Here is a 252,787-nt window from a genome sequence, read left to right as displayed (position 1 = left end):
TTGGATCTTTTCAGTATGTTTTAGAACAAGCGTTGAGTTCAAGAGGAGCTTGAGAATCACTACCATGTACGAAACTTTTTTTTGTGTGATTCAAAACTTTTTTTTGTGTGATAGTGATTGTATTAGTTAAAGTTATCATGGTTTTGATTTTGTACATAGGATTGAGTCATCATGAAGAATTGCTCACTAGACTCTGACGATGTCTGCATATGTGCCATAATGAATTTATGTAGCACCATCTTTTTTCCCATCAGGGTAGGGGTAGTTCTCATAGTCCTTGTCAATTCCCTCTGGTAGCTCAGCTCTTTTGTTCATGTCTTAATATCCTCTCTCTCTCTCTCTCTCTCTCTTTCTCTCTCTCTCTCTCTCTCTCTCTCGTCATATTGGATCTAATTCATTGTTTGGTATGCTAAGTTTTGAGCACAATTAATTCATTTAAATACAGTTAACTTCGTGAAGATCATACTTCACTTATAATGAATACATAAAGTATCATCGTGCACATTTCTATGTACGACTCAAGAGTTCATGAACGATACCTTCACTAGCCCTTGATGATGTCTGCATATTTTTGTTGTAATGAATGAATATAGCAACATCCTTTTGGATGAGTCCCTATCCATGTAAGACCTCTCGCAAAGCATAGCATCCAACTAGAGAGGACACGTCCTTAGATAATAGATGATAGATTGTAGCCAAACGTTTGGTTAACCTCGTAGTCGTAGACAATGTCACCATAAAAAGTGTTTTGCATAGGTAAAATGCTTCAAAGCATTTGTAAACTTTTTGCTAAAATCGCGAAATGACGCCCCGGTCGAAACGTCTAGGTTACAAAAATTGCAGCGCCCATTTTTTCCTCAATCTTGCCAGTCTGTTTGCCGCCACTCTTCCCTTGCTCCACCTTCTAGCTAGCAGCTCCCTTGTGCATTTGGCATCTCCCTTTCTGTCCTAAGTCCCCACCAACATTGCAATAGCTTGCTAATGTTCACATTGGGGATTTTGGAAGTTGGGGCTGGTGGTTCTACAGTCAGCTACTTCTCAGTTGTAGTGTCTCCATTTGGGCCTATCCCTCTGTTGCTTCCTCCTCCTTGCATCAGGCTGAAAGTGGCAGCTCTCCTTGCTTCTATGTTGATCCCATATCTTGATTTTCGAGTTCTCAACCTTTGCTTGCTCAAGGTGGGATGTATGGCAAGGTACCTCTTCATAAAGAAATATGGCACATTTGGCATGAAAAAGATGTTATGCAAGTATCGCGCAGAAACATTAATTGGATCAGCTCTTGGAGTTTGAGCACTTTTTGTATGGGAGGGAGGCCACGTATAAAGAGTTGCCATGCCATTCCGGATGGGATCTTCTTGGCACATGTAAGTACCTTGGCAATGTATGCTGAGATTCGATCTCTCCATCCCACAGTAATGGATTAGATTCTTTAGGCTAGGATGTTGTAGTAGGAGGAGGGCATAGCAACAACCATCACATCATCCCATTCAGATATCGGGGAGGTGGAGGGTTTGGGTGTGACACATTCTTAGCAGAAGAGGCATGGTGATACTACATCCGCATCGACATCACAATTACATGAGGGTACCTAGACTAACCCTCTATATGCATCCACTCCATTGGCATCCATATCTCTTTAGTTCCTGCACACGGCCTCCTGCCAAGAGGCCACATGGGCCAACCATTGTGACTTGGAGAGAAGTGACTTCTACCCATTGCTCAAGCACCATCTTAAAGCAAGAGGTTGAAATTCGAAGAGGAGTATTTCTATTCTTGCAATATTCCCTTTAATGTTGCAAGGACTCTGGCCTACAAGAAAGTTTACCATGCATTTGTTGTTGCTTCTAAAGCAGGAGTATCATATGTGGCACCTGCTAGTTCTGAGACTCTGCACCGCACATCAAAAGAAGTAGGTGGTATTGATTAAGAAAGACATTGAAAGACTCATGGAGACTTGCGATTGATATGGATGCACCATGGTCTGTGGTGGATGGATTAACATTGACACTTGTGTGGGAAGCATCTTCTCGCGGCTGATCGATGCTTCACATTTCAGCCTTCAAATCATAGAAGAGTGGATATGGGGTCATATTGAGGCGGCCATTAAGGAGGTTGGTGAAGATTGTGGTGCAAGTTGTCACCGACAACGGCAAGAGAATGGACAGTCTCCTTGAGAAGAAGTATCCCAAGATTGTGTGGAGCCCTTGTGCTTCACACTCTCTTGATTTGATGATGGAGGATATAAGAAAGCTGGTGTGGGTGTCTATTCACCCATGCGATATTTTTGTATGGAAGTCATTCCCCTTCTCAGTTCTAACAGCCGCATATGACAAATAGACGGGTTTTTCATACTAACGGATATCCTGTATTCGGGGGAAGTGACTAATATATCTGCTACTAAGATTAAGGAATGGATGTATGTCTCTGAGAGACACAGGAAAACCAAAATGCTCCACCTGAGTCGAATGTTCATGTTTGATTAGAAGGAATAGAGTCTCAACGTTCTGAATGGTAGTAATATATGATGACGAAGCAAAGATGTGAATGCACTTGCACTATCGGATTAATACAGTATCAGATAGAACACGCTTGCATGAGCATATGCCTTCCTACGTGAATGTAGTAGCAAATATAGTTAATGTATACACTGGTAGCTTCTAAACGAACCGATTATGTGACCAGAATAGATTGGACGCCAAGCATATATGCTGCTGGTCTCTACAGTGAGCCTAGTGAAACATGAGCATGAATACTTGCTTTGGCTAACCAGGAAGGAGCAATGAAGGGCCTAGGAGCTAGCGAGCTCACCTCCTTATGAGCAGTTTGTACCATAGATCGCGATATATTTATTGTTCATGCAGAAATAAGCCAACCCATGGCATCTCTTCTCTATCGACCGTACATATAGGGCGTTCGCTTGAGCATGATACTATGTATAAATGATCGTGACGATGGCTCACGAAGGGCATAGCTCTAGCAAGTTTTTTTGTGTGACTAGAAAGCTCGGATCTGACAATAAAATAGTTACTGTGCTTTCCTCTATTAGTTGTTAACACAGTCTCCATGGAAGATTAGGAATTGATTGTCACTTTGTATTTCATTTTAGACACACCTTACAATATTTCTCTATATAGTAATGAAGTCGTAGATTTCTAATGTCGTAGCATATAGTGTGCTACACTAGCTCACAGTTTGGAAGAAACGGAATGATTATGTGAACGGTTTAAGAGAAGGCCCCCGGTTGGGAGAAGGACCAGTTCAACATATAGTATATTGTAATCAGAAACTAATATACGATGAATTTGACTGGTTTTAATCAGTTCTTTAGAACAAGTTCATTGATACCAATAGTATGCATATGTGGGAGAATGTATTGTGATATTCATGCCCATATACTTGGTATATGTTGTATTACTGGATACTTTGGTATTTCTTTAGATACCACAAGTTAAAACAAAAATTTGTCATATTAAGGAACATTCCCTAAAAATCAGGTTTGATTGGCCCAGAAGGGTTTGTATATACAGTAGATTTAAACTGAAATTAGAAGCATTCATAATAAAATTTCTGAAGTTATAACTAAATACATTTATCCCCCTTGAGTTTTTGAAGTACTCAATATATGTATTTTGGAAAACCCCAAAGAAAGAGGTATTGTTAACATGCTAATAATTTTCATGATGAGCGGTTCCACCAAATATCTTTATTACCATTTTGTGAATACTTTTTGTACCATTTACTGAATATTTTTGGAGGTTTAAGTGCCAGATAGGTGAATGGTAGCAAATAAAGTTAAGGGACATGGATAACAATTGTGTGCCGGCATGGAGGCTTGCAGTCCCACAGTTAAAGGTCCTCGTTCTAACTTGTCCTTTATGTGGATGGATGTAGGTGAGTTGGCACACTTCTCAACCAGATTTGCTGATGAAGGTTTTTGAAGATTACACTGGCACACTATACATTACATGCGGAATGGATAGATGCATATAATCATCCTATAGTATTAGCTGCTTTTTTGCTTACAACTTTTGGCTAATACTAAGAATTTTTGGAGTAGATTTTCCTTTGTATGGGTATACCATAAACATGGAATTTTGAGACAACTCTAGTGATCTCTAGTTACTACTGTTATTATGCAAGTTTTTGGCAGAACAATAATTTATGCCACCTTCTGTTAGAATTGGTAGTATGGGAATTTTGGAAAAAAAGGAGGAATGCTAATGACTGATATGGGACACCTTGTATTCACTTTCCAACTTATATTCAGTTGATTGTATCACGGAAACCTTATTTTCTGCAATGCCAATATAATTACCTATAGTATTTTCTGATCCATTTATGTGGGAAACAGTAAGACTTAGAAGTTAAGGGACTTTGGAAAATTTCATGGGAGATGCATGTGATTTTTGCAATTACAAACAATAGATTTGAGATTGTTTAATGAACTTAAGGAATGAATGAATGAAAGGCATTGGATTGAGATATGAGAAAGAAAGTAGAAGAAATGTAGGTTGAAATACACACTAGCTTAACCATTGTGAGGTAAGAAAAATCTCATGACTAATGGTTGGACTTGGCTTTGATTAACAGGCCTCTTTGTGGCACAAGGATTTGATGGCTCTCGGGTATGTGGATCCGCTGCTTGCCCCATCACTTGGATGCCAAGCCATTATGACTATGCTAAATAAAAGAGTCCATGACAGAATCGTTGCCATAGATATGCAGGAAATCAAAGAACACTGTGAGTCAAATAAACTGCTAGTTATGCAATTGTCCATCAATGATTGGTGCAGAATTTTAGTAATTGGTAAGGGCAATACATAAAAAATTTTGGAGGTTATCAATCAGTTATCTCTATCTTTGGACCAATTAATGGAGGAGGATAATGTTGCTTTGGTACAATTTGCAGAGAAGTCTCCTGATACAATGAGGAACCTCTTCATGTATTCTAATCTCCCTCCCCCAGCGGGGCCTTTGTCCCCTGAAAGTTTGGGTCTGAAATGCTTTTCTTTACTAGAAGGGTCCTCTTCCAGCACAACACAGCATAGTTTTTATGATCTTGAGGGTTTATCAGAAGATGTACAAGAGAAAATATTCTTAGATCAACTTATGTCTACTGCAATCACTACAAAAAAGAGCTCTACATACATATACTAATCCTTATTTCCCTCCACGGGTGTTGGAAGCTGAATTGTTGGCATATGATAACAAAGTTTGGGAATTGCATGATATGAATTTATTAGCACCGTTTGCACCAGATATGTGGGTTTTTCTAGTCGATCTTGTTGAATCATCTAAAACAACAAAAAGGCAAGCACAGAGCTTCAATTTTAGCATCACACATAACCACCCTCTTTCCAACTTCTGCCCAATGTCAGCATTTGCTACAGGCAGGTGCCCTTCCCCCGTGGGTGTTTTTGGGAGGCGTAAGAGCCAGATATCAAAAACAGAAAGGAGGATCGTAAGTACCTAAATGATATCTTCAATGTTGGAAGACCTTATATTAAGCACAGATGTTTAGAGGAAAAGATGGATTGTAGAGCACAACCATTATTATATGACCATGAGATTTGGTATATGCTGCACAATTTACCGGCATTCTTTCCAAACAAAGTGTTCGGCCTTGGCTGTGCGGCGATTTCCTCCAGCTTTCTTGCGGGATCTTTTGCTGTTTTTCAACTTTGGAGGTTCAACTGTGGGAAGCTCGACTGCCATTAGGGCATGCAGAATGGCTAAGTCATTGTCAAAGACTTGATCTTCAAATTGAGCATTCTCAGCATCAGTTTCAAGGTCCCAAGGAAAATATGAGTCATTATTGGTATGGGTACCTTCTTCAGGCTCATTATTCCACTCGAGGTCAACCATAAAGAATGGCACCTCTAGATCGATTGGTTCTTCATGTGTGAGTGGCAGATCTACCTGTATGACCTTAACATCTATCTACGAGAAGATGGGGTCTAATGAATGGTAGTTGTCAATGGTTGCCAATGTTTGTATCCAATATTGACATTGCTTTGTGTATCGCCCGCTATGGCATGCTGTTGCAGGAGAGCTGATTTGCTTGAGATCGTTGGAACAATTGGTTTTAGTGCACTGTCCCCACATTCACCCTGACTACGGTGTCGTGATTTTGGATTGTCAGTCGATCAGTTCCCCAATCATGGAGGACTGATGCTTCACGTAACCAAGGACGTCCCAGCAAGAGATAGGATTTCTTGGGGAGATCCAAGGTTGTGAATTGAAGGGAAAAGCGCACTCCTGTGACTTTTGTTGACACTCCATTCGCTATTCCCAAGGGTTTTACCCATGAATCATCGGCAAGGCATATGTTTAAATTAGCCATTTTCATTTACACTTGCTCCACTATCCACTATGGCTTGGATTTCATCATATGCCTTATGGATCAAATGCAGTGATGTTGGTATGTCATCTCTCTCACCCATCTGCACAAGGATATCTTCTATGTCTTCATTAGGTGGAGGGGGATTTGCGAGTTCAATCCAGGCTTTGAAACTCTCCCAAAGATTGGGATAATTCCATAATAGGATTCCAATGGGAATTAACATAGGGCAACTTAGAATGCTAGAGAATGCAGCTCCTTCAAGTTGGCGTAGTGGTACATTATGTTGCAGATTTTATTGTTGGAATAGAGGCTTAAGTAAAAGCTGCCTTCAACTCTTTTCTTTTATTCATGAAGGCATGTATGATATATTGCCATTCATTGATTGATTTTAGCACAATTGATATAGGGAAATGAAAATACTAATTTTTTTGGTTTTTTGATTTATGAAGGCTAGTGATATGGTTATGTTCTGCAAGGCTTCTCTCATATTCCATTACATGAGGGAACTGGTTTTATTAGCTGTGAAGAATTTGGAGAAGAACCCCCTTGCTCATTATTACCCCAACCATTGCCAAGAGTGATGTCATATGGGGAACTCATGCTACGGTCCCCGGAGACGCTACCCTCTAAAGCATACGGATCTCGAGCAAGAGGGAGATCAGTAGGACACATCGGATATACGAGGGGACAGGGATGCGAATCATATTACTCACCTAGGGACCACTATTTTAGTAAGATGATTGAATGGCAACCCCTTGGGAGAGTTCGGTACATTTGGATAGCTAGGAATCCTAGATACGGCCATCAAAGATTTTGAGAGGGGGTAAGACCATGTCATACATTGATACAAAGAACAAGAATCTTCAAGTACGACATCTGCTTTCTGATGACAAGGACTGATTGATGGTAGGTATGTGATGTTCGCTTGAGAAGTATTGTGCTGTTGCCACATAACAGGAAAATTCTGATGTGAGTAAAGAGAAGAAATCTAACATCTTCATACATGCATTATTTGATAACCCTCTAGTTGAAATTTTTTCAATTAAAAAACTATTTATAGACTTTCTCTACCACCACAAGATGGATAACGTGACAGAGATGGGTCGGAGATTATGTGTCAGTGTGAAACTAATACTTTTAGAAAATTCATTAAAAGGGAATGGGGACATGTGTGTACCATTGAAAATGAAATTGTGATTGAGAACACATTAAAAGAATATTTGAGGAACGAATTGGGACATATCCCTAGTAAACAGTTGAGTATTGATGGGACACTAAATGCATTATATATGATCTGGAACCAAGTAATCACACTAAATCCTGGGTTGTTGGAAATATTGAACTCAATGGAGAGGGAATTTGGATTGTTTTGCAATAACTATTTGAGGAGACCAGCTGAGAAGAAGAAACTAAACATTGTGGGAAGTGGGGATCCCTTGAAGACACCATCTATAATGAAGGAAGTTAGGAGACTAACAAGATCCCACCTTATTACTTCTACAGATAAGTCAACTTCGCCTCTAGTGTATATTTGTAAAAAGTTCATTTACAAACAAGCAGTACTAAGGGTATCCAGCAGGGACTTTGCGAGAGTGGATAACCCAGACATCTTAGACTAACTGATCAAAGATATTCAAACCTTTAACTTAAATATTACTCTGGAATCTCGTACTTTGCCATATCTAATGGCTACCTTCAAAGCTCACAAGAACACTTTCAGATGGATTAGTAATGCACACCTTTGTATATTCTCAGAATTGGCATCATTAATCACTTTTGCATTGCAAGCATGCTTGGATCCCATCATAAAATCATCTAGGCATCTCCAAGAGCAAATAAAATTGGAGGCCAACGTTACTGTGAGTGCATTTTGGATAGTCAATTCCATATACGAGGTGAAATTAAATTTACCACAAAGTATCCACTCGGTCTTCACTGTAGATATAGGTAAATGTTATGAGAATATCCCTTTAGACGGGAAACATGGGTTGAAGAAAGTTGTTTCAGAAATCATTAGCATGGCTTATGGAGGTAAGAGAAAGGGATCTCTGAACCTAAACTGGAATAGGAAAAAAGCTTCATAAAGTGATAGACGAAGCAAAACTATGATATCTTGGTCAGAACAAGAGTGTATTATGATCAATATGTGGCTCTTGGAAAACATGCACTTGAGATTAGCAGAACAAGTATATAAACAAATCTCAGGCATACCCATGGGATTTTCTTGCTCACCCCTATGGTGTAATTTGTATTTACATTGGTTTGAGCTTAACTTCATTAAAAAATTGCAAAAGAAAAAGGAATGGGGGAGATTATCCAAATTCAAACACCCATTTAGATATATGGATGATATATTGTTAATTAATGTGGGTTCCCCGAGAGAGTTTTTCAAAGTACAAGAGAATGATGAGATCGACCCACTACGGATTTACCTCCTCTAATTCCTGGAAATAAAAGACACTATAGTGGATGTACAACTTGGAGAGGATGGTATTACTAGAGGAGTAAGAGCCAATTTTTTGAGCATCTCTATTATTGTTGCCAACAAAAGCAATAGAGTAGCACTGATGAACAAATATGATAAAAATGAGTCCTTGAACTACCCAGTATGTAAGTTCATCTGGGCTGATAGTAACCGACCAGATCATTCTCCAAGAAAGTAATACTTTCCCAAGTAATCCCCATACTATATACTAAGAAAGAGGATTTCAATGCCTTTGGGCAAATTAAGAAATTGTTCGGGAGCTTTGAAAAGAATGGGTTCAAGAGGGATAAAAGTAGACAGCTAAAAAGAAGATTCATACAGCAAGAGTTCTCGAGATGCGACTTGGACCTTCGAAAAGTGAGGAAGTGGTTAGGTAAGTACACCTCCACAACCCACGATTCATAGGAACCTGTATATTATACATTTCTTGGGCAGTAGTCCCCGACCCAATCCATAGTGATGGGTGGTCTACTGCCCTCACTTGGATTGTGTGTCGGACATGTGGGATTGTAGTAGGTGGGTCACACACACACACACACACACACACACACACATCCTCCCATTATAGGATGTGTCAAGAAAGACCTCAATCTCATTGGGGCTCTTCTCGAGGTAATACATTAATATATGATATTGTTGAAATGAAGAGTTAACATGTTTACTGGATTATGGAAATGTGAATGATTTGACACATAATTAGGGAAATTAATCATGGTCAGACCATGGGATCCAGATTATGATATGATGTGGGATACAAAATTATATTGCAGAGGTACTATTGCAAATAGATAGAAGTACTAAGGAGGAGAAAATTGGGAACACACTAGCTTGATACTTCTAGTCATTTTATTAATTAAAAGCTCTCAATACTACAAATTGGACCACCATGGGTAAGGGATTTACCGTGAATACACAGCAGTAATACATCCATGAGGAGATGAATATGTAATTAAATGAAAACCCAGACAGTATACCATCGATTATTTAGTGGACTATACCTTGGAGTCATCCGACGACATCAATTATACTAGGGGTAATTAGAAGGGACCTATAAGGACCCATAGATATCAATGTTATACAAGGGATTATGAAAGGAATGGAAGGGATATGATAGGATTTAAATTTTAATGTAAAGTATTATATCAAAGGAAGTCCTTATCTCGATCGACCGTTATGTACATGAGGATATTGAAGAGACTCCGACGTGTACTGCACTATGACCACGCAGAAGATCACCGCCATACAAAACTCCCACCTACTTAGGTGGATTTTAAAATAGGACTGATAGATCCCTTTACGGTCATTTTGACTTAGATTTTGATATATATGTTATTCTCAAGAAAACTACTTGGGTGGATTTTAAAACAGGACTGATAGATCCCTTTATGGTCTTAGATTTTGATATATATGTTATTCTCAAGAAAGCTACTCTTCCTTTTGATATTATAGCAGAATATGGATGGATCTACTGAACACAAAATTTTTGGCAAGGAAGTGTATCCTTTTAGATCAATCCTTTCTCTCTTATGTTAGTAGAGAAAGTTTGACTTAAACAAACTTGGAAAAAGTCTTAGAGACCATGTAATTTTAATTCTCAAAAATCTAGTCTTATTTTGTTCTATGATGGGGACGTTGATGACACCAATGGCAATAGAATGTTTTATGAAAAGGGTGTGATGATATGACTTATCCCAACAAAATTTTGGAAACATATGGATATAAAGGCTCCTTTGATTCATGTTGATGTAATGGACTAATAATGATGTTATGTTTGAATTTGACAAGAAGGGAATGAAAAGAAGGGTAGATATGTAGGATGAACACACACACACAAACACACACACACACACACACACACACAGACACACACACACACACACACACACACACACACACACACACACACACACACACACACACACACACACACACACACACACACATTTCTCCTACTTACATACACTCATGATGTGTTCACACAGTTCCTCACCTATACTTAACAAAAACCCCCCCACCCCCCCACTTCCTCTTCCTTATCCTCAATTATTTTCTAGTTCAAATTTTTTTCACAATTCTTGCTATTTCTGTCCCATATACTTATACTTCTCTTTAAATAATTGTTTTGGTATCAAATAAATTTATGGCACTTACTAAATTCTTTCTAATTAATATTCTTGCCTTCCTCCTCTTGTTAGTCCCCCCCCCCCTCTTTTTTTTCCCTCACTTTCTAATAACTCAAGCATCGGCTTTGTTTGTGATTTTCGAACTAATTTTCTAGTGAGTTACCCCCCCCCTCCCTCCCCCCCCCTCACATTCTAATAACTCATGCATTAGCTTTTTTGAGATTTTCACACTTATTCTCTCTCTCTCTCTCTCTCTCTCTCTCTCTCTCTCTCTCTCTCGCTTTTTACCCCCTCTATTTATTATCCTTGACTCATTTTTGTAATCGTAGTTACTACTCTCACGTAAACTATCCCTCGCCAAAAACCCAACCTATTCCCCTCAACATAGTCAAACCCCAGTAACCCCCACTCCCTAAAGTAATCTTGTCCTTATTCTTGCCCTAAACCACAGATGTTTGCTGCCCCATTTTCTTGTTTTTTATTGCATAGGAGCCCTAGATTGTTTACAAGTCCTTGTTTTGCTCTTCATTTGGTTTTAATTCTTTCATTATGATTCAACCCCTTTTTTCCTTCATAAAATCTGCAATCCTTTGACTGCCCTAGATATGGGACAACCTAATGATATTTTTTATACATCTACCCCTGTACTTTTGTAACCTCCTTATAAAAGAAATTACCTTGCGCCCTTACCTCCTACCTAACCTCCCACTCAATTCTCCCTTAAAAAAGCTATCAAAGTTCTAAACTAAACCCAACCTCCCTTTCTAACTTAACCCTTGCCCCCAAAAAAACTGCCAACCCTTACGTGCTAGTCTTTTAGTCATAATAGCCACCGCCTTGCATGTTACGATGGCCCTCCTCTCTTAGCGTATCATAGTCTTGCTTGTTGGTGATGGATAGCTTGTGCTCTTAAATACTCCATCGAACACACTGTTTGTTGCTCAACCTCTATGGCCATTCCTCGACGCTTGCCTTTTATACTCTACGAGCCTAAGGCCTCCTCTCTTGCTAAAAGGTACTCTATTATCCTTTCACAAGCACTATTTGCTTTGCCTTCTTACAAGCTTGTTTCATCATAGGCACTTGCAAGCCTACGTCCACTTCTTTTTCCACAAAACTCTTTCCACCTTGGCGTCTCTTCATTGCAGCTTTTTATTGAAAACTTAGAACTGTACTTTGCAATGCTCTTCCTCTCCTTCATTCATCTGCTTGATGGATCCCTTGGTGGCATCATAATAAGCTACACACACACACGCGCGCGCGCACACACTTTTTTTTTTTTTGTGGGAAGAAATCTTTTATTGATGTAGAAAAATTACATTCATACTTACTTCAAAAAAACGAAGTAACTACTACTCAACTGAAGATCTCAGTATAAGCTGTCTATACATCCTGATCAATCAAACAAGTCTGAAGACAATCATAAAAAGATTGTTGCAGAGATCGTTTGAAAAAAAGAAAAGATGAAAAAAGTGGATCACCAAAGACTCTATGATTTCTGTCCATCCATAAAGTCCATAGTGTCCAATAGCGCACCCATACAAAAAATAAATCAAAACCTTGTCTCTCTGGATGAAAGCCAAACAACCAGAAAAATCTGCCAAAAGTAACAGTAGGAAATCGCTGTCGAAGCCTCTGTCTGATGAGAGCAATGAGATCAGAAGTGTTTGGACAGGACCAAAAGATATGAAACACTGATTCAGTAGAGTGCCGACATCGGTGACAAACAGTTGAAGCTATATGTCTGTGTGCGAGTAACTGTCCGGATGGAAAAATGCCAAGAAGAACTTGCCATAGGAAAAGCTGTTTTCGTAGAGGGACTTTGTAATGCCAAAGGAGACGCAGCCTTTTTCTCCACCACTTCATTGGGCGATCTATATGCCAAACAGTATTTGCTTTGTGGGAAATCCAAGGTGGAGGTAATAACACTTTATACAGTGATGACACTGTGATATGTGAGAGCTTCAGAGGACGGGCATATAAGGAAGGAGAGCGTAAGATCCAATCCTCAAGCCGATTCTGAAGTTCCAAATGGGGTACCGGCAAGTACGGTTGGAGCATTGCTGATATTCGATGCCATAAAGGGCGATAATGAGCTCCCAAGCCATATTTGCGAGCAGCCATAGAAAAAGATAAGATTGTGCCATCATCCCGAAGTACATCCGCCACAGATGAAATGCCTTTGAAGGAGAGAAAATAAGAACGTCGGGGTTCTTGTATGGCCGAAGGGGGGTGGAAAACTTTAGACCAAAAAATATTCTCTACCCTCAAAGAGTTGCCCGAGAGAGTTTGCCCGAGAGAGAGTCCCTGCCATGCCATTCCAAATGGGATAGAATATGTTTCCAATCAAGAAGCAGACGAGAGACAAAAGGGCATCCTCTGATCTTGCCTTGGATAGAGCCAAATAAAAAATCCGACTGAGTAAGCTACCAATGCCCAAAGGCAGGTGTATGAAGATGTAATAAGAGAGAGCGAATCATGTAAGCCCAAGGCTGATCTCCTTGCATAAACTGTATCATCATTTTCCCTCTGTGAGCAAGTAAATGCATTTGAATATCAAGAATGTTCAAACCTCCGTGCATCTTGGGAGAACAGAGACGATGCATAGAGAGTAATCTGAGACTTTTCTTGCCATGTTTTGAACGCCAGAAAATTTCCATGATAGCTGACATAAATGAAACCAGATCTGCCTTAATGAACATGGTGAGAGGCAGATAAAATTGTATGTATGCTATCAAAATGGATTGCGTGATTCGCAAGCGAACATGTAATGGCCAAGTTGCAAGCTTCCAATATTCAAGTTTTGCCCTTAACTTTGCTAGCACCCAATCAGTTTGTTGTGAGCGGGTGAGTCCCCAGCCTAGAGGATAACCAAGATGTCGAATAAAATGAGAAGTGGGGACAATTTCTCCAGGCCACAGAAGGTTGTGCCATTCCTGTGCATGTAATGGCAGCAATTTTGATTTCTGAAAATTGACCCGAAGGCCAGCAGCCAAACCATATGTAGTAAGAGCATGCATAATCATGGACAAATCAGCCCGAGTATTTTTTGGAGTAAAGAATGAATCATTAGCATATGCCTGAGCAATCATGCTGCGACTACCAAGAATCTCCAAACCGTGTAACTGATCAGTGTCCAAAAGGTGATCCAAATATTGAAGCAGTGGATGGGTGGCTATAGCAAAAAGTAAAGCACTCAGGGGACATCCTTGCCTGACAGAGCAAGCAAGAGTCCAGGATGGGGAAACATCTCCTGAGAGTATACAGGCAGTTTCACTATCTTGATATAGCCAAGTGATGAGCTGCTGCATTTTTGTGCCAAAACCCAATGCTTGCATAGTCGATGAAATAAAATCCCATTGAATAGTATCAAATGCTTTGGCAATATCAATTTGCAGTAACAAAACATCCTGCTGTGTATATTTAGCATATTCAATTCCAATGTAGGCATTAGCAATGTTATCGGTGATGTGCCTGCGCGGGACAAAGCCATATTGAGCAGGATGCAACCCATCATGTAAAATCCCCTTTAGCCGATCGACAACCATTTTGGTGGTGACTTTGTAAATTACAGGCATAAGAGTGATAGGTCTCCAATCTGCCAAAGACTCACAAATTTGTTTTTTGGGAAGGAGCTTAACAAGACCTCTCTTCCATGTGTCTGGCACACACACACACACACACACACACACACACACACACACACACACACACACACACACACACACACACACACACACACACACACACACACATAGATAGCCACACACACTCCCAGACTCTGGCTTATCTTCACAGCGCATTATCTTCACGATTCACTTTCGGATCTGCTCTTTACATATCGTAGTGCTTAGTTTCTTCTTTCCCCTTACTCCAAAGTTCACCGTATAGCTTGCTTGGCATAGTGGTCTTACGTGCTTAGTGCTTAGTATCTCCTCTCCCCTTATAGGTCGCTACTTGTTTTATGCCAAGCTCTCATGACTCTGAGCCCTTGCCTTCCTTCTCACGTATGAACTTCTCCTACGTCTTGGGTGCCTCCTCTTCGTAAGCAACTTATTTTCTCATCGTCGTACAAACTACCTTCACTTGCATATAGCTTAAGACTAGGCAAGCGTCACTGTTTTTTCGTTAAAGTGACTATGTGGCTTTTTCTGTAGACTATAGTTTAACGTTTCGATTCATTGTCTCAGCTACCATTGGCTTTTCACCTCTGTCGCACAGTGTTTATACACACTTTCATTACCCACAAAGCACCGTAGCCCTTGCTTGATGCTGTATTCGGTCATCTTATAAAGAAAACTACTCTTTGTTTACACACTGACTGTGTCTTTCGAGACCTTGCACACCCTTGCTGCAACTATCTATGAGACTCCACTCTCTCTCTCTCTCTCTCTCTCTCTCTCTCTACACACACACACACACACACTTACATTTTCACTTACTCACACATTTTCTACACATACATTAATTTTGCTTAAGAATTTCTCACTTTCACACACACACACACACACACACACACACACACACACACACACACACACTTTCTAATATGCAATAATTTATTCCCCCCCCCCTCCCTTATGCACTGCCTAATAATTTAGTTTACCCCCCTCCCTTATGCACTACCTAACAATTTATTAAGTATTTTTTCTTTGCCCCCCTCTTTTAATTTTTACACTTATGCTCTTTTCTTTTGCCCATGCTTTATATTAAAATTTGTCTTTTAATTGGTTAAATTCTTTTAATGGTTTTTACACACACACTCACACATCCCCCCCTTTTTTCTCATGCAATACTTTCCCCCACACTGGTATGCCCCATATAATCACTCACATACATTTTCACTTACTCACACACCTAACCTCCCCTTTCCCTACATTAAAGTTTTCTCTCACTTCCTCTTATAATTTAAGCTGAACTTAGGCATTTTTTACATTTTATGCTTAACTTAGGCATTATTTTAACATACTTACACATATATGCATGCACACAACTCCTCCTAAATCCCCCTTCTATTTTTTTCGTGTGTCATGGGCTTTATTAGCATTCAACTGATCCATTGATGGGAATTTATCCCTTTGGTGGTTCATTGCTGATAATAAAAATTTACCCTTCTATTGTGCATTTAATTTCCCCCCCCAATTTTTTCTGCCATTACAATAAAATTAATTTCATTCCTTCACCTACTTTTTTTCTATTTAAACCCCATATATTTTATTATATTCTTGTATATTTTCCCTCTTATTTTGATGACCCCCATTTAATGCAAATTAACTCTTTTTATGTATGTATAAGATATGGAGAACCAAAATGTGTGTAGTAATTCTCCCTGACCTCAGAACCTACAAATTTAACCATTTAACCCCCTCTATTTATTATCCTTGACTTATTCAATAATAAATTTATTTGAATTGTAATGGTAATTACTATTCTCGCGTAAACTATCCCTTGCCAAAAACCGAACCTATTCCCCTCAACCTAGTCTTTCTTACTTGGAATTATCGGCCCCCCTTTATATATATATATATATATATATATATATATTTATATTTATATACAAGTAATTATTTAACCCTCCTTCTTAATTAACCCCATTAAAATTTTACCAAGAACTTACATAGCACCCTACCACCACCCCACGTTCTCAAGTGCATGGCACCACCATTTCCCACCTAGCTACCAACTCACTTTCCCCCACGTTCTCAAGTGCATGGCACCGCCATTTTTCATGGAACGCATGCACACACACTTACTATCCCTTTCCCACTTTACATCCAATTTACTTTTTATCCCTTCCCCCCTACTTATTTCCATCTTTAATTCCTGCCCCCCCCCCCCCTCGCCTTCCTTTTCCCTTCCCTCCCCCCACCCCCTCTTTAATTTTTTCCTAGTTTTGTCCTTCCCCCCCCCAAATTTTGCTTAAATTTCCCTTTTTTTTCTATTTTTTCCTAACCCCTGTTCCCCCCTTTTCTCCCTTAATTTTTCACCTAGTTCTTCTCCCATTTCCCCCTATTTTTAACCCCCTAAATTCTCCTTAAATTTTTCCCAATTTCTTCCTTTTTTTCTCTCTCTAACCTTTTTTATCTCTCTTGACCACCCCCCTTCTCTCTCTCTCTCTCTCTTTCCCCCTTTTTTCCCTAACTACACTCACTAACTAACCTGATCCCCTTAACTACCCCATAACCTCCTTAACAACCTCGCCCTACCCTGGCCCCCGCCCCTCCCCTTTTTTTATTATGTTGCCTTTCTACACACTTGTTGAATTCCCAACTGACCCTCACTAAACCTAACTTCTCAAAGTCCCAACTGACCCACACTTTCTAGATACACTAACCCTAACTGTGCTAACTCCTTTCCCTACTAACTACATTCTACTCCCTAGGCTAACCCCCCTGCTAACTACCTTTCCTCTCAAAACCCTCTTCTCTAAACTACACTAACTACCCGCATAACGATGCTCCCACCTCTCGAAAAAACACCTGTGTCCCTACTCTCCCGACTACCCCTTATCTTCCTTAAATACCCCCTCTGCTTCACTGTTTATGCCTACATTGTGTCCTACGGATTCTCGCTCATGCTTAATTGCTCCTAAAGCTATACACCTACTGCTAATGATTAGGAGTAGAGAAGCGGTGGCGTACGGTGGCCTTTCTACTCTCCACTCAGTCTCTCAGCAGCTATTTGCTTATGTTGCTACTTGTAATCCTTGCTGAGGCATTCGCCTATGCCCTACGACCTTATACTGTCCATCTCTCCTCGATTGTTGTGCTACTGGTCTCACTGCCATGCTCTAGCTGCCTTTCACTCCACCGCATGATCGTAAGCAACTGCGTCCTTCATGATGTCCTTTCCATTGCTTTTTGGATAGAGGTAAATGCCCGTGCCCGACAACCATCTCATAGAATTGGATTTATTGGTCCTATTTGAAGCTTCCCCCCCCCCCCTCTCCTTTATCTTTTAGTTTTCTCAAATCGTCATTTACCCCACCCCCTCCTCTTAAGTTCTCTCATTCCCCCCCCCCGCCCCCCTTTTTTAATTGTTTTTAACCCTCCTCTCCCTTCCAATTTTTTAATTTTCCCTGCCATTGACTCTCAGGTCCCTTCTTTATTTTTTTACTTTTTCATTTACGCCCCCCCCCCCTCCTCTCTCCCTCTTATCTCTCTCCCCTCTTTCTTTCTCCTCTCTTCTATTAGTCAATTTTTTTAGTCTTTAGTTCTTTTTATATTAGTCACTCTCCTCTCTTAATATTAGTCCTTCTTCTTAAATTCCAATTCTAACGCTTCCCTTTTAATTCCCGCTACAATTTGTTACACAAAAAATCTTTCTTTAAATTTGCAAAGTTTACTTCTAAACCTTATCACGGGTTTTTTTCTCCCTTCCCTTTCCTTTGCTCAATAGTGAAAAACTTTTTCTTTTTTAGCCTAATCTCTTCTAAACGGTCTCTCCAAAAACTTCTTTTCTCTCCCTTTTTCTTATATATTCATAACTGTCAATTTGTCCATTTAACTTAATTTCTCTCACTTTGCTTACACCTATTTTTTTATTGTACCCCCACTTTATCACCCCCTTAACATAATTCTTCACACCCCTAGTGATCACACCATTACTCCATACAAAAATGCATTTATAAAAATTTTCAACTAGCTTTGTAAGGCGATGGTTAAGTGTTTATTTTTATTGTGACTCCGATAACAAAGGAGGGGTGGTTATGACACCTGTCTTCCCAACTAAGGTTTAATAACTGGTTCTCACCATGTTTTTCTTGTTGGATGGTGGCAGGTATGCAGATTCCCCTCTTCAATAAAAGTGATGCTTGCCACAACTTATCAAAGCGCAACCTTTTGAACAATTGTGCATTCTACAATTTTTTGATCTTTTGACAAAACATTAGCGTTTAATATTTTTCATTAATGACAATTGCTCTCTTTTTTGAGCTACATTGTTTTCATTTCACTATGGAAAGGGGTTCTGTCAAGTCTAAAACACACACACACACACACACACACACACACACACACACACACACACACACACACACACACGCACGTACGCACGCACGCACGCACGCACGCACGCACGCACGCACGCACGCACGCACGCACGCACGCACGCACGCACGCACGCATGCACGCACGCACGTACCCCCTTGGGGATTCTTGTATACAATAGGTTTGTCAACATATTAATGGCCCATATGCTGGCATCCATCTATGACACTAGAGACTATGGAGAGGATATTGATATTTTTGGATGGACCATCCTAACTAAAATTTACCAAGTCCTAAATGGGATCCAATAATGGTGATATTAAACACTGAGCATATAGAGTGTTGTGAGAAGGAGAGGAATGAGCCTTAACTATGGAAAGTATTTCATCACTTTATGTCTACTATAGTATTGCTCTTTTGCGGATGATGGATATCATTGGAAGTTTATTGAACCCACTTGAAAGAAGTTTGGAATTTCAAATGTAGAATATAAAAGTATAAATCTTTCTCATATTCATGATAATTGGACTAGAGCACATAGGACTACCTTCGGTGGCCTCCCCACTAAGGGCACATAGGGCTTACCTTCGATGGCCTTTCCACTATGGAAGTATGAGCTTACCCCTAAGGGCCTCCTCATCCACTTCTTACAATTTTAAATGATTAGTAATGGAAGGCATACCTTGAGGATCACGCCTTCACCTCTTCCATGACTATATACATTTATCATGGTTTGGTAGTGGCTTAACAAAGGTGGGAAGTGGATTGTATTAAATGGCAAGTACAAAGATCTGTGCAAAGAGATCTCATGGGCGTACTTTGGTACTCTTATGTACATTGCTATGGCATTGGGTATACCACTAATGATTGGCCTAAGGATGAAATATATGATTTATTTGGTTTTGAATTATTAATGACATGATTATATTTACATCATACATGACTACATGGACTGAGGACTTCTTTGGGGGTTCAGGTCATTCAACATATTGATGGCCCCTGGAAACATGTCATCATATTGATGTCCTAAATCTCATGATCATCTTATTTGGCATGTATTTAATTTGACACCCTTTTATACATCCCCTCAGGCATAAGAGGGAAGGTGCATTATGTGAATTAGGTACTGATGATATATACATATATGATCATTCAAAGCATACATTACTTCGATAATTGGTAACTTGTGGGCCCTACCTAGGGCAGAGAGTTGTAATTGCAGTTTATTCTACCATAGGTTAGGTAATTTATATGGATTAAAACTTTGAATGTTCCCAAGGTATCCCTTGGACCGTCTCTTCCATAATAAATGAGATGGACGACCTTATCTATAATGCCTTGTACTTCATTAAGCTGACATGATGATGTTCTTGGATAGTGAAGGGAGTAATGGAAGGTCCAAGATAGCCAAGTAAGGCTTAGTGCACACGAGTGCGACACTAGTGGATTTTGGAGGTGTACATAGAAAACGTGAAGCGCCTCGGCTTCATTTTTGGCACCTCAATTTTCAAGTATGCGATTTTGCGCACCAATGCTGTGTTTGAGCTCCACCCAATGAAATGCAAGCATCTGGCACCGAGGGTAGTGGGAGTGTCTTCAATGCTCCCATAGATGTACAGAGATTGATGTTTGAGCCAATCAAAGATGGCCAGCTCTCAGACGCAAAGGTCTCTGCAAGAGAGCAGAGCTACAGAGCTCTCTGCAAGGTTTACGGACTTCCATTAAATGCATCAAGCTATTTGAGCTATTCTAGCGTCGGAACAAAATGTAGATAGAGCACCAATTGCGCTTTTTTGGCTCTAAGAGCGCGCCATTCTACCACCCCTCCCTGGATGCAATTCCAATAGCACTTGGGATACTAGGCGAAACAGAGGACTTGGATGCGGGTCTCCTTTACAGCCTTCTTCCCCGTTCCTCTACTGTCAGTTGCATGGCGAGGCCTACTTCTCTCTCACTAGCAGCACGTTTTGAGGTTTATACACATTGCTGCTGTGCTCTGATCTATCACTCACACAAGCGAAAGCTACGCTAATTAAGAGGAGTTGGGATGGAGCTTATTGCAGAAGCCAGAAGCCGGATAGCGTGATCCCTTCGTATATTTTTATTGTGATTGTCCAATTGGGTCTTACTAGGCTTTGCGAGATTGATTGCTTGGATTTCTAGAGTCGGTCATTGCCTCAAGTGTCCAACTACATGACCATAGGAGCCGAGAAACTGTCGGTGGCTTTATCCTCTTCTCAGGATAGCTTCTCGGGCTAACTTCTCAGGCCAACTACATGACCATAAGAGCCTAGCTAAGGATCACCGTGCGACTAATCCAACATCTGGCTTATCTTCTAACGTTATGAGTTGCTGTGATCTGCAGCATAATAACACAGAGTGCTTACCCCCTCCACTCAAGCCTAATGAACCTTGTCCCAAACATCACGTAGTCAGGACTTCGTTGTTAGGCACCACGAGCTTGGGAAGAACATCTGGCACCTAAGGAATCACGAATGTGCTCAAAAGTCCTGATATGCGACGTGACACTAGTTCGAGACATAAGGATCTGTATATTTTTGCCAAAAAGCATTGGATCTGTTATTTGTTACTGCTGAAGTATGACTATGGTTGTGCTGAAGTATCCTTTGCTGCCTCCATACTAAACTACGGTTCTCTGTTCGTCAGAGATTAGGAGCTACGTTGGCACCTTGGCGACAGAGATTATCTCATATATGAGCGAGACAGCTGCAAACCATGCAGCAAAAGCCTCTAGCTTGTTCCCCTATATCCCGATTTCATCCCTGGTCGACACATGTAGTTCATTCACGAGCCAATGATCATTGGCGTCAATCTCTATAGTAACTAGCTCATGTTAACGATGTATAGAACGTTAGTGGCTTTGAAAGACACTCGCCTGGTCATCAAATACAAGATTTTATCCACCAAAGCAAGGCCAGTGGAATTCAAGGAGCTGAGAGCCCCATAGTTCAGTTTCAATGACTTAGTGATCAAACTTCGTATCCGAAGTCTTGGCAAATTAGTCACAGCAGCATAATTTGTCAAGCTTGGTGATTTTCCACATGTCGAGTTTTAAGGTTTATTTCTTTAAATTTTAGCATAGAGTCACACTCTACCTATTCTCAGACACTCTATGCAATGTCTAAGAGTGACACTCATTGGTTCTGCTATGCATATCATTTTGGAAGCTTGAAACCACTATATTTCAAGATGGTTGTCTGACCTCCCTTACTTTCATTCAAGATTTTTCCTTTGACTTGGTTGGAGCACCCTTGATAATTTAGACCCCTATAAATTAGGACTCTTTTGTGGCATCTAGGGGCATTTAATTTCTATGGATGTCTAATGGTGCAAATAATTGTACTTTTCTAGGATATAAAGAAAAGAAAAGAAGGCCAATGGAATAAGATTCTCTGTTCCTAAACTGATAAGTATATGCAAGTGGGGCAAGTTTACTATGTTAAGAGGAAAATTTATCTCTTAAAAGCCCTCTTACTACAATTTGTTACTTGGGAATCATACACTTGCACAAAACCCTGCTTCTATTTGGGATTCCTATACTTTAGACTACCATGGGCTTGTTATAGTTAGGAAAATTGGAATTGGACCATGGGATTTTCCCTTGATTTGGATTTTGTGTAATTCTATTGGAATTTTTTACCTTATCAGATTTCCATTGGGATTTTATCAAGAGATGTCAAGTATATAGCATGATTTTAAGTGTAGAATGATCTTGCCCTATGTTCTAGATTATTCAAGTGAAAAATGGAATCATCTTGGATATATGCTGAGTCAAGACATATTTTACCCTTTGATCTATATGCAGGTTTCTATCCATCACTTTTTTTGGGATTCTTGTGTGCAGGCCTAACATGATGCAACATCATGATTGGTTGAGAATTGATAAAAGGACAACAGGGCCTTTGATTAGTCCATATAATCCTTTGGGAATTACTTTAAGATTTTATAAGTATTTCATTAACTGTCTACATGCCAACCTCTAATTATTTTCGAATAGAATGCCATGATTTGATTATGCTAGTCTGGATAGAGTAACATGGATAATAACTTTGTGCTGGCATTGAAGCCTGGCTACCATAGATTGAATGAATTGTTCTAACTGATGGTGCCAGGTGAGTCGGCATACCTCTCCACCAGGTTTGCATTGAAAAATCTAAGGCATGAAGATATGTTGTTGGCAACTTCGAGGCGTACTCTACAGTGGATTATCTCCAAGTATTGATTAATAAGATTGGACATTCTATTGGAGACTAGTTGAATCGGTATTGTTGTACTTTTTGCAATATACTGACATGAATGTGAGTATGTAAATTGACTCCCACTTTGACACTTTGCCAGAAGGAGCGGTATGATATGGATTATTCTCACTTATGTGGTATTGAGAGATTGTTTATTAATGGACTACTCTCACTAGGTGTTTGAAAAGGGCAATAGTGGATGTTTGCAATTGGTCACACTTTGACATTGGAAACTGGTCCAATAGTATGGTAGAATAGATTGTTTGACAGGACGAACACACACACACACACACACACATTCTTACTTCTCAACCATGATTTTACACATGATCAAGTATAGATGTAAGTACTATTAGCCGGAAAAGAAATCAGGATAAGTGGCTAGATACTAAGCATGGTGATGCTCAAGGGCCATAAACGTTATCATGGGGGGGGAAAAGGGATTAGAAGGGGAGGGAATGAAGACGAAGACTATGGCACAAGGGGAAAGGGAGAGGGGGAAGAGAAGCATATACATGATGGGAGGAAGAATGTAAAGATGAAGACATCAAGGGAAGAGTGCCATGCTTTAGTTGAAAGGAAGGGAAGGGGGAAATCAAAGTACTAGCTAGGTGGCTTTACAAGAATGAGCGTGTCACATCAAAGAATAGCCCCCTCCTTTTATAGCCAAGAGAGGGGGTCTCTCCCAATAAATGGATCCTCCCACATGTATGGTGTGTGTGAAAAAGTCTCCCATGTGGCTAGGTGGTTACGCACTCTCAATTATGTGCGACAACCCTTTGCCTCATTTTTCCACATAAATCAAGCCCCATATCTTAAGTCTATGATACTCCCTTGGTCTCTTTCCAATTTTATAATATGTTCAAACCTCTAGGAGGACAAGTGGAGGGTTGGCACAAGGAATCTTACCACCTCATCCTACTTTCACCATTATTTAACTTGCTCTCTTGGACCTTCTATACCTCCCCCACATGGGCCTATCCCATATGGAGGGAATAACCCAATATAATATTTATCTCCACCTATTTTATATTACTTCTCCCATGGACTTTGAGCCATATCTCACTAAATGCAGCCTAGGTGGAGGGGTGGCACATGGAGGAGCCATGCCACCTTACATTTTATAATATTACTACCATGGATTATGTACATCACACCTTATGGGTCCTCTTACGTGGAAGGGTGGCACATGGTCATGCCCTGCCACCTCAACCCTAGGTCCTATGCACACCATATTTTATTATACTATTGCCACACATACAAACACACACCCATATTTATGCCTTTTTCCTTAGACAAATTTATCCATAACAGTTCCCCCCCCCCAGACAGGGAATGCATAGCATTTCCATGCCTGGGTCCATCACACACAAAGAAGGGCTTGAGGTAACGCTTGTTGATCACCTTCTTGCCATATGGCACATGCAGCTCTTGAACTTGTTATGGGGGTTAAAGGTCACTGTGCCTTTACCCCGGTTATGTACAATACTCAAACACATATATAAATAAATGAAAAAGAAGATTAGGGTGGTTCTACACCCACCAAAACTTGTGTGGCTCTTTGTCTCTCTCTCTCCTTCTTCTGTTCTTGCTTCCGTTGAGAGCACTCTCAACTGGTATCAGAGCCCGGGTGATCTAGCTGAGCGTGCGTGAATGCTTGAAGCTCAGCAGCTATGTGGAAGGAAGGAGAAGCTCTGTGGGAAGCTTTGTGGGTGACTTTACTTGCATCCGAGTATGTAGAGACCTTGGAGGAACCTTTGGAAAAGTCATTTTGGTTTTGCAAAGTGGTTTTGAGAGTCTGTTAAGAGTTTTCAAAGAAAAAGTCGTTTTTTGAGCTTTTCCCTGTTCCGTTCGATGACAGAGACTCCGTATTGACTTGTAGAGGCAACTATTACTTGCTTTTGGTGTCCACTTCACTTCAGGAGCTTGGAAACACCTTCATTCTTGAATCTGGGATCATTTCATGGATTTCTGACTCACTGTCTCAGTTTCTGCGTTTTTTGTCCGGGTGTTGGAACTTAAGTTTGGAGCAACCATTTGCACATCTGTCAGTTCCGGTGGACTCAGGAGGTCCTGAAACTTCTATGTTACTCATCATTCGCACTCCGGTGGAGTTTACAAACAGCTCTGTTTCCAAAAACGTTTTTTAGTCCGTGTGTTGGACCCAGTGATTGAGACCACGGTTTCCAAAACCGTCTGTCCCATTGCGTTCTGGATGCCCAAAAACCCCTACCTGTCAGTTCTTGCGTGATTCGGTGGAGGATTTTCAGAGTTATAGATCTCTGTGTATTCGATTTCGTCTCTCTGTTATGCATTTTTCATTCTAAGGTTTTAAAACCTTAGATTTATGCCACATGGCAGTGGATAAGTGTTGACTCCCATTTCTCACTCATCGGTTGGGATTTTGGAGTTCTGGCAGAAGAGAGATATTTGCAGATTCTCTTTCTGAGTCCGATTATGCAATGGCGCTCATGTTTTGAGGCATCTCAGGTTCTATTTTCAGTAGCAGTCATTACCGTGGGACTATGATTTCTTGAGCATACCTTATGCAGATCACTCTGGTTGCAGTTTGAGCAGTGTGCGCTCATTCGTGGTATGCATTGGGTTGTAGTGGATGATTTATAGGCCATTTGGATGCATTGCGGTCCTTATTGGATGCGCTGATAGGCCCAAATTGCCTTGTGGGATGCTATTTTTTATGGACGCTTTGCACATGGATGCTATTTTATGCTGAGGGACAGCTTTGACACATTGCACGTGATGCACTGATAGTGCTATGCTCTCTTGGATGAGATATTATTGATGCATATGCCAGTGGACGGTGTTTATGCTTGAGTCATTTGGCACTTATTGGCATTTTGGATTGCCATTGCAGTTGGCATTTTCTTTTGGGCCAGATTTGCTCATATGGATGCATAGTATATGCACATGAGTCAGATGCATCTTTTGATGCTTTGAGCTTTGAGTTTTGGTGATATTTCACTCTATTGTGGCATACACATTTGGGTGCACCTGGTATTTGGTATGATTCTCTCTTGCAGGCACTAGCATTTGGGATTTTGTTTCATTTGCATCATGGCATCCTCTTCCATGTCTGAAAAGGAGTTTTTCAGCATTAAAAAGTTTAATGGGACAAACTTTTCTTTGTGGAAAGAACAAATAAGGGATGTGCTTATTCAAAAGAAGCAGATTAAACCCTTGGCAGGGATTGAAGCTAAGCCTGCAAATATGTCTGAGGATGATTGGAATGAGTCGGATGCATTAGCAAAGTCTACTATTAGACTTCATCTTGTAGAGTCAGTTTATTTCATAGTAGTAAATGAGCAGACTACGGAAGATTTGTGGAAGAAACTGTGTGCCACTTATGAGAAGGAAACTGCCTCTAATAAAGTTTACCTCATGAAGAGGTTATTTGAGCTGCAGATGAAGGAAGGGGTCTCCATTGCTTCTCACTTGAATGAATTCAATATTATTTTCAGCCAGCTTCAGGCTCAGAAGATGAATTTTGATATGGAGACTAAGGCAATATTTCTCTTATGTTCATTGCCATCCTCATGGGATACCTTCCGTACAGCTGTCAGTAACTCTGCACCTGGTGGAGTTTGATGATGTTGTGGGTAGCTTGTTGGCCGAGGAGATTAGACGGAAGTCTATGGATGGCAACAAGCATGATGCAGCCTTAAATGTGCAAAGGGGCAGATCACAGTTCAGGGGGAAGTCCCAAGAAAGAGGGAAGTCACATAGCAAATCCAGGGCATGGAACATTGAGTGTTACCATTGTGGCAAGAAGGGCCATATGGAAAAGGATTGCTACAAGCTGAAAAGAGAGCAAAAGGATAAAAAAAAGAATGCAAATTGGGGTGCAAATCAAAAGGAAGAGAGTCCAAGGGAGGACAAAGGAAAAGTGAAGATCGAGGAGATCAATGCAGTCACACATGATAGTGACAATGACATTCTCTTCATGTCTAGTTTATCTGCAGAGTTGCTTACCACTTCAGTTGATGCATAGTCCCAGGATTGGATTTTGGATTCTGGTGCTTCATTCCATGTTACTTCCCATAGGGAATGGTTCTCCACTTATGACAGTGGAAAGACAGGTTGTGTGCACCTTGGAAATGACTTTGCATGTGACATAGTGGGAGTAGGTGACATAAAGTTTTCTTTTGCAAATGGGTCTGCATTTGTTTTGAAACATGTGAGACATGTGCCTAAGCTGACCAAGAGTCTTATTTCAGTGGGTCAACTAGATGATGCTGGTTTTCACACCACTTTTGGCTTTCAGAGTTGGAAAATTCAGAAGGGCTCTATGCTTTTAGCCAGGGGTGCCAAGTGTGGGACTTTGTATCCCTTACATGTATCAAGGGTATTTGATCATGTTGCTGCAATAACCGAGCAGCCAAGTACTTCTTTATGGCATTGCAGGTTGGGGCACATGAGCCAGAATGGAATGAAACTCTTATGCCATTTGGGTTATGTACCGCATTTGAGTTTCTATGATTTTGAATTTTGTGAGCACTGTCTCTATGGGAAGCAGACTAAATCAGTCCATAAAAGAAGGGGAAAGAAAGAGTTTAAAAAGCTTGATTTGGTGCATTCAGACGTATGTGGTCCCATGCCTACACGGTCATTAGGCGGGGCTGAATACTATGTGATATTCATTGATGATGCAACTAGGAAAGTGTGGGCTTATGCTATAATTCGGAAGAGTGATGTGTTCCAGGTATTTCAGAAATGGCTGGCCTTGGTTGAGAATCAGTCAGGTAGAATGATTAAATGCCTACGGCCTGACAATGGTGGAAAGTATCTCTCTCATGACTTTCAGCATTTCTGTGATACACGTGGGATTAAGAGGGAGCTCACATCCCCTTGTACTCCAAAGCAAAATTCAGTTGCAGAAAAGATGAACCGTACCATTCAAGAAAGGTTGCAATGCATGCTTTCTAATGCAAGTCTTTCTGGTGGTTTTTGGGCTGAGGCAATGAAGACTGCAGTGCATGTGATCAATAGATCACCTAGTAAGAGTTTGGATGGTGGTATTCCTGAAGAGGGATGGAGTGGCAAGAAGCCCTCTTACTCTCATTTGCATATATTTGCGTGTGAGGCATATGCACATGTGCCAAAAGAGCTTCGAAAGAAGCTAGATCCTAAGTCTAGGAAATGCATCTTTCTGGGTTATGGTGAAAGTGGAGAGATGGGCTATCGTCTCTGGGATCTAGAAGCAAAGAAGGTCATACGCAGCCATGATGTAGTCTTCAATGAGAAGAAGATGCATAAGGCGCCCATGAGGGATATGGAAATGAAGAAATTCACTTTCCAGGATGTGAATCCACCTGCATATGTTGATAGACAGCAAGCTGTCCATGCACCAAATGTGCAAGAAATGGTACCACCAAGTACTCCCACAAGTATACAATTAAGGGTAGATGATGGATCATCTATTGGTGGAAATGATGAGCCATGGATCATCTATTGGTGGAAATGATGAGCCAAATGTGGCTGATATGCAAATGGGATAGCAAGCTGAAATGCCCTTGAGAAGATCATCTAGAGTGTCTAGACCACCTGATAGGTTTGTTTTAGGGGTAGACTATGTGATGCTTACTGATTGCAAGGAGCCTTCTTACTACAGAGAGGCTATGATGCGTGAGGATCAATGCAAGTGGGAGTATGCTATGCAATCAGAGATGAGTTCACTTATGAAGAATAAGACTTGGGACTTGGTTTCTTTACCACATGGAAAGAAAGCATTGCCATGTAAATGGGTCTTCAAAATGAAGGTCACAGGTGATAATGTGCCTAGGTACAAGGCCCGTTTGGTTGCTAAAGGGTTCAAGCAAGAGAAGGTGTGGACTTTGATGAGATATTCTCTGTGGTTGTGAAGATGACCACACTTAGATGCATGCTTGGACTAGTGGCAGCAGAGGATATGGAGCTTATGCAGATGGATGTCAAGACAGCTTTCTTGCATGGGGATTTGCACGAGGAAATTTACATGGTGCAGCCGGAAGGCTTTGAAGAAAAGGGCAAAGAGCATTTAGTTTGCAAGCTGAAGAAGAGTCTCTATGGTCTTAAGCAAGCACCTAGAGAATGGTATCAGAAGTTTGATGCTTTCATTCGGTCCCAGGGTTTTAGAAGGAGTGAAATTGATCACTGCCTCTACACTAAAAGGGCTAAGGATAATAGCCTGATAATCTTGGCACTATATGTGGATGATATGCTATTGGCTAGCAAGAATACTTATGAGCTAGATGCATTAAAGGCCAAGTTGCATGAGGCCTTTGATATGACGGATTTGGGATTTGCAGGTCATATTCTTGGTATGCGCATCACGCGTGATCGGAGTAGGAAACTCCTTTGGCTTTCACAAAAAGAGTATGTTACAAAAGTATTGCAGCGTTTCATTATGGAGGGGGGGAAGGCAGTGAGTACTCCATTGCCTCCATATGTGAAACTGAGTCATACAGATAGTCCCAAATCAGATGAGGAGAGGGCCATGATGGCCAAGGTTCCTTATGCATCAGCAGTTGGGAGTCTTATGTATGCTATGATAGCTACTAGACCAGACATTGCATTTGCAGTGGGAGTTGTTAGCCGGTATATGGCTAATCCAGGATAGAGGCATTGGGAGGTAGTTAAGTGCATCATGAGGTACATGAAGGGTACCAAGGAGATGTGCATCTGCTTCGGTAAAGGAGACATGCGTGTCCTTGGGTACATAGATTCAGACTATGCAGGGCATGTGGATAGTAGGAGATCCACTTCTGGTTATGTGTTCACCTTTGCAGGTGGTGTAGTGTCATGGATGTCTCGCGCACAAAAGTGCGTTGCTTTGTCTACCACAGAGGCTGAGTATGTTGCAGCCACAGAGGGTTGCAAGGAGGCTATATGGCTTGATCGGCTAGTGGGAGATTTGGGGATTCATACAGGTGTACCGACATTGCATAGTGATTCCATGAGTGCTATTCAGCTAGCACGGAATCCGGTCTTTCATGCAAAGACCAAACACATTGAGGTCAGGTACCATTTCATCAGGGAGGTACTTGAGGACAAGCGCATAGAGCTTGTCAAGGTTCATACAGATGATAACCCTACAGATATGCTGACGAAGAGTCTACCTAGTCAGCAGTTTGAGTATTGTCGTGTATTGATGGGCATTGGATAGTATGCTCACTGGTTGTTCTCCCTTAAAAGGCACATTGTCCTTTAAGTGGGAGGTTGTGGGGGTTAAAGGTCACTGTGCCTTTACCCCGGTTATGTACAATGCTCAAACGCATATATAAATGAATGAAAAAGAAGATTAGGGTGGTTCTACACCCACCAAAACTTGTGTGGCTCTTTGTCTCTCTCTCTCCTTCTTTCGTTCTTGCTTCCGTTGAGAGCACTCTCACTTGTACAGACCCATTGCTACGTTCATTAATGACTTTGTATGGACCAGTCCACAGTGGCAGAAACTTCTTATCCATTTGGTGGTCTAATCTGTTATCAAAGCATAGCACAACATCCCCCTCAGCAAAGCATCTTTCCCATCCCTTGCAAATCTTAGCATCCAAGCGGGCCTTTTGTCGATTCTTTTGGATCTCTGTTTGATGTAGTGCAAGGCATCGAGTTTCATCTAACTTCTCAAGTTGTACCAATCTGGCCTCTACATGTTCATCTTCTGTCATCCTCTGTTCTTGTGCCAAATCTCAAGGCCAGAATCTCTATCTCTATTGGTAAAACTGCCTCTGTACCATACACCAACTCAAAAAGAGTGTGACCTGTAGACGTTTTATGAGTGATGTTGTAAGCCCACATGGCTTCAGTGACCTTCTGATCCCACTGGCTCCTATTTCGTGCGGCCATTTTTCCCATGGTTTTACAAAGGAGGCCATTGGTCTGCTTCTTTTGACCCATGGATTCTGGATAGTAGATGCTAGAAGTGCGATGATCAATACCCATGCGATCCATGAGTAACTCCACTGCTTCATTTAAGAATGGACTCCCATGGTCAGAGACTATTTCCATGGGTGTCCCAACCCTTGTGCAGATACGTTCAAATATGAAATTTGAAACTGCCTTACCATTTGCAACGGGGAGGGCCATAGCTTCAGCCCACTTAGTGACATACTGAGTGGCTACCAAAAGATACTTCTTTTTGCGGGCAATCATGGGGAAGGGCCCGACAAAATCTATTCCCCACTTCTGAAACGGATGGATGGACATCACTGGGTGATGTTGCCCAGGATGCAAATCCTTCCTACCAAAGAAATGGCATGGTTCACAGGTTTTGCAATACAAAGTGACATCCTTGAACAAGGTTGGCCAATAGTATCCAGCATGTAAAATCTTCTTAGCTGTATAGTCACTAGCATAGTGGCCTCTACAAAATCCATCATGATAATGTTTCAATACCTTAGGTACATCTGCATCAATGGCCCGTCTTAGTACCCCATCCATGCCTTGATGGTACAACACCCCATCAAAGAGGGTGTAGCGCCTACTATCTCTGCAGATCTTCTTTCTCTCATAGCTGGTACTTTCTGGAGGAAAGGAGAAAGCAGTCAGAAACCTGTAGATACCACCATACCATGGATCCCCAACTTCTATGGCTGTTACAAGGGTTACATCAAGGCACTCCTCTAAATCAATCAAAGCATTCTTCAAGTTGGAACAACCCCCTTTTACAATTTTGAAAGAAGAATCATATTCTTGTAAAACTGCCAACCATTTGGCCAACCGGCCCATGGGATTTGGTGATTGAAGAACCTGCTTTGCAAGACCAATGCTAGTGAGTATAATGAAGCACTTTCCAGCCACATAATGCTTAAATTTCTCAATGCAAAATAGCAAAGACAAGGCATGCTTGTCAGCCTTTGAATAGCATCACTCAGGGTTGAGCAATTGTCGAGAAGCAAATCGAACGGGATACATGAACTGATCCTCCCCTTACTGGAGAAGAATACCTGCCAGAGTGTGCTCACCAAACCCAGGATTCATATAAAAAGTCTTTGACCAATCTGGATTGCATAGAATGGGTTCTGAAGCTAGAGCATTCTTGATTTATGCAAACCCATGATCACAATCCTCATCCCAAGAGAAATCAATCCCATCTTTTAATAGCATAGTCATGGGTCGTGTCAAAGTAGCATATTGATCAATGAAGCGGCGATAGTATCCTGCTAGATTGACAAATGAGCGTACCTGACGTTTGGTTGTTGGTGGGGAGAGCTTGAGCATGGCTTCTACCTTCTCGGGGTCAGGCTTGACACCCTCAGATGAGACAATATGTCCCAGTAACCTCCCTTGAGTGGCTCCAATGGTGCATTTCTCAGGGTTGAGACTACCATTCGCATCATTGACCCTTTGGAAGGCCAACCTAACCTTCATGACGTGCTCATTTTGTGATGAGAATATACAGAAATCATCTAAAAACACCTCCAAGAAATCCCCCAAATAAGGAGCAAACACCATCTGCATAAATCTTTGAAAGGTACCAGGAGCATTGGTGAGGCCAAATGGCATTACTTTGAATGCAAATGTCCCCTAGGGTGTGGCAAATGTGGTTTTGAGCACATCTTCTTCGGCAATTCTGATTTGATAAAACCCGGAGTAACCATCACAGAAAGTATACATCTCATGACCACTTACCTTCTCAAGAATGAGGTCTTGAAAGGGAAGAGGATGATGGTCCCTCTTGGTGGCTGCATTGAGTTTCTTATAGTCGATGCAAACCCACCACTTGTTGTTTTTCTTTGGGGTGACTACCACTGGTGAAACCCATTCAGTATTGTGAACTGGAACAATAAACCCAGCTTCTACAAGTTTCTACAACTCTGAGCACAAAGCATCGGTCTGTAGGGGCCCTAATCTCCGATACTTTTGAGCCACAGGCTTTGCATCAAGCTTCAGCTCCATCTTGTGTTCTATGGCAGTCACATGGTGAAGGTGGCGGTAGCTAGTTGCAAAAAGGTTAGGGAAATCTTTGAACATTTTTAAGAATTCATCTTTCTCACTTGGAGTGAGGTTTGGGAAAAGCATAGATTCAAGCTGTTGAGGACTAGCTATTACCTTTTCTGCAGGTGGCGGGGTTGGAGACCCCCCCATCATGTAAACTTCCTCATCTAAGAACTCCCCCCGTCTGATCCTTCCATTGATTCAGACACCGAGGATGAGAGAGTATCACTGTCTTGCTCCTCTTCTTCTTCTGGTTCTGTGGCACCTAGTTGCACCGAGATCTTCTCCTTAGAAGCACCAAAAGACATGTGTCCTGTCTTCCAATAGCTAACTGCATCACTCTTTCTCAACCATGGTCTCCCGAGTATGGCTGGGTAACTCCTGCCTATATCTTCGATGTCCACTACATAGAAATTGATGGTGGTCAACCCATTGACAGTGATGGGCAAATCCTCAATGACTCCCAGGGTGGCGAGTCGTCGACCATCTGCTACCTTGATTCGAGTGGAGGAATGCCTTGTGCATTTCAAATTCAATTTCTTCATGATTCAGGGAACCATGATATTACATGCAGCTCCCCCATCAACACACACATTTTTGACATGGCAATTATCTATGATGACATCTACTGTATGTGGGTGCCGATCAATTTCTTTAGAGATAGAAGATACCTCTCGTACCTTTCCCTTTTTCTTGCTCCTCCTTGTTGAGAGCCCTTGCTACAACTCACATCTCACCTTAGGGCTTAATGCTATTAGTTGAGGGAGCGTGATGCTCAAAGACCGATGGGCAAGGTCCTGAACGACTGAATAGTCTTCTTGCCCCGAGTTGATGGGAAAATCCTAGGGCGACCACTTACTCCTGTGAGATCTTTTAGTCTTCTCTGTTGGTGGGTCTGCCATCTCAGCATCTGAGGGCTCTGAGAAGGACACCTTCTTCCTGGGGCAGCCTGGTTTGGAGAGGGGTCCGAGGTGGTACGACTTCTTTTCCCGCGGTCAAGGATCTCTACGTCAGAATCCTCAATGCCTGATTCACTTAGAAGATTCACCCTTGGAATATTGGGACATTCTGTGCGATAATGAGCCTTCTATGGCACTCGTAGCATACAACATTAGCACGGTCTCTTGGAGGGCGGTTGGCTTGATTTCTGATGCCCACCATCTCAAGCCGAAGATCATTCAGGGCCTTGGCTAGGTCATTGACTCTAGGTTCTATTGTAGGGGGGGCCTCTTTAGCTGGAGGGGCCGAGGGAGTAGAAAGGAGGGGGGCTCGTGGGCGAGGTTGAGGAAATCTTCGAGGTGGAGGGTGAGAATATACAGCTTGTTGAGGGTAAGCATCTAAGGGAGGATCATATATTTGAGGTGGAGGCAGTGGATACATCTCTGATGAGGGGTCGGGGTATGCCTCTGAGTTAGACCCCCCAGGTTATTGTTGCAAGAATTGAGGGGGTTGCGGAGGGACAATCATCTTCTTTGAAGTGGGGTTAGACTGAACTTTGTCAAACTTTTGAGCAATCTCATGTGCTAGCACCATAGTTTCTGGATTCTCCCATTTAAGCTTGAGGTAGAATTTGTCACTTGCTCTTGCTACAAGGTAGCCCAACACATGCTGAGCCATTCTAGCTCGAAATCCAGCATTGTCCTCCTGCGTGGCAATTAAATGGTAGTCCAAGAGCACGGCCGCTCGATCCACATATCGACGCACTGTCTCACCTTCTGACTGCTTCAAGTTTGCCACCTACAAGTACACATTCTTCGGCTCCTCTTCTTTGCCGAAATACTCAATCATCGCTCCTGTCAACCTTGGCCAGCTTTGGCGAATGTCTTCGGCCTGCTTAACTAAGTATGACAAAGTGCTCACATTTCCTAGCATTTTGTGGCAACCTGCTTGCATAATCTATGTATTTATCTAGACATTGTAATATGTGAAATAGATGATTGATAAATCTTATTTCAATAATTTCAAGGCCGTTGATCATTAATGTAATGATCCAAAAGATGGTCCATGGGGCTAGAGCATGTATTTTGTTCAGTCTTTGATAATTCATATCGTTTCCTCTAGGAGTTTCTCTTGGAACACCCTTTGGTGAACAATCATGTTTATTATTGCAATCCTTGTTACAGGCAGTTCTTAAAAGCAAAAATGTAACCACTTCGTAGTTTGTAATATCTTTTAAGCTTGCCATCTCTACCTAGACTATAAAATTCACTTAAAACATAAAAGGTTAATGCAAAGGAAATTACACAATAGAAAGTATCATTTGTATAGCAAAGATTCTAGTACAAACTTATTAGTTCTAAGCTAGTCTACAAGTTTTGATTTGATAATTATACAAACCTCATGTTTGCAGGCCTTGGTTTTCTTTTATAAGTTGAAGGTCTTATTCATACTCTATTTTATGCTGCCCTATAATATGATATCTTAAGTGAGGTGATGCAAAAGTATAACCCTAAATGATTCAATACTCTATCCAAGGGTCCCACCATCCTACTTCAAAATTTCTATTCATGAGTTTCTATTCTTATCTCTAGAATTCTTAAGTCTCTTGGTCGATTGGGGGTGTGTATTCCTGACTACAATGATAAGCAATTGAGGATTATGACGCGTGCAATCGTAAGGTGAAGTTATGTGTTTTACTAACATCTCCGCATGGTCATGCCTTCAACTCCCCACCTTGAACGTGATGCAAAAGTACAATTCAATAGATACTTTGTCATATTGCATATCTAGGAGTTTGTATTGTATTCCCCAATCAAGCACATTGCTCTCATGGGGTAATTAGTTTGCTATTGTAGATATTTACTTTGATTTTTACCACTTTTGATTGCACAAATCATGCTTCACAAAGCATGTGCATATATGGAGAGTAAGTCCATGACAAAATTTTGAGATGTACTACTCCCTACTATGTACATCATTCATGCCGTCATATATGTGAGCAATTTCAATTGCATGTTTTGCTTCCTTTGTGCTTGTATGCAAACTTATAGTATACTAATTTCATTTGTAAAAGACTTAAAATGGAATAGCGATGAGAAAAGCAATTATAGTGGACTTATTGGTTGGATTTGGTGGTCATTGCATCTATAATGGAATGCCATACTATGATCTTTGAGAGCGAAAAAGGCATTTACGATGGCTTATTATTGGCCTCTCCTCTAGAATCAAGTAGTAATGAAGTGAAGCTCGTATAAACATGTTAAATACTTTATAGTTTTCATATGTGGAATTCACAAGCAAAACTATATTGTTCATTAATATGTACTCTCTCTCTCTCTCTCTCTCCCTCTCTCTCCCTCTATCTATCTATCTACATCAGACATACATGCATACATACATACATACATACATACATATGTATGTATGTATGTATGTATGTATGCATGTATGTATGTATGTATATATATATATATATATATAGATATTCATAGATATAGATATAGATATGTATACACACACACATGTATATAGAAAAATTTAGCTTCTTAACGAAACTAACTTTAAAAAATCATCCATGGTTCCTTGATACTTCTCTTTTCCTACCTAGTTATTTTCATGAGCTTTGTGTGAGGTGGTGTTGCTTCATGTCTCATTACAATGAGGTGTGCAATGCTTGAAGTGACCCATGCATTTCTTGAGTAACTTCAGACTCCCCTTCAAACTTAGCATCTTGGAAATGATGATGTTAAGTGTCAATGTGCCTCTTCAAGGCCTTATATGCCCAAATGGTAGGAATTAACAATGAGATAAGAAGGAACACGATTGGCTATCATACTTCATAATGCATGGTTGGGATGAAACTGTGTCTACTCATAATTGTAGGCTTTTGAGAAGAGATCACTATGGAGCATATTGTCTATTGTTCATGGAAGGGTAGCCATTGTGGACTTTATGGACTAAGGTGGTGTTGCAAACCAATCATGTAGGTATACTCCTAGACCATGTTGGTCCCCATAGAATGAGCCTATAAAATGATGCTTCTTCTCCTAAACTCGATGGGAGACTTTTTCTTTAAGAAAGATTTGGAGCTCATAGATAGAGCCACTTTAGTTCTCTATGAGTTAGGCATAAAGAAACTTTTCATAAAAAAGATAATGCTTTAAGATGGATGGAGTTTGGATGAGACAACTTATTATGTGCTTAAGGAAGCAAAGTCTATGATCATTACACTTGATCTAGTTTAATGTAGTCTCACCGATGCCCTTAGATGAAAATTTTTTTTGAAGAGTTTTGAAGGCTATCTACCCCTTGCAGAGTATTTAAAATTCTAACTTTGGCCATGTTGAAATGGTGATAGGTGAGTCCGTCTACCTATAACACCTCAAAGCTATTTTTTTATAGATTTAGTGGTGAAAATTTGGGAGACTTGGAGATGCCCAAGATGCCTTGCACTCAGAGATCACTTTTTTGGAGCCTTAACTTAGCAACAAAAAATGTTGATTCTAACTAAATCTGGTGAAATTGAGTTCATCAAATGACTATCTGCACATAATCTGAGTACACAAGAACTAAGGGTATCTTGTATCAACTATGATGACAAGGATGTATTGGTGTATATACATATTTGTTGCGAAAGATTAAAAGTATGGAGTTAGATTTTTATGACTCATGGCAAGAACTTAGAAAGCATACTAGCCTTGGTATTTTGTTTTGAATTGGTGTAGTAAAGGCATGGATATGTTTAGATAGTTATGAAATTTTTGGTTGATGTGTGTAAGGTACAAGGTATTGTAATGGACTACCTTACTCACTCATTTATAGAATTGCCTTGCCTTGGAAGGAGATGAGTTAGTGTTGAGTACCAAGTAGTAGATCAATTTTATGGTCAGCACCTCGACTAGGGGTATAGGACAATTCCCCCCCCACACCCTTCCCTTGCCATGGCCCACTTAGCCCTCTCTTTCTCTTACCTTGTGCCTTTTTGAATGATATGACAAGAGGCAACAATATCTTATCCCTTACCATACCTTGTCTTGTCTTTATTCAATAATAATATGGTATATTAGATACCTTGTCACATCAATTGAGGATTTCAATTCATTGTGCATGTGAATGAATATTTGATACGAAATCATTCTTACAGATATTTTTTAACTTGTTGAATGTCATTGTTTGAGATCATTCTTGGATGTATGCATGCAAGTGAATTTGACATTCTTTCACTTCGCTATGTGAATGTATGGATGGTTAAAAAAAGGCATCCTTAGATTGGTACTTTTGAATGAATTTGGCATTCGTTCACTTGTGCATGTGAATGGATGAATCTTAAATCCTCTCATGTGTGCATGTGAATGTATTAAAATAAATTCATTGTTGTTATCCTTGTCCATGGTTGAGGGATTCAATAATCTTGCATTAACAATTGAAGTTACATGCGCACGCGCGCATGCACGCGTGCAAACACACACACACACACACATGCTCCTCTACTTTTTTGGGGGGGTCTACTTGTTAGATGATTTAAAGTATTGATAATGCTAATTTAATGTACAAGGCACTTGTATATCATATAATGATTTTTGGTTGAACACATGGCATTTTATATATTGTAACCACTAGAATACTCTAGAAGAGTATTTGAAACTTTAGCACAAAAAAACATGGCACCCTCACTGACCTTTCCCCCGCTTTTATTTATCTCCTTTCACTTCGAGCTCCAAGTTTAATGAGCTAATACTACTTCAAAGGCTCCCCCTATTTATCTCCTTTGGTTCATGGAGTTTTCATCTCTATAAAAGTCACCTTTACATGTAGATGAAAAAAAATCTTGCACAAAATTCAAAAGGCTTTGCTAACAACTCTATGGAAAGTTGGCAGGTAGCATGAGCTATTGGCTATATGGTTGGGTGGTAAGTTCTAGACCGAAGCACTCACTTGTTTGTTTCCTAGTTTGTGGTTTAGTAAATATGATCTTGGTAGCAAATTCAAGGAAGGAGTCATCTTCGAGGTATTAAACTAGATCTTCATTGAGAGAATCAAGGTAGAAGGAAGACGCCTTTGATATGTGAGTGGTTGCATTTTCCTCATCGAAGATGATTTCTTTGAAAGATTCCTTTTATTGATGGAGCTTCCTCTTTCTAGTTCTTAAAATAGTATAAGGGATCTCGAGTGTGAGGTTGAGAAAACCTTATAAAAGGAAGAAGAAAAGATAACAAGGCAGATTAAAGAATATTTAAGGATGGGTCATAAATTGTTAGCTAATCAAAAACTAATGGGATATGGGATGCACCAATATTGTTAGTTGATCAGAAACTAATGGGATATGGGATGCGCTAATATTGTTAGCTGATCAGAAGGATGGTGGGATATGTACGTGTGTTAATTATAAGAAACTAAATAAGTCTACAATAAAAAATACATATCATATTCCTAAAATGTACAACCAGATCGACATGTGGGTACTAAGTATCATATTCCTAAAATGCATATCATCTTCTTAAAATGTATAACTAGATCGACACGCAGGTGCTGAGTATTTTTAAAATAGAACTGATCCACGTACAGGGCATCATCAGATATAAAGGGGATGTTTTTAAAACTAGAATTCAAACAAGGTATGGGCACTATGAATTTCTAGTTTTATCTTTGGTCTAACAAATGCTCCTCCCACCTTTCAATAAATGATGATTCATAGATGAAGGACTTATCTGGCAAATTTATAGGGGTGTTCTTGGCTGATATCCTACTTATAGTAAAACTTTGACTAAGGATACCCATGCTAAAATTCTTCTAACGTGAGAGAAGTTATGCTAAAGAATCTAAATGTGACTTCTTGAAGTGTGAGATCTTGTATTTTAATCAAAGAATCTTTGCTGATGAGATCCATATAGGTGTGCCAGAGTTAAGAATTTTTTCAAAACTATATCCAAGATTATGATCAGATAGCCCTCCCATTGACAAAACTTCTTAAGGGGGTGACAAAGAAGAGCAACAAGCCTACAATTTAGAATAAATAGTTGGATGATAGCTTCAAGATTTGATACATTAGGTATCCTGTCACCTATGCTAGCCGTAGTATCTTTGTGATTGAAATAGACGTTAGTGAGAAAAATGTCATATCCTGCAAAGTGTCAAAGCCTCACTCAAATCAGCCATGAAAGACAGCTTACTCCTCATGAGATAGATATTCTTTCATCTGCCCAAAATATCTTGACTCAAAATGATCAAAGAAAGCTTCGATGGCAAGTCAGAGCCAGGGTTAAGCCCTTATTGGACAAAGGCTATTCTTAAAAATAACTTTTTAAGAGTTTTCATGCAGGAAGACAAAGACAATCAATTCAAAGGATTAAAAAACAGGATGGTTGTTGTGCACAATCTCGATCCTAGCTGGAGGTTGAATGTGTATAGCATTTTAAGCAGTATGATGCTCATTGAAGTATTACACAAAGGAGAAAGAACTATATGCAATACTACATGCCTTGAAGGTATGGAGGAATTATCTATATGGCTCGAATTTTGAGGCTATACTAATCATCAAAATCTTAAGTATTTTAATTACATGTCGCAAAGGTGGTCAGATTAGAATCAAATATTGTATGCTTTAAGAAAGACTAGAGAAGTAAACGTGCCAAGCTTTATTGAGATCTATCCTTATCTAAGAGGCAATGTAGGACCGATAAGTATTTCAATTAGATTTGGTAGGAAGTCTAGGATGGTAGCTTTAGAGTGGATAAGGATCCTCAAGATAGGAGACAATTACCTTTAAGGATGAAGTTAGATATCAACATTCAATTTGTAATGTATTGTTATTCCTCAAGGAAAAGGTATGTGAACATAATGGATGTCATAAAGAAAAAGATTTTATATCAATGTCATGACAACTCTACTACAAGTCATCTTGGTATACAAAGGACCTATGATTTGGATAAACAAAACTTTTTTTGGATGAAAATGAAAGTGTTTGTCAAGGACTGTGCTTACAAGGAAATAATGCCAATTTACTAACCGACATGTTGCATCCCCTGTAGATTTCCAATGCTAACTAGCAAAGTATATCTATCGGTTTTATCATAGGAGTACCTTGACAAATAGAGGACATGATACAATTTGAGTTACCAAGCTTGTGTGACTTATATTAAGACAAATGTGAAGAGACAAGAATCAACATAACAATTTTGGGGACAACCCTTTAGCTTTATGATTGGCCTAGTGATGTAGTCAGTGAACTAAGACTAGAATTTTATTGGACAGTTTTGGCAAGCAATTTTAAGAAATTGAAAACTACTTAAAACCTAATCTCATTTGACCATCCTCAGTTTGATGAGTAGACAGAGAGGGTGATAATGAAGGATATGCTTAGAGTACATGTCTCCAAGAAACAATCAGATTGGGAGAGGTACGTTTCTATGATGGAATTTGCCTCCTATAATAGTACCAAGCATTTTGCTATAGGATTTAGTCGTTTTTATGCTAATGTATGGATCATCGATTGCCTTAGGCCTTAAGAACATGAAGGTACATATAGCTCAAGATCTTGATAGATATGCAACCGATGTTGACACCAGCTAAAGATTCCATAAAAAGTGCTAAGATAAAGCACACTCTATGCGAATAAGAAACACACCTGTAGGATCTTAACATAGGCATATGGGTGTAGCTTAGAATTCTAAAGATTTTGAGTACTCGGAATTAAGTGTGCAAAGATTTCCCACAAGTATCGTGGTTCAATGATGCATGTTATAAGTTAAAAGTCCCTTCCAACATCATGTTTCATCCAATTTTCCATGTGTAAGGTAAAACTAGGAGATCTAGAAAATCAAGTATCTCCTAAAGACTGGTAGAATTAGAGGAATTGATCTATGTTACAACCTGACTCAAAGAAAAGCCAAAATAAGTACTATTCTTAGTTAACCCTAGTTGGATAGTGGCTCACCTATGCATCAGACCAGACCCTAATGGGTGGAGTCAGTAGATTAGGATGACTAATCCTAACTAGTGTTATATTTGGATGGAGGTCTAAAAGTTAATGGAACCTATATGCCACCTATAGTTCTAAATTGGCTATATATACACAGAGGGCTTAATGTGGAGGACATTGATTAATACATGGATCGTAATTCTTACTAGAGACTTGACAAGCTAGGTCGATGCATCTCTCATGGATGGGGCTTTCATGGTATGGGATATGGAGGTCTATTGATCTGGTTTGTGCGTCTTTGCTATGACCTCCAATGCTGGAGGGTCAGCTAATGGCTATGGTTGAGTGGTGAGTTCCGAATGAAGCACTCAAAATTTTGGTTTCTAGTCTATGGTTTTGGGAAGATGATTTTGGTAGCAGATTCAAGAAAGGAAACATGCCAAACTCACATAGCAAATCACTAGGGAAAAGCATAAATGATGGAGTGGAAAGGGGTGGCTAAAAAGGCACATCAAATCCGAAGGAGGAGTTTATATCAAATGCCATGGGGGAGAACAAGAGATGGGATAACAAGTCCTTAAATGTATTGGTCAGAGGCCAAGCAGTAGGCGATAAGCCAATGGTAGACGAGGAATCCATATTCACCAAGATGCGTGTCAACCTTACTTGCGAGGCAGCTTGGAGGGTGGGCAAGGCCGATGCACCAACAAGGTCGCTAGTAGTGATATTCCAGACTATAACGGACAAGTCCACCCTCATGAGCATGAAGGCAACATTGAAGGAAATTAGGACTTTCTTAGATCTCGCACTCCTACAACAACAAGAAGATCGGAGAGAAGGGATGGTACGTGTGACGGTACAGTGAGGCAAGAAGGGAAATGGGCTACTTATAGAGATGGCAAAGTGGTTATCCGAGAGATAATTAAAAGGGTAGAAAGGGAAGAGGGGGAAGTGGATAGTGCATGACGGTGTCAAACCCAAGAGATGAGAGCACAAAACACATTTGAGTATGGCAGTGTGGAGCTGTAATAGTACCTACGGTCTTACCCAAGGGTTTCTCAAAGAACTACGACAAAGACGTGAATATCTACACTAAGACACATAAGAATCTGGAGAGGGGACTACTACAGTGACAAGATACACCTGGAAGTCAGCTCATAGGAGGGAGATAAGGAGAGAGAGTGGCATACGAGGCTCTACAAGAGTGGTAGCTCTCTTTTAATCACATCTAAGACTGCTTATATCTGTGATGTGAAAGGACGAGCATGCAGACCACATGTGGGTACAAGTTCAGTCGCTTTAAACATGACCTATTTTCATTGCAGTATGCTACTTGCCTCACGGGAGGACACACAATCATACGCACATGAGCTACCATAGAGGGTCATGGCCCATACAAGTTGATATATGGTGCTATCATGGAGTTCTCTAGGCAAGGAGAGATCCTCCTCCTAGGTGACTTCAATGTGTCCATGGGGAGAAGACAGGCGGATTTGCTTGACTTCAAATCTGACCCCTAAGAGTACCAGAGATAGATATAGCAAAGCTTGGGATTTGAGGCATTTAGAGGTCATAGGATATGACCAACACTTATTGGAGATGGGAGTTGTGCATGACTTGATCATATATATAATGGTCTTCATAGATGGCAGTTATTCAGAGGGCTCACTTGTTACCCACATATAGGGGGAACGAGTACAGTGGCATACCTAATGGGCTCCTTAGCCTTTATGTCGCATGTACATGACCTTATTGTCCCCCCCCCCCCCCCCCCCCCCACTTGGCACTGACCACTCTAGTTTGGCATTCAACATCTTGACTGATAGGCTAGCCACAAGACGGAACCCTCCGACGCCCACCTGTATTTAGATACATGTTGACCATGCCCTTGATGTGGTTTATATGAGCCACTTGTCTTAGGAGCTACCAACCTCCCTTAGAGATGATGTAGACCTCGCTCATTCCTTAGACACTCTAGCACCAGTGGTTCAAGATGCCACAACCAGATCCTTTCCCATGACCCGATTTGTAGCGGCACATCCCCTAGCTGGGAAGATGCCTTGGGATCCATGATTTGATGATGAGGGTTGAGAGATGAGATCTCTCATATGTAAGCGACCTCTTGGACACCTTGCGATGCTTGAGGCGCAATGGCTATCACGTCGCTTGACACGTAAGAGACGGGCTATCCTCTCACATAGGATGGATGAGGTGATTAGATCTTTTTGAGGATGGGATCCTACTATTGTGGGTAAGTAACCCATTCCCATTACAAATCTAAATGTGTGTTGGCACACATATGGGACCTCGCTCTATGATGTCCCTATCCAGGTACCACCTAATATGTCTTGTTTGCCCATCCCACCGCATCCATCTTGTTAACTGCACAGAATGTGTGAGTTACATTGCGTCAACTTCATAACCAAAAAACCTAGGATCATGAGGGATCGAGGATCGAGTCTTTTGCACATGCGCAGGAGGTCTTCGCTGCAATCTTAGCCCATATGTTTAATCATGCTGTATGCCACAGTTTCCCACCTGCTTAAAGTACCATCACCATTGTGCCGATATACAAAGTGGGTGGATCCCAAGAACTATTGCACCCTCATGATTAGCAACAAACTGGCCAAGATCTCTAGATCGGTACTAGAGAGAGAGAAACTCCTATATAGAGGCACAAGGGCACAAGGGCAACATTCCACTCTTGATCAAATCTTCACCTTAATAGGCCGTCATCAAGGGGGTGAGATTGAGATCCCAAAAAGCCTACGCTTGCTTTGTACACTTTCAACGATAGCCTTTGACATAGTCCCATGAGCCCGCATGATTAGGAGACTCCAAGGGATGCAGATCCCAAGAGACATGATCTACGGGTGGAGTTAGTCAGAGGGAGAGTACGTGCCACTAATCTTTAACTCCTCACAAGCAGTACTTCAACGGCACACTTTCACATACCGAGAAAAACTAGTGCAGATGTTACAACTATATACCTATCTTGGGGCAATTTATGCAGGGCGTGTCTTCACAATGACACGCACAACTTAGACATGACTCACATGGGGGTAGGGAGCTCTAGCTTGGCTAGAGAGACTGTGCTTCCAGGCACAATTCCAAGAACCCCCGACGAAGGGATGGCTTTTTGATACACTAGTGAGACTGACAGCCATGCATGCAACACCCTTCTAGGGATGTGATCTACCAACAATCAAGTGGCAGAGATTCGAGAGGTTACAGGTGATTATGGGGTCTAAGATGATCAGCAGTTGTCAATAAGTCATTGGCTCCTCACCAAATCATACAAGCTGACTTCACTAGGACACCACTAAAAATTGATGCCATCTTCCATACACGGTATGGGCCTTACCTAGCTAGAGACTACCGAGATCAGCACTAGAGTTATTCATACGATTAACAGAGAGTAAAGTCAACACAGCCTGGTATGCAAACATCTCCAAATGGTTTGGTACGTAGGACATTCATATGGATCACCTCCTCCCCTTTCTCTGTAGTTTGAACGCCCCATCCCTCCAAATCCCATGAGATGAGATCAACTGTATCATACGGTTGTACCTACTCTAGTTATATACATCACGAACTGGTAGGGGGGGGGGCGACCAAGAGCCAAGATCCAGTTCGCGTGACAACTTCCCGAGAGTATCAAAGGAGGGATTGATCACTAGGCCCTAGTGTCTAGACGACAGACAAGTTTACCCATGTCTTGAGGATCGCCATAGGATAGATGTGGGTCTGGTCTCACCAACAAAGGATTGAGGTAGGGAGAGCTTCAGGAACACCTAGAGAGCAACGCGTTTGCACGCTATGCACACTAGCAACAATGCAGGCAGAGGAGCACTTCCTATGCATTTGCCCGCTTACTATGAGATATGAGGATGATACCATTGCTTCTTTCAGGAGGGACATGGGTTTGGACCACTCTCCTATTTGATCCATTTCCATGACCAGGTGTGTTGGCCTCTTTCTGATGGAGACGCGGTGACACATAGAGACGCTGCTACAACAGATTAGACAGCGGGAGGTGATAGTACCACAAGACACAGATCGAGCACAAAGGCACATCATCGACTTATGCCTTTGAATCAACCTCGAGACACCGTGGTAGAGGAGGAGATAGCCGACATGAGGGCAGCATGGATCAGTGGGAACAGATGACGCATAGAAGTGGAGCGTGCTCCACAGAGGATGACCAACACACACGATAGAGGTCTTGCCCATCGCTGCTCTACTCAGAGGAGACCAGTGATCACCCTTGATATGGCTCATTGTATACAGAGATCCAGAAGACCACATCCCTCGCCATAACGAGAGAGAACTACAAAGCTACAGATAAGTGACATCTTTGTGTCTCATTGGAGCGCTACCACGACTTCTAGATGTCCTTCGAGCTTTCGCACTACCTACTAGAGTCTCTTGAGAGTTTCTGACTTTCTAAGAGTGTTTTTGAGATTCTGAGATTATTAGCTTAGCTTAGCTTAGCACTCAACAAGGGCCTTAGCCCTTTGCTTACAACCCATAGCAACTTGTTCGAGCTATTTTGCTGATTGTACTTTGTCTTGTACACCTGCGAGGCCTCTTGAAGATGTTCTCGAAGATCGAGGGGAAGGAGCTTGAGGAGACGAGAGCACTATGGATTAGCAGTGAGACTAGTCACCACCACGATGTGGCTAGATGAGAGACGTGGAGACCACACACTGACACGTGGGGCGACCAAAGCACGCACGATTGACGTCCCGCCTATCTCAGCCCTCCTCAAAGGGGACCGCAAGAGACGAGGTATTACTCTCGATGTAGCCCATCGGATATAGAGATCCAGGAGAGTGCAACCCCTGCCATCGCAAGAGAGCGCTCGACAGACACAGATACATGAGCTCTTTGCATCACATCAGAGGGCCATCAAGGAGCCGGGTTATATAGAGCCTACACATGTACTTGGAGCAGTACTTGATTGCTCTTTTTTCCTACTATATTTTGTACTAGCTGTTTGCATTTTTAGCACTTAGCACTCGGCAAGGGCCTTAGTGAGCCCTTTGCATTAGCCCACAGTGGCTTGTACAAGTTACATATATTTTGTATCTTGTCTCATAGACCCGTGAGGTATCCTGAAGACATTAATACACCTCTCTCTCTCTCTCTCTCTCTCCCCCTCCCCTCCCCCCTCCCAACACACAGACACACACTTCCCCCCCTTTTGGGGGCATTGTGTGCCACCGGGTCTATTGGTTGGTTCCCTCATTTTGATGTATTATGTTGTTGGCTGGTTATGAGAAGGAAACAGACATAACTATAGGACAATCATGGTGAGTACCCTAATGGCCTAGTTTCAAAGGAAGAGAAGATGCAAAGAACATAATGTAAAATATTGGTGAGCACCTAATGACCAAAATTGGTAAATGGGTGTAGGGAAATGAAACCCGTTTGTCATCAAAGGCAAGTGTGAAATTCAAAGAGTGTCTAGAAGAGCTGTAGGAGAGTCGAGCAGAAAATCAATCAGTGTATCTTGGATGAATTAGATAGGCAACGAGGAAAAACTGGGGGAAATAATACTAATTGAACTAGCAAGACACTTAGTGATGTAAATAAAAATTCTGGCATTGGAGTTTTTCTAGCCTTTTACAAGGCATGTAAGAGGATTTTACCAAAGTAGAGATTATGACCACTGTGATCTGAAAAATTAGGTCCATTGCACACTGAAGGGAGAGGAGCAAGAAGTAGGCTTGTCATCCAAATACCTAAGTTTGAAGTTTTTAAGAAAACTATAAATGGAGCAAGGAAATTACTCCACATGATGCTACTCAGAGGTTGTTCATAAACATCTACCATGCCGAGCCTTCAGAATAAGTTTCTTCGATTAAGAAGTACAAATTTGTGTGTGAGACAACCTATACTCTCGTGGGATATGAACTGAGGAATTTATTACAGCTGTGGCATGGTGCAGAACAGAAACAACAGGCAACCTGCATTTAACACACAAACATTACACCTAAAAAAAATTTACATATAAAACTCTATAACAGATTCAACCAGCTCTATTGAATACAGGTGACCTTACCATACGTAAGTTCACCCTTTCAAATGACCCTTTATCAAGGTGTAATATGGTATACTCTTGCCCTTTCTACTAAAAGCATGTCTTACGTATCAGTTTCATGCATTAACTAGCAGAATCTCTGACCCCAGCCCAATATGTCCTGGAAACAGTGGAAATCTACCCACCAGCTTGTTATTTCTGGTAAGAGCACAGAGTATTGGTTCATTGCCACAGTAATGATAAACTAGCTAGGGTAGAAATGAAAGGCTTCCATATGACTGAACACAGCTAGCATCTTTTTTATGACCTCTTAATGACATTCCTGGTGGCAAGGGAAATAGCACTTCAAAATGCTGGGAAAAAGCATGCCGATTAGACATTCCATTAGGCACTAACGCATGATTCCCAAGAGCCAAAAGTTGAGCTGAAGCAACCCCCTCCTTGAAGTACTGCAATATCAGCCATCACATTACGGGCACTCTCATCCCAAGCTCTGACCATAGCTTCGAGTGACACTGGTTGGGATAAACATCGAGCTGCCCTGGCAAACTTATCCCTTGCTAGACGAGATACTGGATTACTGAAAAAGTCCAAATTCAAACAGAGATAAAATTAGCAATAGGAAGAAACATTAGGCTTTGAGCAGCTACTGCTATTTGAAAGGAAAAGCCATGCTTTCCAAACCCATGTCTTTCAGGAATTGTGCACAATTGAAAAATGCAACTTACTTGAAGTCTGGATCATCTGTGACCACGATGGGGGAACAGTCGGGATAATATGACGGTATAAACAAACGCAATGGTGAAAGAGACACCTGGAAGCCCACAAATCATTTTTTATATGCACTCAATATCATGTGAATGAGAGAAATAGAAGACCCCACCCCACCCCCAAAAAAAAAAAAAAAACATCAAATCTTTTTTTTGGGGTTTTTTTTTTTTGGGGGGGGGGGGGGTGGTAAGAAGCAGTATTCATTTAGAAAAAATATACATTCATAGCTGTTCCAGAATGAGACAGCTACTACTCAAAACTAACAACAATAGTAAACACACTTTTTTTTTTTTGGTGAGAAAATATTTTATTGCTGTAAAATAATTACATTCATAGTTACTTCAAAGTGGAGTAACTACTACTCAACTGAAAATCTCAGTATAAGCTGTATATACATCCTGATCAATCAAATGAGTCTGGCAGCAATCATAGAATGATTGCTGCAGAGATCATTTGAAAAAACAAAAGATGAAAAAAGAGGATCACCAAAGACTCTATGATTTCTGTCCATCGATAGAGTCCACAGTGCCCAATAGCGCACCCAAAAATAAAATAAAATCAAAACCATGTCTAGCTGGATGAACTCCAAACAACCAGAAGAACCTGCCAAAAGTAACAGTAGGAAACCTCGCTTCAAGCCTCTGTCGGATGACAGCGAGGAAATCACAAGTGTGTGGATAGTGCCAGAAGATGTGAAGCACATATACATCTATGGCAAACAGCCGGAGCAATATGTTTATGCACGAGTAACTGCCCAGATGGAAAAATGCCAAGTATGACTCGCCAAAGGAAAAGCTGTTGCCTAAGAGGGACTTTATAATGTCAAAGGAGACGCAGCCGCTTTCTCCACCACTGTAGGGGCGATCCATATGCCAAACAGAATTTGCTCTGTCAGAAATCCAAGGCGGAAATTATAACACTTTATATAGAGAGGGCACCGTGATATGTGAAAGCTTCAAAGGCCGGGCTGAAGAGGAAGAAGAATGTAGAGTCCAATCCTCAAGCCTATTCTGAAGTTCCAAACGAGGTACCGGCAAGAACGGTTGGAGCATTTATGAAATTTGATGCCGGAAAGGATGATAATGAGCTCCCAAACCATATTTGCTAGTAGCCATAGAAAAAGATAAAAGAGTGCCATCATCCTGAAGTACATCTGCCACAGAAGAGATGCCTTTGAAAGAGAGAAAATAAGAACGCCTGGGTTCTTGTATGGCCAAAGGACGGTGGAATACTTTGGACCAATAAAGATTCTCAACCCTCAAAGAATTTCTCGACAAAGAATCCCTGCCATGTCATTCCAAGTGAGATAAAATATGCTTCCAATCAAGAAGCAAATGAGAGACAAAAAGACACCCTCTGATCTTGCCTTGAATAGAGCCAAATAGGAAATCCCACTGTGTAGGCTGCCAATGCCCAAAGCAGAAGTATCAATATGCAATAAAAGAGAGCGGATCATGGAAGTTCAAGGCTGATCCCCTTGCATAAACTGCAACATCATTTTCCCCCTGTGAGCAAGTATATGCATTTGAATATTGAGTATGTTCAGTCCCCCATGCATCTTTGGAGAGCAGAGACGATGCATAGAGAGTAATCTGAGACTTTTCTTGCCATTTTTTAAACACCAGAAAATTTCCATAATAGCAGACATAAAGGAAACCAGATCTGCCTTAGTGAACATGATGAGAGGCAGATAGAACATGTAATGGCCAAGTTGCAAGCTTCCAATATTCAAGTTTTGCCCTCAACTTTGTGAGCACTCAATCAGTTTGTTGAGAACGAGTGAGCCCCCAACCTATAGGATAGCCAAGATGTCGAATCAATTGAGAAGTTGGAACAATTTCCCCAGGCCACAAAAGACTATGCCAGTCTTTAGCATGCAACGGTAATAATTTTGATTTCTGAAAATTGACACAAAGACCAACAGCCAAACCATATGTAGAAAGAGTCTGCATAATCATGGAGAGATCGCTCTGAGTATTTTTAGGAGTAAAGAAAGAATCATCAGCATATGCTTGAGCGATCATGCTACAGCTGCCAGGATTTTCCAATCCATGCAACATGCCAGTGTCCAAAAGGTGGTCCATATATTGCAGCATTGGATGAGTGGCTATGGCAAAAAGTAAAGTCCAAAAGGTGGTCCATATATTGCAGCATTGGATGAGTGGCTATGGCAAAAAGTAAAGCACTGAGGGGACATCCTTGCCGAACAGAACAACCAAGAGTACAGGTTGTAGAAATATCCCCTGAAAGAATGCAGGTAGCTTTACTATCTACCAAAGATTCACAAATTTGCTTTTTTGGAAGGAGTTTAACAAGACCTCTCTTCCATGTGTTTGGCATTTTCTAATTGTGCCAAGCAGAGTTCACCATATGCAGCAATGTATGCTTCAAAAGAGGCCAATATTCTAAAAAAAACTAAACTGTAAGACCATCCCATCTTGGAGATTTTCATCTACCACAGGATTTGATTGCATCTGATAATTCCCTCTTAGTAAAAGGTTCCTCCAATTCCAAAGCTTGAGTAGTGGAAATAATAGGAGAAACATGTTGTAAAAGTGAATTTCTTGCAGATAAAACCTGTTGCGAGGGAGAAACTGTAGAACCAAACTGCTGAGAGAAATGATGGACACAAACAGAAGCAAGCTGTGACCGTGATGTAGTCCATGAACCATCAGGCAGAAGCACCCCGCAAATGTTTGATTTTAATCTCTTTTGATGCAAGCTTTTAAAAAATTGTTTGGAAGAGCAGCCTTTATCTGTAAAAGCTCTTTGTCTTGCTCTAGTCTCCCATTTAGCAAGTTTCCTGTTATCAGTGTGTCTGGCTTGGCATAGTGTTGTTTGCTCATGCAAAGACAATGGACGAAGATGGCTAAGTTCAGTGAGGTCTTGACAAGTCAATTTGGCCTGAGCAACAGTTTCTCTCAGAGTCTTCATGTAAGACTTGCCATAATCTCTAATTACAACTTGCATTTTGGAAACAAAAGAATCCCATGCATTATCAATATTAAAATGGCTTTGAGAAGACAGAGAGTGAGATGCTTCAGTAACCATGGCCTTGAAAACAACATGCTGCAAATAGCTATTGTTCACAATCAGATGTCGCCTTTGAGGCAATCCATCATCTGGCATATCATAATAAGATAACCTCAACCATAAAGGTGCATGATCTGAATGCACAAAGGCATAATCAATCCACATTTTGCATGTAAAATCATCATTTTGTGGTGGAGCTACACTATACCAGCGATCTAGATGTGCCTGATAAGAAGAAAGGACATTATGTTGGAAGGTGTAGCCTGGTGACAAAGGCTGCAATTCCTTCCAAAGATCAACCAAATCAAGATGCATCAGTAATTGAGACCATGCATGCCTTTCAGGAGTTAACATATGAGTATGTCCTGATGTATTGTCACCCTTTTGCGGAGCATTGTTGAAATCCCCACATATGAAGGCATGATATCTCCATGGATATTGGTGCATGGCATCCCAAAATTGCACTTCTATCCCAAGAAGATTGAGGTGCATAGACAGAGGCAAATTCAAACACCTCGCCTTGAATGATGCATTGAAGAATAATCCATTTGCCTTGGTTGTCATTTAAGGCAAGAACTGGCTGAAGTTCATGCTTGATCAGAAAGACTATACCTGAGAAAGAATGCTCCCCCACATAGAAGATATCATAGCCACAATAATGACCTGTCTTTCCTACATAGACATGTTGATTGTGTTCTTGTAATGCCACTATATCAGGCTGAAATCTATTGATATACAGCCACACTGATTTCCATTTCCTACTGTCACACATCCCCTGAACATTAAGAGTAAAGCATTTGATATGAGCAGTCATATTTACAGATATTTATAGGAGAATAACAGCTATGTACAGCAGCAACCTTTATGATGTCAACCCTGCATTTCTACCTCAGGGTCAGGGCCTCTTCCCTCAGAAGAAATATCCGCTTGAGGAGTGGACAGCAAAGCATCAACCTCTTCTTCAGGGAAGAGGGTTCTGCTAGCTGTCACTGCAGCCCATGTGATCCCAATTCCTGAATTGACCTCTGAGGAGTTTCCACTAGAAGATGCACCATTCCAAGTGCGAGGGGGTGGAGGTTGTCGAACAGAAATAACTTTTCCACGACTTTGCCATCCATCAGTTGGAGGTTTCAGTCCTTTTGCTGAGGATTGAATAGCAGGAGGTGAAAGGGAAGAAACATTCCCATTTGAAACCACTGGAGCTTTGCCTTTATCCCGATTCACAAAAAACTGTCTATTACATTTATTTTTATTCCCAATAGAGGCAGGAGCATCCTTAGTGGACATTTGAACAGGCAAAGTGGCAGGAGGCATTTTATGCTGACTCATTGGACACTGCAAAGCCATGTGCCCAAATTTTGTACAATCAAAGCAAGCCCCTGCAAATAATCCCCATTTCAATTTATAAAAAGCACTTCCCATGTCAACATTGTTCACCGTGACTCAATAAGACTCTGGTGTGGGATTATCAGTATCCCAGAGAATGCAAAATCGATTTGAGTTGCCATTGGGCCTTGGTGGGCAAACCACTTTGCCTAAAGTCGCTGTAATTTTAGGCAATAGTGAAGCCATGCATTGCGGGAAGTCTACAACTTCAACCCAGACCGGACATCGGTGTCGGATCAAAGCCTTGAAAATCCCTTGTGGGTGACCATGGCAAAGCATGCACCATTTGCTGCCCAAAAAAGAGGGGTCCATAATGACCTCAAAAAAACCTCTCGCTGCATAGTGTACCTTCCGAACAAACGACCCAGCCAGTGTGCGAATCAACCAGTTGCCTACCTCTGCAGCAGGTGGCATCCGACCTGGGAAAAATAAAATAACTGTATTTTTGGCATATTCTCTAACTAGATCCACAATTTCATCCACTTCAACCATGAGACCAACCGATGGAACAGAGTCTTTCCACTCTTTCCTTGTGTTTGCAAATCCTTCATGCATGACATCGTAAACCAATTGTGCCTCAACAGAATCATGCACTAGGTCATGCTGACCCTCAGCCTGCTTTTGTTTTTTGCATTGACCTGATCGGTCCTTTTGAAAAGTTTTTTTATAGGAATATTCAGCCATGTCTTTGGAAGAAGATGGAACCCAAAAAAGGAGGTACCTGAGAAATGATAGTAGAGAAAAAAAATTTGCAAAAAAAAGCCCACAGAGAAGAGGAAAATAGTATATTTGTAAGGAGAAGAAGGAGAAAGAGAGATGTAGGGATCGAAGGAAAAGAAAAGACAAGATCTGTAGAAGAAAAAGAGAAAAAAACCAATAAAAATTCCCAAATGAACTAAATTTCAGAAAAAGAGTGAAGATTTTGGCGATGGAAAGAGTACACAAGACCCAGAAACCCAAGAGGAGAGAAAGGGGAGCAGAGAGCCTTCAAACCAGAGTAGAGAGCAGTCTGTGAGCCAAACCCTACATAAAATTGACCCAAGGGTAGGGAGTCAACTGAAAACAGCAACCTGAAGAAGGCGAGACAGGCCGTACAGGCCGTACACCTGTACGGAAACCGTACGGAACTGTGGCGGGCTGTACAGCAGGTCTTTAAAGCTCCGAATCGCCTTTTTTTAAAGCTCTGAAATAGCGCAACAGGTAGCTGAAGCAAACAGGCTGGTTAGGGGAGGCTCTGGAGCTGATGGGAAGGCTAGAGCAAGGGCTTCTCACTCTCTCTCTCTCTCACACACCCCAACTACACACACACACACACGCACGCAATCTCTTCGATTGCCCACACACATAACACACTTTTTTTTTGTGAAACCAGTAACTATATTAATAACATGAAATCAATGTACATGACGTTAGACTCCAAAAGAGAGCCTAATGGAAGAACTAAAAAACAGTCAGAAAACACTTCAAGGCTAGTAGCATCCAAGTCCCTTGCAACATAGCTATCATATAAAGATTGCTTGAGGGACATTCTGAAGAAAACATATGCTTGAGGAAACTGTTGACCCATCCTAGAATGCAATCTCTGTGTCCAAATGGTCCATAGTACCCAAAAACGAGTCCAGTGAAAGAAGAGGAGGAATGGAGACATCTGAGATGAGAAGCATCCAAACATCCAGAAGAGTTTCCTGAGTCTGATAGAGGGAAACCGAAGCCGCAGCAAATGAGAGACATGAGTGATCAATATCCGAGAGTGCGAGCAAGACCATAATAGATGAGGAACTATCTCACGGTGATGAGAGCAACGGGGGCAGGAAGGAGAAGCAATGCGACGTGCTGCCAATTTCACCCCAATGGAAAAAGCTCCCACTATACATCTCCAAAAGAAAAGCCTCTGTTTCAATGGCAATTTGGCTTTCCAAATTTTCATAAGTCGTGATTGCCACCAAGATAAAGACCTATCCAAATTCCAAAGAGTGTCGGCATGCTTATCAATCCATGGCGGTTGAAGAAGAAATCTGTAGACCATCGAGGAGGCCAGATTATGCATTGAAAGCGAATAGGTAGCAGGAGGTAAGGAAGTCAAATTCCAGTCCAGTAATCTGTCATGTACAAACAGTGGAAGAACAGGAACAAATGGCTGCAACATAGTTGAAAGTATTCTCCAAATGGACCTATGATGCAGACCCAAGGAGAATGTCCTGCAAGCTTGTGGAAATGAAAGCATATAACCTTGTTGATCCACAACATCTCCAACAAATCTTATGCCCAATTTCATAAGATTATATGCTTTAATAGGTGCCTGTAAAGCGAGAGGCGATTCAAACACCTTGCTCCAATGGATGCTTTCCAAGCGAAAAGAATTACCATGATGAGAAGAAGCACCTGTCCATTTAGCATAAGAGAGAATTCTCTTCCAATCATGAATAAGAGCAGTAGAAACAGGACAACCAGGAATTTTCCCCTGAAATGTGGTCATGACTGCTTCCCAGTGATCTGTAATCCAATGCCCATATGCATGGGACGTCATGTTTCCACACATAGCTGCTAACATAACAGCCCATGGCTGTTTTTGCTGAAAAAAATCAGCAATCATAGTGCTCTTTCTTGCCAACATATGAACTTGAAGATTGAGAATATTCAGCCCCCCATGCATCTTAGGCGAACAAATAGACTGCATGGGTAGTAGTCGCAAAGCCTTTTTATGAGATTTGCTTTTCCAAAATATCTCCATAGCCTCGGACATATAGGAAGCCAAATGCTTAAAAGACCAGGGAAGAAGAGGCAAATAAAATTGCACATGTGCCATAATGATGGACTGTACTATCCGAAGTCGAACATGTAGAGGCCAAGTGGACAAATGCTAGTATTCCAGCTTCTTGTTGATCTTTTGAAGCGCCCATTTGAGATGTTGCAGGGTAATATTCCAGCCAATGGGATACCCTAGATGCCTCACAATAGTATGGGAAGGGATAATGTGGCCTGGCAAGAGAAGTGCATGCCAATCAGCTTCTTTCAATGCTAGAAGATTTGATTTCTGAAAGTTGATATGCAGTCCAGCAGCTATGCCAAAATCATTCAGAGTATGCATCAAATGAGAGAGGTCACTTTGAGAATTCCTGGGCATAAAGTATGAATCATCAGCATATGCCTGTGCAAGGAATGACTGTGCCCCTGGAATTTGCAAGCCATGAAGCTGCCCTGTATCTGCAAGATGGTCCATATGCAACAGTAACGGATGGGTAGCAATGGCATACAGTAAGGAACTAAGAGGGCAACCCTGTCTCACTGAGCGGGTCATGGTTCAGGTTCTTGACAACCCACCACCAAGCAAACACTGCGCAGTGGCATGAGAATAGAGCCAGTAAATAATATGGACCAGCCGAGGGCCAAATCCCAATTTATGCATAGTCTGAGAGATAAAATCCCAATGGACAGTATCAAATGCTTTCGCAATGTCCACTTGCAGAATGAGAACATCTTGTTTGGAATATTTGGCATACTCAATTGCAAGCAAAGCATTGGAGATATTGTCAGTAATCTGCCTTCTGGGAACAAACCCATACTGCCTGGGATGAAGTCCTGCTTGCAAGATGAAGCGAACCCTGAGGACAATCATTTTGGCAATGAGTTTGTAAATAACTGGCATAAGAGATATCGGCCGCCAATCAGCCATCGTCTCACACAACCTCTTTTTGGGGATCAATTTGACAAGGCTATGTTTCCAAGAAGGAGGAAGAGATTGTTCTGCCCAAGCATGATTGATCATTAGAAGAAGAGTGTTCTTGAGATCACCCCAAAATGCACGGAAAAATTCAACAGTCAATCCATCCCAACCAGGAGAGCTGCCTTTACGTAGATGACTCAAAGCATCATCCAGTTCATTAAGCATAAAGGGCTGCTCCAATGCATGAGCCTGTTCTCGAGACAATATAGGCTGAACATGCGTAAGAAATTGAGACCTGGCTGCATTCACTTGCATCAAATGATCAGGCTGAGGAGAAAAGAGATGCTAGAAATGACTAGAACATTGCGATTCCAATTCTGATTTGGAGGTGGTCCAGGTGCCATCATCTTTCATGATTCTGCAAATATCCTCCTTTCGCCTATCCGCATGGAGGCTCTTAAAAAAGGCTTTGGAGGAGCAGCCCTTATCCAAAAGGGGTTTCATGCGAGCTGAGATTTGCCACTTTTTTAATTTGCGAAGATCATTTTGATGGATGATATGAACCGCATAAGCACAAGAATCCTGTTCAGAAGAGGTAAGCTGCCTATGAGAACTGATTACATCCATTTGTTGCTTGTGAGATTGAGCCCATTTCAGCTTAAGCCTGAGGTTTCCCATGTAACTCCGTCCATAATCTTGAATAACAGCTTGCAAGCGATGAGCAAGACTGATCCAAGCAAAATCCATGTTCTCTTGAGCATGTAAGAGGAGGGGGCGGACAGCCGCTCTCACCATGTTCTGAAATTGTTGATGAAGCAGATAAGCACTATTAACATGGAGTAGGCGACGACCAAAAAAAGGCATATCATCTGTCAAACGTGCTATAGATAATGTCAAGCATACTGGAAGGTGATCAGATAGCAAGAGGGAATGATCAACCCATAGTGCACATGTAAAACTAGCATACTGCTGAGCATGCAGCAAATACCATCTGTCAAGTCGAGCCCAGTAATGAGTAAAGGCATTGTGATGATATGTATAACCCATATCTCTATCCCTTGTTGAGAGCCATAAATCTTCTGCATGCAAGAATGAAAGCATATCTTCCCAATGTCGAAGCTCAGTGGGGATCATATGAGAACGATGAGTGGTATTGTCTTGAATGGCAGGCGAGTTATTAAAGTCTCCACACAAAAAGGCATTGGACAGCCATGGATATTGTTTGAGGGAGGCCCACATTCGAGCTCTAGTCGCAGAAGTTTGAGAGGCATAAACACATGCTATTTCATAGAGATCAGCATGATAGATGCATTTGATCACCATCCATCGACCCTGGGGGTCATTGTAAGCAACCGTGGACTGCATATTATGTTTTACCAGCATGCAGACCCCCGAAAAGTGCATTGTACCAGCATAAAAGATATCATAACCAGCATAGTGGCCTTGCTGGCCAGCCAAGAAGTGTTGGTTGTGTTCCTGTAAAGAGATTACATCGGGGTGCATTCTATGTACATAGTGCCAGAAAAGTCTCCACTTATTGACATTGCAAAGACCCTGAACATTGTATGTAATGCAAGTGATTGAAGTAGACATAGAAGATATGTACAGTCAAACCAAAAAGCATAGTAAAGGTATAAGCTGTCAGGCCTCAGCCATGATATCAACATCCACCTGGCCTCCTGGATCATTAGCTCTATGATCCTCATCATTGTCACATACAGGGATGCCCCTCTTTAACACATCAACCCACAGTTGAGAAGTGAGGCTATCTGCAGGGGTAGAGGTCTGACCAGGGGTGGAAGTTGAAGCATCCCAATGGCGAGATTGTAACGGTCGTGGTTTGAGTGCGAATACCTTTTTGGGTTGTTGCCAGGCACCCTGGGGAGAGGCATGAGATTCTGAAATTTTGCCCTTTCCCTTATCCTTTTGCTTGGCTGAAACCTGAACCACATTTTCTTTGGGAGGGACAGATTTAGATGCCACATCACCCAGCTTGGTAGGCATAGCCTTAGGCCCCGGGCCATAAGTTGGGGGGGAAGTATTTTCTAGAGCAATAGCTGTAGGTGGGAGCTGATGCAGGATTGCAGGACACTGTGAGGCTAAGTGGCCAAACTTATGACATGTGAAACAAGCACCTGCAAATACTCCCCATTTCAAGTCAAAATATTTTTCACCGAGGGGAACATCCTCCACTTCTACCGCAATGGAAGGAGGGGTTAAGTGATCTGTATCCCAAAGAACACAAAACCGATTGCGATTACCCGAAGGACGGGGTGGGCATACAACTTGCCCCAAAGTGGCTGCCAAACTTGGTAACTCAGCCCTCATATAATCTGGAAAATCCACTACCTCAACCCATACAGGGCAGTGATGTCACATGAGACCGCGATAATCCTTATTTGGCGACCATGGCATGACATGCACCATTTGTCTGCCATAGAATAGAGGTGACATCTCCAATATCTGCTGACGATATGAGGCATCCAAAAAGTGCACTTCATAAAAACCTCGAGAGGCAAAGTATACTCCTTCAACAAAGCAACCTCCCAACAAAGCCTGAACCCACTGAGCCACATCATTTGCTGAAGGTAACTCCCCTGGGAAGAAAATGATAACTGCTTGCTGAGAGAACTTTCGAAGAGGAGTGACCAATGAGGGCAGCTTCAACTTATATTTGAGGGCCGGGGGAGGTTTGGCCCACTCCTTCCGGCTGTGATGAAATTCATCTTTGAGCATGTCAAAAACATAGTGAGCATCTACGGAATCTGCAGTTGAGAAATCAACTTGCTGTCTTTTGGAGTCCCGGGTCGATTCCTTGCGGGAGTAACTTTTAAACTGGTCCTCCATTGAGGTAAGCAGGGCAGGATTGATGAAATTGCAGAAAAGAAACAAAACTGTACGGCAACATCAAAAGGTCTCATTATAGGACAAAAAAGCAGGATAATCTAGATCCCGTGCATGTAGGCACTCAAAGGATGATTGCCGTAGAGAAGCACGAAAGACATGATACTTAGACAGGGCAGGGTCACGAAAGACTTTATGATTATGGTCCTTCCATAGAGTCCATAGTGCCCAAAAACGGACCCAATGAAAGAAGAGATCAAATCCCTACCTCAGAGGATGAACAGATTAGCTTGCCAGAATTAGCTGAAGGAAAACAAGCTGTAAGTCGTCGTTGAAGCATGAACAGGAAATCACGAGAATCTGGGCAATGCCAAAATAAATGAGGCATAGATTCCTGCAAGGATAGACATCGGTAACAAACAGCAGGAGCAATGTGATGACGGGCCAATATCTGGCCAAACAGAAGAACCCCATGGAGAACTCTCCAAAAGAAAACCTGTTGAAGAAACAGAAGTTTGCAATCCCAAAGTTGCCTCAACCATTTCCTCCACCATCGAGGACAACGTGTCATAGACCAAACACGATTTGCATGAGCTGACACCCATGAAGGAGGCTGCAAAACCTTATAAATAGAGGCAACTGTAACATCTGCTAAAGACAATGATTGACAAGTAGGATCATCTGAGAGTTTGAGACGATCTGTAGTCTCAAGACAAGGTAAAGGCCAGAAATCATAGAGTGTTTAGTGTAATAAATGCCAGAGTGGCCTGTCCCAAACCAACTTTCTGGGCTAGGACAAAACCATGCCTGCATCATCAAGCACATCATTCAAAAAAGAAATGCCTCTAGACCAAAGAAAACATGATTTGCAAGGTTCTTGCAATGCCAAAGGCTGTGTAAACACCTTAGACCAATGAAGGTATTCAGACCGCAAGGAGTAGCCAGCAAGAATATCCCTGCCATTCCATTTAAGATGAGATAGTATATGTTTCTAGTCCGAAAATAGGCCAGAGACAAAGGGACAACTCTTACCTTTTCCAGTAATATGCCCTAAGAGAAAGTCCCAATGAGTAAGTTGCCAATGACCAAAAACTGGAGAAGACAAATGGCACATCATAAAAACCCAAGGCTGGTCACCATGCATGAACTGAACATCATCTCCCCCTTGAGAGCTAACAAATGCAAATGAATATGCAGAATATTCAATCCCCCATGCATCTTTGGAGTGCAAAGGTGATCCACAGAAAGGAGCCAGAGGGCTTTACATCGATGATGGGATTGCCAAAAAAGTTCTATGATAGAAGACATGAGGTCTTGCTATGAAAACATCATCAAGATCGACTATACTATGCACAAGAAAACATGCAAGGGCCATGTAGCGAGCTTCCAATATTCCAAAATTTTCTTGAACTTTTCAAGTACCCAATCCATATGTTGGTGCCTAAAACTGTCCATCCCAAAGGATAACCTAGATGACATATCAACTCTGTGGGCAAAACAATTTCCCCAGGCCATGAAAGACGATGCCAATACTTCAAATGTAGTGGAAGAAGCTTAGATTTTTGAAAATTGACTTGTAAACCAGCAGCCAACCCATACAAGGAAAGTGCACTCATAAGACAAGAAAGATCCCCCTATGTATTTCGGGGAGTGAAGGAATCATTAGCATATGCCTGCACAATGAGCGGTTTTCCTCCATGGATCTCCAGTCCATGCAATGCACCTGAATCAACTAAATGATCCATATATACAAGCATACAGTGAGTAGAGAGGGGGATTCCCTTCTTTCGTTTCACGGTTGGTAATGCCAGGAGATTTCAGTTGAGCAGTAGAGGTTGGATTCCCTCCAGAGCCCCCCATTGGGATAGCTTCTTCATCACCGCAGATTTGCGTAGGAATTTCTGGAGGAGGCTCTGGAAATTCCTCAAAAATAGAAAGATCACTCTTTTCTTTTGGCTTTCTATTCATTGAGGGATTGCAGTGAAGCTATAGAGATCACGATTTGGGGTTGATCCCACTTGCCCTCGTTGTCATTCTGCAGAGGAGTCAGTGCGACATTGCCTTTGGGACTACAATCAAGCGAGAATTGTTTGGAAAGGAGTTGCTCGGATACTCAGCATTTTTCATACTTCCCCTTTCTTCATGACTTGGGGATCCGTTGCATGGTTATCCCTTACTGGGCCCCAGGTGTTTTATGAAGGTGAGCCTTCTTCTTGGGCACTCTCGATCCGCCGCCAGGAGATAGAGCCCTGCTCTCTTCAGGATGTACCACATACTCCTTTCAGAGCTTCACATGTTTCAGTGGACACCTCTTGGGAGATTTTGGCTAGCATTTCCTCTTAGCACATTTGGAGAGCCAAATGCACAGAGGCCTTGGATGACACCCAGATACACCCATCACAGGTGTTCACTGGTATTTGGAGTGACACGGTTCACACTTTGATAGCCATATGGGCTAGCATGCAGGGCCCTTCACGTGCAGCCTCTTCTAGGAGGACTGTATTTCTTCGAGTTTGGAGGGGTTCTCCCTTTTTCTCGGAGGTTGCTACCTGATTGAGATGGCACTATCAGCCCCAATCCTTTCTTTTTGGCTCTTGAGCTTTTCATGCATTGCATGGTGTATCCCATATTCCCGTATGGAGCTTGCTCTAACAGTTTTCTTTAATACTTAATACAAGTCTTTTTTTTGCAAAGAAGAAAGAAATCGCATAGAACAAGGCACTGAGTGGACAACCTTGCCAAACCAAAGTTGAAAGAGTCCACTCATCAATTATATCCCCTGCTAGAATGGCTGCAACCTTACTATTTTGATAAAGCTAGTAAACAAGGTTTTGCATTTTCTCCCCAAATCCTAGAGACTACATGGTTTGCGAAATGAAGTCCCATTGTACTGTATCAAATGCCTTAGCAATATCCACTTGCATTAAAAGGACATCTTGCTCCGTATATTTAGCATATTCAATCCCCACTAGCAATATTATCTGTAATATGTCTGCAGGGAATGAATCCATATTAAGCAAGATGTAGCCCCTCATGCAAAAAACCCTTAATACGATTTACTATCATCTTAGTAACCAGCTTATAGATGACAGCCATGAGTGTGATGGTCCTCCAATCAGCAAAAGTCTCACATAATTGTTTTTAGGGAATAATTTGATTAAACCCTTCTTCCAACTGGCTAGCATATGCTGTGTTTCCCACGCATGATTAACCATATAGTGCAGGTGAAATAATTGCAGAAAGATTTCCACCACAAGATCATCCCAACCCAGAGCTTTCCATCTACCACATAATTTGATGGCATTCTTCAACTCTCTTTCCGTGAAAGAAGATTCAATCTGAATGGTGTGTTGAGAAGATATAATTGGACCGACATGTTGAGTTGTTCCTGCCGTGCAGCCCTCGCAGCATGTGAAGAGGAAACAACCTGCCCAAACTGATGAGAAAATTGAGTAAGAAATGCCCGAGCAAGTTGTGCTCGCCAATGAGTCCGGTTACCATCCGCATTGTTTACCCTGCAGATATGGTCACATTGCCTCTTATAATGCAAAGCTTTTAAAAAATTCCTTAGAAGAGCAACCTTTGTCAAAGAAGGACCTTTGCCTGGCCCTAGTTTCCTACTTCTGGAGTTTCCTTTGATCATTGCATTGCAGGAAATGCCTAGACCGACATAGAGAAGTAGCCTCAACAAAAGATAAATCCTTGAGCTGACTGAGTTCTGTCAAGGCTTGACATGTATTTTTAGCATCAACCACATCCTCCCTGAAGGAATGCATATAACAGTTGCCATAGACACATGTTGCATGTGGGTGACAAGAGCAATCCATGCAAAATCAACATCTATCTGACAATGTGTCCATAATGGATTAAAAGCAGCATGCACCATATCTTGGAAAGCCTCATGCTATAGATAACTATTATTTATATGAATAAGCCTTTTATCAGGCAATCTATCATTTTTCATGTCACAAAAGGACAATTGTAACCACGGAGGAGCATGATTTGAATGTGGAACACATATGGCAAGTAAAAGCATCATACTCATGAGCATGAAACATATACCGATGATCCATTGGGGGACAATAAGTGGACTGTGCATTATGCTGAAATGTAAAGCCGGGATACAATGCTTGTGTCTCTTTCCATGGATCAGCAAGATCAAGACAAGAAAGTAGTTGCATCCACTTCTCTCTCTCCAAAGCAGGCATATGCATATGACCAAAGGCACTGTCTCCTGGCTGAGGTGTGTTCTTAAAGTCCCGCTGAGAAAGCATTCTGCCTCCAATAATAATGTAGCATAGCCTGCCAAATCAATGCCCTGTGATGTATGATTGCGGGGCATACACACACACACGTGTATGCCCTCCAAGCTCTCCCCACTCTTGGAGCAAAACAACTCTTTCTCTTATATATTTACCTTTCTTTAGACATGACTGCCACCCCCCCAAACTCCACCCATAAAATTGAGAAAAATGCATCGAGAGGTCTCTGATAAAACCTAGCAGTAAAGTGATGCTTATATGGGGCCTGGGCGTGTAATAGGGCCGTTAGCTTTCAGCACCTGATACAATTTTGCTATTTTGCTCAGTAGTTTAGCACTTTAGCTTTCAGCAAGGACCTCAGTGAGCCCTTTGCTTCAGCCCATAGCGGCTTGTATGAGTTACTTTTAAGTTTGTACTTTTGTCTCGTAGGCCCACGAGGTCTCCTGCAAACATTAATACATCTTTCTTTCTTTTTCTTTCTTTCTTCACTCACGTTCATTTCTGCTGCACATCTCACATCATCATCATCCTCTCTCTCTCTCTCTCTCTCTCACTCACTCACATGACCCCCCCCCCAAACTCCACCCATAAAATTGAGAAAAATGCATTGAGAGGTCTATCTGCTGATAAAATCTAGCAGTAAAGTGATGCTTATATGGAGCCTGGGTGTGAACTAGGGGCATTTTGTTCACTAGTTTAGCACTTTAGCGTTCAGCAAGGGCCTTAGTGAGCCCTTTGCTTCAGCCCATAGCGGCTTGTATGAGTTACTTTTGGGTTTGTACTTTTGTCTCATAGGCCCACGAGGCCTCTTGCAAACGTTAATACATCTTTCTTTCTTTCTTCACTCACGTTCATTTCTGCTGCACATCTCACATCATCATCGTCCTCTCTCTCTCTCTCTCTCTCTCACTCACATGAAACCCCCCCCCCAAACTCCACCCATAAAATTGAGAAAATGCATTGAGAGGTCTATCTGCTGATAAAACCTAGCAGTAAAGTGATGCTTATATGGAGCCTGGGTGTGAACTAGGGGCGTTAGCTCTGAGCACCTGATACTATTTTGCTCACTAGTTTAGCACTTTAGCGTTCAGCAAGGGCCTTAGTGAGCCCTTTGCTTCAGCCCATAGCGGCTTGTATGAGTTACTTTTGGGTTTGTACTTTTGTCTCATAGGTCCGCGAGGCCTCCTGCAGACGTTAATACATCTTTCTTTATTTTTCTTTCTTTCTTCACTCATGTTCATTTCTTTTGCACGTCTCACATCATCATTGTCCTCTCTCTCTCTCTCTCTCTCTCTCTCATACTTGGCCTTCCACATCGCCACCACCACGAGGGCGCAGGACCACAAGGGCCTCCGGACTGAGCACTTTGCACATGGACAGGACGATCCTAGCACAGATGTTCAATCGGGCTGTTTGTCATGGATTTCCACCTTCTTGGAGTACCACCACTATTTTACCGATACACAAAGCCGGGGACCCTATGGAGACGGGGAACTATTGGACCCTTATGATTGACCACACTCTGGCCAAGATTTATGGATCAGTTCTAGAAAGGAAACTCAGCAGTCATACAGAGGCTCGGGGGTAGCGGGCACTAGGACAAGGAGGATTCCGGAGACAACACTCAACTATAGATCACATCTTCACTCTAAGGGCTATCATTGAGTAGGCGAGGTCTAGACACCATAAAGTCTACACATGCTTTGTAGACTTTCAGAAGGCTTTTGACATTGTCCCACCATCCCGCATGATCAAGAGGTTAGAGGGGCTGCAGATTCTAGAGACACTGATATGGGGAGTGATGAGCCTATATGAGTTAGTCAGAGGCCGAGTTCGTACCAGGGCACGCACAATGGAGGTTCAGCCCATCACAACTATATTTCGAGGGGCTTCCCGACTAGAGACATCACTCTCAACATGCCCCACCGGATAAAGAGATCACGGAGACCACGACCCCGCCACAAAGAGAGACGGGCCAGTAGACACAGATACGAGACATTTTTGCAGCTCACGGGAGAGCCACCATGGCAACTGGTTATGTATTTGACTCTAAGATTAGATACTAGTTTTGTTTCTTGAGTTTTGAGTTTTGTTTAGCAAAGTCCTCTGCAAAGGGACTTTAGCGAGCCCTCTACTTCAGCCCACAACCGCTTGTATGAGTTTTTCTATGGTCGTACTTTGTCTCATAGGCCCACAAGGCCTCCCGAAGACAGTAATACATCTCTCTCTCTCTCTCTCTCTCTCTCTCTCTCTCTCTCTCTCTCTCTCTCTCTCTCATCGCCTATTGGAGCTTCTCTCATCGCATGGCATGGTCATTTATAATGGACTTCGACAGTGGCCGCATTCATCCACAGCCACATGTTCTCCCTTTGCGGGTGGTGGTACGAGCGTCATTGATTACGTCTTGGGTCCCCCGACTTTAATCCCTTTTGTACATAACCTCACAGTCGACCCTCTTATGCCTTCAGCCGATCATGCACGTCTGCACTTTATTCTTACCCAGATTCCTCATGCCCCCCCTTCTAGACATCATGAGCGTCAGCCATACTATGAGGTTCATTTTGACCACCAGTTCAATGATATTTATAGCCAGCACCTGAGTAGTCTTCTCCGTCCGCACCTTCTCGATGCCCTACCCTCCACATAGGATCGGTGGGACCTTGTACATACCTCCATCATCTCGGCAGCCCACAAGTCCTTCCCCGTCACTTGCCACACATCCGGTCCTCCACCAGTCGGTCTTGTGCCTTGTAATGGATGGTATGATGAGGAGTGTAAAGAACTCCGCAAGAAGCTTCGCCTTGAGACACACGAGAAGTCTCCCCTCCTGATTGACTTTTTAACGAGTCCATTTGTACAAGTCTTCCACCTAGTTGGCTAGAAAATACTATAGTACCCATACACAAGTCGGGGGATCCTTTGGAGGCGTCGAACTACAGGACCATTATGATTGGCCATGTCATGGCCAAGATTTATGCGACCATTCTAGAAGGACATATAAATGACCATGCCGAGGCGACAGGTATGAGAACTAGAGGGCAGGCAGGATTTCGTGCAGAGCACTCGACTCTAGATCATATCTTCACACTCAGGGCTTTGATTGAGGAGGCGAAGTCACGTAAGCAACGGCTCTATTGTTGCTTCGTGGACTTCAGAAAGGCATTTGACACTGTGCCACGTTTCAAACTCTTCCAGCGACTTCGTGACTTGGGATTCAGTGGGGAGATTCAATGGGCGATCATGGCCTTGTATGAGAGAGTCACAGGTAGAGTCAGGACACGGGCGGGGCTGTCGGGGGAAGTACGCAGTACGATAGGGGTGAAGCAGGGGTGTCCTTTGTCTCTGACACTCTTTGGTCTCTATATCGATGAGTTAGAGATGTACATACAGACGATGGGTGTTACAGGTTCTTTACTGGCAGGATCCACGATACCGATTCTCCTCTATGCAGATGACGTGGTTCTTATTTCTTCCTCCCAGCAGGGTTTACAGGCACATCTCCATGCACTCCACAGCTTTTGTCAGGACAGAGGGTTGTCTGTAAACCTTGGGAAGACCAAAGTCATGGTCTTCAACACGTCATACCAGGTTTATAGGAGAGGCGAGTTCTCTTTCACATTTGATGGGCAAGAGGTGGAGCTAGTCAGGGAGTATACATATTTGGGTGCCACATTTAGAGGTCCAGTCTTCTCCATGACGCATGCAGCACGAGATAGGATCAATAGAGGGTATGCCGCCTTGGCTCTTCTCGAGAGGCAGTGTGCACAGTCACATTTTCAGCATCCCGACACGAAGTCCTTACTTTTCGATACGCTGGTGAGACCTGCAGCCATGTATGCTAGCCCCTTTTGGGCAGGAGATCTCAGTGTTGCAGATTGGAGACGAGTAGAGAGGTTACAGATCATCATGTTCTCCAGATTGATCAGAGCGAAGCCCATGGTACCGCATCAGATTATGCTCGCCAGAGTTCGGAGCTACACCCCTAGCGCTAGATGCAGCATTTCAATCAGTTACATACTTGCATAAGATCAGGGCGCTCGGAGACTCAGCAGCAGGCAGAGCACGATTACCGTGGCTAGCACTGACATCCTCACAGATGTTAGCGGAGAGAGGTCATACTTTTTGTTGGTACCACACACTCTCCACATGGCTCACCTCGTTGGGCTTGGATATGGATAGGCTGCCACCATTTCGATACAGCATAGATGCCCCTCGCCTCCCTCTCACTCGACATGAGCTCAGTCAGGTTATCAGGGCAGATTTGTTGCAGCTACACACGTTTCGCACTTGGGTTCATCCCACGGAGCTTCCTACGAAGATGGCCACATATCGTGACCATTTTCTCAGGATTTCAGAGGATGGCTTCATCATATCCCCAGGATATATCGGCGTTCATATGTCGCACTCACTCAGGATTGCCTTGGGCCAGCTCAGGGTATCTTCCCACAGATTAGACGTTGAGGCCGGCAGGATGCATCGTACAGCTACCGGACATAGACCCAGGCGAGAGACTAGGATATGCCCTTGTTGCACTATGGGGGAGGTGGAGACTGAGGAGCACTTTGTTTGCAGATGCCCTTTATATTATGAGATCCGTGGCAGATTTCACTGTTTATTTGGGCACGGATTTGGACCTCTCTCTCGGATTATGGAGTATGAGGATCAGTATTGCTTAGCATTGTTCATCAGGGAGATCACCAGATACAGAGAGAGATTCCTCAGAGAGCACCGTCGCATCCCTGCCAGAGACTTGGTTATTCATGAGCAGGACGAGGCGCAGGACCATGAGCACAGAGATAGCCCAGCTTGCCAGAGAGCACCGATGGTTCCACCCCGAGGATGTACATATGACATGATCCGGCAACACCGCAGGATGATCTTACACAGAGGCCGTACCCGTCGCTTTATTTCTAGACGACGGAGGATGATGGCAGATTTTCGGAGGAGATTGCTCCATGGAGACTTGGCACCGCCAGCAGCCCACTTGACACTTGCCCAGATCTTCACACTCATGGCAGGAGGCATGGTCGATGGCCATGACTTCCATCATTTCTTTGGATCACAGACCCCTTAGGGAAGACGATGTTCCTCATATTTCATATTTTACATTTTGTATCTAGGCATTTTTGGTACTCTATTTCATTTCATTTTGTATCTAGGATTTTTGTAGCCATTTTTGGCATCTTAGTTGTATTACGATGAGGCCACTTAGTTGGCGCATCATTGATGATGTATTTTCCTTTCGGATGATTTTGTGTCCCATAGGCCATGTATGGCCTTCCGTGGACCTTTAATAAAATTTCTTTCTTTCTTTCTCTCTCTCTCTCTCTCTCTCTCTCTCTCTCTCTTACTTAAATTAGTACTCAGAAAGGGCCCTAGCGTGCCCTTTGCTTCAGCCCACTGAGGCTTGTATGAGTTCGCTTTTTTGTGTACTTTGTCCCATAGGTCCACGAGGCCTTCTGTGGACGTTAATACATCTTTCTTTCTTTCTTTCTCAAACAGATGAGGAAACAGCCACACTCAAGGCAGGGATGGACTAGACATGGATGCACGTCACATACTTCTATGATTTCGAATCATAGCCAAACCACAGGGAGGGGGAGGAGAAGGTGGATGAGATGAGGGCAAGGTGGATCAGTTGTATGATGGAGGTCCAATCTATCCCGGATTTACTTGGAGTGTCTGCCAGGCACAAGGAGTCACCATTGGCATCCCCAACACATTCGTAGGACACGGAGACTGCCCCCCACCATGTCAAGAGACGACTGGACAATGACATATCCGTGATATCCTCACATCATATTGGAGGACCTCACCACCATAATAATTACGATGATGTCTAATGATGGATAAATTGTGTACTTTTACACCTCCTAAAAATCACACAAGAGTGTGAAAACACAGAAACTAGCTACTAGCCAAAGTCAAAGAGCTGCCGAATTAGGGATGCGATTGCCTTTCACAAGCACAAATCATAGACACCAATATGAGCATGAATTTACAAAAGGTTATGCAGCTAACAAGGTATCGCACCAATTTAATGGGGCAACCAAAACAACATCAAAGGTCATAGGACCCTAGAGCACATGGAAGATAAAGTTGTAAGACACTAAACACCCAAAAAAAGTCCTCCCAGATCCCAAATTGCCTGCTGGTTTCTTACCATGGTAAGCTTCGTGAGGAGTCACATCTAAAACTCCCTTTTAGCTTTACTCATGGTAAGCCACTAGTGGTATGATTGTAGCTTCAGGACCTGGATAGACCATGCCATGAAAGAGTGTTAATGTGAATTCATCTCTCCTCTCTCTAATTGGCAGGCGGTCTTGTGAGAGACAATAGCTTTAGTGCTAGGTTCTAGAAGATCTCATTCCCAAAATTTGGACTTTACTTTGGACCATCGCCAACTCAAAAGATTTATTATCTAAACTGGCTATTAGCACATGAAGGACTCCCAATTGGCTAATGGCTTGGACCAATCACCAACTCTGGCTATACGTGGAGGACTCTCCATTGGTTCATAGCTAGAGCTGATGGGAAGAGACATCACATGCCATTGCTGCACTGGATCTCTCTAGGAGTCTAGCTCACACTACCTCACTGAACTCAGCATATCAGAAGGGATATGCTCAAGATTTTGCTTGCTTTTCACATGCACCTTGTGGGGCATCATTGCTTGGTTCATGGGGGTCAACCAAGCTTTTCAACTTGAGAGGCTCCTCTGCATAGTCCCCCATTGCATCCTAGTGATGGGTAGCCAATAGACCTAGCCTGCAACCATCCTAGTGAATGTTGGTTTACATGCCATTCACATGGTAGCAAGGCCACAATCCCTGCACCTGCCTGAAAATGTTGCCACTTGTGATGATTAGAGTGTCCCTCAAAACTGCAAGTAGAGAGCCTAGAATGAGAGTCTTGTCTTCCAAAAAATAATTTACTGCATCTATTTAGAGTCATCTGGTCTCTAAAATCTTTGAACTTCTCATCTCTTTTAGGGACTACGATCCTCAATAGTTCAACAAAATGATGCTTGCAAACTGTCAGTTGCAACCATAACTCAAGTGTCTTCCTAGTAAATTGTAGGTCAATAAATTCATATGTATGCAAGTGAAACATAGAAATATTCTAACAAACTGTGCCTAGAACGAGAGTAGAAAATGAATTTCCACATAACCGCATACCATATGAAAAAAGCTGCTCCGAAAACTAACATTTGGATTCATCGCAACAGCATTATAAGAACAAGTCACCAAGACTCCCTCCTTGACATCTCCAACAGCCTCCTCCATTCCAATGTCACTTATGTCCACCTTTGTATCTATGAGTGATTCATTGATTCGGGTTATCTCGTCTTCCAAAAATTGACTTACCTGCATTAACAATGACAAAAATTCAGCTCAGCACGTGTATAAATATTGATGTCGATACACTGCAACATTTATTGAGTAGTGTGTAAACTATAAAGTCTGCACTAACAACAATCACGTAGACATTTGCACACAAAAAAAGGATGACCTATAACAAGCTATAAGAACCTTCAACTCTAAAAGATTCTGCAAAACCCTCATAGCAATTAAAACATTCAATTGATAAATTAATCTATATCATTGAATACACTTTTCTAACCGATTATGCAGCAATCAGCATGCTATTGAAATGCTTTTCCGCAAATCACTTCACAAAATAAGCAGTACACAAAAACGGCATATTCAAATATCCCAAAAATAGAACGCAAAATTGGCCACATCTCCCATTGGGCCACATTGGCCACATCTCCCATTTCCATTCTACTATGACAATGTTAGCTTATGTCTAATCAAGGCTACACCACCTATTTCCAATGTAGTTTTTGTCAATTGGAAAACTTTCAAAGCAATTACCTGAATCCCATGAAGTTTTCACTTCCTTAGACTGCACATTAGAGTGGCATAAATACAAATAAAGACAAACGAAGAAAAGGATCCTAGGATGAATTATGAAAAATAAGGAGATCTACAAGATACCAACCTGTTGAGACAATCAACAATAAAGGATAAGCTCTATTTCCCCTATTGAATCCAATGCAATCACTAGAATACCATGCCCCTTAGATTGCACATTAGAAAGGAGAAAGTACATTGAAGAAGAAAAATTAAAGATAAGCATTATAGCACAACTAAAATAAACAATATAATCTGCAAGATGCTAGCCAAAAAAAAGTAAATAACAACAGGCCATTCACTCTCTCAAATGAATTAATGAGTTGACCATAAGAAGAACAGATTTCAGCATGCAGAAAAATTTCAAACAGTTTGCTTTCCAAGCAATTGTCAGATTTCCGTACAGCTTCCGTACAGCTGTAGGCCTGTACGGACAATATCGTCTGCTGCAGTTTGCTGCTCCCACATCCTCAACGGTTCCTGGATCGTTTTTCACGCAGGGTTCTGCCTCCGGACTACCTCTACGCACTGATCTTGAAGGCCTTCGCTCCCGTTTCTCCCCTCTTAAGTCTTTGGGTCTGCTGCACCTTTCCCATCGCCAAAATCTTCTCTTTTCCTCTGAAATATAGTTCATCTGGGGTTTTTTACTGGTTTTCTCTCTTTTTCCTCTACAAAACTGTTTTTTATCTTCTCTCGGCCTATACATCCCTCTTTCCTTTCTCTATCCTTACAAATATACTCTTTTTCTCTTCTCTGTGGGCTTCCTGTGGGCCTTTTTTTGGGACTGGTTTTTTTCCCCCACTACTACTTTACAGGTACCTCACTCTTTACAAAGCTATGGCTGAATATTCCTATGAAAAAACTTTTCAAAAGGAATGTTTGGTTCACTGCAAGAGGCAAAAGCAGGCTGAGGGTCAGCATGACCCGGTACATGATACTCTTGAGGCTCAACTGGTCTATGATGTCATGCATGAAGGATTTGCAGACACAAGGAAAGAGTGGAAAGACTCGGTTCCATCAGTTGGCCTCATGGTGGAAGTAGATGAAATTGTGGATCCAGTCAGAGAATATGCTAAAAATGCGGTCATTTTATTTTTTCCAGGCCGGATGCCACCTGCTGCAGAGATAGGCAACTAGTTGACTCGCACACTGGCTGGCTCGTTTGTTCGCAAAGTGCACTATGCAGCCAGGGGTTTTTTTGAGGTTATTATGGTGGATGAGATACACAGACAAATGCTTTTGGAACATTGACCCCTCTTTTTTGGGCAGCAAATGGTGCATGTCTTACCATGGTCTCCCACAAGGGATTATCATGCTTTAATCCGATACAGATGCCCGCTCTGGGTTGAAGTTGTAGACTTCCCACAATGCATGGTCTCACTCTTCAGCATCTTTGGGCAAAGTGGTCTGCCCACCACGGCCTAATGGCAACTCGAATCGTTTTTGCATTCTCTGGGATACTGATAATCCCACACCAGACTCTTATTCAGTCACGGTGAATAATGTGGACATGGGAAGTGCTTTTTACAAACTGAAATGGGGACTATTTGCAGGGGCTTGTTTTGACTGCAAAAAATTTGGACACATGGCTTCACAGTGTCCAATGAATCAGTATAAAATACCTCTTGCTGCTTTGCCAGTTCAAATGCCTACTAAAGATGCTCCTACCTCTACTGCAAATAAAAACAAAGGTAGTAGACAGTTTTCTGGAATTCAGGACAAAGGCAAAGCCCCAGTGGTTTCAAATGGGAATGTTTCTTCATATTCACCTCCTGCTATTCAACCCTCGACAAAAGGACAGAAACCTTCAACTGATGGATGGCAAAGTCCAAGAAAAGTTATTTCTACTCGAAGACTTCCACCCCCTCGCACTTGGAATGGTGCGTCTTCTAGTGGAAACACCCCAGAGGTCAACACAGGAATTGGGATCACATGGGCTGTAGTGACAGCTAGCCGAACACTCTTCCCTGAAGAAGAGGTTGCTGCTTTGCTGTCTACTCCTCAGGTGGATATTTCTTCTCAGGGGAGAGGCATTGACCCTGAGATAGAAATGCAGGGCTGATATTATGAAATTTGCTGCTGTACATAGTTGTTATATTGCTATACATATCTGTAAATATGACTGCTCATATCAAATTTTTTACACTCAATGTCCAGGGGATGTGTGACAGTAGGAAATGGAAAACAATGTGGCTGTACATCAATAGATTTCAGCCTGACATAGTGGCATTACAAGAACACAACCAACATGTCTATGCACGAAAGACAGGACACTACTGTGGCTATGATATTTTCTATGCTAGGGAGCACTCTTTCTCAGGGGTGGTCCTTCTGATCAAACATGAGCTTCAACCACTTATTGCTTTAAATGACAACAAAGGCAGATGGCTTGTTCTTCAATGCATTATTCGAGGAGAGGTGTTTGAATTTGCTTCTATTTATGCACCCCAATCCTCTAGAGAAAGAATTGCAATTTGGGATGCCATGCAACAATATCCATGGAGATATCATGCCTTTATATGTGGGGATTTCAATAATGCTCCTCAACAGGGTGACAATACCTCCAGACATACTCATATGTTAACCCCAGAACGGCATGCATGGTCTCAATTACTGATGCATCTGGATTTAGTTGACCTTTGGAAGGAATTGCAGCCTTTGACACTTGGATACACTTTCCAACATAATGCTCTTTCTTCTTATCAGGCACGTCTGGATCGATGGTATAGTGTAGCTCCGCAACAAAATGGGGATTTTACATGTAAAATGTGGATTAACTATGCCTTTGTGCATTCAGATCATGCACCTCTATGATTGCGGTTATCCTTTCATGATATGCCAGATGATAGATTGCCACAAATGCGTCATCTGATTGTGAACAATAGCTACTTGCAACATGCTGCTTTCAAGGCCATGGTTACTGAAGCATCTCTTTCTCTATCTTCTCGCAGCCATATTCATATTGATGATGCCTGGGTTTCTTTTTTTTGTTTCCAAAATGCAAGTTGTAATTAGAGGTTATGGCAAGTCTTACATGAAGACTCTGAGGGAAACTATTGCTCAGGCCAAACTCACTTGTCAGGACCTCACTGAACGACAACCCACCCCACCTCTTCCACGCTCTTTACTATAGCCCACCAGAAAGAGGCCATCAAGAAGTCACAAAAAAGACAAAGCCAAGGATCATGAGCGTCTCCAAGCAGAACTCCTCACACACGGGTGGAAAGTACTTGCTTCATTTTTCATGATTCAATGAACAACAATCTTGAAGGAAACGTGGTGATATGAGAGAGAGAGAGAGAGAGAGAGAGAGAGAGAGGAAATGATACTCAAATGGAAACATCATGAAAGGCTTTTATTCATTCATCAAGTATGATGTGACAAGTGATGTACAAGCCTTTATAGACTAGGCACACACTCTAGTACCAAGTGCATATGTGATATGACACGTGGCACTCACATGAACCACTACTCGAACTCCTAGTACAACACATCACACCACTCTTTGGCTATGACTCCTCCAACACCCCCCTTCAGAGCAAAGAGTGTGAGACCCAACACGTAAGGAGTAGACCAATCCCCCCTCCCCTGCAATACTGCAAAGTGCAAGTCCAACTATCCAACACCTCCTGTGTGATAGTAGTGACTTCTCAGTCAGCTTGCGACCGGCAAGGGTAGCCCGTCACTTGTCACCTCCCCTTACTCTGAACTAGATGGTCAATACCATCATACTCTAAACTAGGTGGTCACTTGTCAGCCCTCCTTACTCTGAACTGGGTGGTCAATACCATCATACCAAATTTTTAAAAAAAACATAAGATCATTTTTGGGGGACAGCCCAGGGCAGAGTACCCTTATTGACTCCAAATACATTCATTTTACAGGGACTAGTCCAGGCTAATAACCTTTATAGACTCAACAAAAAAGGACTAGTAGCACTAAATATCATCTACCACCTCAGAGAGGGATAGATCGCCCAATATAGCAGATAAAGCTTGCTCCTCAGGTTCAGTAGATGTGGCGAAAAGATTCTGGAGCTTGTCCCATGTCGCCTTGGCTGAAATATTGAGGTCAAGATGATGAAGTAGATTGTCAACCAGCCTCAAACCAATAAGCGCCATTCTTCTCATCCCAAGCTGTGACTTGTGCTGATTGGTCTTCATCACGAGGACGAGGCTCCATGTGTGCAAGGCGGGTAGAAAACTGAGGTGACAAACTCGCAGCACCAAATGCTGGTTTAGGGATCCAAAGCGCAACAGCGGGCTCCTGTAGACGTTTACAGCAGCTGGTCGATGGGCTGAGAGGCTCCAAAATGCAAAGGCAGGTCCGAAACGTGCAAGGCGGCTCACCAAGACAGCTCTGAAATGCTGTACTTCACTTAACTTTAGCTATGATTTCTCCAACAAATCTAGAGCCTTAAGCCTTAAAACTAGTTTATATATGAGCTGTAGCTTCCTCTCCTGCACATTGAGCTTCTCCTCCCCCCCGCCTTCCTGCCTCGCTGTCCCTTCGTGCTCATGTGCCTCGCGCACCTTCATCCCACCTCTCCTTCTTCACCCGTGCCTTCTCCTTCTCCCCTCTGCACTCCTTCTCATCCCTCACCTCTTCTTCCGCCTCTTCTCCACCTCCTGTCTCAGCCCATTTTGCAGCCTCTCCCGCCCGCACGGGATTGAGAGCTTGTGATGCCCTTCCTGCCCCCCCCCTCGTGTACTGCCTTCGGCCCCCAAGGGCACTGGTTGCCGCCGCCAATCACAGGCTGGAGGCCAACATCCAGCCAGCCCTTGATGGAGGCTGAGCACATATCTCAGCTCCCCCCTTGTTCAACTGGGCCATGCTTTGAAGGTTTTTGCCAGCACCCTTCAAGGGTACGAGGGGTGCCTAGCAGGCTGGGTGCTTGTACCAGACCCTGCCCCCTTTCAGATTAAAGACTGCTAGCACAGCTTTCTTGGCCCCCATTGGTGCGAGGTGACTCGTCGGCAGTTTTTGGGATCGGCCTTCGAGGAGCCCCTTCAGTATTGGGGCTCATGGAGTGGGCTACGGGCTTTGCTTCCTTCCTCCTTCCTTTCCACTTTTCTTTCCATTCAGGCAGCAAAGACGTAAGTTTGTCTCTTCTAGGATTAGAGTCTTGGCAGTAACCCTTGGTCTGGCAAGAGGGTCTCAAATGGCAGCATCCTCGACTCCCTCAATTGTTGTTCACTTATCCCCAGGAGAAAAAGCAGTGAAATCTTTACAGGATAGAGCAATAGTGGGCAGGATAGTGGGGCTCACCCATGAGGAGGTAGGTACATGATTGGATTCATTCGAGCTTGGCACTAGAGGGTGACCACATTTAGGGGTCTTCCTCCTCTAGTTGGGCTCCCCCAACACTTCCCTGGCCCTCGTGGAGAAGAGCCCCCTCCCTCTTGACCTGCACCTGGTTTACTTCATTCCTTCGTACCACGGGTTCAGTGGTAGACTTCGAGTCAACGCACCACATGCCCCGCTTCCCAATGACGTTGTGCTTTCTAAGGCTCTTGAAGGAGTATCGGATCATTCTTCACTCCATAGGTAGGGCTTTTGTCATGGTTTTGGAGACGCCACCCCCGACGGTAGCTTCAGTGCTAGCAGACAATGGAGTCCCATAGCTTAGGTTGATATTGGCACATCCAGAGACCCTCCCAGAGGAGATCTTCCTTGAGACGGTTGATGGCGGAGAGTTCAGGTAGCGGATCGAGATCTCCAAGCTACCGGGCCAGTGTTTACGATGCAAGCAGATGGGTCATTTAGCCCGCGAGTGTTGGCAAGGTGAGACCAAGGCTCTGACTCACCTCTAGTAGGAGCAGATGGCTGCTCGCCCAGAGAGAGCTTAGCATGAGTCTGATCAACGGATGGAGTCCCAGGACTTCCTAGGTGGAACCCTTGGGAGGAGAGAGAGGGGGTGGCCTAGGCCAAGGTGAAGCATAAGAGATCCAGCAATAGGGCCAAGTAGAACCATAGGCAGTGTGCGGATGGCAAAGGATGAGACTTGTCCCACCACCGAACCCCCATCCTCCCCTCCTCCCTCCTCCCCCCTTCCCTTCCCTCCGCCCACCCCTTGCTACAGTTACCCTGAACACCCACCCTCTCTCCACCTTCCCCTTGCTACAGTTACCCCCTCTCTCCATGCCCACCCCCCGTTCTTGTTCCCCCGTCCTCTACAACAGAGCCAACCTCCTCTTCTTCCTCCCATCCCCCCCTGGACACACCCCCGACCCAAAACTCTCGAGCAAGGGTGGGGTTGAGTCTTCCACCCCCTCAATACTTGAGGCCTCCTCATTTGAGCCTCCAGCCTCTCCCGCTCTTTTGCAGGACTTAGCCTCCTCGCAGACTCCTATGTCCAGTGGCTTATTTTCCCAACCTCCAGGTCCAAAGCCCAGCCCCGAGTAACCCTTGCCTAGAGAGTTCTAGAGACTTGGACCCTCGAGAACCCCGATGAGTACCCCCTTGCGCTTGAGACGACAGTTATGATTTTGCAGCCCCGCAAAGGGGGGGCTCCATCGGCGTTGTGAGGTCTCACACTTGTGTTTTTTAGGGTTTTAACTTCGCCTCCACGGGAGAGGAGAAGTGGACCCCCACCCTCTTTGAATGTATGATGAAAGAGCAGATCTTTTGCATGATGGCGAAGTGAATGGGCCCCCTGGGGTCGGACATTTGGCTCACACACGGTGAATCAACTGTTTTTCAGCTTGGCTTCTCTCCCAAAAGGCCCAGTGTAGGCATGGGCATGGCAGTGATCATAGTGGGACCCGAGGTGCAGTTTACACAGGCCACGCATCACCAATGTGCAGCCAAGATAGGACTTGAGGTCTCGTTCATGATGCAATAAGCTTCAAAGGTGGGAGTGACCCTGGTCATGCCCCTTTTCCGGCACTTCACGGACACAAACTACTCAACCTCAAAGCCTCCTTCGAAATCGCAGAAGTCCAAGTTTGTAGCCTCCACTTTATAAGCGAGCCATGTTCACTCACGCGTCATCCCCATAAGTTGGACCGGAACGTACATTAGTCAGCCACAGTACATGATTCTTCGGCAAGAGATGCAGAGGACAGTGGTAGGACGGACAGTGGACTTTCTTCTAGTATGGGAGCGTTTGTTCTCAGCTGCATACATTAGTCGCCGCCACCATCTTCTCCTGGAGAGAGGCTGGGGGTGTGGTCCCCCTGCGGTAAGCCAAAGTTGGGGGGTCTGCATCTCGGCTTCTCAAGCAGTGGCCCTTGAGGTCTTCAACTAGGGGGAGCTTATTCCACGAAGGGCAGTTTGGTTGGGTGTGCGTGCGGGAGAGTCCAAGATCGGGATCTTGAACATGTATGCACCTGTGTGCAGGCAACACCGCCCAGTTTTTTGGAAGAGAGAGACAAATTGCCTCGCAGAGGCCGATTTAGCGCAGTCATTTTCGCGATCAATGGCAGAGATCCGTGGTGAGGAAAGACTACAAAATTTCATCGAGTCAAAGAGGAAGTTGTTGCTCCTGCTGCCTTCCTGGCTACTCCCGCTGCCCCCCCCCTCAGCCTTCTCTCCTCCTCGCAGCCCCCCCCCCCCCCCCCCGCCTCCCTCCCACCCTCTCCTCCCGCCCTCGGTAAGACAATGCCCCCTTCCGCCTCCTCATCACAGCATCCCGTCCCCTCTCTCCATTTGAGGGGGAGCCGAAGGGAAGGGGCTCGTCCTCCTAGTCAGCAGCACCCAATTTCCAGCCTCAGCGTCCCCTACCACGGGACTTCTGGGGATTGGGACCCTGGAGTTATCTAGAGATTTCGAACTCTTACCCTCTACCCCTTGAGGTAACGCTTGTGATCTTGCATCCCCAAAAAGGGGGTTGGGTTCGATCAGTGTAGTAGACTCCCAAACACACCCAGTTTGGAGATTCCAGTTCGCCTCCACAGAATTGGAGAAGTGGTCCCCATTGGTATTTGATGCTATGCTGGGAGATCGGATTTCACGCATGATGAATGAGTGGATGGGGCCACAGGGACTGGACCTTTGGCCGCCCATGGTGCTGAGGTGAACTTTCAGCTGTGCTTCACGCAAGAGAAGCCGATGTGTGGTTCGGCGGTAGGAGTTATCAGATTGCAACTTGAGTGCAGAGTTGTTCAGGGTGGAAGTCTCCTTCATGATGAAGTGGGCACAAAAGATTGGCATTGAGCCAATGTCCACCCTTAGTACACCGACGTACAGACACGGACTACTCGCCCTCCAAACCCCCGACCAAGTTACATAACTCATAGGAGAGCCTTGTTTTCTGCATCCCTGTCCTCATGAACTAGACCTTAGTGAGTTGGAATGTGCAAGGGCTCCATGACCATGCTCGTAGTCAACCGCAATACTTGATCCTTCGGCAAGAGCTGCAAAGGGGAGTGGTAGGGCGGGCAATGGACATCCTTTTGATTCAGGAGCATATGTTCTCAGCATCAGACATTAGGCGGCGACACCACCTCCTCCGAGGGAGAGGCCGTGTGGTCCCCTACAGTAGGACGCAGCGGAGGGGTCTACATCTCGGTCTCACAGACAGTGGCTCCAAGGTTTATGATCAGGGCGAGCTTATCCCAGGACGGGAGTTAGGATGGGAGAGTCCAGGATTGGGATCCTGAACGTGTATGCCCCAGCGTGCACACAACACCATCCGGCCTTTTGGAGGAGGCTGATAGAGTGTCGTCCGGATGTAGACTCCTAGATTGTTGGAGGGGACTTTAACAACCTAGAGTTTGGGGAGGACAAGCAGGGCGGTGCCTCCTTCTCTAAGCTGCCAGCAGCAGAGCGGAGCACTTGGGAGCAGTTCATCTTCATGATCAGTGGCGAGAGCCAAAGTTCAGCAAGGTACCTAGCAGCCTCCTCTTCTCTTTCGGAACAGAAGAAACATGATGGACTACTTGAGAGGCTAGACCACTTCTACGCACTACACAGAGGTGGCTCTACCGAGATTTTGGCAGGCACCACGATGTCAGACCACTCTCCAGCAGTACTCCACTTAGAGCAGCCCGCCGAGGTCTTCCCCAAAAGGGGGTCCGCATTCCAAAGGACCTCCTCCAGGACAAGGAGATTCAGCAAGTCATGGCAAAGATTTGCCAACAATCACAGACAGCACCTTGTGGGCTTCATGGGTTGCCGACGCGATCTAGAGGAGCACTGAGGAGTTGCAAGCTCATGCCCTTAGGCGAAGGAGGGCTCTTCAGGAGCGCGAGCATGCACTACAGAGAGAGGCTCAAGGAGCAGGACCCAGGATCCCAATGGCTTAGCAGCAAGTTTGAGAGCGCGCGCCTTAAGCTTCAGGACATGGACATTCAACGAGCTGAGTTCTCCTATCACTCCTCCCGAGCGCAGTGGGTATAGCAAGGGGACAGGATGACGAAGCAGTTCTTTCAGACCATTGGCCCCCGATCGGCAGGCACACTGTTGCATATCTACGGGATCTACAGGGCATCTTGCACACTGATCTGCAGAAGATTTTAGACCTAACCACAAGTTTTTACAGCCAGCTCTTTCTGATGGACAGGATGACTCCAGCTTGTCTTGTGGCCCGTGAGGTAGTTTGGGATCACATTCCGATAGTAGTCTCGTAGGATTTGTGCAGCGATAGGAGCCTTTCACGGATGAGAAGCTTTGGGAAGTCCTCAAGACTCTCCCGACCCAGAAGTGTCCTAGCAAGGATGGCTTGACTCCGGCCTTCTTCCGGAACTTCTAGGAGATCATCTCCGACTTGCCAAGAGATCTTTGAAACGGGCTCCCAGTCCTTGAGCAAGGGGTTGATTTGTTTGATCCCGAAAGAGGGAGATAGGTCGGACATCCGACAGTGGAGACCGATCACTTTGCTTGATATTGCATACAAGATCCTCACCAAGGTCTTGAGTTTGCGGTTACGGCCCCATCTTACTGACATCATCCACGACACACAGACCGGGTTCGTTCAGGAGCGCAACATCCTTAATAACATCTGGGAGGCAATGCATTGGTCCAAGGAGGAGTCACAGCTGTTGGTTGTCCTTCTCTTGGATTTTGAGAAGGCTTACGACAAGATGGAGTGGTCTTTCCTAGAGGGTACTATGCGGAGATTGGGTTTCTCAAACAGATGGATCAGAGGAGTTTCTGTGCTTATCGGTGGAGTTTCTGTGCTTTCTGCAGGGATCTCTTGTTAGATGCTTATCGGTGGACACACGAGCGAGGCCTTTCCTCTCTCTCGGTCGGTCCACAAGGGCTGCCCTCTCGCTCCCTTCCTCTTCTTGTTTGTGGCAAAGGCATTGGGCAACTACTTGAGATCACAGGTGGCGGGCCTCATAGGACTGAGGCTCCGAATCAGACAGGAGAAGCTCCTAGACTCTGAGTTTGCAGATGATACGGCCTTGTACGTAGAGGGCACCACAGTGAGTTTGGACAGAGTCAGGGCCTCACAGGGTTGAGGCTCCGAATTTGTTTTCATAGAGGGTGCATTGGGCAGCTCCAACGGTTGGTTCGGAACTTCCTTTGGGCAAGATCGGACGGCACGAGGAATACTAGAGCCAGGGTCGCTTGGCAGACGGTGATCATGCCGCAGGCATTGGGAAGCTTGGGTATGATTGATCCGGAGATGCAAAGCAAAGCCCTCTTGGGCAAGTTGGTTGTTCGCGGCCTTACCCCAGGTGCAGAGCCTTGGAAGCTCCTCTTATAGCAAGGGCTTCTCAGGAACACCCCACGCACTGGGGGGCAATGGCAGCATTCACATCGCTGGATCTTCTTAAAGGCCCCCGTTACGAGGAAGGGTTCCCCCTTGATGAGGAGCCTCCATAGGGTTTCGCAGAGATTAACAGGGGGCCTCATTCGTGCTCAGCCCAAATGCAAAGAGGAGTTCGAGCATCAACCCCTTGTTTGGCACCCAGAGATCAAAGATCAGGAGGGGTGTATGCTCAGGGAGCGGACTCACATTGCCTGGGCACAATGGGACAGTGGATGGACCGGCTCCTTTGGCAGATGGAGCAGATTACCCTTGGAGGCAGAGGCAATGCTTGGCGCCTTAGCGCATTTGAGAGGGGCAAGGCAACGGATGAGAGAGATTGACCTTAGCCATCCCTGAGTCTTGGTAGGAGGGACTTCGCGTGTGGACGGACAACAGATGGTTGGGCCAATTTTCTCGTACTCGTGTCCCCTTGAGGATGATGATGCAACCAGGTAGCACGCAGTCTGGTTTTTCCCGTGTAGGACTTGGAGGCTTACTCTAGGCACTCACTGAGAGAGACCCAAAGATGGATGGGAGTCTAGATGGGAAACATTGGCACATGATCAGAATGGAGGGATGTTTGGGGAAGGAGTGGCACATTGATTCTCCAAGTATCCTAGAGCAAGATGCCCTCAAATGGCGCCTCTGCCTTTGGGAGGGTAGGCCCTTGAGGGAGGTCCAGTGGGATCCAGGAGAGTGGTTCTGGCCCTCCAAGGGCAGCCTTGCCGAGTAGGTGGAGAAGGTGCCCTTCTTTTCCTACACCACACGGATTGGCAGGAGGCTTTAGATGGACTCTTCGATGTGGACCCCCTTGAGGGAGAGGCATTGGGTGGCCCCCAGAGAGTGCCCCAAGAGGTCCATTCCAGGTTTTGGATGCGGTTATGGTCCAGTTTGCGGCCGAGGAAGATCTACTTCTTCTGGTTAGAGAAGATGCGAGTGGAGGGACAGTGTCATTGTTGATCTGCTGGTTTTCTAGAGATGATCTCTCGCTGCCTCTGGAGCTGTCGTAGCATAGCGAGGATTTGGATGGGCAGCTCAGGATTATGACCCATATGCAGAGCCTTCAGAGGAACTACACATGGGGGATGGTGGCCTGGTTGACTGAGGGAGGACACGCGTTCTAGATTGATGAGATCTCCCTAGCTTACCGGATACAGGGTCAGAGCATTCAGAGGATAGAGCTCCATGAGGCGGTCCCTCCTGGAGGTAGTAGCCAGTATTACTGCGTGGAACATTTGGGTTGCTCACTGCAATTTGGTGATCGGCGAGCATCCGGTTCCACCCTTGGCTACCTTGGTCGCCATCTTGGTAGGATATCATTTACACCCTCCACTCCACCTGGGAGCATGGGACCCTAGGCTCTAGGGCGACTATCGCGAGGCGCGCTCGATTCTGCAAGGCTTGGCCTATAGGAGTTTTTTACACATTTACTCCGCGAGGGATTCCTTGGTTGTATAGTCCCCCCACCTGGCTGCTAGCCCCAGTACCAAAGATCCCCTAGGTATAGTGAGTTGGGTTTCTCTAGAACAAAGGCCGGTTTCTTCTTTCAACCTTTTTTGGTTTTTTTCATTCTCAACACCTGTTGCGGTTTTGTATGAAGTCTTTCAAGCATTAATAGAAAATTCTTTTCTTTGCCCCCCCCCCTTTAAAAAAAAAAAGATTCGTGGTGAGAGGTAGAGTTCACCAGGCCCTTTGGCAGCTTTCCCTTTTCCTTTGGACAAAGGAGACATGAGGGCTTGTTAGAGCGCATTGACAGATTCTATGCTGGGGGTCGGGCTATGCTTAGGGGGTCGGGCTATGCTTAGGGGGGGCTCCATAGGCATCCTTGCAAGCACGATGATGTCCGATCACTCCTTGATAGTGCTCCACTTAGAGCAACCCTACCCGGGTCTACCCTAGAAAGGGGTTCGCATTCCATATGCGCTATTGTAGGAGGAGGAGGTTCAGCAGGCAATAGCTTTGATATAGATCACGTTAATAGTCCAATGGAGTCCATGTAGGCGGTTAGAGGTTCCCTTCACGGATGAGGAGCTCTGGGAAGCCCTCCACGCCCTCCCTTCCCAAAAGTGCCTTGGAAAAGAGGGTATGGTGACTCCGGCCTTCTTTCGATGTTTCTAGGAGCACATCCTCACCCCCTTTCGGTTGGCTTGCCAGGAGATCTTTTGATTTAGGTTCACTCCCTCAATCCCTAAGCCGAGCTTGGATTTGCTTGATCCTAAAGGGGGAGGAAAGGTCAAACATTCACTTGTGGAGACCGGTCACTTATTGGACACTGCATACAAGATCTTAGCCAAGATCTTCAGCTTGAGGTTGTGGCCCCACCTTCCAAATACTATTCATAACACTCAGACTAGTTTTGTTCAGGAGCGTAGTATCTTGGACAACATCTTCACATTCTGGGAGGCCATGGATTGAGAAAGGGATGATGCTCAACCTCTCGCTATCCCTCTCTTGGATTTCAAGAAGGCTTGCAACAAGGTGGAATGGTCCTTCCTGTAGGGCACTATGCAAAGGATGAGGCTACACGAGCAAGGCATTATGGCTTTTGCACTTAGTCCGACAAGGCTGCCCAATTGCCCCCTTCCTCTTCCTCTTCGTAGCCGAAGCAATGGGCTATTTCTTTGCTCCTAGGCCGCGGGCCTTACGAGGATGCGACTACTGCCTCGTCAGGAGAAGGAGAAGCTTCTAGACTCTAGTACGCTAATGACACGGCCTTGTATGTGGAGAGCTCAATTGCGAGCCTTGAGGCGGTTGGGGAGCCTTGTCCATTTACTGTGAAACTTTTGGGGCGAGGATCAACTAGACCAAATTGGTTGGTCTTTTCACAGGCAAGAACAAGGTTCAAGAGGCCCGAGATTGGGGAGCTTCCTTTGGCTTCCGATGGATTCCAGGAGGGCAGACAGTGAGATACCTTGGCTGCCAAGTGGGTATCAATATCTTCACAAAGCACAAAAATTGCCTCGATTCTAGAGAGCATTCTCAGCAAACTTTTGTATTCGAGCTAGAGTGTTGCTCGTCAACCAGGTCTTCCTTTCCATGGCCTGGTATATAGCTTCTTGTCGGCGCTTTCATAGGGGATGCATAGGGCAGCTTAGACACTTGGTTCATAACTTCCTTTGGACAAGCTCAGATGGCACGCGAAACACCAGAGCCAGAGGTGTTGGCAAACAGTGATCCTACCACAGTCACGAGGAGGGTTGTGCATCATTGATCCAAAGATGCAAAGCAGATCCCTTTTGGCAAGATAGCGGTGCGTGGTCTCACCCTCGGTACAGAGCCTTGGAAGCTCCTTCTCCAAAGGGGTATCCTCAAGAACACCCCCCGCACAAGTGGACCGTGGCAGTAGTCCCACACATGGATCTTCTCGAAGGCCCCTCCCATGAGGAAAGGCTCCCCCCTGATTAGAAGCCTTCATAGGATTTAGCAGAGGTTGTCTGGGGGACTTATTCGAGCCAACCCCTTGTGTAGGGAAGACTCTGAGAGGCAGCCACTCATCTGGTACCCAGAGATTAGAGATGCAGAGGGACGCATGCTTGGGCTCGCAAACGCACACACAATGGATGGGAACACTGGGATAATGGCCTGGCGAGGTCCTTGGGGGCTTGGAGGCGCTTCTGCGAGAAGCGAAGGACAGGACACATGCACTAGCTCACCTGAGAGGGACAGGCACTTAGATAGCAGAGATTGATGCAACGATCCCTAACCAATGGTGGAAGGGGTTACACAGTCCTTGGACCCCCCACTGTTGGTCCGACCAGTTCTCGTGGACACGCGTCCCCATCAGAGTTCGCTTCTTTCGAGAGTCCCTTGGGTCCTACCATCGCAGATTCTACAAAATAGGGCCATGTGGCCGCTTCTAGGCCAAGACGGATACAGAATGCAGAGATAAGAAGATCCTAGATGGTTTTGAGTGGCATCTGATCAGGGTAGTGGGCCGGGTGGACAGGGAGTGGCACATTGATCCGGTCTCAGTCTTATCAAGGCCAAAGGGACCAGTATGACGTCTTTGGCTTTAAGAGGAAAGGCCCCTCCACAATCTTCAGTGGGGTTAAGGATAGATTTTGGGGGGTTTCGTTTGGTGCTAGCGCAAGAAGCGAGCCCTAGCTTCGTCGGAGCTCTTTCTCGGCGCCAGAATGTCTATAAGCATGCTCATAGAACTGAGTTTATAATCTGTCCACTTATGTACACAAGCATGTGCATGGCTTAGTGGCAAAAGCTTACAGCCTCCACAGGAGAGGTTGTGGGTTCAATCCCCAACTTGGGGGGTTCACGCCTCAACTGTCTATAAGCTTTTGCACTTAGTGCAAACAGCTTTTCTGGCGACTGGCGGGGTGGGTCCAGGCCTATTGAAAGCTCCACATAGGACAAACTAAACACCCAAAAATTTATCCCCGACACTGGGGCCTAGGAGGCCTATGTGTGTAGGGCTCTCAGACAGGGTGGAAGAGGTACACCCTTCTCCTACATGAACCGCATTGGACGTCATATCCAGTTAGAGGCAACTGCTTGGGCACCTTTGACGGCACGACACTGGGTGGAGAAAGATGTCCCTCGGGAGGTTATTTCCCGATTTTGGCCAAGCCATGGAAGATCTCCTATTTGTTCTGGATGGTGGCCCATGGGAGCTTGCCCATTGGCCCTTAGCTGGAGTAGATGCACGTGGATGGCCGATGTCAAGTATTAAGCACATCTCATGCACGTAGACTATTTTTAAAAAAAGTATAGCACGAGGTAATAAAGTCTCCACACTCACCTTATACATAACCTCATACATGACAATCAAACATGATTTGTATAGGGCAAGAGCATCTTTGATAATATCTTCTCATTTTGGCAAGCAGTTTAATTGGCCAATGAGATCATCAATCCTTGGCTATTCTTCTGCTCGACTTTGGTAAGGCTTATGACAGAGTTTCTTAGAAGGAACTCTACAACACATGGGCTTTTCTGAGAGCAATTCTTTACTTTACCACTCAGTTATCAAATGCATCCGAATTTTCGTCAAATACAGCAAGGGGGCAAATCTGATTTCTCAGCGAAAATAACATCTCTACTAGTGAAAATAACATCTCTACTAGTGAAAACTTCTTGGTAGAAGGATTATAGAGTCTGTAACCCTTGATTTCAATGTTGTAGCCCACAAGACTTTGTCATCAAGCTTTCCTCTCAATTCTTGAGGTACATGTGCATATGCTACGCATCCAAATGTATGAGGTAGCTGACATTGGGTCTTCTTTCATACAAGCCTGATATGGTGTCATAATCTTAAGCGCTTTGGTGGGACACTATTCAAAACATGATTTGAGCACATTATTGCTTTGATCCAGAACTTGCAAAGCAATCCTCTGGCCTTAATCACGCACCTTGCCATTTTCAGTAGTGACCTGTTCTTCCACTCAGCCATAAACCTAGCATGCCACAACTCTGCATCTCGCATAGCAAGAGGTAGATGTAGAAGCTCAGTATGCACTTTGTGCTCTTTTCTCACATGCATCAACCTGGAGTAAAGTGCACATGATAACACCAATGCATAGTCATTCTACTTGTCACGAACCGTATACTTGTCATCTTAACATATGACCTTAAATCCTCTTCTAGTTAATGAAACAAACTCTTTTTTATCCATGGGACATACAACTGTAAGCAAAATCTCACCAATCCCTCTAATTGGATAAAAAGATTTGTTGGCACAAGATACCTTCTTGCCAAAAGGAGCACGTGACAGCACATCAAATAAGTCCTTCCTGGACGTGATGTGTCTGGATGCACCGCTTTCAAAATACCACATATCTACAATTTTGTTAACACTGAATGTGCAAAAATCCATAGAGGCATCATAACTGCATGTGAAGAAGGCCCAATCATGCTCTACAAAATTTATTGAGGCATCATCCTTTTCTGCATTTGTGACCAAAGAGCCTGTAACTGCCATACCAGACTGTTTCTTCTCCTCTTTTGCAATCCTCTTTTGGCACTCAGAACTGAAGTGCCCTTGGATTTTTACAGTAGCGGCATTTGCCTTTCCTCTTAGGCTTTTCAGAATCCTTTCTGTCCTTACCAACAGTTGGTCTTGCATCACGTTTGGGCTGATATTTGCTTTTCACTTATCTTTTGCAACAAAATCTTGCTTTCGACCGTGCATACTGACTGAAATGTTCTATTTAGTCTGCAAAAAGTCCCACCACTTGAGAGGGTTGGGATTCCGGCTCATGGACAAATTGAACGACGTATGAAATGAAAGATAAGACTCCAGTAGGGAGTTCAGTATATTAGAGACAAGCTGTGTATCTCGTATGACTCTATCGATGTTCAGAAGTTGCTCACACAAGTCCTCTTGGCTTGAGGATGCACCTCAGAAATTTGTCTCAAACTGTCAAAACTGCACAACAAAACTTGATTGTCCCAAACTTATCTGATGCAAAACAACAAATGCTCAGCCTGATCAAAGACAGAGATTTTCCAACCTCTATGAGGGCTGGAACAGGACCAATACTCCCCCAAAAATGATGAATTCTGCTGCAGCGAGTTGAGAAAGAGTAGAACAGCCACAAAACCAGCAGTGAGTTCTCTGCAAAGCTTCAAAACAGGTCTGAAAATGATTGTTTTAGCTCTGCACCAGCAGTAGCTGCTGAAACAGTACCAAAACAACAGCAACTGCTATTGCAGCAGCTCAAAACTGCTCCAAAGCAGGCCCTAGCAAGGTTGACCAGCAAGAAAGCACCAAAAATCAGCTCGGGAATGAGGCCAAAAGTCTCAAGCTGAATCGACCTGATCAGAAACAGCTGCTGCAGCAAAATTGTTGACAAAAAAAAGGTCGCCCAGGTCTAGAACAGCTCAAATGACCTCCAATAGGGGCAACCAGCTTGGAAAGAGTGCAGGTGGAAAAAACACCAGACCACCGACAGCAGAAATGGTTCAAATTACCAAAGAGGTCACCCAGCTTGGAGAAGTGCACATAAGGTGGTGCCCAATTCTGAAACAGTAGGAGGTGCAGCTGGTCCAAAACAGGTCAAAATCAAAAGAAACCTTTCCAAAAATTGGTAGCAGAAAACAGCAGCGGAACCTCTTCAAAAAGTGGTGAACATAGGAGGCAGCTGCCAGCAAAAACGAGCTGTTCTACAGCAGTTTTCATAACCACAAGTGGATTCTTTGCGATGAAATCAATCCACAAGGCTTGGGCAAGCACCAGAAGGTGCTGGGAAGCAGGAAGCAGCCTGCTCTGATACACAAATGGAACAAGGGTTGAGAAGAACACAAGGTGAAGCAAGCTTTGTTAAGAACTCAACAATACACAATGAATGAATACACTAGGGTAGTCATAAAGCCCCTAATCCTTATTACATGGCCACTACCTTAGAGATTGATATTCTAGAATTCAAGATTTAATATTTAAGATTGTAGAGACAATAGCCTCTAGGCAAGAGCTTGCAAGACAACTCAGAATTGAAATTCCACAATCCGAATAACAAGAGGGCTAGCCTGTCTGCAAGGCAAGTGGCTACTGCGAAATACCAAAATCTGAGAATCTATGAGAGAGAAATTGTCATAGGAATCATGATTGAAGTTTGATATCATAAAACAAATATCAAGATGATAACTAAGATGAAAGTCTCAAGCCACATATGAAGAGTGACTACGGACACAAGGAGATTAAAAAATAGGGATTTAAAAAAGCAAGCAAACACATTTAATCTTTAATATTTCTGCCAAAACTACCACAATTTCTTTAGAAGGAAAAAGAAAAAAATAGAAAAGCATCTTAAGTGCACCTTAAAGACATGTAGGTTTCTAAATCGTCTTAAGTGTCTTACGTATAAGAAACCCGCTGTTTTTTCCTCATCTTAATTTAGTGACAAAAGAATGTTGCTTATTCTCGTTTTCTTTCTTAGGAAGAACAAATGCCCCATCACCTCCTTTGTTGCATTGTCACATTGCATCCAACCGATTGCCATGACTTGTTTTGGCAATGTTGACTTGCATTCCTGAGTCTTTGCAGAATTTTTTCAATGCATCTAGATTCTAAATACGCTTGCATGTCCATTTTGTCCTTTGCAAAGAGAACCGCATCATCCGCATAGATAAGCAAGAGTAGGACATAGCCCGCAATCTGGACTTCCCCTCCACTCTAGGCTCTCATCCATTCTTCCAATTCATAGATGAATAATTCGAACAGAGTTGGTGTGAGAAAGCAGCCTTGCTTAACCCCTATGTCACCAGTTATGATTACCTTCCCCTGGTAGGGGCCACCAGCTAAGTGGTTGTGCCAACTCGGCTAGCATTGTCTCATATAGGCTAGGCGTGTCTTTTGGAACTTGCAACTTTTCCAGTCTTTCCCACAGTTTTTTGTGTGGTATTGTGTCCAATGCCTTCTTTTTCCTATGAACCTGTAATCTCTTGCTTTGGCCTCTTTCCCCTCCTTGTTTGTTGTTTTCCATGCTTTATTTGCTGTTTTGCACTCTTGGTTATACTAGTGATTGCAAGGCATGCCTAAGCTCCTCCCCTTGCCTTGTGGGCAGGCATGTGTCTACGTCCTGGCAGGTGCAAGGCATCTAGCATTGAGAGATTGCTGTCTCTAATTTCCTCGTAAACACAAGCCTCTTTATAGTCCATCTTCAGATATGGGGGGGGGGGGTGTCATGTGTTTCTGATTTTCTTCAGCAGGTCTCATCCCTTCGACCCTGAGGGAGAGGCATCGATGTTGAAGAATTTCAGTATGACGGAAAGACCCGCATAGAGTGAGTAGGTGTTTTCCCATGTGGGAGATCTCCTCTATCTTCGGATGACCCCTTCTTTCCTCACCATCTTCTTCCAATTATTCCATCCACACTAGGTCTTTGCCTTCCACTGTTATTATGCCCTGCCTTGGTCCTATTCACGCATCTTTAGAGTATGCAGCTATATCTTCTCCCACATGCGTTAAGTGGTACCTCGTGATATGCTGTTCATGTGTTTGTATATCGGAGATTGGGAAGGAGTACAATAGCATACTACCAATCGGATATTCCCCTCACTTGTTGCTATCTCCAACCACATGTATTGTTACTTTTGATGTATACATATTCATCGATCAATCTGGACAGCCTGCCTCCTGCAAAAATATGCATAAATCAAAGTCAAATTGCTTTTCCAATTTTGATGTGTTAATATTTCCCCTCCTTTTTTGCATTCCTAACCGTCTCAAGCTGGAGAGAGAAAGCAAGGGAGCTTGAAGTATATTAGGGAGTGGGGGTACAAAAAGTGAGATGATAGACTAATAAAGTCCCCTCTAGGAGCCCTTGTTAGGCCCCGAAATACGCTCTAGCGTCTTCAACACTTACTCAATAAATTAGCAAGATGTCCACCCAGCCACAACAGTCTTCCCAATGATATTTCATCTCAAAAATACAGAGGATGTCTGTTCTAGAAGGAAATTCTTGTTGTGAAAGTTGTCCATCATCTTGCTAAACCATGGGAAACTTCATGCATGATGCTCTCTAGCTGCCAAGATTTATCATGATCTAGTAGACTCTCTATATCAAGTGCTATAAGAGCCCGGTCTCTCTTTCGGGCCTCAAATCCTTTATGAGAAGCATGACTGTCTTTCAGTTCAACACTGCTAAGTTGAGTCCTGCTCTCTAGATGATGTTCCTCATTCTCCTTACAACGTGCCCCTGTGAATACTTTTTAGAGATTTTAGTGAGCATTTCAGCGTGGCATATTTGGGAGATCCAGATGCACAAAGGCTCTTGATGGCTCCCAGGTCCACCCTTCTCATGCATTAGCTAGTATTTGGACAGGCATTGTACACACTTTGATGGCCATTTGGTTGAGCATGCAGGGATCTTCCCGGGCCGCCTATGCGAGGAGAACTAAGTGGAGTGGCTCCCCTCTTTTATCAGATTCCACCAAAGGTTGAGTGACATTTTCAGCCTCAACCTTGATGAGAGGGAAGTTTGCCAAGTCAGGGTTTTTTTTCCATGCTATGCATGATGTACTTCTGCCATTTGCATTGCTCTAAAAAAAATGCTGGTGTCTGCACGCACAAAATATGGTATTTTTGTAAAATTGTGCATGAAGGGTTTGTCTTATCATGTATGTAATAAGAGAGACCCTTAGCCATCGTTGTATATTGACCACCTTTTGCAAGGTAGACTCTATGGGTCTATTGCAGAGATCTCGCTCTCTTGGAAGCACTATCATCGAACTCAAATATGCACAAGAGAAAGCAAGAATGATAAAAGCAAACAGACCACCTCAAAGGTCAAATTTACGACTAAGAATCTTACAAAAGAGGCTTAATACATAGCAGGTAAAATAACTACACAAACTTAAGGTAGGGTCATAAGAAGGTTTAAAAGAGAAGGAAAATGAGATGGCATAGGGTTTATGCTTGGTACATTGAAGGAGTGCCAATTAACAAATTCTTATGAACATGAACTTGATGAGATAAAAAATATTAAAAATTTTGACAGAAGTTTTGTTTCAAACAAGGCTACAAAAAGGGAAGAGGCTGTATAAACGTGTAAGGGATACATCATGGAGGAAATTGAACAGATGTTTAAAACCAAAAAACAAGATACAAACCTTGAAACCAGCCGAAGGGCTAGAAAAAGAGCAAAACACTAAACAAAAAGTTTTATATGTCGTTCGATTGGGCATCATTCATTATCTCGCAGGAAAGCTGGGTTGCTGCCAAGGAGACTCGAGGACAGCTCAGAATTCTCACGAGAATTCTTTGCCACCAGGAAAATCTTTCTTCTCCAAAGGTCGGAGCTGTATCTTTGTTACCTTTGCTTTGTATACTTCCCTTGGATTGTTATGGCCTATATGTAGGAAACTTACACAGCCAAGGAATGATTTACTCTCTCATCCGTACATCCGTACCACAACCTCCGTCCTTTGTCATCCGTACTACCTCCGTACCTCCCCCCGTCAACACCTCTCCATCTGTCCATACCTCCCGTCCGTACCTAGTCTAGTCCTAGTCCTCCCTAACCCCGAGTTGGGCTAAACCCCCAACCCAGCCCAAGGGTTAAGCCAGGGGGTTCATCATACAGCCAACTATGGACTGGCCTACCCTCTCCTCCAAGTCCCCCTCAACCCCCTCGACTCGTTCAACATCCATCAGGACTCGGTACTCTACAGTTGCCGCCATGACACCCTCTCCATATGCACGGAATTACCCGTCAACACCTCTCCATCTGTCCATACCTCCCGTCTGTACCTAGTCTAGTCCTAGTCCTCCCTAACCCCGAGTTGGGCTAAACCCCCAACCCAAACCGAGGGTTAGGTTAAGCCAGGGGGTTCATCATACAACCAACTATGGATTGGCCTACCCTCTCCTCCAAGTCCCCCTCAACCCCCTCAACTCCTTCAACATCCATCAGGACTCGGTACTCTACAGTTGCCGCCATGACACCCTCTCCATATGCACGGAATTACCAACAAGAAGGCTCAAAACGACCCATCTTTGGGCAACAAGATCAGATTTTTTATCTGCAGCAGGCAGTGAGAGAGCTACGATTGGAGCTGGCAGAAGTAAAGGCCCAACTTCACATCCTAGAAGGGCCTGGTAAGCAGGCAGTAATTGATGAGGCTGTAAAATCTTGTAAGGATTCCCTCCCTACCCCGCAGCTAGTCTCTACAGTCGAAGATCTTGTTCACACTGAAGTACAAACTACTAAGAAGGAAGTGATTGTGGAAGTGGACAACAAAGCAAGTAAGTCTGATATCCAAGCAGAGATTAAAGAACACTAAGCTAGATGTGATAATGCGCTGAAGATTAGAATAGGGGGCTCCCAGAAGATTGGTACAAAGAGGAGGACACATATAGTAAAATATTGACAAAGATCAAATCGAGCTTACCCAACATTGAATGGGTGAATGATGATGAGCAGGATGATGACAACTCCAGGCCAGCTTCTATTTTGCACTATAGAGGTCATGCAATCCTTACACTAAAGTCAAAAGATATGTGGATCAAGCTTCTTCGACAATCTTACAAGCTGAAGGGCACCAAAGTATGGATAGCAAAGGAGCTTACACAAACTCAACTCAAGATTAAGGCAACTGAATTAGCTAAAGTCAGGGCTGCCAGAAAGAATGGAAAATGGGCAGTTTACCGTGAAAGCGTAGCACTAATCAAAGAGTTTAAATCAAAACCAAAAGACTCTCAGTCTTAATCTGATGTATGGCTGTTTACTCTTCCAGAATATCATGTAGGTGCTCTAAATAATTGGGGTTGCTTTTTGCACTCCTTGGGAGCTGCCATGTGCCCTCCCTAAAGCAAATGTACTAGAGGGTTTCTTGCTGTCCCATAGACCTTTTGGTCTCCAGTGGACGTTAATAGACTTTCTTTCTTTCTTTCTTCTTTCTTTCTTTCTTTCATGAGGTTTCTTTGGCCCTGCAATGTTGAGAATGTGTAACCTAGGTAGATTTGCTTGTAGTATCTACTTCCGGTAGAAAAACCGCTTTTCTTAGCAAAAAAATATCTCAGATTAAATATCTGAGTTCCACATCTTAGGCTTCAAATATATTCTGCCTAGTTGTTTTGAAGGAAGGCCACACTAGATTCATGTAGTGAGATAAACATCGCAAGGTCATGTTGCACATTCTCAGTCTAGCGAATAGCTGTCCATGTATAGGAATTGTATTATGTAATCAAAGGGAAGGCACAAAAATGAGGAAGGTTTTAGAGCCAACTATACCCGAAACTACCAGGCAGACTACCTACCCCATTGCTTATTTACCCTTTCTTCCTCCTCCTTAGTTGTCTGCAGACCTTCCTCCAGCAACCTGCACAGACCTCTCTGTTTCTCTTCACAAGATCACCATCGGTTTCCGATTCTGCCCCAGCCCAGCTTCCATCTACTTTGCAGACGTGCTGTTTCAATTTACCCTTTGCTTCAACTCCTCCATTCCTGCTTTTCTTCCCTCCTTAAATGGAAATTGCACGCTTCTGTTCCCATTCTAAATACAGCCCCATGACCTGTTCTACCATATCCATCTTTGGATCTGGAATTTCCTCTCCATCCCTCTGCCCCTCCTACCCTTCGCTCTCCTTTCCTCTGTCGTTAGCCCCCCCCTTTTCTGGCTGGTGTTATCCTCCTCGTTTGTCTTCGCATTCCAGCATTCAGTCGTAAACCTCAACATTCAGGTGCCTGCCACCTGGTGAAGACAAAAGTGTGTCCAAGAAAGAAAAAAAGGAAACAAAACAAAATATATATAGACCCAGGATTCTTTTTTTAATGCATATCCTCCCCAATGCACAAACCCCAGAAAAGAAAACAAACACAAATCATTTAAAAGATCCTGTTAATAGGCTGTTCCAGATTCAGAAAGTAGCATTCAAACAGCTACATCCCATAAAATCCTCTGTTTCAAGCACCAATTACATATAAATAAGCGGCGACTTTGATGCCCTTACTTAACTGAGACACTTTGTACACAATCTACAGCTTAAAAGCTCACAGACCGTACCTCCATCCTGGTACGTTTGATACTTGAAGTTGCTGTGGACTCAATCTCTAACAAGTCTGAGCCATTCAATCTCTGCAAGCTGTTTGCTAAGCTTCCATTAGAGGAAACCACACTCAGAGCCATGGAATCAATTCGTCTTTTGATTTTCCTGCTCATAGCGCTTCCTTCTTGTGAGCTAAGGGCTCTAGCTTGTAATCTACATTTGGCCACCTGTGCTAGGTCCTCACCAACAGCAGCCCTTGAGTGAAATCCAGGTGCAGAACCTCCAAGTTTATCTGACAAGCTTATCAGTAAGTCAATGTCACCCACAGCTGATGCTAGAGCTTTTGGTGACATTGAGTTTATCTGTTCACCACACAAAAAAGAGGGAAAAAAAGCAGCAGCATGCTCAATCAATCAAATAATGTCTGACAAGAAAGGAAAAGCATAACCTTACCAACTAGCCCTAACTGAGCATTCCTTATTAAATGCAGATTTTCAAACAAAATCCCTCTCCTATCCCCCCCCCCCCTCTCTCTCTCTCTCTCTCTCAATCCCTCTCCTATCCCCCCCCCCCTCTCTCTCTCTCTCTCTCTCTCTCTCTCTCTCTCACGAACAGGCTTTATAGGAACACGACGCCTATGAGACCCACCAGAAGAAGCTGAAGATCATGTTTTGGAATTGTAGAGGCTTTCCTTGGTATAAAGGGGCTGGATTGAACGAAGTGCTACATGATGCAGACATTATTTTTCTTGCAGAGACTTGGGAAAGGGATATACGCAGGATTCCTAAAATCGATGGTTATTTGGTGCACTCCATCTGGCAAAAGCAAGTAGGTATACGAGGGCAAGGAGGGGTAGCATGCATATACAAAGACCATTTACATGACAGGATCTCCATAGTCAAAGATGACATCCACAAACGCTTCATATGGATCATGGTAAAAGCAAGCCATCTGCCATTGTATATTGCAGGATGCTACATCCCTCATAGAGAATCCCCCTTCTACCAGAGACATGAGGTTGATCCATCCCAACCATTTGGAGACCTATGCTTAGATATTGCCATGTTCAGCAAACAAGGAAATGTTATGCTTATTGGTGACTTAAATGCACGCATAGGAGACTCACAAGAATATATAAAGGACCAAGAGATAGACATTGACCCCGGTTGGTGTAGATGCTCGGAGGATAAAGTGGTGAACGCACATGGCACAGCATTGGAGCACTTGATTAATGGGATGCACATGTTGGTGGTAAATGGGACAGCCCTTTTCCCAAAATCCAATCCCCCTACTTGTTTCCCTGCCAGCGGGGGGGCTAGTGTAATTGACTATGCATTGATTCATGTGGAAGCTTGTAATCTTGTCCACAATTTCTCACTTGGCCCGAAGTCTCCTGACTCAGATCACAAACCACTCTATGTAGAGCTTAATATATTGTTGGCCACAGCAATTTTTGAGCAGCATATAGCAGCTGAGTGTGGATATAGAATAAATGAGGCGAAAAAGATGGAGTATGCTGAAAGTTTAGAGGCATGCCTGCTGGGAAAACAGAATTTTGGGTGAGCAGAACTGAAGAATGCTATTCTCACCACAGCCAAGTCAGTTTTGGGGTACAAAAAGAACAGTAAACAGCGTAAGAAAGGGCTACCCTGTAATGACTGGTTTGATGCTGAGTGCAAGGCAGCTAGGAATGCACTGAAGGGGATTCCAATGGGAGATGAGAGAAGAGCAGCTGAGAAACAGTTACATGCTCTCATACGCAAAAAGAGGCATTTGTATATTGAGAAAAAGGAATGGACAGATGCAATTGACTTTGTCAAGCAACCTAGAAGGGCATGGAGAGGAGTTAAACAAAAGCCAAATGACATCATGGGAGATTTTACAGAAAAAGAGATGTTTGAGTATGCTCAACAGCTCTACACCCATCCTAAGGCTCGGCCCATGGTGAGCATGTCTCTCTTTGGCAACACTCAAGGCTTTTTCTCATTGGAGGATGTACAAGATGCCCTGAAGAAAATGGCAAACGGGAAGGCGGCAGACACTCTACATCTCACGGCAGAATTATTAAGTGGACCAACGAGCACACGCAAAGGCACATACTAATGGCATTAAACCAAGCATTGGTATATGGCTTCCCGATAGAATGGCAAGAGAACTGGATCAAACCATTTTAGAAGGGGTGACCACGATCAATTATCAAACTATAGAACCATTATGATATGTTCCACTCTAGCCAAGCTATATAGTACAATAGTAGAGGCAAAGTTGAGTATTTGGGCAGAAAAGGAAAAGAAGAGGGCAGTGGGACAAGCGGGTTTCAGGCCCAAACACTCTACGGTGGATCACCTAGTCACCCTCCGAGTTTTGATGGAGGAAAGCCGCCTCAAGGGGAAGCCACTCTTTTGTTGTTTTATTGACTTTAAAAAGGCATTTGATACAGTGCCCAGAGATGTGCTATGGGAGAGAATGCAATGCATAGAAGTGCCCAAGGAGATAAGGTTCGCTGTCTTTAGACTTTATGAGAAAGTAAAATGCCAGTTGAAATGTAAGGATGGGATGTCACAAGAATTCTACAGTAATATGGGGGTCAAACAAGGATGCCCGCTCTCACCCACCTTGTTTGGTTTGTGCATTGATAGACTTGAGGAATTGGTGCACAAAGAAGCATGTAAAAGAGAATTGTCCAGTCTTAACCTAGCAGGTTTTGGAATTTGATTGCTTCTTTATGCAGATGATGTGGTTGTTTTCACTGATAGTGAGAGCAAGATGCAACAAATGATGGATATACTCGGCCTATTCTGTTCGGAAAGTGGGCTGGCTGTTAATGTTACCAAAACTAAACTCATGACAGTCAAAACTATACAGCCAAGCAACCCCCCCTCAATCTCATACATGGGTCAACCAGTTGATACAATGCACTCATTCAAATACCTAGGCATTGAAATTCCAGCCAATAATAAATGGAGCAGCTGTGTGCAACGGAGACTTGATGCAGGATGGGGAAAGTATTACCAATTTGAAAATGACTGCAGTAATAGCAATACAAGAAGATGGCATGTACCAAACATGATTTTTGGAGCATATGTGATACAGACAATGCTCTATGGAGTAGAGGTGTGCGGTGGGAGTATATCATCCTCGAAATGGAATGATTTGGAAAAAATGCAGAAATCTTTTATTAGGAGACACCTTGGCATCAAGGCTACTACACCCTACTCTCTGCTACTTCTAGAGACAGGATGCTTACCCATAGAGTTACATGCTTTAAAGAAGGTACTCAGATACATTACAAAGGTCAAAGGCATGGATGCTGAAAGGCTGCCAAAGAGAGAAAGTCAAAAGCCCCAAAAGACAAACAAGAGCAAGATTTTGGCATCTGGATGGGCACTAGATCTGAGAAATTGGTTCAGGAAGTGGGAGGTGGAGGAGTACTTGAACTACTCACCAGAGGAGGTAGATGAAGATGCTTTTCATTGTGACCTGCTGAATGCACTACACAGGAAATGGCAAATAGCTAAAAATAGAGATAAGTTCGAGTACTACTGCACATTTATCAACCCCCAATATTGGCCCACTTATACGGCAGAGGAGTCAGCCACGCAGAAGTACATTGAGTCAGCCACGCAGAAGTACATTTGCACACCTATGGCAATGCATAAGCGGAGGGCTTTGGCTTCACTTCGCACCCGATCACACCAGCTGCAAATTGAAATAGGAGGATGGAAAGACATGCCAAGAGAGAGCAGAATATGCCAATTATGTGACCAGGGTATGCCAGAAACTGAAGAACACATGGTAATGATATGCCCTTACTATGCACACATTAGGAAAAAGTTCAGCTCTCTTCTTGAGGGACATAACAGACTGGCTGATTTGCTACATAAGGCGTCACCCTCAGCTTTAGGAACATTTGTATCTAAGCTTTTCAAGCACAGAAACTCACCTAGACATAAAGGTAGTTTCTCTTATTACCCTCCCCTTTGAGGGAGGAGTCTTTATGTATGTAAGGTTTTGTATTGTTTCAGGTCCCATAGGCCGATTTTTGGTCTTCAGAGGACGATAATATATTCAGAGGGAGGAGCCTATTGAAGACTTGGTTCTTCAGACTGGATACATAAGATCACCACAGCTCCCATCCTCTCGATCCTTCGGTCATTTGAAGACTTTAAACTTCACTTTGAATGGGCTACCAATGGAGGTGGTTGCATCCTACACATACTTAGGGGTTGACTCAGCAGAAGATATGCCAACTGTGAAGTTCCAAGCTCTTTAAGAATGCAAATGTGTGCAATGCATGCAGAATTTGAATGCCAATTGGCCCTCCAATGGGGGAAGAGCGCCCTCGTCAGAGTACTTGTTTCTCTTTTCGACCTACATGCAAGGTGGGAGAGAGATGTCATATGAATGCAATGTGGTAGAGAGGATGCTACGAACGATCACAATGAAGGGGAGTACCCCTTCATGAATGTCCCTTGAGATCAGCTCAAGTTCCGTCTTCCCATTTAGACCTACCCTTATCCTATGACCCTTGCACCTACCATTAATGCACTCTAATGCACGATTCCCTTTCCTATTGCCCCTAGGACCTAGACATGTGTGTGCAAATCTTTATTAATAATCATTGGCCAATGATACATAGTTTCGCAGTACTATTTACACCGCTTGATCAATCATAAATACAAACATATACCGCACCATCAAATTGACTATCCATAATAATGTTCTAATGACTATCAATTAACCAAATAATCATTTCTCTTGTCATAACACTCCCTCCTGCTTGAATGAGCAGAAGTCCTCTTCTAGATTATCTCTTGCCTTTTTCTCTTGCGTGCACTTTCTCCTTTTACTTCTGCAATTGCATCTATATATCTAGATGAATCCAGGAACATGCCCAAACTCATGCTCAAAAAATACAACACATAGTGCAGTTTCAATTTCATGATAGTCACTCATAAGATTGAAAACCATAAACTCCATCACGCATAGCAAGGACTAGCTACTATGACATCCCCACTGACGTCATCAACACCCAACAGTGGGTGTAGATCGTAGTATAAGCATATGCTCTCACACATTCAAATCCACACACCCACACATACTCATTTATACAAAGGTCTTTGTCCATAGGTGAAGGGCAAGCTCAGCTGTGACAAAGGCTAGCACCAAAAGAGAAGGCTGATAAAAAATTAGTGCACATTGTCTTTATTCAAGCTACAACTGCTTGTGAGGACTATATGATTTCATTTGCATCGCCTCTTTATAATGTGCTAATATCTGGGGAAAGTTTATAAAGAACTCTTCTTCCATCCATTGTGCATCACTAGCTGGCTGGTTTTTAAACCTCTCTTCTTACCACGGGTACTCTTCCCTTGATGGTACACAATCTGTTCTGGAGTAAGAACTTCAATCCCATCTTCAAATTCAGGCTCCTCTTGATGCTGAATATCCAAAAAAGCAAAAGTATTGCCATGGTATCTCTTCATTGCCCACATGAAAGATATCCTTCATACGCCAATGGGCTGGTAATTTCAACTCATATGCTCGAGATCCTTCTTCTAGATATAAGGCTGCTGAAATATGAAATGAACCATTAAACTTTGGTGCTAACATGTTTTTTACTTCCTCTCACTGACTTGATTCTTCTTTTATCAATCTTCAGTAAAACCCAATCATCCTCCTTGTAATAAACTTAGTTTTTTTTCTTATTGGCTGCCTTGGACTGTTCAACCTAGGCCTTCTTGATTACCTGCTCAATAACATGTGACATATCCTTGGCAAACAAGTCAGCAGCAGAATTTCGCTCCCCCAAGTGTGTTATTGGAGTGGGTAAAGATTGCCCATACATTGTTTCGAATGGGGCTTTCTTGGTGAAAGCATGTATAGTGTTATTATAAGCAAACTCTAGCACGGGTAAGAATTCTAGCCACCTTCTAGGTTGGTCATAGACGTAAGCTCAAAGTAAAATAGTTATGGTTTGATTGGCATTTGCACTTTGTCCATCTCCTTTAGGATGGAAGGCTGTAGTGAACTTCAGTTTGGTTCCGATATTCTTAGTAATGAAGGAACAAATGCACACAGGAAGCAAACAGATGGAAGCTCAAGCTCAAAAAGAGTATTTGCTGTAATGAAAATGCTACACAATGAATGGAGGCTCAAGAGAGAGCCAACATAACAAAGCCCTAGGGCTAAAAACCCTAGCTGGACTAAGTGTCCTAACTGTCCTAAATGGTACATGTACTAGCTGTACCAACTGACCTAACTGTCTCTAACTAGGCCTACAAGGCAAATACCAAGGAATGAGTGGCACCTATAGGTAGCCCATCCAATGGCCAACAAACCCTCCTCCATAGTATGGGCTGAAGTATCCTGGACATGGCTCACGATACCTGAATATCTAATGTCATGGTTATGCGAATTCATCCTAAAGGGATCAAACTATGATGGTACAGCGTACAACAGATCAAGTCACAAAAGGTACTAGGTTTAAAGCTTGCCGAAAAGCTTCAAACTTAGGTCGAGGTAGAGCCTTCGTAAAAAGATCTCCCAAGTTGTCTTAAGTGGGAACATAAGACAACTGAATATCAACTGTTGATAATCTCTCTCTCACATAGTGATAGTGAACCTCAATATGCTTTGTCCAAGCATGGAAAACTGGATTCCGTGCAACAGCCAAAGCACTCTGACTATTAGTGAAGATGACGGTAGGAGCAGTTTGACATGCATAACGATCTTCCGGAGCCAAACACACTCCACTGTAGCTGTAAAAGCTGCTCTGTACTCAACTTCACAGCTAGAAGTAGCAACTATTGTCTGCTTCTAGCTTAACCAAGAGATGCATGAAGTACCAAGCATGAAACAGTTGCCACTAATGTGACACACGGATGTCCGAACAGCCACCCCAATCACTATCAGTGAATCCATGCATAACAAGTCAAGAATCAGCCTCAGAAAGAAGGCCCAAATGCTGAGTACCTTTGAGATACCTGAAGACACGCTTCACGTCTTGCCAATGGTGTGTAGAGGGACTATGCATGTATCTGCTCAACTATGAGACAGCATACTGAAGATCAGGTCTCGAAGGGCATGAATAAATTAAACAACCAACTGCCTACTGACAGAGAGTGACATCACATGCACCGCTACCATCCTCAAAAGAGAAGTGAAAACCAAGCCCTAATGGTGTGGATACTGGCTTGCAATCCTCAAACTGAAAACGCTGCAAAAGCTGTCCAATATACTTGGATTGTGACATCAAAATGCCCCCCTCACTACTAGCAAATTGAATGCCCAGATCGTAATGCAAAAGACCAAGATCAAACATAGCAAATGACGTCTGCAAGTCAAGATTAAAAGCTCCAATTTGCTCAACATGTGTCCCAATCACAAGCATGTCATCCACATAGAGCACTCAAATCAGCAAATCTGTCCCACTCTTGCGAACATAAAGGGAGCCTCAATAGGACTGTTCTGAAAGCCCAGTGTAAGCAAATGAGCATGTATCCTGGAATACCAAGCCCAGGGTGCCTGCTTCAATCCATACAGGGTTTCTTTAAGCGGCATACCTTGCTTTCAGAACCTTCAACCTCAAAGCCAGCAGGTTGGGAAACATAGACTTCTTTCTACAAATGCCCATGAAGGAAAGCTATCTAGATATCAAGCTGAAGTACCTCCCAATGAAAGTGGGCAGCTAAGGCAATAACAATGCAGATAGTAGCGATCCTGGAAGTGGGGGCAAAAGTCTCCTCAACGTCAATGCCTTGCTGTTGAGCATAGCCCTTGGCAACAAGACACGCTTTGTAATGGTCCACTGAGCCATCAACTTTCCGTTTACCAAGTATCCTGCAATAGTTGCATCTCTTCTTCTTCTTTTTATCCCTTGAAGAAGAGGCATCATGGCAGTGACCAGCATGTGAATGAGGGGATTTACCAGCTGAAACCTTACCTTTGCCTTTGTTTTTATTCCGGGAAGCAAAGGCTTGATCACTAGCCATAGAAGCATTGCGGTTTGCACGGCTTTGTTCCTCCTGAAGTAAGAGGGCAACCAGCTCGTCAAAGGAATAATGGTTGGCATTGCCACCTGCAACAACCTCAATGTAGTAGCAAAGCCCTGATAAGAGTTAGCCAACCCATCAAGGGTATTAGAAACAAGCTGACAATCAGGCACCACTCCATCAATGTTAGCCAACTGCTCTTTCAAATCCTTCACACTGGTAAGATAGGCATCCATGTTACCACCCTCTTCAAGCTTCAAGTCCTTCAACTGCTTGGGAAGATAGGCAACCCGTGCCTCATTCCGCACCTGATATAACGACGCAAGCTAACCCCACGCTTGCTTTGTTGTCTTGCAAGACTGGATATGAGGGATAATAACCCTTTCAACTGAAAGAGCAATCAAGGCATGTGCTTTGGCATCATGACCATCCCACGGAATCAGCTCTTCTGTACCCTATAGTAGAAGAGGCAGCTACTCCAAAAGTAGCATTAGACCCATCACTAGATGAGCCTGAAGGAGTACTTAAGGTACCAGAGGCAAGAGCTATAGGGCCAAAAGCTGCATTACAACCTCAGTGCCTGAAACAATGTTCCACAAATTCTTGGCAACTAATACAAGCCCCATCATGTATGCCCACATGGGGTAATTTGTGCCATCAAGCTTGTCCGATCCTTCCTTAAGAGCTCCATCACCTTAGAGTGATCCTTATGCTCTTCCTCAGTCTCGTTGAAAACTAGAATGTCATCAAAGAAGACTGATAAGTCGCAAAACCCGTCTTATCAGTGTACTAACAGTGGCTGGAGCATTAGTTAGGCCAAAAGGCATGACCAAAAACTCAAAATGTCTGGTGAGAGTGCAGAAAGCAGGCTTATGTTCATCTCCAGCTTTCATCTGAAGTCGATAACCAGATTTCAAATCCAATTTACTAAAACATTTAGCACCTTTAAGCATATCCAACAAATCATCCACTCTTGGAATCAAATACCGGTTTTTTATGTGTGTGTGTGTATGAGAGACAGAGACAGAGAAAGAAAGAAAGAAAGAAAGTGTATTATTGTCCACTAAAGGCCAAAATGGGCCCATGGGACATCAAGAACTCTGCATACAAGATAGCACAAAATCAACGTGCCACAAAGAAGAGGCATCGTCGAATATCATCTAAGTGCTACGCAATACAATGCAAGTGAAAGTACATAATGTCAAATCTGAGCCTAAATACAAAGTAAACTAGATGCAAGGAAACCGCCCCTGGGTGCAAAATGGGGGGATGAGTACAATATGCCAATGCAAAGATACAAGTCCAGGTGTCACGGAGTCTGAGAACCAAAATAATACTGGAAATCCTGTCCATCGACTCTGCCTCCTGCTAAGAAAGATAGGCTAAGGTGAGAGAAAATGACACTCAAATGAAGACATCATGAAAGGCTTTGATTCATTCATCAAGTATATATTGTGACAAGTGAAGTACAAGTCTTTTATAGACTAGGCACACTCACTCGTGTACCAAGTGCATATGGGATAACTCCCAAGGTGACACGTGGCACTCACACATGAACCACTACTAGATCTCCTAGTACAACACATCACACACACTCATCATATTTGGGAAATTTGATTCTCCCTCGGGGATGAAGATTTGAGTACCTCTTTGAAGAGATCCAAGTTCCAACCACAAAGTTCAGAGCCCTCTTAGTACCTAATCTTGTCATAATCGACTCTTCAATCATATTGCTAAGCTGAAAAATCAGCTTGTCAACGGGAGTCTCCTCTCTTCCTCTTGCACTTGGATTATAATCCATATGTACGGGATTTTGAGTTGAAGGCGTAAACTCTTCGCCTTGGTCTTGGGTGAGCTCGTTTCTTCTTTCATTACCAAAGGAGAATCCATTTCAAGAGTTCTTAAAGGAAAGACGAAGGTAATTCTATTCGTGGGTTATCACACTCAAGATGTCTGTAACTCTCACCTAATCTATCCTCTTCAAGAGGAGGTGAAGGTCCTCTTTCTCTCTCTCCTTCGAGTAATGGAGGAAAACGGACAAGTTCGTTGTTGTATCTCCCCTCCCCTTCCAATCTTTCCTTTTACTAAGAGAAGAAATGACTTGCTGTAATTCCAGAATAGGGGTTTATTTTACAGCAAGTCAGGTGTTATAGAGTTGGTGGTACTTATCCGACTCGCCGCTTGTGTCAAAAACCGCTTGAAATAAGCTCTCCTTCCTTCTCTTTTGGGCTTTCTTTCTTGTTCTTATGCTGTCAAGTGGTACACTCACTTTGGCCTGCTTGTTTCGATTGAATCGGAGCTCTACACACCATTATAGGGAGGAATTGACGGGTGGATCACCCCCTTAGAACCTCGTTCAGATCCGGCTTCCTATTCGGGAGAACTAGGGGCCACCCGAGGGGGGGGGGGTTTCACTGTTTAAGGGTTTTAAGGTCACATTCGCACAAGGGAGTCACCCCATTAGAACACCCGTTCCTTGTCCAAAGAGCAAAATTTCCAGAGAGCAGATGCAGAGCAGAGCCCTTTTAGTCAAACTTCTTGTTAGAGGTTTGACTCCAGGAGATCAGCCGTGGAAGCAGTTCCTACTACATGGGATTCACCAGTGCACCCCCAGAGCAACAGGCCGATGGGCAAGTAGAGTCAGTTGGATCTTCCTGACGGACCAGCATTCTCAACCTTCCTCACCACTTGTGAAAAGGCTTATTCAGATATGGGATCATTTTCGACAGCACCTCATCAGAGCAGTTCCCTCCTCCAGAGAGTAAATTGCCCGACAGCCACTTTACCATAACCCCCTGGTTCGGTATCAGGGATCTTCCCCTGGTACAGAACTTAGAACTCCCTTGGCCATATGGCATGCTCAGGGGGTTGTGACAGTCGGAGATTGGTTCAGGGGAGGTGTGGAGATGTTAGAGGAGGTGATCAGAGATAGACACGGGCCACTTGGACAGATTGCTGCCACCAGATTACTGATCATGAGAGCTATTTCTCAGGAGTGGAGGGATATACTTACAGATCCAGCCTATGTTCATCCCATCTCTACTTGGTCAGGTTGTTTTAGTGAGGCTGCGCTATGCATTGGAGTTCGTTTAGGACCGGCACCATTTACTTATTTTGAGACGGACTCCTCTCACAGATTGTATCCCACTCAGCCCCTGGATCGACAGGAGCTCTTTTGGCAGAGAGTCACGGTCATTGGTTGCCTGGGTAAGGAATGGGCCACAGATCCTTCCAAGTTGACCATTGCAAAGGATCCTAGATGGAGACTTTGGATTTTTCCGGGTCAACCTCTTGAGGAGCTCGACTGGGACCCAGGTGAGTGGGCGTGGCCTGCTCCGGTGGCAGGCGTTCGTCCTCTTTCCTTTTTTCAGTACTCGACGAGGGCAGGTTACAGGCTTCAGCAGAGAGACTCTCATCACCTACCATCTGCCTCACAACATTGGCACGCATAGGGACTTACTGCAGAGCTCTTGCTGAGCTACTGAACTCACCTTTGGGGCATCAGTAGAGCCAAGAAAGTCTCCTACTTTCTTTGGCTCACTATACATAGGGGTATACCTGTGGGTACTTGGCTTCAGCAGATGGGTAGACCCTCCTTGTGTATGCGTTGTCACCTTGCAAAGGAATCTAGTAAGCATTGTTTATGGAGCTGCCCCAACTCTAGAGTGGTATGGACAGGTATCTTCAGGTTGTTCTCACATGTTACATCTGAGTCCTTTCTGATGACATGGGGTGCTGCCCTTTGGGGGAGAGGATCTGGAGCCTTTGCTCTCTTTGAGTCAGAGCCAGGAGACCAGGGTTTCTTCGTGCAGCGTCGCCAGAGACGGGGTCCCACAGAGGTCAGCATCATGGAGCCGCAGGATTTACTTTTGGTACATGTACCAACTCAGGATTCCATGCCTACTTCACCTCCAGGGTCAGCCTGGGAGGTGATTTCCAGCATTACCCTATGGCAGATATGGTGTTCGCGATGTTCTTTTGTCCTTGGGGGCCATTTATGCACGGAGGCTGACACTCTCGCTTCCATTTGGGCGGAGATTATCTTCACTCTCAGGAGTCAGTGGGAGCGGTGTACAGGCACCTCTTTGGCAGCTCGTGGGAGACTTTTATCCTTCATGAGGACATGGGACTGCTCATTATTTTTTCATTTGACACCTTTTGGGATGTCGTGGCATTTTAGACCACCACCATGGCTTTTTTGCCACATTGTTGAGGCTAGGGATAGAGTACTTTCTCTCCCACCTATTGTATGATTCGTTTTGAATGGAATATATCACTTTTTCTTAAAAATTTCCAGAGAAAGCCATTATTCCAAACCCTCTGAATTCAAGCCTTGCAAAGAGAACACAGCAATCCAAAGTTGTTTTTAAGGCAGTCAAAATTTCGCTTTCTTTGTCACGAGGACGTGAAATTATGGGACTTTTGATTTGCGACTCCCGTAATTTGCGTGTGACTGCCTTGCGCGAGGGTCCGGCATTGGGGCAAGACTTGGGGAATTAAAATTCCCTAGTGGGCCCTTGGAAATTGTGAATGTGCGCCCAATTACTAGGCAATTAATTCCTAGGGCCAAAGTGTGCAACAGGGGTGCCAAAAGACTGGTGCAATTTACAATTGCTAATTTCAGCACAGAACTCCAAAAAGAGCAAAGAGCCCTGTTTTTGGAGGCAGAAGGCCAAAGTCAGTTCCAGAGGAGCCAGATCATCAGTAGGGAGCTGCCAGAGCCTGCTAGGTTCTGCCAAAGCCAAATCACCATCTGCCAAGAGCTTCCAGAGCCTACTAGGGAAAATCGCCATCATCCAAGGCCAATTCCCGTGCATCCAAGGCCTGCTAGAGGAAAATCGCATCTGATCCAGGAGCCTGTTGCAAGTTGCGATTTCAGCCACCATGGTGTCTTCTTCAGATTGCGATTTCATCTCCAAGTCTTCCGCCGAGCTGTGCCAGGTGGCTGCGACCTATTCTAGGGCTGTTCTAGGTGTTTCCAGGCTGTCCAAGCTGCTGTAGAAGATTGCAATTTGCTTTTTCAGGCTTTCCGAGCTCTGTAGGAGATTTCAACGTGATTTCTCGAGCTTTCTGGGTGTTGCTACTGATTTTGGTAACTTTTCAGGCATGGGCATTCTCTTCTAAGCTGCTTTTGGGGCTGTGCCAAGGCAAAATCAGCTTTTCTCTGCAAGATCTAGGGTTTTCCAGCCTCAATGACCTATCTTCTGTGGATAATGGGTAGAAGAAGGCTTGCTTTTTGCCTGCTTTTGCCGTTCCCTGATTGGTTGCTGGCTAGTTATTGCTTTTGGGTTTCTTTCCTCGTCGCGAAGAAAGGTTGATTTATGCTGTTGGACAGTGGCCAGAGAGGCTATAGATTGAAGCAACCTGTTTGGAAGTGTTGCGTTGATTGATTGCACTAGAGTTTGGATGTTGAGGGCTTGTCTTGCAGTTGTCAACCGTGTCTGGCTGGTTGGGCACTTGGTTGTGCAATTGCAGGTGTGGCACAGATTTTGGGGTCTCTGTTGCATGCTTTGGTTGGCTGAGGACAGAGGGTTGTCTAGTAATTGGATGCCATTTCACCGTTTGGAGTTGAGCAGGGAATTACGGGGTGGGCTGAACGGGGAGTCTACGGGCGTTGGTTTGCCTGTGGTGTAGCTTCCCAGAGACCTTTGTAATCAGCCGCTTGGCTTCAAATGAATGTTAAATAAATACCGCAAGGGGCGCCAACGTTTGGGGCCAATCGGTGTCCTTGTATCTGAGTAGGAGCGCTCTAGCTCCCTTGTGATTTAATCTGAGGTGCTTAATTATTTGTCAAATTACTGTATATGCTGTAATTAAGTGGATCCTGCCATCCTTTACGTTGTTGAGGCTGGTCTCATTCTTTGTGACGGGAGAGCTTTCCTAGTTCATTGTTCGCTGCTGTCTTTCCGTCACACGTGAGCCTCCCTCCCACGCGCTACCTACCCATGCAATTCCCTTCCGTGGACTGCATGCCCGTACAGCTATCTCTTCCATGCACTACCTGTCCATACAGCGCTCTGTCCGTACACTACCTGCATATACAGCACTCCCTCCGTGCATTGGTCTGCCTGCTTGTTCGCCTCCTTGTCTGCTTACTTCTTCACTTCCTCTTCTCGTTCCAGTCATGGATTGTCACGGCTTTGATACCATAGTTACCAAGGAACGGGAACGTTTCGGGAACATGGGGGGTCGGAATGGGAACGTATCGGGAAGAGGGGATGGGGGAACGGGAACGGGAACGCCACATCATATGACACGTCATCAAATCACATGGAAATATACCAAAATATTCAAATAAAATGGGGGCTTGCAAGGGGGCTGAGTGGGTGAGAGAAGGGGCTGAGTGGTTGGAGCAAGTAGGAGTAGCAAACTACGGCAAACTACAGCAAAAATCATGGACAAAAACAGCAATTAAGTGACTTTTACCACTCCTGTGACCTACCAGAACCGGAACGCGGTTTGGGAACGCCGGAACGCCATTTGGGAACGTTCCCATGGAGTTCCCTCATCTGGGAATGAGATCATGGACGTTCCGGGACGTTCCTGTGTAGTATGCCTTCAGGGAACGGCGTTCCCACGTTCCAGGAAGGCGGAACGGCGTTCCCTGGTAGCTATGTTTGATACCAAATGTGAAGTTCCAAGCTCTTCAAGAATACAAATGTGTGCAATGCATGCAGAATTTGAATGCCAATTGACCCTCCAATGGAGGAAGAGTGCCGTCGTCGGAGTATTTGTTTCTCTTTTCAACCTACATGCAAGCCTCAAGGTGGGAGCGAGATGGTAGATGAATGCAATGTGGTAGACAAAAAGCTACGAACGATCACAATGAAGAGGAGTACCCCTTCATGAATGTCCCTTGAGATCACTTAAGTTCCATCTTCCCATTTAGCCCTGCCCTTAGCCTATCACCCTTGCACCTACCATTCAATGCACTCTAATGCACACTTCCCTTTCCTATTGCCCCTAGGACCTAGACACGTGTGTGCCCATCTTTATTAATAATCATTGGCCAATGTTACATAGTTTCGTGGTACCATTTACATCGCTTGATCGATCATAAATACAAAGATATACTACACCATCAAATTGGCACCTAACAATAATAATGTTCTAATGACTATTAATTGACTAAATAATCATTTCTCTTGTCATGACACCTACTCGAGCAACAATGCTTTCACCCTCACTTCCAGGACCCCTAGACCAAGACTCGTTTCTTTGACTCTTTGGTTCGCCCAGCAAGTATGTACAGCAGCCCTTAGACCTATTAGAGATAGATTGGAACTGAGTTGAGAGGCTTCAAGTCCTCATGCTTTCACGGTTGATTTACAGTAAGCCTTCCCTCCCACATCAGGTAGTCTTGGGCTGAGTTCGGAGCAAGGCTACCATGGTTGGCGCTGGCATTGGCAGCCGAGGATAACCAGAGGTACAAGGACTAGAGCAAGAGACACGTCAGACTCGCCACTGAGAAGAGACACAGAACAGACTAGGAGACCTAGGAGACCACAGTAGACTACATGAGCCGATGGCCGTCAACGCTCCATCACAGATTTTATGCCACCACAACAGCCTCACGTGTTGTAGGTTTGACATATCTGCTAGCTTCCAGATGACCGCCACAGTGTCACCAGTCTCCCATCTTTGCCATGAGCTCAGTGGTCTCTCTCTATGAATCGGTATGGTTATGATTATGGATTTTGTTTGTATGATGGCCATTTAGAGGCTCCACGGCCGCCCATTATAGCAGGTTTCTTTTACCTCACCCTTTGGTCTTCCAAAGACTTAAATAATCTCTCTCTCTCTCTCTCTCTCTCTCTCTCTCCCTCCCCTCAACAAAATATGCCTCGCATTAATTGAAAGGACCGACAGTTTGGAGGCCACCAATGTGGCTCTAATGGCTGAGAAGGCTCATGTAGACAAGACACTCAATGAATTCAAGAAACAAGGAGGAAAAATACAGGAGGTATGAAGGAAAGAAAAGGCAAAGCGTGAAGAGTGGGAAAAAGAGAAACAAGGGTGGGAAACCGAGAGAACCAACCTCCAAGACAAGGTACATGCATTAGGGACTGAACTACAGCAAATGAGAGACACACGGGTGACCTCAGAAGGGGGCTACAAAGCCATGCAAGAACTTAGAGCAGAAAATGCAACCCTCAAGAGAGAGATGGCTGCCATGGCTGCCATGCAGGACGATAAATGGCAAACATGCACAAATTACACAACAGATTACTAAAGGGAAAGAGGAGATGCTTGAATAGACAGCAGTGGTTAAACAGCCCCTAAGAAAGAATTCATTTTTGAGGCTCTCGAGGAAGAGAAAAGGAGGACCAGCAAAGCTCCAAACGTGTTGGTAAGAGGCTTGTCAGTAGGAGATACTCTAATGGCAGATGCCCAAGTTTTGTTCACCAAGATGGGAATCAATCTCACATGTGAGACACCTTGGAGGGTAGGCAAGGTGGAGACACCCACCAGACCTTTAGTGCTGAAACTCCGGACTGCCATGGATAGATCTACCCTCATAAGTATGCGAGCAGCTTTAAAAGGGACAGCAGAAGTCCTATCAACTCGTGAAAAGTGAGAGGATTCGCACCCCCCCTCAACGACAAATTCAGCGAGGTATGAAAGCTGAGATAAGACTCAGGAAGAGAATTCAGAGTAGTGGTAATCATCTCTAAATCAGGAATGATCTCATCAATATTCAGCAACTGCTCTCGTAAATCCTGTAGCTTTGTGAGGTGCACTGACATGGAGTCACCATCTTCCATATGTGTATGAGACAATTCTCTTTTCAAAAAAGACACCCTGGCATCATTCCGAGCTGCATACATGCTCTCCAAAATATCCCATGCTGCCTTTGAGGTCTTACACGACCGGATATGTGGAATGATGAATCTTTTCACTGAAAGAGAAATACACGACAAAGCTAAAGCATCACGTGAATCCGATCTCTTTTGCTCTGGAGTGGTATAACTGCACCAATAACTTGTGCTGCAGCTGTACCCTGTCCACAACCTCTGCCTCCTCCTTGTTGGGGAGGGGTATTAGGTGCCACATTTGCTGGCCGGAACTCATCCCCACTTACATAGTCCCATAAATTACGAGAAATCAGAATATTGCGTACCATAAAACTCCAGAGGGAGTAGTTGGTACCATCCAGCTTATCCTCTTGTGAGAGACCACTGAAACCGAAATCATTCTGATTTTGCTGGGCCATGTCTGAGAAAGAAAATACAGCAAATGCAAATCTGAATTCCCGTGCTGGGAATGGAGTGCACAAATCCCAAAAAACACAGCCAAACACTGGCTAAAAATGCAACTCAAATCTCTGTAATGTCTCTATCAGAAATCTGCTAGAGCATCCAATCTCTCCCAAAACCTGCCAAAAGTGCTTGAAAACACTCACAGAAAGGCAGTGTGAGCTGAAACCTGTCAAATTGCTCTCCCAACACAAAAGCCCCAATTTGTGGCTTGAAATTGCAACCAGAAAGTGGTCTGAAAGCCCCAAATGTTGCACAAATTGCTCTCTGTTTGCAAAAGCCCCAAATTTCACTGCGAAATTGCAGTGTAATTGCAAAAGCCCCAAATGTTGAGGTGAAATTGAGTTGAAATTGAGGCAAATCCAAGAAAAGCCCCAAATTTTGCAAAATGCCCAATTCAAATAATATGCTCAAATCTACCCAAAAAACTGCTCTGCCAAACAATGTCTTCCTGCAAAGTGTACCTGCCAAAAAAACATCTGCAAGATTCACCTGCAAGTAAAAAAACTTGCAGAATGTACGTACACCAAATGTGTACTAAGCAGGTACGGTCGTACGGACGGCACCCTGCAAATGTACGATAAATGTACAGTGGAGTACACTATACGATCAGTGCTAACGCAAATGGCGTACGGGCAGTGGCAGTGAGCTTGTACGGACAGTCTACGTACGGACTGTCAGTGAGCTAGTACGAAATACGCCTGTAGTACTGAGCGACTTGGAACAGTATGGAACAACCTGTGACTGGACTGTACGGTCGTACAGAATCCGTATAGTCGAACGGCTTGAACAGAATAGCAACAAAAAGGTACAGGTTGTACGGTGTCTAGTGCATGAGCTGGTACGGGCGTCGCAAATACAGTACGGGCTGTACGAAATCTGGTGCAGGAGCTAGTACGAGCGTCACAGGTACAATACGGGCTGTACGGAATCTGGTGCAAGAGCTGGTACGGGCGTCGTAGGTACAGTACGGGACTGTACGGAATCAGTCCGTACGGATTGTACGGACGGTGAACTGATGGAGCAGGGAGCTTGCGAGCTGCAGCTGGAGGCGAATGTGCAGCACGAGCAAACGCAGGAAGAACCTGCTGTGATACCAAATGTGAGAAGGGGAGAGAGCAAAGTGAGAGCAAGAGCAGGAGAGTGAGAGAGCTGAAAACGTAGTTGCAATTAGATGAGTATGTGACAATTGAATGGAATGATAGGTTTTGTCTAAGTGACAAAACCTTATCCTTCACTAACCATAGTTAGTAAACTAACTGTGGTTAGGGGAAAAAACCTCTAAGTGAGGGAAAAGTGCCCCTAACCTACTTATTACATTACATTGGTCACTGCTAAATTATAGCAATAATTCTAACACCTTGCTGAAGGACGACCTTGATTCAAGGCTCTAAGGAATCGACTTCCACACCTAGAGGATTTTGCTCTTGCCAGGAGGAGGGTGTCACATGCACCCTGCACTTGGGTGCAAGGTGACACACTGGCTACATCAACAAGTGCATTATAGTTCCCAGATAGGAGATTTTGTCATATGTTGTGACCCCTTTGTGAGCCCTTGTCCAAGGATAGTCAAGCACAAGCTACGTAGGTCAGTCTCTCAGCCTTAGGTCAAGTCAGTAAGTCAGTTCTTGTTCACTAGTACCCACTGGAGAACAGTAGGTTAAGTGTTTCCATCTTATAGTTTAGGTCTTAGCCTAGGTTAGGAGTCCCTTTAGGGTCCCCAAAGGCTGGACAGGTAGGCAGGGAAGACAGCCTTTGCTGGACAGGTAGGCAGGGAAGGCAGCCTGCAAAGGCTGCCCCAAAACTCCCCTGGCAAATGAGCCAGGAAGGGGCTTTTTATAGGCTGGTTGTAGGCCAACCAGTCCGTAAAACAGACCGACTCAGTTGGCTGTTTACAGACTGGGTTGGCTCAGTCCAGCCCTATAAAAGGGCCCCTTGGCTGCCCTGTTTTCTCATTCAGTTTGCTCCTGCCTTCAGTTCTCCTACAGCTCCACTTCAGCCTCCTATGCAGCCCCTAAGATCCTCAGATCTGGCCCTGCTCTAGCCTCAGTCCCTTAGCCATCAGTTCAGCCTGATCTGAAGGTGACCACATAGCACAACAGTCAGAGGTTTGGACCAGCAAACGGAGAGAGGTTTAGACACTGTTTCCTCGGCTTTCTCAGCTCTCTTTTACAGTTTACACAGCTCACTCTCAGCTCTATATTTCAGTCATCTCTCAGTTCTCTCATAGGATCTATCACTTCTAGTTTTCACCCTCTCACTCACGCAGTAACCCTGCATTCCGGTAGACAACACAAGCCTCTTCCTTGCCTTGCAGAAGCCTCCTACATCGTCAGTGTGGACAGCATCAAGGTCTCGGTATTGGTCGGCGTTGCCTCTCAGGTCTTTGGGTCTGCTATACGTGTGCACAGTGAGCTCTTCAAAAGCGTGTTCCATGCTCTCTTGAAGAGTGTTCTTTGTATTTCTCAATTCTCCAAGTATAAAGCAAATTCTCCCTTGATTGGGGGAGGGAGCCCTTAGTGGGTACAGGGACCCAATCAGTTGTTGACTCTACTCTCTCTCTACCCTCATCACCTTTATGGTAAACAACGCTCATTCCTCGCTAAAGGTTTAAAGAAGGTCTTGCTGTGAATTACACGATCAGATAACCGTTGCGTGTTACATTGGTATCAGAGCTTCGGTCTGTATCCAGCTTGACTACCGCGACTGTACGGTTGTGTTGAGATCCGGAAGGGCACACAATCAAGCGCCATGGAAGGGTTAGGAAAAGATTTTAACCGTGAAGACTTTGAAGAGGAGAAAGACTACCAACAAGATATGCTTCCGCCAAATGCTCAAGAAGTGATGGCGAACCTTCTAAAGCAAAATCGGGTCCTGCTGCAGCAACTCGACGAACATTCATCCCAGCTAGAAGCAAGCAAAAGGCAGCTTGACCAGACAAAACAACGTCTGGAGGAAAAAGAAGCAAAAAAGCCGTTGGAAGAAAGAGGAACCACAGATTTTAAAAAACTACTCTTGTTGATCCGTGAGGAACGCAAAAATGAGGAGGCACTGCAACGCGCAGAGCTCGCCCAGGCAGAGAGGCAACAAAAGCTAGACCGAGAGGCGATGCTTCTCCAACACAAACAGATGTTAGCCGCTATGCAGGCAAGTTTGAGCGCAACAGCCGTCTCCGCCACAGCTTCGCCATTCACAAAGGTAACACCACTCACTCGGTCCACTCCAAATTTTGTTAAGTATGATGGTAAGTGTGACCATTCAGTACTTTAACAGTTTATTCATCAGTTTATAGCTCATTTTCCGTTAGCACAGATTACATGTGAGGTGGTGACTTGGTGGCAGCATTGGGCTAGTAAGCATACTGACCCAAACACGTTTAAGACGAATTTCGTTTAGGCAACATTTGTGGCCGACCTCAAAGCCCGTTTTCTCCCACCCCAATATATGCTTAACCTGGAGGATGAGTTCGCTCCTCTCTCCCAGAATGGTTTGCATGTGTTGACATACAGTAATAAGGTCATCACACTGGCGCAACAGTTGGGCGTGACGGAGAGCGCCAGATTGCTTCAATTCATTCGAGGTTTGGACACGAACATACGTTTTACCATTCGGAACTTTGACCCGCCGGATTACGAGCGGGTGCTCACTCTCGCACAGAATCAGGAGATGATGCTGAACGAGGGAAAGCCCAAGCAGGTCCAGAAAGATTCCAAAGCCCCACAACAGTCAAACAACACAACGGGTAAGGATCAGAAGAAGGACAACCAGTTCCAAAAGAAAGACGGCCAGGCTTATGGTCAAAAGAAGGAGTCCAAGCCAAAGATGACTCCGGATGAGAAGGCTAAAGCGAGTATTACGGGAGGCTATCTACAGCCCGACGAGCAGAAACCGTATCACCAAGAACATCGCTACTTTCATTGCCACCACATCGTTGGGCATGGCATGAAGCATTGTCCGAAGTGGCTTGCTGAAAAGGCTGTGAAAGCACCTACTTCATCCGTCGCTAATGTATTGGCTCTTCCAACCTCGCCTCCATCCTCAGCTACGAATGCCGTCTTCCCTGCTTTGAATGCCGTTACCACGGTGGTTTTTCAAGGTAAGAAGGAGGACGACTTCTCAAATCAAAAGAAGGCGCTCATTCGAGCGTACGGCACATCTAATGGGCATCAGTTTGTTGTCATGTTCAATATGGGGAGTTCAGAAGATGCCATCTCCCCTCAGCTTGCCAAGACAGTGGGGTGCACCTTGGTGCCTCAACGAGCTTGCAGTGGACGGGTTCACGCCCGGCTTGCGCATACATATCACGCATAAGGCCATCCAGTTCACTTTTTCAGTTCAAAAGGCCATCTTTACACGGGATTTTATATTGACTCATTTGATGGGGTGCGACATGATTCTCGGGATTCAGTGGTTCCGTGAGCATGTTCCGATGCCTGATTGGCGGCAGGACACCTTCACGATTGTGGAAGGTTTACCTGAGCCCGCCGTGATACGTAGTGATCGAAGCATACCAGGGATTCCATTAATCTCTCATATTCAAGCAAGTCGCGCTGCTCGAAGGGTGCCATGTATGCACTTGTCTATGTCCAATGCCAGATCACTGCAGTTCAATCCGCTCCTCCGATGGGGCAAGCAATGGTGGATCTACTCCAAGAGTTTAAAGACATCATGCTCCGGGACGATCTGCCACCCCAGCTACCTCCCAACCGACCGGAAGACCATCGCATCGATCTACTTTCGGACTCGACACCTCCAAGTAAGTTTCCTTATCGACTTTCAAAGTCTATGGAGGGGGAGTTAGAGCAGCAATTGTCTCAATTACTGCGTGCAAGGTTTATTAGACCTTCTTCGCCTTTTACTGCACCCATTCTATTTGTAACAAAGAAGGATAAGTGTCACGATCTGTGACGTATTCCTTTCTCTATTTCTAGACTTATGGATGGTTTGATGAATGGACACTTGTGGAAGGGTATGCCCTTTCGACAGGACACTTCCTAATGAGGCACAACCCTTCACAAGAGACATTTCTATTGTGATGTACCCTCTCATCAAGGGTCACACCCTTCACAAGGGGTACACACCTCTTCATGCACATACCCTTTGGAGTACACACCTTTTCATGTGTGACTCTTCACTCTCTATATAAGAGAGGCCCAATTGTATGGATGACACACAACATCTACCCTACAGACATTCAAGCAATACAATTATTCCTTGTTCTCTGCTATCTCAGTCTCCTTTCTGTTCCTTAGCACATTTCTAAATATAATAAATCTAGGATTTCTTACAGTGGTATCAGAGCAAAATTCGCTCCTGCCTGTAGGAAATGCCCCCCACCTTCTAGCGCCGATCTGATACATCTTTTCCGCTAGAAGGATATCCGTGCACATTGTGCATGGAAGATATGGAGAGGATGAGCGTAAAAATTTTTAGCGCCAACCCTGCCTAAAGTCATCTATGGCCTCTCCATCTCCCACACATTACGAGTTGATGTGAATGGACACGACAAAAATCGTGTCTTTTTTTCCGTACGTACGGATCTCCACGCAGGTTCGCAGCCATTTGCCTCGCCATATCGCAGCCCCCTGCGCAGTCATTTGCCTCGCCAGCACGCAGCCCCCCTGCGCAGTCATTTGCCTCGCCAGCACGCAGCCTACCTGCGCAGCCCTAGCCTCGCCAGCACGCAGCCTACCTGCGCAGCCCTAGCCTCGCCATTTCGCTCAGCGCAGCCCCTTATTCGCTGACCTGTCTGGCCTCACCATTGCACTGCCAACCCACGCAGGGTCTGCCGCCTTTAGGCCTCGCCATCTTGCTGCCAGCCCACACCACTTGCTGCAGTCTTCACGCAGAATCATGCTGCCAGCCATCTGCCTTCTACGCTGCCAGCCTTTGCCTCTGTCGCTGCCAGGTTCTGTCCCTTTACAGCCCCGCTGGTATTGCCTCGCCTGCTCCTTTCCAGCCTGCAACGGGAGCACAGCATCAGCCAGCCCTTCGGTCGAAAAACAGCCTGCAAACAGATTTTTTCGCCATGACAGCAGCAGCCTGGTGCGCCAGTCCTTATTGCGATCCAGAATCGGGTACCTGCAGCCAGTTGCGCCATTGATAGCCTGCTCTCCTTGCCAGGTGGAGTCTTTGCAGTCTGCTTTTAAGGATTCTCTTGTCATTATCAAATTACAGCAAATGAAAGAATCTCCCTTAAAGCATGGAAACCCCTGGTAATTCACCCGGCATTTCAAGGACACCTCAGGCATCATCTACCACACAATATCGTGTTCAGATTACACAACCAGCCCATTTCGGAGCTTTTGCATTTTGGGTTTTCTGTGTCACGTGCCCTCCTAGTGATTTGGACCACATCCTCTACCTTCTGCGTGAGGCACCTCAGTTACATTACTTCCTCAGCACAGTACAGGTTGTGTTCCACGAGACACGAAGATACCCAGAACCCGATATTCCTCAAGAGTTTGCTGTCCGTCTTTGGAGAGAATTTTACCCCTCACCTTCGGCGTCTCCAGGGTACTCTCCACCTCCTTCAGCTCCCAGATATCCTCCTCTACAGGTTGTACCTTCTCCAAGACGGTATTCACTCTCCGAAGGCACTCCTTCTCCTGGATATCCTCCACTTCCGACAGCAGCTCCTAATCCCTTCTCAGATCTGTGGACTCTGCAACCTACTCCTGTCCTCTCACGAGCAGTAACACCACTTTCGGCATCACCAGTGTTACCTCAGACAAGACCTCCTTTACCAGATTTCCACAGGTGGTTCCATCCTGCCTCGCCTGCCCCCTCCAACATGAGCAACCTCAGGGAGCAGCCCAAATCTTCTTCCAGGAATGGTACAAACTAGAGCGCAAGTTCGCGCTTTTCTCACAGGGATCTCCGATATGTCGCAACGCTCGCGTGAAGCCTCTCCAGAGATCAAAGACCCAAGTCCAAAAAAGACCCCTGAAGTCAACGTACAAGGCGAATCACTATTGCAACTTCAAATTTCCCAGCTTCAGGACAGCATCTCCGACTTGGTCCAGAAAGTCCAACAACTTCAAGATTCTCGCAGTACCACCCATACAGAGGATGACGTGACACAACCAGACGACTATGCGGATTCATTCCCACCAGAGGTAGAAAACACTGAACTACGTGCCCTCTACCGTTTACTTCAAGCTTCCAAAACTAAAAGACTTGACATCAAACTTCCGGAAGCCTACACTGGTCAACGCAATCGCCGAACAGTTGACCAATGGCTCGCAAAAATGCGCATGTATTTTGATACTGTTGACCTCACTGAAGGCAAAAAGATCGCCTTGGCGGCCTCCCTCCTCAAGGATACAGCTTTTCTATGGTGGCAAAGACGCTTAAAGGACGGCAAAAGTGTGCTAACATGGGAACGTTTTGAACACGTGCTCCGTAAGCAGTTCATACCTGCCAATGCGGACTTCCAAGCACGTTCAAAACTCTGACAGTTGGAGCAAACGGGCTCCATGTCTTCCTACATCTCTCAGTTCACCACATTGGTGCTGGAGATTGATGGTTTAACTGAGGATGATCGCCTTCATGCTTTCATCTCAGGCCTAAATCCCTCGTTACGCATTGATGTCCTTAAAGCAAACATCACCACCACAGATGGCGCTATTGCTTATGCAGAGCGCATTACAGATTTCCAAAATACAGGGAAGCAGAGTGCTAATCGCACACAGTACTCTCCTATGGCCAAAGGTGCTCGCCCTCAAGATAACACCAGGTTTCGAAAAAACTTCGGTAATCAAGGTCAGCGACAGTCTCAAGATCCCCAGAAGCCTCAGAAATCATATGCTGGATTCCAACAGAAGCACTCCTCCAAGGATCGTGTCTCTTCTTTTTCACAAAGTCATTACCGACATCCCCAACATAAAGGTGCGGCCACTGACAAGAAGAACAGCTCCAGCACAAAAGGACTTTGTACCATCTGTACACGGGACCATAGATGGTTCGATTGTCCCAAGCGACCAAAGCAAAATTCCAATATGGAACCTAGCACTTCCCAGAGAGAAGATGCTACCTCAGCACAAGAAAAGAAAGGCAAAGCTGTTCGATTGGCGAATACCATCCACCTGAGCCTTGCCAGCAACCCCAAACCTTCCCTGGCCACTCAAGTACTTTGTGTTCTCATCGACAGTGGCTGTTCTCATAACTTCCTAGCTAGTTCGATGGTCAACAAGCTTTGGTTGACCACCAGTCCTAGTCTCATGGACTATCAGATTGAACTCGCAAATGGAACGACTTTCTTGTGCAACACCACGATCAAAAACATGTCTTTTCGTATCCAACATTATACGGACAAGTTGAACTTCGACATCATGCCTCTTTCTCGGTACGATGTCATACTCGGACAACAGTGGCTCTACGACTATGATCCATCAATCAGTTTTCGCAGCCATACTATCCAGTTTGTCCACCAGGGAAAACTTATTGAGCTAACTGGTTCTAGGGACTCTCCTTCAACCCCAGTTGCCTCTGCCCTACAAGTAAAGAAGTGGGTTCGTAAACGCCAAGTAAAGACTTCACTTCTGTTGGTTACGGCAGTAGAGGAGACACCAACAAAGGATCCTCCTGAATACCTCAACCAACCTTTTTTCCAGCCTTACCTAGATATTTTTCCACAGGAATTGCCAAAGCAGTTACCACCTCGACGACCAGTGGATCACCCAATTGAACTTATTCCCGGCAGTAATCCACCGTCGAAACCCCCTTATCGGATTTCTTACACTCAAAATGAAGAAATCCAAAGACAGGTCACCGAACTACTCGACAAAGGTCACATTTGGCCCATTCGCAGCCCTTTCGGATCTCCTGTACTACTTGTGGAAAAAAAGAATAAGTCAATGCGCCTCTGCATCGACTACCGAGCCCTCAACAAGCTCACTATCAAAAACAAGTATCCATTGCCTCGCATTGATGACCTCTTCGATCAACTTCTATATGCAACACAATTCTCAAAGATTGATCTTCGTTCAGGTTATCATCAAATATGCATACGAGAAGGCGATGAGTACAAGACTGCTTTTCGAACAAAGTATGGACACTATGAATGTTTGGTCATGGCCTTTGGGTTAAACAATGCCCCGGCCACATTCATGACACTCGTTAACGACATCTTCAGGCCTTTCCTCGATAAGTTCGTCATCGTTTACCTCGATGACATCCTCGTTTTCAGCAAATCCCTACATGAGCACAAACAACATTTTCACCAAGTTTTTGAAGTTCTCCGTGCAAATTCTCTCTACATCAACATTGAGAAGAGTGAGTTCTTCAAAACCCAACTCGAATATTTGGGACATGTTATTTCAGCTCAAGGCATCTCTGTGGATCCCAAGAAGGTCGAGGTAATCCGAAACTGGCCTACTCCTAAGAATGTTCATGATGTCCGCTCTTTTCTCGGATTGGCAAACTTCTACCATACAAAGGTCTATCAGTTTTCCGAAATCGCAGCTCCTATGTCCGAATTATTGAAAAGCACAGCAGTTTTTCAGTGGCTTCCCGAAACAGAGTATAGTTTCCAACAACTCAAGCAAGCACTCACTACCACACCTGTTATGGCTATTGCTGACCCAAACCTTCCATTTGAGGTCATGACCGACGCTTCCGACATTGCTACAGGAGCAGTCTTGATGGAAGAAGGCAGAGTTATTGCTTTTGACAGCCATAAACATTCTGATATCCAAACCCGATACCCAGTTTATGATAAGGAGTTTCTTGCCGTTGTACATGCTAATCGCTCTTGGAAACATTATCTCATGGGAGCCGACTCTGTGGTCAAGACAGACCATCTCTCTCTAAAGTATATCTTTACTCAACCAGTCATGAACGCTCGAGATCTGGACGACTCCAACGCTACTTGGCAATCTGATGAAGACTTACAGCAGTACCCTGACATTTTACAGCCGTATTTTCAAAATTTACAGTGATATTTTCTACATCAGTTCATTATCTCCACCAGGGTCTTATTTTGAGTGGGAGGGGATGTCACGATCTGTGACGTATTCCTTTCTCTATTTCTAGACTTATGGATGGTTTGATGAATGGACACTTGTGGAAGGGTATGCCCTTTCGACGAGACACTTGCCCTTTCGACGGGACACTTCCTAATGAGGCACAACCCTTCACAAGAGACATTCTATGAAGAGACATTTCTATTGTAATGTACCCTCTCATCAAGGGTCACACCCTTCACAAGGGGTACACACCTCTTCATGCACATACCCTTTGGAGTACACACCTTTTCATGTGTGACTCTTCACTCTCTATATAAGAGAGGCCCAATCGTATGGATGACACACAACATCTACCCTACAGACATTCAAGCAATACAATAATTCCTTGTTCTCTGCTATCTCAGTCTCCTTTCTGTTCCTTAGCACATTTCTAAATATAATAAATCTAGGATTTCTTATAATAAGTCCGCACGACTATGTGTCGACTACAGAGCACTCAACAAGCTTACGGTAAGCAATAAGTTTCCTATGCCCCGCATCGAGTACATCTCTAAAAGACTCGATGGTGCAAGATTTTTTTCAAAGATTGACCTCAAGAGTGGCTACCATCAAGTCCGGATTTTTGAAGCTGACATCCCAAAGACAGCTTTCTGAACTAAGCGAGCTCATTACGAGTTCGTCGTCATGCCCTTTGGTCTGACAAATGCACCACCAACATTCAACAAGATGATGTCCCGCGTAGTCGCAGAGTATGTTGGGAAGTGCCTGTTCCTCTTTCTCGATGATATCCTTATCTTTTCCGCGACAGCCAAGCAGCATATTAAGGATGTGCAATGTGCCCTACAGTTATTACGTGATAACCAGCTATATCTCAACGCAAAGAAAAGTGAATTCGGATTGCTGGAAATTCAGTATTTGGGCTACATCATTAGTGCTCAAGGGATTCGATTGGACCCTGAGAAGATCCAAGCTATCACAAGTTGGGCTGTCCCCACCACGGCCTAGGAGATCCGATCCTTTGTGGGTTTGTATCAAGCATATAGCTCGCACATGAAGGGTTTCTCAACATATGCAGTCCCTCTTACAAATTTACTCAAAGGGGTAAAGACACGCAAAAAAAAAGTTCAAGTCACAGGCAAAGCTTTGCAGGCCTTCCACGACTTGCAACGGTTGGCCACGACAGCACCAGTTATGAAGATCGCCTCTTGGGATGATCCATTTCTGGTAATCACAGACGCTAGCAATGTCGCCATAGGGGTAGTTTTACAGCAAGAAGATAGACCCGTGGCATACTACAACAGAAAGCTTAACGATCTATTCAATATATGATAGAGAGCTCCTCGGTGTCATCCAGGCATTAAAACATTGGAAGCCTTTCCTATACGGATAAACTTTCACGCTGAAGACAGAGCACCAAGCCCTTAAGTGGCTTCAGACAATGCCTAGTACGCAATGGAGTGATCGGCAGCAGCGGTGGAGTCACATATTCCAGCAGTTTGGGAGAATGATCGAGTACGTTCCCGGAAAAAACAACCCTGTTGCAAACGCTCTCAGTCGGAAAGGTTCCATCCAGACCATTGAGCAGGCCACTGTGCTCGAAATCAAAGGAAAGGATCTTGATAGCATGAAGACACAGTACGCGGAGTCAACAGAGTTTGGCACGCAGTTCCAGTTAGCCACGACGCTTGCTCCAGGCCATTACTCATTAGAGGACGGTTAGCTTTTCTATAAGAAAAGGTTATGTGTACTCAAAGACAAACGACAGTTGCTTCTTCATGATGCCCATGACGCCCTTACCGGTGGTCACAAAGGTATCAACGGGACTTTGGAGAAGTTAGAGCACTATTTCTAAAGATACGGAAGGACATATACGGCTATGTGTAGAATTGTCAAATATGCCAAAAGGTCAAGGCTTCCCACAAGAAAGCGGTAGGCTTACTTATGCCATTGCCAATCCTCGACGGTCCTTTCCAAGACATAGGTATGGATTTCGTGGGGCCACTTCCAGCATCCGCAGGTACGCGTAATACTCAATGTCTTACTATTGTTTGTCGCTTTAGTAAATATTGTATGCTCATTCCCTGCAAACAAACGGCCAGCGCTGAAGATGTAGCTCGTTTGTTTATCAAGTATTGGTATCCCGTTGGAGAGTTGCCAAAGACCATCACATCCGACAGAGACTCCAAGTTTACGTCTAACTTTTGGCGCGCCTTGTTTGATAATTTTGATACTAAGCTTCAGATGTCCAGCGCTTTCCATCTGCAATCGAACAGCAAGACGAAAAAGTATAATGGTATGGCATTTGATATTTTGAAAGCATATTGTCATGATGCTCAGGGAAAGTGGGAGCAGTTTCTTCCGCTTGTGCAGGCCATTCTGAACGATACCTATTCTTCGAGTATTAGTCGCACATCTTATGAAGCGGCATTTAGACGGCGATTTACCTCACTCCTCACCCAGATGGTGTCTCCATCTCTTGAAGCCAACAAAACCACCGAATCCATGGCAGAGATTACGGAGTCCGTGAAAAGCCGCATCGCCAAAGCTCAAGCATCGTATACACGCCAAGCTAATAAATCCATACGAGATGTCCAGTATAAAGAGGGTCAATGGGTGTATTTACGCATTATCAAGCAACGATTGAAGCAGATGGGCAAGCGATGCCCTAAGCTGTCCTTCAGGAGCTTCGGACCATTCCTTATTATTCAAAAGATCAACGATGTCTCAATGAAGTTACGTCTATCAGACAGCTGGACTATGCACAATGTGTTCCATGTAGCTTGGTTGAAGCCATATTTTGGACCTCCTCTTTCAGAGATTTTCGACGAGCAACAACCTGAAGTTCTTGATGAAGTCGAAGTTTTGCAACCAGAACAGATCCTTCTTCATAAATTCAAGCATGATGCTGTTGCATGGGTCACGACGTAGGATCCGGCAGTGTGGTTGGACGAAGATTTTTTCCAGGAGTTTCCCCAGATATTGGTGGACTACTTGGAAGCAATAAACCTACCGCCACGTTAGGCTGGTTGTAGGCCAACCAATCTGTAAAACAAACCGACTCAGTTGGCTGTTTACAGACTGGGTTGGCTCAGTCCAGCCCTATAAAAGGGCCCCTTGGCTGCCCTGTTTTCTCATTCAGTTTGCTCCTGCCTTCAGTTCTCCTACAGCTCCACTTCAGCCTCCTATGCAGCCCCTGAGATCCTCAGATCTGGCCCTGCTCTAGCCTCAGTCCCTTGGCCATCAGTTCAGCCTGATCTGAAGGTGACCACGCAGCACAACAGTCAGAGGTTTGGACCAGCAAACGGAGAGAGGTTTGGACACTGTTTCCTCAGCTTTCTCAGCTCTCTTTTACAGTTTACACAGCTCACTCTCAGCTCTATATTCCAGTCATCTCTCAATTCTCTCATAGGATCTATCACTCTCTCACTCACGCAGTAACCTTGCATTCCAGTAGACAGCACAAGCCTCTTCCTTGCCTTGCAGAAGCGTCCTACATCGTCAGTGTGGACAGCATCAAGGTCTCGGTAATGGTCAGCGTTGCCTCTCAGGTCTTTGGGTCTGCTATACGTGTGCACAGTGAGCTCTTCAAAAGCGTGTTCCGTGCTCTCTTGAAGAGTGTTCTTTGTATTTCTCAATTCTTCAAGTAGAAGCAAATTCTCCCCTGATTGGGGGAGGGGACCCTCAGTGGGTACAGGGACCCAATTGGTTGTCGACTCTACTCTCTCTCTACCCTCATCACCTTTCTCTCTCTATGGTAAACAACGCTCGTTCCTCGCTAAAGGTTTAAAGAAGGTCTTGCTGTGAATTACACGATCAGATAACCGTTGCATGTTACAGAGGGCAATTGAGGTTTAGTCAGGTGTGTACAGAGTTCTTATCTACAGACGGTGGTGTTTGCTTTTCAATTTTGTTGTGTGGTATAGCAACAGAGATGTCGACTCTTCCTTCCTCCTCCTCCAGTCAAGTTCCTTCTTTCACCATCCCTAACTTTGGAGAGTCCAGGAAAATGGATGGGACCAACTATCCTATCCGGAGTCATTTAGTGGCTCAAAAACTGTGGACGCTGACAATGGGAGTGGAGGCAAAACCGAAGAATGTGATGGACAAACAAGGGATGATACTTATACCGATAGATAGAGATGAACTCAAAACGTGGGAGGATAGAGATGCCCATGCCCTAGCCTTGATCATAGGGACTACGACAGACTCGGTGATTCCTCACATCCAAATGACTGACACGTCAACAGTAGAGGTGTGGGCCATTCTGAAGGATCTGTGTGAGACACATAATACATCCAAATCTTGACTCTTCCGCATCAATTCTACAACATGGATATGGATGATGGAGATTCAGTTCACCATCACTTGACGAAAGTCAAGGTGGTGAGGGATCAGCTAGCATCGGTTGGTCACAAGGTAGACTCAAGCTAGTTGGCCTTCATGGTACTTGGGATGCTACCACAAAGTTTCAATAGCTTTGTTACGACTGTGATAGCAAGATAAAGGACCAAACCTCTAACTTTTGAGAAGTTCGGTATTGCTACAGCAGGAGGCTCAGGAGAAGCTCTATAACAAAGACAACAATGACAAGGTGTTGTTGGCAAAGGACAGGGCAAGCCTAGCGGTGGCAAGCCCAAGAAGGATTATTATGGGGATGAAGAGGACACTTCTAGTAAGAAGAGGAAGCAGAAGAAGAAGTGCTTCTATTGTGATGAGCCAGGCCACTTTGCGAAGGATTAGAAGGCGGATCAAAAGAGCAAGAAGAAGGAGTCTGACTCAGATTCGGATGGTGAGACAAAAATTAAAGCTAATGTGGTAATCGAAGCTCCATGTGTTACTGAGGTCAAATACGCAGACCTAGAAGTCATAGTGAAGATGTCTGATATTGAGATGTAGGCTGAAGGGGAGTCAGAGACCTTTGTGAAGAGGAAGGACAGCAAGGAGTGCTCAGACTCTTCCAGGTGCATAGCTGTTGACACTAACATGAGGGTGGATTCCATGGAGTGCCCTAGAGTTTCAAGTTCAGATGAATGCTGTTATTCAGAAAGGGGAATTAGAGGATTACACAGGTCATTGGGACGTGCCTCCCTGATGTGCATGGTTTGCTTTCAGAGCAAGCACATAGGCGGGATGTTCTAGTCCGTACTTGATGTCATTGATTTGAGCCTTTATAACATGCTGTGGAGAGAACTTGCTCTATAGTGTCTCAGGAAATGCGAGATTGGACGGAATGTGCCTTCTTCAAAGGCAAAAGGGGAAATGTGGGTGCTTCTTCAAATCTCGGGCAGTACTTTCTTGAGAACTTAGTGAGTTCGTGGTCCAAGATATCTGGAGATATTCTTGGGATTTCATTTCTCGAGACGGTTCTTTTGTTGCAGACCTTGCCAGAGGGAGAACGGGTTGAAACAGACCCTGAGAGCAAAGTGCCTGGAAGACTCCAGGTTGTTCACCCATTATGAGGGGGATAGCTAGAAGATGGTGGCATTTGGATTGTTCGAGTTCGAAGGCACGAACGTGACTGAAGGTGCTGGTGCTATCTGGTTGGATGGATCTGTGTACTAGGATGGTTTGCTTGTGCAGGACCAGACCTGGAGGAGCAAGAGCCACGGCAGGCACACAGCCCCAAAAGGGTTGCCCACAGTCCCATAAATAAGAGCTGGTTGGGTCAATTGGGGGGGAGCAAAGTCGGCCAGCAGGCCTGCTGGTCAGCAGACTTTGAGGAGGCATCTGCCCCAATATAAGGGCCCCTTTGGGGCCTCATATATTCTTTTGGTGGATTCGATATCTGGCTTGGTTCATTGTCTATTTGCTAGTCTGCACAACACATCTATGTGAAGCACATTAAGTAAACAAGTTTGTGATTCCACCCACATACTATGTGAGCTCCTGGGTTATTCTATCAGTCTTCCACTGTGCGTACCCTTTGTTGGTCGATTTCTAACAATAAGAGGGTACTTTTGCAAGTACATACGATGGGCTTGCACCTAGCGCCATACACTCAGCTAGAGGTTCAGCCATGATCTATGTATGATCTCAAGAGTCCTTTAAAATTAATAAACCATGAAAAACTTTCATTCATTTGGTTACCTCATACTCTGTTTCGCCCCTTTCAGAACCAGATGATATTAAGCTCTCACACACACAAAAGAACCATCATATCACATCTGCAATTTCAGAAGATCCAAAAGAAATAAGCAGAAAACCAAACCACGTTGACAAGCCGTTCCAATGGAGGTTCACTCTGAGTCCTCTCGTATTGAAAAATGCCGTGTGGAAAAGTCTGAGAACGGTCTGGAATACTCATTTGTGGACTTGGGGCGTACTCATTCAGAAATGGTGAAACTGGAAAGCCTGGTGTACCAATAGCAGCCGACTGTCCATTGCTTGGGGTAGCTGCAGCCGAGTAAAGCACTTGACCGCTTCCTGCAGTAGTTATCACAGAAATGGCAGGTGTCGGTTGTTTTAGGTCAGTATCATCCAGCATTGGGGAAGCAGCTGGAACCAGAGAAGGGGAAGGAGTCATGAAAGGAGGTGTGGGAGCTTGCAAGGGAGTTCCAATTTTAGGGATTTGAAGAGTAGGTGTGCCGAGGTTTTGTAAATCACTCTGAGGTGGCATTTGTGGCGGTGAAGAGATTTGTGGTGAGGATACAACTGGTGCAGATGCAGTCTTCTGCTGCTGCTGCAGCTGTTGTAACATTGTTCGTTGATTGATCTGTTGCTGTTGCTGATGAAGCAACACATGCTTCATGACTGCAGCTTGTTTGGCCCCTTTACTCTCATTCATTGTCTCAGGGATTGGCTGTAGGTGTTGATTTTGTTGTACCAGCATAAGCTGACCAGTCTGCAGCTGCTTTTGCTGCTGATGCTGTTGTGTCTGTTGTTGTTGCTGCTGCTGCTGCTGCTGCTGCTGCTGCTGCTGCTGCTGCTGCTGCTGCTGCTGCTGCTGCTGCTGTTGCTGTTGCTGTTGCTGTTGCTGTTGCTGAAGTTGCTGCAAATGTTGCTTAATCTGTTCTTGACCTTTCAGCATACGCTGTTGGAGCAGTTGCTGTTGTTCTTGTTGTAGTGCTTGTTGCTGCTGCTGCAGTACTTGCTGCTGCTGATGTAGTACTTGTTGTTGCTGCTGTTGCAGTACTTGCTGCTGTGGTTGTTGCTGCATCGCATGGGTATGTGGCTGCAAAATCATGCCATTTTGTGGAAAAGATATGACATTGTTTTGATTCAACCTATGTGCACTACCACCCTGCTGCAGACCACTGAGTGTAGATGATTGACCTGAGCTAGTAACATTCTGCTGCAGAGCAGCTACAGTAGGTTGCAAAATGGGCAAGGCATTATTTGAGGAACTATTCGATTGCAAACCTGCTGTAGTCAGAACTGATGCACTTATTTGAGGTGTTTGCTGCACAGCCTTATCCTGTTGTAGGTTCTGAGATGACTGCTGTACCTGTTGCTGAATTGCCTGAACTTCACCAAGACTTGATGATGCAGATAATGCTTGCTGATGTATTTGTTGCAGTTGTGGAGTCTGTTTGCGACGCTTAAAAGTCTCCATAATGCTCACAATTTGCTTCTCAAATGCTTCTACCTTATCTTGTTTAAACTCCTTGGGAAGGCTTCCCTTAGGAGCTACTAAATAGGGGATCATACGATGCAAAACACTCTTGTAGTGAGACAGCTTCGAAAGTTGTTCTGCTGGCATAGGCTGCCAAAAAACAAACAACAAATCAGGGGGCAGTTTTCCATACTTCTGCATCCCAACCTGAGAATGACATTTGATGACAATGACAAATGAATCAAACAGTAAAGGAAAACAAGCAGAAAATCCTGTCTTTTGGGGTGGAGATGGATTGCGGTCCAAGAGATTCTAAGGGACGCATGACGAAGTCTATTGGAAACTTTACAAGTTACAACTGAAGTGCAATCCCCTCATCAGATTTTCATAACTCTCCAACATTTCTGGTAGCCTTTATGATATAAGAACTAGAATTGCAACTAACAATCACACCAAGCTTCAAGATTTATTTTACTTTTGCCCCAGAGAAAAGAACATTCTATTAAGCATTAAGAAAACAATAAAAAGACTTGGCTACTCATCACGCGTTGAAAAAAACCAGCTGTCCTACAGCTTTACAGGGGCCCAGCTCACGGCCTAGGGTACCCTCAACACAGATCCAAAAGCCAGTGTAGTACACAACTGATGGATTCCTAGATCAATAAATTTGTAGAAAATGGCTGCAGGCCAAGCATTGCAGAAGTGCTCCAGCATCTTCACTGTCTCCCGATCCCAAATGGCACCCAAGGTACGGATAATATCAAAGCCACATGTTAATGAGGGTCGTCGCTGAACGAGCCTGCTGCCCCCATCAATAGGTTGCAACACACAACCCAATCTTCCAAGCAGAGATGCTGGCAATTGTCTCCCAAATGACATCATTCGGCAAGAACTTAGGTTGCTACTAGGAGTGACGTGCCAAATCCTGAATCTCTTGGCTCAACCCTCCAATCACAGCAAATCCCGAATCTCTTGGCTCAATATGATCATACCCTCCAATATTCGTGACTCTTGACACAAAATCCATGGCAATATGCCCCATCAACAGGGAGAGGTTTAAGTAAGCCTAGTACATCACCCAAATCATTTTTTATCTTCTGACACACCACACATTCCAATCTTCTGCCAACATTCCCAATCTTTGGGACCTTGACACCAACTCCATGGTGACATGCTCCCATCTCTCAGAAAGAATAGGGAGAAGTTTAAGTAAGCCTAGTACATTACCCAAATCACTCTTTATCTTCTGACACACTAGACATTGGTACTGATTCCTATCTTATGCAAGATCAATGGAAATACATTACATTGTCTATGGTTCCTGTAATACCCTATGGCCTGCATTGGGAGTAGGTGTAGGTCACCCGTAATAAGCTGTCACAAATTTCCTTCAACCACAAAAGCTCTTACACCTAATAACAAGCCACTACAACGTTCTTCGTGAACGAGCTCTATTTTGGGTATATACACCGCTAATCAACAGCTGAATCGGCCAAACACACGGAAACCAAGCAACTGCATTCAAGCAAGTCTCCCATCCCATGAACTCGCAAGAATAATAATTTCTTCAACAACAGCGTCGAAGCAAATCACTAACTATTTCATGAACAGTTTCTTTAATACCTGGTGGCGCTCGTGTAAAGCAACCCTTACCACAAGCCAGAGCTATCTATCTTTGATACCAGTGTTAGGTTCCCTGTAAAACTCTCACCCCTGAACAACATAGGAGATTACCAGCAAGCCACAATGGATCAAACGAGCGTCACCGTATTAGAATCTCCTAGGTGCACCCACTGCCACCCCTACGCCCAATGGTCCCTCAACATTTTGGATACCAGTCTAATTAGGACACTAACGCCACTTGGGACGTAGGACTAGTCCTAACTGTCCTAACTAGGCACTTAAGCCTTACTCCTATCTTCCTAACCTAAGGCATTCCCCCTGTGGATAATATTACATCATAGGACCATTTATGTAACAATACTCCTAACATTTGATGCATCAGGTCACAATTTGACAAAAAAAAACACTCAAGTGATTGTGCCACATGCAAGATAAGGTAAGCTCAACTTCGTGTTGTCACGTGTAAGATAAGCTGTGCTCAATACTCGAGTTAAATCAGGTTCATACTCAAGTGTTTGTCCCTAGTTTTCATAGTTGCTGTCACCAGCCTCTGTTGGATCTTTCCCTTCTCCTAGAGCTTCTAGGCTGCGTCATGTGGATTTTGCCCATTCGTATCAGCTCTCAGCTCATGCAGCTCTCGTGTGTCAGAGCTTTTGGTTGCTGAGCTTGTAATTTTTTGGGGATACAATCCTGGACCTATTGTTGGTCTCTTACAGATATTTAAGGATCATCCAAGCCCTGTTCGCCGTCATGTGGCAGCCTCTTCATCCCTTGTCCTTCTGCTTCCCCTCTGCCTTGTTATGGGGGGGGGGGGGGGGGGGGGGGGGGAGCAGAAGGACAAGGGATGAAGAGGCTGCCGCATGGGCAGGGCAGATATGTCATGGAAGGGACAGCCATGGCCTGACAAAGGGAAGGGTTGGAGCAATTATGGTGCCACTGGTGGAGGGGCATGGAGAGCCCAAATATGGGCATAGTACTGGGCCAAAGGCCATCCAAAATGAGCTGGGCATTTCATAGGCCCTGAACTAGCTAGTTTGAAGACCTCATAGAAGAGGCAAACAGCAGGATTGAGTAAAAGTTTGGGAAACTGTACTTAATCTCAGATCTAGCACTAGTAGAAAGAAAGAAAGAAAGAAATTTTATTAGAGTCTTCGGAAGACCGATGGATCTATGAGACTGAAAGAAAACCTGATACAAATCACAGAAAGGGTGGAGCTACTGAAACGAGCATCATCACCCGTGCTGAACCCTAAGTCTGATCATACATAATCAAATACATCTGGATGTAACAATGAAAAGAAAAGGACTAGAGCGGAGCGGAATCCTCCGTATGTCATGTCACCCTGGCTGATGCATAGCCGATGATGGGACGCTAGCGCCCGTCAAGAGGTGCTATGCATCTCGGTCTCCTTGACGAGGCTCGACATAAGACCAGAGCCACTGTGACTCCCGTGGGACGTATACCGGGTCTAAACAATGACTGGAGGTCCCCCAGAGTGATCTGTGTGTCCCCTCGATGTCTCGTGTGTCGTGCTGCCATCGTCAGGTCGGGGTCTCTATCACGTCTGCGGCTAGAGACTGGACGCTCAATGTCACTCGATGGGAAGAACTCTGTGATCCTGCTCTGAGAGGTGTCTGATGATGTGGCCAAGCCCCGTCGCCTGAGTTAGTACTCTCTCTATCGGACCCCCTCGTGAATGAAGGCCGTGAGGCATCTTTGATCTGGGTAGGCGAGGAATCTGGAAAGGAGCCCGGAGCCGTCTCTGAAGAGGCAATGGTAGCGACCTCGGATCTCAGAGTACACTGTGCACCTGAAAATAAAATGCTCCTCCGACTCAACCTCCTGACAGTCGCACAATATGCATAAGCGATGCTCCCTAGGAATCCCCTCTGCTCTGCCGCTCTCTATGCAGAGGCGGTGTGATGATACCCAAAACTGTCCGATGGAGTGAGGCATATGAAGCTCAGTGTACCCCAGTGGTGTGATAAATCCCTCCTCCGAAATACGAAGACAGTAATCTCTGTAGAAACTCAGCTTCACTGGAAGCTCCCTCGGCTCCAACTAGGTCCTAAAGGTGTGTAGCTGCAGGAGATCCTCTTGAATGACCTGGTTGGTGTGTGGCCCAATCGGGATGATAGGTGGGAGTACCTGAGGGGCATCTAAACTATACTGAAAAGAAGGTATCCTATCGATGTGGAACCCTAGTCCCACAAACCATCTGTGAGTCCGTGCATACCAGCATCGCTCGTCTCCCTCTACTGCCAACCTCATGGAGGAATCGAGAGCCAACCATGGCAACCTCTGTCTCCCTGATGTGCAGTCCCCATATGATCTAACCCCGTGTAGATATGTGATGGTCTAAAAGGCTGCATCTAGCTGGAGTGGAGAAGCACCAAACTCGGCCTGAATGATGTGATGTGGTACAGACGGTTTTCCTCGGATCATCCGTGAGAGCATGAGGATCTGGAGGCGCTCCACCCGTGTCCACTCTATCTCTGACATGTCAAGCCCCCAACAAGGGCTACGCAGCCAAACACATTCAATTGTCGCTGTGAAAGCTGCCCTGTACTCAGCTTCACATGAAGAGGTAGCCACTGTAGATTGTTTCTTGCTCAACCAAGAAATACAAGCTTTGCCCAAAAAGAAACAATTGCCACTTGTGGACTGCCTAGTGTCATAATCTCCAGCCCAATCTGAGTCACAGTAGGAATGCCTCTGCAAGTCACCCCCCCTGGGAAACATCAAGCCAAAAGACTTGGTACCTTGCAAATAACGGAAGATGCGTTTTACAGCCTGCCAATGCATAGTCTTTGGGCTGTGCATATATCTGCTCACCTGAGAAACTACAAACTGAATATCAAGTCGTGTATTGCAGAGATAAATGAGGCATCCAACAGCCTGACTGTAGAGTGTGACATCAAATGATTCACCTACTTCATGCATTGTAAGCTTCAGCCCCGGCTCCATGGGAGTAGCTATGGGCTTACAATCCTGCATGTTGAATCTGTCCAAGAGTTTTTGCACATACTTGGATTGAGACATACCGATGCCACTTTGCTCTTGAGTGAACTCGATCCCCAAATAAAAGTGTAGCAGCCCCAAATCTAACATGTCAAAAGTGGTCTGCAATTCAGCTTTAAAATCTGCAATATTATCTTCATTTGACCCTGTGAGCAGTAAGTCATCTACATAAAGAATGATGACTAAAATATCCCCCCCATCCTTCTTGATGTAGAGGGTGCTTTCAGTTGGACTGTTGTACAGCCCCTTGCTGGTCAGAAAGGCATGAATCTTTGCATACCATGCACGTGGGGCCTGTTTCAGCCCATACAAAGCTTTATTGAGCTTGCATACCTGAAGTGCATTTCCTGAAATTTCAAAGCCTGGAGGTTGTTTGACATAAAGCTCTTCCAACAAGTCTCCATTAAGGAAGGCTGTTTTTATGTCCAGCTGATGAACATTCCATTGAAAATTTGCAGCCATTGTAATAACTGACCGGATGGTTGTCATTCTGGATGTAGCAGAAAAAGTCTCCTCATAGTCGATGCCCTTTTTCTGAGCATATCCTTTTGCGACCAGCCTTGCCTTGTACCTGTCAATGGTGCCATCTGGCTTTCTTTGAACTTTGAAAACCCACCATGTACCTATGGCATGTTTACCTGGTGGCAAATCGACAACTTCCATGTCTGATTTTTCTGAATGGACTGCAACTCATCGTGCATGGCATTCATCCAATGCACATTATCCTGTGCCTCTTCAAATGTCTCACGTTCCTCCTCATCAAGAAGAGTACCTGCATAAGCTGATTCAACTAAAAGAGCACCTCCCCCATGCCTTACTGCACTCCGAGTTCTGCCAGGTAATGGAGCATCAATTTTACTCTCCTTGAGAGTTTGTAACAGCCAATTTGGGACTGTTTTTGCTGCATGTATATCTGCAATTTCTTGCTGAACAACCTCTTCCACGGCTTGTGGAGGTGGTATGACATCCTGTGGCTGAATCGGAGCATGTGGAGGTATCTGAAAATTCTGATTTTGATCAGATATATCAGTAGGGGAACCCAGGGCAATGGGTAGTAACCCCTCAAAGACATCACCGGAAGAAGAAGGCATATCAAATTCAGCTTGAGTGTGAGCTGAATTTTCTGAAAATTTTACATCTCTACTGACAATAATCTTGCGTGTGACAGGATTGTAGAGACGGTAGCCCATGCTCTCTGCACTGTACCCAACAAAAATGCATTTAATTGCCTTATCAGACAACTTATGCCGAAACTCAACAGGCACATGAGCGTATGCAAGAAATCCAAAGACACGGAAATGATCCATAGAAGGCTTTCTCCCTTGCCAAACTTCATAGGGAGTCTTGGTCTTCAAAGCTTTTGTGGGTGCCCAATTCAAAACATAATTGGCACACATGAGGCAATTTTTTGCTTTTTAGCATACATCTATCCATCTCCATAAGAGTACGATTTTTCCTCTCAGCTTTGCCATTTTGCTGAGGAGTTAGCCTCACTGTAAGCTGATGTACAATGCCCTTGTCTTTAAAAAAAGCATCAAAATCTACAGACAAGTACTCCCCTCCTCTATCTGTGCGTAATGTCTGTATCTTGAGTCCGGATTCATTTTCAACCATGGCTGCAAAGTGTTTGAAAACCATAAACACTTCTGATTTGCGTTTCAGCCCATAAACCCAAGTGTAGTTGGAGTAGTCATCTATAAAAGTGACAAAGTAAAGATGACCACCCAATGATGGAGTCCTCATGGGACCACAGACATAACAATGGATAAGCTGTAATTTTCGAACAGCTTTAACTGATCCATCCTTCTTAATGCTGCCTTTGAGGTCTTACACGACCGGATATGTGGAATGATGAATCTTTTCACTGAAAGAGAAATACACGACAAAGCTAAAGCATCACGTGAATCCCATCTCTTCTGCTCTGGAGTGGTAGGTATAACTGCACCAATAACTTGTGCTGCAGCTGTACCCTGTGCACGACCTCTGCCTCCTCCTTGTTGGGGAGGGGTATTAGGTGCCACATTTGCTGGCCGGAACTCATCCCCACTTACATAGTCCCATAAATTATGAGAAATCAGAATATTGCGTACCATAAAACTCCAGAGGGAGTAGTTGGTACCATCCAGCTTATCCTCTTGTGAGAGACCACTGAAACCGAAATCATTCTGATTTTGCTGGGCCATGTCTGAGAAAGAAAATACAGCAAATGCAAATCTGAATTCCCTTGCTGGGAATGGAATGCACAATCCCAAAAAAACACAGCCAAACACTGGCTAAAAATGCAACTTAAATCTCTCTAATGTCTCTGTCAGAAATCTGCCAGAGCATCCAATCTCTCCCAAAACCTGCCAAAAGCGCTTCAAAACACTCACAGAAAGGCAGTGTGAACTGAAACCTGTCAAATTGCTCTCCCAACACAAAAGCCCCAATTTGTGGCTTGAAATTGCAACCAGAAAGGGGCAAATGCTCTGAAAGCCCCAAATGTTGCACAAATTGCTCTCTGTCTGCAAGAGCCCCAAATTTCACTGCGAAATTGCAGTGTAATTGCAAAAGCCCCAAATGTTGAGGTGAAATTGAGTTGAAATTGGGGCAAATCCAAGAAAGCCCAAAATTTTGCAAAATGCCCAATTCAAAGAATATGCTCAAATCTGCCCCAAAAAAAAACTGCTCTGCCAAACAATGGCTTCCTGCAAAATGTACCTCCAAAGAAAATAACCTGCACAGAGAGTCCTTTCTAGCACAACACCTGCAAACGAAGCAGTCCCGTACTAGTTGTACGGACTGCTGCAGGAATATGTGTACGGACACAGAACGGCAAATGCCTGATGGTTGGCGTTGGCAGTGTACAGTTGTACACAACAGTACGAATGGCCGTACTGTTGTATGGACTAGTACACGTCGATGGAGCAGCTTATGCAGGTACGTACAGCAATATACGGTAAGTACAACAACACCTGTTTGGACGGACTGCGGGTGTACGGAATAGTACGAACGCCTGACGAACTGACGACGAAATGACGCAGGAGCAGTACAGTCGACGCAAGTGTACGGCTAGCGACGACGAACCGTACGAAACTGGCGATGGGTTGTACCGCTAAAGACCTGCTGTACGGCGACGATGGCGAACTGGAATGGCAGCGCAAGTACAGTACGGACTGTACGAAATCAGTCCGTGCAGATTGTACGGACGACGAACTGATGGAGCAGGAAGCTTGCAGGCTGGAGCTAGAGGCGAATGTGCAGCAGGAGCAAACGCAGGAAGAACCCGCTCTGATACCAAATGTGAGAGTAGAAAGGAAGCAGAGTGTGAGAGCTGAAGCAAGAGAGAGAGAGAGAACTGAAAAGATAGTTGCAATTAGATGAGTGTGTACAACTAAATAGAGTGATAGGTTTTGTCTAAGTGACAAAACCTTATCCTTCACTAACCGTAGTTAGTGAACTAACTGTGGTTAGGGGGAAAAACCTCTAAGTGAGGGAAAAGTGCCCCTAACCTACTTATTACATTACATTGGTCACTGCTAAATTATAGCAATAATTCTAACAAAATCCACAAAGCAACAATATACCCTCTCCTTCCGTGATCTGGCCTCCTCAATGACACTCCTGAGTGTGAGTGTGATTCATAGTCCCATGGTCTCGCCTGAAACCGGCCTGACCCTCTGCTCTGAGCCCTCTCATCTCTGCGAACAGGCTAACCGATGCATCCAATACAGCTGCATAGATCTTGGACATCACATGTCCAATCATAATAGTCCTGTAGTTACTCGAGTCCATGGGATCCCCTACCTTGTGGATGGGAGTGATGGTGTTGAGTGTCCAGGTGCGGGGGAAGCCAAGGCAAACAGCGTCATTGAATAGCTTTGCTAGGATCGAGGCTAACGTGTCAATCCCATATGCGATAAACTCAATGCATAGCCCCTCGTGATCCTTAGCTCAGCCATTGTGCAGTTTCAATGTCGCATCCTTGACTCCCCCTCTGGTGAACAACGTGCAAGTGGTGGGGCGAGGTGTGTGTATGAGATCTAGAGTGGGCTGGTGTGGAACATCATAAAGATGGTGTGCATACGTGTGCCAGACTCTCGTGTCGATGAGGGGTGATGGGGACCTACGCTCAAGGAATCTCCGCCAAAAATCCTTAGAGTTGCTGCTGTACAAGAAGTGTAGCAGCTCCTCATTTTGACGAAGAAATGCCTGCTTCTTCTGACATACGAGACGTCGATACTTGCGTACCGTGTCTAGTGTGTTCGGGAGGTGGCATCTGGTTTCAAGTCGGAGCTGTCGGCGATAAGCCTTGCACTCCGCATTGTACCAATTGTTGCAAGGTACAGAACCAAGAGGTGGTGGTCTAGTGGACCGTGTGGTGTGGGGAAAGATTTGGAGGGCAGCCTCGTGGAGTGTGCGACTAATTAGGGCAGCACGGTCCTCTATGAGTGGTATGTGATCGATGTAGGTTAGGAGTTTGTTTAGGCATCCAGAGTAGGCCGGTAAGAGGCTGTGATCAAAGTGTATGTCGTGGTAGGTGTCGTGCTTCCTATGTGGTGTGTGTGGTGTGGCTAAGAGTGGGGTGGCGATAGTGAAGAATAGGTATGTGTGATCAAATCCTAGAGGGAGTGGTGAGCAGCATCCCACTAATCCATATCATGCAGATAGTGGTTGCAACTTTGTTTTGGTCCTTTCAGAAGCCATCTCTATTCAGTTTTGGTTGTCATATCTTGCTCTCTACTTCAAACTGAGCATGGTATTCACTCACATGTATGTGTACACATGCCGAGTAGGATCTAGAGTTCTCAAGTGTGATCTTGTGGCCAATCCTTATTATTTCTCTGCACAGCCACTTGTTTTGTCAACATCTGTCAAGTAATCATAGGTTCATATATCCTTCTCATATTGAGGTGGTCTCAGAGCTTGTAGAAAAGGTTCATATGAATCGGTTGTTAGCTGCCTAACTAACCCACCTCATGAAGGAGGGGATTGTAGTAATCCTCATCCAGAGCTGCATGAGCTTGCAGCCATGTAGAGCACCCCATGCAATAAACTGGGTACCATACTTGTAGCTCGCTCATCGTGTATGTATTGGTCCTGACTGCTTTTGGAGACTATGGAGCCTCCCTTGATCTAGTCCTCGATTGGTGGCCATCCTGATCAAGCTAAAATGCCCTTGAATGTCACAATTTTTTTTGCTACTGAGTTTTTATCGTTTTGAATGCAACCTATGTTATTGCAATTAAATCTCTTGCTTTCCTCAAGAGGATACGTATCATAATTTTGGTGCAGTAGCAATTCTCGATCCAACCATGAACATCAAAACTATATACTGTGGTATCTGGCATCAGATTACAATAAATGGCATACGAGCATAAGGTGTGGTTTCTAAAAGGGACCCTTTAATCTTGCTTACATTGCTCATACCTGTCTTTCTGTTGTTTATAGAGTGAGGTAGCAACTTGCAAGAGAGAGATTTAAGATTCACACTCAGTAGCGTGCTCATCATGGCAAAACTAATGGACATGCCATGCCCCATATCGTAAATATCATTTCAAATCAAGGTTAATTTGAGTATTCAATCTGAAATCCCCATAAATTTATTAACAGGAATTCTAGAAAAGTACCATCTCCTATTGTTTCAAAGGTCTACCACAATAGCTACAATATTTGGTATATTGAGCCTAGTTGGGCAAAATGAATCGTGAAATAATTGCAAACATTCGCAGGTCAAAATTATCAAGTTGCTAAGCCATAATCAACCATACTGTTTAAACAACACTTACTTCATCACACTTCATTGCTTATGGTATGTAAAGCTGAAATTGCAATGCGAAACAGAAGAGAGTTGCATTTTAAGCCTGTGGCAATTGTGTGCATGAGGTCCTCCCTGAATCTGAAGTGAGTGGCTTTTACCTGGCACTTTGCACCTACTTCTCTCCTTTCTTTTACACAGACCATGCAAGATTTTAGAGATATCATAGAGTATTCATGATAAAGCAAGAAACTTCCCCAAAACCTACAAATGGAGAACCAATATATGCCACAGAGAGCACCTGTTGACTCCTTGTCACAAGCATATTATATAATTCTCTCATATCATGCAGATACTTTTCCTTCAGCACTTGCATCTGCATCAAACCACATTGAAATAAGAGCGACTAGGATGGAATTTTGAAACAGGAGCTTCCTTAGTTGCAAAGAGCCCTCTAGAATCTTGGATCTCATACAACAGAGACATTAAAAAAACCATCCACAGACTATGTATGAAAAAAAGCTCTTGAAATTGATAGGGGGAGCCTATTACCTTTGTCCAGACAATATCCTGAGGATCTACAATTCCTGCCTGTCCAGTCTGTGATGATGTATCAAGAGATGCTGCAAAGCCAATAGGTAGGATCATAAACCGGCATGTTTTTTGAGCCATGACCTTCATATCTCCCTAATTAATTTCGGATAATTAGTTTCAAAATTAAAACATAGACACCATGGGCATCTCATGAAATCAATACTTTGGACAGCCAAGAAGGATATCTTCGAAACCAACAACCAATCATGGGACATATTCAAAAATAAAGAAAAACAATTGATCCAGACACAATCGGTCCACAGCTCTAAAGATTGAAGCAATTGAAAACATTCACCAAAATGCCTGGAACAAAAACCATTTCAAATTTAAAAAACTTCCACCTCAAAACAAAAAATTACAAGGGAAGAGGACCTCAACAGACGGCTGTAGACATCCATATTTTAAATCACATCACTCTGGAAATCCGAAAGTACATATACAAGGTTTTAAATCTTTTATTACATACCTACACATAATCATTAAATTGTGCCTTTTTTTGAACTGAGTTGAACCTTCAATGCTACTTTCATATCAAGGCGACTTCAGTAAAAAACTAATGCAAAGCAAAAGACTCCAATGGGGTTCAAGCAAGCTACAACATCCAACAGACACAACGCAGCCAGAACAACATGACAACCACAACAAAGCAATAGCCAAGCACAGAATGCACACAAAAACGCAACTGGACAGTCGACAGCAGTAAATTAGACAACCACCAGGCCAACGACAATGACGGACAGCACATGAGCAAGGAAGACAGCGCGTGAGCAAAGAGTGGAGAGTATGATCAGATTCAGTGTGGTAGACAGATTTTGTAAGGCAGCACAGTTCATCCCTCTAGAAAAGACATTACAGCACCTAAACTCTGCATTCAAGAAATTTTCAAACTTACCTAAGACCGTAGCCTCTGACAATGACTTGAAGCTTGCGAGCCATTTTTGGACTACTTCTTTGGGAACCTAGGAATCAATCCACAATTTTGATAGAGCCCTCAAGTCTTGATGGGACCAAGTAGTACAAATTTATAATGGGAACCTATAACCAATCAAATTATTTCTATAGGCCAATGTTTATAGATAAAAATATGCACTCCTGTGCCTAGGTCCTAGGGAGTATAAGAAAGGCAAGGGTGCATTAAGATGCATTTAATGGTAAATCTATGACTAGTAGGCCAAGGGTAGCATTGAATTGACCAACGGAGGGTATGCACAGCGGAAGACTGATAGAATAGCCCAGGAGCTCACACTGTGTGTGGGGTGTGGAATCACAGACTTCTTAACCTAATGTGCATCAGATAGATGTGCACACTCATCAATAGACAATGAACCAGCCAAATATAGAAACCACCAAAATGATATATTTCTAGATCCAGAGTCCCAACAATGGTGTGGTCCTCTGATCTTACCACAAGGTACTTCTACTATCTGCTAGATATCTCTAGACTCGAGCCCGCGTGCTCCACCTCGAGCGTAAGTAGACTTTCCGTCTAGATCCCTTCCACCTTGCTCTCTTTACACCAGCCTAGGTGGGCAGCACTCTGAGCTAGGTCTGCAGCTCTACAGCCCACTTGTCTCCTCCTGGATAGAGGCCCACAAGTGGCTAGTCTGTTGCAAGTGATGGTGAATGAGGGCCTGGAGGCCCTCCTTTTATAGGCCCCCAAGGGGCTGTAATAGAACCAACCAGCCTGGCCAAATCTGGCCGACCTGGTCTGTAAAAGACCGACTGGGTTGGCTGGTCCGACCAGCCCTATAAAAGGGCCCTAGCCAGGCCCTTTTGGGCTGCTGCTAGGCTGCCCTTGTTGGAAAGGTCACCTCCCCATCTGTAAGCCCCCAAATGAGGAGAGCATGGGGGGGGTGAACCTAGGGTTTGAGTGTCTGTCACATGGGCATCTGATTGGATGCCATGTGGGCAAGAATCATAGAGATGGTGGGTACCTGGAGCTAGGATGGATCTGCAGTAGCAAAAGGCGAAGCAGTAGCCAGCACAAGGAACCCGTACGGCGCAGGACACGTGGCCGGGAAGAGGGCCTGGCAGAGGCACAGACATTGCAGGGTGTGCAGGCCCAGATCTGCAGCAGGAACTGTGGGAGTCAGTGGGCAGGAGACAGGCCTTTTATAGGCTGGATATATGCCTTGAAAGGAGGGCCAAAGCCCTAGTATTGTGGGCCAAAGACCCTTGTAATGAGAGCCCTTTAAGGGCGGTTTTTCCCAAGCAGACTGGTCGGTTTTTCATACAGACTGAGTCGGCCAGATTAGGGCTGACCAGTCGGTTTTTTTGGTGCAGGCCTTGGGGGCCTGTATAAAGAGGCCATTTAGCCTCATTTCAACATCACTTGCAGCAGCCAATCCAGAGCAGAAAGGAGCAGCAGGTAGCCACCCTCTGGACCTACATTCAGGAGGATAGAGAGGTGCTAGCAGGGCTGCAGACTTAGCCAGGAGGCTGCTCACCTAGGCTGGTTTCCAGACAGCAAGGTGGAGTGGATCATTCTAGACAGAAAGTTTACTTACGCTCGAGGTGGAGCACGCGGACTCTAGTCTAGAGATAGCCAGCAGATAGGAGAAGGACTTTGTGGTAAGATCAGAGGACCACACCATTGGTGGGACTCTGGATCTGTCTCTCTTGTATTGTGTCCATAGTTGTGGACGGAAATATATTATTTGGTGGTTTCTCTATCTAGTTTGGTTCATTGTCTATTGATGAGTCTGCACACCTATTGAATGCACATAAGTAAAGAAGTTTGTGATTCCACACCCACACCGCACACTGTGTGAGCTCCTGGGCATTATTTCCGCTGCGTGTACCCTCTGTTGGGTATTTTCTAACATGGTATCAGAGCCCAAGTAGGAGGCTCACAAGTGTGGGAGCCTGAAGGCAGGGACCTTGCTGAAGGACGACCCTGATTCAGAAGCTCTAGGGAATCGACTTCCACGACTGGAGGATTGTGCCCTTGCGAGAAGGAGGGTGACTCAGGTTCAGTCAGGTGCGTTCAGAGTTCTGGTTTACTGAATTGGAGTTTGGTTGACTTTGCTGTGTGGTATATACAGCAGAGATGTCGACAACCTCTTCAGCCCCTGCTATCCCTTCCTCCTCCAGTTTTCTCTCTTTCACTATCCCTAACTTTGGAGAATCTGGGAACCTGGACGGGACTAATTACCCGATCTGGAAAGTGAAGATCCGGAGTCATTTAGTGGCTCGGAAGTTGTGGAAGCTGACCACGGGAGAGGAGTCAAAGCCGGCAGACATGGTGGACAGTAAAGGGAAGGTACTCATGGCAGTAGACAGAGAGGAGCTTGAAGCGTGGAAAGAAAGAGATGCCCATGCCCTGGCAATAATCATAGAGACTACGGCGGACTCTGTTCTTTCGCATATCCAGCTGGCCAAGACGTCAGTAGAGGCGTGGGCCACCCTGAAGGATCTATACGAGATAGATAATACCTCCCGGATCGTGCTTCTTCAGCATCAACTCTACAATCTTGATATGGAAGAAGGCGATACGGTACATAGCCATTTGATGAAGGTCAAGGTGGTGCGGGATCAGTTGGCAGCAATTGGTCAGAAGACAGATGCCATCTGGCCTTGATGGTACTGAGGAGATTGCCTCGGAGTTTCAAGAGCTTTGTTACGGCTGTGACAGCAGGACAGAGGACCAAACCTCTGACATTTGAGGAGTTGTGTCCCTTATTGCTACAGGAGGAAGCTCGGGAGAAGCTCTACAACGAGGACAAAGATGACAAGGCGATGCTGGTGAAGGATTCTGCTGGCAAAGGAAAGGGCAAGCCTAACGGTGGCAAGTCCAATAAAGATAACTCTGACGATGAGGGGACTTCGAAGAGGAAGCACAAGAAGAAGTGTTTCTATTGTGATACGCCCGGACATTTTGCAAAGGACTGCAGAAAGAAAAAGGCGGATCTGAAAAACAAAAAGGAGTCTGACTCAGATTCAGAGGGAAAGGCCAAAGCAAATGTGGTAATCGAAGAGTTGTTCCTGGTGACATCACCAAGTGTTACCAAGGTCAGATATGTTGATCCAGAAATCACAGTGAGGATGTCTGACATAGAGATGTGGGTCGACGAGGAGTCAGATGCCTTTGTGAAGGTGAAGGACAGTATGGAGCGCTTGGTACCTTCCAGGTGTGTAGCTGTTGACACTGACACGAGGGTGGATTGCATGGAAAGCCCTGGGGTCTCATGGTCAGATGGATGCTGGACTTCAGAAGGGGACAGTACAGGATTACACAGGATCTTGGCGAGTGCCTCATTGAGGTACAGGGTTTGCTTTCAGAGCGAACATTCAAGCAGTACAACAGTCTGGTATGTATTTGATATTCTGCATTTGAGCCTTTATAGCATGCTGTGGAGAGATTCTGCTCTTCATTTGTCTCAGGTGATAAGAGATTGGAAGGAATTGGCCTTCTTCGAAGGCAGAAGGGGAAGTATTTGTGCTTCTTCAAATCTCGGACGCAGATTGTAGACGGTGGTGGACAAAGAGTACTGAAGCCAGAAGAGTACCTGCTTGAGAACTCAACGAGAGTTCATGGTCCAGGTTATCTGGAAATATTCATTGGTTGCAGACCTTGCCAAGGGAAGGACGGGTTGAAACAGACCCTCAGAGCATGGTGCCTGGAAGACTCCAGGGTGTTCACTCATTATGAGGGGGACGACTGGAAGATCGTGACGGCTGGATTGTTCGAGTTCAGAGGCGGGAATGTGACTGAAGGAGGTGGTGCCAGGAGGTGCTACCAGAGATGGACCTGTGTACCAGGATGGTGTGCGGAAGCGGAACCGGACCTGGTGCAGCAGGAGCCACTGAATGAAAAGCCAGGAAAAGATTTCGACACCGAAAGGTTCCAGAGGACTACGACTAGGGAGTTACTGGAGCATTTTCATCGACGTGTTGGCATTGGGCCGAGATGTGTCGGTGAGAGGGGGTGTTGGAAAGGTCACCTCCCCGTCTGTAAGCCCCCAAATGAGGAGAGCATGGGGGGGGTGAACCTAGGGTTTGAGTGTCTGTCACATGGGCATCTGATTGGATGCCATGTGGGCAAGAATCATAGAGATGGTGGGTACCTGGAGCTAGGATGGATCTGCAGTAGCAAAAGGCGAAGCAGTAGCCAGCACAAGGAACCCGTACGGCGCAGGACACGTGGCCGGGAAGAGGGCCTGGCAGAGGCACAGACATTGCAGGGTGTGCAGGCCCAGATCTGCAGCAGGAACTGTGGGAGTCAGTGGGCAGGAGACAGGCCTTTTATAGGCTGGATATATGCCTTGAAAGGAGGGCCAAAGCCCTAGTATTGTGGGCCAAAGACCCTTGTAATGAGAGCCCTTTAAGGGCGGTTTTTTCCAAGCAGACTGGTCGGTTTTTCATACAGACTGAGTCGGCCAGATTAGGGCTGACCAGTCGGTTTTTTGGTGCAGGCCTTGGGGACCTATATAAAGAGGCCATTTAGCCTCATTTCAACATCACTTGCAGCAGCCAATCCAAAGCAGAAAGGAGCAGCAGGTAGCCACCCTCTGGACCTACATTCAGGAGGATAGAGAGGTGCTAGCAGGGCTGCAGACTTAGCCAGGAGGCTGCTCACCTAGGCTGGTTTCCAGACAGCAAGGTGGAGTGGATCATTCTAGACAGAAAGTTTACTTATGCTCGAGGTGGAGCACGCGGACTCTAGTCTAGAGATAGCCAGCAGATAGGAGAAGGACTTTGTGGTAAGATCAGAGGACCACACCATTGGTGGGACTCTGGATCTGTCTCTCTTGTATTGTGTCCATAGTTGTGGACGGAAATATATTATTTGGTGGTTTCTCTATCTAGTTTGGTTCATTGTCTATTGATGAGTCTGCACACCTATTGAATGCACATAAGTAAAGAAGTTTGTGATTCCACACCCACACCGCACACTGTGTGAGCTCCTGGGCATTATTTCCCCTCTGTTGGGTATTTTCTAACAGCCCTGTGCTGCAGCTGTTCCAGCATCCACAGGCCCTTGTGCAGGCCCCAATCCTGCCCCACACATGTGCGCCTTTGCTGCTGCAGCATCCCTCCATAGGTCCCTGCTGCTGTCCTCTGCTCGGCCTTATGCTCCTGCAGATCAGCCAGGTACCCTCCTCTCTTCTTTTGATGTAAGATGCTGCCCATTTGACAGCCCCCTCTCTTTCTTTTCTCTTTCTCTGATCTCTGCCCCCATGGCAGCCATAGTGCTGCCCATGTGGCCTTCTCTCACACTAGGTTCACCCCCCCATGCTCTCCTCATATGGGGGCTTATAGATGGGGAGGTGACCTTTCCAATAAAATGGTCCACCAAAGATCACAAATTTTATAAATATAGGGGTAAGCCTCTTCATGCATCAACATGCATTCTTTCTCAACCACCTTGCATGCATGTCTACACTCATTTCCCTGTAATATTGCAGGCAGCATCAACATAGCAAAACCAAATCCACTCACGAGGCACTGTTTCCCCATTAGAGGGGTTGGTAGTCTATTTTTCAAGATTTTGCTCTACAAATTTGGAATTCAACATTCAATCATGCTTACATTTGCCATGTTTGCACAATCAGTGCATAACAATAGGATATGGGACTAAGCCCCATAGGCCTTGCCATGTGGCATGTGACGCTAACAGTCACATAAGGCCCTCCCTATGTTTTAGCACCCTCCCTTGACCCTAACTAAGGGGCCAAGGAGGTCGCATTTGGCTCCTAATGGTGAGCATGACATAAGGTGCTCCCTGTGTTCTAACATCCTCCCTTAACCCTAACTGAGGAGCCAAGGAGGTTAATCCAACCCTCTTTTAATCCAAACAAGGTATCGGGCTCCAAGTATCCAATGCTACACCTCTCCAATCGTACTGCTACCAATTGTTGCATGAGAGTCCTTATGCTGTTGTTGTCGTGAGGCTACCATGTTTGCCACATATCATGGATCTTTGTGCCAATTCCAATCAGAGTGCTAATTCTATTGCTTCCAATCACTATATTGTGCAATTTGCCTCCTACAGTTCAAAGGCCAAGGCTCTGTGTTCTAGCTCATCACAGTAGCTACCATGACCCACAGCTAATCTCTACCCTCTAGCGTGCAAGCACAAGCCTATTCTGATACCATATAAGATCATGTGGACTATATACAACGATTGCATGTGGGGGGCGGTATGTGAGGGGCCCACACCTCAATACCAAGCCAACCCACAAACATCCCAACCCCACAAGCATGCACAGGAATATTTGAGGACTCCCTTTCTAGGCATTTATATGCCTAGTCAATCTATTGTCTCTGTTGTACATGGGATTAGGCCCCTCACGCCTTGCCAAGCATCCCAAGGTGAGGGTCTCTTACACCCTCCCTTATGTTCTAACAATGTAACTGTATTGATTTCAGTGTCTGTTTACAAAATCTTTTTATTGAATCTCACGGCAGCATCCATGGAATGCATATGATCAACAAAAGCTAGGGATGTAATCAGCCATCAGGTTGTTACACAACAACACTAGTTGCAACAGCACGAGTCATATGATATACTGCTATAGAGACAAATTAGAAAATGTCATGATATGAACAAATTCTACTTTACAAGCCTTACACTAAGTGTATCGATATGGAAACAATGTCCACATGTTGCCATCTGTCATCCTTAAGTGTGTATACCTTACACAAAGGAACTTACTTGAAGGTGGCTCAGAAATCCCTCTTTGCTGTTGATCTTGGAAGAGTTGTTGCTTTTGTTGTTCCATTGAGCTTGCTTGCTGCATTACACCACTTGATTGTAGAAGCCTCTGTTGATCCTGTTGGATAGATGCAGGTTGTTGCTGCTGGCTCTGTGATTGTGACAGCAAAGATTGATGCTGGGATGTAGAAACCAATGATGGGGGTGGTTGTGTCTGTGACGATTGCAATTGAGAAGGTTGCTGCTGTTGCTGTGCCTGTGCCTGTGCCTGCATCTGCTGCTGCTGTACCCCTTTTGCTTGAAGCAATTGTTGTTGCAGAAGTTGCTGTTGCTGCTGCTCCGAAGACTGCACATTGTGACCTAGTGACGATTGTGCAAGTTGTAAAGGTTGCAACAAAGGGGTAGCATGTTGCTGCTGCTGCTGCTGTTGTGTCATAATGGATTGTTGTTGAAGACCTGAGGCTGGTTGCTGAAGAACAGACTGTTGCTGCTGCGGGTGCAAGGATTGTTGTTGCTGGGGCAGAAAAAGTGTGTGCTGTTGCATTTTATCCTTTACAAGTGTTGCTTGTTGCTGCTGCAAGCGTTGTTGCAGAAGGAGCTGTTGCTGCTCCTGTGGCTGCTGCTGTAGCTGCTGTGATGGCAGTGGCAGGGGCTGCTGTGACTGCTGCTTTTGCAGCAAAACCAACTGCTGCTGTGGTTGAGCAGCCTGTTGTACTACAGCCCCTTGCTGCTGCCTTGCGTGATGCAGTTGAAGCCTTTGGTTTGCAAGTAAAACGTTGTGTGTATTACCATTCTGTGAAACAGATTGCCCACTAATGGTATTTATGGAACTTTGTGGCATGCCATTGAGAGTTGAAACATTGCTGGAACCCTGTCCTGGAACATGTAGAGCTGAAGCCTGCTGGGGAGCACTACTAATGCTTGAAAAGCTAGACATTGAACCAGTAGAGCTCTGGATTCCAGCTGCTGTGACCGTACTTTGAAGGGATTGAGGAGCCTGCTGCCAAGATTGAACTTGTCCTAGATCTGTAGTCATATAAAATCCCAACCCCTTCCAGCCTTACATCAATCGTACAATTGACGAGTATTAAAGAAGGCAAGGCAGGTATGTTATTCAAAAAATCCAGTTGATCGATATTTAGACTGGCCATTCTACAAAACATTTGCAAACAGAAACAACAAGACTTACTTGAGGAATCCAATTGCTTGGTACTAGAGTCTTGGTTGGTTCCATTCGAATTCGTTGACATAGTGCTACTTGGACCATTCTGTGCCTTTGACTCTAAGTTGAGCATCTTTAAGGAGATTCTCCGCAGATAATCATGCTGTATCAAAAAAGTGAGACATGATGCAAAGTAAAAGAGACTTACTAAAAACCTTTTAAATGCAAAGATAATGATCATAAAGAACATATAATATGGCTAACAACTATGAGTAACAAAAAATGTACTAAATGCCAGGCCTTAACAGCGATCTTAATGAGAGTTCAGCAAAGATGTTCCGTTCATGCACCCCAGCTTGAGGAGAAATTGGAATGTTTGGTCTAACAACATACCAAAGCACATGAAATTGGACATGTGTCACGACTGCATAAATGACCTCTAGATTCATAGTTGTAATGATTTGACGACGACAAACTACTAGCAACCCATGGTTAGCCAGGTAAGTAAATACTTCCCCGCCTCAAAGTATTTACACCCTCGCAGGAGTGGTGAAAACCTCTCTTTCAACTGACAATTCTCTCTTTACACATGGGTCTTCTGAACATATATTTCACAACAAGTGAAACTCAACTTCATTCCAAAGACCCTTAACTTCTAGCAATTAAATTGGCATTTCATAAACGACTCTTAACTAATCCTTACGACATTCCATACTGTTGGAAAAGTCACCTCACCATCTGTAAGGCCCCATATGAGGAGAACGTGGAGGAGGCCAGTAAAAGGGCCTGGAACAGGCTGGGGCATGGGAAGGACAGCCTGGGCCAAGGGCTGCCTGCCACGTGGCCAGGCGGGGCTTGCAAAGCCCTCCAAAAGAGAGCCAACCAAGTCGGCCAGCAGGGCCTGTCTGGGTCGGCCCATTTCCCCTACTGGGTCGGTTGGGGAAGGCTGGTTGGGTCGACCTATTTGGGGGGCTACCAGTAACCAACCCCTACAAAGAGGGAGTCACTTGGGCTCACAACTCACTCACCAGGGATCCATTCAAGGAGCAGATTGGAGCTGCCGCAGAGAGCTTGCCTCAATGACCAGTTCAGGGACAAGGGTGTTAGAAATCAACCAGACACAAGGTATCCCACAGCGGAAGACTAATAAAGCGTCCCCGGAATTCATGCGGAAGTGTTAATTATGAAATCCAAAGCTTCTTTACTTGTGTGTACTCAACAAACATATGTGTGTCTGCAAGCCGGTAAGTAGACAATGCTTCACACGAGATACAGAACAAACCAAAATATATTTCCGTACAACAGGATACAATACAAAAGAAGTCCTGAGTACCACAAAACCATGGTCCTCTAGCCTTACCCCAAACAGTGTCGTCCTACTACAGCCATGGCACTTCTAGATCCCTAATCACGCATGCTCCTAGTCGAGCTTCTATAGACTTTGGTCTCCGTGCCTGATCCCCGCTCCTTGATGCCTGGAAAACAACCAAGAGTATAGCCCCTTCTATAGCTATATATCTAGATGAATCCAAGAACATGCCCAACCTCATCCTCTAAAAACACAACATAGTGCAGTTTCAATCTCATGATAGTCACTCATAAGGTTGAAAACAATAAACTCCATCACGCATAGCAAGGACTAGCTACTATGACACCTGCACTAACGTCATCAGTGCCCAACATTGGGTGTAGACCATAGTATAAACATATGCTCTCACATACAAATCCACACACCCACACATACTTCGGCATCCATTTATACAAAGTCTTTGTACCGTGTTTCTTTCGTCACTCCGGAGGTGAAGGGCAGACTCAGTCATGACGAAAGCTAGCACTAAAGGAGAAGGCTAATCAAAAAGTAGTCCAAAATCTCTTCAATCAATATACAACTTCTGTAGACAGGTACAGTCCCTTCTATAGCTATGTCTACAGCTCTTCAGCCCAACTGGATCCCCTAGATGGTGACCCAGATGCTGCTGCTCCAATCTGCTCCCTGAAGTGCTCCATTAGAAAATCTGTTATGAGGCCCAAAAGGCCTCCTGTTACAAGGGCTGAATGCCCCCCAAAATGGCCGACTTGAAGACCTATTTCAGCCGACCCTGTTTGAATAGGGTTGGTCACCTCCCCACTTGTGAGCCGGAGTGCATCGAGGGGGTGAACCATAGAATAGGATTAGGCATGGGGCTGCCAAATGGGCAGCACATGGGCTGCCATGTGGATTGGAGGCCACCACCGAGGGCAAATCTGCCAGGGCAAAGCCCAAAGGTTGACCACAATGGTAGGGGACTTGATTGCGCATGGAATACAGCAGGAATTGTGAGAAGTGCAACGGAAATGAGCGGAAGAGAGAGAGAGAGATAGCACGCCTCACACACACACACACACACAGAGCTCGAGAGCTCAGAACACACAGCTCAACAACCAAAGGAAGGGAGCACAAGAGAGTGGATGAACTGCTCCACTACCCTGCTCCATGGGTGCAAGACTGAGCTGGCTCTGCTCCTCTGCCAAGCCCTTGAATGGACTGATCTGCTGCTCCACAAGATGAATGAAACACCAAGGAGGGGGGCCTATAAATAGCCCCAGTCTCTCCCTGGTCGATCAGCAAGAAGCTCCCTGGCAGACTCATGTGCAGGGGGGCAACCCCTCTATAAAGGGCTGGCTGGCAGCCCTACTGCACCTCCTAGAGGGCCGACCAGCTGCTATAGGGAGGGCCGACTAGCAGGTCAGTCCACTCCCCCTCTGGCCCGATTGTCCTGGCCTGGAAACCAACCCAAGAGGTGGCCATATGGGAACCTCAGCCTGGCCCAATGTAGGCGCAGCCAAGGGGCTGCTAGCGCGGCATAGCCAAGCCCCAAACACGTCCTAAACAGGGCCGTACTGACCCACACCCCTCCTTGGATCTCCCATAGCCAGCGTGATAGAAAGAAGGCCCTAAAGGGCACCGTCTAGATCCGCGTGATGGGGCTGGACCCACCACAAGAGCATGGCTCAGGTGTGTATCTATTCCCTCTCCTACTGTCACCTAAGTCAGCGGGAACAACTCATGGCTCGAGGTCTTGTCTTATAGCCTGCCTCGATAAATGACTCCCTGCTCGGTGCACCTGATCGGCAAGTCTTGCTGCCACAGACAAGCAAGCGATCCTCCATCTGGATCGCTGGCAGCGCCTTCCTCATGCTACTAGAAGGCTGGAGTATACGTGGTCGAAGCAATCACACTATTGGCCACCTGGTTACTGGACCCCTCTACGTTCCTTTGGGGACACTGGCGTCGATAATGACCTTTCTGGCCACATCAGTTACCCGTATGAGATGCCTTGAGAGCTTCTCGTTCCTCAACTGCCAACTGCTTTCTGCCTTTCTGATCAGCTGTCAAAGCCTCAAGCTGACTGCCGTAGGTACGATCGACGAAATGCTCCTCCTGGTCAAGCACCATGGGACCAATTCCTCCTAGGTCAACTCATTCACCCTACCACTGGTGATCAAGGATGAATAGAAGGCCCCATACTGAGCGGATAACTAGGAAAGTAGAGTAATGGCCATGTCCTCTGATGAAGTCTGCTTCCCTGCCTAGAGGATCTCCTGCTAAAGTTCTTGTAACTTGTTGATGTGTTCCCACATCGATGAAGACTTCTTGGGATCCAACAACCTCATGTGGACCTCCAGTGAAACCCTCTTCATGGGAGAGGTTCGGTTATACATGGACGCCAAATGCTCCCATATACTTTTGGCCACTATCATGTGCTTCACGTGATTAATCACCTGAGGAGTACACTTAAGAAAGATAAATGATCTTACCCTGGCATTAACACGGTCCCACAGCTAGAACAGATTCTCAGCCTCCTTCCGAGCCAGGATGCCAAGGTCCTCCGTCAGGGGATCTGGTCGGGCAGCACCTATGTATGACTGTAACACAAATTCCATCATCACCGGCCAAACGCTGTAATTGAGCCCATCCAATTGTCGATCAACCGGAATTCTAGTCTTGTTCTCTGCCATCTCGGACAAAATTGCCATGTCAAAGTGAAGAGCACAATGAACTGAAAGAGAAGGTGGATGGGATGGAAGGAACTGAGGGTTGAAGACAAGGATGAAGGGGCTGACAGCCCAATGTACCTTCACACCTCGCTTTCCATCCCTTGGAAACACCTCCTCACTGATCTGAAAACACCCTTCAAAGTCACCCTTCGCTGGTCACCCGAACAGTCCACACTCGCACACGCTCCTCCTCAAAAACACCTCCGAACAGAAGTGCAGCGGAAATGGACGGAAGAGCATCTATGTTGTGGTGGATAGAATGACAAAACAAGCCCATTTCATACCCACTAAGACCCGGTATTCAGCATCACAGGTTGCTTGGCAATTCATTGAGAGCATCTTCAAGCATCATGGTTTCCCTCAGGAAATTGTCAGTGACAGAGATGCAAAATTTATGGGTCACTTTTGGCAGGAGTTATTTACAGTTACTCACACCTAGCAATGCATACCCATCCTGAGACTGATGGACAGTCCGAAAGGGTGAACAAATGGGTGGAGGAATATTTGAGGCACATTTGTCATGATACTCAGAAATCTTGGGATAAATGGTTGGCACTTGCTGAATTTTGTTGCCACCGGACACTGGATCTTGAAAGCCCGGTGGCTGCTCCACATATACCTCCTCCTCCAGGGTTCCATTAAGAAATGCGGACTTCACATCCATTTGAAAAATAGGCCACTAGAATTGGGCAGCAAGGGCAATCACTATCCGGATAGTAACCATGCGGGCTGTGGGAGCAAAAGTTTCATCAAAATCCATGCCTTCAGTTTGAGCAAAACCTTTCACAACCAACCTTGCTTTATACTTATCCAAGCTGCCGTCAAATTTGTATTTAAGTTTGTATACCCACTTAGTGCCGATGACTTTCCGTCGAAGGGGCCTGGCCACTAAGTCCCATGTATGGTTCTTCAGAATAGCATCCATCTCTGCCTGCATGGCAGCCTGCCATTCGGGATTGTCTTTTGCCTCCGCGAAGGTTCTTGGCTCAACAATCTGAGCCACCAAAGCAACATTCACGGATGGGGTCTTTTGAAGACGTTGAGACCGCCGCAATCCGGAACTGCTACTCTCAGGTAATGAGGTGACACGAGACTCTTCCAATGTCCGGAGGTACCATTGGGGCAACTTTTTCTGCTTCTCTGTGGGAGGAGGAACGGGAACTTCTGCTGGAACATCTTGCTCTTCCTGAGTATCGGGTGGAATATCAGCTTTTGATTGGGTAACCTCTTGAATGGTCAATACGGGACAGGGTGGGATCGGGGGTTGAACAATCTCCTCCTCCTCAATCTGAGGCTCCTCCTGGGGTTTAGGTTCTTTTTCCGCGAAGACAACATCACGACTGATGAGTATTTGCTTCTTTATTGGATCGAAGAGGCGGTAGGCCTTGGATTCTTCACTATACCCAACAAAGATACATGGTCTGCTTCGGGAATCAAGCTTGGTCCTATCTTCCTTGGGCACATGCACCCACGCGTTAGAACCAAAAATACGGAGATGAGAAATAGAGGGCTTCTTACCATAAAATGCCTCATATGGAGTCTTGTCCTTGACGGCCTTCGTCTTGGTCCGGTTGAGAATGTGTACCGCTGTATTGATAGCTTCACTCCAATAGGCTTTAGAAAGATTTCTCCCTCAGAGCATAGCAAGCCCTGTCTCGGTGGTGGTTCTATGCTTTCTCTCTGCTACCCCATTTTGCTGAGAAGTATGTGCCGTGGTGAGTTGTCGCTTGATCCCATGCTTGCGACAAAATGTATTCAACTCACTTGAGGTGAATTCTCCCCCCGTCTGTGCGAAATGTCTTGACATCTTCCCCTGTCTCCTTTTCAACTCTAGCCTTCCAGTCTTTGAATTTCTCAAAAGCCTGAGACTTTTTAGCCAAACAATATACCCAAGTCATTCTACTGAAATCATCCACAAAGAGAAGTGAATACCTGGATCCTGCCCATGATGCAGTAGACATTGGACCACAAATGTCGGCATGAACCAACTCAAGTGGTTTGCTGGCCCGAAACTAAGCTTCTTGTGGGAACTTATCCCTGTGCTGCTTGCCTTCAAGACAAGCCCTACAGACATCATCCTTGCCTGTAATTGGTGGAAGTCCATCCACCATCTTCGACTTTGACATTTCAGCCAAGATTCCATAGCTGACGTGACCGAAGCGCTCATGCCAAAGTTTGGACTTTCCGTGATCATCATGAACCAACATTGCACTGAGACGGTACAGTCCATTCTCTTCAACACCCTGTGCCACCACTTGCCCACTCCCTTTGGATGTCACAGTAACCTTGCCATCTTGAAAAAGAACTGCCATGTTGTTTTTGTCCATCTGACTGACAGATAGTAAATTCTTGCAAAGGTCGGGTACATAAAGTACTCCAGAGATATCCTTCTCCTCACCCACCGTGGTAATGAAAGGAATGCTACCTATGCCCTTCACAGGACATGTCCGGCTATCCCCAACAGAAACTTTGGAATCCGGGTGTGTACTGTCCATGGTTTTGAACCACGTCCTTCTGTTGGACATGTGCTTAGAAGCACCGCTGTCAACATACCAACCTTCTTTACCTTCACTAACTGCATAAGCTGAACAATGTTCACTGAGTAAGAATAACTGTCCAGTTGTCACATTGGCAGAATCACTCTTAGGCTCTTCTTTGTTTTTGGCTTCTCTTTTCCGCTTTTGATCCGCCTTCTTCTTCCGGCATTCTTTGGCAGAGTGGCCAAGCTTTTCACAGTAAAAGCACTTCATTTTCTTCTTACGTTCAGCTTCCTCTGATTTCTTGGAATCCTTTGACTTGCCTTTGCCAGGCTTGTCTTTGGCAACCAATGCCTTTCCGTCGGTTTGCGTAAAGAGTTTCTCTCGGGCCTCCTCCTGAAGTAGGAGTGGACAAAGCTCCTCAAAGTTGATTGGCTTTGTCCGTTGACCCGCAGTGACCGTAGTCACAAAACTTTTGAAACTCCGTGGCAACTTGTGGAGTGTGAGTAATGCTAATTAACTCGAGTCCACCTTCTGACCAACCGCTGCGAGCTGGTCCCGCACAACTTTCACCTTCGTCAGATGATCATGAACACTATCACCCTCATTCATATCAAGGTTATAAAGCTGATGCTGCAATGTGATGATACGAGCTGTATTATCGGTTTCATACAGCTCCTTCAGTATGGTCCACGCCTCTGAAGACGTTTCTGCCAACTGGATATGAGGAATAACAGAATCTGTTGTCGTGCCTATAAGCATTAAGGCCTGAGCATCCCTCTCCTCCCATGCACAGAGTTCATCTACATCTGCTTCAGCTAGAACTTCACCTCTCTTGTCCACAATATCGTCCGGCTTTTCTTCAGTCCCATTGACAATCTTCCACAACCTCCGTGCCAACAGATGGCTTCGGATCTTGACTTTCCAGATTGGAAAGTTTGTACCATCAAGCTTTCCAGCTTCACCGAAATTAGGGATAAATGAAGAAGGAAGATGACTGGAGAAGGAGGAAGGACGAGCAATGGATGTAGAGGCTTCTGATCGCTGATCCATCTCGGTGAATAGCTACAGAACTTGAAAAACTGAAACAGAAATAAATGAACTGACCTTCTGTACTGAACTGAGCTGAAAACAGAGTTGCCTTACAGCCAAGGAACTCCTTCCTTCAGAGAGTGTTATTGATGAGGAAGAGACGAGAGCCTATGGCTCTGATACCATGTTAAAAAACAGAAGGAAAGAATCACTCTAACCTCCAGCCAAGATCTCTCCCGCTCTAGCAACACTCAACTCAGATAACTGATCACAGATACAATACTCACTCAGAGAAAACTTAGACAGAGAGAGAATATATTCATCCACCGGATGGTGGGTAGAAAACTGGCTCCAGGGGAGCAATACAAAACTCAGCCAAGTGCTGAGACAAACTGAAGGAATTCTCTCTGTCAGAAGATGCCAAATCTGAGTGCACAGCACAGCCTAAAACAGAGGCTTTCTGTCCTGCACTGGATACCAGAATGAAGGGAAGTGTGGGCCTTTTATAGGCACTGCCCAGGCCTGTTGGTATGGCCGACCAGCAGGGTCGGTTCCCTGACTGGGGACCGACCAGATCAGTCTGGAAAACCGACCAGGGTCAGCCCTGGTCGGTGGCCCTGGTTGGGCCGACTGGTCCTGCCACAGGCCCCTATAAAAGGGTGCCCTGTGCAGCCAGTCCTTTGCATCTAGGAAGGCATGGAGCCCCCCCCAAATCTCTGCTGTTTGCTGAGTCTCTCTTTCCCATCCCTCCTTACCCTCACTGCCCCTTGTCCCCACAAAACGGGGGCTCACAGGTGGGAACAGTGAGTCTCTAACAAAAAGCATAGTCCAGGACCACCCCTATCTCCTATCGGGCTGATTAGTAGTTGCTATTTGCTGCACTTTTTGGACAGCCATGCTGTGAAATTTTGAGGGCAAAATTCTATGGGAAGGGATGGCTGTAATGAAGGGGGGGAAAGGGCCAATTTAGAGGACCTTCACAGGCCTCTTAGGTGGGAAAATGTGGAGGGACTATATAAGTCTTCATCCACCCCTTATTGTACACTTTTTGATGTGACATCTAACCTTATCTCTCACCTCCTTCCTCCTACATCTGCCCTCTCTCTCTCTCTCTCTCTCTCTCTCTCTCTCTCTCTCTTCCCTCTGCCAATTCTATCCCCTTCTCCAATCTGCCCTGCCTCCTTCATTGCAGCTTGGAGGTGTGTTTGTCGGCACAGGTGACTAAAGTCTACACAAGCTTATCGAGGAGCATGCAGGCTTAGGGATCTAGAAGTGCCACAGAGGTAGTAGGACAACACCTTTTGGTAAGGACAGAAGATTGCAATTAGGTGGGAGTCTGGGACAACACCTTCTGGTAAGGACTAAGGACCACGATTTGGTGGTCTATAGACATAGACATCCCTCCGCCCCTCTCCCCCCACCACTTCTCTCTCTCTACTCTTGTCTTAAGCTACTTGTTAATCTATTCTCCTTTTGTATTGTGTCCTTTTGGACGGAAATATATTTTATTGGTTCTATATCTCGTGGAGCATTGTCTATTTACTAGCTTGCACATATGTATGTTGAGTACACAAAGGAAAAAAGTTTCAGGTTCCGTAGTTAAATGCTTCTGAGTGAATTCATGGGCTATCTATCAGTCTTCTGCACGGGTACCCTCTGTTGGTCATTTCTACCACATACCACCAAAAGTCATCGCTAAGAGCATGTTTAAGTTAGACTCAGTATGTCATGCCCTCTTACTTCTAATATTAAAGAAATACCACAAGGGGCGCCAGCGTTTGGGGCCAATCGGTGTCGTTGTTTCTGAGTAGGAGCGCTCTAGCTCCCTGTGATTAAGTTTGTGGTGATTACAGGGGGGCAAAAGAGTGTTGTGCAAGAGCAGGAAGCACACAGTCAGTTGATGCCTTTGGGGTTTTGTTGCACACTTGGTTGGCAGGGAGATTGCAGGATTGCCTAGTGATTGGATGCCTATTCGCTGTATAGGGTTGAGTAGGGATTGCGGGGTGTGCAAGATATTGGAAGTCTCTGGACGGTGGTTTGCCTGTGGTGCAGCTTTCAGGAGACCTTGTAATCAGCCGCTTGGCTTTATTTGAATATTAAAAAAATACAGCAAGGGGCGCCAGCGTTTGGAGCCAATCGGTGTCCTTGTTTCTAAGTAGGAGTGCTCTAGCTCCCTATGATTAAGTTTGTGGTGATTGATTGTTTGGTTAAGTACTTTGTATGCTGTAGTTAAAGTGGATCTTACCACCCTTTAATCTATGAAGGCTGGTTTCAGTCATGTTGACAACTATTTTATTTTCATTCTTCCAACTTCAATTCACAAGAGCTCCACGTTTTTGCACTCTCCACCATCTCCACTTCTCACAAAATATGGAGAGGCAATTTTGAAAAATCTCTATTTATAGCCAAAAACAACCAAAATTTGACAACCTATGCCATTTGATTGACAAATCCCAATGGAGTAAAGTAGCTTCACCATGTCGCATGAGAAATTGATGAATGGCCAGACATGATTTATACATTTAACATGTTTTTTGCACCATTCAGTAAAGTTATATGCATCAAAATAAGCCTTGTATGAAGTTATGGCTAATTTTCTCCACCAAGTTTAGGGAGGGAACGAGCCCCCACTTAGGCGCTCCTATTTCAAGATTGGTCTCTAGAAAAAAAACATATTAGTGTTTAGCCCCCTGCTTCTTCAGGGGGAACAAAAATGGAATCCATGCGTAAAAGACAAATGACATGAAGGGCAAGAACTACTCATTTGCAGAAACCACAAGCTTATGAGAATGACTAGCAGCCTCTTACTCCTCACAGCCTTGTGAACTTTTCTCTCAAGCAAATTGGCGGGTACATTGTAGAGATGTAGAAGCACGTGACACAAATTTGGAGCTAGGCAACCAAACTGAGGGAACAAAGGGTGTGATCCATGATCACCGGCAAGCTTATCCCTGGAGGTTCTTACGAGATGTAATGACAGCATGTGAAGGTTATCCACACACTCTCCACCAGAAGCCCTATCCCTTCAATTGCACGTATGAGAAACTTGACTCGGAGCAGATTGCACTTCTATTGAAAGAAAAGGACATGCCGCATTCTGTCTGACAAATTGAAGCAGAAGGACTGATCTTCCATTGGAACGGCGTATAACAGGACATGCCTAACTGTTAATGAGGGGCTAAGAATCTGAAATGGTGGAAAAGTTATGCAGAAGGACAGTAAGAGGCTAGAGCGTCTGAAAGGTTAAAGTCCCCTTGTCACCAGCTTTGCAACTTGTGACGATGGGTCAATATACGATACGTTTAAGCCTGTTACTCTAGCTGGAGACATGGCTTCTCTACCTGTAGACATGCGTGTTGGCGTTCTTTCTCTCTATGTTGATGCTCTCTCTCTCTCTCTTTCTCTCTCTCTCTCTCTCTCTCTCTCTCTCTCTCTGCGCCAAGCTACTTTATTGATTTCAGTTTACGCTAAGCTACTTTATTGATTTCAGTCTACGCTAAGCTTTGGCAGCATAGTATTCTACATGACGTGTTAGAAAAGCTAGCTTGCATGTTACATTGTATCAAAGCAGGCTAAGCTTGGAGAAAGCCCAAAAGTTGATCTGCGGAGATGGTCTGCTTCTGTATTTATATATGATCTGTGGATTAGGCCATGAATGTGAAGAGACCTAGTTGGCCAACTTTGGATGGGAACGGAACGCAGCTAATGGCGGTCTTTCATAATAAATTGATTACTCGTTTTATATTAACAACTCAAAAAAAATTCTTGTACTCCGCCTTGCGCTGAATTTTCAGACAGGGCCTTTCAACAATTTGTCAGTTTGCTGTCTTCGTACCTGGTCAGTAGCATCGTAGAATATCTTCTCCTCAAAGCGACGAGCAATCTTCCAAAGTTCGTTCATGCCTTCTTGTCCGGAAACAGGCATGTGCCTCTGCAACGTTTCCATTCTGCACAGGCAAGCGCATCTAAAATGAAAAGCCTTTCAAAGCGAAAATTTCCTTGCCGCAGCAGCTCACTGCAACGTTGCGGTGGAGACGGGAAAAGGATCATTTGGGAAGGCAAACAGTAACTCACATCCTATTTACGATTTTATGGCGCGAATCTTGGGCGAGCGCGGCTCTCCAATTGCTACTATCCATGGCGTGCTGCAAGAATTGATAGCGTGAATCGGCAGCTGCACCCGAAAGAAGACGGATGATTTAGGAATGAGGCATTCCCACGGTCCGGACTCCGGCTCCTCTACTTGCACTTAATAAATCGTATTGTTAAATCTTTTCGGAAATTTTGGTTACAGCCGCAAGGGTCGGCCAACTTTGAAAACACCATCCATCGAGTCGGCTCAAAATTAGCTTTTCGGTCGTTGTCGGGAAAAAAAAAGCTCCCTCTATCTGAATTCTTCACTAGTGCGGGATGACTAATAAGAGAATATCTTAATGCCTGCATGTGATATATGATTATATACATCATTATTTTTATTCATTTTTTATTATTTTTTTTGAAAGTATATACACCATTATTAGCCTAAGGCAACTCTTTTTTTTTTTAAGTGTCCTCCACAGTCCCAATTATTTTTAAGCACGCATCCTCCTATTCTTTGGGCTCTCCCAATCATTTTTCAGCACCCATCCTCCTATTCTTTGGCGCTTTCTCTCTCTCTCTCACGCATCCTAATCATTTTTGAGCACCCATCCTCCTATTCTTTGGCTGCTCGCTCCATAAAATTTAAAAAGGCAGCGCTTTCAAGCACATCATGTGCTCCCTTGTTTTAAATGCTCTCACCACATGATTAGCCTAATCTTACAAGGACTTCTAGTGCAATCCCTTGGCTATAACAATGAGGGAAAATTATTCAAAGAAAACAAAGTGGCAAATCCACTATAAGAGAGAGTGGAGTATTAAGGTACTCTCACTATCTATGAAGTAGCTCAAAAAAGGTCACTCATTCATGTGAGGAGAGGGAAAGCTCCTTGTGATACATTTAAATATCCCATTTCATGCATTCGATAAAGGCCCACCTAATGAGCACTTAACCAACCCTTAACCTCACATTAGTTAAGAGTCCCATAAAAAAGGACAAAAAACACAATTGCCTGCCAAGATACATGATTTTCTTGATATCTTAATCATGCGCTTATATTCCACTCTTCTCGTGTGCACTTTATTCTTTTGCTTATACACTTTATTCCATGGTATGTGATTGTTATTCAAATATCGTTATATCTTGTACCTCTAATGTATCTTAAGACTCTCTTGGCTGCATTCCAGTGAGACTATTTGGATTTGCCATAAATTGTGCAAGTGAACTAGCTACATAACAAATATATGGCCTTGTGATAGTCAAATATATAAGAGATCCGATGAGCTGCCGATAGTTCTTATCATTGAATGTAGCCTTTTCTTGATCTTTTGTATGTTTCAAACTTTGCTCCATGGGAGTGGCTGCAATCTTGCAATATGCCATAAGAAATGTCTTATCCACATTTTATGGTGGCTCATGAAGGTGTTGTCTGAGTCTCTCTAGAACTCAATTCCAGGACAATAGTGCATATGTCTAAGATCTTTCATGTAAAACCCTACAGATTAGTCTTGTTTTTGCTTATTGAGATGAAGCTATCATTGCTTCCTATCACAATCCGATCATTTGCATACAAAAGTGCAATAGTGATGTCTTCCCCTTGAACTTTGTAGTAGAGAGTGATCTGCATTGGACTTGATGTATCCTAGATGAGCAAAATACTTATTGACTATGCTATACAAACTTATGGATACTTACTTTAAGTCGTAGAGACTTCTCTTGATATGTCAAACGTATCGTTCTCTCTCTGGTTCAACATAACCTGTTGGTTGCTGCATATAGAGTTCCTCGTCTAGGTAACCATTGAATAATTATTAACATTTAGCTGGTACACATTCCATTTTTTGAGTGTGGCTAGTGATATTAAGAAATGTATGAAATCCTTCTTTGCTATACTGGAGCATAAGTCTATGAAGGAACATGGTGGAAAGAGGGAGAGAGAGAGAGGGTAGGCTAGGGAGAGAGGAAGTGATACTCAAAAGGAGACATAATGAAATGGAAATGAAATGACTAGAGCAATGAACAAAAATGAGAGTACTCACATGTAGACCAAAGAGCTTGTAGCTTGATACTTGATTGATTTGACACTAGACAAGTACAACTCTCATATAAGAGCACACACATACATATGAACACCTATGCATATGGGATAGCTCCCAATATCACACGTTGCATCCATAGGACACACTAGACTAGAACTCACACTAACACACATTTTTGACTCACTTTGGCTTCATATTCCAACACCCCCCCATGAAGGCAAGGTGAGAGACTACTGGAATGGAACCAAGAACTGTGAACATGACAATGATGGTCTAAGGTGAGGGACTATTGAAATGGAACCAAGAACGGAACATGACGATGACGGTCATCAAACTGTGCACCCTATGCAACTTAGAGGCTAAAGTCTGAGCGTGTTCAAAGGTTGATCCAAGCACTCTCATGGATTGAGACTCAACAGGATGGTATTATAGCATGGCTAAATGACCAACTCATAGGTCTAGGTATACACCAACATCCTGGAACTCGGCCAGGCCTGATAACAAGACCTATCAAAGCCAATACATGGCTCCCACAATACATCCCCCTCTAAACCTATCAAAGCCAATACAAGGCTCCCACAATACATCCCCTCCTGGCTCCAGGGGCTAATGAGAGACATGGAGCCACACACTAAAACAAAATAGGAAAATACATCTTTTTAGGAGGACTATCTAAGGCAGAGAACCTTTGACTCAACACACATGATTTATTTGCATTAATTTTGGAGGACAACATAGGGCAGAGTACCCTTGACTCAAACAAGAAAGTAGTAAAGATATATTTCATCCATTTTATGCATAGCAAGGGCAGAGAACCCATGTGCCCAAAGTAGCTACCGCACAAGACTGTGCACATCCTAATGCAAAGAGGTATGTCGGTGAAGAACCAGGCGAGAATGCCCTCGAATGATATGTCGATGAAGGCCATAAGAGCAGCTACCAAGGGAGATCACGTCATGACTCTCAATGTGCCAATTGGAGAGTCACCGAATGCACAAAGGATGCTCAAAAAAATGAGCAAAAGTGCTCAAGGGAGCTGCCCAAATCGTTGCTGGAGGTCACGAGAGTCCAAATTTGAGCAAAAAATAGCCTAATATTGCTCGGAATCGCCTTCTGACAAGTTGTACGGCTCTTGGCACTATTGCGCATCCGCCTACAGAGGCGTGTATAGATTAGAAAAGAAAAAAAAATCTCAAAAAAGGTGTGGGACGTGGTCGTTTATGTTTGGGATGTGCCAAAATTTCAAAAAACATAGAAATCGGACCTCAAAAGGTCAAAAAACAGTCGCTAGACTGCCCCAAAATAAGTTTCTGGCAATCAGTTGATGAGGAATGTCCACTAATGCTGAGGGAGAACCACGATTTGATGCGAGAGTGAGCTGAACTCACAAACGAGGATAGCGGAGTACTTGATGGCAAGGAACCATGGCGAGGCTAAGGGAAGGGAGGCTCTACCTTAGAGGAGCAGGGAGCTTCCATTTGCGGGCTTCTCTCATCCTCTAGATAGAGCAAGAAGAAGAGGAAGGTAGAAAGGGATGCTTTGATACCACATGAAGGAACATGGTGGAAAGAGGGAGAGAGAGAGAGAGGGTAGGCTAGGGAGAGAGGAAGTGATACTCAAAAGGAGACATAATGAAATGACTAGAGCAATGAACAAAAATGAGAGTATTCACATGTAGACCAAAGAGCTTGCAGCTTGATACTTGATTGATTTGACACTAGACAAGTATAGCTTTTATATAAGAGCACACACACACATATGAAAACCTATGCATATGAGATAACTCCCAATATGACACGTGGCATCCATAGGATACACTAGACTAGAACTCACACTAGAATACACATTTTTTACTCACTTTGGCTTCATATTCCAACAGTCTTATCATAGTCCTGTCTTTTTGCTATGCAAAACCTTTTGCAATAGTTTTCTGTAACCATGACGGTAGTCATAAGAGCATAATTGGTGGTTTCAATTGCTTTGCCTTTCTGAGCATATGTCAACCTTGTTGGTGGTCTGCTTTCTCTAATAGACCATCTGAGTTGCTGCTCTTATAGAGATGGATCCTCTAGCAATTCTTGCTTTTCTTCATCAACCTTTTTAGCAGTAGGTGATTGAGTAACTAGTGTGACCATCTCTTGTGTATTTGATGTTTTCCATTCTGATTCTTCATCAAAGATTACATCCTTGGAGATTATCACCTTTTGGTTGATGGGATTGTACACCTTGTATGCTTTGACCTCTTTACTGTAGCCAACTCTGATGCATTTACATGACTTAGCATCCAACTTTTTGGGATGATCCTCATGTAGGTGGGCATATGCTATGTAACCAAATATGCAAAGATGACCAATGCATGGCTTATATCTAGTGTTCCTCATAAGACGTCATACCCTGAATCGGTTCGGTTGAAACCCAATTAAGCAAGTAGTTTGCAGTGGTAATTACTCCAATCCAATATTGGTTTGAAAGATGCTTCGATTGAGCATTGATCTAACACTATCTACTTAAGTACCGTTCTTGCTTTCAGCTATTACATTTTGCTAAGGAGTAGGTGGACATGTGAATTGTCTTTAGATGCCATTACTTCAGCAAAAGTTCATGAATGTTGAAGACACGTATTCACCTCCTCTGTTTGATCTCATGACTTTGATATTTCTGCTTGTTTGGTTCTCTACCATGCCTTTGAATTCTTGAAATTTGGAAAAAGACTTCAGATTTCTTCTTAAAAAATAGACCCAACAATATCTACTGAAGTCGTCAATGAAAGTCAAGTAGTCAAGTGAACCATTAATGCTAAGGGTATGTGCATAACCCCATACATCTATATGAATCAAATCAATAATACCTCTCGAGAGGTGATTTTGCCTAAATTGGTTCTCTTTTGTTTACCCAAGCAATATGCTTCACAAACTTTTTCCATAAACTGAAGTTTTGGAATTCTAGCTGCCATATTATGATTTCTAAGCTGGATCAAGCTTTTGAAATTGACATGTCCATAACTCTTGTGCCATACTGTGAAAATTAGAATACTAGCTTCAATACCATACTTGCATACCATGTCAGCTCAACAGCAACCGATGCCATAAGTACTAATGACTAACGAGAGCATTGGACTGTTGAGAGTCCATGATTCTGATGATACGTCCAGCGAGAGAAAAGGTGGTGGCAAGTCAACCGTTGCAGGCTGTGTGGCAGTGCTCAAGGTTTTAGCTACAGAGGATTGGTGGACTTTGGGGAAGTTAAAAGAGCAATGACAGCAGTCCCCAGACCACGAACAGTGATGCAGATGGGGAGAAGAGTTCTGTGAAGAGGCGAGTGCACTACGCAGACTGTAAGTAGTGAGAGTGGCGGGTGTAACCGTGCAAGTACATGGATGGCAATATGTCATAAAGGTAGGGACTAGGGAGAGAAGGGGTAGGTAATGTTGTAAGGAAAGATTCTTGCTTTATAGGCAAGTAAAGGCTAGTCGGTCACGGGTTACGAGAGAGTAGGGGAGATGAGGCGATGTGGAGCCCGAGGTTCTAGAAACATAATAGTCGACACAGAAGCCCAAAACGAGGCATGGTATAGATCGTGGATTGAGGTGTGGATGGAAGCGAATAACGAGGTGCGGAAGAAGAACAGCGTGGGTGGGGATTAAGGGGGAAGGCTGTTAGTCGAGGGGGTTGAATGACAGTTCGATATGCAGCAGGGAAGGTTGCAGTCAGGGGGGGGGTTGTTTCGGGTTAAGTTTTGGTCGAGCTAGATTAAAAAATTAAAGAGATGCATAAAGGAGAAAAAGAGGTGCTTAAAAATTAGGAAAAATAAAGAGATGCTTAAAAATGGAAAAATTTAAAGAAAGATTAAAAAGGAAAAATAAACTTAGAGATAAGGAGTGGAAATAAATAAAATCAGGAGTGGAAATAAAAAAGTATAAGGAAAAAAAGGAGGATATTAAAAGGTACAAACGAGTCAAAAGAAAAATTAGGAGTGGAAATAAATTAAAATAATAATGTAGGAGATAAGGAGGACAGGTTTATGACAAAATAATAATAAGGGATTAAAAAAAGGAAAAAAGATTAAAGAGGTACAAAATCAAAATTGAGGAAAAAACAAGGAAATTCAAAAAAAAAGAGATTTTATTAAAAAATTGGAACTACAAATCGAAATTAAGAGAAAAAAACAAGGAAAATTTAAGAGACAGGAGGTTAAGAAAGATTTTTTAAAATTTTAAGAAAGTATTTAAAGTAAAGAATTAAGAAAGGAAAAATAAGGAAAACTTAGGGACTTTTTTAAATAAAAATTGAGGGAGGTGGGAAAACTAAGAGAAAAAGGAAAAAAAGAGGGGGGGGATTTAGGGAAATTTTAATAATTTTATTTTATAAAGAGAAAATTAGGGAAAGTTTTTAAAAGGGATAATAAATAAGTAAGGAAGATTAGGGAAAATGAAAGGAGGTAAGCGTGAAAAGGGAAAGACAAGAAGGGGGGGGGAGGGGGAAATAGGGTAAAGTGAATGTAAAGGGGGGAAGGAATATGAAGTGTGTGTATTTGTGTGTGTGTGGAAGCCAAGACAACAACCCCTTTTGCATAGTGAAAAGACAAAAGAGTCAGGGTAAAGGATAAAAAGAGAACATTATAGAATTAAGGAAGAGTTTGAGTATGTAGGTAAAGCACCTATGAAATCGCATAAAAAGTATATAAGAGCTTTGATAAGAAATAACAATATAATGTTTTTGCAAAAAAAATTAGAACTTGGTGAAGTCTTAATAAGCATCTCTTTTATTGAAGAGGAGAGTTTGCATACCTACCACCATCCAACAAGAAAACATTTACCAACCAGCTTAACTTTAATTGGGAAGACAGGTGTCATAAACACCCCTCCCTTGTTATCAGGGGGGTCACAATAAAATAGTGGCTTACACAGACACTTATAGAGCTCAATGTAGACTTTAAAGGTGTAAAAAAGGGGCCTAGAGAGAATTTGAAAAAAAGGAAAAAGCATTTAAAAAGTTAGTTTTAAAAGATTAATAACAATAATTGGGGGAAAAAACAAGTGAAATTAGGGAAAAATATGGGGAAGGAAGAGGAAAAAATAGGGAAGAAAATAGGAGAAAATTGGTTAAAGATGCGTGGGAGAGAGAGAAAGAGAGAGAGAGATCTAAGAATGAAATTGAAAAACCATTAGGAGGAATCAAGAAAATTTAGGGAGTGTTTGTGAGATAGAAGGAAAAGGAATTAGAAAAAATAAGAAAAGGGAAAATTAAAAAATTAAGTGGATGCAAAAGAAAACGGAGAATTGTGTGTGTGTGTGTGTGTGTGTGTGAACCCACATTTTCCCTAGTAGGATACAACACACTAGGTGAGAAAGTAGGTCATCACCTAGTCTGATGACCTACTGTCTACCCGAAAAGAACTAGTAACGTTTTAGAAGTGTCAAATGACCAATGGAAAAAGAGTAAGAGAAGTGCTGCTTGAGTAAGACAATGCAATTTTGAAGCAATGGGAGCTATTGGTTTTGCAAGTAACCAAGGGAAAAAAGAGTTTATATGACAACCATAATAGGAATGGAGTGGGCTAATCTGGAAATCGATTGGGGTGGAAGACTTCTTAGAAATAATAAAAAACCAAAAGAAAGAGAGAATTGCTCGACGAGCAATGAAGTGAGTCAATAGGCAATGCCATGATGACTTAAATATAATAAGTGCAACCATCCAAAGATGCTTTGGATGAGGAAGAAGGAGCCGGAAGACAGTTGTTGAGAGCTTCTGATTGGAATGAAACATCTCATGAAAACTTCTGAAAGAAAAACAGGACACAAGTTAGCAAAAGGAGTCAAGAAGCCAAAAAAGGCCTTAATCACTTAAGTGTACCAGGTGCAACCATCCAGAGTTGCAGGGGAAAGGACATGTGTGTGAAAGACAAGACAACAACCCCTTTTGCATTGTGAGAAGACAAAAGAGCCAGGGTAAAGGATAGAAAGAGAACATTATAGAATTAAGGAAGAGTTTGAGTATGTAGGTAAAGCACCTACAAAATTGCATAAAAAGTATATAAGAGCTTTGATAAGAAATGACAATATAATGTTTTTGCAAAAAAAAGTGGAGCTTGGTGAAGTCTTGATAAGCATATCTTTTCTTGAAGAGGACAGTCTGCATACCTGCCATCTCTTTATCAAAGGTAAAGTTTTTTCAAGTCAATTGGGTTCTACCTCAATTAGAATACTGATGATGACAAAAATTTGAACATGGCAAGACAAGTTTTGTGGACCCCATACTCTATAGATGCAGGTGATACGATTTTGGAGCATCATTATAAAAGAGTCGATTTGATAGGAGACAACAATGTTAATAAGCATTGAGCAAAACAGGTAGGCACCTATGCTCTAATGGAGATAGAAATACAAAACATAAGAAACTATTGTTTGTGTGTGCAAGAAACCAATCAAAAGTATTCCTCCGTATAGGTGCTTATGTTACGCAGGCTGAATGGTAAAAAGAAAACAGGTGTTGCTTATTGGAAGTGGAAAAGGGTAGATAGAATAGATTATCGTTTTTTTTAACATTCTCAATAATACCTGAAAGGAGTAGCAAGATTAGGTCCAAACTAAAGAGATTAGGAGTTTTCGAAGGGACGTACATCCAACTAGAATGTTTTATTGAACTTATTTGAATTATAAAGAAAAATAGAAAAGAGTAACAAGATCGATAATTCAAACACTAGCATTGCTCCAAAGGCAAGACCACTAAGAGAAACGAAAAAGAAACATTTAAAGAAAATGGAGATGGAGTTTGACTTAGATGGGGTAGCCCGTCTTCTTCATCCCCAGCATTTGTCCATACACTAACTTACACACCCACCCTTGGCATCTAACAAGATAGAGGCATCCTTTCTTTAAAAGATGTCTACCTTTTCAAACTCTTTGCAGGCAAACTAGCACTTTATTCCTTTCCGTCCGCTGGGAAAAGGAGCTAGAGGATGTAAAGAGATTTGGAGAAGGACCATTCTTGCTACTTCCTCAAACTTTACAAATGCTCATTGATGGAGGATTGCCAAAGAAAGAGAAGGGATGATTGAGCCCCTAAACTAAGTTACACACTCACCCGTTGGCATTTGACAAGATAGAGACGTCCTTTCTTGCAAAGACATCTACCGTTTTAAACTTTTTGCATGCAAACTAGCACTTTATTCCTTTCCCCTAGGAAAAGGAGCTAGAGGATCTAAAGAGATTTGGAGAAAAAACATTTTTCCATACAATAGCTTACACACTTACCCTTGGCATCTGACAAGATAGAGCTATCGTTTCTTGAAAAGATGTTTACCTTTGCAAACTCTTTGCATGCAAACTTGCACTTTGTTCCTTACCCCTAGGAAAGGGAGCTAGAGGATATAAAAAGATTTAGAGAAGGAACATTCTTTCTACTTCCTCAAGCTTTACCAATGCCTATTGATGGAGGAGTTCTAAAGAAAGAGATGAGATGATTAAGCCCCTACAAAAGATGCAATCTTTGTGGCAACCACCTTTCTTAAGCAATCCAATTCTTCAATGGGAGGTATACTATACCTTTTTGCTTATAGTAAACATGGTCCTTATGGCCCTCCTAGTTACATGAAAATTTGACTCTTTCTACTCCTTGAAGTTCCCCCACAAGCTAAATGCGTACAAGTGATGTTTAAGAAGGAGACAAAAAATTTAAAAGAGCTAGTTCAATATGTAGAGCCAATACCCTCCATAGAAACAAGTGGAGGGAGATTTCATGGAGAGATCTAGTGTACTACATGAACTAAAATGTTTTCTCAAATAATATTTCAGCCTTTGTAGTCCTTAATAAGGAATTGCATGAAGATTTTGTGACTTGGTTGAGGTCACATGTATTTGTTGGTTTCCTTCATGGATCTCATACCCTAGAATTATGGGTGAGAGCATCTTTGGTGAAGAAAGATCTTACCCAGCCAATATTGGATTCCTTTAAAAGGATATGGTGTCTTCCTCTTTGAGACTATTGAGATGGCTGCTAGCTCCATCATTAAGATCCCTAAACTCTTAGAATCTAGCCTCTTCACTTAGAGATCTTACCTAACCATCTAAGAATCTAGCCTCTCTTTTCAAAGAGCATCTTTGATGAACACTATTCTTACCTAACCAATGTTAGAATTTGTTGGAAAGGATAATGTATCTTACTCTTTGAGACTCATAAGATGGTTGCAAAGGTCCATCATTAAGATCTCTAGACACTTAGAATCTAGAATATATACTTAGAGGTCTAGTACCCAAAACTTTTATCCTAACAAGATGAGATCTAGTTGCATCCCTATGCGGTAGAGCTTGTCGATTTGCCCCTATAAATTTGCAACTAGGACACTAGCTTATGTAGAGGGCTAGGGGTTATTCTTAGAGTCGAGAAAGAATATTTCAACAACACTCAAGGGATCCCCAAGGCTTAGTGTGTGCCAAGGTGGATCTAGCTAAGGACCTCCCTAAATATCTAGTTATTCTCTTTGGAAATGCAGAGGTATACAAGGAGAAACAAATAATGTATAAAAAACTTCCCAACTCTTGCCTTCTACATGGCCTTTCTTGCCACATTACTAAAAATTTCCCTCAAAGGAACACAAATACCAAACTTGCAGCAACCCTAGCCCCACCTTCAAAGTAGCGATAGGTTCCCAAGGAGGTAAAGGTTCAAATAGCTCAAAATGGCAGATATGGGTAAGTTGAGAACATAGAATCTATGTTTCAAGCTTCATTTCAAAAAAAATAGCAAGGACAAAGAGTATTCTATGGTCTTTGGGAGAAGATACATCAAGAAAGTCTTTTTGTAAGATTTGTTGATATAGCTAGTGGGAGGTAAGCAACAATGATCATATGGATGGTGGCCATTTTTATTCCAGTTGCTCATATATGCAACTAATAATATAAGGCCTTTGTAGTTAATGACATGTGATAAATTAGGTTGAAATGTAAAATAGATCCTTTTCTATAATGAAAATTTATTTATTTATTAACTTTTTATTTTTGGGCACATAAGATCATGTCCACATATCCATGAGTTTTTGTTTAAAAAAGGACTCTATATTGAGTTTATACTAGTGCCCCATAGGGCTAGCCTTGGCCATGCTTCATCTAATATAATGGCTTAATGCCATTTCATTCTAGGTGTCTTTAATTGACTATCTTGTCCTTAACCAATAAATGCTATTGCATCTTTGCATTTTGGGTTTCATATTTGTTACTTTTAACATATTTATTTGGACCCTTGATTACATTTATGTATTGCAAATACTTATCATCCATGCAATAAACATCTGCAAAAAATGAAGTAGCATCATTAAAGGATGAACAGTTTTTTCTAAAAGAGGAAATGTGAGCAGTAGAGCTTTGATAAGTCAATGGGAGCATCACTTTTATTGAAGAGGGGAGTATCCCTACCTGCCACCATCCAACAAGAAAAATGATAAGAACCATTTTTTTAACTTAGTTGGGAAGACAGGTATCATAGACACCCCTCCCTTGTTATCAGGTTCACAATAAAAAATAGTTGCACATGCTAAAAACTTATGAAGCAAATTTTTGACATTGTGCTTTTAAGCGTAAAGAAATAATGAACCTTTGTAAAAAAAGGGAGGGGGGGGGGAATTCGACACAAATTAATAGAAATAATGAGAAAAGGAGGGTTAAGGAATGGGTTAGAAAAAATTAATCTAAGTTAAGGTAATCTAAGACTTTAAAGATGACGAAATGTTTAAAATATTAGGTGAAGAAAATGGAAAAAAGGGGGAAGGGTTAAGGTCTTTGATGGGATAAGGACAATGAGAAACAACCTTTTTCGATAAATAAATAAAATCGTAAGAAACAACCTTTTCGGATAAAACATAAAAGGATAAGAAAGGAAAAAAAAATCGAAAAAGGGTTATGAAAGAGCGTTTAGTGTATGATGAGAAGGGGAAGGGGAGGGTATAAAGAAGATTTTAATTTTTTTTTGGAAATGTTTATGGGATGAAAAAAAGTTGGGGGGGAAGGGTTTGTTTTGTTGGATGAGTTTTAGAACTATTGAAGAAACCTAAAAAGAATGAAAGGGATAAAGTAACAGGGACAGGTCTAGGGAGACAAATAAGAGAAAAATAAAAATCAAGAGTTTATTATTTTAACAAAGCCTAGGAAAGAAGTTTAAGAATGGAATGAGGGGAAATAAAGAATTGGGGGGTAGGGAAAAGGAGATAAAAAAAGGGTTTGGGGGGGGGGGGTATTAAGAAGAGAGAAGGGGACCTGTGAGTCCAACTGAAGGAGGGCAGTCTGCAAAGCACGACGATGGCGATGCAAGGATCATATATAAGGGGAATTCGGGATCGCATACATAGCTGTATGGAGGTGCAAGCTTGTACTCTTCCTTATAGAAGCGATAGATTACTAGATAGAGAGGGGGGATTCTACGTAGAGGCCAGTGAAGGAGTGCACAGCAGTCGAGGTAGTAAAAAGCAGACTGTGTATGGTGTGTTGTACAGCCTGTAGAGTAAAAGGGGGGATCAGGAAGGCTGATGGTGAGATAGGCTGAGCAGCGGGACAGATGAAACTAAATTTTGGCATGGGAAGGGGATTGGGGGGTTTTAATAGAGGAGGAGGGAAAGTGGTCGGCCGATCGGAAGTAGTCGGGGGAGAAAGGGAGCATAATTTATAGGGGAGGTAGTCATAGTGGGGGGTTAGTTGCGGAGTCAAGGTAGTTAGGAGTTTTTGGTGGTCAAAGAGGTGGGGGTTTAGGGAGTTCGAGTAGTTACGAGGTTTTAGCTAGTTCGTTCATGTAGTTAGGTAGAAAAGTGTTAAAAAACCATGAAAAATAGGGAGAGACTAAAAAAAAAGGAAAAGGCCACGGGGTGGGGGCGGAGGGGAGGGAAGCGGGGGGGTGGGGAAGAGAGGGAATCATGGAGAAAATAAGCGAGTAATTAGGAGAAAGGAAATATAAGAATTAGGAGAGTCATAAAAATAAGGAAAGAGCCTTACTTAAGTATAGTGAATAAGGAAAATAAGATATTAGAAGGTAAGAAATAAGCAAAAACAAAACGACAAAAATTACATGAAATAATAAACAAGAAAATAAAATTTAATAAAGGAAAAAAGGGAAAGAGTAAAAATATGGAAAAAAAAAACAAGGGGGGGGATGGGGGGTAAAATAGGATAACCTATGGGGATGAGAAGTAAAATTGGAATTAAAGGTAAAGGAAAGAAGGAAAAATAAGGAAATTATGAGTGAGAGAGAGGTAGTTTAAGGAAAAGACTAGATAGGAAAAGTAGGAAAAGGGGAAATTAAAAAGTAATAAATTGAGTAAGACGATAAAGGCGAAATAAAGGGAAAAGGGAACATTTAAGAAGGGAAATGAATGGATAGAGAGGGAAAAACTAGAGAGAGAAAATGAAAGAGGGGTTTGGGAAGCGGGGAGGGGGGTTGTCGAGGGGAGATCTAATGATCAAGTGTCTAAACCAAGGGAGGAAGGGATAGTAAGTGTGTGTGTGTGTGTGTGTACCCACCTTTGCACCAGTAGGATACAACACACTAGGTGAGACGATAAGTAATCACACTAGCACCTAGTGTGATGACCTATTGTCTACCCGAAGAGGTTAAGAAGTATTGAGAAGTGCAAAATTTAAGGGATGGGAAATATGTGCTTGAGGAAGGTAGGTTAGAACTTAGTAGTGTGGAAGCAAAAAGAATAAGTTGAGGTCTTAGTAGTAGTAATAACAAACAAGGAGAAGAAAGTGGGATATTCTAACAATTGTTTGGGTTTGAAGAGTCCTTTAAAAGTTGAAAATTTAAAAGGTAAATAGAAGAAATAATAATAATGCTCATAAGAGCAATGAAAGGAGCTAAAAAGGCGAAGGCTCAATGTAATGTTAGGGAGGCGGGAGTGAGAGACAGAGTGAGTTATTGAGAGATATGGATTGCATTGTGATGTGCCATGAATATTTCTGCAAGGAAAAGAAAAGGATTAGAAGAATGTTTATAGAAAAGAGGAAAACCAAGTTAGATCAGGGAGTCAAAAAGCCAAATAGTGGCCTTGATGACTTTAAAGGTCCTATGTGCAACTGACCAAAGTTGCAAGGGAAAGCGTGTGTGTGTGGTAGACATTAACAACACCCTTTCCATAGTGAAGAGTAGACAAATTTGGAGTAGGAAAGAGAAATGTTTAATAGATAAACTTTGCAATAAACATCCGCAAAAAATGAAGTAGCATCATTAAAGGATGAATAATTTTTTCTAAAAGAGGAAATGTGAGTAGTAGAGCTTTGATAAGTCGATGGCAGCATCACTTTTATTGAAGAGGGGAGTCTCCCTACCTGCCACCATCCAACAAGAAAAATGATAAGAACCATATTTTAACTTAGTTGGGAAGACAGGTGTCATAGACACCCCTCCCTTGTTATCAGGCTCACAATAAAAAATAGTTGCACACGCTAAAGACTTATAAAACAAAAATTTGACATTGCGCTTTTAAGTGTAAAGAAATAATGAACCTTTGTAAAAAAAAGGGGAGGGGGATTTGACACAAATTAATAGAAATAATGGGAAAAAGAGGGATAAGGAATGGGTTAGAAAAAATTAATCCAACTAAAGGTAATCTAAGAATTTAAAGATGATGAAATGTTTAAAATATTAGGTAAAGAAAATGGAAAAAAGGGGGAAGGGTTAAGGTCTTTGATGGGATAAGGACTATGAGAAACAACCTTTTCAGATAAACAAATAACATCTTAAGAAACAACCTTTTCGGATAAAACATAAAAGGATAAGAAAGGAAAAATAAACCTAAAAAGGGTTATGAAAGAGAATTGAGTATATGCTGAGAAGGGGAAGGAAAGGGTATAAAGAAGGTTTTAAAATTTTTTTGCAAATGTTTGTGGGATGAAAAAAAGTTGGAGGGGAAGGGTTTGTTTTGTTGGATGAGTTTTAGAACTATTGAAGAAAGCTAAAAAGAATGAAAGGGATAAAGTAACAGGGAGAGGTCTAGGAAGAGAAATAAGAGAGAGATAAAAATCAAGAGTTTATTATTTTAACAAAATCTAGGAAAGAAGTTTAAGAATAGAATGAGGGGAAATAAAGAATTGGGGGGAGGGGGAAAGGAGATTAAAAAGGGGGGGGGGGGGGGGTTATTAAGAAGAGAGAAGGGGACTTGTGATTCCAGTTGAAGGAGGGCAGTCTGCAGAGCACGACGATGGCAGTGCAGGGATCGCGTGTGTAAAGGGCATTTGGGATCACGTACATAGCTGTATGGACGTTTGCGCTTGTACTCTGCCTCGTAGAAGCGACGGATTACCAGATAGAGAGGGGGGATTCTACATAGAGGCCAGTGAAGGAGCGCACAACATTCGAGGCAACAAAAAGCATGGTGTGTTGTAGGGCCTGTAGTGTAAAGGGGCAGATCAGGAAGGTTGATGGTGAGATAGGCTAAGCAGCGGGACAGCCAAAACTAAGTCTTGGCATGGCAAAGGGGATTTGGGGGGTTTTAATAGAGGAGGAGGGAAAGTGGTCGGCCAGTCGGGGCAGAAAGAGAGTGTAATTTGTAAGGGAGGTAGTCATAGTGGTGGGTTAGTTACGTAGTTGAGGTAGTTAGGAGTTTTTGGTAGTCAAAGAGGTGGGGGTCTAGGGAGTTCGAGTAGTTACGAGGTTTTAGCTAGTTCATTTATGTAGTTAGGTAGAAAAGTGTAAAAAAACCATGAAAAATAGGGAGAGACTAGAAAAAAGGAAAAAGGCCACGGGGCGGGCGCAGAGGGGAGGGAAGCGGGGGGGTGGGGAAGAGAGGGAATCATGGATTGCATAATACATAGAGCAATATTACCACATTACTGTTAGCTCACCCATATGTCAAAAAACCCAAGTGTCATTTGAAAGCATAGGATTTCATAATACATAGAGCAATATTACCATATTCAAAATGGGACTTCTTTTCACAAGTATCCCCAAGCTCTCATCAAAATGGTCTTTTAAATCATATTCTACTCCTCTTGACACTCATCATCAACAAAGTAAATGTGAGCTCGTGGCCTATCTGAATGCCTCTCATCATATCTTCTTTCAGTTGACATGAATCTTGCCATTTCTTCTACATAGCATGGTAACAAACTACAATCAAACATACATTTGAAACCATAGTAAGTCAAAACGTTAAAGACACAATAACAACAATCCAAAAATAGCCAAATGTCATCAAAGAAAGATCTAAGTTTAGTACCATACTAATCATCATATGGATTTGTGATGGGGTCCACTCTATCTTCATCCCCATCGCTATCATGCTCTGACCTCACCCGTTTCCCGGAATGGTCTGCTACAAGTGGCTCAACAATGGTAGCCATAATATTGCTATTTGAATCGAAAGAAAAACAAGGTCTACTAGTAGCATGACAAGCACGCATGAGAGGAGCTGTGCCACAACCCATCTCCAAAACCAATCCTCCTGGAACACATAAGAGAGACAAAAGGCACCCAACAAAGTAGCAACATCGCTCAAGTCCACCTCGAGCCATCTGAGAAGACATAGGCATTATTGTCCTCTCACTAAGAGGCACATAGTGAGTCTATAAATCAGATAGTGGATCAGTGGAAAGGTTTTGAAATAGTGGAACACTCTCTTCCAAATAAATTGATGGATTCTTCTTAGCTCTACGTACTAGAGCCAACATAGATGACTGCATCTGTGAATCATGCATAGAGAACCACATACCAAAGAATGACCTTAGCTAACAAGTATCATAGCATGAAAGACTACATGTGACCACACATATGGAACACAAATGAAATATATGATTTTACCATCAAAACCTAGCATGCATACTACATGTAACATGGCATCTATCAATCCCACATAAAGAAACACATTAAAAAGTTCATCAATGTAGCATTACAACACACCATGCATGGAATTGTAGCATACCTTAACAATCATACCATGGTATTTATAGTATCCATGTGGAAGCTTGTCATGAATGACTACACATCTGACAACTTCCAAGCCTTGAACAAATGCAAAGCGCTCCATCCAAGAAATACAGTGTCCTACAATCAAATGACACTATCTCATACAAGAAAAATGGGAATAGAGGACATATAACAACAATAGTGCTATATATTGTACCTTACTTGCCATAGGACATATAACTGCCAGCCAACCACTATTTGATAATGAAGCTACTACAACGGCAAGCCCATAACGCATATGGTCCTCCAATAAGAGGTTCCAAACTGGGATGGGTCCTCTCTCAGTGGGAAAGTCAACCAATATAAAATCCGTAGCCCACTTAATCTTCTTACCCAACCACATGTAGTCTCGATCAGGGCTAACTATAGTCATGAAAAACTCATGCAAAATAGTATACTTTTCATTTTTCTTAGACTGTGAAAAGTCCATGCCCATGGTTATGTAATCACCCACCATACAAGCATATATAATGGAGTGATACCATGAGTCGATAGACTATCCAGTGACTGTGCCTTATGAAATACATAATGTTGTACTAACTTTGTGATAGATTGTGAACCTACATGGAAAATTTATATCAAACACAACCAAAGCAAATTTTGAAACACCAATAGCAAGAACAAAAAATAACTAGAACCTTACTTGCATGCTCCATTTGATCCTTATCTTGCCTTGCTGGATTAGATGGCTCCTCATCTAAATGGATAGGAAAGAATAACATTAGTATACTATTCCAAACCCTCATCATAAACAACATTAGAAACTCAACATGTATGTATATTTCTTACCTTTCTTTTGAGCTTGTTCTTGTTTTTATGCTTGTGTTTTTGTTTTTCTAGAGCTTCCCCCCATTTTATCCTTACTTTCTTCAATATCCTTAGATGAAGCATATTTCTCGTGAAAGTCTCTCTCACACACTAAGACTTGTCCCTTGGGGAAGTCTATCCACCAAGGACAATTTGCAAGTTCCCATTGAGAGTGATTGTGCATGCTAGAAGGATACATACAAGCAGCATGACCAATTTCCACCCAACTCTTGCACAAATTTGGAATCTCTAAGATCTTTCTCTCTCTTACCAAATGAGCAAGATATCTACAAATCAACAATCACTAATTATTTGGACCTGCTATATAAAGAAAGCTTCACAAAAAATTTGAGACAAACAAAACTGATTGTCAAGTTCAATGTTGTTATAAGCTTTACAAAACAAAAATAGAAAAGCACCATCATTAAAACTAAAAGGGACCAACTTGTAGACAACCCTGTGAGTGGCCATGTCTAACTCAAAGAGACCGTCTGCTTTCTTTCCTCCCTTACTCTCAATCTGTGAATCCTTTGATCGTAGAGCTAAGAACAAATGCTTTCTTCCTTCTAATTTTATGTCCTCCATGTACTGTTGCATTGTGTAATCTTTTGGTGTCTCTAAAGGAACGCCCATGGTTGTTACAATCCTTAAGTCATCAAGAACTTTCAAAGCCTGGGTCTCTACTTTCTCAAGAAATATCTCTGTATTAATTCATCTACACAAGTGGAAAACAAAGTATTCACACAACTAAGGCTTATGGCACTTCTATAATACATACAAACACTACAAAATAAGTTTATTTATGAAAGGAACAACTCACCCTCTATACTCCATATCCCCCACACGCATGAAATACATATCCCTCATTGGTTTCGTAGCCTCCAACAAGGAAAGAAAAATGATTTTTTTCTCCAATCTCAAATCATACTTTGCTATGAGTTGCAGCTTCTCCAAAGTTACACAATAGTCCAGACCATCAAATCACAAGGCAAATAACTTTTTTAACCAGGCCTCACCTAAGCCTGGATCTATGCAATTCAAAACCTATCCAAGCATTTCATGTTAGATGCATAAAATGATTAAAAAATGTAACAACAAGAAGAATTAAACTCTCACCTTTCCCATCCTGTCAGCAATTCTCTTTTGAATCAGACGTGTTGCTTTCCTTCAGCTTCTATTCTTTGGTTTGTAGGCATCTTTGTGGATATCTTATCAATTGCTTTTTTAAGCTCTGTATTGTGCTCAACCTACATAAAAGATTTCCTTTTATAGAAAGAAAGGGAATGAAAGAGAATAAGAACCAAGAGAAGTGTAGCATTAAACCTAAAAGACCAATCTTGCAAGATAGCCTCTTGTCAATGGAAACCAGGGCCTTTTTCCTTTACTCTCATGAGCCCTCTAGTTCTCTATGGATTTCACTTCATTAGGAGACAATGATTTGATAAATATCGTAGGATCACACTCACAAATGTTGTGTGCATTTAAGAGTGTGTCCCGGAGGCTAGGTTTAACGATGGCATGCTCATTCATACTACAAGATACATCAAAAGATTCATTCGTTTGTATAAAATCAAAATAATGAAGGTAAAGAATTATACAACACAAAATAATGAAAGAAAAAAAGGTATCAAAGTACTTACGAATTCATGCACTATAGGCCAGCCAATAGAGCAATCTCACTTATTTTTCTAGGATCGATTATTGTGCAAACCACTCTTATGTGTTGTTTTTTATTTGTAGGAAAAATATCCTTTATAACACTCATCCAAGCAGTAGTCCTATGATTTCCCTCCCAAACAAAAAACATCCTTCTTGACATAAATTTAAATTCATGACTTGATAGCAAGTCATTCTCAAACTCTTCATCAACATCTCTCCAAGTCGGAGACCACCTCTCCATCATATCATTTGTCACTACTACCTCCTCTCCATCACTTTTGCAAACGGACACTATGAAAGATTCTTTCTCTGGAAGGTAGCCCTCCACTTGGAATGCGCTTTTTAGTGAAGACACATCATCACGCAGTCCTCGTACTCGTGCATAGGGGATCAACCTACATAATGGAATGCGAGGACAATGATCTGAATCGAGCATCCTGCATTTTCCAATCACATCACCTCCTCCTTCCACTTGCACTTCAGTGTCATCCAATTCAGCCTCCTCCAATCTTGGTCCTTCATCTCTTGGAGGAGAGGATGTATCAGGCTCAAAACTTGCTGCACTCCCTGGTTCTTCTATCCCACCTACTAATAATTGGGTAGGGGTATCTATTTTCTTTCCTCTTGCTAACTTTGGAGGTAGAGCCTCTTGAGGCTTTTTACCTTTCCTTCCAGTCATCTTGAAATGAAGTACAAAAATAACACTTTTCATACATTGGTCACATATGAAATGAGATTGCAAGACAATGAAAATCTAATCCAAGAGCAAATATAGCATACCATACTATAGAAAAAATCTATTGTTCACGGCACATGCTATTTTTCTCCAAAACATTCTATGAAGACCAAGAGTTCAATGTGAGCACAACTGTTAAATTTTTTAAACACTAACCAGAGACATGTTTACACTATCATTTTGAACACATGCATTTAGGGTCTAGTTTATCTTAGAGCCAACAGTCAAACTCCTATACTATTATAGATACATAAAGCTAACAGTCAAACTCCTATACTATTATTGATACATAGAGCTAACATTCAAACTCCTATACATAAATGTGTATAAAGGAATATCTAAACATATTTGTTTATCTTTATACACATGTCTTTATTTATCTTTAAACACATCTGTTTTCACATATTTATGCATATGTATGCATATCCTTTTCTATGTACAAATAAAGAAACACATGTAAATAGTTTTACGTATGCATGTATAAACTTATCTATGTTTGAATTTATATTTGCATATACATACATAACCTCTCAAACTCTCAACCCCATATAGCACTCATTTGCTAATGGAAGAGACCGCATCTTCCATGCATATGTTTACATTTACAATAGACTTCCATATATACATCTTGACATTTTCATACATGACATATGGACACAAATAAATATACAATAAATGTATAACACACATACATGTCTATATGTACTGATATATAAACATTTCTATGAATACTTAAGCATCTCTATTTATATACATGTATTGTGTAATACATGTACATGTGGCAATCTTTTGGGGGATTTCTCCCAATATTCCACAAACTCTCACCCCCTTCCATAGAGGACTTTCCTCAATCAAGGAGTTCCTCCTTTAACTTGAGGCATGATTCAAGAATGTAGATTAAAAGCAAAAGCATACAATGTGTTGGCAAAATCATCCTTGTGGTCAAAATAACTTGCAGAATTGAAAGCTACATAGATGACATTTATGTCGACCATATATCTACTTCACTCTTCCTCTTTGAGATCTTATATCCAAAGAGCATTCATATTTAATAAAAATCTAAAAATATATAGGTTGAATGCAACTGTGAAAGCACACATTAGTAGTGTGCATTTTAGTGTTATTTCTACCAAAATGGACAGCGCGTCAACACGTTGTCCATTTCGATGAAAAGGGCATATAAAATGCTACCCTAATACAAGGCCACTATTGAGCAAGACTTGACACAAGATGGCTTGACACAGTAACTCTGGGATCTGGAAGCTAACTTTTTTTTCAAGTCACCATATGCAGGTCAAGTGTGGGAGCATTCTTGATCCCAACAACCAATCTTATTGTAGGAAGACTGTTGCAAGTGTGGGAGCATGTCAATGTCCTAAACTGTGAAGCTCTTTCTACCAAAAAAGACAGCGCACCATTTTAAAGCAAAAGGCATCTAAATGCCACCCCACTAAAAGCCTATTATGAAGCCTAAAAGAGGCCAATTTTGATGCTTGGGATACCGAAATGGATAGCGCGTTGATGCGCTACCCATTTTGGTGTCACAAGCATCAAAATTTGCTTCTTCTTTATCAAATATGAAGGTGGTACATGAAAGATACAATGGAGGATTTTAGATGCCCTTTTCCATTGAAATGGACAGCGTGTCAACATGCTGTCCATTTCAATGGAAAGGGTATCCAAAATGCTCCTACAAATGCTTAACGCCATGGCTCTTCCAAATGCTTAAGGACTCAGTAGAGAGGTCTTGGAAGATTGAAAAATTGGAGGATGAGGATATGAGGAGAAGAAGGATTCACAATTTCGAAATCAATTTGAGGTGCATAGACAAAAATCGATGAAAGTTTTTTAAGTTTTTAGTATACCCCCCATACTTTTTAGTATACGTCCTTTGACATGATTTGGATCTACTTTCCATGAGAAAGGGTAGCGTGCTGCCCTTTCTCATGGAAAGTAGATCCAAATCATGTCAAAGGACGTATACTAAAAAGCATGGGGGGTATACTAAAAACTTAAAAAACTTTCATCGATTTTTGTCTATGCACCTCAAATTGATTTTGAAATTGTGAATCCTTCTTCTCCTCATATCCTCATCCTCCAATTTTTCAATCTTCCAAGACCTCTCTACTGAGTCCTTGGAAGAGCCATGGCGTTAAGCATTTGTAGGAGCATTTTGGATACCCTTTCCATTGAAATGGACAGCGTGTTGATGCGCTATCCATTTCAATGGAAAAGGGCATCTAAAATCCTCCATTGTATCTTTCATGTACCACCTTCATATTTGAGTAAAGAAGATGAGGATATGAGGAGAAGAAGGATTCACAATTTCGAAATCAATTTGAGGTGCATAGACAAAAATCGATGAAAGTTTTTTAAGTTTTTAGTATACCCCCCATGCTTTTTAGTATACGTCCTTTGACATGATTTGGATCTACTTTCCATGAGAAAGGGCAGCACATCAACGCATTGCCCTTTCTCATAGAAAGTAGATCAAAGAGAACCCAATGATTTTGATCTACTTTCTATGAGAAAGGGCAGCGCGTTGATGCACTACCCTTTCTCATGGAAAATAGATTAAAAAAGGATGTGTGTAGCTATTGAGACTAGAGATATTTCAACAAAAGCATGGGCGAGGGAGTGTGTACCTTGGCGGGAGAACTCGGCAAAGTCCGACGAGGTGGAGGGGTGAGAGTGAGGTAAGCAGGCGATGAAGGAGGAGAGGAAGTAGGGGGAGGCGATGAAAGAGGAGGGGGAGAGCAGAGGTGGCGATGAAAGAGGTTGGAGAAGGAGGAGAGGTGGCAATGAAAGAGGAGAGGCCGGGGAAGTGGAAGCAAGGAAGGGGGAAGCAAAAGCAAGGGAGGAGGAGGAGGAGGAGAAGAAGAAGAAGATGAGGAGGACATAGAAGACGAGAACGACGAGGAGGACGTAGGAGAACATAGAAGACAAAGATGAAGTTGTAACGTTACAAAAGTGGCAGAGCTACCAGAGAAGTGTTAAGAGCATTTGTTAAGAGATGCCAGAAGTGTCGGAGAAGTAACAAGTACCAGAGAAACAACAAGTAACAAGGGCTGTCGTGAGAAGTGTCGGAGAATGTTGTCGCAAGAAACAACAAGTAACAAGAGCTGCCGTGACGAGGAGAACGCTTTTGCATTTGGACGACGACGAGGTGCACCACTTCGAACCACTGAGAGGTTTCCAATGGAAGCAACAATCAAATGACCACCTCGTCCAACCAATCCAAGAAAACCAGTTTCACGTTGTAGGCAAGCGGGGAGACGAGGCAATCTGAGGAATCCGCGGTTACAGGAGTGGGAGTGACTTCGAGGTTATCTGCGGTTGAAGGAGTGACTTCGGGGGGATCCACGGTCAGAGGCTACTGTGTGGGCATGGTGTCGCTACTGTGTGGGCATGGTGTTGCTACTATGGAGAGAAGCCATAACACTAGAGAGGTTGGGCTATGGCTCTTATTACAACAGGAGGCTATGGCTCTTATTAAGATGTGAAAGTTGGAAGGAGCTTGATGACCATGGTCTAGAGGCTCGTGGGTGTAGTAGGAGCAATTCCGCAACACGAATGTAGCAGGACCGACCACTGCAACACCGATGTAGCAGGTATGGTGACTGTAATCTCCTCAATAGAAGGGTTTGGCAGGAACGAAGATGTTGCGCATGTGCTTTGCTACTTCGGTATTCTTTCTCGTGAACTGAGCATTTGTAAAGAAACTGCTCTCCATCTAGCTTTCTCTTCTCTGTGGCTAAAGCTTTCAAATAAAGCCTCGCTTACACCAGGAGACAATAACATTAGAGTGAACAATGCATCTGAGAGATAATAACAATACCTTTAGAATCGTGCAAAACGGAATTATTTTTGCTTAAAGCAACAGACAGACCCCTACAATTGAATAGATTTCTTTCAATCACGTAGCAAAGATGAACGCGCTTGCAAATAATGCAAGGAGTGATTTCGTGCAAGAGCTTAGGAGAGAAAAGAGGGCGACCTTCCGTTGAAGATTGTACAGTGCCCCAACACATCTCATGTCCAAACAGTCTGCCAACACATCTCATGTCCAAACAGTCCACCAACATGAACACGAACACATCTCATGTCCAAACAAATGATGCATGCAATCCGTAAACGAAGGAGGATTGCCACCATGCAAAAATGAAAGTCTCCATAACATGGTCCAAACATTCTGCAAAGGAAGCAAAGGAAGTAGCCAAGGAAGCAAACGAAGCAAAGGAAGTAGCCAAGGCACAACGCAACGCAAAGGAAGCAAACGAAGCAGCCAAGAGCACCGCCAAGATTCAAAAATGGAGGAGGAGCAAGAACCAAATGCGAGAGGGTAGGAGACCAACAAGGTCATTTCCTTCAAAAATTGAATTAAACGTAGTGCTTGAATTGCAAAAAGAGACTCTGTTCCTTTCGATTTAAGCTTCTGTTCATGACTTCGCTACTTTGTTCTGATATCTAAGTGGGGGTTTGTGACTTCGCTACTTTGTTCTTGTTGATCCAACTAAGCTTTTGGAAGAACTAGACAAGCTAGTTGTTGATCACGGTTTTCGTCAATGCACTGCCCTTTCTCATGGAAAGTAGATCAAAATCATGTCAAAGGAGGTATACTAAAAAGCATTGGGGGTATACTAAAAACTTAAAAAACTTTCATCGATTTTTGTCTATGCACCTCAAATTGATTTCGAAATTGTGAATCCTTCTTCTCCTCACATCCTCATCCTCCAATTTTTCAATCTTCCAAGACCTCTCTACTGAGTCCTTAAGCATTTGGAAGAGCCATGGCGTTAAGCATTTGTAGGAGCATTTTGGATACCCTTTCCATTGAAATGGACACGCTGTCCATTTCAATGGAAAAGGGCATCTAAAATCCTCCATTGTATCTTTCATGTACCACCTTCATATTTGAGTAAAGAAGAAGCAAATTTTGATGCTTGTGACACCAAAATGGGCAGTGCGTCAATGCGCTGTCCATTTCGGTATCCCAAGCATCAAAATTGGCCTCTTTTAGGCTTCATAATAGGCTTTTAGTGGGGTGGCATTTAGATGCCTTTTGCTTCAAAATGGACAGTGCATCAACACGTTGTATTTTTTGGTAGAAAGAGCTTCACAGTTTAGGACACTGACATGCTCCCACACTTGCAACAGTCTTCCTACAATAAGATTGGTTGTTGGGATCAAGAATGCTCCCACACTTGACCTGCATATGGTGACTTGAAAAAAAAGTTAGCTTCCAGATCCCAGAGTTACTGTGTCAAGCCATCTTGTGTCAAGTCTTGCTCAATAGTGGCCTTGTATTGGGGTAGCATTTTATATGCCCTTTTTACCAAAATGGACAGCGTGTTGACACACTGTCCATTTTGGTAGAAATAGCACTAAAATGCACACTACTAATGTGTGCTTGCACAGTTGCATTCAACCTATATATTTTTAGATTTTTATTAAATATGAATGCTCTTTGGATATATGATCTCAAAGAGGAAGAGTGAAGTAGATATAAGGTCGACATAAATGTCATCTATGTAGCTTTCAATTCTGCAAGTTATTTTGACCACAAGGATGATTTTGCCAACACATTGTATGCTTTTGCTTTTAATCTACATCTTGAATCATGCCTCAAGTTAAAGGAGGAACTCCTTGATTGAAGAAAGTCCTCTATGGAAGGGGGTGAGAGTTTGTGGAATATTGGGAGAAATCCCCCAAAAGATCGCCACATGTACATGTATTACACAATACATGTATATAAATAGACATACTTAAGTATTCATAGAAATGTTTATATATCAGTACATATAGACATGTATGTGTGTTATACATTTATTGTATATTTATTTGTGTCCATATGTCATGTATGAAAATGTCAAGATGTATGTATGGAAGTCTATTGTAAATATAAACATATGCATGGAAGATGCGATCTCTTCCATTAGCAAATGAGTGCTATATGGGGTTAAGAGTTTGAGAGGTTATGTATGTATATGCAGATATAAATTCATACATAGATAAGTTTATACATGCATACGTAAAACTATTTACATATGTTTTTTTATTTGTACATAGAAAAGGATATGCATACATATGCATAAATATGTGAAAACAGATGTGTTTAAAGATAAATAAAGACATGTGTATAAAGATAAATAAATATGTTTAGATATTCCTTTATACACATCTATGTATAGGAGTTTGAATGTTAGCTCTATGTATCAATAATAGTATAGGAGTTTGACTGTTAGCTCTATGTATCTATAATAGTATAAGAGTTTGACTGTTGGCTCTAAGATAAACTAGACCCTAAATGCATGTGTTCAAAATGATAGTGTAAACATGTCTCTGGTTAGTGTTTAAAAAATTTAACAGTTGTGCTCACATTGAACTCTTGATCTTTATAGAATATTTTGGAGAAGAATAGCATGTGCCGTGAACAATAGATTTTTTCTATAGTATGGTATGCTATATTTGCTCTTGGATTAGATTTTCATTGTCTTGCAATCTCATTTCATATGTGACCAGTGTATTATATTTCATTTCAGGATGACTGGAAGGAAAGGTAAAAAGCCTCAAGAGGCTCTGCCTCCAAAGTCTGCAAGAGGAAAGAAAATAGATCCCCCTGCCCAATCATCAGTAGGTGGGACAGAAGAACCAGGAAGTGCAGCAGGTTCTAAGCCTGATACATCCTTTGCTCCAAGAGATAAAGGACCAAGATTAGAGGAGGTTGAATTGGATGACACTGAAGTGCAAGTGGAAGGAGGAGGTGATGTGATTGGAAAATGCAGGATGCTTGATTCAGATCATTGTCCTCGCATTCCATTATGTAGGTTGATCCCCTATACACGAGTATGAGGACTGCGTGATGATGTGTCTTCACTAAAAAGCGCATTCCAAGTGGAGGGCTACCTTCCAGAGAAAGAATCTTTCATAGTGTCTGTTTGCAAAAGTGATGGAGAGGAGGTAGTAGTGACAGATGATATGATGGAGAGGTGGTCTCCCACTTGGAGAGATGTTGATGAAGAGTTTGAGAATGACTTGCTATCAAGTCATGAATTTAAATTTATGTCAAGAAGGATGTTTTTTGTTTGGGAGGGAAATCATAGGACTACTGCTTGGATGAGTGTTATAAAGGATATTTTTCCTACAAATAAAAAACGACACATAAGAGTGGTTGCACAATAATTGATCCTAGAAAAATAAGTGAGATTGCTCTATTGGCTGGCCTACAGCGCATGAATTCATAAGTACTTTGATACCTTTTTTTCTTTCATTATTTTGTGTTGTATAATTCTTTACCTTCATTATTTTTATTTTGTATAAATGAACTAATCTTTTGATGTATCTTGTAGTATGAATGAGCATGCCATCATCAAACCTAGCCTCCGAGACACACTCATAAATGCACACAACATTTGTGAGTGTGATCCTACGATATTTATGAAATCATTGTCTCCTAATGAAGTGAAATCCATAGAGAACTAAAGGGCTCATGAGAGTAAAGGAAAAAGGCCCTAGTTTCCATTGACAAGAGGCTATCTTGCAAGATTGGTCTTTTAGGTTTAATGCTACACTTCTCTTGGTGCTTATTCTCTTTCATTCCCTTTCTTTCTATAAAAGGAAATCTTTTATGTAGGTTGAGTACAATACAGAGCTTAAAAAAGCAATTGATAAGATATCCACAAAGATGCCTATAGACCAAAGAATAGAAGCTGAAGGAAAGCAACGTGTCTTGATTCAAAAGAGAATTACTGACAAGATGGGAAAGGTGAGGGTTTAATTCTTCTTGTTGTTACATTTTTTAATCATTTTATGCATCTAACATGCAATGCTTGGATAGGTTTTGAATTGCATAGATCCAGGCTTGGGTGAGGCCTGGTTGGAAAAGTTATTTGCCTTGCAATTTGATGGTCTGGACTCTTGTGTAACTTTGGAGAAGCTGCAACTCATAGCAAAGTATGATTTGAGATTGGAGAAAAAAATCATTTTTCTTTCCTTGTTGGAGGCTACGAAACCAATGAGGGATATGTATTTCATGCCTGTGGGGGATGTGGAGTATAGAGGGTGAGTTGTCCCTTTCATAAATAAACTTATTTTGCAGTGTTTGTATGTATTATAGAAGTGCCATAAGTCTTAATTGTGTGAATACTTTGTTTTCCACTTGTGTAGATGGATTAATAGAGAGATGTTTCTTGAGAAAGTAGAGACCCAGGCTTTGAAAGTTCTTGATGACTTGAGGATTGTAACAACCATGGGCGTTCCTTTAGAGACACCAAAAGATTACACAATGCAATAGTACATGGAGGACATAAAATTAGAAGGAAGAAAGCATTTGTTCTTAGCTCTACGATCAAAGGATTCAAAGATTGAGAGTAAGGGAGGAAAGAAAGCAGACGGTCTCTCTGAGTTGGACATGGCCGCTCACAGGGTTGTCTACAGATTGGTCCCTTTTAGTTTTAATGATGGTGCTTTTCTATTTTTGTTTTGTGAAGCTTATAACAACATTGAACTTGACAATTAGTTTTGTTTGTATCAAATTTTTTGTGAACCTTTCTTTATATAGGAGGTCCAAATAATTAGTGATTGTTGATTTGTAGGTATCTTGCTCATTTGGTAAGAGAGAGAAAGATCTTAGAGATTCCAAATTTGTGCAAGAGTTGGGTGGAAATTGGTCATGCTGCTTGTGTGTATCCTCCTGGCATGCACAATCACTCTCAATGGGAACTTGCAAATTGTCCTTGGTGGATAGACTTCCCCAAGGGACAAGTCTTGGTGCGTGAGAGAGACTTTCACAAGAAATATGCTTCATCTAAGGACATTGAAGAAAGTAAGGATAAAATGGGGGGAAGCTCTAGAAAAACAAAAACACAAGCACAAAAACAAGAACAAGCTCAAAAGAAAGGTAAGAAATATACATACATGTTGAGTTTCTAATGTTGTTTATGATGAGGGTTTGGAATAGTATACTAATGTTATTCTTTCCTATCCATTTAGATGAGGAGCCATCTAGTCCACCAAGGCAAAATAAGGATCAAATGGAGCATGCAAGTAAGGTTCTGGTTATTTTTGGTTCTTACTATTGGTGTTTCAAAATTTTCTTTGGTTGTGTTTGATATAAAATTTGCATGTAGGTTCACAATCTATTGCTATTAGGTGCAACAAGTTAAGACAATAAAAGTTATTTTTTGATAAAAATACAAAGGGCACGGGAAGGTAAAATCTTTAAGACTTTCAGAATATAGAAAATTGAAAGATATTTTGCGATATAGTGGAGGCCTTTCTAATTTATAAGCATGATGTAAGTTAGTACAACATTATGTATTTCATAAGGCACAGTCACCGTGTCGACTCGTGGTATCACTCCATTATATGCTTGTATGGTGGGTGATTACAAAACCATGGGCATGGACTTTTCACAGTCTAAGAAAAATAAAAAGTATACTATTTTGCATGAGTTTTTCATGACTGTAGTTAGCCCTAATCGAGACTACACGCGGTTGGGTAAGAAGATTAAGTGGGCTACGGATTTTATATTGGTTGACTTTCCCACTCCACTTGATGAGAGAGGACCCATCCCAGTTTGGAACCTCTTATTGGAGGACCATGTGCGTTATGGGCTTGTCGTTGCAGTAGCTTCATTATCAGATAGTGGTTAGCTGGCAGTTATATGTCCTATGGCAGGTAAGGTTCAATATCTAGCACTATTGTTGTTATATGTCCTTTATTCCCATTTTTCTTATATGAGATAGTGTCATTTGATTGTAGGACCCTGTATTTCTTGGATGGAGCGCTTTGCATTTGTTCAAGGCTTGGAAGTTGTCAGACGTGTAGTCATTCATGACAAGCTTCCACATGGATACTGTAAATACCATGGTATGACTCTTAAGGTATGCTACAATTCCATGCATGGTGTGTTGTAATGCTACATTCATGAACTTTTTAATGTGTTTCTTTATGTGGGATTGATAGATGCCATGTTACATGTAGTATGCATGCTAGGTTTTGATGGTAAAATCATATATTTCATTTGCGTTCCATTTGTGTGGTCACATGTAGTCTTTCATGCTATGATACTTGTTGGCTAAGGTCATTCTTTGGTACATGGTTCTCTATGCATGATTCATAGATGCAGTCATCTATGTTGGCTCTAGTACGTAGAGCTAAGAAGAATCCATCAATTTATTTGGAAGAGAGTGTTCCACTATTTCAAAACCTTTCCATTGATCCACTATCTGATTTTTGGACTCACTATGTGCCTCTTAGTGAGAGGACAATAGTGCCTATGTCTTCTCAGATGGCTCAAGGTGGACTTGAGCAATGTTGCTACTTTGCTGGGTGCCTTTTGTCTCTCTCTTGTGTTCCAGGAGGATTGGTTTTGGAGATGGGTTGTGGCACAGCTCCTCTCATGTGTGTTTGTCAGGCTACTGGTAGACCTTGTTTTTCTTTTGATTCAGATAGCAGTATTATGGCTACCATTGTTGAGCCACTTGTAGCAAACCATTCCGGGAAATGGGTGAGGTCAGAGCATGATGGCGATGGGGATGAAGATAGAGTGGACCCCATCACAAATCCATATGATGATTAGTATGGTACTGAACTTAGATCTTTCTTTGATGACATTTGGATATTTTGGATTGTTGTTATTATGTCTTTAACGTTTTGACTTACTATGGTTTCAAATGTATGTTTGATTGTAGTTTGTTACCATGCTATGCAGAAGAAATGGCAAGATTCATGTCAACTGAAAGAAGATATGATGAGAGGCATTCAGATAGACCATGAGCTCGCATTTACTTTGTTGATGATGAGTGTCAAGAGGAGTAGAATATGATTTAAAAGACCATTTTGATGAGAGCTTGGTGATACTTGTGAAAAGAAGTCCCATTTTGAATATGGTAATATTGCTCTATGTATTATGAAATCCTATGCTTTCAAATGACACTTGGGTTTCTTGACATATGGGTGACCTAACAGTAATGTGGTAATATTGCTCTATGTATTATGCAATCCTATGCTTTCAAATGACACTTGGGTTCTCCCACATATGGGTGAAGTACTAAGTATAATTTCAAGCAATGTGGATGTTTTGATTGTAGGAAAATAAAACCCATTTTGAATGCAGAAGAATTGTTGTGTATGTGATGCAATCCCACGTTTTGAAGTGACACTCTTCACTTTCTTTTAATTACTAATGACACATATTGAAAGTTACATTATTGAGATAATTCTAATCAATTTTGTATCTTTTCTTGTACTGTTAGTCCAAAACATCACTTTTTGACCTTAGGTTTGTATACAAGTCATTTGACACCCAAATCATGTCAACTACAAGAAACATTCATCTTGAGATTTTAGTGAATCTAGACAACTCAAATCACATTACTTGGAAATGTACATTGGTTTATTGGATGACAAATGGGAATATGCTGACGGTACATTAACAAACTAGCTATTGGTAATCCAAGAGTAATCCATAGACACAATGTATTTCACATGCACAATTTAAATGGGATAGGAAGGACAAATACAATTACCATTTGAGAAAGCAAAATGTACAAAATGTTGTGCTTGGATAGTTAAATACAATGAAAACATTAAAAAAGGCGTGAGATATGTTTGCAACTTTATATGAGGCAAATGAATACCTAGGATCTTGATGAAGAGAAAGAAAATCAATAAAAGCTTTTGACATGTGTATATAGTGAGACTCATAGGCATGAATATACAACTTGCAGCCATATGAGGGACTATGAAATATCAATAAATTGTGCAAGTCATCGTCAATAGACTCACTGAAGGATATGAGAATTGAGTTGTTGGAAAAGTGTTAGTTGCTCTAGTCTCTCCTATGCTACCAAGTCCAAGTTACATTATCAAGATAATTATAATATATTATCAACTTGCTTTACTCTCCCAAATATGGAAAGTAGGTTAAGTTTCATTTTGGAGATACTTCCCAAATAGTGGATTTCACAGAGCTATGTTGGCTACCTCTATAAGGGATTGTGGAAAAGATCGCTCACTTTTTTGGGCCCGCTCGCTTTTTCTCGCTCACTCTATCGACTACCCCTGTGTGTTTCAGAAGCCAACATATGAGTGTGGCCTGAGGTGTTGTCACCCGATTGAGGGGCATTATTAAAGTCACCACAAATTAAGGCATGTTGTCACCATGGATAAGTATGCATGGCAGCCCAAATCAAAGCTCTATCACGAGAAGATTGGGGGGCATAAATCGATGCAAATTCAAAAATTTTTCCTTGAACAAGGCATTGAACAATAATCCATCTACCATGGTGATCATTGAGAGCCACAACAAGTTGAGGTCGTGCTTTACTAAAAAAGCCACACTAGAAAAGGACTGCTCTCCAGCATAGAAGATATCATAACCAGCAAAATGGCCTATCTGACCAGCATACATATGCTGATTATGCTCTTGCAAAGCAACTATATCAGGCTACAATTGCCTGATATACATCTAGATCAGTTTCCATTTGCGACTATCACTCATTCCCTGTACATGGAGAGTAACACACTTCAGATGATCAAGCATATTTACAGTTATGGGACAGGTATGTATAGCAACTAACGGGTTGTCTACATCTGCATTTCCACCTCAATGTCCATGCCTCTGTGAAGCATCAGCCTGAGGAGAGGACAAAAGTACAACAACTTCTTCTTCAAGAAACAAGGTCCAATTTGCAGTCACAGCAGCCCAGGTCAAGCCAACACCAGAGTTTGCAGCAGGTATTTTCCCATGAGAGGATGCACCACTCCAAGTCCGAGAAGGCAAAGGTCGCCTGGGGGAGATCACTTTGCGAGGAGTTTGCCATCCATCAATCAAAAATCCCCCCCCCCCCATCAGCATATGCTTGAGTGATCATGCTACGGCTGCTAGAAATTTCCAATCCGTCCAACATGCCAGTGTCCAAAAGGTGGTGCATATATTGAAGCATTGGATGAGTGGCTATGGCAAATAGTAAAGCACTGAGGGGACATTCTTGCCGAACATAACAACCAAGAGTCCAGGTTGTATAAATATCTCCTGAAAGTATGCACGCAGCTTTACTATTTTGATATAGCCAATCGATAACTTGCTTCATTTTTGTGCCAAATCCCAAGGCTTGCATAGTTGATGAAATAAAGTCCCACTTAACAGTATCAAAAGCTTTGGCAATATCAACTTGCAATAGCAAAACATCCTACTGCATTTATTTGGCATATTCGATTCCAACATAAGCATTAGAAATGTTATCTGTGATATGCCTACAAGGAACAAAACCATATTGCGTAGGATGCAACCCATCATGTAAATAGCCTTTTAGCCGATCAACAATCATTTTGGTAGTAAATTTGTAAATGACTGGCATAAGCGTGATAGGTCTCCAATCAGCCAAAGATCCACAAATTTGATTTTTGGAAGGAGTTTAACAAGACCTCTCTTCCATGTGTCTGGCATTTTCTGATTTTGCCAAGCAGAGTTCACCGCATGTAGCACTGTATGCTTTAAAAGAGGCAAATATTCTAGAAAAAACTCAACTGTAAGACCATCCCATCCTGGAGATTTCCATCTACCACAGGATTTGATTGCATCTGACAATTCCCTCTCAGTAAAAGGTTTCTCCAATTCTAAAGCTTGAGTAGTGGAAATAGTAGAAGAAACATGCTGCAAAAGTAAATTTCTTACAGATAAAACTTGCTGCGAGGGAGGATCTGCAGAACCAAACTGCTGAGAGAAATGATGTACACAAATAGAAGCAAGCTGTGACCGTGATGTAGTCAATGAACCATCAGGTAAAAGCACCCTACAAATGTTTGCTTTTAATCTCATCTGATGCAAGCTTTTAAAAATTTGTTTGAAGAGCAGCCTTTATCTGTAAAAGCTCTTTGTCTTGCTCTAGTCTCCCATTTAGCCAGTTTCCTATGATCATTGATTTGAAGACAATGTTTAGCTTGGCATAGTGTTGTTTTCTCATGCCCTTAAGGACAAGGGACGAAGATGACTGAGTTTAGTGAGGTCTTGACAAGTCAATTTGGCCTGAGTAACAGTTTCCCTCAAAGTCTTCATGTAAGACTTGCCATAACCTATAATTACAACTTGCATTTTGGAAACAAAAGAATCCCATGCATTATCAATATCAAAGTGGCTCTGAGAAGATAGAGATTGATATGCTTCAGTAACCATTGCCTTGAAAACAACATGGTGCAAGTAGCTATTGGATGTTGCCTTTGAGGCAGTCTATCATCTGGCATATCATAAAAAGATAACCTCAACCATAACGGTGCATGATCTGAATGCACAAAGGCATAGTCAATCCACATTTTGCATGTAAAATCATCATTTTGTTACAGAGCTACACTATACCAGCGATCTAGATGTGCCTGATAGGAAGAAAGGGCATTATGTTGGAAAGTGTATCCTGGTGACAAAGGTTGCAATTCCTTCCAAAGATCAACCAAATCAAGATGCATTAGTAATTGAGACCATGCATGCCTTTCAAGGGTTAATATATGAGTATTTCCTGATGTATTGTCACCCTGTTGCATAGCATTATTGAAATCCCCACATATAAAGGCATGATATCTCCATAGATATCGTTGCATGGCATCCCAAATTGCACTTCTATCCCGAGAAGATTGAGGTGCATAGACAGAAGCAAATTCAAACACCTCGCCTTGAATGATACATTGAAGAATAATCCATCTGCCTTGATTGTCATTTAAAGCAATAACTGGCTGAAGCTCATGCTTAATCAGAAAGACTACACCTGAGAAAGAGTGCTCCCCAGCATAGAAGATATGATAGCCACAGTAATGACCTGTCTTTCTTGCATAGACATATTGATTGTGTTCTTGTAATGCCACTATATCAGGCTGAAATCTATTGATATATAGCCACACAGATTTCCATTTCCTACTGTCACACATCCCCTGAACATTAAGTGTAAAGCATTTGATATGAGTAGTCATATTTACAGATATTTATAGGAAAGAAACAGCTATGTACAGCAGCAACCTTTAGGATGTCAACCCTGCATTTCTACCTTAGGGTTAGGGCCTCTTCCCTGACAAGAAACATCTGCCTAAGGAGTAGATAGCAAAGCAATAACCTCTTCTTCAGGGAAGAGGGTTCTGCTAGCTGTCACTGTAGCCCATTCTTGAATTCACCTCTGGAGAGTTTCCACTAGAAGATGCACCATTCCAAGTGCAAGGGGGTGGAGGTCGTTGAACAGAAATAACTGTTCTTGGACTTTGCCATCCATCAATTGGAGTTTTTGGTCCTTTTGTTGAGGGCTGAATAGCAGGACGCGAAGGGGAAAAAGCAGTCCCATTTGAAACCATTGGAGCTTTGCCTTTATCCTGATTCACAAAAACATTCTATTACCTTTATTTTTATTCCCATAGAGGCAGGAGCATCCTTATTGGGCATCTGAACAGGCAAAGTGGCAGGAGGCATTTTATGCTGACTCATTGGACATTGCGAAGCCATGTGCTCAAATTTTTTACATTCAAAGCAAGCCCCTGCAAATAATTCCCATTTCAATTTATAAAATGCACTTCCCATGTCAACATTGTTCACCGTGACTGGATAAGACTCTCGTGTGGGATTATCAGTATCCCAGAGAATGCAAAATCGATTAGAGTTGCCGTTAGGCTGCGGAGTACACAGGACCCAAAAACCAAATAGGAGAGAAGAGTACACCGGCTTCACTCTGGTGATGGAAAGAGTACATAGGACCCAGAAACCAAATAGGAGAGAAAGGGGAAGAGAAAGCCCTCAGAACCAGCATATAGATGCAGTCCGTGAGAAAAACCTTGCACAAAAGTGACCCAGGAGCAGGGAATCAACTGGCAGTAGCAGCCTGAGCAGGGCGGGACAGGTTGTACAGGTCCGTACACCTGTACGAAAATTGTACGGAGCTATGGCGGGCTGTATGGCAGGAAATTAATGCCCCAAAACACCATTTTTTGTACTCTAATATTGCACAGCAGGTAGCTGAGACAAACGGGCTGGTCTAAAGAGGCTAGGGAGTTGATGGGAAGGCTGGAGGAAGGGCTGCAGGTCCTCTCTCTCTCTCACACACCCCTCTCTCTCTCACACACACACACGCCTACCACACACACGAACATACACACCCACACACATTTTTTTAAAAGTGAAATCTTATATTTCTGTGTGGGAAACCTCAAAAAGAGGTAAAAACCCACCAAATAAGTATAAGAAATTTTTTTAATAAGTAAAGTCTCAGAGCAAAAGTCATGAGGCACCCAAGTAAAAAGTTACATATCAAGCTAGAGGAGGATCAAACACAGCATCCTCCAGCTTCAAATTATTGCTCTGTAAAAAACTGATACAGTGACGAAACCACACCATCAATAAAAACCAGCTATTTTTTGCCCTTGTGATTCTTCTTGATATATGTTGGTACCCGAAATTTCTGAATCACAGCGTCAAAAACCTATTGTAACATGGGATGAAAAGATTCCAGTAAAAAAGGCACTTCTCCATCCCGAACACAAGAAGACTCTGGCACAGGCATCAAAGGCAAAGGAGCTAGATCAACATCTGTATCCTTCGACGAAAGAGCTGCATCTGATAAAGCAGGACTCGGCATTTCAGCTTCACTTCGAGGATTAACCTGAGAAAGAGCATGTGCAGCATCTTGTATGATCCCCTCTGCAAGGGGCACATCCATATCTAGAGGAGAAGGAGGCTGATGATGCTCAACGAGAGTCAGATCGTGAACTTCTTTAGCAAGAGAAAGATTAACCTATGATTTTTCTACCTTCCTCCAATAATGCTTTGGAGCAGTGGAAGAAGGCTTATCTAGTAAAGCTTGAGCAGAAACCAGAGGAGAAGGAAGAGTAAACTTTATAGTTGAAGAAGGAGCAGGAGGAGTGGTCATGGAAGCCGAAGGGCAAGCACGTGTAAAATGACCAACCTGCCGGGATCGATAACATGCTGTAGGAAAAGAGGCAAAATGCAGTCTGATGCGCATCGGATGAGCAAATCCCAAATCAAGATCTAGAGTAGAGGGCACGGGCTGCATCATATCCCATAAAATACAAAGGCGAACATCCCAAGTAGCCTACAAAAACTCCTATCTCAGAACATGTAGAGGCCTCCCCCAAAAAGCTGCAAGAGTAGGAAGATGCTGAAGAAGAGGCAGAAGCAATGCTTTGAGGGCAATCTAGACCGGACAGTGAGTTAGAAGAGAGGCAGACGGATCAAATAGTGAATCCCAAGGCATCACATAAGCAAAGAAACCAGCCCCATGAATACTCGCACGACTGACAAGTCGCTCCACCACATCCGTCGAAGAGCAGTGGGCATAATAAAAACCTTTGCCCAGAAAGACAAAGGAGGAAAGGCAATCCTGACTCACTGCAACTTCAGCCCAATGACGAAGTTGAGCTGCAGATTAAACCCTGCCTATAAAGTAGAGAGAGATCCCAAACTGCTGAGCCTGTCGAAGACCGAAAACTAGAAGGCCAGAGTCCAAAGAACAAACAAGCTGTGAACCCGATGAAGAAACATCTGTGATAGAAGCAAAACACATTTGGCAAAGAAGGTCCAGTTGAAGGGAACACGAAGGACCATCCGCGATATCCAACTTTGCCGATTTAACCAAGGTGGAACGAGGCAAACCAGCATGCTTTCGCCGAAAGAAGACACGTGTAGGAGGAGCAGAGGCAAAAGGGGGGGCTGAAGTAGAGAAAACGAAAGAGCCATCTGTCGAAGCAGCACGAAGCAAGGAAGAAGAGACATCTTAAAAAGATTGTACAAGACCCAGCGTGAGAAGAGCAAAAGGCTGCAGAGACAGAGGGGAAGACGAATTTGGTATGGAATCTGGTTGTACGGACATGGGAGCAGGTACGAAAGAAGGAAAAAGAACGGGTAAAGGAACCTATACGGAGGGGGGAAGCATGTACGGACAACTGTACAGCAAGTACGGCATGCACAGGGGCAAAGGAAGGGACAAGTGCAAACGGAAGATGCACAAGGGCTGACAAATGGGTTACGGATGCAGGCGCAGCAGCAATAGCAAGCTGCGGGCAAGATACACGGACGGGTGAGGGAGAGCTCACTATCGCACTCACTTTCCTCTCTCACACAGCACACTAGGATCCAAGACAATCTTTCACACACACACACACACTTTTTTTTTTGTTAAAAGAAATATTTTATTGTTGTGAAATAATTACATTCATAGTTACTCCAAAAGCAAAGTAACTACTACTCAACTGAAAATTTTAGTATAAGCCATATATACATCATGATCAATCAAATGAGTGTGAAAGCAATCATAAAACAATTGCCGCAAAGATCGTTTGAAAAAAACGAAAGATGGAAGAGTAGGATTATCAAAGACTCTATGATTTCTGTCCATCCATAGAGTCCAAAGTGCCCAGTAGCGCACCCAAACAAAAAATAAAATCAAAACCCTGTCTGGCGGGATGAAAACTAAATAACCAAAAGAACCTGCCAAAAGTAACAGTAGGAAATCTCGCTCGAAGCCCTTGACGAATAAGACCAAGGAGATCACAAGTATGTGGACAGTGCCAAAAAATGTGAGGCACAGATTCAGCAAAATGTAGACATCCGTGGCAAACAGCCGGGGCAATATGTCTATGCGCGACTAACTACCCAGATGGAAAAATACCAAGTAGGACTCGCCAGAGGAAAAGCTATTGCTGAAGAGCGACTTTATAATGCCAAAGGGGACGTAGCCGCTTTCTCCACCACTTTGATGGGCGATCCATATGCCAAACAAAATTGGCTCTGCCAGAAACCCAAGGTGGAGGTAACAATACTTTATACAAAGAAGGCACTATGATATGTGAGAGCTCCAAAGGACGGGCTGAAGAAGAGGAAGAATGGAGAGTCCAATCCTCAAGCCTATCCTGAAGTTCCAAACGAGGTACCGGCAAGAAAGGTTGAAGCATTTCTGAAATTTTGTGCCATAAAGAACGATAATGAGCTCCCAAACCATACTTGCTAGCAGCCGCGAAAAAAGATAAAAGAGTGCCATCATCCTGAAGTACATCCGCCATAGAAGAAATACATTTGAAAGATATAAAATAAGAACGCCTGGGTTCTTGTATAGCTAAAGTAGGGTGGAATACTTTGGACCAATAAATATTCTCAGCCCTCAAGGAATTTATCGACAAAGAATCCCTCCCATTCCATTCCAAGAGGGATAAAATATGCTTCCAATCAAGAAGCAAACGAGAGACAAAAGGGCAGCCTTTGATCTTGCCTTGAATAGAGCCAAATAGAAAATCCCACTATGTAGGCTGCTAAAAGCAGAAGTATCAATATGCAACAAAAGAGCGCGGATCATGGAAGCCCAAGGCTAATCCCCTTGCATAAATTGCAACATCATTTTCCCCCTGTGAGCAAGTATATGCATTTGAATATTGAGTATGTTCAAATCCCTGTGCATCTTTGGAGAACAGATACGATGCATAGAGAGTAATCTGAGACTTTTCTTGCCATTTTTTGGACACCAGAAAATCTCCATGATAGCAGACATAAAGGAAACTAGATCTGCCTTAGTAAACATGATGAGGGACAGATAGAATTGTATGTATGCTATCAATTGGATTGCGTTATTCGCAAACGAACATGTAATGGCCAAGTTGCAAGCTTCCAATATTCAAGTTTTGCCCTCAACTTTGTGAGCACCCAATCAGTTTGTTGAGAACGAGTGAGCCCCCAACCTAGAGGATAGCCAAGATGTCGAATCAATTAAGAAGTTGGAACAATTTACCCAGGCCACAAAAGACTATGCCAGTCTTTAGCATGCAATGGCAATAGCTTGGATTTTTGAAAATTCACATGAAGACCAGCAGCTAAGCCATATGTAGAAAGAGCCTGCATAATCAAGGAGAGATCGCTCTGAGTGTTTTTCGGGGTGAAGAAAGAATCATCAACATATGCTTGAGCGATCATGCTACGGCTGCCAGGAATTTCCAATCCATGCAACATGCTAGTGTCCAAGAGGTGGTCCATATATTGAAGCATTGGATGAGTGGCTATGGCAAATAGTAAACCACTGAGGGGACAGCCTTGCCAAACAGAACAACCAAGAGTCTAGGTATCCCTTGAAAGTATGTAGGCAACTTTACTATCTTGATATAGCCAATTGATAACTTGCTGCATTTTTGTGCCAAATCCCAAGGCCTGCACTTTATTTTTGTGAAATAAAGTCCCACTGAACAGTATCAAAAGCTTTCACAATATCAACTCGCAATAACAAAACATCATGCTGCATATATTTGGCATATTCTATTCCAACATAGGCATTTTTAATGTTGTCTGTGATATGCCTATGAGGAACAAAACCATATTGCAAAAATGCAATCCATCATGCAAATAGCCTTTTATCCGATTAACAATCATTTTGGTAATAAATTTGTAAATGACTGGCATAAGTTTGATAGGTCTCCAATCAGCCAAAGATTCATAGATTTGGTTTTTTGGAAGGAGTTTAACAAGACCTCTCTTCCATGTGTCTAGAATTTTCTAATTTTGCCAGGCAGAATTCACCATATGCAGCAAAGTATGCTTCAAAAGAGGCCAATATTTCCAACGGAGCTGCTCCTCTCCCCGTGAGCTGCTGCCCCCCCCCCTCTCCCTCTCTCAGCCAGCCCCCTCTCCCTCTCTCTCCCTCCCCCTCACCCTCACTCCCCGCCCTCTCCCTCCCCTTGCTTCTCCTCCTCTCCCTCCATTTCGCCAACCCCCTCTCCCTCCTCCCTCCCTTCCTCCTCCCCGCTCTCCCTCTTTCCCCCTACCAGCCCACCTGCCCCCTCCCTCTCCCTCCTCGCCCTCCCTCTCCCCACCCGCTGTCCTTCCTTCCCCGCCCGCTCTCCCCCACCCGCTACCCCCCCGCCTCCGCCCTCCACTGTCCCCTTCCTCCCCCACCCTCCCTCTCCCACTGTCCCCCCGCCCCCTCCTCCCCCGCCCCTTCCCTCCCTTCCCCCTCCCCCCCCTACTGCCCCCCCTGCCCCCTTCTCCTCCCCCGCGCCCCCCCTTTCCTCCCCGCCCCCTCTTTCCCCCCCTCCTCCGTCCTCTCCCTCCCCCGCCCCTTCCCCCACCCTTCCTCTAACCCCCCCCGCCACCTCCCTTCCTAACCTGCCCCCTCCCTTCCTCTCCCCCGCCCACCTTCTCCCTCCCTGCCTTCAGCCCCCTTCCTCCGTCCTAACCCACCCCCTCCCTCCCTCCTAACCTCCTCTTTTCCTCTCCGTCGCCTACCCTCTCCTTCCCCGTCAGCCCTCTCCCTTCTATCCTATCTCAGCTCCCCTCCGCTTCTCCTCTCCGTCCCTGCCCCTCTCTCCTACCCTCTCCTTTTCTCCCCCTTCCTACGCCCGTTTCAGGGCGTCCTAGGCAGTAGTTTCACGGACGGAGCTTTAACACTGTTGGAATCGGCCTTTTCACTTCGATTGGCGAATGGATCCCCATTCAGCTAATCTCCGTCCACTTCCACTGGCCGCGAGAACCATCATTTTTTCAGAAGACGAGTTGCAGCAGCTCAAGAAAGATGTGGAATTAGAGGGCTCCACATCACTTTTTGCCCGCATCTTTGGGTCACATCCTTCCAAATCACAGGCTAGAGATTGGATGCTGGCGGCGTTACCAGGAGATCTCGCCCCACACCTCAGGGATATTCGATTTCTGGGACGTGGATTCTTCCAAGTGATTTTCGACTCCCACGAGTCCATAGTCCTTGTTCTCAAAGCTAATCCCCTGGCTTTGGGTTCGAGGAGGATTTTTCTTTTGCCCTACACCTTGGGCTTCGATCCGGTCGAGGAGGACAGTCAGGTCACATCACTGTTCATCAGGTTTCCTAGTCTTCCTTAGGTTTACCATCGACTTCTTGCTACTATCGGAGCCACTTTCGGAGTGGTCACTGAGATTCTCCCCCTTCCTAGCATGCCTTCTTCCTCGGCAAAGGCAGTCAAAGCGGACGGGGTACCTCGAGTTAGGGTCATTGTCTCTGACCCTAACATCTCAGATGACCACATCATGATTCAGCGTCCAGATGGCTCTCTCTTTCGACAGAGAATCGAGATTGCAGGTAGACAAGATCAGTGCAGGATTCACAAGACCCTTGGGCACTTTGCTAGAGATTGCCCAAGGAAGAGAAAAAGACCCAAGAGGTCTTCTGGTGCAGCTCCTTCACGTACTACCCCGTCTGCACCTCCCCTGCGGCCTGTACCACGCACTCCAGGACTACCAGGAGCAGCAGGGCGCCCTGCTTCGCACACCCCATGACCACCAGGGGCAGCAAGGTGCCCAAAGCCTGCAGCACTCCCAGTACCACGTTGGAGAGCGGTCAGAGTGGCTCTTTACCTCAGGAGGAGACCTTTGATCCGGTTCAGACAGATGCCATCCAAACTCTAGAGGAGGTGTTGTTGTAGCCCCAGATACTACAGTTCCACATCAAGAGGGGACTTCAGATGCACCAGCCCCAATCATTTTCATTTCTGATCACAAGGGGGCTACCGATACTTCTCCCCCTCAGACTGTTCATGCCACAACTGAGGTAGTGTTTGCATAAATGAGGACTACAGATCCTTCTTCGGCCCAGCCACAGGCCTCCTTAGCTCCCAGCTCCAAATCTGCTGATAGAGGCCTGGCAGGTCCTTCTCCTCCTTCCTCCACGAGTGCAGGTCTTCTTCGCACTCCTCGGCCAGACTTGCTTCTTAAGAACTCTTTTTCGACACTGGCTGATTCGGCGACTTTTATGGATGATGAGTTTGTGCCCTCCACCTTAGGGCTCCCGATCATTGGGATTCCTTTTGACAGGGCCTCCCCCTTAGTAGGTGTAGGGATCCTTTCACCTGTTGAGTTTCCTGCCCTCAGCATGAGTGTTTCGGCCCAGGGGAAGCTGGTCTCCTCTAAAGCAGTATCCACAGAGGCATGTACATCTGTAAAAGGAAGGGGTGGTACCACATCCAACGAACAGGACTCAATCTGATGACATCGAACCAAAATGGCCCGAGAGGAGTCAAGTCTCTCATAGAATACCTGAGGCCCTATAAGAGAAAGCCAAGCCACTGAGCCCCATGTCATAAAGAATGGAGAGTGGGCAAAGTGACCGAAAATCCTGGCTACCCCCATCCAAATCATCCTCGCCTGTCTGCAATTCCATAAACAATGCTGAATAGTCTCCGAAGCAGAGAGGCAACGAGGGCAAGTAGGGTCGAACCTGGATCTCCAAAGGTTCACTGCAATCCCACCATGGATAGAAAGCCAAAAGAAGAGAGTGATCTTTCTATTCCTGTGGGATTTCCAGAGTCTCCTCCAGAAGCACCTCTGCAGATCCACAGTGATATCAAATGTCTCCCAATGAGGAACTCTGGAAGGTCTCCAACTTCTACTACTGAGCTGAAATCTCCTGGCATTACTGACCGTGTAACAAAAGAAGGGGATGCTCTTCTCTCGATGCCCTGCGTCAATCCACTCCCACTCTCCAGGGTCCCACTGCAAATACCTAATGGGATCTCCCCCGTAGAGCCAAAGCCTCCAAGACCCGATAGAGAGTAATCGGGGGTCTAGGTCGAGGAACCACTTTGAATATGATCCCTGCACCAAAACTTAAAAGACCTACAACCCTGATAGGCTGAAAAGCAAACTCAAGCAAGATGTCCTCTGTGGATCTAAGCAATCTGCCACCATCCTGCACAGTAAAAACTAAAGCATCCTCCTGTGCATCTCGAAAGGCCCAAAACCTGAAGCGGAACACTACCTCTCGTAAAAGTACCTGCCCAAGTGGAGCAAGTGAGTGGCATATCATCTGTGTCTACCCACTCCTCTGGAAGGGCTGTCTCAATCTGCAAGATCCTCCCTGCACTCCCCTTGAGATGTCCTGTCAACTAAGACTTGGTCTCCTTTGGAAGCCTGCAGAAAGCTTTCCAAGATCCCAAAGATGATGCAGGTCCCCTCTCCCACCTGGACCACTGCATGTAGAGTGAGGCACCAAGTGGCCTGCCATGATCATCTAAAATACTGTCATTCCACATGATGGGTTGCCTATCAATCTCTTCACGAGAGGAAGGAGGAATCCTCCAAAGAGTGCTCCTGAAACTGGCCCATGCTTTCAGAATGGCAACCATGAGAGAGGACGAAGGTGATTTGAGGTGTGCTATGGTGAAGATCCACCCAATACTGCTCATCCAGTCTCCTCCTGAAGAAGGTGTGCACCTTTGTATGTTGCTAATAAGAAAGACCTTCCATGGTTCCTGCCCTGGCATAAGTCCTTGCACCACCATCTTGCATAGTAAAGCTCTGCACTGTAAATCTGAATCAATAATATTGAGACTTCCTTCCTGTGTAGGGAGGATGAGGGTCTCCCAAGCCACCCTGGCTAAGGTATCTGCTATGCCATCAAGCCCACTCTAAAGAAAATTTATGATCGGTCTCTTGAGTTGAGTGATGCAGTCCCTAGAATAGCACCAGCAAGAACAAACAAACCAGGCTGTGGCCAAGAGGACTTGGTTAACCACCACAACTCTAGAGGCAAGATCCAGCTTGGCTGAGCTCCAAAAAAGGAGCTTCCTCCTGATGCTCTCCAACACGGGAGCAAACTGCTGCGTGGAAGAAATATCCAAGCCGACCTGGCAGCCCAAATACCTGACAGGCACACCCCTCTGAACCCAAGTGAATCCTATGTCAAGCCCCCAAACTAGAGTATCCTCATCACTGATCCAAAAGCCATTGGATTTATGCCAATTTATCTGTGCTCCCGCCGCCAAGCAAAATAAATCCAATGCTGTCCTGAAAGAAGTGAGCGTATGTGGAGTGGCATCCAAGTAAACTGTTGTGTCATCTGCCAACTCACTGTCAAGTAACTCCTCTTCCCTTCTAATGGGAAGTCTCAGCCCAAAGATGTCAGCTTGAGATCTAACATAGATACTCATAGCTTCGGCCACGAACAAAAAAAGGAAAGGAGCCAGGGGACATCCCTGACGGAGTGATCTAGAAATCTTAAATCTCTCACTACTTACCCCACCAATAAGTACCTGACTGTGGGCTGATCTGTACAAGGAGGAAACACCTCTGATCCAAGCATCAGTAAAGCCAAAATGTAGAAGGGTGCCCTCCAAAAAACCCCAATCTACTCTGTCATAAGCTTTCTTAAAATCCAAAAGTAGAATGGCTAGATTCTGGCCGCTCTACATGGCCCACACTCTGAGGCTTCCCAGAAAGAGAGAATGTTATAAAAAATGCTTCTGCCATGCACAAATCCCATTTGAGTGTCATGAATAAGATCTGGAAGAAGGGGCTGCAATCGGAGGCTGATTGCCTTGGCCAGAATTTTGTAACAAGTCCCTAGAAGTGTGATAGGCCTCCACTGGGACACTAGATTTCTGCAACCTCCTTTCGGGATAAGGTGGATGAGACCTTCTGTAAGCGACTCGGGCATCTCACCAGAGTCCCAAATACCTTGTAGGGCTGAAGTAATATAGTCTCCAATCATATCCCAGAATGCAATGAAAAAAGAGGGGGTAAGGCCATCCGAACCTGGGTACTTGCCCTTGTGAAGGGCTGAAAATGCAGTCCTGAACTCTGTGTTGGTGAAAGGTGCATCAAGCAAAACAGGCATATCTGGTTTCACCAACAAAGGGATGCTCTGCCAAATAACCTGTCTAGCATCCTCTCTATCCCGTGTCTCAGGATCAGCAGTAAGAAGGGCGGCATAAAAATCTGAAGCTATGCGCAAGACATCATCAGGATCTGTCTGTAAAACCCCATGTGAGTCAATAAGTTGGGATACACTCTCTCTACTATGTCTAGGGCCAAGAGTAGAGAAAAAGTGTTTATTGACTCTGCCACCCATCTGAATCCAGAGAAGGACTCCCGTGCATGAAAGGCATACTCTGCTCTCTGATCAAGTAATACCTGCTGATGAGCCCTTGCTGCATCAAGGCGCTCCTGAATCCAAGCATCTGAAGGCTGTTTCTGCTCTTCCCTCTGCAAAGCTGCCAAACACCAATCTCATGTCTGAGAATATCTCGTCTCCTGGTACGAGCAACTGAGAGGTAGAAGTCACTAATACCAGAAAGGACAGCAACTACCTGTGATGGCAATGGCTGCCCACCCTGGACATGAGAAACCAATATCTGCAGGGCTGCCTCTGTAAGGTCCTTCTCTATGTACAAGGCATCTGGAATCCTGATGCTGGCAGATCGGCCTCTCAAGTGAGGCTCTGAGATAGCCAGCACAACAGGAAAGTGATCTGAAGTGAAAATCCCAGTAGCAATGCATACCGATCCACCTCTGTCAAGTGTCCAATCATCTACATAGAATCTGTCAATACATGCATGAATAGGCATTTTCTGCCTCCTGTTCGACCAAGGGAACAGGAGGGACTGTGGCTGAATAAGAAAGGCATCGTCCAACCAAGTATCTCTGCCACAGTAGTGAAAAAGGAAGGCATCCCAAGCTGCTCTCTCCAAAGAGTGAAGTCCTTCTTCTCTACCCCCTTTTTTGTCTGACGGTAACTCAACCATGTTAAAGTCACCTCCAATCATCCATGAACCCGCAATGGGGGCCCAGGAGAGCAAATCCTTCCACATAAAGACACGTTCCCCTCTAATGTTGGAAGCATACATGTTAAGGAAACCAACCTTACACCCTCCAATCAAGAGAATAATCCACTGAGCTCTAGAGGGAATAATGACTCCGTGTCCAACAACCAAGGGGAGAACTAACTGCGAAACTGAAATAGAAGTGCCCCTCCTGGTGCCCAAGGCAAGCGACCAAAAAGTATGACTAGAAAGCAGTTGGCCGGACTAAGAGCAATCACTGGCATCCAACTTGTGTTCGTGGATAAAAAGGATATTAATAGCACCTCCAGTGACACCTGGATGAAGCTGATTTCGGATCAGCTACCTACGGCGACGGTATGGAACTCCGCCTAGGCCCTGTATGTTCCAGTTGACTATCTTCATCGACAGGAGGATGCTGGATGGAAAGGCTTACCCGACCTCTTGGGAGATTTTAGCGAGCATAGCATCCTGGCAAATCTGGAGAGCCAGATGCACAGAGACTATGAAGGGTACTCAGGTTCATCTCTTGCACACTTTGGCTAGCATCTGGACAGACACCGTACATACTTTGATGGCCGTATGGATGAGTATACAGGGAGACTTCCATGCAGCCTCAGCTAGGAGGGCTTCTTTCTTCAGGGAATAGAAGGATTCTCCTTTCTTCTCTGAGACTCCTACAGGATTGAGGTGGCACTTTCAGCCTCAGCCTTGGTTGTTTTCCACCTCACTTTGAGGGGGTTTTATTTATCCTCATGATTTCATGATGTTGTATTTCCGCTCAGAGCTTGCTCTAGCCAGTTTCTTTCTTACTTAATAGAAGTCTCTCTTTTGCAAAAAAAAAAAAAAAGAGCCCAAAAAACTCAACTGTAAGACCATCCCATCTTGGAGATTTCCATCTACCACAAGATTTGATTGGATCTGACAATTCCCTTTCATTGAAAGGTTCCTCCAATTCCAAAGCTTGAGTAGTGGAGATAATAGGAGAAACATGCTGTAAAAGTAAATTTCTTGTAAACAAAACCTGATGTGAGGGAAGATCTGCATAACTAAATTGCTGAGAGAAATGATGTACACAGACAGAAGCAAGCTGTGACCGTGATGTAGTCCATGAACCATCAGGCATAAGCACCCTACAAATGTTTGTTTTTAATCTCTTCTGATGCAAGCTTTTAAAAAATTGTTTGGAAGAGCAACCTTTATCTTTGAAAGCTCTTTGTCTTGCTCTGGTCTCCCATTTAGCAAGTTTCCTGTGATCATTGATTTGGAGACAATGTTTAGCTTGGCATAGTGTTGTTTGCTCATGCAAGGACAAAGGACGAAAGTGACTGAGTTCAGTGAGGTCTTGACAAGTCAATTTGGCCTGAGCAACAGTTTCCCTCAGAGTCTTCATGTAAGACTTGCCATAACCTCTAATTACAACTTGCATTTTGGAATCCCATGCATTATCAATATCAAAGTGGCTCTGAGAAGACAGAGATTGATATGCTTCAGTAACCATTGCCTTGAAAGCAACATGCTGCAAATAGCTATTGTTTACAATAAGATGTCACACAGACACACACACACAAACACAAACACATCCATGCATGCACATGCGCACGCACAATTACATCTGTGTGCACTCGTACTTGTGCACGTGCACATATGCACACACAAAGAGTTACATGCACGAGGGGTAATGCAGTAAGGTTAAAATAGACACACTTGCATATTCATGCAGGGTAATGCAGTAAGGTTAAGCATAAGCTAGCTTATACATGAAGTGCAATAACAGTACATCATAGCCAAATTGCAATTGGAAGAGAAATACATAACACGATGCTGACTACATTATCTTATAGATGGAGGTATTTCTCCAAATATTAATACATATTATGAATTAATTAATTGACTGTTTCGATGTTTGGAATGAATATCAAGTGTGACTGTGGATGCCAATTTACACATAAGCTGCATGTTCCTTCATACGAATTCCAGATATTTCCAGGATCTCCAATACTGGAACATAAAAAGGACATGCTTAGTAATGAGTTGGTGCATGAAATAACCCATCTCTACAAAAGAAATGTACTCTTTAATCATGTCAAAGCATTAAAAAACGCTGGCTAGAAATCAAGATTGGAAAATAATCATAAAAGTTGAAATTGATGTGCCAAAAATTCACTTCATCTTAGAGTTATACCTGGCTTACAGATTTCTAGATCCAAGGGTCGTAGCACTCCCCTCGATCTTACTTTTCCTAGAAGCAGCAACTACAGTAATAGAACATTAGAACACAGTCAATTGCAGTCAATGATCATTTATAAACAAAGTACAAATTTATATAAAATCGATCATGAGAAAGAATCAAGATCAGGAATGAGCAGCTAGCTGCACAATTTGCTGATAAGTCGTGATATGCATGTTAATAATTGATTATATATGTGTGTGTATGTGCACGCGCGTTCCCTATCTTGGGACTGTTCCTTGTAATATAAATATAAATAGACTTCACAAAAAAAAGTGTGTGTGTGAGAGAGAGAAGTGAGTGTGATAGCAAGCTCACCCCTCCCTCACCCGTCCCTGTACCTTGCCCGCAGCTTGCTACTGCTGCTGCGCCTGCATCCGTACCCCATTTGTCAGCCCCTGTACATCTTCCGTCTGCACTTGCCCCTTCCTTTGCCCCTGCGCAGGCCATACCTGCTGTACGGCCATCCGTACAGGCTCCCCCTCCGTAAAGGTTCCTTTACCCGTTCTTTTTCCTTCGTCTGACTGTACCTGCTCCCATGTCCGTACAGCCAATTTCCGTACCAAATTCGTCTTCCCCTCTATCTCTGCAGCCTTTTGCTCTTCTCGCGCCAGGTCCTGATGTCTCTTCCTCCCCTCTTCCTGCTGCTCCGACAGATGGCTCTTTTGTTTTCTCTGCTTCAGCCCCCCCTTCTGCCTCTGCTCCTCCTGCACGTGTCTTCTTTCGACGGAAGCGTGCTGGTTTGCCTCCTTCCACCTTGGTTAAATCGGCAAAGTTGGATATCGCGGATGGTCCTTCGTCTTCCCTTCAACTAGACCTTCTTTGCCAGATGTGTTTTGCTTCTGTCACAGATGTTCTTTCATCGGGTTCACAGCTCGTTTGTTCTTTGGACTCTGCCCTTCTGGTTTCCGGTCTTCGACAGGCTCAGCAGTTTGGGGTCTCTCTCTACTTTATGGGCAGGGTTTTATCTGCAGCTCAACTTCGTCGTTGGGCTGAAGTTGCAGTGGGTCAAGATTGCCTTTCCTCCTTTGTCTTTCTGGGCAAAGGTTTTTATTATGCCCACTGCTCTTCAACTGATGTGGTGGAGCGACTTGTCAGTTGTGCTGGTATTCATGGGGCTGGTTTCTTTGCTTATGTGATGCCCTGGGATCCACTATTTGATCCGTTTGCCTCTCTTCTTACTCACTGTCCGGTCTATATTACCCTCAAAGCGTTGCCTCTGCTTCTTCTTCAGCATCCTTCCTACTCTTGCAGCTTTTTTGGGGAGGCCTCTACATGTTCCGAGATAGAAGTTTTTGCAGGCTACTCGGGATGTTCGCCTTTGTATTTTATGGGATATGATGCAGCTTGTGCCCTCTACTTTGGATCTTGATTTGGGATTTGCTCATCCGATGCGCATCAGACTGCATTTTGCCTCTTTTCCTACAGCATGTTATCGGTGCCGACAGGTTGGTTATTTTGCACGTGCTTGCCCTTCGGCTTTCATGACCACTCCTCTTGCTCCTTCTTCAACAGTAAAGTTTACTCTTCCTTTTTCCTCCGGTTTCTGCTAAGGCTTTACTGGATAAGCCTTCTTTTACTGCTCTGAAGCATTACTAGAGGAAGGTAGAAAAATCACAGGTTAAACTTTCTCTTGCTGAAGAAGTTCAGGATCCGCCGACTCCCGTTGAGCCTCATCAGCCTCCTTCTCCTCTAGATATGGATGTGCCCCTTGCAGAGGGGATCATACAAGATGTTGCGCATGCTCTTTCTTAGGTTGATCCTCGAAGTGAAGCTGAAATGCCGAGTCCTGATTTATCAGATGCAGCTCTTTCGTCGGAGGATACAGATGTTGATCTAGCTCCTTTGCCTCTGATGCCTATGCCAGAGTCTTCTTCTGTTCGGGATGCAGAAGTGCCTTTTTTACTGAAATCCTTTCATGCCATGTTACAACAGGTTTTTAACCCTGTGATTCAGAAATTTCGGGTACCAGCCTATATCAAGAAGAATAATGAGGGCAAAAAACAGCTGGTTTTTATTGATGGTGTGGTTTCATCACTGCATCAGTTTTTACAGAGCAATAATTTGAAGCTACAGGATGTTGTGTTTGATCCTCCTCCAGCTTGATATGTAACTTTTTACTTGGCTGCCTCATGACTTTTGCTCTGAGGCTTTACTTGTTAAAAAAATTTCTTGTACTTATTTGGTGGGTTCTTACCTCTTTTTGAGGTTTCCCAAACAGAAATATAAGATTTCGCTTTTTTTATAAAAAAAAGTGTGTGTTGATCACTACTTGCTTCTTGACTGAAAGCATGTTCTTTCTCTTGGAATGGAATGGACGGCAATCTTTGCTTGGGAATTCTTTGAGAGCTGAAAGCATTCACTGGTCGAAAGTCTTTCAGCCTTCCTTGGCTTTACACGAACCTCGACATTCCTACTTTGTCTCATTTGAAGGCATCACCTCAGTTGTTGATGTTATAGATGATGCTAGTACTGTGCTCCCCTTTTCTCTAGCAACCACTTCATATGGATTGGGCTCTCATTATCGTCCTTTGTGGTGACAAATTACTTCTATGCTTTCGCCTTTTATTCCGATTCCTCCTTTGGAACTCTAGGATCGGCTGGAAGATTGGACTTTGACTTCTCCAGGGTCCTCTTCTCGATTACTGTACCTGCATTGTATAAAATCCTTTTGCCTCAACATTTGGTTTCAGAGAGAGGTGATTCTGTTTGGCGAATGCATCGCCCAGCCAAGTGGTGGAGGAAAAGATTATAGCAACTTTGGGCCTATAAAGTACTGCTTCAGCAACAGGTTTTCTTTTGGCGAGTTCTTTTGGGAGTGTTTTCATCTGGACAGCTATTAGCTCATCGACACATTGCTCCTGCACTTTGCCACAGATGTTCTGCTTCTTTGGAGACTGTGCCTCACTTGTTTTGGCATTGTCCGTGCTCTCATGAGTTTTTTGATCTGCTTCGATAGCGTCTGCGAGCAAGATTCCCATCTGTTCTATTTGGGAAGTTCTTCTGGTTATTTGGGTTTCATCCATCCAGACTGGAGTTTCATCTTTTCTTCGTTTGGGTTCGCTACTGGGTACTATGGACTTTATGGACATATAGGAATTGTAAAGTCTTTGGTGATCCTACTTTCTCTCTGTTTGGCTTTTTTAAGCATTCTTTGCAGCAATCTTTCTTTGATTGCTTGCAGACCCGCTGCATAGATCATGAGGTCTTTTTGGTATATACTGAAATTTTCAGTTGATGTAATTGTAGCACCTTATTTTGAGGTTGCTACTCATATAATATAATCAATCAAACATTTCACCCAAAAAAAAGTGTGTGTTGATCTCTGGAAGGAATTGCAGCCCATGATGCCGGGCTATACTTTTCAGCATAATGCCCAATCTTCTTATCAGGCGCATCTGGATAGATGGTATCAAGTTGACCCGCAGCATTGTGACACTTTCTCTTGCAGACTTTTGATTGATCATGCATTCATGCACTCTGATCATGCACCTCTTTGGTTAAGGCTCTCTCTGCATGATTTTCCAACTGACAGATTGCCTTGTAGAAGTTTTCTGCTGATCAATAATAGTTATTTGGAGCATGCTGATTTTAAAGCCATGGTTTGTGATGCCATTCAGCCTCTCTCTCGTCACACACATATAGATCTGGATTATGCATGGCAAGCTTTCATTGCTCGAATGCAATTAGAGATTATGGCAAATCACATATGAAAGCCATTCGGGAGACTGTTGCGCATGCCAAGAATACTTGCCAGGACTTGACTGAGCTTGGTCATCTTAGGCCTTTGTCCTTTACAGAAAGCATGCAGCTGTGCCAGGCAAATCTTGTTTGCAGTCTAATGATCAACGTAAGCTTATTAAATGGGAAACCCGATCTTGACAAAAGGATTTTTTGAATAAAGGTTGCTCTTCGAAGCAATTTTTCAGAAGCTTGCATTCCAAACGACAAGCTGCCAACATCTGCAAGATTCGGATGCTCATGGTGTTTGGTCCTCATCTCGGTCAGAACTTGTTGATGTCTGTACGCAGCACTTCTCCTCTCATTTTGGGCATGTGGATACTCTTTCTCCTGAGGTTTTGTCTGCACGGCAGCTTCTCCTATACACAGTAGGATGTTCTGCTCCTACAGGTGGATATTGCAAAAGCTTTTGATATGGGTCAATGAGATTTCATCTCGCAAACTATGCGAGCTCTTGGGTTTGGAAGAAAAATGCAGCAAGTTATTTACTGGCTTTACAAGGACAGCAAATATGCCTGTATTCTTTCCGGGGATATTTCTGAAGAGTGGACTCTTCGTTGCTTGGTCCGACAGGGATGTCCCCTTAGTGCCTTGCTCTATGCCGTTGCTACACATCCTATGCTGCAATATATAGATCATCTTGTGGATACAGGAATCCTCCATGGCTTGGAAATGGTAGAAAATCGCAGCATGGTTGCTCAAGCCTATGCTGATGATTCCTTTTTCACTCCCAAGAATACTCAGCATGATCTTTCTGCTTTGATGCAATCTCTTTCTATCCATGGTTTGGCAGCTAGCCTCCATGTGAATTTTCAAAAGTCTAAGCTGCTCCCTTTGCACTCTAAAGACTAGCATAGTCTATTGTGGCCAGGAGAAATCATTCGACCAACTCAGATAGTTCGCCATCTTGGTTACCCTCTGGGTTGGGGAATCACTTGTCGTTAGCAGATTGATTGGGTACTAGTTAAGCTCAGGAAAAGCTAGAATATTGGAAACTGGTGACCTAGCCGTTACGTGTTCGACTTCGAATAGTACAGTCTATTCTAGTGGCTTATATTCAATTTTATTTGCCTTTGATCATGTTCACCAAGGCCGATCTTGCTTCTTTCATGTCTGCCATTATGGAGATCTTCTAGCAATCTAGACATAGCAGAAAAAGTCTCAAGTTACTTTCGGTGCATCGCATCTGCTCCCCGAAAATGCATAGAGGTTTAAATATTGTTGATATCTAGGTGCATATCTTTGCTCACGATGGAAAAATGTTGCTGCAATTTCTGACTAGTGACCAGCCTTGGGCTGTTATGATTCGATCTCTATTGAGACATATCAATATTTCTTCCTTTGGTCACTGGCAACTCACTCAGTGGGATTTTTTATTTGGTTGCGTGGATGGTACATTGCATGGCTGCCCTATGGTCTCCAACTTGCTTTTTAATTGGAAGCACATTCTTTCTCGCTTAGAATGGCATGGCCGAGATTCTCTGGTGGGAACTCTTTGAGGGCTGAAAGCATTTACTAGTCTAAAGTTTTTCAGCCTCTGCTCACCTTACAGGAACCTCGCCGTTCTTATTTTCTTTCTTTCAAAGGAATTAGCACTGTTGCTAATGTCATTCATGATGATGGCACTATTTTATCTTTTTCTCAGGCAGCCACTCGTTTTGGCTTGGGATCCCACTACCGCACTTTGTGGCAGAAAATTACTTGTATGCTTCCATAGGTTGTTCCAATACCTCCTTTGGAACTCCAGGATCGGCTAGAGGATTGGAGTTTAACTTCACCAGGGTCCTCCTCTCGTCCTTTGAGGCTCTCTCAGATTACGGTGCATGCATTATACAAAATCCTTTTGCCTCAACCTTGGGTTTCAGAAAAAGCTAATTCTACTTGGTGAATGCTTCGCCCAGCTAAGTGGTGGCGAAAGAGACTAAAGTGACTTTGGGCATATAAAGTTCCTCTTCGGCAACAAGTTTTTATGTGGAGAGTACTTCTGGGAATTTTTCCATCTGGACAGTGTAAGAGATTACAAAGATATGGTGTTGTAGGCATAAATTCAACCCTATGGTTGACCAGTAGTACTTGGGTACTATATATACCAAGTACTTGTATTGTTTCATTCGTACATTTCTATTGGAGCTTCCTTGTGTGTGTACTCTTGCTCACTTGTATTCACAACATGTCTCTACTTTGTTCCTACATTTGGTATCAAAGCGCTTCCGTCTCTAGAGCCCATTCCCGCGCTTGCTTCCAGACTCCCACAAGCTTGGTGCTCCAGTGCGCGTTCCTGGTTCTCACATTCAGCTCTCCAGCTTTCGTTTGAGGTAGCTCCTACAGTCCAGTGGCTGTTTTTTGACCTTTTGAGGTTCGATTTCAAGTGGGACAGCTACTACTCATAACTAAACACACACACACACACACACACCTTTGTAAGACTATAATATATCCAAGTGTACAAATTCAGATTTTTGTTGTTCTAAAGTCCACACACACACACCCTTTTTTTTTTTTTGGGGGGGGGGGTTGGAATCCAGTTCTATTTATATTACAATTTGCAGCCCCATAAAAGAAGGGAGAAGCAATGAAAAGGTCATTATACACACACACACACACACACCCCTTTGTAAGACTAGAACATATCCAATCATACAAATTCAGATTTTGTTGTTCTAAAGTCCAAACTTCTACATTGAAATAAAAGAGAAAACGAAAGAGAAGAAAAATGAGCTAACACAATTTCTGAGCTGCCCGCATACAAACAAACCTGTCCCACACCATTTCAGGCGATTTTTTTTTTCTTTTTTGTCTGTACATCCGTACAAATCTATCGATACAGTTGCACGACAATGCTGGGAGTCCATACGACTTGTCAAGAGGTGATTTCGAGTAGTTTTCGGCTGTTTTTTGATGTTTTTTCTTAGATCTGGACTCCTTTCAGCTCTAGTCTCTCCCGGGTGTGTTCCAGCAGCTCCAGGCGTCTCCATACTTCTCCAGGCTCTTCCCTACACGTGTATTGTATTCAAAAGTACTCCCGACAGCTTCATTCAGCTCCAAACAGCTCACTTCAGCTCCTTTGTCATCTCTAGCTTGCCCACACAGTCAGTGGACTGTTTTGCAGGTGGTTCCGGCCAAGGTGCGCTTTCAGTAAGTGTTTTGGGCTGTGTATTTCACTTCGGAACTGTTTTTGCAGCCCATACTCTTGCACTCTCAGGTGCATTTGCAGATACTCTGCATTGTTGGGTGTATTTGTAGTTACTTTACAATTGTGGATGCCTTTGAGCTCCGTTGGATGCATTTGAGCACTCGTGGGTGTGCTATTTCCGATTTGGGTTGTGCATTTTCAGTTTGGGATTGCACTTAAGATTGCAGCAGAATGCAGTGATTGGTTTATGCCATTTTTGCAGTGATTGCATTGTGCAGTCAGTGGCATTTCAGAGCAGGCAGTCGTACTTTGCATTTGCAGCAAGCATTTGTTTGGGATTTGCAAGCATATTTGCAGCCAATTGCACTTTTGGGACTTGCAGTTCTTTTTGCATGTACATTTGCAGCTTGTGGGTATCCCATTTTGCATCATGTTGACTCTTTCCGACAGTTTTGGCAATTTGTCCGAGAGTGACAAGTTGGATGGACCAAACTATGCCTTGTGGTCATTCATGCTTAAGAACATCTTGGTTGGTGGTAAGGGCTTGTGGGATATTGTTAGTGGGGATGAGGTGAGGCCAGCAGGCTCATCTACATCCAGCACAGCTTCTTCGGGTCAGACTACAGGCAGACACAACAGACTGCTACAGACCCTCCTGCTAGTCCCATAACATCGACGGAGGAGCATAAGAAGTTTGACCGCCGCAGTGCCCAAGCAATGTTTTGATTGCCACAAATGTGAAGAGGCACATTATGATGACTATCAAGTCATGCAAGGATGCAAAGGCAGCATGGGAAAGATTGGCAAACATGTATCATGTTAAGAATGAGGCAACAACCATTGCCTTGACAAATTAGCTCAAAGATCTCGAGATGCAGGAAGGCCATGCCATCACTTATCATTTTGCCAGGATCACTGACCTACGTGATCAGCTCGCAAGTATTGATGAGGAAATAGAAGACAAGAAGTTCGTCTCTATTACTCTCAATAGCTTAGCGCCCTCATATGGCACATTTGTCACTTCATTGACCATTGTTCTCACGGTAGGCCCACTCTCGCTCAATGAGTTAGTTGGGCTTTTGTTGCAGAAAGAGGAGAGATGCCCAAATTTTTCCCAAGCCTCTCGTCAGGGTGAGCAAGCACTTGCCATGGGTGGAAAGGACAAATTTCAGAAAAAGTTTAAGCCAAAACACAGCCATACAATTCAGCCCAAGGAGGGGAATGCAAGCAGTTCAAGAAAAAATCGAAAAAAGGAAAAATGCAACTATTGCAAGAAGCCAGGACATTACATCGCAGAGTGTCAGAAAAGGATTGCCAATGAAAAGAAAAGGCAAAGGGACAGCTCTACCAGTAATTTTGTTGCCCCCACTGAAACTCGTGCTTCAGATGCACATGGTGAAGCTCATCTTGCCCAAGGTGATAGAGATTTTGTGTTTGCTGCATTTAGTGAGAAGATGGATGCCAGGGGGGATTTGAATGCTGAAAATCAATCAAGGGATGCTTCCCTTGTTGCAAGTGATACATGGTATATCGACAGTGGTGCTACTAAGCACATGACTCCTCGCCAAGAGTGGTTTGAGAGCATCACACCTGTTCATGGCAAACAGGTTACATGTGCCAATGATGCTTCTCAAGACATCATCGGAGTTGGGTACATTCCCATTCAGCTTGATAATGGGAAAGTTAAGTATATCCGAGATGTTTGGTATGTTCCAGATTTGAGGTAAAATCTGATTTCAGTTTCAAACATTGCCCATGATCAACATATGTTGGTCAAATTTCAGGATAACCAAGGATCAAGGATCCAAAGAAAGGGTATGAGGTTGTAGCAACAGGCACATATGACATAGGCTTATAAAGGCTTGATGCTCAGCCTTATGATCAGAAGGTATTGGCTGTAGCAAACACTTTCCAGGCTGATTTATGGCGTGCCAGGTTTGGACATGTCCATCACAAGGCATTGTCCTACTTGTACAACAATAATATGACTCAAGGAATGCCAAAATTTCAGCAACCAGCAAATGAAGTGTGTGAGGGGTGTGCACTTCGCAAATTGCATCACTTGCCATTCAATAAACAAGGCAAGAATCGGGTCAAGGCAACCAGAGTGTTGCAGATAGTGCATAGTGATGTATGTGGGCCCATGACTATTCCCACGCATAGAGGAGCAAGGTACTTTGTGACCTTTATAGATGACTTCTCCAGGTTCACATACCTTTTCCTCATGAAGGAAAAATTTGAGGTGTTCTATTGGTTTCAGGAGTTCAAAGCTATGGCTGAGAACCAAACCAATTCTAGAATTGGAGCACTCAACTCAGATAAAGGAGGAGAGTACATGTCATGGGCATTCCAGGGATTTTCGCAACATGGGATTAAACATCACTTGACATGCCCCTACACACCACAACAAAATCCACTCCCTGAGAGAAAAAATCCTACTCTCATGGAGATGACGAGATGCATGTTGAAATTCAAGAGAGTCTCAAAAGCTTTTTGGGGAGAAGCAGTTTTGACAGCCACTTATATTCAGAATAGATGCCCTATCAAAGCTTTTGTTAATGTGACTCCATTTGAGGCTTTGTATGGCTTTAAGCCAAAGGTTAGTCATTTCAGAGTTTTTTGGCTTGGTGGCATATGCTTTGGTTCCAGATGCACATCGGACAAAGCTTGATGACAAGAGTGTCAAATGCATTTTTGTGGGGTATAGCACTGAAAGCAGGGGATTTAGGCTTTATAATCCCGCTACCAGGAAGGTAATAATCAGCAGAGATGTTCTCTTTGCTAAGAATGAGTGCATGCAGCCCGCTAGTGCAGACTTGCCACCATACGATGACACCTCTTTGGACATCATTCAGTTTGAGGATGATGAGATGGAGTCTCTTGATGCTTCCCCTTCTACTTCTCATAGTTCAGATGGCTTGCCACATGTTGAGGATGGCTCTCCCTCAAATGTTTCAGATTTGCAGCCAGTTAATGAGAATAGACAGCCTCATGTTTGGAGGCATTATCAATGTCGTGAGGCCACTAAAGATGTTGATGCAGCCCCGAGTGGTACAGCAGAGAAATCTATTCCATGTTGGGTAAGGTTGACCATTCAAGATGCTAAGGATCAGCCTACTTTGGGGAAAACCAGGGCTAGTACTCAGAAAAATAAAAAAAATGTCAATTTTGCTTTGATGACCTCAGTGATGGAAGCTGAAAATGAGCCTCAGAGCTTCAAGGATGCTCAGCATAATCCGACATGGTAGAAAGCTATGGAAGCTGAGATAAATCCATTGAGAAGAATGCCAAATGGGACTTGGTTGATGCGCCCATTGGAAAAAATGTCGTTGGCACGAAATGGATTTACAAGGTGAAATACCATTCAGATGGCACAGTTGAGAAATACGAAGCCCGTTTGGTTGCCAAGGGGTATGTACAAGAGGAGGGGATAGATTATGAGACTTTTGCTCCAGTGGCCAAGATGACCACCATTCATTCTGTCATCTCTCTTGCTGCGTTTTATGGTCGGTTAGTGTACCAAATGGATGTCAAGACCGCTTTCCTCAATGGAGATCTTAAAGAGAAGGTCTATGTACATCAGCCCCAAGGTTTTGAGGTGAAGGGACAAGAGCACAAGGTATGCAAGTTCAGGAAGGCTCTATACGGGCTGAAGCAAGCACCTCGTGCGTGGTATTAGAAGATACATCAGTTTTTGCTGTCCCAAGGCTTCGTGAACACTCATACAGAGCCAAATCTGTATGTTCTGCAGCAAAAATCAGAATTGGTCATGTTGGTACTATATGTGGATGACATCATACTCACTGCCAGTGATTTGCAGCAAATTACAGCAGTGCAGTCCGCTTTATGTCACAACTTTGACATGACAGATTTGGGCCTATTATATTATTGCCTTGGCATTGAGTTTTGGCAGACCCATGATGGGATTTCTATGTCACAGACAAAGTATTCGAAGGGGTTGTTGTAAAAATTTAAAATGGAGAACTGTAAGCCTGTGGCTACTCCATCGGAAAAGGGACTCAAGCTGAGTAAGCATGATGCTGCTGAAAAGTTTGATGGCACTCTGTACATGTAGTTGGTTGGTAGTTTGATATATCTATGCTCCATACAGCCTGATATTGCCTACACCATAGGGCTTTTAGCCAGTTCATGCATTGTCCCACGATCACACATTGGAATGCAGCAAAGAGGGTTCTCAGATATGTCCATGGCACTCTCTCTCTTGGCTTGCATTATGCTTCAGATTGTGATCTAGAGCTGAGTGGTTTCACCGACTCAGATTGGTCAGGGAACATTGACGACAGACGGTCCACTACTGGCTATTGCTTCTCATTGGGTTCAGCTTGTATCTCATGGCTAAGTAAGAAGCAAGAGCGAGTCTCTCTTTCCTCCAGTGAAGCAGAGTACAAAGCTGCAAATTCAGCCACTACGGAGTTAATGTGGTTAAGGAAGCTTTTGCATGACTTGCATCATGCACAGGATGGCGAAGCAAACTCTATCTTCTGTGACAACCAGAGTTGCATTGCCATAGCCAACAATCCTGTCTTTCATGCTCGCATGAAACACATTGAAAATCATTATCATTATGTACGGGATTGTATTTCTGATGGCTTCACTAATCTCATCTATTGCCCATCTGAGGACAATGTGGCGGATATCTTCACCAAAGCCCTGTCAACAGATCTTTTCTTACGACATCGACATGGCTTGGGGATCAGAGACATTCTCACAATGTCAAGGGGGGTTGTGAAGTGATTCACAATGACATTGTTTTCATGTACTCCCATAGGTTGCATATCCATCTGGATGAATTTGTGCAACCATGGTACTTTAGGTACTTCAGGGTACACCTGAGACGTTTCCAAGGTACTTTCAGCCATATCTTTGAGGAGGGATTTGTAAGAGATTACAAAGATATGGAGTTATAGGCATAAAGTCAACCCTATGGTTGACCAGTAGTACTTGGGCACTATATATATACCAAGTACTTGTCGAACATTTCTATTAGAGCTTTCTTGTGTGTGCACTCTTGCTCACTTGTGTTCACAACCTGTCTCCACTTTATTCCTACAAACAGTTGCTGGCTCATAGACACATTTCTCCTTCTGTTTGTCACAGATGTTTAGCTCCTTGGGAGGCTGTGCTTCATTTGTTCTGGCTTTGTCCATCCTCTCATGATTTCTTGGGCCTCCTTCGATAATGGTTGAGAGCAAGATTTCTGAACTCTATTTTTGGGAAGTCTTTCTGGCTCTTTGGTCTTCATCCACACAAACAGGATTTTGATGTTTTCTTTGTTTGGATGCGTTATTGGGCACTTTGGACTTTATGGACGGCCCGAAATTGTAAAGTCTTTGGTGACCCGACTGTTGGTAAACTGAAAAGAAAGCACGGAGTGAACACAAACTCAGAATACTTGCTTATAGAATGAAAAGAGTAAGGTTCTTATGTAGGCACCTCTTACATGCTCACTGACATCACTGATGACTTCAGAGCTCCACAATCATCTCCTCAATCTGCTCCTAGATTCTCTCAATCATCCTATGTGGCTTCTACCACCACCTAACTGTGTTTATGGACACCTAACTGTGCCTCTAGCACTCACACATAGAAACCAAGGTGTGCCTGGGGCATACACCTTGAGATATCCCAACAAACCCCCCCTCAAGGGAATGCCTCAGGCTATGTCAAGGATACAGCTAGCACAAGGTGTCTCATGCCATCTCATGGTGGTCATGGATCTATCAATGGCTAGGATCTCAAGCTAGCAAGGGTTCCCATGGGTGTAAGGTAAACAAAAGGGATACAAAAGACCTTCCAATGGTTATCTCCCCTGCATGTACATGCACACAATGTCTGCAGGAGGTACCATGGAGCAAAACACATACACATGGCCTACATCATAAGGTGACCAGAGGTGTTTACAAAACACACAAAACACAATAGTTTATTTCATTCATTTTGGAGGACTATCCAGGCTGAGTACCTTGACTCAACAAAAAGAGAGATCTGGAGCATACATAGAGATGATTTAAAAAGCATAATCTTCAAAGGATGCCTCATCTTGTGGTGGAAGCACATCAACTGAAAGTAGATTGGCATTTCCTGTCTTTGAAGTTGCTTCCTTTTTGGCTCTGCAAAACTTCTCATGATGATTGTTTTTGCCACAGTGTTTGCATGGATTGATTTTGAAGCAGTCTTTTGAGAGGTGATTAGTCTTCCCACAATGATTGCAAGGTGAAAACTTGCCCTTCTGGATTTTTATGGCATAGGCTGTGTCATTGCATAAAGAAAAGCCCTTACAGATCTACCTCAGTAGATCCACTATGCACGAAGCTTTCTCATTTCCAGAGACACAAGAAGAATATCCAAAGAAACATTTGGATGCAAGATTTTGTGAAATTCAGGATATATTCCCACCTAACACAGTCACAAAGCGAGGGAATACGCCATGATATAATTATGGATCCCATATGCAAAGAGGCAGCTAAGTTTTTGGCTAACATTTTCAATCATACAGGAGTGAGAAAAAACTATATGTTAGTAAAAACTCTTACACTCCTTGGTAGAGCAAACCTAAAAGACTAGGCTCAACACATATCCTTGCTCTACTAACCAATTATGTATCCACTACACATAATGGAAAAAGCTACATTGCCCATCTATTGGCCATAATAATCGGGTTTGCAATAGAGCAAGAGGATGACTCTACACCCCTCTCAACACAACATATAGAGGACTTTGAAACATTGATATTATCACCACAATGGGAATTAGACCCTCCACCTACTCTCAATGCAGATAACATGGATGAGCAACAATCCGAACAGATTCCAGAGAATGACAATGTGGAACTCTGCGAAAGAATACTGCAGCTCAGTTTAGTCTTCCCACAACAGAAGGACTCGAGCGAGGAAATCCAAGAGGATACCATACCACATAATGACTTTGTAAGAGAGCCAAATATCTCCACCGGAGCTCCATGTGCCTTTCTTCTTCTTGGAGAGCAGAGATAAGACCTTCAAGATTAGGATTAGGAAGATTTTTCAAAGTGGTAACAATATGATCATAATCTTCAGGCATACTCTTAAGCAACACTGCCATAGCATCATCTGTAGTGATAGGAGAGTTGATAGAAGCAAGTTGAGTCATAAGACTCCGCATGTAATTGACATGGGCAGCCAAAGGAGTGCCACTAACCATCTTCAATTCAAAGAAAGAAAATTTAAGTGATAATTTTGAGATGTGAGAGCTAGCACCAAAAATCATGTCAAGCTTCTGCCAAGCTTCTGAAGGAGACTCTAAGTCAAAGATGTGATGAATATAATCATCTCCTAAAGCAAGAGCAATGATACCATATGCTTTCTCCTCTCTAGCGGGATCCCTTGCTGGGCGTGTCGGAGCTGAGGATTCTCCAGCATTGGAGGCTGTTGAAGAAGAGGTTGAAGCCAGTTTGACAAGTCCCCAGAGGTTTTCCCTCATCAATGCAAATTTCACCTTCATCTGCCATGTGTGGAAGCCCTTACTATTGAGCTTATCTATATTCAATATGGTAGCCATGAGAGGGTCTAACCCAGGTATTGGGCAGTGTCTTCTCTCTTACAAGGCTAGAAAAATAACTGAAAAGAGCAAAGACTTGTGACCAAATTTCAATCAATGATGCTTTCACTTACATGCTTCACAGAGGTGGCTAAATGAAAGCTTTCCAATCAAAACCAGGTGTAGCAACTTAAAAGAAAGTTGTAGCCACAGTTGTACTAATGCTTTTCAAAACTTCAAAACCTCAGAAATGCTAAAGTAGCATCTAATGTAGCATCACATTCACTACCTTGTCAAAACTGTCAAAAACAGAGGACTGAACTTGGAGGGCTTGTATCTCACTCTACAAAGCAAAGAAAAAAGGGCTTTCTGAGGCAAAAGAAAGCTCATATACCAGAGAAGGTCCACTGAGGAGGAGGGGCACAAATCTGCGTCAGTTCGCCATAGCTTGCTTCTTCAATTTCAACTGGTTTTTCTCTGTTTTCACCATGAATATGCAGCCATTGCTGCTCAAATTTCAGCACAGGATAGCTCAAGGTATGGAGAAGCTCCCTCTGAAAGGAATTAGAGAAACATCGAGGAGTCTCAGAGAAATCGTGGAAGACATGTTCGACGATCTGCGCGAAATGGCGACTTGCAGCGACGAAGATACTTTAATTCCTTGCAGCCAAAGGTTCGCCCCTTTGAGAGGTATCTCCAGCAGAAAGGGCTTGGAGAATGGCGGAGAACTGAGGGAGAATAGGCTTTAGCAAGATTTGGGAAGAAGGGGAAGAAATGGTGAAGAAGAAGATGGAGAAGAAGATGATGATGTGGCAGAAATGGGCTCAAGGGGGATCAAAGGGCTCTGATACCATGTTGGTAAACTGAAAAGAAAGCACGGAGTGAACACAAACTCAGAATACTTGCTTATAGAATGAAAAGAGTGAGGTCCTTATGTAGGCACCTCTTACACCGACTTTCTCTTTGTTCGCCTTTTTCAAGCGTTCTCTGCAACAATCCTTTTTTAACTATTTGCAAACACGTTGCATAGATCATGATGCGTGTTTGGCCTATACAGAGATTTTCAGCTGATGTATTTTCTAGCACCTTGCTTCGAGGAGGCTATTCTTGTAATATAACAACACATGGATTTCACTGGAAAAAAAGAGAGAGAGAGTGTGTGTGTGTGTGTGTGTGTGTGAGAGAGAGAGAGAGAGAGAGAGGGATTGTCCTATGGTTTCTTAAATGTTTTTGGATTGGAAGCATATTCTTTCACACTTGGCATGGAATGGGAGAGACTCTTTACAGGGTAACTCTTTGCCAGCTAAGAGCATCCATTAGTCACAGGTTTTTTCTCCTCCCTTGGTCTTGTAGGAGCCCCGACGCTCTTATTTTCTTAATATGAAAGGGATTTCCAATGTTGCTGATGTTATTAAATACAATGGCACTCTTTTATCCTTCCCTTTGGCTGCTGCAAAATATGGTTTGGGCATGCACTATCGTCTGGTATGGCAAGTCATTACTCAAATGGTTCAGCCATTTCATCCAGTACTGCCTTTAGAAATTCAAGAAAGGCTTCGGGATTGGACTCTTCTTCCTTTATACTCATCCATACATCCTCTGAAGCTATCTCATATCACAGTCTCTTCTTTATATAAAGTTATGTTGTCACCACCTTGGGTATCAGATAGGGCCAATCAGATTTGGGCATTGCACCGTCCACTCAAATGGTTGAAAAAGAGATTGAAACAAATTTGGCACTCCAAGGTTCCATTACGCCAACAAGTCTTTTTATGGCGTGTTCTATTGGGGGTTGTTCCATCTGGACAGCTTTTATCATGCAGACGTATTGCTCCAGCTATCTGTCATCGGTGTTTAGCTCCCAGGGAATCCGTGTCTCATATCTTTTGGCATTGCCCTAAGACACATAACTTCTTGGGCATTCTTCGGCACGGATTGAGATAGAGATTTTCTTAGGCTGCTATCCTAAGAAAATCTCTATCCTAAACGGAATCTATCCTAAACGGCTGGATTTTGATTTGTTCTTTACTAGGGTTTGCTAACTGGGCACTCTGGACTCTCTAGAAAGCTAGAAACCACAAAGTCTTTGGTGATCACGTTTTTCTACTTTCGCTTTCTTCCGTCGTTCTTTGCAGCAATCGCTCTTTGATTGTTTGCAAACTCACTGCATAGATCAGGATGTATATTTGTCCTACATGGACATTTTCGCTTGATGTATTATTTCAACTTGCCAGTTTTTTCCTGGATAGCTATCTTGTAATATAAAGCATTCAAAGTTTTCACTCAAAAAATACTAGATCTCAACCAAACTCTCTCTTGCAGACAGAGCGCTGGTGGTCAACAAGGTCCTCCCATCTTGTTGGTGCTTTCATCGGGGATGCATGGGGCAGTTGAGATGATTGGTGCGGGATTTCCTTTGGGCGGGATCGGATGGCACGCTAACGGAGCCACATGGCAGACTTTGATTCAGCCTCAATTACAGGGAGGACTGGGCATTGTGTTTTTGGTGACCCTTCTCTAAATAAGTTATCTTTTCCCAAGCGTCCCTCAAGCAGTCCTTTTATGATTGTCTGCATGCGGGCCAGTTGGATTACTCTCAGTACCTAGCATATATGCAAGTTTTCTACAGATGCAATTGCTCTCCTTCTTGGAGACAACTTCTGTTAATATAATTCTTTGGATTTCACCAAAAAAATAAAATGTGTGTGTGTGTGTGTGTTTATTTTTCACTTGGGTTCACTACTAGGCAGTTTGGACTCTATGGAAAGACAGAAATCATAGTCTTTGGTGATTTTACCTCCTTGCAGCAATCTTTCTATGATTATCTACAAACTCAATACATAGACTCTAATGTATACTTGTCATATATTGAGATCTTCTCTTGATGTATTTTGGCACATCCCATTTTGGAATAGTGACTCTGTAATATAAAGCAACAAAAATTTCCACACAAAAAAAAGATGTGTGTGTGTGTGTGTGATATTTCAGCTTGCCAGTTTTTTTCCTAGATAGCTATCTTGTAATATAAAGCATTCAGAGTTTTCACTATAGAAAAATGTGTGTGTGTGTGTGGGGGGGGGGGGTGCCTGCAAGGTTCCACTACGCCAACAGGTCTTTCTATGGCATGTTCTATTGGGGGTTGTTCCGTCTGGACAGCTTTTATCATGCAGACATTGCTCCAACTATTTGTCATCGGTGTTTAGCTCCAAGGGAATCAATATCTCATATCTTTTGGCATTGTCCCGAGACACAAAGCTTCTTGGGCACAGATTGAGAATGTGATTTTCTCAGGCTTCTTTTGGCAAGCTTTTCTGGTTGTTTGGGATCTATCCTACACGGTCGGCTTTGAGTTTTTCTTTACTTGGGTTCGCTACTGGGCACTCCAGACTCTCTGGAAAGCTAGAAACCATAGAGTCTTTGGAGATCTAGTTTTTTCTACTTTTGTTTTCTTCCGTCGTTCTTTGCAGCAATCTCTTTTCAATTGTCTCCAAACTCACTGCATAGATCAAGATGTATATTTGTCCTACATGGACGTTTTCACTTGATGTAATATTTCAGCTTACCGGTTTTTCTCTGGATAGCTATCTTGTAATATAAAGCACTCAAAGTTTTCACTTAAATTTAAAAATAGTGTGTGCCAGAGAGAAGGAGCTTTGGTGTTTTGGTTTCTTGTCACCCGTATAGCCTCTATCTAGTCTCCGTACAATCACATACGGCTCCCCGTACAGCCTCCTTCAAGTTTTTATTTCAGCCACCGTCCACCGTACAATATTGCACAGGTTCGTACAGCCCAGTACGGTTCTCGAAGGGACATGGCATGGAGCAAACGAGAATGGGAATGCAAATGAAAGGAAACTGAAATAACAAGTGCAAGGCAACCAAAATACTCACAATGATATAAAAGCTTGATGTTGACAATGATGAAAAGACTAGACAAGTACAACACTATATAGTGTGACACTAGACTCTAGAAAACACACAATGTATATGGGATAAGTCCCATAGTGGCATGTGGCACTCTAGGATATAAAGGAGAATGGTGTCTACTAAAATACACTAGAAACACCATCTAGAGACCTAGTACACTCCAAATAACACTTTGACTTCATATTCTAGCATCCCCCCATGAAGGAAAGGTGAGGGACTACTGGAATGAAGCCAAGAACAGCATGACAATGATGGACTGCTAATCTGTGCACCCCATATAGCTCATAGGCTCATATCATAGCATGGGTACATGACCCGCTCAAAGGTCTAGAGAATACACCAACTCGGCCACACCTGATAAAGATACCCATCAAAGCCAATAGAATGGCTCCCGTCAGAGGCACATATGAGCTCTGATACCAATGTATTGTGGGAAAGTTCATCCCAATCTCATCCCAACGGGCGATAAATAAGGATGGTGAAAGCCCATCCGAACTCAAGCGCTTGCCCTTAATGGAGAGCAAGAAGTGCAGTCAGAGTTGCATATTGGTAAAAGGTGCATCTAACGAGACCCTCATATTTGGTTTCACCAATAATGGAATACGTTGCCAAATGTGAAACTTGGAATCATCTCTGGCTGGTGTATCGGGATCTGCTACAAGAAAGGAGGCATAAGAATCAGTAGCTATACACAAGACAACATCTGGATCTGTCTGCAGTACCCCGCCTAAGTCAATAAGTTGTGTGACACTCTCTCTACTATGTCTTCAGCCATGAGTAGATAAGAAATGCTTATTGACTCTACCTCCCATATGAGTCCAAAAAGACTCTTGTGCATGAAAGGCATACTCTGCTCTCTCTGATCTAACAATTTCTGTTGATGAGCCCTTGCTGCAGCACGGCGCTCCTGGATCTAAGCATCTGTAGGCCGTTTTTGCTCTTTTCTCTGTAGAAGTGCCAACTGCTGGCAACGGCCGAACTCTTGTCTAAGAATCTCATGCCTTCTAGTACTCATGGCCGAATGATAGACGTCACTAATATCAGAAAGGGATGCTGCCACATGTGAAGGGAACGACGCTCCGCCTTGCATATGAGAAACTCAAATCTATAACTTTGCATAGAAGGCATCCAAAGTCCTGATACTCGCAAAGCGATCTCTCCTATGAGGCTCATAAATAATTAACACCACATGAAAGTGGTTTGAGGTAGAAACCCCGGGAGAAATACATACCAACAAATGACTCTATCCAAAGCCCAATCGTCAACATAAAATCTGTCGAGAACTCGAGAGACTACGATGGAGTGTGAAAAGCATCATGCAACCAAAAATCTCTACCACTGAACTTAAACAAGACGGCATCCTTAGCTGCTCCCTCTAAAGAATAAATGCTTCCTTCTCTATCTCCTTCTTGCCTAAAGACAACTACACCATGTTGAAGTCACCTCCAATAACCAATAAATCTACAATGGGAGCCCAAGACAGAAGTTCTTTCTAGAGAAGGACATGATCCTCTCAAATTTTAGGGGCATAGGGTTGAGAAAACCAACCTTACCTTCCCCAATCAAAAGAATGAGCCACAAAGCTTCAGAGGGAATGATGATACCATGTCCAACCACTAGGAAGAGAATAGAGCTGAAACTGAAATGCAATACCTACACCTACTGCCCAAATTAGGTGACCAAAACGTGTGACTTGAAAGCAATTTACTTGAATTTGCACAATCTCTGGCATCTAGCTAGTGTTCCTGAATAAAAAAGATGTCGACGGAACCGCGTGTAACACCTGAATGATGGAGTTGTGAGCGAATAAGATGCCTACGGCGATGATGTGGGCCCTGTATGTTCCAACTAACAACCCTTGTTGATGGGAGAAAGTAGCATGGAGCACCTTACTCGACTTAATGGTGGAAACAAACCCTTCCATAGGGGAGACCTCTTGCTTGAAGAGCGAGGGAGAAAACCAAGTGGAGGAAAAACCATAGGGGAAAGAGCTCGTCCACCTGAGAAGGAAGACACCTTGTCCGAAGGAATTCCAATAATTACCTCACCAAAGGTGGAGGGCACAAATCCCTCCTTGGGAAAGTTTGCTAGATCCACCTAGGCTGAAAAAAAGTTTCTAAAAATCAACTGCAATCAAAACTAGAGAGACGGTATGCTTAACCCCCTTCCCTCGGTCCATGAGGGGAGGTGCAGCAAAGACTGGGGTTGCTCGGAAGAACCATGACCACAAAGATCTACCAAGGCTTCAAGACTGGTCCTATCCAAGACATAATCATCAACAAGGTGAGGAGCTGCAACAAATGGTCAAGGTGAGAAGCTAAAATTTCGGAGAAACCATCGAGGTAACGTCTTGAGCTGAGTAAGGGATAGCCTCAGGTACAACTCTGATCGCAGCCTGAGGAGGATCATGAGAATTACTAGCCGCGCAGCCAGAACAGGAATGCCCGAAGCCCCCGCCTAGGGTTGGGGTCTGGGATGAGTGAGGGCTCCTCCTAATTTGTAGATTGTGGAAGGACATGGAGGACTCCAATGGGAGATGATGGGAACAACGGGTTTCGATCCTGCAGCATGTGTTGGATGTGAAGGTGTTGTTGGAAAGGAACACTCTATCGAGGTCGAGAAAGAACTGCACCAGAAGGCTTTTTGGGCCTCTTTTTTTTCCTTTGGCAATCCCACGCAAAATGCCCAAAGGTCCTATAGATCTTGCATTCGCCCTGTCTGCCAGCAATCTCAACTCTTTGCTGAAAGAAAGAACCATCAAGGAATCGGAGCAAGATATGGCCATTGGATTAGTTAAGGTCATCAACAACAATTGTAACTCTAGGAATCCCATCTGATTTGAACACCTATGTTGTTGAAGAGGGTAAAGGGAGGGGTAGAGATCTTTAAGTCAACTCCGAAGGTAGCTCCAATCGAGGCAAGGAGCTGATGATAAACTTGAGGAAGACCGGGAACCTAATGAAAAGTGAAAAGACTTGGCTATCCTCTTCTACTAGATCGAAGCCTAGCATGAAAGGAGATCCTCTTTGAGCCAAGAATGGGGCTGGCTTTGAGCACAATGCTCGCAGCCTCTACAGAATCAAAGACACCTGGAAGAAACCGCATCCCAACAAAGAATGTCTTTAAGGCGTGGGATGAGGTTCGAGGGTAAAGCCGCAAGCATCCATTCTCTTGCTTGAGGTTTGGAAGGGTGGCATCCATAGATGCGAGCAAAGAGGGTGGTGGAATACTCCAATTCCACATCCTTTTGAAGCTGCAACAACTTGTCTTTTGAAAAGTGCATGTTCTTGTAGCCAATGGAAGTAGATGGGATTTGACTGAATGTGCCATTTCGTCAATCGAGGGTGGGAGGCCGACTCAAACAGAAAATAAATGGCGGCGTCCCTCTCACAGGAAAGAGGGGAAGCTGAAGGGAGGGGCAAAAGATAAGAGAAAGGAAAGAGGAAGGGGATAGAGACTAAAAAGGGAGAGAAAGGAAGCAGTGGAGGAATGAGAGAGAAGGAAGAGGGCAGGGGAGGGTGGGAGAGGGCGCAGGGAGGGCTGAGAAGAGGTGGTGCGGGAAGGCTGAGAAGAGGCGGAGGGGCAGAAAGGGCAGGCGATGAGGGCTGAGAGGGGAGGCAGGGGGCAAGGAGGGGAGGCGGGGTGGCTGAGAGGGGGGGTGGGGGGCAGGGAGGGGAGGGGAGGTGAGGAGGTAGGGAGATGGGGTGGAAAGGTCGAGAGGACGCAGGGGGCAGGGAGGGGAGTCGGGGGGGCAGGAAAAGGGGGCAGACTGAGAGGGGGGGCTAAAAAGGGAGGGAGCAGCCTGAGGGAAGCTAGGGGGACGAGGGGGAGACAAGGAGGAGCTACAGCTTCTCACTTCTCTAGTTTTGACACTTTAGTATTTCACGTTTGAGTAAAGCACTGTTTTGAAGATGGTTATGGGTGCATAGCTAAAGAAATACTTTTTAATTGCATATGCTGAGGTCGCGGTTGACTACTGCTGTTATCAACCTTCTTATTTCTAATGTTGCCAGAATCTTGTGGAAGCATCATCTGTTCTATGCAGCCACATGTGCAGTTGGAACTCAGAATGTATCAGGGAATCATATGCAGACGCATATGCAGTTGGAACTCAGAATGTATCAGGGAGTTCATAGAATTGTTAATCTAGGGGGACTGTTAGGTTGATGATTATGCGAGAGTGGATGGAGTTAGTCATAAAAGACAGTCCAAGCGTTAAGCCTATTACTAGCCATATTACTAGCCATGCATCGGCTAGTAATATGGCGAGGATCTCTGAGAGGCTGCTTATACACCTGTCAAGATGTACTGCTTCTCAGGATAAGGCAGTGAAGCTGTGGCGGTTAAGAGGTCATTAATAGGAGTGGAATTGTGAGTGTCTTCTTCTCCTCCCCTTGCAACTAGGCCGGTTAGCCTGAGCATGATGTAGTTGAGTGAATTTAGAGCTGCATGTTTCTGTTATCCCTACTTGTGACTCTAATAACTTTGATTGTTCTCTGTCTCATCAATGGGCAATTTTCCAGATTTGTATTGCTTCAAATCACTTTCACTCCCCACCCTCATTGTAACTCCCTCCTCTTCTGTGTGCACGTGTCAATGCGAAGATTTTGTCTGTAAAACTAATATCAATTTGGATTGAATTGTACCCTTACCACCGTTCCACTCTATAAATATAACCTACTTCTTTGCCTTATCTAATATTTCTTGCTCACCTGAAAAGCAAAATGGCATGCCATTTGTGTATGTGTCTCTTCCATGTTGGCCAATAAAAGTTCTCCTATATATCCAGCATCCCACTTCTCTCCTATTTATGCGGCTTGTTAAGAATTATGCTTGTTCACTTCGTATCTCTTAATCCTGAAGAGTAGTTCTTGGAAGTCAAGTCTCTCGTTGTAAAGCAGACTTATTTCTTGATATCAATATCACGTAATGCTCTTGCAGTTTCTTTAACTCACTAACTTTCTTGATGGTAACCTAAAAGGTACTGAGAGCATATGACTTAAAGCAAACAGGCACATCTATCTACATTGATCAACATGATGGATCACATATTATAAAATAACATGAACTCCTAGAGCATGTGTTATTCAAAACACAATCTTCAGAGTCGCTTACTTGGGCTCCAATCGCTGCTGGTAGGCCCACAGTGCGTGCCATTGCCGTATGTCGTTTTTGAAGCGAGTCCCCAAATTCCATCAACGTTGCAGAGTGCTTCTCAGCAGGACGACCATCTTCGTACACAATCTCAATCTCATGATGCAGTAATACCATATCCTGTACAAGGAATGAACAAAAAAACCTTACTTCAGAACCCACACGTAGTATTTATATCGTATTGATGATGCATCCTCTGTATTTATAATGTGGATTGATACAAAGCTTCTAGGTAGTCTCTGGTATCCTGCTCGTTCATCTCCCTTCCACCATTGGTCAATTTGTTGCTTGCATCCAGTAGGTGAGAAGTTAGAGCTTCTGGAGCCCACATCACCATGTTCTGTAAAAATTCTCTTTAACGAGGCCAAATGATGATGTGACAAAGAAACTAAAATGCTATAGTTACAGGAACCAGTGTAACCTCATTCTTACAAACATTTGTCCTAGTTGTCCCAACATAATGAATAAAATTTTATAGGGAGGCCAAATAGGCCAGGAGGCTTTACATTCAACAAATTTTTCATATGTTCATATGGCTCCTTCCTCTGTCAGGGGAGTCTAGGGATCTTCTTGTCTCAACATTGACCATGTTAGGGACAGCCTTAGAACACCTCCTTTCTAACTTATGCAGCTTCTGCAGACCTGGGCCCTGGGGTGTCCATGAACTGGTGGCTTTCATCAACAGGCTGCCTTAATATCACGGCCTGCTCTTTGAAATTGGGATTTATGAAAAGCCTGACTGTCAATCCGTACAAGTTTCCCATTGAGCATCGTTTTTTCTCACCTCTAAGGTCCTCCTCCACACAACTCTGCATGGTCAGACCATGGAGTAGTATGGTTGATTCGTACTTGAGATGGATAATCTATCCCCAAAGAACCAAGCTAGACCTTGTGCACATGCTTCTTGGTTGACTTTTGATACCCTACTTGAAGTGCTAAGGTGTTCTTTGGGATCTTCTTGTTGGCATAGTTTCACCATGTTGACTGCTAAGGAGCCCAGGGCTCCCATCCAATCCAAAATGACAGCTTTCTCCTCCGATCCAACAAGTAGGTTAATCTTTCGAAACCTTCCAGTGTTGTCTCCCCGCGGTTATCTTGGTCACCACCCATGGGCCAGTCCCCACAAGCCCAATGCTCCTCTTTGTCTCCTGCTTGTTCTTCAAATTCCTCTTCTCCCAGTTCTATTGGGATATGCCGTGCCTTTCCTATGACCATATCTATTTTGAGGGATGTGGATCCCAAGGGCAACCGAGCTTCAACATTTGACCAATCTTGAATGGCCTTTGCGGACCGCAACCATGGTCTACCAAGAAGTAGGGGATAAGTTTGTTCATTTTCGATCATATCAAGGACAACAAAATTGGAGAGCAAAGCTACGCCGCCAATCTTCATGTGAACACCTTTGACTGCGCCCATTGGTTTCACTCTGCGTTGAGCAGCCATGCGCACTTGAAAGTGAACATCACACTTGTCAACATCAAATCCAATTTCTAGAGTGTACCTTTCGGCATGATGTTCACGGTTGCTCCACCATCTAGGAAGACGTCCTTCAGCTCCACTCCATGAATATCCACCGTGAGCTTGAGACTTTGTTCACAAGTGAGGGCAGCATAGAAGGAGCTATGATCTGGTGAAGACGCATGCTGAGCCCATAGTGTCTCTGTTGTTGGCTCACTCGGAGTGGATCCCTTATGTCGACCTCCTGGTAGACGGTTGAGAAATGTAATGGTTTGATGCTTGATTTTGGGGGACAACAAACAAAGTTGTCGTAGAGTGATGTTGGGTTTGAAACCCATAAGATCTTCAAACAAGGAGTAGTGCTAGACACTAGTAGTAGCCTTGTGTGACCTCATTCTCCTCACTTTTGGCTGAGGGTCGAAGCTTACGCGAAGATGACGATATACTTTTGAACTGTGAGTCTTTGTCTCCTGTGGTGTCTCTTCCATCACCCCTTTTTCCTTTTCCTGGGCACGACTAGGTCTTTACCCCATCTCCTTTTCTTTGTTGAGTGCGCTTGGGGAAAAAGTGGAACGACCTACTTGTGTCTTATTCTCCCTGTGTTGTCTGAGGGTTGTCACTTTTGTTGCAAACCTCACAATTTTGGACTTGCGGGATGGAAACTGAGGTGTGCTACCTTCATCTTTAGAACTGTATTGAAGATCTCTTGTGACACTCTTAACCACCTCCTGATACCTTAAAGGCATAGAGTGATCACCCAAAGATGAGGCACTTCCGGAGTTAGTGGTAGACCTTGATGGCTGTGTGCCCTTCGAGATTGTTTCTGAATCACTATCAGGAGCAAGAAAGGGTGGTCTATTCCTCGGCATATTGTGTACCTTGGAGGGGAAGAATGACCTTGGCGGGGGAACACTCCGAACTGGTCAGTGATGAGGTCTCCAGAGCTGACTCTGAGTCGTGCTGCCTACATTTGTCGACGGCGTCATAGCTCCCAACACTGCACCGATCGAATGGGGGTTGTTGCCCTCCACTACCACTACTTCATCAACCATATTCACTTGGGATGGGGGTTCCACTCTTCCATTGGGACAATTTCTCGTGTAGTGGGTCGTTTGTGTTGCACTGTGTACAAGAGGGTCCCGCAAATAGATGTGTACAATCATCTTGGTAGTAGCCGTATTCGCCACATCTGTAACACAAGATGGGTCTTCAAAAGTTGGTACCTCTACCTACACCTCCACGTCCACCTCGAAAACCACCCCATTGAGATAAGGGGGTCCATAGCCACCTCCTCACATAGGTGGTTGGTACGGTGCATAGAAGGCTGAGAATAGAAATAAGGGGCACCAACTAGATTGGATGTAGGAGCTTGGAGCAAAGGGGGATTCGGAAGTAATGAAGGCGGAATGATAGGAGAAGAAGGTGGCTTAGATGCTTTTGCAAGAGAAGAAGCAGGAGGTACAAGTTCCGGGCTAGAAGTTATGGGTGCCACTTTGTTGACTGCAGCAACTAGAGGTTTCCCCGAAGTATACTCCAAAAGAAGCTTCCTTAATCCTTTGAGGTACCTACACTCAGAGGCATCATATCCATGGATCTCACAAAATGTACAAAATGAGTTACAAGTAGGTACTTTACGCTTAGAGGGACACTCCCAGTGACCATGGTTAGAATTCTTGCATTCTATGCACCAAATACCACTTCGAATATGGGCCTTAAAGGACGACTGGCCATCCCCCTTTATTCTATCCTTCAGACCTTCTTTGATTTCTTCTAACTCCTTCTTGAGTTCTGTATGTGGATGATCCCTCCTCTCTTGGGAGCTTGGTGGTCATAGTTGATGATGAGGCAAAACTTAACTGTCACCGTTCCATCTTGACTACTTCCTTCAGGAAGTCTTGGAGTGAGGCATGTTCAGGGAGTTTGTCAACCAGTCTTATAGCAATGGTAGGGGGTAATGCTTTCAAAAACCACCCCTTCATGATAGCATCATTAGGTGGCATAGACATCTTCGCTGCCAAGACCCTCATCCTTGTGTACATCTCAGAGATTCTTTCCCTAGGCTTCATGGTGTCAGCGAGAAATTGGCTATACCATACATCAATTGCATCCTCCAATGACGAGGGAAAGATGTGTAGAAAGGCATGCTCATTCTCCACACCTTTGGCTTTGCATGCGGTGAGAAATTTCCTCACATGAGCTTCTGCATCCTCATGTAGGTGACATTTGAACTTCTGAGTCTTCACATGGACTTTGTTGAGTAACTCCAGAAGTCTGGCTTTTTCTCCAAGACTGAGAACCACCGTACCCACCCTAGAAGCTGAAGTGGGTGGAAGAGCTAAAGGGTCTCCGGACAGAGCAGTACTCAATGTGGGTACCATGGTGACATTCTGTGGAGTAGCTGATGATACAACACCGCGTGCAGGACCACACTGGTGAAGTTACTACTGATGTAGCCATAGTGGAGATAGATGGTACTGCATATGCTGCAGGCACTACCGTTGCGAGAGTAGATGGTGAAGACATAGGAAACGTGGGGGTCAATGAGGATGCAAAAGCAGTTGGGCAGGATAAGGAAGGGGTTGAAGCCATGTAGGATGGATAAGAAGCAGTAGGAAAGGGTAGAGATAATGGCAACGGTAGCGTAGAGGATAGGGATATGAGCGGAGCAAAAGGTGAACCCACGGGTGTCACGGATGTAGAAACTAGACTCGAAGGTTCGAGGTTATTCATAGCGGACGAAATAGTAGCTTGACCACTGGATGTCAAGTCCAACGCTAAAGTGGGTACTACTCCCGTTGAAGTGGTTGAAGTGGCTGCTGATGAAGACATCGTTGCAATAGGAGACAAGGGGCTATCTTAACCTTGATGCGCTTCTGAGGAGCTCTCGTCCTTAGTACTTTCCTCTTTCACCCATTCCCCGCTTTGTACTTCCACCAATCTTGTTGGTCCAAATCGATGAGAGTTTCGATGAAGTTACTTGCTATGGCTACGGCTCCAATAGGTTCACTTTGTGCTCATGTAACGCTTTTTGTATCAAGTTTGGTCAGCCGGTAGTCTCCTCTCCACTCTCCTTAAGTACCTCCTAGTTCTGTCACTAGCTCCTTCAAGGGTATCAGAACTACTCGGCATAAGAACTCTCTCCTCTAGGACCCTAGAGCTCCACTTCCCTCTTGCTACTCAACGCTAGCAGTGTCCCACTGTGATCGCCATAAACTATCTGAGGAGGGAGGGGTTCCTATCCCTTGCGGAGGTTTTACCAGAGGCCAATGGCCAATGGTGTGAGAAGCATGAGTGTTGTAAGCTCTACTGCAGTAGATCGCGCGAAGTGCACTGTGCAGTGGTATGCGGGTGTTGTAGGTTTTACTGCAGCAGTGAATCACGCCGTATGAGTGCACTATGCATTTCCTAGACTTAGGATCTAGCTTCTTTCGAAGCTCTTTCGGCACATGTGCATATACTAGTGAACAATCCCCATATAGAAAAGAAATAGAAAGAATGAGAAAGTGACCGAGTTGTTAGACCACCTCCATGGCTTTTTAGCCACATTGTTGAGGCTAGGGATAGAGTACTTTCTCTCCCACCTGTTGTATGATTCGTTTTGAATGGAATATATCACTTTTTCTTCCAAAAAAAAAAAAAGTGACCGAGTTGGCCGAAGTACATATCATTTGAACAAAACCAACAAGTCACAAGTCACAAGAACATATCCAGGTTCACCCTTCCTAGGCTATGGCCAGTATTTGGACCGACATAGTACACACTTTGATGGCCATATGGATGAGCATGCAGGGATCCTCTAGAGCAGCCACTGCCAAGAGTTACTTTTTTCAAAGTTTGGAGAGGATCTCCTTTCTTCTCTGAGTCTCCCTCAGGTTGAGATGGCATTTTCAGCCTCCGCCTTGGTTTTTTATTAGCTCATTTTGAGCTGTTTTTTTCCTCATTCATTGCATGATGTACTCCCGCATTGTCTATCCCCATAGTGTACAGAGAGGTACAACACGCGAGCTCATAGCTCAAGCCCCTATCTTCTCCACACTCTGCCCTCGGCAAGCTCGTAGCTCCAACCTCTATCCCTCCTCACACTCTCCTCTCTCACTCTCTCCAATGCAGAAAGCCGAATGTTGAATGATGAATGCCCGATGCTCAATGCTCAATGCTCAATACTCCCCCTTCTCCTTCATCCTCATCCCCCTGCCTTGGAGGGTCCCTCCTTTGCTAAGAATCTCCCTCCTTTCTTTGGATTGGTGATCCCCTCCTTTCTTTGGATTGGTGATCCTCCTATCTCGTTAGCTGTTACTCCATTTGCATGTGAGCTGGATCACCGCACCACTGAACCACTGTACACGTCTTCACCATGTGCAACTGTAAATACTCCTGACCTAGGTGGGAGAGGGGACCTGCTTCTTCTTTGGGGTCTTGGAAAGCTTTCCGTAGGCTTCCAGAGGAAACCAAATCAAGGTTGACAGGACATCTCAGAGGGAGTGCAGGGAGGATCTTGCAGATTGAGGCAGCCCTTCCAGAGGTTTGGATAGACACAAATGATATGCCACTCACTTCCTCCACTTGGGCAGGTACTTTCTCGAAAGGCGGGGTTCCGCTTCAGGTCTTGGCTTTCCGAGATGCACAAGAGGTTGCTTTGGTTTTTAGTGTCCAGGATGGTGGCAGATTGCTCAGGTCCACAGAGGACATCTTGCTTGAGTCTGCTTTTCAGCCTATTAGGATTGTAGGTCTTTTGATGCAGGGATCAGATTCAGAGTGGTTCTTAGACCCTGACCCCCGGCTACTCTCCACCGGGTCTTGGAGGCTCTGGCTCTATGGGGGAGTTCCCATCAGGTATTTACAGTGGGACCCCGGAGAGTGGGAGTGGATTGACGCAGGGCATCGAGAGAAGAGCATCCCCTTCTTTCGTTACACGGTCAGTAATGCCAGGAGATTTCAGCTCAGTAGTAGAGGTTGAAGACCCTCCAAAGTTCCTCATTGGGAGACTTTTGGTATTACTGCGGATCAGCAGAGGTGCTTCTGGAGGAGGCTCTGGAAATCCCACAGGAATAGAAAGATCACTATCTTCTTTTGGCTTTCTATCCATGGAGGGATTGCAGTGAACCTTTGGAGGTCCAGATTCGGAGCCGACCCTACATGCCCTCGATGCCTTTCTGCTTCGGAGTCTATTCAGCATTGCTTATGGGATTGCAGACAGGCGAGATTGATTTGGATGGGGATAGCCAGGATTTTCAGTCACTTTGCCCATTCCCCACTTTTTATGACTTGGGGCTCAGTGGCTTGGCTTTCTCTTACAGGACCTCAGGTTTTCTATGAGGGAGTTGACTCCTCTCGGGCCATTTCGGTTCGACGTCATCGGATTGAGTCCTGTTCGTTGGATGTGGTACCACACCGTCCTTTTACAGCTGTACATGCCTCTGTGGATACTTCTTGGGAGATTCTAGCGAGCATAGCAGCCTGGCATATCTGGAGAGCCAGATGCACAGAGGCTATGGAGGGTACTCAGGTTCATCCCTCGCACACATTGGCTAGTATCTGGACAGACATCGTACACACTCTGATGGCCGTATGGACGGGTATGCAGGGGGACTCCCGTGTAGCCTCAGCTAGGAGGGCTTCTTTCTTCAGGGAATGGAAGGATTTTCCTTTCTTCTCTGAAACTACTACAGGGTCGAGATGGCACTTTCAGCCTTAGCCTTGGTTTTTTTCCACCTCACTCTGAGGGGTTTTTTTAATTTATCCTCATGATTTCATGATGTATTCCGCTTTGAGCTTGCTCTCGCGGGTTTTTGTTCTTACTTAATAGAAGTCTTTTTCATGAAAAAAAAAAAAAAAACTCCTGACTGCTCCATGTGCAGAGTTTACCCTCCTTGCGCGCAACTCTCGATGAGATCACCTTAGGCATGGTACTCCTAGTTGGTTGACATGTGGTTGACATGTGTTGACACATGGTCACCTTGGGTATGGTACTCCTGAATGAACCTGTGGTTGACATGTGTCGACGCATGATTGACATGTAGTCAACGCTTGATGTCATGTGGTTGACATGTGCTGACACATGATGGTACTCCTAGATGAACCTCTGGTTGGCATGTGTCGACGCATGATTGACATGTAGTCAATGCTTGATGTCATGTGGTTGACATCTACTGACACAAGGTCAACATGTGGTCAACGCCTGTCAACATGTGGGAAACGCTTGACGACAACAACTGCTTGGGGTGTCTCTATTGTAACATAGTAAGACAACATGCAAGAATTGGATGACGATAGAGACTCTATTCGGTTCAAGGCTCAGAAACTCGAGATCCTACTCAAGCAACAACTATTCAGCCTCAAGATGCATGACAACCGGACGATGGGAGAGCATCTAAATTGTATGCGCTCAATTGTTCAACAATTGATAGATCTTGGTGTTCGAGTGGAGGATGATGATATGAAGGCCATATTCCTCTCAAGCCTTCCTTGTGCTTATGACGATATCGTCAAAATTTTGAGGGTGAATAATACAACGAAGTTAATCTGGCCAAACTAACCTCCACACTCTTGGATGAAGAACAACGAATGGTGTCAACTATTGGTGAAGAGCATGTATACACAAGTCAATCTTCTACAACAAAGGGTAAGAAAGGCAATCAAAACTGCATCTACTGTGGTAAGCAAGGACATAAGGAAGAACACTGCTTCAAGAAGCGTGATGAAATGACTCAGAGGAACAAAGATAATGCACACACAATCAAGGAGATTGCTGGGCTCTGCATGGCAGACACTAGCAACGATGAAGGAAGGGCTTTCTAAACAATCTTTGTTACGTGATCGACAGCATAGTTTAGATTTCTTTTTGTTTAATAAAATCTCTGAAAGCATATAAACCCCCAGGTTGCCAGTCAAGTTCTTTCTCTTGTTGAGAGAAACGAACCTGATTTCTTCCTCTTGCTGTGTGGACGAAATGCTCTGAGAATTCTATTGTTTCGACTTGCTATGTCAGAAATCAATGACCTGAAGGTTCATGCACATCCCTCTCTTTCGTTTGAGGGGGGTGTTGGGAGATGGAACCTCTAGTTTGGGCTGAGTGCATGGTTGAGGCAAGGAGGGTTGTTAGACCAACTCCACGTGGAGCATGCATGGCGGGCTGCATGGAGCATTTAGAGGGCGTGGTCTTCTGTTGTGATCACAGATTCATTTGGCGCAATCATCTCAGATGTAGCTGCTCACATTTCACCGTAGAGGCCGATCATGATGACAAGCGTGGCGTCTTCACCGGACCATTTTCTTATATTCCATGGCTCGGTGCCTTAGTTATTGTATGGTTGTACTTGAGTGTGTGTGTGTTGTAGTGGATCTCCAACAAGCTCAGTAGAGCTGAGGAGATAGTGATGGAATAAATGTCAATCATGCTTCTTCTACTTCGTGTTTCATTCCATGTGATAATGAATTCATTTTTCTTGTAGTTTGCTTACATGCAGTAGAGTAATTAGTCAATAGGGCTATCAACGAACATACAACAGAGCAGAAACGAAGAGGACCCCTCCCCAACAGGAAAACTGTCCTCGGCCCTAGGGTAAGGCTACCTACAAAGCATGACTGCATGATAAAGGGGACTCAAAGGCTCAAATGAAGATCCTCTTTCCCCAAACCAAAGGTCCCCTTTAAATACAAGTATGGCCACATCCCCAAGGCCTCTCCACAACCCATCGTATTTTGGATACCACCTTCTATGTCACATGGCATTCTCCTCCTCAATCTCGATTTAGGTCTCTCCTACTCCATTTTCCACAAAGTCTACAATAGGGGAAAAGATGAGAGGGGAGAGGGGAGGCTAAGGGGGGTGAGGGGAAGGGAAGGGTTGAGGAGAAAGGCTGAGAAGAAGAGGAGAGAGGAAGGATGAGGGGTGAGGGTAAGGGCTGAGAAGGAAACATGAGCACCTGTGTGGAGCTTGCACCGGGCACTGTAGACCAAGATAGCAATCAAATGAATCACTGAAATGGCAGCATCAACAAGGAAAAATTCAAGCAGCACTGTCATATATCAGTTCATTGTACGGCCTGATTGTACAGAAATCACTTTCCAATGTGCGGTCCTGCCCCCGCGAAATGAGACCAAAATGTACGGCTAGGTTCTGAACTGTTTGTACGGCTGGTTGACCTTGCGTTCAGACTGATGGTAAGCAGTGAGCCCACCCTGAGTGTATAGCCTGTCTAGGTGAAACAAAATCAGAGCGTACGGCCTGGTTGTACGGCTAATGGACGACCTGCTTGTACGGCTGACAGCTTGGTATGGCCCTTGTACGGCAGAGAAGGGCAGCAGCACGAGGTAGGGAGGGAGGGAAGAAGGTAGCAGAAGGAGCTGAAGGGAAGGAGCAGACGGATAGAGGGGGCTTGCACAACGGGGAGCTGCTATGCCTATGGGAGGCTCCAATTTTGACCAAGAGATGATGGTAAACTTGAGGAAGACCAATAAATTTAATGAACAAAGAGGTTTGTCTTTTTTTTTTTTTTTTTTTTCACAAAAAGTAGTGCTAGTTATATTGCTTGAAAACGAGAGTACAAGAAGGCCTAAAGGCCAGCGGGCTGTAATCACAAAACGGATACAGCCCGGGGTAACAAAAATAATTACAAGCCTCTTAGGGCATAACCATCTGAGTGTGGACAAACAGCCACGGTGGGGGCGAGTAATGCCACTGAAGACTCTGAGCAGAGTGCTGGAAGAAAAGCTCTTGATGGTCCCACTCGCGAAGGAAGCGCCGTCTCTTCTCCTTCCCTGCCCGGGAGTCCCCCTGACTCTGATCCCACTGACCCTTGAGCGTGTGAATGATCATGCTCCAGATGTCCGCTAGGGTCTGGGTAGCAGAAGAAACCTGATCTCCTAGGGTCTGCGCGCATCTGGAAGTCCAGATATGCCAGCCTACAATACTCCCAATGATCTCCCAAACTGGGTGCCGAGTCATCGCTCATGCATCTGTCTCTGTCAGATGCCAGGGGAAGCTTTCCATGTATGCCCAGGTGGCCTGCGTGATGAAGAAAATTGGATCCTGCCGAGAGAACTCGTAAGCCAAGTGATGTCCCACCTCGGTGCTGCACCAGCAAAAGGCTCCCTAAGTGACCGTAGCTCGGGTGCAGCCCTCGCTAAGATCCCCATGACTCCCTTCCACACTGTCTAAGCATGCGAACAGCTCCAAAGGCAGTGCTTCAGGGATTCCTCCTCCTGAAAACACATCTGGCAGTGCCCCTCCTGCCCCATCTGCCTCAGCCAGCTCCCAACTAGTAGCCCCTTATGGACCACCATCCAAAGAAAGTAAGAGATCTTCCTCGGCCGCCAGCTTGCCCATAGAGTCTTCCAGAATGTACGAAGAAAGACCAGAGATATCCCTTGGGCATACTAGCTATGTGCGTGGGTGGGTAGCCTGCGCTGAAGAGCCCCAAGAGCACGCCTACCGGTACACGCGCTATATGAGAAGAAGGGGGTAGGGTTCTCTGAGGCCTCCAGTGGTGGCCAACGACACTCCCCTGGGTCCCACTCCACCTCTGTCAAGGAGCGGCCCTCCGAAATCCAGAGTCTCCAGTCCTGGGCCTGCACAACCAGGGGGTCCATATGCCACGCTTTCCCTTGCAGCCCTATAATGCAAAGGCGCTGCCAGGGAAGCTGGGGGTCGATCACAGCCTCTCTGCTCTGGAGGCGGCTACCATCGGCAACGGAGAAGAAATGAATCGAGGAGTCCGAGAAAAGGCCTGCAACCACCAAAGGAATGCCGCGAGGTGTGAACTGCCCTAGCCACCTCTCATCTCCTGGGAGGAACTGTCTGGTGACCGTGGGAATCCTCCAACCTGCAGGAATGGCAGCATCAATCTCCGCTCGTCGAGCCTGGATCCCTCGTGCCGTACCTACTGTTGCTGCCAGCTCGTCTGGGCCCCAACTGGCTATAGACGTCCCTCCAAACCCGGAGCGAGCGCGCAGGCCCACGCGCCCAGAGCGCCCATGGGATATGGGACCTCTCTCCAAGTCGGCGACTAGTATCATCTATCACCTGGCTGCTCCAAATCAGGGGCTGTCTGTCTATCTCCTCTCGGCAGCTGGGGGGAACATGGGAGAGGCTGTGCCGCAGCTTCCTCCAGACCGAGAAGAGACTGCGGAGGAAGGGGGAGCGGGGCTGAAGTGAAAATCCACCAGATAGAAGGCTGCCAATCACCCCCTCTCTGGGGATACACGCGCTGAGACCATGCTGAAGCAAGAGCTTCCACGTCTGCCCTCTTGGGGTCAGACCGCGGATGACTAACTTGCCAAGTAATGCTTGACTCTGAAGTTCTGGATCTATGATGCCAAGACCGCCCTCTATCTGGGGGAGAATGACCGTCTGCCAGGCAACCCGGGCTCTGGTGGTGCCGGAACCGTCTGAGCCAGACCACAGAAAGTTCCGCACCAGTCTCCTCAGCTGGGCTACGCACGATCTCGAGAAGCACCAGCAGGATGCCACATACCAAGCGGTGGCTAGAAGGACCTGATTGACCACAAGGGCCCTGCCTGCCAGAGATAGCCGAGCCGTGCTCCAAAAGGTTAGCTTCCGTCGTATGGAAGCTAGGACCAGTAGAAACTGCTGAGCCAAACTGCTGAGCCGGCGTGGTATCCAGCCCTACCTAGAATCCCAGGTAGCGTGTCGTCTGTGCTCTAGGGATCCAACGAAACCCCAGGAAAATACCCCACTGTGAGCTGGCTCCTAGATCCGTAAGAAAACCAACTGACTTATGCTAGTTGATTTTCGCCCCAGCGGCTAGGCAGAAAACCTCTAGAGACAGTCTCACTCGCTCCAGTGACTCAATATCATCCTGCACATACAGGGCCGTGTCGTCTGCATACTCGAAGTCCAGAAGTTCTGCATCGTCCCTGATAGGGATATGCATCCCTCGAAGACCAGTGGTACGGGCTCGTAGGAAGTGAGCCATGGCCTCCGCAAAAAAGAAGAAGAGGTAGGGTGCAAGCGGGCAGCCCTGACGTACCGAGCGCTCGAGGGTGAATCTCTCCCCCATCTTGCCACTGATGATAACCCGACTGGAGGCCGATCTGTAGAGGCTAGCAATACCTCCAATCCACTCGTCTTGGAAACGGAACAGAGAAAGTGTGCCCTCCAAGAAGGACGAGTCTACCCTGTCATACGCCTTCTCAAAGTCAAGGAGTATGGCTAGGTGCTGGCCACTATGCTGGGCCCACTCTGTCGCCTCTGAGAACGTGAAGATGTTGTCCAAAATGCTGTGATCCTAGACACAAAACTAGTCTGGGTGCCGTGGATCAAGTCATGTAGCAGGGGGCGGATGCGGCTACTGATCATCTTGGCGAGGATTTTATAGGCAGTCGGAAGGAGGGTGATAGGGCGCCATTGTCTGATCTCCTGACGGTCCCCCCCTTTGGGGATGAGGCAAATCAAGCTTGTCGCAAGGCTCTCTGGCATCTGTCCGCTGGAAAAGATATGCTGGAAGGCTGCGAGCAGGGGCTGGTGGATCTGCTCCCAAAAGGTGGTGAAGAAAGTTCTAGAGAGCCCATCCTCACCTGGGCATTTCTGCCCATCAATATCTCTCACAGCATCCTGCATCTCTGACACGGTGAACGGGGCGAGAAGGGCCTCACTCATGCTAGGCTGCACGAGCGTCGGCGTGTACCTCCACACCTCCTCCCTGCAACGGCGGGCACGAGGGTCTCAGGGCTCCTGCTGGAACAGGGATCTATAGAAATCTGTCACCAAGTCCCTGACCTCGTCTGAATCTGTCCTGACACTACCATCCTGCGCCCTAAGAGAGCGGAGCTGCTCCCCTGCTGACCTCTGGCCATGATTCCTGAAGAACTCTCTGCACATCCTGTCGCCTTTCCTAGCCCAAAAGGACTTGGAAGCGTGGAACGAGAACTCTGAGCGTCTCTGGATGATCTCCTCTAACATGGCTCGGGCTCTAACCTCCTGTCGTCTGAGCTCCTCGGAGCCTAGAGAAGACTGCTACATCCGCTGTATCGAGGCAAGGTCTCATCTGAGGCCCCTCTCCTTCGCCCACCACTGCTACCTGACCAGAGTCGCCTCTTGCTGACAGATGAGACTAGACTTGGCAAGAACCTGAGCTACCTGAGCTGCCATATCCCCCATGGGATCCCAATCCTGCTCCCACGGAGGTAAGGAATGAGAGGCTGAGTCCAGGACTAGGATGACTGGGGCATGGTCAGAAAGGGTCGTCCCTCGACCACCCCTGACTCTCCACCTTTGCCTATCGCCCAATCACTAACATAGAAACGGTCCAACCGCTCCAGAAGTCTGCCTCCCTCCCTCCTGTAACCCCAAGAGAAGTCCAAGCTCCCTGGCCACTTGCAAAAGGAAGGCTCTCTCCAACTGTCCTGACCTCCCATAGCGAACAAGGAGGAGTCCCATTCCGCCTGCTCCGCCTGAGCTATACCGAGGAACTTTGGGCCCCGTCCCTACTGATCCTCTAGAGCCTCAAGGTTATTGAAATCCCCGCCTACAATCCAAGAATCCATCTCTGGCAATAAGTCTGTCAGCTCCAGAAAGCGGCTCTCCGTCTAAGATCGGTCGGGGCATAGGTATATATTTTTTTTGGGCAAAAAGAGACTTCTATTAAGTATTAAAGAAAAACCGTTAGAGCAAGCTCCATACGGGATACATCATGCAATGCACGAAAAGCTCAAGAGCCAAAAAGAAAGGATTGAGGCTGATAGTGCCATCTCAATCCGGTAGAAACCTCCGAGAAAAAGGGAGAACCTCTCCAAACTCAAAGAAATAAAGTCCTTCTAGAAGAGGCTGCCCGTGAAGGGCCCTGCATGCTAGCCCATATGGCTATCAAAGTGTGAACCGTGTCAGACCAAATACCCGTGAACACCTGTAATGGGTGTATCTGGGTGCCATCCAAGGCCTCAGTACATCTGGCTCTCCAAATGTGCCAAGAGGAAATGCTAGCCAAAATCTCCCAAGAGATGTCCACTGAAACATGAGAAGCTCTGAAGGGAGTAAGTGGTACATCCTGTAGAGAGCAGGGCTCTATCACCTGCCGGCGGACCGAGAGTGCCCAAGAAGAAGGCTCACCCTCATAAAACACCTGGGGCCCGGTAAGAGATAACCATGCGACCGAGCCCCAAGTCATGAAGAAAGGGGAAGTGTGAAAGATGCTGAGTATCCGAGCAACCCCTTTCAAAACAGTCCTCGCCTAACTGTAGTCCCAAAGGCAATGTCGCACTGACTCCTCTGCAGAATGGCATTGAGGACAAGTGGGATCAGCCCCAAATCGTGATCTCCATAGGTTCACTGCAATCCCTCCATGAATAGAAAGCCAAAAGAAAAGAGTGATCTTTCTAACCCCTACTGTTCAGCTGAAACCTCCTGGCATTACCAACCGTGAAACGAAAGAAGGGAATCCCCCTCTCTCGGTGCCCATGATCTATCCATTCCCACTCTCCTGGGTCCCACTGCAAGCACCTGATAGGTGCACCTCCATATAACCACAACCTCCAGGATCCCAAGGCCAAGAGCAGAGGGTCGGGGTCTAAGTACCATTGCAAGCCCGCTCCAAGGTCCACAAAACCAGCAATCCTGATAGGCTGAAAGGCAACCTCAAGAAGAATGCCATCCTTGGATGTAGAAAGTAAACCTCCATCCCCAACATCAAAGACTAGTGCGTCTTCACCGAGACCTCGGAGAGCGATCACTTGTAAAGGAACTGATGTCCTCGAAAAAGCCCCCATCCAAGTGGTGGAAGTAATAGGCAGCTCAACTGTCCATTCCACCGGGATGGCTGCATCTATCTGCTGAATCCTGCGTGCTACCCCTCTGAGGTGACTCACGGACTGCAGTCTCTGATCCACAGGTAGCCTGATAAAAGATTTCCAAGTGCCTACTGTGTAGGCGGGGCCTCTCTCCCATTTAGACCACTGCATGTAATGGGAAGTGCCCAGTGGTCTGGCATGCTCGTCAAGAATACTATCATTCCAAATGATCGGCTGCCTATCAATCTCTTCGACGGTAGAAGGTGGAATCCTTCGAAGAGTGTTCCTGACACTCCCCCAAGCTTTCAGGATGGCAGTCATGAGAGGAGAGGCAGGAGATCTGAGAGGGGCTGATGTGAAAATCCATCGAGGGCTGTCCACCCAATCATCTCCCAAGGTTGGTGTGCAATTCCTGATGTGCAATTCCTGACTGGTCTGATGAGCTGAGTGATGCAATCCCTAGACCGGCACCAGCAAGAACACACGAACCAGGAGGTGGCTAAGAGAACCTGGTTCACTACCACAACTCTAGATGCAAGGTCGAGTTTGGCAGAGCTCCAGAAAAGGAGCCTTTTTATACTTTCTAGTACTGGGGCAAATTGATGTGCTGGAGAGATGTCCAATCCTACCTGGCATCCCGAATACCTGATAGGAACACCCCTCTGAATCCAAGAAAAACCAATGTCAACTCCCCAGCCTGGAGTGTCCTCATCACTGATCCAAAAGCCAAAGGATTTATGCCAGTTAATGTGTGCCCCTGCAGCTGAGCAAAAAATATCCAAGGCTGTCTGGAAAGAATCAAGTGACTGCAAGGAGGCCTGAATAAAAATAGCAGTGTCATCGGCCAACTCACAGTCAAAAAGCTCCTGCTCCTGTCTCAAGGGCAGTCTCAGCCCAAAAAGCTCAGCCTGAGATCTAAGGAAGATACTCATAGCTTCTGCCACAAAAAGAAAGAGGAAGGGGGCTAAAGGGCATCCCTGACGAACTGATCTGGAAATCTGAAACCTGTCACCCCTTACCCCTCCAATCAAAACCTGGCTGTGGGCTGATCTGTAAAGGGAGGCCACCCCTCTGATCCAAGCATCTGAAAATCCAAACCGTAGAAGAGTGCCCTCAAGAAAACCCCAATCTACTCTATCATAGGCTTTCTCGCAGTCCAAGAGTAAAACCGCTAGCCTCTGTCCACTCTGCATAGCCCACTCTGTGGCTTCCCAAAAGGAAAAGATATTATAAAAAATGCCCCTGCCATGCACAAAGCCTGTCTGAGTATCATGGATGAGATCTAGAAGAAGGGGCTGTAGTCGGATGCTGATCGCCTTGGCAAGGATTTTGTAAAGAGTGCCCAAAAGAGTGATGGGTCTCCAATGGGATACAAAATTCCTATTGCCACCTTTCGGGATAAGGTGAATGATGCAACCAAATATGCAGAGATGCCCAATGTGTGGCTTTTGTCTAGTGAATGCTTCATAAGGAGTCGCCTGAGTCCCAAATGCCCTGCAGGGCTGAAGTAATATGATCACCTATCATATCCCAAAAGGCTATAAAAAAAGAGGGAGTAAGACCATCGGAACCAGGGCACTTGCCCTTATGAAGGGCAGAAAGAGCAGTCTTGAATTCTGTGTTGGTAAAGTGTGCATCAAGTGAGCATAACATCTCTGGGGTGACCAACACAGGTAAACTCTGCCAAACTTCATCTCTAGCCACCTCTCTAGCCTATGAGTTCGGATCTGCGGAAAGAAGGGAGGTATAAAAATCTGTCGCTAAATGCATGACGGTCTCCGGATGGGACTGCAAAACGCCGTCAGAGTCATTAAGCTGCCTGACACTCTCTCTACTATGTCTGGGGCCAAGTGTAGAGAAAAAGTGTTAATTGACTCTCCCTCCCATCTGTATCCAAAAGGACTCCCGTGCATGGAAGGCATACTCTGCTCTCTGATCAAGCAAGGTCTGCAAGTGAGCCCTTGCCACAGCAAGGCGCTCCTGTATCCAAGCATCTGAAGGTCGTTTCTGCTCCTCCCTCTGAAGGGCTGCCAACTGCCGGCGGATACCGATCTCTCGCCTGAGTACCTCACCACGCCGAGCACTAGCAACTGAGTGATAGAAGTCGCTGATACTGTCAAGTGCTGTGGCCACATGGGGACCGGTCACCCCCCCCTACGGGCATATGAGAAACCCAGATTTCCAACACTGCCTCTATGAGAGTCTCATCCGTGTATAAGGCGTCTGGGATCCTGATACTGTGAGACCGTCCTCTCAGATGAGGCTCTGAAATGGACAAAATTACCGAAAAATGGTCTGAAGTGGAAACACCGGGTGCAATGCAAACTGTCCCCCATCTATCAAGAGCCCAGTCACCCACATAGAATCTGTCAATCCGAGCATGGATAGGCATCTGCACCCTATGGTTCGACCATGAAAACAAAAGTGACTGAGACTGAACAAGAAATGCATCATCTGACCGAACATCTCTGCCACTGAACCTGAACAAGATGGCATCCCAGGCTACTCTCTCAAGGGAGTGGATACCACCTTCTCTACCCCCTTTCTTATCCGAAGGTGCCTCAACCATGTTGAAGTCACCTCCAATGATCCATGAATCCGCAATGTCAGCCCACGAGAGCAACTCTTTCCAAAACAAAACACGGTCCCCTCTGTTGTTCGGAGCATAAAGGTTGAGGAAACCAACCTTATGTCCGTCAATCAGAAGTAAAACCCACTGGGCCCTGGAGGGGGTTATGGTACCGTGTCCAATGACCAGAGGGCGAATAGTGTCCAATGACCAGAGGGCGAATAGTGTCCAATGACCAGAGGGCATAGATATTGAGGATGCCGATGCGGGATCCCTCAATATTTAGGCCCACCCAAAGCGCTGGTCCTGGGATCAAGGT

At 44.0% G+C, this 252,787-nt stretch overlaps 2 protein-coding genes and 1 pseudogene across 5 annotated transcripts in view; all 3 read right to left on the bottom strand.

Annotated features, from left to right (window-relative positions):
- Window positions 1-48,033: 48,033 nt before the first annotated feature.
- Window positions 48,034-162,539, bottom strand: LOC147882226 (mediator of RNA polymerase II transcription subunit 15a-like). 3 transcript variants are annotated; one of them, XM_087401794.1, is made up of 11 exons: window positions 162,238-162,539; window positions 161,999-162,110; window positions 150,644-150,779; window positions 149,455-150,513; window positions 141,756-141,826; window positions 141,505-141,579; window positions 129,478-130,971; window positions 96,068-96,412; window positions 71,173-71,361; window positions 48,763-48,848; window positions 48,034-48,614 (listed from the first exon to the last, which is right to left on the bottom strand). In XM_087401794.1, exons 1-11 carry the CDS (start codon window positions 162,300-162,302, stop codon window positions 48,419-48,421), a joined length of 3,828 nt encoding a protein of 1,275 aa, XP_087257920.1. In that variant the 5' UTR covers window positions 162,303-162,539; the 3' UTR covers window positions 48,034-48,418. The 3 variants fall into 3 exon arrangements, with proteins under 3 accessions (XP_087257920.1, XP_087257921.1, XP_087257922.1); XM_087401795.1 differs by having other exon boundaries at window positions 71,203-71,361; XM_087401796.1 differs by having other exon boundaries at window positions 149,455-150,480; window positions 162,238-162,538.
- A 48,238-nt stretch (window positions 162,540-210,777) lies between these two features.
- Window positions 210,778-252,787, bottom strand: part of LOC147882224 (lysine-ketoglutarate reductase/saccharopine dehydrogenase bifunctional enzyme) — a 257,686-nt gene continuing 215,676 nt past the window's right edge. The window contains exons 22-24 of one of the 2 annotated variants that reach the window (XM_087401327.1): window positions 234,657-234,815; window positions 211,160-211,229; window positions 210,778-210,975 (exon numbers count right to left, since the gene is read on the bottom strand). In XM_087401327.1, coding sequence (XP_087257453.1) covers window positions 210,917-210,975; window positions 211,160-211,229; window positions 234,657-234,815 — 288 coding nt within the window. In that variant the 3' untranslated portion in view covers window positions 210,778-210,916. The remainder of the gene's footprint in view (window positions 210,976-211,159; window positions 211,230-234,656; window positions 234,816-252,787) is intronic. The other variant, XM_087401328.1, reaches the window with a different exon arrangement.
- Window positions 248,118-248,660, bottom strand: LOC147882225 (uncharacterized; annotated as a pseudogene).

The sequence above is a fragment of the Dipteris shenzhenensis genome, chromosome 30 (genome assembly GCF_047967505.1).
Source record: "Dipteris shenzhenensis isolate YYH24624 ecotype China chromosome 30, Dip_SZ_1.0, whole genome shotgun sequence".
In the NCBI taxonomy this organism is placed as follows: domain Eukaryota; kingdom Viridiplantae; phylum Streptophyta; class Polypodiopsida; order Gleicheniales; family Dipteridaceae; genus Dipteris; species Dipteris shenzhenensis.
Note: the sequence above shows the minus strand (reverse complement) of the source record. Positions and strands in the feature narration are given on the sequence as shown.

What these genes read in the sequence shown, in the direction of transcription:
- LOC147882226 (XM_087401794.1), bottom strand. Translation starts at nt 162,302, where the DNA reads ATGGATAGTAGCAATTGGAGAGCCGCGCTCGCCCAAGATTCGCGCCAT. An exon ending in GATTTCTGAGCCACCTTCAA is followed by an intron (nt 141,827 to 149,454) that starts GTAAGTTCCTTT and finishes TTGGCTTTGCAG; the next exon opens with CATCTCTTGATACATCATCA. An exon ending in TCAAACGTACCAGGATGGAG is followed by an intron (nt 71,362 to 96,067) that starts GTACGGTCTGTG and finishes TTGTTAATGCAG; the next exon opens with GTAAGTCAATTTTTGGAAGA.